Source organism: Caloenas nicobarica, chromosome 2 (assembly GCF_036013445.1).
Source record: "Caloenas nicobarica isolate bCalNic1 chromosome 2, bCalNic1.hap1, whole genome shotgun sequence".
Lineage (NCBI taxonomy): Eukaryota > Metazoa > Chordata > Aves > Columbiformes > Columbidae > Caloenas > Caloenas nicobarica.
In genome coordinates, this window is record NC_088246.1 from 153,443,252 (window position 1) to 153,731,609 (window position 288,358).

The 288,358-nt window shown below is 41.5% G+C and overlaps 4 protein-coding genes across 4 annotated transcripts; 3 read left to right on the forward strand and 1 right to left on the reverse strand.

Moving 5' to 3' along the window:
- Window positions 1-21,719: 21,719 nt before the first annotated feature.
- Window positions 21,720-38,940, forward strand: SQLE (squalene epoxidase). Its single transcript, XM_065629667.1, has 11 exons — window positions 21,720-22,007; window positions 24,166-24,418; window positions 24,711-24,891; window positions 27,698-27,794; window positions 31,981-32,094; window positions 34,673-34,844; window positions 35,135-35,230; window positions 35,816-35,958; window positions 37,012-37,108; window positions 37,593-37,680; window positions 38,726-38,940. Exons 1-11 carry the CDS (start codon window positions 21,720-21,722, stop codon window positions 38,916-38,918), a joined length of 1,722 nt encoding a protein of 573 aa, XP_065485739.1. The 3' UTR covers window positions 38,919-38,940.
- A 9,963-nt stretch (window positions 38,941-48,903) lies between these two features.
- On the reverse strand, window positions 48,904-77,261 carry WASHC5 (WASH complex subunit 5). Its single transcript, XM_065627516.1, has 29 exons — window positions 77,071-77,261; window positions 75,825-76,125; window positions 73,418-73,563; window positions 72,245-72,329; window positions 71,866-71,966; window positions 70,724-70,916; window positions 68,570-68,722; window positions 65,990-66,103; window positions 64,717-64,888; window positions 63,777-63,904; window positions 62,832-62,961; window positions 61,563-61,675; window positions 60,767-60,933; window positions 60,051-60,126; window positions 59,236-59,346; window positions 58,982-59,122; window positions 57,473-57,553; window positions 56,729-56,830; window positions 55,916-56,095; window positions 55,091-55,215; window positions 54,530-54,692; window positions 53,671-53,773; window positions 53,494-53,573; window positions 52,378-52,481; window positions 51,794-51,923; window positions 51,575-51,671; window positions 51,024-51,177; window positions 50,655-50,742; window positions 48,904-49,390 (listed from the first exon to the last, which is right to left on the reverse strand). Exons 2-29 carry the CDS (start codon window positions 76,008-76,010, stop codon window positions 49,334-49,336), a joined length of 3,480 nt encoding a protein of 1,159 aa, XP_065483588.1. The 5' UTR covers window positions 76,011-76,125; window positions 77,071-77,261; the 3' UTR covers window positions 48,904-49,333.
- Window positions 77,220-209,058, forward strand: NSMCE2 (NSE2 (MMS21) homolog, SMC5-SMC6 complex SUMO ligase). The gene is given in 9 exon segments (XM_065627518.1): window positions 77,220-77,297; window positions 77,300-77,387; window positions 78,720-78,778; window positions 80,726-80,873; window positions 107,150-107,256; window positions 138,753-138,906; window positions 204,901-204,986; window positions 205,307-205,413; window positions 208,696-209,058. Coding segments are annotated over 9 exon segments (987 nt in total). The 3' UTR covers window positions 208,856-209,058.
- Window positions 209,059-218,506: 9,448 nt separating this feature from the next.
- Window positions 218,507-224,040, forward strand: TRIB1 (tribbles pseudokinase 1). Its single transcript, XM_065627517.1, has 3 exons — window positions 218,507-218,916; window positions 219,312-219,604; window positions 221,802-224,040. Exons 1-3 carry the CDS (start codon window positions 218,614-218,616, stop codon window positions 222,268-222,270), a joined length of 1,065 nt encoding a protein of 354 aa, XP_065483589.1. The 5' UTR covers window positions 218,507-218,613; the 3' UTR covers window positions 222,271-224,040.
- Window positions 224,041-288,358: the final 64,318 nt, after the last annotated feature.

Below are 288,358 nucleotides of genomic sequence, written 5' to 3' on the forward strand. Positions count from 1 at the left end.
CAGGAATTCACTTTTGTGAATAGAAAAATGATGAGCGAACTATCGGTGCTATCCTAATTGGCTAAAGGGATGATTTTCTCGTTTTCTCTCACTTCTTTCTGCTGTTTGTATGTTTGTATGCCGTATCAAGTCTTCCCTTCTAGCCAAGGACTGTCTTTCATTGTTCATGACACATCTTCAGGTTTCTTGGAAAATTAATATGTGTTTGTGCAGTTCTTTCATAGAATTACAAGCAAGATATTTTAGTAACAGGACAGTATGACTATACAGCTGCAGTGCTGAAATGTGGTATCACAGGCAGATGTATTATCTGCCTGAAAATGTTGTACTTCTAGGTCCCAGATTTGACACTAGTTGTGCAACACACTGCAGATTGGAATAAAGCTTTTCACATGTTGAATGTCTCGGTTTAATAAGAGAAAAAAACCCTGTTACCTGACAGCTAGACTCAACAAGATTCTTTTGATTATTTTAGGGTTGGTTTTTTTAGGAAACTTCAACACTTCTGAGTTGTGCAAGTATTATCTTCGTGTATTTCTTAACTTATGAATTCTTCTTTATTGAGATTCCTAACTTCTCTTTCGAGAAGGCTCTGAGAAATGATTACTCTTGGTTTATTAGGACTCAGTTCTGTAAATTTTTAAGACATGATAGAATGTTGAAGTTACACAACTGGGATTCAAGTGATTCTGTGTAATCTGGTTTTGACCAAAATTTGGTGCTATTGGTTGCAATAAATAAACAGGTTCTTTAAAATGATAAAAATTATAAATGACAGTTACTTAGATGTTGCCAAAACCTAAAGATATTTATCGTGCCTCGATACCAACATCTATGGCATTACAGCACCCAGATCCTTTGAATTTAGACAGAAACCTCACCAAGATTCAGGGGACAGATTTTTTTGCCCCTCCTATTTCACCTGCAGGATTTGATATCATGTATATGCTGATATGCAATTCCATACCACCATGGCTGAAAGAAAGAGTCTGTCTTTTTTTCCATAATAGCTCAGAAATGAGGCACTTACCTAGGCCTAATTATTTTCCATTTTTTATCCCAGGACATTAGGAGTGTTTAGGTAAGTGCTAGAAACACCCAGCTATTCAGGGGAGAAGTCCTATACTCTTTTTTTCCATAAAATACTTAGATAATAATGAGAGCTGGGCACAACACCCACTTCTTGAACTCTCTAACGACCATATCATAGCATTGTACTCATTTGCTTCCCTTGTCCTTCTGAGTATTCAGGTATGGCACAGCAAGGAGAACTTCCACAGGAGACCAGGATACCCTGCAGCAGATGGGTAGAGCAACAGCAAAGAGGAGGGAGCTCTGGATTAAAACCTTCTCCAGAACAAAGGCACCTGGACTTTGGTGTCCCACACTCCGAGTGCCTTACCCAGGCAACTAGATAACTACCCTGAGCACTTGGATAAGTAGTCAATTCCTGGCTACCCTTTGAAAGGGCTAATTGTCTTCATTTTATCTCAGAGGTGTTCTTGCCAAGAGGAGAATTACACCTCTGTATGTGCCGAATTAGAACCCCAAGGGCACATAGTTAGAAAACAGGAGGTACAGTAAAGCCCCCGTTGATAAAGTCATCTAACTAGATAATTAATCTTTTATGAATTATGGCAAAAAAAGGTCTCCATTTCATCTTGCCCACTAGCCTGTTTTGTTCACGAAAGCCTTATTATTAAGCTGTAGGGAAGTCCTGCTTCTTTTTAGCTTCTTAGAACAACCCAGCAAGAACTTTATCAGGAGATACTTAAAAATGCAAGTTACACTAATTGTCTGTAATAAATTTGGCAAATTTAAGAATTAATTGGTTCTTCCAGCAACAGCTCAAGAATAGTACCTAGCTGTGAAGTCACCTATGTCTTATTCTGTATTGCATTTTTTTCCTGTGCAGTTTTTGTTCACAATATAACCCAAAGCCTGTTAAATTTAGTGAGAAGTGTGTTGTTGCTTCTGTTGCTCAACTGGATGATTTTTCTCGTGGTGCTTTAAAAGCTCTACAGAAATTGAAATGGGAAAGTTTCAGTCTCAGAAGACTGTTTGACATAAATTAATTATTGAACACATTAATATTCATAAGGACCCAATTATCTGAGAAAGTCATGGTGATCTTATTTGCTGATTAGCGAAGAAAACACTGGCATGATATATTTTTAAGTTCACCTTGTTGACTAAAATTTGTGTCAACGAGCAAGTGCAAGGTTAAGATGGAATAAGAGGATAATCACACTGGTGAGATAATGACTGCTGAAGTAAAAGTAATACAAACGCAAGTGAGTGTTTTTTCAGCAAGTAAGAATCATAGAGTCGTAAGATAATTTAGTTTGGAAGGACCTCTGGAGGTAGGTTGGTCCAACTCCCCCATCAAAGCTGGGCCAAGTTCAACATATTCCTCAGGGCCCACAGGGGACACTGAAGTGTTAACAAAACATTAGATGGGAAAGGCTTGAGAAAAGGAGGTAGTTACATAATTAGGTATAAAATACTTCAGAGTGGTTCGTTGGAGTTTCATCCAAGGAAAAATGTTTTTTGAAGTCATCGAGCTGTTCCATTTGGCCAGGCAGTGTTAAAAGTAAGCGAGATAAAAGGCAGAAACCTTATCTAAAATGAGTGTTTTCATTCTGATCATAAGTGAACGTCTCCCAATTTTCGCAAAAACAAACCTCTGACTTGCTAGAAAAACAACAGTGATTCAGGACAGCCATGAATGTACCCTGTTTTCCCAAAAATAAGACCTACCCCAAAAATAAGCCCTAGCATGACTTTTCAGGACTTTTGAGGATGCTCGAAATATAAGCCCTACTCCAAAAATAAGCCCTAGTTACAGTTCTCTAAAAAAGTCAATTTAAATAGTGTCCAGACAGCCATACATGTAAAAAGGTAAGCATCTTTTGGAGCAAAAATTAATATAAGACCCTGTCTTATTTTCAGGGAAACAGGGTAGTAAGTAGCAGCTGGGCCTTATCTAACAACATAATTGAGTAGTCAGCATCCCCAAAAAATGTGAATCAACTATGAGGACCATTGCAAAGTGGCTCAGAGGAGAGACCTGCTGCAGGTCTCCAGGGATGAGAAGAGCTTCCCAGCACACGTGTGGGGATAACAGCCCAGCTGTACCAACACCTTCCTGAGACCTGGCATGTGATGAGCAGCAGCCTACGGACACAAACATCACCATGGAATGAAGAGCAGCACGTCCTGCTCGCATGCCCGCTCCTGGCGTGTACTTACGCTGCTCTCCATCACGTGTATTCAAGCCAGAGAGTATTAGTTTATTCCCATTCCTGGGGAGGGTCACCACCTTGAGATTTTATCCAGGATGCATTCAACCTTGTTACAGCTCTGCCCACTGCTGTTTTTCTGACTCACGGCGAGGGTGAGAATCAAAGGTAAGTGAATCTCCTGCGGGTGCTGACCTTGTTCAGCAGGGCTCTGCCATCGCCAGACTATTTTCAGGTTGCCTCTGTACAGCAAGAGAAGGCTGACTCACCTGGTTGTTATCGTGCAAAAAAGGTACTTTAAAAACTGGGTTTTGCTTTCTACTGTTTCTACTATTTCCACACCAGGCTAACTCGTCAGTTGGAAAAAAAAAAAATATAAAGATTCTTACGGAACAACATGGATTTTTTTCTCTCTATGATTTACATTTTTTTTCAAAGCCCCAAAATTAAAAGAACAGGAAACTAACTAACTTATGTGAGACTTTGTGAATGCCTAATTTCTTCTTAATTTGCCTTTTTTTTTTCTCTCTCTATTGTTTGCTTTCTGTTTTGAACTACCCATGCCAGCACAGCCTTACTGACTGGGCGTGTTTTGTTATTCAGGTCTGACGTATGTGTGATTAAATTTTTGAGATCTTCCAGCTATTCTATTGTCTCATTAATGCTGTAACATTTGCTTTAATTTTGCAATGAAGGATTTAAAAGACTGCCAGTCAAAAAAGCATGTAAAAGTCTGATTAAAATGTTGTTTTTCCAGCGGTAGGTTTTCGATTTATGTAAGAGCCAGAGACTGAATTTTTTGTCCTTTCTGAAATGTTTATGAAAACATACAATGACTATTTTTGTAACATGACCTCTCCGACACAAGTTTTATCAAAAGACTACTGTAGGTACAAAGGGAAGATTCTGAATAATATTAATTTGTGGTTATAAAATTACCAAGTTAATCACAAATAGCGACTTCTCCATGCTGTTTTGAATTTAAAGCATCAGAGCTTCCAGGTTGCCTCCCTGAGAAGATCAGCTTGAATTGCTCCTCAGTCCAGATCTGCTTTCAATTAAACAGGAACATACACAGCCAGAGCTAAGGAAGATGAATTACGGGAGGTTTTAGTGGTTGAAGAAAAAGAGGATGGGATATGGCATTTGAGATATTAACACTGACAACAGAAAGGCAGAGGAAAGACTTATGGGTGTGATCTTGAGGAGAAGCTGAAAGATGGTCTTTCTGGGTCCAGGCCCTGGAGTCACACACACCCACTTTCATGGGCGATGAACCTTCCTTCCAACATTTGCTGCTTCTGCCTACACAGAAACAGCATTGATGCACATTTTTTGCAAATAAACAAGATTGTACTAAGCGCATATCTAATTTGTATCAGCAATTTTTATTCAAGTAGAGAAAAAATCCTTGCAAGGCCTTGCAATTTGATGATCCACTTGAGCGAAAAGGGCAACACTAGTCAATAACATCTCAAATGCAAAACTCTTCAATAGACCTTGAAATGCTTTGGAGAGTTGGCTTTTAGTTAGCATTTTGTTCCATGACAGTCACAAAGTAAACTAAAACACCAAATTACATTTCTGTTTTTTCTCAAATACTGAAGAACAATGTGTGTGATTATGTGCAATAATACAAGACTGAAAGGAGTATTGCTCAAGTTGATCTTCAAAGCAGGCTAATCTGGCCACAGCACACAAGAAAAGAAACAGAAAAGTTTTGGGAAAGAAATAAATGAGAATCAGCAGAAAGCCTGAATATGACTGGAAATCTCAAACATGTTTGGTACTGCTGAAGAAAAGGCAAGACTTTTTATATAATGGCAACTTCTACAGAGATAATTGGAATTGCAAAAGAAAAAAATAGAAAAACAAATTTCTCAATTCTTGACATTTATGAATGCTTGATACATGTGAAATACTGAGAGATAAATCTATTTTTTAAGGCAAATATATACTTGTGTGTGTATACATGCATGGTTTATTTATAGATGGAACATTTCAAACATGGGAAGCTAATAAAATAAAACACCATTTACTTCAGAAAAAGGACTGATACAAAGTTTTCTTAGATGACAATAAATCAGATTAGAACAGGATTTTCTTGCAGCTGCAGATTCACCTTTAGGTCCCTGACACATATGCTGTGACAGATTAAATCTGGTTGGCTGAAATTGTTCTGCCTCTGGGTGTCTGCCAGACCTTTATGGCAGAGCTAATGCCACAGTGTTTTAAATATGAAATCCGAAAGCGAACTAACCCTCAACACAACTCGCCTTATCACAGTAGCCTGAAAACTGTGGCAGTCCAAAAGCTGCTTCACTTGCCATTGACTTATCCCAAGGCCGGGTGAGGCACATACGTGGAGTGGGCTGAATATGCCATCAATTTTAATCTGCCATCACATTGTGTTCGAGCATTAAACACAGTTCTGCTGCTGCCAGAGAAGAGGAAACTTCAGCCAAGAAATGTCATTGGACAAGACAAACTTGAGAAAAAATGTTCAGTCTGATCTGTGAGGAAAAACATACTGAAAACATGATCCAGAGAAGCTGAAGTTTGAGGGTGAAATCAGTTCTGTAAAAGGTATTAAGTTATCTTTAACTATTTAGTCTGTCACTTGTATTTGGGAACAGGATGTAGAAGAGCCAAGGAATACCCTTATTCACGTAGCTCTTTTCCTTTATAGCACAGTAGCATGAATGTGGCCAAAACCATCTCGACCTTAGTTAATGACTTCTTTCACAGCAGAACTGCTCTCTAATTCAGACACTCCTTGTGTGGTCTGCTTGTCATTGCAATCCCTTGCGTGGTTTTGGATGTGAAATCAGGATTTCTCTGGGACCTTCTCTTTGGCTCTGGCTCCAGATAACAAGAACACCTGCTGGTGTCCAGCACAGGGCAAGTTAATTGACAGACCTCACTTGACTTGACTCTAATGACCATGCTTTGTTATTCTCTTCGTAAAGTCCCAGTGCTGTTTTCTCAGACCAGATCTCCCAGGAATATTTGCATGGCTACAGCCCATTAGATAATTATAGACCAGGATTCCTCCAATGCCAGAACATGGTCTGTGTTCAGGCTGTAAGTCGGCTTGCCAAGGTCTGGCAAGACTGAGGAACAACCAAGACGCCAGGGAAAGCTCAGTCAGCAGCGCAGCAGGCACTGCGCACAGGAGGACAGGCTGCCTGGGCAGCAGGGAGCATCCTGTGCCCACATCCCCAAGGGACTCGCTCTGTCACCGCTACTTGTCCCATCCTGCTGCCACTGTCTCTCCTGTCAGAGCACCCTGAGCCCCTCTCAGTCCCTCCTGATGTCTGCGTTTGGCCCTTTGATAAACAGTGAAGAATGAGGCTCATCTCACTGATACCCACTTTTAGTAGAAGCACTTCAGTTTTGGCACAGAAGCTGTTGTCCAGTGACACATCACTTGCTTTCAGTCTTGAAGCAGCCCACACACCAGTGAACAGGCTAGAAGCACTACGGGTAACTGAGTCTGAATATCTTCTTGACCTTGGCAGGCTTGAGGAACAGGCCCATGTGAACCTCATGGAGTTCAACAAGGCCAAGTGCAAGGTCCTGCACCTGGGCTGGGGCAACCCCCAATATCAATACAAGCTGGGGGATGAAAGTATGGAGAGAAGCCCTGCCAAGAAGGTACTGGTGGATGAAAAGCTGGACATGAGCCGGCAATGTGCACTCACAGCCCAGAAAGCAAATTGTATCTTGGGCTGCATCAAAAGGAATGTGGCCAGCAGGTTGAGGGAGGTGATTCTGCCCCTCTGCTCTGGTGAGACCCCACCTGGAGTCCTGTGTCCAGCTCTGGAGCCCTCAGTGCAGGAAAGACATGGACCTGTTGGAGAGGGGTCAGAAAAGCCACAGAAATTATCAGAGGGCTGGAACAGCTCTGCTGTGAGGACGGGCTGAGAGAGTTGGGGTTGTTCAGCCTGGAGAAGAGAAGGCTCCAGGGAGACCTTATTGCGGCCTTTCAGTACTTCTGGGGGCCTTATAAGGAAGATGGAGAAAGGCTTTTTACTAAGGCTGTAGTGACAGGACAATGGCTTTAAACTAAAAGAGGGTAAATTTGGATTAGACATAAGGAAGACATTTTTTACAGTGAGGGTTATGAGGCACTGGAACAGGTTGTCCAGAGCAGCTGTGAATGCCCCATCACTGAAAGCGTTCAAAGTCAGGTTGCATGGGGCTTTGAGAAACCTGATCTAATGGAAGGTGTCCCTGCCCATGGCAGGGAGGTTGGACTAGGTGATCTTTAATGGTCTCTTCCAAATCAAACCATTTTATGATTCTATGATTCTTCATATGCAAGCCCAGACTGTAGCAATAGAGAATAGATGGGAAACAGATGTTAATAAAAGGGAACTGCTGTAGACAATAAAATGGAAGAGGTCACCTCTTCTAGGCCCTTCTTTGTCCCTCTGATGCGTTTGCTTCAGACTTGCCTTGATTTTTCTCATCATCTTGCAGTTACTGTATGTTTGGGAGTTCTCTTTAGAAGCTCAGCTCAGATACTTTCTCACGGAGGAAGCAGTCCCTCCCTTTTCCCAATGATTCCACCGACAGAGTCATACTTGTCTTCATTTCATTATATCAGCTATCAAGAAGTAACAAACTCATTTTTCCCTCTAAGAGGCAAAACTGGATTTTGCTTTAAGGATGCCAGCTAGTGTTTTTAAACAGAATGTTGTAAAACACCTGCAAGTCTGCTTGTACCACCAAATCTGACATTTAACAGGCATCTCTGCTACAGCCAAGTACTTAGCTTTTGTATTTGGGATTTTTCCTAATATTTCATTTAATTGCTATCCCTTGGCATTTTATAGGTGCTCACAGGGTATCTCAGGAGTGTGAGAACTCCTTCCTTCATTAGTTCGACTTCCCTCTCACACTGATAAACAGCTGGTTTTGAAACCACGAGAGAATACAAATTCATAGAATTAAGTTCCAGGAGGGGACACAGTAATTTAAACTGTCACATGTAATACAAACCATCGTGTGTCAATCAGTTACCTCTGTATTTAAACCAATTACTTGTGTTGAAGAAAAGCTTAGCTTATGGTTGGCTAAAATATGTACGTATAATGTGACACCCGATTTACAGACATAAAGAGATGGCTCTATCATCTCTCCTGAGAGTCAGTGCCAGGCATTAATCACACCCAGCATTAAACATTTGGGCCTTATTCCTCACTTGAATTACTCTGGATCAGTTGGCAGCCACTGCTTTTGAGCCACTGTGGATTGATTAAAGAACCCCTTGGCACACGAGATTTTTTTTTACCCAAAGGTGTTTCTGTGATATAATCCAGTCACTTCTCAGTCATTTATTTGACAAATTCAATACAATGAATTTCTTAAATATCCTGTTGAAATGCATTTTCCCTGGTCTAAAAAAAGATTCAGCTGTGGTGCTCTTTTGTTCATTTTTTTTTCAATTTTTAAGGTTGATTTTTGCCCTTGAGAACACAAATTCCCACAGGGCATTCTAGTATCAGTCAGCAACGCCACATAATGCAGTAAAATAACTTTACTTTTCCTACTCACTCTGCTTGTTTATACATCCGAAGATTACTACCTCTTGCTGCAGCACTGTCATGGATATGCATGTTTAGTGAGTTTCAGAGTTTCTTCTTTCCACTGCACAGTCCCCTGGTGTATATTGACCGAAATGTCAAGAGAGCTTCAAAGACCTGTGTCCTGTCCCAACAGATGGGGTGAGGGACGAGTTAACTCTGAACGCAACACGCACCCTGGCTCAACAGATGAGATCAGGTATGAGTTAACTCTGGGTTAATTCCGCACGATTATGCGAAGTGAATGACAGACAATCACTCCAGGGGTCCAATTCAATTATGAGTTTTACTAAAAGTACATGTTGGAATACTAGTTACAGCGAATAGTGGTTTGGCAAAAGTATAACAGCAAAAGTCCTTCTACAAGCAATGTATTGGCAACCATTAGTAGCTATAATACAAAACTGAACAAGAATCCAACAGCAGAGCTTACGATAATGTTACTGTTATATGTTCAAAAGGAAAAGAGAGAAAGAGAGTGGTAGAGAGGGAAGGAAAACTAAGGTATAAGAGACAGAGAAAGATATAAAGGAATAGGAGTATAGAAGAAAAAAGAGGGAAGGAAAGAGCAGAGAGAAAGGAAGAAAGAAAAGGGTGAGGGATCCAGCCACTCTTAAAGCTCTGCGGCGTGGATGAGGAGACTTGTACGATGATGTGTGGCCTCCGGTGTCCCACGGCGAGGATGCTGGCGTTTGTAGTTCAGGAGCGCAGCGTCCTCCAGTGTCTGGGCCAGTTCCTGTGGCGAAGCTGGTGCAACGAGGGTCCTCAGGGTGGTGGGTTTCCCACCAGCGCTGTTTTAGGTGAGCTTTTTTATAGCTCTCTGAGTAAAGGAAAGTCTGGGGGGAAGGGGTGATTGCAAAAGATCAACAAATCTCGACAAGTCTCGGGCCATGTTGAAGAGTCTCAGCTTTTCCCCTTTGTGTGCCAAGCTGGGCATATCAGAAGATGGAGCTATGTGCCCTCCGGCACATCCCCCACCTCCAGTATCGCCCAGCCGGCCTGGGCTGTGGCTTGTTAGCTTGTCCTTGATATGTAAACTGCAGTTCACCCTATACTGGATGTGTCATCTCCTGTGGCTGGATGATCTAGTTTCGCCACAATGTCTTGGCCATGATCCTTATCAATACACAACAACCTGTGACCCTAAAAATACATAAAGTATGAGATGAGCCTCAAATATCTATTCGTTAAAAAAAAAAAAATCTGCGTCAGCAGTTAAAAGAAAACTGAAAAGCAAAAAGCAGATCGAGAAGTCCCAATAAAGACAAATTAGTGATTAAATTGAAAATAAGTTAAATTCCTCTACCAAAATCACCTCCAGTTAGCTTTGGCCAGTTTGGATTGCAAAGTAGCACCTCCAGCCAGCAGCACGGCTGTGAATCAGACCCTGGTTTAAAGATGAAGTGTAGCAGAGTTTTGGCATGTAATTTAGCAAAACACCACAAGAGGGGGATACTGGCCACAAGCAAAGCCTGGCCTGAAAATGTAAACGTGGTCTGGCTGGGTTGGTCTGCAGAGCGTTTTGCAGTGAGGCTCATTTTTTTCAACTATTTGGAGATGGAGGTGGAAATCCAGCCTCACTGTGGTTGCTGCTTAGACAGCCCTACCTCGGTTGTTTTTAGCATTCTAAAGCAGCTGAAACACTTTCTATATAAAATAATTGAAAAATAAATTTTGAAGTAAATGTTGATCGAAAGTATCCTATTGGTCACTTCAGCTTTTGAGGTAATAACAAACTCTGACTCTAGGAATACAGCAGCACCTAACAGTAGAATTTGCTCCTAAGCCTTTATGAGAAAGCTAAAAACCAGATAGACTCTTTTTACAGAGAACATTACTGAGTCAAAACTACAGATCTAATTTAAGCCACCACTCTTCACATGCGACTGCACCATACAGAGCAAGATCTGTACCCATGTTTAACCTCTTTTCCTTTTTTCCTTAGATACTTTGGGTGTTTGTTTCCCACACTTGAGACCTTGAAACAAGCAAGTCTCTTTAGTCTTGTAGAATCTGAGTTTTAGACGTTGATTTTCAATGCAGCTCCATTTTCTTTTTCCCAACACTGCACATACCTCTGTAATCAGGACACTGTGACAGCTGTGTATCTGCAGAAGAAAGAGCTCAACCTTGGGGTCTTATGTGGCTTATTTCCAGACAATTCAGCATGTACAGCTTTCTCCAGAACTGATGGAAGCTGAAAGCAACTAGCATTCTTGGAAATCATCCCAGTTTTAGCTAAGAAAAACAATCTTGAGATTGTACCTGAAAGAACCTTTGGGGAAATATGCGTAATTTCTGATAAATTCAGTGTGTTTATGTTTCTTAATGTTTATGTTTCCCTTGCCATGCACTTGTACTCATTATGCACTCCTTTCTCCTTTTGAAAGCTGATTGCCTCTGCTGTTGTCCTGGAGATTAAACCAACCACCAGCTGTAGTAACTCAGATGCATTCCAATAGATTTCAGTGAGAAATGCAATACCTGTAGCCTCAACTCCTGGTCTGGAGGAAAGAGACATGGGCTCATGTCCCAATAGAGGTGACTATCAACTCATCACATGCACATAGAGAGTCCTGTGGGAGGCCACAGACAGAAACATAGAATCACAAAATCGTTTAGATTGGAAGAGACTCTCAAGATCATTGAGTCCAACCATAACCTAACCTAACTCTAGCACTAAACTGTCCCTCAAACCTCATCTACACGTCTTTTAAACCCCTCCAGGGATGGTGACTCAACCACTTCCCTGGGCAGCCTGTTCCAATGCCTCACAACCCTTTCCGGGAAGAAATTTTTGCTAATATCCAATCTAAACCTCCACTGATGCAACTTGAGGCCATTTCCTCTCATCCTATCACTTGCTACTTGGGTGAAGGGACCAACCCCCTCCATGCTACAACCTCCTTTCAGGTAGTTGCAGACAGTGATAAGGTCTCCCCTCAGCCTCCTTTTCTCCAGGCTGAACAGCCCCAGTTCCCTCAGCTGCTCCTCATCAGACTTGTGCTCCAGGCCCCTCACCAGCTTTATTGGCCTCCTAATGTTGCTGTTAAGGTTCTTCCTACAAGGGTTTCATGCAGGGTTATTCATCTACACCTTTGCCAGTGAGGCTCTAGAGTGTCTAGAGAGTGACCGCACTCTACCATGGGTAGATGACTCTTGCAGACACTATTTATCCCACCAGTCCTTGCTGTGTACCTGCTAACAGCGTGTTTCTCTCCTCCCTCTCAATGACTGAGCTGGGGAAAGGAGATTACCCAACTAGAGTGTGAGTCCTCTTGGCCTTCCAGTGCTTGTGTTTGTGGCTGGTTGTAGAGGCCAACTAGAACACAGATGTCAGCTTCACAAAGCCTGCCCTCCTCAATGGCTGTGTGAAGGATGTCCATCACCTGCCCCACACATCCTTTGCCAGAGACCCAGCTTCTCCTTGGAGGAAGAGTCAGGCCAGGGAAGACCATCAGCAAGACTGATTCTGCTCATCAGCCTTGACTGAGCTGAAAGAGGCTGGCATTCTTGAGCAGCAGAGTGGTCTTCTATGCAGAAGAACAAATCTAGGAGCCAGGGACCTGCCCTGAGCTAGAGGAGGCAGAATTCATACAGACTGTGTACGAATTGTATCCCACTGAATTGGGATACAGACTTGGCATTGACAAGAACATGTGAAAGAAGCTAGAGCAGAGGTAGAGCTAGAGCAGAGGTAGAGCTAGAGCAGGACATTCAGCAGTCACCACTAAGAGATGTGAGGCCGACAAGAAGGGTGGAGATAGGCAGCAGGTTCAGCAGCTCTTCACTTATAATTGTAGCAGTGAAGCAGGTTTGAGCCATGGTTGTGGGCACCTGAATAGTCCCATCCCAGAGAGACAACACAGTGAGCTTAATTTGAGGGACAGGTAACACGCCTCTGGTGGGGGAGCAGTAAGTGAGAAGGCAGTGCAGCCTTTCATCTAGGGGTGTCTCTGTCTCTCATCCAAGGCCAGGTTTGATGTAGCACAGCTGAGTGAATTTCAGTCACTTTTATCGAGAAAATTGTTAAGATATGAAAGAAAAGGATGAACTAAAGCCTTGCCAGATAAGAAAATTAAAAGCAGAAGTGAGGCTGTTGAAATCACAGCAGCAGCATAACGATTAGAGCAGAATTATGATATGAAAGATATAAAATCCTAAAAAACAAATCAGGAGACCAGAAGATAGCAACTCAGCAACACTGGGGTTCTCTCCTTCTCTGCAGAGCAGTGGAGGTCAGCCTCTCCCCACTTAACCAATGTTCTTCGGAAAGCAAGGAACTATAGGGCAACTCACCTAGGGCAATGAGCATATGCCTAGCCCAGCAGCTCCTTAGTTCTAGCTCTGCATTTGTTAAGTGTTTTGGCCAACATTTTTGGGGGCTTTTGTTCTTCACTTGTGTTTATCATGCCTGAAGGGTTTTTGCTTACACGGTAAAAGTTACCTGAACAAAGTGGCCTCTGATACCCTCAGCTGGTCAGAGTGAAACCCTATAAACATCAGTATCCTTAAGGAGGTGAAATAAGAGATTAGTGCCACTAAATTAAGCTTGGACTTCAGCAGAAAAATATTCAGTTCTCCGATCCAAAAGAGTATTTCGTCTAGGAGTACTTTTTCTAGCTTTTAAAGATTAAGAAGCAATTGTGCCTCCTAATGAAAAATTTGAGTAGATGCAGAAAACACTGAAGAGAAACAGGGAAGATGGATGGCAGGGAAAATATACAAGAACTCAGTGGAAGAGCTTATCCACACACTGAGATGATGAATTTTCAGAAGTTTTACCACACACTCCTACAGTCAAGAAAGACAAACTATGGTTTACAAAACACCAACCATATAACAAAAAAACCTGCTAAATGGAGCTCGCTAGCTGTGTGGATTCTCTCCAAGTTTTGTAGGTCAGGCATCTTGCTGTAATGTGCCCCTCCAGAGCCTGTGGTTACAGGCTGTCCTCATTTTTACAAACATTTCCAACCCATAAGCTTTACCTATCCTTGACATTTCTAGATGTCAACTGATTTATATGTAAAACTTTTATTGGCAAGCAATATTATTTGTTATCAAGTCATGTGGAATTTAGTATGTGGTAACTAACTCTCTTGGGCATTAAGTTAGCTCAACAGCAGGAAAAGTTCACTCCCAGCAAAGTTGATGTGAATTAATGCCTGTCTCATAAGATTTTTTTGTTGTTGTTATTTGCTAAGCTCTCTCTGTTGTTCCTTTCTGGTTGTCTGGCTTGTTCTATCTGCCCTTGAGAGCTCACCTGTTTTGAAATTCTTGTGTGTTAGGGAATAAACTGCCTTAGCTTATTGAATTATTTGGTATACTGCTTCTTACAGAACTGGATTAGAAACTGCTTATATAGAATTTGCTTAGCATAAGTAAGTTGGTTTAGCGTAGCTTCTGCAAGCTGTGAAGCTTTGAACTTTCTGTTTCATTAAGTAAAAAAGGGCTCAGAGTCTTCTAGCTAGAACAGGGGTGTCAAACTCATTTTCACCGGGGGCCACATCAGCCTTGCGGTTGTCCTAAATTTACATTCTGTCCTAAAATTACATTCAGCCCTCTGAAGACAACTGCGAGGCTGATGTGGCCCCCGGTGAAAATGAGTTTGACAACCCTGAGCTAGAAGATAAGGGGAGCTGCGTCCCTGGAGATAAGGAAAGGAACAGAACGGCGTCTAACAGAAGAATGTTTTGGCTGTTACCAAGAACTTATTTTCTCCAGCTGCAAAATAGCAACTGAAGGTCAGAACTTCAACTGACAACCTGGCTGATGAAAATTAAGAGATCCGATGAAAAACAGGGAGACCCCAGACTCTAATTTTGCAATTGGCCCGGAGTGAGGAGGTGGGGGCTTGGATTGTGGGGGTCTAATTGTCCAAGTTTTTTTCCACTGAGGGTCCCTCTTCAGGAGGCACCAGCTCAAGCTGCTTTATGCTGTACCTTGCAAATAAATTATTTGTTTTAGAAGGATTTCTGGAATCCATGCCTGAGTCTCTGCTATTCGAAATCCAGGGAGAATGAACTTCCCTAACATAGTTGCATGGATGGACTATTGTTGATGCGTAATCTGCAATTTCAGCTCATGAGAATTCACCAAAATTAGCTGCTTTCCTGTTTATAGAGCTAGTGCACCTCTTGCTTCAGCGTTGCTCCATATTGACCTTGAAGACTTGATTGTCTTCTAGGAGAATCTGAGCTCCAGCTATGAAGAAACAAACCGCTCACTGAGCAACTGATGGAGAGAAACGGCCTCTGGGTCTGCCATAAAGAGAAGAAACCAAAGATTGCATGTGGCACTACAGAGGCTGCATTTCTGTTAAATGCTGTGTAACTGCACAAAAAGAAATACTTTTAAAATAAATGCCATTAGAACACTGATATGCTGCTCTACCCTACCTCTGTGTTCTGGTTCTTTAACCTCTTTTTCCCTTCTCAGTATCTGTAGTCTGCTATCTATTAACACTATGCCTACATTGCCACCTTCACACCGCAAGCCTGAGGACTGTATATGCCTGGAGCCGCTTTTGAAAACATTTTCCTGTCTTCAGCAATGCACAACTAGCAAACATGTATGGAGCAGAACTTCAAAATCATAGAAAAACACAAAACTTTGTCACTGCTCGTGTGAGGACTGTACTTTTTAAAATAATGAGTTAGCCTTTCCCTTTCCTCCTGTCCCAGTCAGCTGACTTGGGGTTATGGATATCATTGACTAAAACTTGCCCGTTCTATATAGGGCAAAAGAGAGGTAAACACACTGATCATATATTAAAAAATCATGATGTGCAATCTAAGCCATAAAATTCTAAAAAATAGACAGCATAATTCCAACCTGATAGGGAAAACCGAACCAAGAAGGGGACAAGTGCTTACAGATGTAGCTGTTGGGTGTGACACAGTGAGCATGTGGCCATGAACTATACCATGGCCATGAGCTATACCATTGCCTGTATGTTGCCTGTATTTCTCAAACCCAAATAACTTGAAATTACAGCCTGGACTCTCCAGGCATTACAGCTTTGCCTACAAAGAGGTGCCCTCTTAATATTCTGTACTATCAGACTGCAAAGAACGTAATAGCCACTGGCTTTAATTCCCTAGTTATGCATTAAAAAGAGACAAATTATTTTACAATCTTCCTGATGGGATATAAAGAAAATATTGCTGAGCATCCCTTTGAACACTTTATAAATACAGTACGTCATCAGGATGAACTTAAATGATGCGCTGCATATAAGGTTTTAAACTTCTTAGTGGATTTCCAAATCATGCATTACATAAATATTTGATAATGTTTTGCCGTTGCTCAGACATTAAGGTGGTTTTTTTGACAATTATTAAAAACTTACTGAAAACATCTGCAGAGTTCTTCATTCTGATCAATTTTTGAAAACATCCAACTGCACTGCACTTTGTTAGAAAAAAGAATTAAAACACTTAACTTCTCAATATAATAAAAACCCCATGTGAAGCACAACAGTTTTGTATCCTGTCACAGACCCACTAATATATATGCAACAACAATTACAGCTTTTTATGCAAGTGGCCTCTTGAAACTGCAGTTTGATATACTCACCCTACTCATTTTTCAGGAACCTACCACCTTCCTCTTCCAAATGTTTACCAGGCTTTCCTTCTTCTCATGATGATCAGTGAAACATAAGGACAGATATTTTTCTTTCATCTTTTAGTCTACACATCAGGCTTTCCCCACCTATCTACCACTGTGAGTAGAATCATAGAATAGTTTGGGTAGGAAGGGACCTTCAAAGCTCATCTAGTCCAACCCCCTGCCATGAGCAGGGACATCTTCAACCAGATCAGGTTGCTCAGAGCCCCGTCCAGCCTGGCCTTGAATGTCTCCAGGGATGGGGCATCTACTGCCTCTCTGGGCAACCTGGGCCAGTGTTTCACCACTCATTGTAAAAAATTTCTTCCTCACATCTAGCCTGAATCTCCCCTCCTTCAGTTTAAAACCATTACCCCTTGTGCCATCGTAACACACCCTGCTAAAAAGTCTGTCCCTGTCCTTCTTATAGGCTCCTTTTAAATACTGAAACAATACTGCAACAATAAGGTCTCCCTGGAGCCTTCTCCAGGCTGAACAACCCCAACTCTCTCAGCCCGTCTTCATAGGAAAGGTGTTTTGGCCCTCTGACCGTTTTTGTGGCCTCCTCTGACCCCTCTCCAACAGATTCATGTCTTTCCTGCACTGAGGGCTCCAGAGCTGGACACAGGACTCCAGGTGGGGTCTCACCACAGCAGAGCAGAGGGGCAGAATCACCTCCCTTGACCTGCTGGCCACACTCTTTTTGATGCAGCCCAAGATACGATTTGCTTTCTGGGCTGTGAGTGCACATTGCCGGCTCATGTCCAATCTTTCATTCACCAGTACCCCCAAGTCCTTCTCTGCAGGGCTGTTCTCCATCCCTTCACCCCCCAGCCTGTACTGATACCAGGGGTTGCCCCAACCCAGGTGCAGGACCTTGCACTTGGCCTCGTATAACCTCATGAGGCAGGAGCAGATGACCATTAATGAGACGAGCCTCTGCGTGCTGTGCAGCACACACACAGACAGGAAGGCTCAGGCTCATGCAGCACACGCTGGCTAGTTGTGCAGTTTATAGCCAGCAGATCTGAAACCTCAGATATTGGTCCTGGTGCATGTGCTGCCAAGGTAGTTGTCACCATGAACTAGGGGCATGTCTTTTGTTTTATGGGTCTGCATCTTAAGATGGCACACATATGACGCCTGCTTCTGCAAAACCTGCAAAGTCTTCATCAAGTGATTTATTTTTTATAGCCTGGAGTTTAGCCAACCCTTTCTGGTTATTCCAACATCATTTGCTGCCCCACCAACTGCTGCTTGTCTGAGCCTGAAAACAGCATTTCACTGAGTGACACTCCTTCTGGAGAAGAGCTAAGAGGAAACTGCTCAACTCCAACCTCTCCCTGGGTGCCTTTATTTCCTGGTTGTGAAGTTGTTATGGAATTTTAGAAATTCTTAGTTCAGCCTGTTCATACTTACCACTGTGAGATTTAAATCATTAAATGATGTTTCATAGTAGTCATCTTGACAGTGCTTCACAAGTGAAGCAAGAAGTTTCTTGTTCTAGAAAGTTATTAATAAAGTTCGAGAATGCGCACAAATGCAAAACTGAAAAAAAACCAGGTTGTTCTGTAAAGCTGGAAAATAAGGCCATAGCAAAAAAAATCAGTCCTCTACCTATCTGCAGAAATATCTTCTTATTTACAACAATGTAAGCAAAAGATAGTTCTCACAGTGAACAAAGACATGTAAGTATGTCAAGCTTTTCTCTATAGCCTTGACAGCGAGAGTAAAAGAAGAGGTGGTGTGGAGACACCCACCTTCCGTGTCTTGGCTGGAAATATGGAAATGTTCTGATAACATCTGAGCCTTGAACAGATGCATCTGTGAATGTTGCATTCAAAACCAGAATTCTGTAGCTGCTTCAATTCCTAGTGCTAACCACTTCAAATACAAGTCTCAAGAAAAATTACTCACAAATTACATAATCTTGAAAGACATTTTGCATGAGTATTTCATCAACAGAAGGTGATTTCTTGGGGTGGAAGGAGAATGAGTGTGCAGTTTATTTGGTCACCTAGTAAGATCAAATTACAGCCTGCAGCCAAAGAGCCACTCACACTCCCTCCTTTTGGACCAGCCATTTGTTACTGCCCTCTCCCCACGTTCAGGCTCAGTGACTACAGGGTGAGTTGGATGAGGCAGAAAGTCGATGTTCTATAGGGGGTGACACTTCTGTGTCGTCACTTGGTTGATGCAGGTAACCTTACAGCTGCATAAAGCAGGATCCACCAGGGGGTGAAAAGGGGGTTTTGGTAGTTTGCAGTAAACCAGAAGATGAATTTTTCCTCTAATCTTAAAATCATCATACTGTTATCTTCATTCACATAATTGTGCTTCAGTCCTTTTTCTTAAATGCCATCCTTCTTTCTATTGGCCACTAAAGCTTGTTCTGGTCCTTGGTACAGTTCTGACTATGCACTTGCTTTATTCTGGTATCATTTTCGGTAGGTTTTGGTTCACTTATGTCAATTGACATATCTTAGTCTTTAGAATGTTTGTGTTGGTTCCAGTAACTCAGAGGCTTTGGTTCTTTTTATGTTTGGTCTCTACCATGAAATGCCCAGAAGGGTTACACATGGTCTAATTTGGTCTTACAACATAGTGAGTGACTCTGCGGAGCTCAGTCCATTAAAAAAAGGCATTTTTAGCAGGTACAGGGAATGTTAGTAAATGGAACATAGGAAAACAAGTACAGATGTATTTAAGAGGTTCGATTTCAAGTAGTTTAAACATAAAACTTGTTGACAGCTGTAATAATCCTAGTTCAAACTGGAGAAAAGCAGCTCCTGCTGTGAACATGTTTTTACAGGCTGATGCCTAAAATTACAGATGCCTCTGCTGCACGAGAGTTCATTTCATCGCTGGATGAGACCTGTGTCTTTAGCATGTAGAAAAACCTGTGCCTGATCTCTTTAGCTCACAGGATCTTTACTTTTTGCCTGAACTGACTGATCTGATGAATGAACTAAAGCCCCTTCTATTATTGCTTCCCATTTTCACCTGTATTAATTCAAGTCTACCAAATTGTTTTCAGTCTCCTTTCTACTGCATGAGAAAACTACTAGATGTTGTGGTGCTTGGGTTTTTTTGTTTTGTTTTGTTCTTGTTTTTTCCCTCTTCAAAATCCACTCCATTTTACCACTGCAAGGATCTCATCTCCTTTCACTCCACTTGCATGTGGTTGGGTTTTCTCGTTCTTTTACCAGTTCTGCCTGGAGTGAGGTTCTGACATGTTTCATAGCTTTGTCTCTTTTAAGTATTATTATACTGCGGTAGAGAGACACGTTCAATATTGTTGTGCTGCGACAAGCACATCGCCCAGTAAAGGTCCCTCTCACAGTGCAAAGGGGGATCACAGGCGTGTGCACCTGAGGAGCTCATAAAAACAAGAATTATTTAGGCTTTTGTTGGTTTTGTCCAGCCATACAAATCATCCCGGGAGCAAATCCCCAAATTCCCCTTCCTGTTGGTAAGGCCAGGGCACAGCAGGCTCTTTATTTACGCCCACAACCCAAATTTCTCCCATGGGTTTTGCATCTCTGGGCCCATTTCGCACCTGAGCGGCTGCCGGCCCGCCCCTGCCCCTCTGCCTGTCCCGCAGCCTTTCCCTTGGAAAATGTTTTAGAATCTCAGAGCAACGAAGATGATGAAGGGAGTGGAGCATCTCCTGTATGAGGAAAGGCTGAGGAGCTGGGGCTCTTTAGCTTGGAGAAGAGGAGGCTGAGGGGTGACCTCAGTAATGTTTATAAATATGTAAAGGGTGAGTGTCAGGAGGATGGAGCCAGGCTCTTCTCAGTGACAACCAATGATAGGACGAGGGGCAATGGGTACAAACTGGAACACAGGAGGTTCCACTTAAATATGAGGAGAAACTTCTTCTCAGTGAGGGTGACAGACACTGGAACAGGCTGCCCAGGGAGGTTGTGGAGTCGCCTTCTCTGCAGACATTCAAAACTCGCCTGGACGCCTTCGTGTGTAACCTCATCTGGGTGTTCCTGCTCCGGCAGGGGGATTGGACTGGATGATCTTTTGAGGTCCCTTCCAATCCCTGACATTCTGTGATTCTGTGATCTCCTCAGGATACAGGCCGGTGCCGGCCCTCTGGCTGACCAGCGCAGCGACCGACGCTGCCGCCCCCTCGTTCTTTGAGCTGTTTGCCCTCAGCCTCCTGCCCCCCGCAGCCGGGCAGGCGCCGAACCCAGCACGGGAGACGGCGGTGCCTGGACAGCCGGGGCTGCCCGGGAGCTCCCGCCTGCGGCCCCGCGGGCACCCACGGGGAGGGGAGCGGGCGGGGCGGCGAGCGGCAGCCCCCCCCCCCCCCCCCCCATCCCGTCACCATGGCAACCCCAGCGCTCCCGCCCCGCCCTCCCCGTCGTCACATCGCCCTAGGAGCCCGGCGGGCGCAAGCCCCGCCTCCGCCCCGCTCGGATTGGTCGCCTGGCCATAGCGCCATCTCGGCATAGCACCGCCGATTGGCCAGATGCCGCTGAGGCACGAGGCGCGCGGTACCCAGAAGGAGGCGGGGGCGGTTGGTCATTAGCATAGCCCCGCCCCCGGCGCGTTGCCGCTCTCCCCCGCCCCCTGGCGCCCCGGGGTGCTCGCTGAGGCGCCGCGGGGTCGGGGCGCCGGGTCGGGGTTCAGCTGGCGGCCGGGTGGGAAACCGGGCCGGGGGGGAGGAGGAAGACGAGGCGGCAGCGCCGCATCCTCCCTCCGTGAAGAGGCCGCGGGGGGGCCCTGACTGGAGCAGGTGGAGCATCAGCCGCGCCCCCGGGCCGTGCGCCTGCCCCCGGCCGGTGCGTCACGGGCGCAGCGGCGTTTGACTCAGCGGGCGTGGCGGCTCGGGCTGCATCGCCGCCAGCGGAGCCGCATCCGTCCCGGCGGCCGAGGCGGGGGAGCCCCCGGCGGGACCCAGCTCCAGCTCCAGCTCCGCGGGCGTCGCGGGGGCGGCGGCGGCTCCTCGAGGGGCCGTGCGGAGCGCGGGGGTTTGTAAGAAGAAGTTTTTTATTGATTTTTTTTTTTTTTTTTGCGTTTCTGGAAGATCTCTCTGGGCTCCTGTGGCAGCCTGGCGAGGTGGGGCGTGTTCCTCCACAGGGTGTTGTGGAGCACCTTGCTTTTTCATTGAGATTTCCCTCCCTGCCGTTGCAAAGCAAGTCTTTGCACTCCTGTACGTATATTTTTCATACCTTGTGCTAAAGCCCGTTTTGGGCAGCATCAGTCAGCAGGAAAGCTTTGGAGGAAGCAACCAGGACCAGCGACCAGTCCCCTCACGATGTGGACCTTTCTGGGTATCGCCTCCTTCATCTACGTGTATAAAAAGTGCGGGGACCTCATGACTTACGCGAATAAGGAGGTGCTGCTCTCCGTGTTGGTGTTTTTCTCCCTTGGCTTGCTGCTGTCGTACAGGTACCGCTTCAGGGGGCCCAAGCAGCAGCAGCAGCAGAAGAAGACCCACCTGGGGGTGCTCTCTGATGTTCTCTCAGCTTTGCCACTTGTTGGCTTCTTCTGGGCAAAACCCACCCCAGGATCTCAACAAGTCGGACAACCCAAATCCAGAAAGGTAGGCTGAATTCAGGCGTGGCATGTGGGGTGCAATGTCTTCCTGCTGTTCCCTCTGGCCACTGAACCCCTGCCCTGGTGAGGGAAAGGAGCTAAGAAAGGGTTGGAGAGTTTGTCTTTAGATGCTGCATGTCTGATTTGCTGTATTTTGTGGTAGTTTTGGCTGACAAAAGAAACAGTGAAAGTTATTTAAGTGGCAGACCAGGAGTTTTGTAGAGTCAAATCAAATGTAAGTGTTCGGAGAAAGAATTGTAGTAAAGGTTTATTATACTAGCAGAAAAACATCTTAAATTGCCAGTGTGTTGTAGAGATGGAGGACTGGAGCTTCTCTCCTATGAGGAGCGGCTGAGAGAGCTGGGGCTGTTCAACCTGGAGAAGAGAAGGCTCCAAGGAGAACTCATCAGTGTATATAAATACCTGAAGAGATGGTGCATAGAGGATGGAACCAGGCTCTTTTCAGGGGTGCCCAGTGACAGGAGCAGAGGCAATGGGCACAGACTGAAACACAGCAGGTTCCCTTTGAACGTCAGGAAACAGTTTTTTTCCTGTGAAGGGTGACTGAGCACTGGCACAGGCTGCCCAGAGAGGTGGTGGAGCCTCTATCCTTGGAGATATTCAAACCCTGACTAGCCATGGTCCTGGGCAGCCTGCTCTAACTGACCCTGCTTGGGTGGAGCTTTGGACCAGGTGACCTCCAGAGGTCCCTTCTGACAGCGGCCATTCTGTAGTTCTGTGATCAGCTTCCTAATGCTTCTGTATAAAACACAGTTGTTTAGACAACTGCAGACAGAGTTCTTTGGAAATTGTTGCTAAACTATTGCTTGTACAATGGCTGCAGGATCTGAGCTCAGATCATCAGTCTGTTCCACTGAGCCCAGCGTGAGCCTTGCTGTGAGACAGTGGGGAGAGCTGTAGTTCGTGGCTGGAGCTTACCCGGCGTCCTGCCATCTGAGACTACCTGCTGGACATACATATTCAGTACATCTGTGGGTCAGCACTGTTTGGCTACTTTCCTGTGTGCTTCTGGGCATTTTTGACTGGGCACTGACCCCTTGCACAAAAGAACTTAAAACTATTTTTGGCTGCAAGTCAAAGGTTCTGCTTTTTTTTTTTTTTTCTGGTAAAGCCTGCCTTTACCTCAATTTATTGTATTATCTGAATTCACATAGTTTTGCACACCCTTGCTGCCTTGTAGATACAAACACAACACTATGCCACTAGAAATCCTTGTGTCAGTGTTGTTCTGGGCATTTGTTTCACAGATGCAATTGTATTTTTACCTATGTCAGCACTGTACTGTGAGGTGTTTGTGAAAGAGTGATTCGGACTCTGTTCTGGCAGCTGGAGAAATGACATGCAGGTTTGCACTGCAATTGCCCTTATAAGTTTTTTTTCACTTTCAAGTGCACGTGATTAAATGCTGTTGGGAAGGTACGATAACATAACTGGTCTGTGGGTACCAGTGTGTATGTTAACTGGTGTAATCTGATGGATGTCAATTCTTAACAGTTTTAAATGTAAGTGGGTGGTAATTTTGCCTGTACTTTTGACTTTTGGATGAGTTTTCATTTCAGGACCACCTCTTTATAACAGTTCCCTGGTAGTTACTTCTGCTGACACTTTTCCATGCTGAGTGTTACTGTATTTTGGTTATTACTGTTATTTTGATGGGTAGGCTCACTTACAATAAAATTAAAGAGAAATACGTTTTCCAATGAATCTGGTAACTTTTTCATGGCAAAGTGCTAAGGCCTCCGTGTAGTGGTGGCTCAGGGATATGAAGGCATTGGTGTGCTGTTACTTTATAGACCAAGAACATGGTACAGCCTCGGCTTTCTGCCTTTTGTAGGAACTTTACTCTCAGTCTGTCTGAGACTGCGATAGTGGTTTGTCTTTGATCAACAGAGCAGCTTTAAGCAAGTATCTTGATTTTGTTTGGAGGGGTGTTGTTTTTTCTTTTCCCTGCTTGTTGTGTTTTTGTTGCATTGTAGAGGACAACTAGTGTCATTTTGGACTAATCTAAACTGGAAGATGCCCTCCAACTACCCAATGTGCTCTCAGTCCCCTGGATCAAAGTAGAATTAGTCCAAAGTCAGCCCTCTGACAAGGTTATGGTACAGATACACTGGCACATTTAACTTTGGCTTTCTTCTTTAAAGGGTAAAAAAGAAGTAAACTTCTCAGATGTACATCTGACAGAGACTGCTCCAAATGCGACATTGTCACCACAATACGACCCAGAAATTATCATTGTGGGATCAGGTGTCCTTGGTTCTTCCTTGGCCACGGTGCTCTCAAGGGATGGAAGAAAGGTGACTGTGATAGAGAGAGATCTGAAAGAACCTGACAGAATAGTTGGAGAGTTGTTGCAACCTGGAGGTTTTAATGCCCTTAGAGACTTGGGTCTTGAAGGTGAGTGCATTTCAAAATGTAAATATACCTATAACATAGCAGTCACTACACTCAATTGTGTGTTTAGAAAAAAACATGCCTATGGTGAAAATGAAAAAATACATTATCTATGCTTAATATTTGAATTAAAATTGCTTCTGTATTTCCAGTTTGCCATTTTGAAAATATTCAGCCTTCAATATGTGTGTTTTGATTAAGAAGGTTGGACTCTATGTAAAGAAATGCTTTTCATACATAATTAAGCTTTCTTAAAGACTTTTTAAAAACTCATCTATTGCCTTATATTTTGCAGATACAGTAGAAGATATTGATTCACAAATGGTAAATGGTTACATAATTCATGACATAGAGAGCAACTCGGAGGTTGAAATTCCTTACCCGACATCTGAGGATGGCCGTGTGGCGAGTGGAAGATCTTTTCATCATGGCCGGTTCATCATGGGTCTCCGAAGGGCAGCGATGGCAGAGCCCAAGTGAGTCACCTTGTGAACGGCACCTCTGGGACCAGAGACTGAAAAGCACTGTTCCCAGCATACGTGAGATTCCTTAACCATTGCCTCTGTCCCAACAGAGAGGGCTGCAAGGAACAGGACTTGAAGTAACAGCTATAGTTACTCGCTCTGTTTTCTGTAGATATGTGCATGAGTTGCACATATATCATCTTACCCTTTGGGAGAAGATAATCTTCTTCTCCCAAGTAGCAAGTGATAGGACAAGAGGAAATGGCCTCAAGTTGCACCAGGGGAGGTTTAGATTGGATATTAGGAAAAAATTATTCCCGGAAGGGGTTGTCAGGCATCGGAACAGGCTGCCCAGGGAAGCGGTGGAGTCACCATCCCTGGAGGTGTTTAAAAGGCATTTAGATGAGGTTCTTAGGGACATGGTGTAGTGCTAGAGTTAGGTTATGGTTGGACTCGATAATCCTCTAGGTCTCTTCCAACTGAAATGATTCTATGAAAATATGGGAATATAGGCTTTAAATATTAGACAAGGTATTGGCCCATCCATGTGAGAAAACAGTTCAAGGTTACAGGGTCAGTTCTCTTCTACTGATTCTTGGGTTTGGCATTTTATCAGAAGAAGCAAGCTCTTTTCAGTGAGCAATGTGTAGAACTTCTTTGGTCAAGAAACGAGTGGCAAATCTGGTATAGTTTCTTAGAATCATAGAATGGTTTGGGTTGGAAGGGACTTCAAAGGTCATCCAATCCAGGCCTCCTGCAATGAGCAGGGACATATATTTCTTCCACTTATGTTATCTGTGATGACAGGAATCAAGCTTCTTTTACACTTGCATGTTGTTCTGCTTTTTCTGATAACAAGAAGTCAAGCAAAGTAACTAGAAAGAAGCACTAAATGGAAATAGCTCTTTCCAGTTATTCACTTCTGGTTTTTAGAATCTTGATGACACCTTCTCTTCCTCATTAAATAAGAATGAGTGTTTCCTCTTTAACTGATTTTTTTTTTCTTTTATAGAAGAGGTGAGAAGGAAATTTTTATTGAAACAATAGATTCTAGGTGCTGCTTTCTGTGGAGTGTTTTTTTTGTTTTGTCTTTTTTTCCCCTAAATAATGCCTGCAAGGGAAACATGGCATTATAATATTTTTACCTTACATGTCTTTATTCTGAGCTGGAAAATTGCTTTCTCCTAATTACTAAAAGTAGCACTAAAAGACAGCGGCTCTGTAGTACAGTTAAAATTAATGACAACCACGTTTACTAGCTAAAAAGCTAAAGCCACCTTGTTGAGGCTTCGAGTTAGTGAAGTCTGGGCACCTGTTTGCTCAGCTTATGGGAAAAACGCCAGCAGCTGTACACAATCTTTGAAGCAGAAACTTACATAAGTTAATGTTTGTGACTTAGATTTAATTCTTTCCCCCTTTTTTACACTGTCTTTAATGTTTATTTTCTGTATGCTTGGTTTCCCTTATAATTGCAGTGTAGAAAACTACATATTAAATTAAAGTGCAGGAGAGATCAAGAACTCTAAATGGTGCCATGAGGCTTTGTTTTTCATCTCAAAGCTTGTTAAAATATAGGAGAAAATTATTACTGATTAATTTATCCTCTTTAGAAGTACTAGGCAATATGAATTTATTTCAGATGAGTAAAACTAATTTTGCAGAGTAAGGAAGTGGGGCATCATTAGTTAACTATTTTTTTAGCGGGTGAGAACCAGAAAATAAGTGAGCACTTATTTAAATAACTGAAATGACAACTATAAAAGAAATTTAAAGCTGATAGGATCTGCAGAACTCTGATTCACCTGCTGGTAACCTGATATGTTGGTGCACTCCCTTCCTGTTGAAGTTTCTGCTACTGTGCATATGTGTAACCGTTTTGATACTGCTCTGAAATCTCTGTGCTGGCTGACACATAGAAAAGACATTAATTCAATTGCTTGTATTCTTTCTGCGAGCCTAAAATATCAAGCTGTTGTATTCTTCTGTGGATCTTTAGCTCATTTTTCCAAGTTGTGAAATTCCATCTGGATATGAAAATATTTGTGAGGGAGAGAGAGTGTCCATTTCGAGCTCCTAAGTCTGAACTGCTGGGGTCAGGTCTAACAGCTCAGACCTAACAAGGAATATAAGTTTACAGAGATACGATTTGTGAACCCCAAATAGCTCTGGCTGGGAGGTAGAAGTAAGAGATGCTCCATTCAAACTCTGAACATAAACATTAGCAGAACTTTGAAAGCATAAATAGCAGAAAAAACCCCAAGCATATCCTGAATTCCTGAGGTGAAAAGCTAGGTGTCTCTGTCCTGAACAGGTTAGATTATTTTGGACTACTCTGAGAATTAAGTACTTCACTTTTACCCACTGTACATGCTAAGTGTTGAAGTGCTACTTCAGATCTTGCTCCTGAGTTCTGCTTGGAGTTATGTCTCACGCTGTCAGCATTTCCCACTGTTGAGCAGAGATGACTCAGTCAGCTGCTGATTTCTGACCATTATTAGGTGTCAAACTCCTCTCTGCACCTCTCACATGGCCATGGAGCACCCGAAGCACAATGGGGGATTCTCCTAAGTGGTAGGGTGTTTTAAGACAAGCGATACAGTTTTAGAATATTCTCAAGTATCAAACCAGATGGTAACTGAAATTAAAGACAAGTACTTTTCGATGTTCAATGTGGCTTCTGAAGGTGTCTGTAAAATTTAAACGCTTTGTGTTGGCAAAGACAGGATTAGTGAAAATCTGGTTCTCCTTCTGTGTCTAGAGCCTTGAAATATTTGCATCATTAATCCTCTTTCATTCTGTTCTAACCTCTCTCTTTCAGTGCAAAATTCATTGAGGGGACTGTGTTACAATTGCTTGAGGAAGACGACTGCGTTGTGGGTGTTCAGTACAAGGACAAAGAAACTGGAGATACTAAGGTGAGACAAGTTTCTGTTACGATCTTTGTTAAACTATTGAGAGAATAGAGGTTTATATATTTATATAAATAAATGTAAACATATATATGTATAATTTTTAAAACTCTACTGGTACAGAAATAATGCAGTTACCAAGAAAGCAAAAGCTTTAATAAAAGATTACTTTCTGGTGGATACAGTCCTGGAAAATGGGAATTCTTGTTATAACTTCTTGTGCAGCTTCTGCTTTCAGTGTCTCTGGAGAATTCAGTTCATTATTTGCTTCCATATTCATATGTCTGCAGTTTAAAATCTCTTGAGAGTTACTCATCGAAAACCAAATATATTAAGATTCCTGCTTGGCCTGTGTATGATGGTCTACATGTCCACATACACTTCCACCATCGACTGAGGTGTCTGAAAATGAGAAGATAGATGCCTACTCATAGAGAGAGATCTGTCCAGTCATTTCTTGGACCACAGAAAGAGAGATCTGGCCTATTGTAATTGCTGCACTGATTTGATTAATGTTCTTTGCCTCAGCTAAGGCTAAATGCTATGAAGCTATGTGAACTTATAAGAAAGTTTAGAAAAGACCAGCTGAGGTAGAATGTATGTGCTGAAATTTTGGACATACTGCCTATTCTCTAGAAAAGCCAAATTTGTAATCTTCTTTGTTGGCTTTAAAATTCCTTTGCTGTCTAAAGTTATGTAGCCAGTGTGTTCAGGGGTGCTCTGATTAGGGCAACAGGAATCTCCTACCTGTGCTCTGCTGCCTTCTGTGCAAGGTTGAGAAAGTTCCTGAGTAGCTGGAAGATCCTACTCTGAGCATTACTAAAAATATCTCTCATCTTTAGGTCATTGAGAAATGGAAATGGTGGTATAAAACCATATGTAAAAGACCCTTTTAAAAGTACTTGCCCCAGATGTAGGAGAGCTGGTTTTAGACCCTCCTCAGGCTAAGGGCATTCCAGCCCCCTGGAGGGCAGAGTGCTGGAATCACAGAATCACAGAATGTTAGGAAGTGGAAGGGACCTCAAAAGATCATCCAGTCCAATCCCCCCACCGGAGCAGGAACACCCAGATGAGGTTACACGGGAAGGTGTCCAGGTGGGTTTTGAATGTCTCCAGAGAAGGAGACTCCACAACCTCCCTGGGCAGCCTGTTCCAGTGTCTGTCACCCTCACCGTGAAGAAGTTTCTTCTCAAATTTAAATGAAACCTCCTGTGTTGCAGTTTATACCCATTGCCCCTTGTCTTATCGTTGGCTGTCACCGAGAAGAGCCTGGCTCCATCCTCGTGACACTCACCCTTTATATATTTATAAACATTAATGAAGTCACCCCTCAGTCTCCTCCAAGCTAAAGAGCCCCAACTCCCTCAGCCTTTCCTCATAAGGGAGATGCTCCACTCCATCATCTTCGTTGCCCTGCGCTGGACTCTCTCCAGCAGTTCCCTGTCCTTCCTGAACTGAGGGGCCCAGAACTGGACACAATATTCCAGATGAGGTCTCACCAGGGCAGAGTAGAGGGGAAGGAGAACCTCTCTCCACCTACTAACCACCCCCCTTCTAATACACCCCAGGATGCCACTGGCCTTCCTGGCCACAAGGGCACAGTGCTGGCTCATGGTCATCCTGCTGTCCACCAGGACCCCCAGGTCCCTTTCCCCTACACTGCTCTCTAACAGGTTGTTCCCCAACTTGTACTGGAACCTGGGGTCGTTCCTGTCCAGATGTAAGACTCTGTACTTGCCCTTGTTCTATTTCATTAAATTTTTCCCCACCCAACTCTCCAGCCTGCCCAGGTCTCGCTGGATGGCAGCACAGCCTTCTGGCGTGTCAGCCACTCCTCCCAGCTTGGTGTCATCGGCAAACTTGCTGATAGGGCACTCTATTCCCTCATCCAGGTCATTGATGAATATATTGAATAATATTGGCCCCAGTACTGACCCTTGAGGCACTCCACTAGATACAGCCCTCCAACTAGACTCTGTTCCATTGACCATGGAACTAGGACACTGTAAGAGAACTGGGTGGAAATAACATCCTCGGCCCCTCTTGAGGCAGCTGGAGGAAGGAGGGAGTTCCAGGTCCTGTTCCTGGGTCTATCTTTGTCATCTAAATTGAATAAAACAACATCAGGAAATCTACTCTATTAGAATAAGCCATCGAATCACATGTGGGTACTGGAAAGATGGGGTGTTTTGCGAGGAGAGGCTTTGGGGGAGAAGTAGTGTTTGGGGTTTTTTCCCCAGATCCAGTTGGTTTAATCATTCAGCAATATAGAAGGGGGTGTTTTTGGTTTTGGGAGCGGTAGTGCATATTTTGCTTAGAGTTTTATTTTTAAGCTTTAGACATTACAACACCACCACCATCCATAAATGTTAAGTATGACTTTATTTGACCAGCAGTAATGTGAGCAGTGTTTTAACCGACATCTTTCCTGACAGCATGGATTTTGTTCTTAAGGCTTTGAGTTTCCTATCTGTGTAATGGGGATTAGCAAATTCCTGTTTTGCTTTGAATGCTGAAGTCCCGTGTCTGGAAAGAGCTGTGTTATTTGCTGGCCGAGATTTCCTTTGATTGTAGAAATCTAGTGTAAGAAGTTTCTGCTAAACATTTCTTCTTTGTTTCCCTACCTGTGACTTTTTACAGCTGGGCAATGCACTAGGAAAAACAAAACACAACAACAAATATGAAAAACACAGCCTGTTTGCATTCCTTAGACTCCTTTAATAAGGAAAGGAGGCTGATCCATGTTGTCTGTGTTTTTTCTGTGCTCTCTTTCCCCATTTTTCACCACATTACGTTTGAGATTTTTATTCTTTTAAATGAGGTTGAAGTTAACCAGTATCCTAAAAGTGGGGTTATAACATTTATCAAAATCAGACGACTGAATAGAGGAAAAATCTTAATACGTCGACTGGAAAAAATATAGCATCAATTAGATACCAGGGAACCCCTATGGGCAGGTGACCTTGCTCTAACTGCAGGAATTATTAGAGCTTGCTATCATCTGAGACAAGATTCCATAGGAAAGGGGTTTCATTGGCTTTACTGTCTCTTGCACTGTTTCTGAGCTCAGTTCCATAGGCTCAGAGGCCAGAAATGTATACTGTTTTACTCAGCTGTACACTCACTTGATTTTGTCTGACTTCGCTTCGGTGTAAGGACCACGTGTCACAAGTCACTTGGTTCTATTCCTGTGCAGGAGGGAACCCATTCTGAGCAGGGATGTACCATTCACATACTGGTTCTCCAGATTGTTCCGTCCAATAGTAAAATACTTCCCAGGAGTACTAATAAAACTCAGCATGCTTTTTGCCATTACTTACATCCTGAAATCTTAAAAGGTCTGCTCATGCCAAATCTATGAGATTATTGAAGGCCAAGGTCTAATGCTCAGGATAAATCTATAGTCATTTGCAGTTAAATCACTGAATACACTGACAATGAGAAAGCTGTGGGTAGAAGGAACTATCTACCTCTAAATGCTTTCTGGTATGATAATGTTACGTTACCTTAACAATAAAATGCTTTAAAATAGATTTTAATGATCGGAATAATTTGCTCATGTTTGAGAACAATGTGTGTGACAAACACGAGGGGTTTGTGTGTACACTCAGGCTGAACCTTATCACTTTACTCAGATTTTATTTTGTTTTGCCTACACACACAATTTGTGCTTGTAGTTCCTAAGTATACTAGGAACGGCTCAGAGTTCACTGCTTGGTCTTTAAAATGTTGGTGTGCTTACTGCATTCCAGTTTGGTATACTTTGGTTTATTTCTGTTTAGTTGCTCATGCTTGGTTCTTTTAGTTAAAATTTGTTTATTTTTTTTCCTCCTGAAGAGCATTATATGCTGAGGGGAATGATTGCTTTCTTGTCTTTGTTTTATCCAGGTTCCTACACAGCCACCATAACCATGTTATCTGAATGCATGTCTGAAAGAGCTGGAGCATATTGTTAGGCTAATTCTTAGAGGAAATAGAGTTAAATATCAGGATAAGGAAAGCAAAATATACTTTATTTCTTAATACATGTATTATAAATTGGGTCTGTGATCCTCTTATGCTTATTGTTTTGTAGAATATCTAACATGCAATTGAAAATGAGGGCTTGGGAGTTGTTTCACTGTTCTGAAATAAAATTGAAAAAGTAATTTTTTTTCCTTTTCTCTTTTTTCTTCTTCCTTCCATGCTGCAGGAACTTCATGCACCACTTACTGTTGTAGCTGATGGACTTTTCTCCAAGTTCAGAAAAAACTTGGTCTCTAACAAAGTTACTGTTTCATCCCATTTTGTTGGTTGTATATTGAAGGTAACTTCTATATGTAATACCGTATAAGCCAGTGTGCTACCACTTCTTAATGTGGGTCTGAATTTCACCGACTATGTTGAAGTTCATTACCTTTGTGCATATGCTTTGGTATGTTGGCTGTTTGTGGTCTACACTGACAAATGAGAAGAAAAGTGCTTCCCCGAGTCTGATGTCTCAGAGAGGCCTTGCAGCATCTAAATATTCTTGGAAATATCACTGCAAGGTGATACCAAACCCTACTGTATTTAGTATGTGAGGATTGCAAATTGCTTTTGTCTTAAAAAGACATCAAGTACCTGTGCTGGGGTGGGAACACCAGATAACAATCAATGTTTTTAAAGCATTCATTAAACTGTTGTTATCAACGGAATCACTCTGCAGTTATTAATGGAAGATAAGTATTCACAGACATGGTGAGTTATTCACTCATGTTCTTCACTGTTACGTTCATGGCTGCTTGGCTGGGGCAATCCTTGGGAAGCCAGCCCTGACCATGCACTCAGGAGAAACAGGTTGTAGTGGTATTCCGGGGACTTCTAGTTGGTGTTTGGAGAGTGTCCCAGGAGTTTGTGTAACCCTGCACACATGATGACATGTCCTCTGTCTCATACAGCAGCCACCACCCTCTTGGTGGTGTCACACAAGCTGCTGTTGGTGCTGATGTGGGTTGGTGAACTTGTACCCATTCCGCAGACTCTTGGTGTCCTACTTATTGGCTCTTCTGGATTCCACAGGATTGCTGGTCTCCAGGGCTTATCTCTCCTTGGGAAACCTTCTCATCCTATCTTCTCAATATGTGTTTTTTCTCTCTTTGTTTACTGTTTGATAGGGCTTTGTTTTGGTTTCCATCCAAATGTATAGGTACTTATAGAACCCGTTCATATGAACTCATACAGAGGGGTTTTTGTAGCAGAACTTTGTAAAGTGAAAGAGAAATGTTCAGAATTCTGTGGAAGGAGATTTATGCAGGAAAGACATCAAATATTGTTAGTAGAGGCGCAGAATAGAGAATATGCCTGTGTAAAAGACTCAAGCATTCATCTTTTTTTTAAAGCAACTATTGACATTTTATTCCAAGGAGTGTCTTGAATTCTAACATTAGATGTATTCTAACAGAATCAATTAGAACTATGCTTTTAAATATTTATCCAACTGTTCTATCAGTTTCTGTGTCCCTTTGAGGAGTGCTTGGAAATTTTAGCCTACATTTGTAACTCTTATTATAAATTATTGATGCATAGTCCATCCCAGTTCTAGTATAGCTCAACTTGTTATGTCAGATTTAGCATATTTGCTACAATTGAAGATCAGATTTTTAACTCTTAAAACACTTAAGTAACTGTGAGGCAGATGTAAAATACCTTTTGTTAAAAGTTAGATTTCTGATTTTAAGAAGAGAGTACAGTGTTAATCTATGCACATAGTTGAACAAAGGAGGGTAAAAAAAATTGATTAGGATTCAACATAGCTAGGTTAAACTGAGCACTGGACTCACTAGACCAATTCATAGAAAATAATTTTGGTTTTTTAGGAAAAAAAAAGTTTCAGCATCTCCTATAAAGTGCTATATATGCACTATTAGTGCTATATTTTATATAGCACTGATCTCTGGATTAGAAGTAGACACTGTTGTAAAGCTGGAACCCAATTTGCAAAATTGTTTCCCTGGGTATAGGTGCTTTGACTCATTTGTGTGAAGGTATCGACAGCTAAGATGGTGACGCTCGTTTTTTCACAATACTTAACAGCGCTTGTTCAGGGAGTGAAAATCTTGAGGTTTAGATTGTTCTGGCAGCTGTGGGTCAAACCAGCTGTGTTTTATAATCCAGAGGAATACCCAAACTGTGCTCCTGCCTGAAGGGTGGGTACCTGGCAACCAGGTACATGCGTACCGTCAGGACTCATAAACGTTAAGAAAGTAAGTGGGAATTGGTAGCTGGGTGGCTGGAGAACCCAGGTAGGAATTGTGGCTGGTTCTTACCCTCTATGGCTTCTGCAATAACCATGGATTAACAGCAGAAATAGTTAAGGGAGGAGGGACCAAAACTACAGAACTTTCACTGGAATGGGAACAGTGATTTGGAAGAACTTTCTGGGTCCCCAACCCACTTACCACTGCCCTACTTTTGGAAACCTGTTCAAGACCTAGTCAGGGGGACCCTACAATTCTTCCTCAATTGGAGTCTCCGTGTAGTTTGTGTACAGACTAGTGTGTCTTTTTCCCTTCTACCGCTTTATTTGTGAAAACAAAATGATCTTACCGAAAACTACTACATCGATTACATTACAGGTTTTCAGTGCTATGTATTAAATATTAGTAAGGTATTCAAATGAAACGTATAATTTAATGTATATTCTAGTAAATATTAAAATGTATTGCCAAAAGAATTATAACTTTGTTGAAGTTCAGAATCTTCTTTTTGAAAACACTTCTTTTGTTCATTTAAGGAGAAAAATAACACAAACAATATGATATGGGATATTGTTTCAAAGTATTTCAGAAAACAGTTTTGTATATCTGAAGTTTAACATCCTTTCGTTAATCACTCTCAATCTTCCCCTTTTTTTTCATTTTAAGGATGCACCACAGTTTAAAGCTAATTATGCTGAACTTGTTTTAGCTAAAACTAGTCCAGTGCTAATCTATAAGATTTCTGCAACTGAGACTCGAGTCCTTGTGGATATTCGAGGAGAAATGCCAAAAAATTTAAAAGAATACATGATTGAGAACATTCATCCACAACTACCTGGTAAGTCCAGAAAGATTTCCATCCGTAATTGTCACAATTAAATGTGCCAAAAAAGGCACATTTCATTGAATCCATTGAACTGTGTGGGCTTTTTCCACATGTGCAGTTACTATTTCAGTGACTATTTCACCCTTCTTCGATTCCACATCAAATAGCAATTTGTTCAGATCACATGTGTAAGGTTAGCAATTCACAAAGCTTGTATCTCTAAAAAGCAGTTACAATGGGTTGTGTGCAAGTTATTTTAGAGTCTATCTAAGTAGTGTAACTAAAATATTTGGTTATTGCAGATCACTTAAAGGAACCATTCTTAATAGCAGTTCAAAATGATCGTTTAAGGACTATGCCAGCCAGCTTCTTGCCTCCTTCAGCTGTTAACAAAAAAGGTGTGTATTATGAAATAAAAGGAGGGGAAAAGGCATAAAAAACTTCTTCTGGGACTTAAGGCTTTGCTGTCATAGATGTATGTTTGTTGTTCGACACTACTGTCTCATAATTCTTCTATGAAAAATGTTTTTGAAAATGTGTACCTTGGGCATAGTTTAACTGGAATGTTGATACTGACACCAGACTTCATATCAGTGCCTGCTTTACTTTTAAGTTTAAATCACTCAGTTGCTCAAGCTCATACAAATGTGGTCTTTTTAAAGAAAACTTTATGTAAAAAGGAAAGAAATTACCTTGAAAAATGTGTGTGTTTTTGTTCTTTGACACACACACACATGCATACCTATAGGAAAAAAATATTTCGACCTTGGTCATCTTAAAGCCTTTTAAAGCCTGTTAATTTCCAGACATACTTTTTTTTCCCTTTGTTTTTTTCTCTTCTAACTTCTAGCTATTATTCCTCTATTTTCTGGTGGGAATGGCTTCTTAGTAAGTTTGATTAAAAAAAAAAAAATAGAGGGTTTGAGTTCTAAGATTACATAGTAGATTGTGCAGTATCCCATTAATTTTTCTCTCCTCTATAGGTGTTCTTCTTTTAGGAGATGCATATAACATAAGGCACCCTCTAACCGGTGGAGGAATGAGTGTTGCTTTAAATGATGTTAAAATATGGAGAAGTTTGCTCCAGGATATTCCAGATCTTTATGAAGATTCTGATGTTCTTAAGGTGAAGCTTTATTTTGGGCTTATTTTAGGCAGCTTTTGCTGCAATTTAATGACACGCTTTTAAATTTAATGCAACTCAGGGCCATGTAAGTTATTAGTCAGGCACAGCAGTTTTCAAAGCGGAGCTGCAATGTGTGAGTGCTGTGGCTGTGTCACAAAAGGCAGATTCAAAACTGTGCTTACTGACCTGTCGTGTTTTGTCTAGTCAGCATGCTTTGCTAGTACAACCTGATATTCCCATATTAATTGTGTATTTGTAATGTAGACTCATCTTAAATAGGGTGGGTTTGGGCCATTACACTGGTGTGACTGGTAGTTAGAGAATAATGAGCATGTGTACTGAGTTTTTCAAGACGCATCTCAATGTTCCACCGGGCTTTTTGCATTAATGTCAGAGCAGTAAGTTAGAAGACATGCTTCTTTCCCAGGAATCAGCACTATCAGTGTTGATGCTGGGTTTATTTTTTCAGTGAGATTTAGACCCAGAATTCTGGTGAGTAGATAATAAGAGATCTTATTTATTTGTTTACTGCTCTTAATCAGGTTAGGCATATTGTTTTGGCTAAATTACAACTAGAATAATTATAGACTACAAGTAAATTATTCAAAAAGTGTATTTGAAAATGGCAAAGCACTTAGAGGGACCCTGAATGTCAGGACAACACAGGACTTACCTGACCAAATGCAGATACTTAATCTCAGCTGGTCACCTCAGGCTTTCAGTTATTTCCTACTTATTCTCAGTCAACAGAGAGAACTAGGTGAGTGTTATCCTTCAAGTTTCTGACCTACATCAGCCACCTATTAAAGGATAAGATGAGGCACACCCTGGAAAAACCTTTTTTTAAAAAAAATTCTATATTTAGTGTAAGAGGAGCCTTGATAACTGGTTTGACAAGTCTCCAAAGTTCCTTAATGACATAACTTGGAACCAATCTAGTGTGTCGCTAAATCCACTCTACATTTGCACGAGTATGACTCTCACCACCTCTTTGGGAATCTTTTGAATGCTCTTCTGTATTTACTGACAGAATTTTTTCTTCCCCTTTTTCAGGCCAAAAGAACATTTTACTGGTCAAGAAAAAAATCTCATTCTTTTGTAGTGAATGTTCTTGCCCAGGCTCTTTATGAACTCTTTGCTGCCACAGATGGTAAATATATTTTAAAGATAACTTCTGATTAATTACAACTTGCTAAAAAAATATGCCTGGGGAGGGGATGTGTATGAGCATATGTCCATGTGTTTGTATATATGTATATTGATATAAATTAAAAATACGTCAAAGGATTTAATGAGTTAGCTTGTGTTCTCTGCCTAGTTGTTTAGTTCTAGTGTTATGTAAACTGAGTTTATCAATGTGAAGGCAAGTCTGGAGTTAGTATTAAAAAAAAAAAAAACAAAGAAAAACCCCACAAACAGAAAAAAGAACCCAGAAAACACTTGTTCTTGTGTCAGTTAATATTCAAGAATACGTAGATATTCTATAAGGCTGTCCTTTACTTAAATAAAACTAGCTCAAAATCCAGCTGAATTTAACAGAACAAGAGCTACCAAAGTACCCAAGTTGAGTATGTTGAAAATGTTTTTGGTATGTGTTGATGATATTTGTTGAGTCATTTTAATTCGCTTTGTAGATTCCTTGCATCAGCTAAAGAAAGCCTGTTTCCATTACTTCAGACTTGGTGGAGAGTGTGTCTCGGGTCCCGTTGGATTGCTGTCTGTGTAAGTTTGGGTGCTGGTAACAGTTACTGTGACCGGGTCGAGCACTGTGAGCCCCTGTGAGGATCTTTGCTCTTAATCAGTCAGCTCTGCACAGGGAGAATCATGGAATCATTTAGGTTGGAAAGGACCTTTAAGATCAAGTCCAACTGTTAACGTAACACTGCCAAGTCCATCAGTAAAGCATGTCCCTAAGTGCCACATCTACATGTCCTTTAAATACCTCCAGGGATAGTAAAATACTTTCGAGGGTGGTGAAACACTGGCCCAGGTTGCCCAGAGGGGTGGTGGATGCCCCATCCCTGGAGACATTCAAGGCCAGGCTGGACGGGGCTCTGAGCAACCTGATCTGGGTGAAGATGTCCCTGCTCATGGCAGGGGGTTGGACTAGATGAGCTTTGAAGGTTCCTTCCAACCCAAACTGTTCTATGATTCTATGATGGTGACTCCACCACTTCCCTGGGCAGCCTGTTCCAATGCCTGACAACCCTTTCAGGGAAGAAATTTTTCCTAGTATCCAATCTGAACCTCCCCTGGCACAACCTGAGGCCATTTCCTCTCATCCTATCACTTGTTACCCGGCAGAAGAGACCAACCCCCTCCACGCTACACCCTCCTTTCAGGCAGTTGCAGACAGCGATCAGGTCTCCCCTCAGCCTCCTTTTCTCCAGGCTGAACAGCCCCAGTTCCCTCAGCTGCTCCTCATCAGACTTGTGCTCCAGACCCCTCACCAGCTTCATTGCCCTTCTCTGAACTCTCTCCAGCACCTCAATGTCTTTCTTGTCATGAGGGGCCCAAAACTGAACACAGGATTTGAGGTGCAGCCTCCACAGTGCTGAGTACAGGGGGACGATCACTGCCCTGGTCCTGCTGGCCACACTATTCCTGATACAAGCCAGGATGTTGTCGCCCTTCTTGGCCACCTGGGCACACTGCTGGCTCGTGTTCATGTAATCTTCAATGGAGATGTCTATTTGTAAAATGAAAATCTGTCATTGCTTTCTGATTCTATTTATTTACATGACATATCTATTTATTTTTAACACAGGTTATCTCCTAAACCAATGGTACTGATTGGCCACTTCTTCGCTGTGGCATTGTACGCTGTTTATTTTTGCTTTAAGTCGGAGTCCTGGATCACCACACCTCGAGCATTTTTCAGTAGTGGAGCTGTTCTTTACCGAAGTTGCTCTGTAATATTTCCACTTATTTACTCTGAAATGAAGTATTTAGTCTATTAAAATCCAGGAGGAAATGACTGAAGGAAGAAAACATTGAAGTCAAGATGCCTTCAAAATCTTTGGACATGTACTATTTAATATTGTATTATGTTTTCTTCTCTTCAAAATCCAGTTTCCTTGATAAGGATTTGACTTATTTTGGTTTTGTGGTCATATACATATATATTATATGTAAATACTCTTTGCAATGAAAATTCAAAATGAGTTAGCTGTTTACAAGGACTATAATTAAGTGTTGACATGTGGTAGATAATTGCCAGTTTTGTCAGAATTTCATTCCTTGCTTTATCCATTGCTGAGTGCGCCACTAATATGAATAAACTGAAAAGTGAAACTGTAAACCCTATGCTGCTATTATCCTTCATGCTTTTTTCTATTCAGCAGTTCCATAGACTGTTGGTTTATTACTGTGAGATATTGTAACATTCTTGATTTGGGTTATTTCATTAGGATTTGCCTCTGTTCTTTTTCAGTTGCGGCTAAGATTCTAGTCTACTGACATTTAAAAGGACACTGTAAAGGATTTCAGATTTTGGAGTGTCACCATATCTTTAACTTGAGGCACTGTTGCAGGTGCTATGTTGCTCTTCTGAAATGATTATTTACACCAGAATTAATTTAAATGGGTAATAATCAGACCATAGATACGTTGGCTACTGCACTGCACTCAGGTACTGAAAGCACATGTTTTTCTCCCTATGTCTCTGCCTTTTAAAACCTTAGGGGTTTGTTTTGGTTTACTTCGTGTGTGTGCAGTTGAAGTTTAACACTGCCACAAACTGAAGCACAGTAACAAACCACAGCTGCTGAAACAAATTCAGTCCAGGCTGTTTCTAGTAGACAGTAATCTTTAATGCTACTTCTTAAAATTCATGACAAGAACCACAGAAGTGTCCTTTTAATACTTGTGGTATGTCTTTTTCCTGTAGAAATTACTGCATGCTACTAAAGAGGTCATGCCTTGTACCGTTGGTCACTGTTCCTTTCAGTGTCATCTTTATCAGTGTGCTTTCCTTTGTTCGTGTGTATTTTCATTTTTCTTCACCTTTCTTGCAATTGCTTTGAGCATCGCTGTGTGACTCTCCTGTTTTCCTTGCCCAAGCAGCCATGTGCAGCCAACAGGTCAGAGAGCAGTAACGGATCATGATTTTCTGTACTGGCAAAACTTTGACTCTATCTTGGAAATGACAGATTGGATAAGCTGTATATAAACATACACTTTATGTTGGACTGTGAAAAAAATTCTGTGGAGAGGCTTTTTTAATATTTTATTTGACGGATATTTCAAATTACCTGTTATTTTCCAGAAGCAAAAGTCTGTATATTTTTCTAACCATTATCGCTTTTGATACCCTCTTGAAATTACAGTTGTCGTGAATATGTCTGTGTTTAAACTTTAGGGTGAAGTACTAATATTTTCAAATATCATTATGTAGGCTAACTAAGTTATGCCCCTTCAAGGCAACACAAAGTTTGCAGAATTTATACAAATGTTTTCAAAATTTGTGACAGCTTTGGAAATATTAATTTTACATTTTCTATTTTTTTAATCTAATTTGCAGTCTTTTTAAAGTCAATGATAAACAATCCTGAGCCAAATACGCACCCTCAGCTAACATAAATAAAAAGTTGTGATATCTGTAGGGTTGTTCTGTTGTGTATCTTTGGTCAATGAGTCTTGTTAGGTTCTGATTTATCAGGTATGCCAGCAGGCAAAAATATACATATGTATTTAAGCTCATTTTTTCTTTTATTGTCTTGAATGTACTGCCTGGTTAAGTGTCTTGATGAGCGAGGTAACGATCACTTGTTGGACGTTGGGGAGAGAAAGATCTCGCATATATGTGTAAGGAAGAGCAGCCTGAGAATATGACTCATGAAGTGGTTTCGTGCCTGATCCCCAGGATGGGATTAAGGAATTTGAAGTATTGAACCAAGTGGGCTTGGTTGGGCACAGGGCAGCATGGGGTGTGTGCTGCTAATTGCCAGCACTGATGAGCTGCTCTGCGGCAGCGTTTGGTGGCGCTGGCCGCGATCCTGCTCCCGCGCTCAGTGCGATGCAGCAGCGCTTCGTCCTGGCGAAGAAGAGTCGCTGGGCAGAGTTTAGGGCGCAGTTTTGAACCCCCTGGCTGTGGCATTTTTCTCAGGTACACAGAAGGAGAGAAAGTCATGAAAAAAGCAGTTCTTGGGTTAGAAAAGTTGGTAGTGAGTGGGCAATGTGCTTAGGTAGAACAGCCAAAATGGAGTCAAGCAGCAGCTGATGCCAGCCATAGGACGCAGCAGATGGTCTGTAAAAATCCTGGTTTTCATTTTCTGCATCTGTATGCAGCAAAGGGAAGCGTTATGCCAGGGAAGGTGTCACAGGCATGTTCAGAGTCTGAGAGGAGCATGTTGCGGATGTATTTGATGCAACCTGTGAGTTGTCTATAGATCTGCAAACTCTGAAGAGGTTAGTTCTGAGGATTTGCACGCTGCAAAGTGTCAAACCATCGCACGCCTTCCGCAGCGCACCTGGGTGAGACACGCGTTGTGCTTATGTGGTTTTTCTGATATTGCTGGGCTGGTGCAGCTGAGAGAGCAGAAGGAGCAAGAGAAGCAACTACGTGGTGGTGAGATCGTAGCTGGTGACATAGTGTGAGAGGATGAAAACTTGCCCGTGGTGAGGGTGAAGGAGGACACGGGAGGTGCTGGTGGTCTGGAGGCTTGTTCGTAGGTGGGGAGTTGGTTCATGCGTGCAAGTGTCACATATCTCAGAGCTCTGAGAGATTTGTATCACAGGTTCGATGTTCTTGGTCTTCTGGGTTTGGGGCTTGTTTTTTGTTCTTGTTTTGAGCAAGCCCTTTTACTGGGAAATGGATGAGGCAATGAGAGGGGTTTTTATTAAACCTTTAAAAGCAGAAGCTGCCGGTGCAGGCATATGCTGTTGGATTTCATGTCAGGAGTGACATCTGTGTTCAGTGCCTGCTCCAGTGCAAGCAAGTAAAAGGCAGTGATGGCAGTTTTCCTCCCACCTTCACTTTAATCACCTGAAAAAAAGAAAAATCGCTTGATTAGTCCTGGATCAGCTGATGGATTTTGTAATTTATGACTTGATTGTGCTTCTGAGACAGTGAAGGTATAACGTGATAGAAATCTCAAACATCATTACAGTGCCTCTCTGGCAAAGTATATGAATAGAGGCTTAAATAGTTTGTTCTGCAACTGAAGAAAAAGGAGCACGTCATTTTCTATAGATGTAAATGGTTTGTTAATGAAGTCTGAATAGCACTCAAAGTCTTTACACTTAAAACTATTGCACTCATATCTGCAGTACACTGGGGAGGAAAAAACCAGCAACAACCAGTAACATGAAACAAATGTGATTCCTCACCTGTATTGCCCCAGCTCTGTTTCAGTTGAACAAGGATTTGGTTTTGAAGAACCACACTTGAGTTTGGTTGTAATCAAGCTGTTCCAAAGTCTGTGCAACATCAGTGCCGTTACTTGGGTTTCCATACACCTGTGGAAATCTGAAAAAAAGGGGATAATTAAACCAGATTGCTCCCTCCTTGGTAACACCTGTTTCTGTGTTGTCTTTCTCCCTCGTGCTTGTGTGGTACCCCTGATCTCTGCCTCCTACCACTCACTGTTCTGGTCCTTGCTCCGCGTTCGCAGCCAGAAACTTGCTGTGGTGTGGGACTGGGCTGCTGCACCGCAGCCGGGTTGGATGGGACAGCTGCGCTGGCTGTGTCGCCTGCACCCGTTTCCCACGCGGAAGCTGTGACCTGTGCTAACTCAAAGGCTGCTGGCGTCTCCTTCAACCTACACGCTGGTGTTCACTGGGATATTGTCGATGCACGCTGGTCATTTTGTGTCAGTGGGGCAGTAATTTCGAGTTGGCTCACAGTGCCTGCACGTGTTGCTCTCTGGAACCAGCTTGTGTGTTCTGGACAAAAGCAAAAGCCATTCAATGCAGAATAAATATGGGCAGCTGATAAATTATGCATCCTGAAATTCCGGCTTGCTCAGCGTGACGTTACTGCATGGAAAATAGTGTCAGCAGTTCCTAAATTGTTCCCTGTAGAGCTCCAAAGAGCTGCGCAAGGTTTTGTGCTGTGCATAGTGAACAGCAGCATGACAGAGTTTGCTGAGATAAAGTTATTCAAGGTACTGAAAATAAAAGCTGACAAGGTATTTTAAATAGTAACTGAAATCCACAGTTAATATAAGCAAAGTAACATAAATAGGAAAAATAATTCTGATGGTGAGTCCATCTGTGAATGTTCAGGAACAAGATCCTGGGAATGCCCGCAGCTGGTCCTCTCCCATCTTACACTCAGTTCGCAGCAGCGGTCAAAATGTAAACAGGACATTGTTTCTGAAGGGCTAAAGCAAAAAAACCCATGGTGTAAGAGTTGGTCCGAAGAACAGTATTTGCCTGAACATCGCCATCAGGGACTTGGAGAACAGATGCCCTGATAGAGAGAATTGTACAATGTCTTGGAGAGAGGCCTGAGGAAAAGAATCGTGTTGTATGGGTATCTCCGACCTGGGGGCTACAGGTAACAATAGCTGCTGGATGGACTCCACCTGCTGCCTCAGCCAAACTTGCCCCCACCTCCTAAAAGGAATTGTGTCGTACAGGTCTCTCTGACCTGGGGGCTACAGGTAACAATGGCTGCTGTCCAGAAGATGGATTTCACCTGCTGCCTGAGCCAGACTTGCCCCCACCTCCTCCCTGTGACAAAGGCCAACGAAGAAGAGCATGCGCAAAGGCCCGCCAAGGGTCTTGAGGTCACCCAACGGACCAGTAAGAGACCCCTGAACCGAGGCGGCGCAGGCGCAGACGGGTTCTGGCAAGCGAAGCGAGGACTCTTTGGGCCTGCACAGTTAAGCCTGGATTGTGCAACAAAGGCAGAGATTGGCCTCGATCTATGGGAGTGAGGTGAGGTGAAGAAGAATAAAAGACAATTCCCGACGGGACATCATCGAGATCTCCCCACCGAAGGATCCCGGATCAAGATGGAGGACTGGAAGGACTCTTCTCACGGGACCTGAGACCAGAAGGACGCCTTTGGAACTCGTGGTGGTAGCTATAATCCTATTCCCCCTCTTTTTCTTTCCTTTTTTTCTCCATCTCTCTCTCTATCACGTGCCGCTTTATGGGCAAAATAATAAAGTAACACTGTTGGACTGAATTATAACCTCTTGGCATTTTAGTTGCCTTAATTTTGCGCTTCGAGATCAAGGTAAACGAACCATCGCAAGTCCATCACTGCATGGACCGTGTCATATGGGAAACACAATTCTGTGTGAAATGAGCCTTTGCACCAATTGTGTATGTCAGAACAGGAGCTGGTAATGCTTCGGGCAGAGCTGAGAGAAGGTGCAGAGTGAAGCTTGGGGCCATTGCTGGTATCATTTTCCAGAAGTGAAGAGGTGGAGAAAAGCCAAGAACAAAGGGGCTGTGGGCTGGCAGCCGGGTTTTGGAGGGGGTCTTCAAGCCGGGGTCGCCAGGCCACCCAAATGCGAACAGCAGGGCCACAGGCCAGGTGTTGAAATCATAGAATCATCGAATAGTTTGGGTTGGAAAGGACCTTCAAAGCTCATCTAGTCCAACCCCCTGCCATGAGCAGGGGCATCTTCACCCAGATCAGGTTGCTCAGAGCCCCGTCCAGCCCGGCCTGGGATGTCTCCAGGGATGGAATATGCCTGAGTGTTAAGGCAATGGGTACACACACAGTGAGCTGCTCTGGAGAAGCAGCCAGATGACTTGGTGGGGTGTGTTGCAGTCTCATATCTGATTTTAAGCGGTTCTGCCTATGCTATTATGGTGCCTAATTTGTTTTGCCATGGGAATGTTTGGGTTTTCTTCAGCTCAGCCCCTGGTTTGCCTGCGGGTCCCTCTGAGGCAGCTCCTGCCTGTTCAGGTTTCTGTGACACAGCTGGTTGCCTTCAGATGCAGATTCACGTTCTTCAGGCGACGGGATCTTAAGGCTGTCTTCCCAGCTGTGGTTTCTGATAGCCCTAATATAGGATCTGAAACATATATGGTCCTGTAAATTTATGTTGCCTAGTAAAAGTAAAGAGAATTATATATATAAATACCAACCCCTTTGATCTGTATACGTACGGCCATACTGTTGGGGTTTGACTTGATGAGTTCTTCTGGGCTATGAGACTGGATTGTCTAAGGGCAGGACAGGCAGGGGGAGCTGGCACCGAGGGGTAGGGGTCTGTAGTCCCGGCCATGTCTTCTTGGCATGAATGGCTTCATCGGTACTGGGAGACTCCAGGGCCATGGCTGTCTGTCCCCCTCACTGGTGGCACCCTGTCCATGATGGTCTGGGTCCAGGCCAGCTTGTGCTCTCCCAGACGTGGTTTGGAGGGGAATGGGATTCCTGTGGGGTGGGGATCATTGCTAACACTGAGTGGGGGAGGCTGCCCTGTTTTGGGTGTGAGCCCTGCTGTGCCAGGTGGTTCCTACATCACAGGATGGGTCCAGACGTGTTTTATAGAGTTGTGGAGCGAACACGGAGATCCTGGACCCAAATGTCCATGTCGGGCTTCCTGGGCCCAGCAACAACTGGTCCATATACTTTTTGTGGGGGAAATATGGCATAAACACATCCCTCACCTATATTTCAACATAAATAAACCCCTGCTAGTAAGGTTTAGGTTACAAAGCTTTACCACCTTCCTTATGCCTGGATATATTTATTTGCTGCCTCTGCATTTTCCATGCCAGGACTGTGGTCGTTTTATCAAGTGCTTTGTCCTTGTGTCTGCTGGAAGAAACTCTTGCAGAAGAGGACAGTTGTAGCAAGAAATTGGTTGCTATTTTGAGAACGTGGTGGATGTGCTTTGACCTCGGCTGATTTTTGCTTTGCTTTTCAAAATATGGATTGAAATGCATTTCATTGCCAATGGTGACATTTTGATGCACATCCCATTGCAGGCACATAAACCCCTCAAGCATTTGAGATGAGATGAGATACCGTCACGTGCGGGAAACCATCTCAGCTCTGTGCACATGTCCCTGCTGCCCTCACACCCTTATTGCCACCTCCAGTGGTGGGATGCGATTCTATTATTAATATTAACCTTGAGCCTTATACTGCTTTTTCTAGGTGGGTTTTCTCTTTCAACTGAGAGACAACAGGAGGTGGGAGAAGCTTCTGCCACAGGCTGCCTGGGGACGCCTGGGGTCACTTGTGCTCCCTGGTGCCTGGCCCCAGGCCAGAAAACTTTCCTGACTAATGATCGCTGCCTATATTGTGTATTTCTCCAAGGTCTCCATTTCTCCTGCCATCACCAGGCGGGAATCAGATCCAGTGCCTGAGTTTTCAGCTCCAGTTGCCTTTATCTCTGTCAAATGCAAGCTATGAAGTGGCCCTGCTGTGGCTCAGGTTTTGCCACACGGTAATTCGGTAACCGCAGGTAATTACACAGTGGTGGAGACTGGACGTTGACTTACCCTGCTTTCTTTTGCACACAGAGGACACTTGCTAATTACTATAGAGCGTACCGCGTATTCGGTGTTCCCATTTTTATCTTGTCCGGAGCTGTTTTCTCCTGCAAACAACATCTGGAAACAGATAATGCATCTGGATGCTATTTGCAAGACCAGCTTGGGGCATCTAAATCAGAGGTCTCTTTTTTTCATGTGTCTGATCGCATTAGCATCATGTGGCGTCATTCTACTCCATATAGTGCCTACACAAAAGCCATAATGTGTTATGAGTTTTCTGTGTTTTAACTTGTCTTAACCAGCCTTGGCTTTCCTACCACTAAAACGGGAGCATGTGGTTCCAGCAGCGGATGGACATTAAAGGCTTCAGGCTATTGAAGCCACCTTATTTCTACACCCCTCCTCCCTTATGTCACCCTATCCTTTTGTTTTTCTGCAGTCTTACCATGGTGTTCCCTCTTTTTCCTGTTGTATGTCTTGATTTGCTTATCTGGTGTCACAGGTGAATTATTGAGAGAAGTCACCATTATGAGATTAACTAAAAGGGTTTTTTATTAATGATCCAATGATGATCAAATAGTAATTAGTTGATGACTGAATGAAAATCACATGGTAATCAAATGCCAATTGAGCTATAATTGAACGTTAAACAGTGATTTGATGAGTTAAATTATGATTTAGATGGTGATTAGACAGCAGTCACTTTACTGCTTACTATACTTTCAATAGTAGCTGGATGTATACATGTCAGCAGCACACAATATACTCGTAGGTCTAATGTAAAACTTCACTTACCTCGCTATAGATACCAGATGCTGGGTAAGGATTCTCTCGACCTTGAGGAGTGACCTTGAGAGATGTCCCTGCCCAAGGGGAAGTCGCCGTTGTCCAGCCCGCTGTCCTGCAGGAGGTGACACATTTTTATAGCGTAAAGTGATCGACGTGTAGTCAAACCCCTGTTGGTGTAGGTGCAGGAGTGCAGCTCTAGCAGCTTTAATTATGTCCAGTCTCGGCATGGGCTGGTGCTCAGACGTGTCCTACAGTCCCCAGTTCCTGAGGAGATGTGTCCTGGCACAGTTCTCACACGTTGCACAGCCGGACTGGGTTCAGTCAGGTCTCTATTGATGGTGCCTGAACCAAACTACTGTCCCCTCCCTCAGCATGCGTACATCTGTCTGTCCTGGTCTCGGCTGGCACAGAACCAGGTCTCTTTTCAGGAATTTGTCCTGGAGCGAGCCATGGAGGCCAGAAGGGCACTGGCTGCCAGCGGGGAAGCCTGTGCTGTGTCTCGGCTGGCACGGCCATGCCAGAGCTTGTGCGCGGGCAGGGAGATGGGTGCTGGGCAAGGCTCTGCCTGCTGGAGAGGGGAGGGCTGTGCTCCTAATGAAGGCAGCTGCTGGCACAGAATGCAGGAGTTAAAATCCTTCCCTCCTGAAAGACACATTACTGTGACACACAGTTCAGCTTTTGCAAGGGTTGAGTTCAGAATAGGTGAAACAACAGCAGCGCTGAACCCTACAGATCAGTACTGGGTCCCTCAGCAGAGGAAGAGCAGGTTGGGGGACATATTTGAACAATGCAGACATGCAGAACCCCATGGGAGCTGGTGGGATGCATCCTTGGCTGCGGGGAGAGTTGGTGGGTGTCAGTGTGCAGCTGCTCTCTGTTCTCTGTGAGTGGTGGTGGTGATCCTGGGGCCTGGACAACAGCAAGCATCACTCCGGCCTTCAGGAAGAGGTTGTGAGAAGCTGCAGAAGGACCAGCCGCAGCTCCCTGGAAAGGTGATGGACCAAACAGACCTGGAACCTGTGCCCAGACAGGCGAAGGACAGGAAGGTGACTGGCCGTAGTCAGCATCAGTTTATGAAGAGAAAACAAAGCTTAACCAACCGGCTGAAGGGCTGGGCCCATGGGCTGTGGTCAGCAGCACAACATCCAGCTGGAGGCCAGTCACTAGTGCCGGTCCTTGCACTAACTTCCCAACCATGTCCTCACATGGTGCCCATGACACTGCTCCGCATCTCCCTGACATCCTGCTGGGCAGGTCCTGTCACCAGGATGTCATCAACATAGTGGAGTGGGTGACACACTGGGGACAGTCTGTCACTGCCCCGGGAGGGACCGTGGGGCTGTGCAGGTGTCCCTGAGGTGGCAGTCGGTGCTGGCTGAACGCCACAGAGCCTTGGCAGGGGGTTGGCACCACGGTGGGACCCACAGCCCTCCCTGCTACAGGCTCCCAGCTCCAAGCTGGCTAGGTACGGGTGGAATATTGCTGTCCCAGTGACAGAAAAACAGCCCCCACTGGCCTTGCCCAAGCAGCCCTGAGCAAGAAAATTATGCCAGGTAGAAAGGGTTTCATATATGGACTGAAAGATACTTGGAATAAAAAACTTGTCCCCACCACTGGTCGTGTTACAGTTGCACTGAAAGAAATATAGCATGACAGGACTTTTCAGCTACGGATATTTAATTACTTTTCTGTCCTCTATAGAGGAAAATTAAGTTTTTGTAGTACAGAGGCAGACACCAAACCCCTTTTCACTGAACATTCATTCTCACTAACGGCTCTTTTAACAGGAAAACTGACACTTTGGAATCATCAGTCCTAGCAACCTATCCAACAAGTTTTTCCAATTTCATTGTTTATTTACGATACAAAAGTCAAACTTCCACAAATAGTTCTTCAGAACAAATACTAAATGATTTATACATAAACAATTACATACAGCATTTATAATGCACAGTACAAAATGTACACAGTCTGTATGAGACACAAATTGTGTATCATGCCAAGATTTAAACAGGTGTTAATTACACAGACTAGTGCTGATGGTTACATTTCACGGAGACAGTTGTAGGTACTGCCTTAAAGCGCAGAAAAGACACAGTTCTGAAAAGCTGGACTTGTCTCATCCTTAGCTCCCCACTCCTCCGTTTAGGGGAAATACTTGGTCCCTTCTCCATATTCATAGGACAGTTCTGAATTCATCAAAAATGAAGCTGGGCACATGTGCTTCAACAACCTACAGTAAACAGGAACCCACAGTCAGGTATGTTCTTTGAGATTCATTTACATGCTCTGTTCATCCACTAACGAGTGTATCTGATCTATCACTCAAGCACAGAACACAATCGACCTGAAGCACCCCGGCTCTAGGACATGCTGCTGGATGTTCTTGCTCAAAGGAAGGAAGAGCCTGTCAGGACAGCATGAAAGGCCACCCGGGCTGAGCCCAGAAGTTCTGTGTGGGGCTGCAGGGACATGGACACTGACACCCTCCCTGCTGCTCTGCCACTCAGCACTGGGCTCAGGTGGGACCTGGAACAGGTACCAGATACATCAGCTGCAAAACTGACACAGGGACCTTCGCTACATTGCGCTGTGGGCTGGGAGGAGGAGAGAAGAATCTCTCTCTTGGTTGTGAGTATTGGCTGGGAAGTGGCTTATTGCACAATCATTGAGGTACAGCCTACAGCAAACAGGATAAGGACTTAAGACCACATACAAATAATATACCCTCTTCAAATGCAGTTAAGTTGCATTTAACCCTAAAACAAAGTCTCTCTACAAGCCCAGACTCTCAGAACGTCCCTTGCATGTGAAATAAAGATGCTGCCTGGGAGGCCACGCTTTGGCAGGAGAGGAAGGGCAGGAAATCAAGGACTGGAGATGGCATTTCACCAAAATTTAGATTTGCTAATTAGCATTTTTGCTCTGCATTTTGCAGGTAATAACAAACCTACTAAGACTGTTATTATTTAATTCTGCAGCATTTCAGAACTTCTATTTTATTTCTTCCCTTCCCAAACCCCCCCCAGTAATAGACTTGATCTCTGAAGATCAAATGGAATAAACTCTTCTTAAATCCACACAAAGTCAAAATCCTTTTCTGTATTTTGTATCATCTCTGTATTTTCTAGAAAATAAATTATCCATAAGGATACTACAACTAGTATAAGAATAGTTACACGAAGTATGCAAGTAAGATAATTCGTAGCTTGTAGAGGGTAAAATAATTCATTATGACCCATTCCTATCAGGTAACAGCTTTTTTGTCTGTAGTTCCTGTTGGCAATCTTTTACAGAACACCTGAAAAGGGTCAATACTGCTTTTTGAACAAGGTTAACAGGTCCAATACTTTGGATTTGTTTACAGGTGATGCCCATGTTCCAGAGTAGATACGTGCAAACTGTAGTACATAGCCACAACACAAACCAAGACTTAGCTCCTCTAAACAGGAGTCCTGCTCAGGGCTACTTACCAGACACAGGGAATTCTTTCTTACCTTTCTTGGTAACTTTGTGTAGCGAATGTAATCTTCCAGGAACATGAGGGCACCCACTACATCTGCAGGCATTTCTGGAATCTTCTGGCTAAAATTAAACCACCATGAAGATCATACTCCTACTAGCTGATCAGTTATTTGAATAAAATTACATGAAAATGCCAGCCTTCAAATAACACCGTTTCCACTAGCTCCCGTATGATCCCATTACAAAAAGAAATAGTATTTTAATTTTACATTTAGTCAAATACATTGTTATTATTATGTCAAATATAGTCTGCTAGAAAAACATAGTGAAAAAGCAGCGACAATAGTACTGAAGCCCTGTTCACAGAGGTGATACTTAGGGAAAAAGTAAAACGTGGATACCTTGTGCACTGTTCCATCATTGAACGAATAAACTGACCGATCAGGGCCAGAAATTGTTCTGTGTATCTTGAGTGGAACTGTTTCAACAGAGTAAGGAGTCCCAGAACTAAAGGAAGCCAGTCGATTTGATCAGCTGGCCGTTTGCACACCATTCCTGCACAGAAAACCCAAACCAACACGTTTATAAACCAGAACATATTATTTATACCAGGAGAAAACTTGTATAAGATATTCTCTTGAAGTTTCTGTGCTTCCCCTTCTGCTTGCCCACACATAAAAATTAAAAACTAATGTAACAACTGCATTTATTCCATAGCAAATGGCTTAATGATTTTAAATTAAGGCATACGATGGAATGACAAACTCAGAGGTTTGGATTCTGTTTCCTACACCACTGTCTTTAGCTTCAATATTATAACAAACCTGCCTGGATATGATGGCCTAAAGTCACAAACCGAGTATTTTCTATGCAGATGATTTTACTATCTTATCTACAGATAATTTCACATAGGTTTTCATTAGGTTGAAACAAACAACAACTTATACAATACCTAAATTTCTGTTGTACTGAAGTTTCGGAAACTGGGAAATGAGAAATAGGAAGTTGACAGTGGGAAAATATGGCAGACGTTTTGTTGTGATATAGATCTGAGGGGAAAAAAAAAAAGATAAGAACATAGTTCTTCCACATACTATTTTTTTTTCCCTCAGTAAATAATCAATAAAATAGAAAAATAAAACTGTGCCAAGCACAAGAATGTAAGTCTGACCTTATTTAATGGATTGTGGATGCCAGCTGCTTCCAGATAAGCTGTGATTTCATACAGGAGAGTGTTGTCCTCTTTAGGATAAGGTAGTGATGGGTTCTGATAATGGGCTTCAATGTCAGCCAATATTGCTCTAAAAGGAAAACAAATTTATTATATTAAATACTTATTTAAGTTATCCCCAAATAAACCTTACACAATGTCACATGTCATGTTAATTTTAAAACTTCATAGACATAAAACCTGTAAATGGTTACAAGCAAGAGTAAACCACTTTTTTTGGAATATCTTTTTACAAGCATTATAATTATTTCAAAATCAGCACTGCACATTTTCACTGTTCTTACTTCTCATCCAAATACAACCTAAAATCCAGGTATAACCAAATGAAATTAGAAGCTGTGCTGTCCACTAGCATGTTCACACATATTACTTGCCAAGTTATTTATTTTTGATGGTTTTGTTGGGTTCAAATTCAAATACTCATCAATAAAAACCTGAATACAATCAGACTCCATATTTTGCCATAGTTCAGGTTTTAAGGATTGCTGAGCTAATTATATCACAGTGATACATGCAGTTCTTACTTATTGAGATTTTCCAGGGCAGCAGCCAAATGCTTGGAGTCAAACCTGCAGGAATAATTTAATTCATTGGTAATCTGTCGTCTTAAAATCTGCATCTGACCAACCTGTTGGAACAAACAAACAAAAAAAGGGTGGGGTGTTACACTGAATGCAACAAAGGAAAAGTCAGACTACGGAAAAACTTAACGAGTAACAGTTTACAGTTAAATAAATTACACAAAGCCCTTAGTACAGCTAAAAACCTCCACAGGGCTGCCCAAAGCAGGGACATCCAGAGTGGCTGGAGCAACTTTGGGAACAGAGCCCGACTCAGATCACCTGCGGTCAGAACGGACAGACCTCGGCTGCACAGCACAAAGGAGAACCAGTCACAGTACTCAAGATTTACACACAATTCAGGGTAGCAAACACAGGCAGTGTGGAAAGGCCACTAAAAAGGTAACAGGTATAAAACCTCAGTTACTTGCTTGTTTTTCACTGGGAAGTGAAAATGCTTGTGCTCTTTTCCCCACCTCCCCGTAGACCTCAGGGTCAGCAATGGCACAAAAAAAGTGGACAAAACCCAACAGAGCAGCCTGCTGCAGTCAACCTTCCCCTTCCTCTCCTGCCCTTTCCTCTTCCCTTCAGTGTCACACACGTATTCACAGCACTCTGAAAAACTGGGGTTGCAAAATATCACAACGACAAGATAAAGAGACTTTTTAACGGGACAGCTCATTTACATCTTTGGCATGGTAGACTGACTTGTGTGAACAAGGCAAGTTCAGGACATGCTACTGCTCCAAACTTTACCCTTAAGCAGGTGATGTTCACAAGGCACCATAGGGAGTCTCAGAACTGGTACTGAGCACTAACTCAGCTTTCCCAGAGCAGACCTCTAGTGCCAGATTTTTTGGCAAACTATGAGGTGTGAATCAAAATGCTGAGCACTTTGTGGAGTGTGAGCTGTCAGCACAAATGAAACTTGGGAGCTCTTGCAAATCCAGGCCTGCTTCACTTGTGATGTTACAGAATTCCAGGTCAACATAATACAACATTGTAAAATAAGCAGCTTAAATGACATAACCAAAGAGGTCAGAGTAAATTCTGTGTATCACAAAGTCATGTAAAACCTACCTTCATGATGGAGTCTAAATATGCTGTCCAAATCTTCTGAGTTTTTGCAATTGCTGCAGAATAAACCTTGTTTGAATTTGCTGAGAAAAGAAGGTTGAGGCATTTAAAAAAGGACAAGAAGAGAAATTAGTGCAAGTGTACAAAGGTTTTCTTCCATCTTAATCTGTAAGCACTTACCTATAATTCCTTTGAGAGGACTGACAGCATTCATAAGTGCTTTTAAGGTATCCTGTACTGTCCTGTCACGCAATATATTTTTCTGAAACATACTGAGGAAATTCTAAATAAATGAAAGAAATAAGTAAGTAATATCCTCACATGTGTACTCTACTCTTAATCCTGGTGCTACAAGAGCGACATTTTTTAACAGCAGGGAAAGAATACTTCCACAGATGAAGTGTTGAGGAATTCTGTCCTTAGACTTTGTGCTTTTCTGAGTTATGCTAATCAGTGTTAGGACAATTAGCAGATCCCCCTCATCAATAAATAATACGCATTGTAGACAACTATTACCTCAATTTTTGAGGAAGAACTATCTTCATCAATACTTATTTTCCTCAAAATCTTTAATAAGGCTAGGACTGGATTATTCTCAGAAAACAAAACAAAACAAAATCTACTTGTTGTCACACAGAGATATTAGGGAAAAAGTAATTACATAGAATTGATACATTCTTTATATCATGGTAGACCCAAACAATCTAATTCTTTGATGATACCTAGACAGGAAAACTGAAGCTGAGCCGAGGTCAAATTTAAGTACAGACAAAGTATACACCTTCAAAAGGCAAGCCTGGCAAACCACTGTTTAATGTAACACATAACCTTGTGTTACACAGCACCATTTATTCAAGAGCACCAACTTTCATAATCATATCTGTAACTAAAATTCTTACCTTTGGGTTTGAACACACATTTTTCAAATTATTTTGATTTCAATTTACCATTTCAAAAATTTAAAAGATGTTTTATTTCACTATGAGTTATTAAACAATAAAAGCATTGTGACCTTGAGAAACTGGAGTTCAAAAATTACCTGCAGCTCCTTTACAATCATGAAACACAGCAGCCTGTCTAAACCGTTGAGACCAAAAGTACCTAAAGTATCCTGGATCTCCGAAAAGAGACGACTATTAGTTACTTCCTGATGAGTTTTGATATCATACCAGGTGTTCATTTGGTCAATGTAACACGTGATTCTGAGGAAAAATTAAACAAACAAATACTTCAGAATAAGGTTCAGACAGTTCCTGTGATAATCTGAGTAATGAGTTATTCAGGCAGAGATTAGAAAGTCTCTCTAAGCGTCTCTCTCAAATGATGTTTAGTTGCTCCTCTCTCTGCAACAGTTTCGTCACCCTTCACTGTTTTTTTTTCTCCTATTTGTGTAACACACAGTTTTCCTTCTTAGATTAAAATCACAACTTTTTTAGACTAATATTTAAAATTTAGAGCATGGTACATTTAGTTTTAGATAAAGATGGTGATATGACAGCTATAGAAAACCTATTTGTTGTATATTTTGTTTGTATATGGTGGAACAGGAGCAACCCAAGGCACGGCACTGTAACACAAGCTTGTGACGCACAGTACTTACTTTGGGTCTGTGATCCTCAGGATTTCTCTACAAAGTCGACCAATAAATGTTACAGATTCATCCACAGGTGTGAATTTTGGTATAGGAATATGAGTAGACTGGTATATGCTTTGCCAGTCTTGAATCTGAAAAACAAGTTTTAGAGTAATTTGCAGTGTTATCATTGCATGTTTTTAATTCACTTAGAAATTGTATTCCTTTAATTTAAAAGCAGCACACTGTAAAACAACATTGTAAATTACACACGACACTATAAAAACAGAATAAAGCAAAGAGAAGAATGAGTCTTATGAAAAAAGCAAGCAGAAGATAAGTGTGGAGGTTGACAGAACTACTTACGCTCCTGGTGCAAATTCCATGTGCTCCTCTCTGCACTAAGAGCAGCAACCATTTTGCCAGCTAAATTTAAGATCTATTCACTCCACCACTTCGGAAATATCACAAAAAGACCTGGTAACTACTTCAGTTTTTCTAAGCCTGCATTCTGATGGCTAACAATAGATACAGAGAGGTTTATGGTGACGTGGTAGTTATTTTCCATTTTCTTTGAGAAAGAAGAAGGGTATTTCACTGGCAAGGGATATTAAAATATCCTGTCTGGGCTACTTTGCACTTCTTATGTACAACTAATGCAGTGGCGATGCTGAAATCATTCAGAAAAAACTGGGAGCAGATGTTTTACACAGTTGTTAACACATTTCATTGAAGTCACAACAGCACAGACTGTGCACAATGGAGTACACACACTCCAGCAGTCACAAGCATTAATATCCAAATATAAAGACATTTATCAACTTTTCACTTGTTCTTGGTTTTGACTAGCACCTTTGTTCTTAAGAAGTTATTGCACTCCTGTTCCACATTGTAGTTAATAATACGAGACACCTCCTCTTGCCAAATTTTTAGACCATATATGTTGACATAATCCTGGATATATTCAAATGATCGGTGGAACCCATCCATTGTAGCTGCCATTTCTTTCAGTTTGGGCATCAGTTCGCTTGCCTACAGATGAAAAAACAAAACAAACCCAAAACTGTGAACAGGTAAAATGCAAAATGCTTCTAAATGCCTTTACACAACAACCTCTACAGGATTTCACTATGCTCCAGCCAGAACTGAAAAACACTGAGAAATTTATCCAAGGTTGTTTGATATCTGAAGTAATTTTTCTTACTAAATATTTCTTCCTCCTGCTTTTAATGTTTATTTTATGCTTCAGTGGTACTATTGATTGATCTGGGAGAGAGACTCAAGAATCTGGACAGGATCAAAACAAGGAGTCACACTCCTTATTCTATCATTGCTTTCCTATGTTTACTCAGCTTATATATATCAAGTGCTGTCATCAGTCGTCACAGACAAAGACAGAACTGTGAAGTCAGAATTGATGGACACTTGGCAATAGAATAAAAAAATGTGTTTGAATTTTATGTACTCTTAGCAGTTAATAAACTCATTTTAATATCAAATAAGGCATTCCAAATAATTTTTGGGAAGTTCAAAAAGTGTAATTTTTTAAAAAAAGGAAATCTGTACAGGAAAGTATGAATTATTTTCTAAAAGGCAGTATATTAAAAGAGGTCCCAGAAATCCCAAGATACATAAAAAATAAAATCAAATCAAGCTGTTACACACCTTGGCTCTAGGATTAAAGATGAGTCCCCTGTGAAGAGCTAGAGCTACCCGTTTTACCAGCTCCTTCCTTATTCCATCCTCTAGTAACTGTTTTGGGTCCACCTGAGTAGAAGTAACATTTTTTTCTTAAATTCAGAAAGGCATTAAAAATATAAAGCATTTCATGTGTACCAAAAAAGATATTAAGTAGTTACGATGTAATAGGAAAGTAGTGCTTACAGATGTACTTTCCCAGCACCTGCTTGTCCAAAGAATAAATATTTAAATACTTCCATTGGATTTAAATGATTCCTTTAAGTTGAATGCCAAAAAGTTTGTAGATTCCGTATTCAACCTCTGTTAATGGTCTACCGAAAATGTTGTCAAGTTATAAAAAGCCAGAATGAATTAAGAAATGTGTATTTCTTTAAGAATGTGCATTCCTGATGTTCCAGAAGAGGTATGTTAATGTAGGAAGAGCAGTCTCCGCCAATGGAAGAAACAGCTCTTTAGAAAAGCTTGCAGTCATTTTTCCAGTAGAAATTAAACAAACAAACAAACCAAAAAGTACCACTTCGGGTTGATGAATCTATGTACAATGAGAACTGTGGGTTCTTAGCAACCTAGATGCCAAGTTAGGCATCACCGTTTGAAAATTTGTATATGAACTTCTTTTTTCTTGTCTTTTAATCTTTCCTGGAGGTCTTGTTTAATGTGCTGAAGTGCTAATTGCCACTTTTTCCTACTGGAATAACGGAACGTTACCTTGATGATACCAACTAAAGTAGTTTTCATCATGAGGATGCCTTCAGTGAAGATTGAAATTGCGTGGGTTAGCTTGGCAACCTTTAATAGAAAGAGAAAATACAATTGATTGAAGAGATTCAACAGATTCAAATAATGACTCTAAACAGATATAATTTTCTCCCACAGTGGCAGCTTCCTGTTTTAGATTAAAGTAATCTGCACTGATGTATTTTCAATTTTACATCTCGTTCTAGACTTATTATACAATAATAATCTTTCTTTCAATTAGATCAATATAGGTGTGTTGCCAGTAGCAAAGAACAGATCAGAGGCTTCACAGAAATTAAATGAGGAAAGACCCTGCTGGCTACATCACGTGTGTACAAAACATCACAGACAAAACTCTAAGTTGGTCCCTTTGAGCAGGTTAGAAGCAGTTATTCTGTAACAAATCCTGCTGCCAGCAATGAGTCCACTTTAGTATCTTCACTGATTTCATGCATTAGCACGTTCACTTAAGTTTTAAATTATTTGGTGAGCACCCTTATGCACGGAGAAGACAGTCTTTTGCCTTTAAGACATTTACAATATAGAACAGAGACAACACAGTTGAGATTTACAATTCTACAGAAATCAAAACTGAAAAGCTTTTGGGTAAGATAAGTAACTTCTCCTCTACCTCCTCAAAATAAAAGAAATATTACTGAATGCTACCTCCTCTTCCAACCCTGTCTACACACAAAAATAAACTGATTTTACAAAGTTTAATAGGGGAGTCTAAACCTGGTGTTCAGGTCTGAACATCAGCTTAATCAGAAACCATAGCTTGTTCATATAAAACACTGAACAAGTGAGCACTTCGGCAAAAACTGCTGGAAAAAGCTGGCATTTTAACTGATAACTGGAGATAGGTTCTTTGAGAGAAACTTTCTGGTCTACTCAGGTTTTTGCTCCTCATCTTCCTATACTAAAAATAAAACCAAATAATTTCAATGTCTGCTCATTCTTCCAGACAGTGCAGTAAAAGATCCACAGACAAAAAGCCAATGAGCCATAGCAGCTTTATCTGACCAAACCCACGTGCCTCCACCCTGTCCTCACATTTGAGTGCTGCAAAAACCTTAACCCTGCTGGCTTATTCAGTCTTCAACCTTCTCCTTCTTCTGGAACAATCATTCCAAATGTGGAGGGCTTCACTTCAGACTTGGGTTTTTAGGGTTTTCCCTCCCCAACCCAAATAAATCAAAAAAATCATCACTGTCAATTATAAATACATTCCGGTTTTCTCCCATTTTCTACAAGACAAAAAATTCAAACTTCTACAAATAGAACAAAAGTTACTCATTTATCCTCAGGAAACCAAAGGTATACTCATGATAACACTAGTCAATTTTATTTCTTATTCAGTCAACAAATCCAATTTCACTGTTAAAGTATAACTCTGTAGAGCTGTACCTATGTAAACTTAGGTTGAAGTTGGCCACCTATAAGATATGCTTTTTTTAGAATTCCCTTTTTTAACTGCACCTCGTATCGCGGTCCAAGTTGAGCATAATCTCGTAGCTTGTCCTTATCAAGCCGAGTAGGCACTTCAATAATATCATGAGTCTGAAGCTTTATAATTTTGAGAAGAGATGTAAACATGCTTTCTGGAATTATCTGTAGAACCTTTGTAAATGAGAGAAGAAAGAAACACAGTATATTCTCATTAAAAACAATGTATCTTCAATTAAGGAAGAGTAATTAGAGAACAAGACAATTACACCTTTTCAAATGCCTACCTTTCTAACATAGGAAACCAATTCGCCAGAATAATACTGTGAAACACTGAGAAGATCGGGACTGTTTGCTTGATTGATGCGGAGAAGTGGCAAGTCAAGGGCAGATGCAAGCTACAAAGAAAGTTAACATTTTAACTTCAAATGTCTGTTTTTCTAGTATAAATTGCATGCCTGAATTCTCTTGCTCTGGCTCTTAACCTACAGCTCAAAGCACTAGATTCTTCCTAAAGAGCAGTGTTACAACATTAGGTTTCCAAACAGAAAAAAAAGTTAAAAGTAAAAGACAACCAACAGTCTATAATGCTACGTTCCCCTTCTTCATTTTATAAAAAAATCTTACCAGTTGTGTGAGGCATTTTTTGTTGCAATTTTACATTCCCCCCATGCTATTTCTCATCCTTATTTCTACAGAAAATATTTTCATCTGACCCCAGATCTTCATCATGACAAACAAGGGCACAGTCAACATAACTTTCGTAATTCCTTCGGCTTCCTCTGACACATACGCAGAGGATCCCATCTGTGCATCAATGTCTCCAGCAAATAACTGTAATGAGTTGAGGATGGATGATGAGACTTAATTGCCTAGCAGCAGCAATATAACTGGTTGCATAAAAAAACATGCATAACTTGGTTTTATTTTCTTTGAAACTAATGTTGAGCTAATTTAATACTGTTTAAAAAATCTGGATATAGAAAAATGTTGGTGAAAGGAAGTTTTGACTCTTTTGCGACTTCACAGCCTTAAGGGCTATTTAAAAAATACTTTGATTGACCCGCAGCATTCAAGTACATTAACTGTTGTTCATACTTACTTTTAGGAAAGTGGCTCTGAGTTTAGTTACCATAGATGGACTGACTCTTATGCTTTCTTGCATAATAGATGTAAAGCTGGGGTATGAAACAAACAAAACAAATCAGCTTCTTCCCTGAAAGCTCTTATTTTCAACTCTTAAATCATATGTCACCAGCACCACTGTAATCTAGAAATGGCACACGAGATCACTAAAGAATTTCACTAAAGGAGGATTTTGGTTTGAAGAGATATTGGCTAGAAAAGAAAAAAAATCAATAAGATAAAGAGGTAGGTAGGGCAAAAGAAGGAGGCATCAGGGAGTGTTAAGAGCCAAGGTCAGGAAGTATCAGCTCATCAAAATCACACCATGGAAAAGGAGTGCTCTAACATTTATCTTTCCTTGTTTGTTTCTGGTTGAAACAGGAACGCCAGTATTTTGGAGAACACTTAACTAATCTAAAGTCTGGAGATGGAAGCTTAGCAAAATTGTTACAGTTAGAACAGGATAGACAATAAGAAGTTACAGTATCGCTTAACTTGCAGCTAATAACATGACAGGGATGACTGTGAATTGTTATTCGAGTTGATGAGAGTTAAACATACTCAACAGCTCACAGAACAAGGCTTCAAGACTGTTTCTAAATTGGAAAGTTTATAGTATTATTTATGCATGTTAATTCCCTTAAGTTTCACAAATGGTGACTGATGGAGAAGAAAAAGCTCCTGCTAAAATACCTGTCAATTAATTGCCAGGCATAAGAAAGATCACCAACTATCTGCATGGTGATCAAGACCTCTTCTTTAATGTTGATAGTTCGAATCATCTGATGGAGAAATTTGCGGGTGTCAGCCAGAAACTGGCAAACTTGCAGGTTAGTTTCCAGCTGGTGAAACTCTTGGACCTATATTCGAAAAACAAACAAACAAACAGACCCCATCAACTAACTCCTTTTTTCTGTTCATCTTTAAGGACAGTAATACCCATAGAATCAGTAAACTGACATATTTCTTCAGGATGTTCTTACAGTAAGACACTTAACAAATCCTGGCCTACTTTAGAGTGCATTAAATAATACATTTCAGTTACTTGAGAAGGTGTACTGTGAAACACCATATCGAGTATTCTTTATACCCTGGAATTAGAAGAAATGTACACATAACATATAGATACTTTTATTTTCCCTTTCAAACTGCCTTCTCTAGCTCCAAATGAATCTATTTTCAGAATTTCTAATAAAATGAGTAACGTTGCCAAATGACTTTTAACACTGAATTCATTTATTCAAAAAACTCTGCTAATCCTCAGCTATAGGTGGCATGACTTTTCATGCTATATCCCTTATTTTACCATCACCAGGTCTATAAGCAAGTCCTCCTGATTGTATATATAAAACTGCAAAGATCTACAGACTTCAACAGTTGTCAAAAGCAGATCTGTTTTTTAACTCGTCTATTGGAAGTCAGTGCATGTGTACGAAACGCTATTTTTCAAAAGGATGAGGTGATATATCTCCAAATTGCTTTCCCATACCTCCTCCAGTGCCTGTATTAGCTGCACAGTTTTTCTGCCCGCTGCAGTGGAATCATCGTAGTTTAGAGACATTATTTGCTTGGAGATTTCTCTGAACCAAGCCTGAAGATTTTCTATGTAAGAACAAGGAAAATTTAATCTAATCTTTGCATGGATGATAAGCATCAGAGACACAGGGAACTTGCTAGTCAAAACAAACGAACAAGCTATACTTGTAGATTATTTTAAAAGTCTTTATCTTACGCTTACTTTTCTAGTCTTGCAACATGTACACTTGTAAAGGGACAAATGCTCAGGTAAGTTTCACATACAACATTAAAAAAACAACTACCAACACAAATGGGCATTATAAAATCTATACAAAGATGATAAAGCCCTTTAAATCATAAATTTGTGTTTTATGAATGGGTTTACAATGTTAATTGCCTTGGAAGTTGCAATTTCTATGTTTTAGCTACAAGTTTGCTGACATCAAAAAGATAAAGGGAAATATTTCAGTAAGGTAATTCTGCTTTTGAGTGGAAGCAAGTGAGAAAATTGCCTGTATTCTAAATTTTGTTGTTGTGGCTTGATCAAAAAATGTTGCCCTTACATTGACACTTTATGCAGTGTTCCTGATCAAATGAGAGAGGGATTTACAATTCTTATTCTTAGACCAGTTCAAGAAAAAAAAAAAAAAAAAAAAAAAAAAAAGAAAAAAAGAAAAAAAGAAAGATGTTTCAAAAAACAGAGCAAGAAATTTGGAAAGAAACACAGATTCGATGCTTTTAAGGCCTTGGAGAACTTGGAGAATCAGAAAGATAGCACTTAGTGCAGAAGAGAAACAAAAGAAGGTTTGGAAAATGCTGATGTAACAGAAATCCATGTTACAACTGAGGGAAAGAATGAGAGGAGAGGTTAAACCATCCCCCTAATTAGTGGGCATGATCTTCACACTCTCTTGTACATAGAACACAGTAAAGTGAACTCCATTTACACGAGGAAAAGTGAACTGGCATTTCATAGTCTTACCTGGCATATCTAAATAAAATGATAAAACCATTTTTTTTTAAATATGGCCATCTAAATATTAGCTACCTAAATATGGCTTACACGTGGAATTTATGCAGAAAACCTGAATAAGACAGCATGTAACAGACCTCTGTGGCAGCTGAGGGACATTAAAACTTTTCTTACTATCAGTATTAGCCTCATGTATTTTCTTTTGCTATTATCTTAGAAATAAAAACAAAATACTTTTTTCCCCACAGTTTCATTTTTAATAATTACCATTTTTCTCCACTCTAGTAAGCGGTTTAACTCCTGAGAAGACGTCAGCAAGCTCAGTCATCCTTTCAGAACCCTCTTTTTTATAGTTCTCCCATTTTGTTTGTTTTTCTGACAGCATCTGCTTGAACATCTATTGAAAACAAAGCATTTAGCTTACAAAACCGGCAAGAGAGCATACTACAATAGATGAAACAAAATACTGAAAATGGATGGAACTGACTTACAATGATTACTACACAACTTCAAGACCTTGCCAGAATATTAAATACAAAATTAAAAACTTAAAGAATACAGCCAGCGAGATGGATATACAGTGATAGAAGTTAACAGTATGATGCAGATATTGTTGATTTTTAGTCACTTATAAAAATATCCAGTAACTTTTTTAGCTTAGAGATCCTAAAAGACTCTGGCCTAATGTTGACTTTGCATATTAGTCTCCGCCTATGCGGAGAAACCCAATTCAAAAAAGCATGTACATGAAGTTACGCATATTCTTAGATATTCTACCAGGTTAGTACCTGAGCTCTATTGGGGAATCTTTACAAATGGCAGAACTTCATACGTAGGTGTAAGAGTTTTCTTAGCAGCCTACCCTCAACATAGATAGGCTTTTATCTCTGTTTGAAAAAAAAAAGCCTGAAAAATAGAAGCATGGCAGGACAAAACCTTAGGCAGCTTCCTCAACAGATTTTACTATGCCTGTTATCATGTAAATATAAACATGCTGGGTAAGAATGAAAACTGCCAGTTACTGAGAAGACTGCAAAAGTCACTTCCAAGCAAAAGTAATTTGTAATCTTCTACAGAAAAGTCATAAGTACAAATCAAAATAATCATTCTTTACATAAGTGGACTGTGTGGTAACTGTGCTACAACTGTTCAAGTCTTCAGCTCGGTTCTGCTATTAATGGGAAAACGCTGAGGAAGGCAGCAGCACATTACCTCTTTCAAAATGAACTCAAATTGAGCTGTATCCAGAAGAAGCTGGAAGAGGATCCTGGGATTGTACCTTGAGTCTGTTAGAATTTGATCCTTTATCTGGCGGAGACGTTTGTTATTTGGATCACAAGCTGAAAATGGAAAGACAAGATTTCTCCACTGTTAAAGAATTTGGCCAAGTTTTTCAATCTTTATAAACAGACTCTTTTTTTTAATAGCTTGAAAGCAAAATCATTTTGCTCTGATATGTAAATCTCCACTTGTTCTCCATTTACATGGGTCTCACCACCCGAGCACAACTCTTCCTTAGAACACAAAATAATTCAGGCTTCTGTGGTGCTTTGGCCTTCTTAAAACTCTTCTGCTGGCTTCTGCAAACTAAATGTGAATTTAGTACACCTGACCGAGAAGCCAGAGATGAACATTTCTGAAACCATTACAGAAAACACATGGAGGTATAACAGAATCCCTCTCGCATGCCAAGAAGCCTTGAAGGTAGCACAGGCATTCAACCAAGGGAATGGTAAGTTTACAGACTCAAACTCATGTCAGAGATATTATTTGACAGTCTCAGCTGAATTTCAGTTCAACAGAATAAAAACCTCGGTTTTTAACTATTCGTTACCAAGATATTAAGAAGCTGCCTACTGCTTTCCTTTTGGTGCTAGGTAAAACTTTCAGAATGATGCTTTAAGTGACAAGGCAGAAAAATATAAAGTTGCCAGTCTTTTTCTGCAGAGTATTACACAACAGGATCATGACTTCTCATTCTACTTTTTATATTTGTGACTAGCTTGCGAGAATTAATGAAATGCACGTGTGCTGTTTCAGCCAAAGACTTTAAGAGGCTGTAAGTAACAAAATCCTCCCTTGGGACATAACATGAAGCACCAGTATAGCAGGATTGACAGCTCTGTAGTGAAAGTTTAGCATGAAGTCTTACCTGTGTCTGCGGTGTGAAGCATCAGCCAGCGGATTGCCACATTGCAGTCTCGCAGGCAATTCAGCAGCTTGGGAATATTGTCCAGCACCAGCTCTTCCCTTAGACAGCCCTCTTTGAGAAACTGCTGCACCTGGGTGTGCACCCGCTCAGCGACTGCAGCGTATCTGCTCGCCTTCAAATACACAAAGCTTGCATCAATATAATCCTTGTCTCAAATGGAATGCATCATGTACAATGTGATTGTGGCTTCCAGAGAACATAGAGGGCATGTAGATCAAAAAGTGCTCTAAAAATTATAATTACTAGTAGGCAATATCATACACCACAACTGCTTACACAGTAAATTTTAAAGCTAAGAGCCTACACAGGAAGCATGATGTTTCAAAAATGCAGACTTGTAAACTTCCTGTATTCACTTATGTACTCTCTACAAATTATTCCTAAAAAATGGTACAATATTTTACTGCCTATTAAGAAGCAAAACAACAAAAATTTATTCCGGAATGGAAGTATTACTTATTAAAGTCCATTCTACTTAGAGAACATGTTCCCTAAAGACTAAGGAAAAACTTCTGCTCATATTGCCTACATTTTCTAGACATTATATAGCACAGTTCTCCTCATTAGACACTTCTGTGTGTTTTTTCCTGAGTCCTGAGGTTAGATTCTAAAGAGGCATTTAGCTACCATCAGTCAACTGATTTGTTGATTGGGCAAACAATCAACCAACCCAATACTACTCACTGTTTTTTAAGCATGGACAAAATGATTTCACTTAAACAGAACTAACTGCATTGCATCATACAATATTCCAGTGTCATTATTTTAAATAAGATGCTTCTTCCAGTTTGTTTTTTATATAATTTGGGAGGCCCCATTTAAAAGTAACTGACTGCCACATTCTGTCAGCATAAATGTGTAACTTCTAAAACTGTTATTTACGAGAAACCAAACACTAAAGTCAGCTTAAGACATCCCAATACTCAAGAATATGGCAATGAGTGCTGGCATCTATTCAGTCAAGTCACAACCCTGAAACTTTTTAGGGGAAAGAAACACTGCAAGAGGAGGTGAAACAAGCAGTGCTGCAAAGACCAGATTTTGAAACTTTGAAGTATCTTTAACTCAAAGTTATGTATAAAGTTATGTACTTGAAGCATTGTACTTGAATGTAATGCACATAATCGTATGCAAGAAAAAAAGACCCACACATTATTGATGTCATATAATATACTTGAATCTTGCTAAAAATACTTAACTCTGGTTTATGTACCTGCTCTTTGACATTTGAAAGATCCAGCGTGTAGTTGAGGGCAGTTTTAGCAGCTTTGTAGGGTTCCCAAGCTTCTGCTAGATTTACAGTGATTCCCATGTAAATGCTAATAACCTAAGATTGGAAAAAGAAAACAAGAAGTTGCATTTATATTTTTATTAAGAAAATTCATACTTTTCATTTAGCAATATGAGTAGAAAGTGATATGTGGGTACAAATGTGAGAGAACTACACTTTTTGGGCAGCTGTACTTTTTGTTCCACCACCTTAGAAAATCAAGGAATAAGAAAACTTTGAAACAAAAGACACACAATTATAGGCTTAGTTCTGAAAACAAGCTGATAGTTCTTTCAGTCACTATATATGATCCTTGGCCTCTATTTGTTTCCCCGTGAACTGATGGCTTCTTTTTCATTCCCATGATGCTATGTAAGAGACTGACAAAAGCAACCGGGGAAATGACTATGATAGGGGGGAAAAAAAAAATCTGCATTAGTCCTACTCTAAAAATGCCCAAAGGATGAACTTGAAATGTAATGCAACTTCTATGGTGAAAACAAACACAAGGAAGCTATGATTCCATACTGTGATTTTTAAGGAGCAAAGAGCAACCGAATTCAGACCCCTAGCCCAAGTCTGAGCGTCATTAAAAACACAGAATTATGATTGACTTACAAGTGTTTGTAAGATACTTGATTAAAAATGGAAGTCTTGGGTTAGGGACAGATGAAGGATATACACAGCTGTGGCATTCTGAGCTCTGTCACACTACTGCTCTGATATTCCTCCATCCTGGAGTGATCACATCTATAGGGACACTGTCAGTCAAAAAGGAAGCCAGGAAAGGCAAACGGGACACCAATCTGCTGACATGAGGCTCCCTCTCATACTGCTGAAGCAAAGGTCCTTGTTTCCTGTAGATGGCAGTTCCTCAAAAGGCTACACTTCGGCTGCTAACAATGATTTGAAACAAGCCCAAGAGTCAAGTGTTCCATATGATGCAGCTAACTCATCCGTATCTGATCACAAGAGGATATGTGTTGTCTTAAAAGAACAATTTGAACTATGAAGTCAAGTGAATAAAAATACTGGCATAATCAAAAATTCACAATGTCAAGTCCTTAAATAAGGCTGCAGTTTTTCAGAAACTGATGGGTTCTAAAGTTTATTAAAAGAGCCAGCTATTAAAGTTTCTTCCCTCCGTCCTTCACTGCTCCGCTTATGGCACAGAAGAACACAATTTGAAAACAACTTCTTTTTGAGGTCTGATTCCCTTTGATATAGACTACCTGGGGACTCTGTTGTTACATGCCAGCCTATTTCAGTAGCAGTTTTTGCAGACTAGGGCTTCTGGATGGAACTCTTAATACTGAGACACACAGTAATTCCATTTTGATTGCTGCATCTGAAAAGGTCTATAGAATTGCATAGAGTGACAGGTTTTGCTTCTGAGTTATTTAGACAATAGCATGGAATGAATTGTTAAACAAGCTTTCAAATAACATCGGTATGGAGGGATTTGTTGGAGAGCAAGACTGCCATCCAGAGCACCCTTGACAAGCTGGTAGAATTCATCAGCAGTCACTACAAAAAGTTCAGTAACGACAAATACAAAATTCTGCACTTGGGACAGAATCAAACCCTTGCAACAGCACAATCTGGGAACTGACTGCCTATGGAACAATTCTGCAGAGAAGGACCCAAGCATCCTGGTGGACAAACTGAATGTGAATCAAACATGCAGCTTTAGGACATCAAAGACCAACCATACACTAGGCTACGTCAGCCACAGTGTAGCCAGCAGATTGAGGGAAGGGATTATTCTCACCTAGTCAGCCCTCACGAAGTCCCATTTGGAGTGATGTATCCAGATTTGGGCTCCTCAGTATGAGACAAATGTGGACAAACCAGAATGAATCACACAGAAGGACACTTATGGGGACCCACTATGAAAGCAGGGGCTGAGGGAGTTGGGTTTGCTTAAGCTAGAGGAAAGGTGACTTGAGGGATCTGACTGTGGTCTTCCACTGCCTAAAGGGAAATCATGAACAAGACAGAACCATACCCATCTCAGACATGTACACTGAAAAGACAAGAAGCAACAGTCACAGGCTACAACAGGGAAATTCCAGTTGTACAGAAGAAATTCTTCATCATGAGATCAATTAAGCACAGCAAGAGGTGCCCACAGAGGCTGTAGATCTTCATTTTAGATATTTTCAAAACAACTCGGCAAAGCCCAAGCAACCTTATTTAACTGTGAAGCTAGCCCTGCTTTGAGGAGAAGGCTGGACTAGCAGATGCCTGTATTACCTTCCAGCCTACATTTTTCTATGATTCACCTTACCACAAAGGTATGAAGAGTGGCTGATTTAAACATTTTAGACAATAACTGATATTTTCAAAGGACAGCTTTCCATACTTATCCAGAAGGTTTGACCCAGACTGCTTCATTCTGAACAAAGTAAAATTTCCCCAGAGAAGAATCTATTCTATTCTAGCTGTAAAAACCAGATAAATTGTTCCTAAAACATTAAATCCAGGGAACAGTTTTAAAACAGAATTGCATTATTTTTTTACCCAATTATCTGGAAAATATTTATCCACTATCTCTCTCATTTTTGCTTGTTGAGTGTGAAGAATGGAAGGATCAAAATACAGTATCACATAGAGCATAGCAGCCTGAGTAGCCAGGGCAGTGCTGCGGTGTTCTGGTAATGGGTATGCAGAAACCTAAGGGAACAAAACAAAACACAAATAATATAATGCAACATAAACTGCTTGCAAATATTATGGAGCACAGTAAAGAGTTGAATATATAGGCCCTAGGAGGCAAGGAAGATATGTAAGTAAGCTGGACATGCTTACACATGCAGCATATTTACCATATATATTTTTTAGCATACAGAAGTTGACTGTGTAGACATCTGCTAACTTTACCAGGCTACAGTAAGATTTTACTGTGCTGTAAATGAGTCAAAGGAGAGATGAACCAAAGAGCTTAAGATGTGTTGAAAGGAGAAGAGCTAGAAATAACTATTTTATAAGGACCGGGTATGCTTAGTCATCTCAGATGGAAACAAGGCTTAATTTAGTCAAAGAGGCTGCAGATGCAGAGGATGCAGATAATTTAATTATTCACCATGTTTCAATGTTTCATTCACCATGTTTCAATTCACCATGATTCAATTCCATGTATCAGCAAGATCAAAAATATTCAAATTATCAACTTAATTTTCATTTAAAAATAGATACGATATTATATTAAAAGACCTCCACACTAACAAAAAAGTTGGCATCAAAATCATACTCAACAAGACAATGATTTGTCATTAGGAAAACTGTTATTTGCCTTCATTTAGTAACATTCTATTTTTCTTTAATTTTGTTGCGTTATTTTATTAGATTAAGTGTTCAGACTACTAGGAAAAAAAGGAGGCTTCTGCCCACTGCCATCAAGAATAAGCTGCAAGTATCAAAGGAAATAACATGTCAGATACAACATCAACTAGTAGAACAAACTGCGTTCAGTTTGTGTTGAGCTGAAGATTTCTACCCTACTTTTTGTACTACATTTGGAAAAAACACATTGGTTACAATCATGCTTTGTTCAGAAACACTCATGTTTTTCATTATCAACTGTAACTACTACAAAATAGAAATCACTAATTGTAATATTATCTTAATGCAAAGGCGATAAACCAATATTATATAAAAAAAGAGGACAAGTGATTCTGATACAAAATACCAGCTGATTTCAGTAAGATTTCTAGATTAAGAAGTACTTTACAAGAGCATAATCTCACGAACACTTCACAGCTTCCTATCAGAGACATAAATTATGTCATAAAATGGGCGCTCTTCACAACTTGCTACCTTCTTTTTTCTGCGCACTGTTTCTAGAACTGTGCATAGCTTCAAAAAATTCTTACAGCACAGTCCCTGAAAAATGTACTTTTTTCCCCTTTGAAGGTAATGTCTGTTCATAGTATGAAAGTGTTTTCGATATGGTCCCTACTTTTAAATTATTACGCCAGCCTAAATATTTAAGCCTTTTTTTGTTATAATCATTTATTAATCTTCAAATGCTGGTTTTATGGCATCTATAAACTGTTTCAGTTATCCAGGACCCACTAAAAGCGTGCCATTAATTACAGAAATAAGATTGCTTGTCCATGCTAAAGACTGAAACCTGCTTAAAAGCAAATGCTTTGTTAAAGATCTCTCAAAGGAGCCAGAAGAGACTGTAAATCTAGTAACTATTACAAACACTCTGCTTCAATTTTTGTTTTATTAATGCAATTGTCATAGTTAAGAACAGCAATATTAGTGTTTCTTTATAAACACACTGTCTACTACAGGATGATGAATCTCTTTGCAGTAACTAAAATAATGGGAATCTCTGAAGGAATTAAAAGTTATTACGAGTGGCCAATCATTTAAGATTTAAAGACATTATGCAAAAAATATTTTTACTGTGAGGTTGGCCAAGCACTGGAGCAGGTTGCCCAGAGAGGTTCTCCAGTCTGCACCTCTGGAGATACTCAAGACTCAATTGGAGGCAGCCCTGGACAATCGGCTTGAGCCAGGGAGCTGGACTAGGTGATCTCGAGAGGTCCCTTCCAACCTCCGTGACTCTGTGATTTATTTTAATCCGGGTTTCATGGTTGAGTAACTAACCTAAGAAACCATTTTACATTCAGTTTTAGATCTTTACTTCTCACAGTAACTTACCTGGTTATAAATGTCATCTGAGCGTAGGCGGCCAATAACCATGCTAATGAATGTTTCGCTTATGGGTACCCTGCTGAAGTAACTCTCAGGGTAATTGGGAGGTCTTTTAGCTCCAGGTTGGCTCGAGTATCCAGTGCTTCGAAGCAATTTACAGATATCATCTAAATTGGAATCAGCAGAAGACCGGGCTGCACTGTTTTACAAAGGAAAGGAACAAAAAATTCAGCTGTATGACCTAACCATTTACTCCTTTCCCCCCCCTTGCAACCATGCCTTTTCTCCAAAGAAATGATCAGATACTAAGGTCTGGGAGATTTTTGGTTGCTTACTCCACAAATATAATGTTCACAGTATTACAGGAGGACACAGAAAAATATCCATACTGGAATCCCAGATAAGCACACAAAGCAGAAACAGAACTGTATTCAGGAAAAGAAAGAAGTAGCTTATATTCAGAGAAGTTTTGTTCTGGGTTTATCTTTTCTTTTTACCTCCTCATTTCTGAATTTCCCTTGTTGATCCACTTCTGCATTCCACAGCTAAGGAATCCTCTCTCATTATGTACTGAGATGCATAAACATAGTCAAAGCAGCATAGGAACAGGATACCCCTTTCTTTTATGAGTGAAAAGATTTGCACTGATACCCTTTGAGACCCTGTCATACAATGATGCTGTCAGCCTTACCCTGGAAAATTCATTATTGATTTGACTAATCATGGTAACTACAAGAAGTCTAACTTGCAAAACGTTTGTCATTTAGCTACTCAGGACTTTTCACCAAGATTTGCTCGCACATTTGGGAACCTATGATACTTTCATAGCTGACACTTGCAGCGCTAAAGCTTTAGCTGAAAGTTTATTCGTCAATGGGTTTCAAATTTCTATTGTGACAGTATGAAAAAGTCTGTTGCTCCAGTTTTGCAGCTAGACCTGCAGATGCAGCTAAAGCAAGAAGTTCTTCCAATATTCAGAGAGCTCTGCTGAATTATCAATCTATCTGCATATAGTCAGTCCATATAGTCAGTCAATCAAAAAGGTGCCCATATCACCATTTCTCTTAACTCAATAACCTAGTCAACTGAACAGACTGCATGTTACATCCTTTCAGCCTTGAATGCTTCTGCATACCAATATACATCACCTGTATCTGTAGTAGGAAACCAACATTCTTTCTCTGACTTCTCCTTCAATCTTCTGGTCCACAACCAGTAGCATGACTCCATATAAATAGAGCGCCTCACACTGTTTGGAAAAAGAAACAACAAAGGAAGGAAATAACATAAACGCATTTTTGTAGTAACATTTAAAGATAAAGGTGTATTGGCAAACTAACCCAACAAATACATAGTCGATAAAATAAGAAAAATGGCAGGCTGTAGATTTTTGGTCTTAGTCCTCCTTAGTCCTCCTTAAAGTGAGTCATAGCATTTCCATGCATTGGGTAAACTTAAATCTTTGCCTAGTTTGGCATGAAAGTAGTTAGTTCATTTTCTACTATTACAAAACTGTTCGATACTTACTAGAAGCTGTTTGCCATCTTCATTAAGGAGGACTGTTTCTAATGTTTGCTGAATGTAAATTCCTTCATTGAGGTCATCTAGATATCTAGGAATCATAACAAAGAGTTGGTCGTTGACTATTTTGCTCTCAAATCACATGTCCTCAGAACTCAATTGGTCAATTTTCTTGGAGAGTCAACAGATACCTCAGAACATTTCCCTGCACAAGTAGCACGGAGTTTTTCAGACAAAGGAGATGCTCTACTATGAAGTGAGAGGCTGGAACTCCTAGCTAGAGCCAAGCAGTTGGCAAAAGCCTCCTTCCATATCCTGATGGTGTAAGCAAAAGGCACAAGAGAATCCTTTGTAACTCACAGCTAACATCCTCTTAATCTTATGGGTGGATAACAACCAGGGAAGAGAGTACTGAGAAGGCTTCCAATCCAAATCTTAGTAAAACTGTCATATTTTCACATTACCTCAAAAATGTATCCTGGAAATACCATAAAGCTATCTCAATTGCAGTTTGGAAGGCAGAGCCAGAAATAAGAGTATGTTAATCTTGATTAAGAGAAGATTTCTTCCTATTAAAGGATTTTCCAGTAACCTTACTTTTTAATAAGTAATGTTAAACACTTAATATTTTAATGAATCTCTTCATTTAAGATCAGTAACAAAACCAATCCTTACACTTAAGATTCTCTGGACATTTTTTTGTTGAGTATTTCATGAACCTTTCATATTGTTTTTTTACAGGTGAGAGTAGCAAACTGGAGAATATAGCAACTTTGCTGAAAAATTAAGTTCAGGAAAATAATGCCAATGAAAGTTAAAGAAAAAAAGCTGCCTGATATTCTGTTTTGCAAGACAACAAAAAACTTAAGTTTAATAATATGGAATCTCCTTTTATTAAAAAAAAAAATCTTCAAGACAATCTCCAAGATAAAGAAAAAACAGCTCTAGCTTACAATTGAGGAAATGGGATAAAGAGCTTAAATGTTTTCAAGTCATATATTAAGGCAGTAAGCAACAGTAGGAGTAAAAGCCTGTGTTCACTCCAGCCATGCAGGTTTCCAGGTGCACAAGAACATGCTTCAGTAGCGAGCACATTGGATCTCGAAGGGAAAACTTCTCATTGCTAAGACTATACAGTAATCTAGTCTTTAAGAAAACCCACATGTATTTAAGACATACCTGTTTAAATCTACAATGTATTTATGTACACTCTGAAAAGCTAGATAAAATCTTGTCAAAATTTCAATGTTGTTTTCACGAAATTCTTCATCTAAATCCAGTAATTCAGGTTTGGCTTCCAGTTTGCCCTCACATGTCTCAGGCCCCTAAGAAAAGAAATTCATCTTTAGAGACAGTATTTGACTTCTCTTCAGTGAGACACAGAAGACGTACAACCACCACTGTGTGCACAGCACCAGAATTAACATTTCTTACTAGAACAAGCTACTTTATGATTGAACGCTGATTCCATAAACATGAGTTTTACACTTTGTTACGATCTACAATAATTTTATATATGATTTGTCCGAGGTAACCAATGGAAACAGTTAATGCTTTGGGTAAAGCCCCAATGCATCTGATGCACTGTGTGCTTTTCATAGTGCTAATGATCTCCCTGCTGGAATTTTTTCCTTTACACATTTGATCTCATTGATTTCTCAGACAGAAATCATAACACTCAGGCCTCTCAAAGCTTCGTATCTTCTCATACATTTAAACTGCTTGAAAGTATTAGAGGTGTATTAGACCTGGGTTTTTTAGTGTGTTTTTTTTTTAACAGACTCTGAAACTAGCTCAGCACTACTTCCCCAAATTATGCAGAAACTATGTCACTAACAACTGTAGGGGAAAAAGGGTTGGGACGAAGAGCCTGGCTTCCTTAAAGCAATGGTACAAGCTTTTCTAACCATTTATTGCTGTTAAAATTTCTTATAACCACCATCTGGTCTTACCATCACCAGGTAAATGAAAATAATGTTTAATTGAAAATATTATTAGAATTTAATTGAAAATACTGTTCATGTCATTCCACAGACGACTTACAACACCATGAGATCATGGTTTAAAAGGACTTAGTCAACACCAACTCCATAAAAATAGCTTAAAATAGAGTTAAAGTAAAACATCAAGCTTAATATCCAGCTGACAATTTCTGTGTGGTTTAAAAAATGCTCTTTTGTTTCTCTTTTTTGTGCAAAATACCTACATAAAACAGAGGATAAAAGCAGGCCCTGCACTGCCTATGAAGTTCAAGTAAACAGCCTGAATTTTCAAAATCTCAAATATCTTCTCATTATGTAATTCTATGAAGCATGAATACAGGAACGGCACATTTGTGGTGAAAATATCTGTACATTCACTAACATTGCTTTGTAAGTATGTCCTTCATGGATTTTGGGGTGATTAGTCTGAAAAGCAGCAGCACTGTTGTGCTTCCTTAGCATTCAAAAATCTTACAGCTTCAAGGACACTTGTGTTTCTCACCAATTATAACTACCTGCTTTTAAATTTTCAAGCCATTTGTGTAAAAAAATACTTTTAAACAAGCACTTAGATCTAAAGGCATCTGGGAAATTCTTTGTGTTCAGGATTTTCAGTGTCTAAGGTTCACAGTTAGTGCTTGAAATTTACAACTCTTACTAAAACAAACAAACAAATCCCCCTGTTGCTTTACTATTAGCACTTCTTGCATCATACAATCCAGATAAAGTCAGATTAGACACTCTATATAGCTCTTTCTTAATCATGTTGGGGAATGTCAGAGGAAAAGAGGTACTTCGAGAAGCTGAATTTCGTAAGGGAAGTAAGGGCTTTTCATGGACACTGCTCTCTGATTTATTTATTTGTTCAGCACATGTGACAAGTCCAGTGAATGAACAATCACGGTACTGTCAAACAGGAAAGCGCAAAGTAGATTTCATGGCTGCAAAGAATAAGCTACAGATAACCAAAGGAAGATGGGCGTACTACTCCAGAGGAAAGCAATCAACTGCACAGGCTCAGAACTTGCTGGTGAAAGTATAACTTAAATTTTCTGCAGAAAATAATAATAATAATAATTAAAAACCAAAACAAAACAGAAAACAACAAACAAACAGAATCCAATACTCAAGTCTTATATGATCAATATCCATCAAAGTCCGCAGGCCAAATGACTCATCAAACATTTAGAAATGCGCAGCTGGGACTGCTCTTGTATGGATACACTTAAAACTACCTCCTTCTTCATGCCCTAATATTCTCAGTGCACATACCGGTTATACTTATATCCTGCCAAGGGGCCTAAGCACAGAACCCTTCCTAGACCGTTTCTGCCCACTAAAATGTGTAAGATGAGGCTGAATATAATCAGATATATATAAAATACAAGATAGCCCAGAAGTGGACCATTAGCATGCAAGCATATCCCAATTTCTACCTCAATTTGGTAAATTTTTGGTAAAAACTAAGTAGGAAGTCATGATAGTCAACTCTGAAGAATGCTACGAATAAACACAATAGTCAGGAAAGGCTGTTTCATAACCTGAAGCACCCTCATGCAGGACAGCAATGCTTTTAGGAGAAGTTTAACAACAAAAGGACTTACCTTAAAATAACTGAAATCAAATATGATATCCCCATACTTCTGTTGATCAGCCTTGTCCTTTAGCCTGAATACACCAGGAATAAATTCAGAAAGTCTTAGAAGTTCTGCAATGATGGCATTTCCACAGGAGACAATCCGAAGAATTGCCTGACCGCAGAGATTGTTTTCAGCTAGAAAATCAACCATTGTGGAGCTGGACGTGGCAGCACGGCACAAGTCTTGCACTCAGATTCTGATCGTTAGTCTTTAGGTTATTCGAAGAAGAAAGTCTGATGAGAAAACTAGCTGCTCCATCAATAACCTGAAAAACAAAACCACGCACCTTCAGAGTGGCTCATATTCATATTTGTGATAGTTTAATCTTTGTGGATTTTTAAGCGTACTCTCAAATATTTCAGTTTTTGCAGTCTAAATTATCTGCAGCTTTGTAAAATGAAAAAATGCATGGAATTCATCATCAGCACATACAGTGTTTGACTCAGTCACCTCTGTGACCTGGCAAAGGAAGCACAACTTTTTATACAAAATAAGTTGAAGACAACCATTGAAGAATGAAACTATCTCAAATACTGAAGCAATTGAGACTTTGCAAAGAAAAGAATGCAGGAAAGCAAAAACATTTTAAAAGATGTGTTAATAATAGTCATTTAAAAAATACAACCAAATTGTCTGCAACAGGCTTTAGTAACAAGGAGAACTTTTATAGCAAATGGAAACAATCCAGTTTAGTTCCTTTATTTATCGCTGAAGGGCTGGCTTCTGTGCTGTGCTTGCATTTCCTGGTCAATTTTATTTATTTTAACATGTTTCTTGCAAGATACAGCGCGCAGCACCGCTAAAATTAAGCTTTTACATTTAGAAACATTTATATAGGAAGTTATGAGCTGGCTTTCCTTGTCACCAACAACTTTCTGAGAAGAACTGCAGACGACGGCGCCTCTCCCGCCCCAGAACCAGGAGCAGGAGGCCGGCCTTCCCGTCAGCGCGGCGCAGGGCGCTCCCGCCGCTGCGGAGCCTCCTCCGCAGGGCCCCGAGCAGCCGGACCGGGCTTCCAAACCGGCCCCCGCGGGTCGCGGCGGCGGCGCCGCCTCCCTCCCTCCCTCCCTCACGGTTTGAACCGGCCTCGCGGCAACCGCCGCGGCGCGAGACCAACCGCCACCCGCCTCGGAGCGGCGCCGGCTGCACCCCCCGCTCCCGCCGCCTCCCCTCACACAGCGGCCTCCCCGCCGGTGCCAGCCCCGCTCACCCTTCCCCGCGGCCGGTGCGGGGAGTGGCGGCAGCGAGGAGGGTGCTCCGCTCCGCTCCGCCAGCTGCGGCGGCAGGTGAGGCGCGGGCAGCGGGTGAAGGAAGGAAGCGGCGGCCCCTCCGAGCGGCGCGGCCGAGCCCTCCCATCACATGACGGCGCCGTCATGTGGAGAGGCGCCGGCTGATGAGGCGGTTCCGCTGCCCGCCCGGACCGCCTCTCCCGGGCCCTGCGCGCCCGCCGGCTCCTGTCGCCCAGAGCGTCGCTGCGGGGGCCACCCCTGGAGCAGGAGCCCCTCAGGCCTCGGCAGCCGGGACCAGGTGAGCGGCGGCCGCTGGCGGGGTTGCTGCCCTCGCTGCCCCTTCCTCTGTGGCGGGGTGAGGGCAGCGCTGTCCCGGCCGAGGGAGCGGGGAGGGGGTGCGGGGCCCGCGCCCTCCGTGCGTGGGTGACAAGGAGCTTCCTGCTCGAAAGGCTGAGGGAGCTGGGTCTCTTTAGCGTGGAGGAGACTGAGGGGTGACATCATTCATGTTTATAAATATGTAAGGAATGAGTGTCAGGAGGATGGAGCCAGGCTCTTCTCAGTGACAACCAACGATAAGACAAGGGGCAATGGGTACAAACTGGAACACAGGAGGTTCCACTTAAATATGACAAGAAACTTCTTCTCAGTGAGGGTGACAGACACTGGAACAGGCTGCCCAGGGAGGTTGTGGAGTCTCTTTCTCTGGAGACATTCAAACCTGGCTGGACACCTTCCTATGTAACCTCATCTGGGTGTTCCTGCTCTGGCAGGGGGATTGGACTGGATGATCTTTTGAGGTCCCTTCCGATCCCTGACATTCTGTGATTCTGTGTGCTCGGTGGGCTCTGCCCCCGGGCCTCGTGGCAGGGGAGTAACGTCTCCCTGATGGTCACCAAGTGAATTCAGGAGGTAAACACTAATCCTGGGAGTCAGTAAGCACTTGTCACCTATAGATTTTGTGTTACAGAAGTACCTTTTCTTTAATCTCTGCTTTATCATGTGGGATATTAAAGCATAGAGAAATTCGATCGTTTGCTCAAATCTTTAAAATAAGTGGCAGAATAGAAGCTGTAATTTGAGTTTGCTGCTTGGTAATCCTGTCGGGACCATTTGATCACTTACTGTTGGAAGAAAAAAAAACCTGCTTCGGTAGTCTCACTTGGTCTCCTTTTCAACTATGGTTTTGCTGGTTCTGTTTTCCAGAAGTGAGGGGGCTGGAGGGCCGAACTTGCAAATTTTAGGTGCTTCATTGATGCGCCCATTTATGACCTTCCTAGCCAGAAAAAGTGCTTTAAAAACACTGCTGTGAAACCAGTTCCAGTGGGGAATGTGGCTTTTCCTCTGAAGGCAGAATGGACAGCTGCAAGCTGAAGATTTCACTTCGAAAATTCAAGAGTGATCATAAACAGTTTCTAAGAAAAATAATCTTTTATTTAAAAAAATATGGAAAATTTGTCCAAGAGTACTGAAGTTACTTTCCAAAAGACTATTTGAGATGAAACTACCAATACAATGGTATGATACAATATTGTAAACAATAATTTCTGTTCCTGTGTGGTTTGCTCAGTGCTTCCACAAATGTCAAGAGAATGAAGAAGCCTTTTTAACTTTTCACTGTTGTTTTTTACAGATTTCTGCCTTTCACAGTGCGTATCTGTGATATTTCCAAAAGAACAGCAGGCTTTCTCAGTGAGTGAGATTTACCAAGTTCAAGAAGGGCATTAGGTTCTCACTGTTAACTTTGATACACTAAATGGGCCTAGAAAGATAAAGCTGCTAACGTGATTTTATGTGACTATTTAGTAGCATATATTTGGATCACAGAGGTTCTACACAGTCTTGCTAAGATGGCAAACAGGTGTTTTTAAGAAAGGAAAGTTAAATAATGTAACAGCTGAAAGCATTGATTATTAAATCTTTAAAAGCGTAATTTTCCTTTACTTTCAAGAAGTTCTGTAAGGAACCTTTTCCTTGTCTTCTGTTAGTTTGACAGACTCTAAAGATCTTTAAAGACATCTATCACTGTTTTTTGGTGGGGAGAGCATGAGCTGACATAAAGAGCTGTTGTTAAAGGCTGCTGCCTCCTCTGTGGCAGGATGCACCTTTAGAAGGGGATAGAGAGGAAAGCAATATATGTAATTCCGAAGTTCAAGTTGTGATGAACTTGAGCCATCACTGTTGTTAAAATGCTGTTGGAAGACCATGATGTAAAAACAGCGTAATAAATGGTAGTCTTGAGTGGCCAAGCACATTTTTAAATAGAAAAAAAAAAAGATAACCAAGGAAAGAGAAAAAAAGCATGACAGCAGATATTCATTTCTCATAGTTAGCATGATATTCACGAGGAGTGTGGCAATGTTGTTCAGGTTAGGGTGAGTGCGTGATGTAGTTCTGGTATCTCAGGGAAAGTAGTAGAGGGAGATACAGCCTTAGGTATGCAAAGTTTGGGCAAAGCTCTGTCCTTTCTATTTAGATATTTTGTAGATTTCTGTTGGATTATAGCCTGACAAAGGCTATTGTTGATACAACTCATATCCTTGTTATTTTGTGTACGATTCAGGTAAAACTTATGATATACCTCAATTTGGGTTGTGGATTCTGTTCTCTCCCTCCCCCAATATGGTCTCAGTGTAGTCCTTGAACATATCAGTTCTTTACACGGACTAACGCAGTATTTCTGTCTATCCAAGACTTTTGTTTTTGTGAACAACTGTGTATCTAAAGCTGAGCAGAATTTTTCTTATCTCCTGCAACTTAGAATATAAAGCTGCCCACCAGGTTCATCTTTATTGTAATAGCTGCATGTTGTCTGAGCAAGTTATGGCAAAGCATGAAGAAGGAAAAGCAGAAGTTGGAATTTTTGAGAAGAAGCCACCTGATGTGGTCAGTGTGGATAGGCACAGCGTAAGCTAACCCACTTAAGGAGAAGCAGTTAATCCCTGCAAGCCTGTAGCTTGTGGGTTTGTATTGGAAAGGAAGACAGCGGTAAAGAAGATAAATATGATTCCTGTGCAACACTATTCTGTGCTGATGGAATGTTGGTACTAAAAGTTTGTAGTATCTTTGGGAGAAGCAGGCAGCATTTTTAAGGTGGGCTTTTATTTAAAAATGGTGCTAGATATTTTACTGTTAAGTACATTCTTAGAAGACTGGCTCTTTGTTAGATTATTTTTTCCAAGGGCCAACTGTTGAAACAGTCTTGTAGTTGGTGAGGCTGAACTGGATGTGAGAAATCATATTTCTTTCTAGCCTAGTTGGTAATATGCCTAGAAAACACAGACAAGTTTTTGGGCATGCGGGCTGCTTTGGATCTGAAATAGAGGAGCAGTTTTCAAGTGAACATAATCATTAAGTTTGGACCTCATTGTGCTTTAGCAATAGGAATGAGCAGACAAAAACTGCAAGTTGCTTTTTGCGGTGTAGTTTTTCTTAATATTGACTAGGAGGTGAATTGAAAACCTCTGGTCAATTGCAGTTCCACTGAAATTACTGACATCTTGGGAGCTAAGATTTCATCCCCGCTCTGATGTTTCACCAGTTGACACTGCTTTATGGTTAGCCAGCTGTACTTCTGTTTTCTCTCCCAAATTCTTTGAGTGTAAACTGCATTCAAAATGTTGTGTCTGTTATTTCTAGAGTAACAATTTCAAGATGCCAGGCGGTGCAAGAATCTCATTCAACTGCGTGGATTCTGCTCTTTCGTCTCTGAAAAACTGCCAGTCTTACATAAATACTGGAATGGATATTGCTACTCATGTTGCCCTTGACCTTGTGGAAAGTTTCAGTAAGTATATTCTCTCTTGTATCATGTCCTGGCCTACATATTTTGACTTAGTTACTGTCAATCTCTGTCTTCATTATAGAATCTGTAGCTCTTCTGGCTAGACCAGGGTGTTTTCATTCCGATCACTTCATTGTCTTAAATGATAAATTCAGTGAAAATGTAAATACCAGCCAAACATTGCCCCAGCTTTTGTAATACCCAAGACTAATTGCATTCCAGTGGTTGTTACCGTACAGCTTTGTAAAAACTTTAACGTTGCTGAACAAGATGAAGGTCTCTTAAGTGGGTGAATAAAATGACTTTTCATTCTAATACTGCTTCTTTGTGTGTGTTTTATTTTTTTAGGGCAAAATATGTTAAAATAATGCTGATGATTTTGAGTACAAAGCTTGAGACACCTGTTAGGGGATGCAATGTTTTTAAATGCTGTCTCTCTCCTGAAAATCAGGCCCTTTTAGGGTGCTTCAATTTGGTAATTTGCAAAGTGGCGTACCTTAAATCTGTAATAATTTATATCAGTGTCATTATTGCTATTTCACAATAACAGGTGCACTGCAAAACTACTTTTCAAGGACCAACATCAGGCATCCCATTTCTCTGTCTTCTTTGATCTGTGATAATGTTTTCACTAGGCAAAAATAAAAACTTTAAAGTTACAAAACCCTAATAGTTTTAATTATGAGTGGAGAATGAGAATCCTCTGAAACAAACATTGAATACTTTTCTGTTTGTCTAGTGTGATAGTTCTCTCTACTTTGGCGTTTTTATCCATACTGCTGTCAGAGACAATTGACATGCCATTTCTAGCAGACTAGAGGAAACGGAAAGCTTGTCTGAACAGTCAGCTGGGGATTCCCTTTGAGGTAAAACTGGTATAACCAGTTCTGATTCCTCTCTGCTTTCATAGTCACCATCTCTCCTGCTTTGCCATAAGCAATACATGGAAATACACTGAATGTACTGAATTCTTTCAGTCCCAAGACTGCAGGATGGTCCACAGAAATTAGTTATTTGTGCAAAAGTTAACAGCTTTGATTAATTTCAGCTTTCAGTGGAAGCTCCTGTTACATTCCCATTTGGAGGGGTGAAAGGCAATTTAAGCTCCACTGTGCAGGTCTGCAGCTGGAAGTCTGTGCATTATACTCCCAGGAAGTGTCGTTGTCTTCCTCACTTACCTGCTTCTGACACATTAATCATTAATTACAACTTTGAAATTATTTTGTCTGTTTCATTCAGTAACCAAAGGGACTATATTTAGCATTCTGTCCTGAGAGGAGGAGATTACTCTTGATGAAATACCTATGGTCATTGTTACAGTTATGTCATGTGAATGGAAAACAGCTCCTAGACCAATACGCACATTTTATTTTAGCAGGAGCAAGTTCCCTGTAGAATCCTAGTTACAGAATTATCAAGCATGACCTTTTCAGATAGTCCATCCTATTGCTCTACAGAAAAGGTATTCCAGACTTGTATTTGTAGTTCCTACCTCTTTGGCCTGGTGTCATAGTGTTAGCTTTTTCCTTACAATAGTTGTCTTCTTCACTCCTACACTTTTCCTTGCAGATATATGTACATGTGTACATGGAACAAATGAACGAAGCTCCTCACTTTTATAAGGTGTGGTTTTCACTCGCCCGACTATTCCCCTTGGACTTCAAGTCCTTATGTTCCGTATACAATGCCATTAGGAAAAGCACAGGGTTTCTGTGGCATGACATACTTTTGGTAAACAAATGCTTTTGGTGTTTTAGAATTAGCATCATCTGCTCTGTCATGCTTGACTGTTCAGCTCTTACCTCCAACTCATATGTGGTGATTTCTATTTCTAGAATTGTTAATCATCTATCCTACTTTGCCTTCAGGTTCAAAGGCAAAATATTAATTTAATTTTGAGCCAGCCTTAGATAATATGCTTCTACATTCTTGTTCCTGTCCCATTTGATATTTATTTTAATTTCCTTGGCAAAATCTGTATTTGTCCAGCTTCTGACAGGTTTAATTGCCAGGCTTTGTAGTAGCAAAGAATTCTATTGTGACTGTTATTTTGTTTTACAAGCACTATTTCTGTTAAGGTATTTTGTTGCTTTTGACTTCTGTATTGGACAACTCTGTTTTTTGGGAATAGTACCAACATTTTCATAGCAACTACATGAGAGAAGTTACATTTACATCTGAAAATAAATAACTGAAAAGACAGGCAAAGTTACAATCACAGAATCAAAGAATGGTTTGGTTTGGAAGGGAACTTAAAGATCGTCTAGTTCCAACCCCCTGCCACGGGCAGGGACACCTTCAACGAGACCAGGTTGCTCAAAGCCCCGTCCAGCCTGGCCTTGAACACTCCCAGGGATGGGGCATCCACAGCTTCTCTGGGCAGCCTGTTCCAGTGTCTCACCACCCTCATGGTGAAAAACCTTCCCTTATATCTAATATAAATCTACCCTCCTTCAGTTTAAAGCCATTACCCCTTGTCCTATCACTACATGCTCTTGTAAAAAGTCCCTCTACAGCTTTCTTACAGGTCCCCTTTATGCACTGAAAGGCTGCAATAAGGTCTCCCCGGAGCCTTCTCTCCTCCGGGCTGAACAACCCCAACTCTCTTAGCCTGTCCTCACAGCAGAGCTGTTCCAGCCCTCTGATCATTTGGTGGCCTCCTCTGGACCCTTTCCAACAGGTCCATGTCCTTCTTACATTGTTGGCCCCAGAGCGGAACGCAGTGCAGTAAGCGATGTTGGTTTCTTATCTTAATTGCTATTCTCTACAATCCCAATCTTGAAAACTTTTACTAGTAAACATATTTATTAAATAGTACACAGTGGTGTTTGCTGGACTGGCTACTGTTTAATGCAGTACCATGGAGGGACTTCCCATAAACGTACCTGATGCTAAGTTAGATCAAAAGATCTAACTGAATCACTTTTCCCTACTTACTGAGGTATAGTAGTGGGTTTGATCTGGTGCTGTATTTGAGATGCTTTCTAGGAAGCGGACATCATAGGGGTTTTTGTTTGTTTGTTTGTTTTCATTTTGTGTTTTTTTAACAATTAAACAGTGATTTGTGAAAGAACCAATGTGTGATCTTCCTAACTTCAGACTTCTAGTAAAGCAGAGAAATAGAAATCAACAAATATTTCTTTGACATTTTTAATGGGATTTTATGGTATCCCAATTTTGTGGGTGTTTCCCTGTTCAGTAAAAATCACTTCCTCCATATTAGCACCGTAGGGCTAGAAAAGGCTCTTTGATTTCTGACTTGTTTAGCGGAGAATGATAAGAAGAACACTTCTAAAGGATGTCAAAAGAAAAAGAGTTTGGTGTTTCAGCACTTCTAAATGCATTTATGTTATGAAGCCGCCACGATTGTTCGGGTGGAATGAAAATCAAAGCTCACTAGGGGGCAGAAGAAGATAGGAAGTGAGCAGTACTTGCTTCCATTTAAGTTGCAAATAGCCCTGAAAAGAAACTGGCCTCTTTACCAGTCTGTTGCTCTGGCCATGATCCCTGAGTAGCCTAAAGTCCTCTCCAGTTAAACCATCCAGAGAACAAAGAACTCTTGCACTGGTTATGTGGAAGCTATAAAATCCTCTCAGAATGATGTTGAATTTGAGCTTCGTAAACAGTTGGTGGTAGTCTTACATGGAATAAAGAGGGAATGAAACTGCTTGTTTCGTTATGAAACCAGAGGGATGCTGATAGGAAGAGGTGCCAGACTTGAGGGCAGGAATTGACTCAGGATATTCCATGATTTTTAATAACCTTGTAACCTATGGTAACCTTTTTTCAGGCATCTCAGAGGCTTGGCAAACACAGGCTAAGCCTCTCAGCTCTCTGGGAGGTAAAGAATGGTTATAGGGATTACTTGCTTTACCACCACTGAAATGAAACTCTTCTGGGTGAATAATGGTTGCCATATAGAAACATTGTAACTGTATCATAATCCAAAAGAGAAAGAAAAATTCCTCTGACTGGAACAACTGAGAAAACCTTATTAGAGAAGAAAGATAGAGGTTTTTGAGTTGGACATCAGGGACATCCAATTAAATTGCTTACTCATGAACAAATATCACAATAAATCTTTCATACCTTTATTATGACATAATATTTGAAAGTTTCAGAACTAAATCAAACACCGGGTTTTCGTTTCAACAGTAATTTCATATGGAGAAAGTCTCCTGTTGAATTGAGACTGTCCTTTCTCTCTGTACCATAATTCCTTTTAGGAAGCTGCCATCTACCTACTGATTCACTTCAGTCCTGTTTAAATGGGATGTATCTGTCGCTGGGTACAGGTGGCATGGCTGCAAACCAGTGCACATACTGATACTGCCATTGATTACTGTGCTTACTGTTCATTCCTGTGCTGCTCTAGTTAAATTTCAGAGTCTTATGTACATCTGTTCATTATATTCTTAAAAACGAATACTTTTGCGCTTCATAGTTAACTTACACAAGGCCATTACTTTCTGGCAATAACTACAGAGCTTTTTAGTTTAGATACAGTTCTCAGGTTTGGCGTTCTTTGCTTTTTTTTTTTTTTTTTTTCCCCTCCTATGCATTAATTGAGCTCAGAACTTCCCATTAACTTGGCATTTTCCCCTCCAGTTTTTGACATTCTGTTCTGGAAAGATAAAGTAATCTCGCTGGACAGAACTCTTTCCAGGAGTTTAAACAATTGTTAGAAAAATTGATGGGGGAAGATGGGTTCAATTAAATGATTAAATAGTGTAGCTCTGCAATAAATAGTGGTCAGAGAAGTCTAGAAAAGTGAGGGAATTAGTTTCACGGATATAAATTGCAATTCAGATGACTTTGAAGATCTAAAGATTCAGAGCCTCTCATCACATGGTCCCACATTTCGAAATGTAGGACAGACTATACCAATTAATCTAATTCTCCATGACCTTGAATGAGTTCGTTTTACTACTTTCTGCAAAATAATAATACTAATGAAAACAATGCTTTTCCATTTCATATGAATAATGGAAAGATTTAATACCCAATATTTCTCGACAGATTCACATTCATCTCTACTTATGCCTGCACTTCTCTTGACATCTGTTTGCAGTCCACAATAGTAAATTTAAAATTATTCCTGTTCATTTAAGCTTTATTTAATGCTGTAAGATGTTTTGGGAATCCTAGTGAGAGATAAAATGGAAGTATGGATTTTTTTACTATGGAATTGTAAATAATAATAAACCTCACATGAAGAAGCCAAAAGGAAAATATTTCACAGTAGAATTAAAACAGTCTGAAATGTCTGTGAGGCCTCTAATGACATAAACACTCAATCTGTTCCCAGCTTTGTACTACCTCCATTTCTTTTCTGCCTTCTAGCGTCTTGTTCACTGCTGCTGCGCTCTGGAGATAAATCTTAAGTCAGCTCTAACCACAGTGATTCTTAGTGATTCCTCTAATGAACCCACCATTCACAGTGTGCCATAGGGATGAGACATTTAGACTACTGTCAGGTTCCTTTCCAAAACTGCACTTATCCAAGTCTTAATTTCATCAGTGATTCTATTGTTTAGTCTACTAGTACATTTAAGTCCATTTTGCTCTAGTCCTATATGTATATATTAAAATAAATTGCTAGTGTCAAATATTCACGTCCGGCATTGCTCATTTCTGAACATGCATGATCTCTAGCAAAATAAGGCAATAGTGCTGTTCAGAGTTTCTGTTAACTGCTGTTCATTTAGGTGAAGGATAATTTTAAAGAATAATTTAAATGAATGATGTTAATGCATCCTGATCCTGAAAACCTTTTATTTTTTAAATAACTGTTGATGTCCATGAAGTTACATTGTCAATTAAGACCTCCCTGTCCATTGAGAATCTGCAGATTTTTAGGACTGAGCATCTTCATACTGTTGTGCTGTGGGCATATGTTGGCAAAAAGAAAAAAATTTAAAAGATCCTGTAAGAGATTAAGGATCTGTATCTAGAGGTGAGAGGTGAGAACTAGTTTCTCCAAACTGAATGTCAAAGGGAAACAGCCAATTTAAAAGCTCATTTTATTTAATGAGTTAAAAAGAAAGATAAGGTTTATGTCCTTCTCAGTCTTTCTGCTGATTATCTTTAGATACTGACATTGTCTAAACGTCATACTTTTGTCTTCTTTCAAAAATACCATTGTAGTATAGAAACATTTTAAAATGTTGCTATATATATATATAATGTAAGCAGAAAAACAGGCTGTACACAGTTTGTTTCAGTATGTCTTCCCCATGCTCAAAATACTCTTGGATGTTCTGTGGTCCAGCTTGGAACAATACTGAAGGAAAGGACACACTGAAATTCTTGAGCGGTCCACCAACATTCAGAGTGGTCTGTAGATTTTAAAGCTTAAGCACATGCTTATATCTTTTGCTGGACTGGAGTCCTAATAGATGCCTGAATTTGAAGGTGACACTGTTTGAAATCAGTTATAATGCAAGTAACTTCATCTAAGTTCTACTATAATTTGCATCTTCCTAAATTTATCCTCAGTCTGTTGTTTGAGCTGTGTGATTTAGTGTGATTGAAAGAATAATTCACTAAGTCAGTACTTGTTTGGCAATGTCTCTCAATTGTAATACTCGTAGTATTGAACTGTAAACCATGTATTGACACCTCTGCACACTGAGACACAGCTGTTTGCACTGCTAATTGATCTCCTGTTAGTTGCTGAACTGTCTTTACTTAAACTACTTAAAGTAGTTCTGTAGAGTTAGAAAGCATTGCTTTCACATCCATGTGAAATGCTTCAAGGAAAAGTCTTATTCTCTGATTTTGGAAGTTGTGTAACCTGCCACATATGTTGACTCATGTGCTGATAATGATGGGAGTATGCTGGTCCAATATAGGTTTGCCATATCCAAGACAAGCGTCCATTCCCAGCTCTGCTCAAAGTTATTGGATGTGAATTCTGTCACCTTGCTGAAGATGGCAGTTTTATCTGGCTCTTCATGGGAAAACAGCAGAATTTTTTCAAGAATATGAGATTGCGAAGTATGGAGACCTGTAGATATCAGAATGAAGACAACTGACTCATGGTCATCTCCCGGCTTCCAGCCCAGCAGTTTGCTCTTTTGAGTGGCCGTTGCTTTTGTCTCTGGGCTGGAGCCAAAGCTGTGTGGGACTGGGAGGAATGTCAAGTACAAATGGGAAATAAATGGAAGGGCTGGAGAGTACGCTAGCTGCAGTCAAGATGATTAAAATTTCTTAGCATAAAACTTCTGAAAAACATTTTAAAGCATTAAGAGATAGGATTTTGTCTGATGAGCTGAACAGGTTTTCTAGTAGAGAGCAAGATGCTTCCTGCAACTTTCTTCCAGCCATACTCCCGCTGTAAATTGTAGAGGCCCTGGAGTGTAAAATAGCTGCGTGGGAAACAGTTACTGCACCTGAACTCTACTCTTATTTGGGGAAAATAAAATGAATTGCTTTTCTTTTTCTTCAAAAACTTGCTCTAAAATGTCATGGTCAGCTGCTACCCATGGCTGCTTGCTATCTGTATGACATAGCAGTGATCTTCCTGTAGCAATATCACAGCCTGTGTGAGAATTCCTCCTCTCTTCCTCCACAATTAGAAGGATTTTTCTGCTCACCGGTGTGTACAGAGCAGGCCCATGGGTCTTGCAGAGTGTTAGTGGCAGGACTCTTTGGCATGTGCCCCAGGTTAAGTTAGCCCTTTACAGCTCTGGCTTTTCCTGCTTGTCTGCCCATTTCCTATTGCACAACCTGCTCTCTCTGCCAGCAGAGCTTACCTCAGCTTTGGCTGTTCCCCTTCATGTGTGCTGTGCTGTAACTCACATGTGCAACGTCCTCCCTTTTCTGACTGCTTTGTGTTCTCCAGATTGCTTGGGATCTACTTGTGTCATGATGCCTGTTAAATACTAGCCAAACAGCAGCTGGTAACGTAGGATCTTTTTTCAGTGTAGATTTAGCTCTGTGAGGTTACCCACAGCACTTGGATTTCTCTCACTGCTCTCTTAAAATGGCATTAAACAGGAATCACTCTACATATTGCTGAACCATGTTGAATAGGAAGGAGTGTATAGAATATAAGCATGGCGGTCAGCCTGGATTTATGAAATTACTGGCAGCCTTTTAATAGACAGATGGTTCATGAGTTTCTGTGGAATATCCACTATGATTACATGCAGTGGGTTTCTAAACACATTGCTGCAACCTATAACAAATAGTTGGACTGGAAGAACATAATTTCATTCATCACTGAGAGCAGGGAACCTTTCCATGGAAGTTTCTCTGTCATTGACCTAAAACTCCTACTTCAAATGGTGCAAACTCCAGTATAAGGATGGACTCGGTAGCTGTGTTTGAATATGAAATGGTTTGGTTAATTTGTTTCCTTTGCTCCTTTTTTTTTTTTCCTAGTTTATTTTTCATTGAAAATTAAAATGCAGGATTCCTGCAGTACAATAGCATGAATCTTAACATTGGTAAAGTTCTTGTATATGAAATGACTGCGATGTGATTATTTTGAGATTCAGAAATGAACTTGCTGACACCTGTGCTTCTAAAATTCTCATGCTCTGTTAGTTTCCATGGTGTTAGAGATCATTGTGCTTCATAAAAATAATTGAAACATAAGGTACTTGTCCTGAGAATAGCCTGGAGTGTACAGGCTTGAATGACATGGTGCAACCTGCTTGAGTACGAGGCAGCATGAAGGTCCGCTGACTGAGGAGATAAACAGGACTTAAACTTTGACTCACTATCCTGTTCTTGTCCAGGGAAGATAAACTGTGTCAAAATGTTTTCTTGTACATCCTACCTTCCTTCACATATGAACCATGGTTTTAGTTCACATTCCAGCTCATGCTGGCCTCATAATGGACAAAGCTTGTGGCCTGTGTTGCCTGGACCCTGCATGAGGAATCAGACGTCGTTTTTCTCTTGCAAGCATGGCCGTGTATCTGTGAAGGTGTTCTTGGGAAGCAAACAGTTATGTGCTGTGTAGGAATAGCATTAGAATTGAGCAATCCATTACTTCTTTATGGACATGAGGGAACAATTTTACTTGGATTTGAAAATCCCCAAGAGTGTGCCTCTGTCTCTCAGAATTTACTTTGTCTTTAGGTTAGAGTAAATTCCAAGTAATTGTTGCAGGATCAGGATTTTTTTTTTCTTGGTGGAGAATATAAGTGTAGAATGTCCATTCTGGAGATAAATGGCTTTTCACTGATGCTTGCTCTACAAAAATGTTTTCTAGCTATGACAGAAGGTACTGTAGAAAATGAAAAGAGACCAGTGATCCATTAAGTGCAGTAACCCTTCTGTGTTAGCCTCTACTAGATGCTTCCTGTGAAGCTGCAAGAAATCCCTCACGATATCGAGCTGTTCACAGAGGAAGCTTCTGACCCCTGGCATTTATCTGCCAGAATCTGTCAACTGCTGTGCTTTGCTGCTGGTCTGTGGTACTAACTGGTGGCATGCACAAACTCAGTGCAGGCACCAAAATTGCATCCTCGTTCTTGGGAAAGTTATTTTCCTGTTGTTTAAAGTAAACTTGTATTTTGGGGTGTGTCAGACAAAATGTTTCAGATTCTTTTTCTTAAAAATACTATTTTTTCTTTCCTTCAAATCCCATCCTTTTTGGAAAGGTGTTATTTTTTATCTTAACTTATGCTTCTCCTCTATTACATTTTGCTTCTTGAATTGTTTTATAGATATTTAACCTTTCAGCTAACAGTGAGGAAGATATGTATCTTTTCTTGGAGTGGGTAGGTAAATGGTGTCACGCTTTAAGTATTTCTTCAAGTAATTCTATTTTTTGAAACAAAAAGGACTGGTTGGGTTCTTGTGAACTGCTTTTCTGAAGACAAGAAAGTTACATTTTGTGCATTATGCTCTTCAATCAATACTAAAATTTTGAGAAGAGAGGGTTGGATTAATTTTTTTGTTCTACCTTTGTGCTTCAGTAATTACAGTGTAAAAATTACTTACAGCATTCATAGCCGGCACTGATAAGCCCATTGCTGGAATACACAGCAATTTGTTCTGAAGGCTCTTCTTCAGTGAAGCTGCCTGAAAAATGAGAATTCGTAAACGTGCCTTGTTTCAAAATCTAGAAAAAATAAACTCGTAATGAAAGATTTGTGTTCTTTTATCCTAAAACCACCCTGACCATAGTCTGTAATCTTACGAAGTGGAAGAAACAAATATGTGGGGTTGTTACTATTTCCTAGCTGGCATTTTGATTGTGGAAAGAGCACAGTGCAGCGAGGGGAAAGTAGCTATATTAAGCTGCATGCTTTTGTTCTGCTGGCTCTTTGTTGGTTTGGGTACTAAGTAAGCTGAGTGCACTCACCATTTTCATTTCTCAACTTGTGCAGTTCTCGAAGGAAAGAGAAACCCATGAGGTGGCAGCACAGGCTGTCCTGCCGCTGGAGCCCTTCCTCTGTCACCTGGTGCGCTCAGCTGTGGCGCTGCAGTAACTCACTCCTAGGATGGATTCAGAGGTGCTGGTGCCATATCACTGTACTCTTGCATTTAGTAATACTAAAATATAAATGGAGAACTAAGATTAATAGTGGAAAAAGAGAATCCATATTATCACGTCATAGACTTTTAAGGCTGTTTGGGACCAGCATGGTTTGACTACCTGCATAATACAGATCATTGCATTTCGTACAGTTATTCTTGCATGAAGCTGGTATGTTGTGGTTGAACTAGAGAGTATCATTCAGAGTGAAATCCAGTCTTGGTTTAAAACTAGCTTCTGGTATCTTTATGCATTCTCATGGAAATGTACTGGCAGTTTGAACCTGAACAGAACGTCATACTCTGGACAGTCTCTTTTTTTGGCAGAACTCTTGTGAGTGCTGATGAAAACTACATGATTTTTATTTCTCAAGTTTCGGTAGGTGGTATTCACATAGTGTCTGATTTCAAACACATACATACATATGTATGTGTGTATATTTATACTTTTTTCTTATGTATTTTTCTGTGGAAGTGGGTGATTTTCTCCCCCAAAGGTCGTTATAAGTTAGGGAGGTTTGCAGTCACCTGCTGGGTTACCTCATGTACCCATTGTCACTGTAAATTTCTCTGTGTCCTAAACCTCATAAATTCTCAGCAGTCTTCAAAATAGATCGTAAGAGAGATTTAAATGCTGTATAGACCTTTTTGCAGACCCTCTGCACACTAGTGATGTTAACCTTGAGGGAACGAGTGAGTTTACAGCTGTAAGTTACAGGCTTAAAATTACTGGGTGAGGTTCTTTGGCCTCTACTATGCATGAGATCAGAATAAATGATCCTAATGGTCTGTTCCAGCTTCAAAATACTATGAAGTACTGCAGAGGTCTTGTGTGGGCTCTTCAGCACAAAGATAAATCAACCTCTTTGAACAAAAGCCAGAGAGGAATATTTTATCTGAATAATTTACTGTATGAAAATATTCTCTGTAGTATATTAATCTGTCATTTTCTTATCATCATATTTCTGCCACAGAAATGTGGCAATAAGAAAATAGTGCTAACTCCTGTTTAAATGTAGAAGCATACAGTATATATAGAAAGTAGTGTGGGCTTTGAAGAATCCTCTCTGAAGGCTTTAATTTTTATCAATTTGAGTAGATCAGTATTTAGCTTTCAGTGATCTAATTGTGTGCCTAAATAACTAGGAAGGGAGGAGGAACCCACAAAAGTAGAAAAAAATCTGGGGTTGGCAGCATTCAGAAAGATTACGAATATAAAGCTGTTGTATTTTTTTCTTGATTCTTTCCATTAGGGAAAGATTTATCTGGGTGAAAGGTAAGCATTGTGCTGACATATTCTCAGTGTTTGGTCAAAACATGAAAGAAGCCCTTCTGTAGAGATGATCACTCTGAAACCTCTACGCTGATCCCCTACCTATAGGCACAGGACACTTATCTCTTTTTTTCTTTTTATTTTATCCTTTCTTTTCCTTTCTCTTCAAGAATTCAAGAACTTATGACTGTTGTTTTTCCTTCCTTTTTTGATACTCAGATAATGTTTTGACAGTGTATGTAGAATTAATTATGAGAGGTTTTTAATACTTTCAGATGAAGAAAAAATAAAAAAGAAAACTTAAAAATGCACTCTGACTCAAACCCAGGTTTTATGATGTGTTTCCGTTTACACCAATATGATATAGCATGCTGACACTCAAGTGAAGAATGAAGATTATAATGTGTACTGGTTAAATTCCAAGAATTTAAATGGGAATGCTTGCTTTATCAGTCAGAATCACATGTAAGACTTGTGTTTTCCTATGAAAAATTTCATCCATTGCAGGATAGACAGAGGTTAGTTGTCTGAACTGTAGATTTAGAATATTTTAATTATAATTTTCATAGATTTTTTTGCTTCCCTTCTCATTTTCTTTTCCATTTTCTCTCAAGAAGATCAAGGAACTCACAGTAGCATTATATGAAAGAAACAAAACAAGTGAGATGCTCCAAGTCTGATTTTGCTGAGGCTTTGAGGCAAAGGAACCACAGTGCTTTCCATCTGGCATTGCCCCTGTGTGGCCTTGGGCAAGGCCTTAAAGTTCACCAGGCATCAGTTTCCCTTCTATAAAAAAGAGATGTCAGGAGTGTTTTGAGAGGATATATGAACATCTGAATATCTCAGACTTCTGTGTAAATATTAAGTTCTGTTGTTGCTTATGTCTTCTACGCTTGTGGAAATTACGTTGCAAGAGTCTAGGAATAAGTCAAGTTGTCTGTAATGGCAGCAGGTGATTGGAAAGGTACGAGCCAGGTAGCCAGGAAAAATATCTGTGTAGGGGAAATAAAAGGCAGCAGAAAACAACAGCCTAGCAAAGATGTCATCTTTACCTCTTGTGAATTAACAAATAGGAAGTATCACATCTCCAAGAACCATTCTAGGTGATATGACATGGTTTGAACTACTAAAATAGACACAGGACACTAAGAAAATGATTTGCACTTAGATGAAATTTATGAGTGGATCCTTCAGCCACGTCTACAGGAGGATAGTCAGACATTTATTAGTGAGTTAATAAATAATACTACGTGAAGAGAGAAAATACTACACTGTTTCAAAAAATATGCTACTAAAACTGCTTATGGAAAGAAAATTTACCAGTGAAACCAACAGTCCAGCAAAAAGTCAGCTGAAGGGACAGATTATCCATCCCATCTCTGAATAAACAGTTCAACCTTGTATTTTCTTTCTTCATTAGCTTTGTTTCAGTTTCCAGGCACTGGATCTTATGTTTCTGTCCCATGATCAAAGAGCCAAATATGTTCAGAAATCTTCCGAATGGTAGTGGTGGATCCTGAGCAAGTCACCTTTAGGGTCTCTTGCTTAAACTTTGCAAATTGAACTGCTTTAGTCAGTCTTGATGTAAGTCACACTTTCCAGGCATTGAGTAATTTGTGTTGCTCTTTCTTTGAAATACTGAAAGAGCTTCTTGAAGGAAAATGCAGTTAGCAGGATTTAGTCTCATGCTTCTTGGTCTAGAAAGAGCCTTTGCCTGAATTATACAGTATGTGCCATATAAAGATAGAGATACATCTGCAAAATTGTCAGAAAACAATCAGCCCCTTTAAAAAAAAAAAAATCAGAACAATCCTTGTACTCCTTTTTAGACATTGACCAAGGGTCTGGCATTCATCGTGGGCATTATACCGCACAACCTTCTGTGTACGGCAAACAGCAATAGCCAGGTAACCTGCCATCACTCGCATTGCTGCCCTGGCCACCCTTTCAGGCACTGTCTGCATTAGGTTAGTTCCCGATCTGTGCGCTACATCGCAGTTACTATTAATGACTGGTGAACTTGTGGCTTTTTTTTGTTATTTGTTTCAGTTTGGGCTCTTTTGTGTGTTAATGGACCTTTATGTCAATAAAAGAAAATCAACAGCCATGAGTCTCTTAGAGCTGCTATTATATAAAAGGATGGGAGAAAGTCTGAGGTGACCCTCAAAGATTCTGATCACCAGGAAGATTATTACGTGCTAATAGAGCAAGAATCAAAAAGCAGGCTAGCACATGCTATGGGAAAAAAAAGAGCAGGAATGGGGGAACTGGTTGAGGAAGAAGAGAAGCAGAAAGGAGCAAGTGGTAAAGAGATGGGTAGTGAAGGAGGAGAGGAAAGAAATGAGAAAGCCACAGCAAAAGGATTAAGCAGGATAGTATGCTGATCGTGCTCTAGATGACAAAAGATATTCAAATGCTTTCCTAATGATGTTTCCCATGTAAGCAAGTTCTCTCACTTCCACAAAGGTGTTATCTTCTGCAAATGGGAAGAGTAGTCTGGTGTATAAATCAAAGGATGTCTGGTTCACGTGGCTGAAAATGAGAAGTGAGGTGTGGTCTTTCTGATTAGTCTCACGCTTGAGTTGTTCAGGATATATGTATGTGACCTTACTTTTTTGACATTATCAACCAATGCTAGAGTGCTCTGAAATATGCATGTGCTGTAGCATTCAGTAGAAGGTGACAATCTCAAACTGCTCCATAAATTACATATAATGAACTTTCTTATTAAAAAAGACTTAACAAAAGGAGCCAGCTGGCTTAAAGAGAAGGTGGCAGATGACAAGAACACAATTCAAAGAAGTGTTCACACATTAAGGAAGTATTTTAACAGGCTTTCCCCAGACTGTAAGTGGGAATGGAATTACACATTGCATGTAAATGTCAAGTGCCAATAATATCTTCTGAGTTAAATCAACCTTGCAAACTCTTTCCTATTTTTCTTAAGCAGATGAATAAAGTTTAACTTGTGATTTCCTTACTAATCATCTTAGTAAGCAGTGGGTGAGTAGACTTTTTACTGTATGGATACATTAATGTGACATTTTCACAAGACTTTTTTTTTTTAAGTTTATTACTTGTGGGTGTGGGTCTAATTCACAGCTGTTTTTTGAGTGAATTAGGTATGCCATCACTCATTCAAATTCTGTATTTCTTCAGTATTTTTAGATTAATCTTTTATCCATGCTTTTTTGGAGGTGTGTAATCTGTCCTGATGCCTCAAGGTAATATCAAGGTAGTCAAGACTTCTTTTCCACTGGACAAAGTTACTTTAGTGCAGACATTTGGCCCAGTCATTTTTATAGAAAACAAGATTTTAAATGGAACAAAATTCAAAAACATATTACTATAAAGGGAAGAAAATTGTCTCAACTAGCATGTTTCAGCTACAGAAATCTCCGGCATAGGCCTATGGTTCTGGATTTAATTCATTTTAATAGCACAATGTGTGATAGCTATCTGATAGTTTACCAGTCCTGTTTAAGTCCTGAACAGAGGGAGCCTTCTACTTCTTCCTATCTAGTTACAGAACATTCTTGCACTTGGTTTCAATTTATATTCTCATTTTATCAAAGGTTCCCCTTTAAAGGCGATGAGGCCCCCACAAAGCTACTTCTTTCCTACTATGGACAAAGATAACAGGGTTATCAAAAAAATATGCTGAGGGACCATCATCTGTGGTGTACTGTAAGCCATCAAACAAATCCCTGTTTCCTCTCAAAATTATAAATACTCGTGCGTACATGAGAGACCCAGGCAATACAGATTTGCATTGCTGTTTTTTTGCACAGAGATGTGCATTTTCCACATGATAACAAAGCAGCAGCTCCTCATAGTAGGAGTAATTTTTCATATGAAGTCTGTGGGAAATGGAAAGATTTAGCTCTGTCTTTTACCAGTATGCAAGCAACAGAATGAATGCCACATACCAGCGATTAATGCCAAAAAGGGGAGATCTGCCAATTCACAGAAGAGGCTTTATGCAAAGGAGGCCTGCTAGGGGCAGAATGAATTGCTGGTTTTCATTATGCTTGCAGTTTGTGTGTAGTCTTTGCCTTCTCTGTGTAAGAGGATTAGGTTGTGGGTTGGTTTTTTGTCTTGGGTTTGGGGTTTTTTTTGGTCGTATTGAGGAATTATGGGCTCTGAAAGGCTTAGCTTTAGTACCGCTGCATGGTTAGCACTTCAAATACTGTATCAATATGTGATTCGTGATGAATTGGATGTTTTGTGTGGGGAACATCACTTTTACTTGCGTGAGACATTGGTTTTCTAGACTCCTTTAGTTTAACCTTGGTTGTGTTCTGTCCATTAGCTCTCTTCAACAGAAACTCAATAATATCTAAAGCATACGGAAATATCTACCTTTTGAACAAACAATTAACTGTGGAGATGATACCCATATCTATTGCTACTAACCTTCCCATTTCTGATAATCTAACAGATCAGTTTCAGATTTAAAAACCCCAAAATTTCCAGTGTTAGCTGTATATTCTGTATCTGATGTATCTTTTGTTTATTCCTTTATGTATGTGGACCAGTGTCAGCTCTGTTGTAAGACACATCACTGCTCTGCCCACAGTGGTGTAGAACGTGGAGTTGCCTGCCAGCCAAATTTGTCTAAAAAAGTTGACTGTCAAACTGGATTGTTCTTCCACCCTGAGCTGGTTGCTGCTGCAGCCGTGGCATGGCCAGTGCCCTGGCCAGTGAGCTCAAGTCCAGCCTTGCTCTGTCTGGGGCTTCCAGCTTCTCTAGGTTCTGAAGTCAGTAGTGCCAAGGGTTGTAGAAGCAGAAATATAAAAACTTAGAATGGGAGATTGTGTGGGTTCAGAGAAAAAAAAAAAAAGAGTTATGTTTGCAAGTGTCTAATAAAAATATTTGACATTTAAAAAACAGACATATTTTGGCATTTTTCCTTCCCCGGCTGTTTCATTTTAGGTCAGTAATGTTAAAATGTCAGTGCTGGAAGTGCATTCATTTGTGTCTGCATGAAGCTGTCAGTTATGGAAGCTTAGTTTGGATTCTGTGTTCTTCTTGTGTGGGAATTAACTATGACCACTGAACTGAGCCAAAATAAGTTGGTGCTGGATTGTCTTGAAGTGAAGGATTGTCTTGGTCTTACCTTTCTGTTTGATATGTGTTCCACTGCTCTAACTTGTTCTGGAGCTCACGAACACCGCAGTCTGCTCACGGGGCTGTAGGAAGAACAGCTCTCTCCGTTTTAGTGGGACCAGTTTGCTGAGCAGTTCGCGCACAAGCCCGAGTGCCAACACCTGTAGAAGCGCGACAGGAGTCTGGAGCGTGGGACCGAGAGCGAGGATGCCTCTGGACTGCAACTGCACTCTGGGTCGCTTTTCCTGCATCATGTCCCTATTTTCTGGCCAGGCCATTGAGGATGCACCATGTGACTCTGATTTCTTGTGGTGCCACAAGCAGCATGTCTAGTCTCTGTAATTAGATTTTGAATTAGATATATCTGCACCAGACTCGGGTAGCTTGAGCCCAGAACCAAGATAGTTGCATTTACTGAAACATTATATCTGATTAAATAAGCTCTGATGAAGGCTTGTTAGCTTGGGCTCTGAGCTAGGCTGCCTCCAATTCTGGACGGAGAAGTAATGTTTCTGAGAATTTTGAAGGTCTTGGGTGAAAAGGGTTTATTTTCCTATCTTTACTGATTTTTTTTTACTGAAATGTCTTTTCAACCCATTTCCTGTTTCCCCCAAACAGAGGAAATTCTAAGTAACTACTGCATTTAGTTTAATGGAGGTTCACTTTGAATGAGCTTCTCTGAGATGAGAAATATAATTGGTTCATTAACACAAGCAAAAGTGTTGGGTTGGTTTTTTTGTGAAAAACCTAATGTTATTGTTTACTGCTGGATAATAACAATAATGCCTTTTATTAGAGTCAGACTTGCACTTCACACTAAAATATTTATTTTCCACCTGACAATGCAATTTGAAATAAGAGTAGAATTGGTTATTGACAACAGAAAACATTAACACTGTTGATTTGTAAACAAAAAAGGGGTGGATTATCTCTGTAGAATTCATAATGTGCAAGTAGAGATCTTGTGTAATACAGAAGAAATTGTGCTTCTTAAAAAAAATCTAACAAGTTGGAAATGAACTTGTTGGTATAATAAAAAAATTGTATAAAATTGCTTATAGTATTCCTTTCCAGTGGAAGTCATAGATCAAACAGCCTGTGACCCTTTTGTGGAAATTGTAAATGCCCATTAAAAGTCTTGAAATAAAAGACTTCATTTGAAATAGCAGTTTTAGAAAGTGTTCTGAGGGATCAAAGAGCAGCAATTACAACACCTTAACAAATATCGCACTGTTCCTTGTGAGGGAAAATATTTCAATAAAATCTTTGGCCAAATTGTAATGTTACCATATGAAGCTCTGAGAGGAAAAAGTGAGTAGAAGGACAGCAGTAGATTCCTTGTTTTCCAGTATTCCCAGCCCTCCCGTGTCTCGCTCTGGGGAAGGCAAGGCCAGCAGCCGCTCGGGCTCTGAACCTCGCTGTGCTGTGTGGTGCAGACATGCCCACGCCTCCACAGCCAACAAGCGTGTTAGTCATAGGAAAATCCTTTCCCATTAAAATTATTAGCGAATGTTGTTTTCAGCCTTACTATGATGAAATCCAGCAAGAAGAGAAGGATATATGTACATATAGTTATGAAAATAGAGGGTCTTTTAAAATTTTATTTTATGAGGGATTGGTCAGATTTGTATATGAAGATAACATATGCCTTGTACTTGCTTAGAAAATACAGGTGTTGTTGCTCTACCTTCTTCTTGGCAAGCAAGTAGGCTTAGGAAGTTCCCCCCCCCAGCTCCACCCTGCTCCAGTTTGCCACCCCCTCAATTGCACTGGTACAACTGTTTGTGTATCTGCGCTTCAGATTTAATTACTGGAATACCATGGGTTTGTTTGGTTTGGTTCGGGTGGATGGAGTGTTATTTTTAGCTTGGATTGTTTCATTAATCCAATTTATAGTATAACCCTGTGAAAAGCTATCCTAGCTGGGGGGCAGCAGAGGAGGAACATAGAACAGCAGGGATGAGGGCCTGGAGAAATGACCTGTGAAACTCCCTTTGTTGCCAAAGAAAAGGTACATGAACCTCACTCAGCCTTGGTGTTTTCTTGCTGCTTGTCTGTCAATGAACTTGTGTTTCTCTTCTTCTTGGGCCTGTGGATGTAGATAGTGTTAGGGAATACTGATTCAGTCATTTGTTGAACAGGACACAGTTCTAGATGGATTTCACCATAATGCCAGGAAACTTGATACGTAGTTATGACAGGAAAGCCTTGAGTTTCTTCTCAAAAACTGTTGCATCTTATAAATGCTTTATCCTCTTTTCAGTGCCCCTGCTTACTAGTTACACTGTGTTTGTTAACTTTAAATTGGTCTTTCGGCAAAATTATGTAGGCGTTAATTGGTAAAATAAAGATTAACCTCACCGTAGCCTTGGAATTTAGTAAGGAGGAAAAAAGTGTTGGTCAGGTGCTCGTCTCTTTTATCTGAAGAGAAGGAAGGCGCCTAGGAATTGTATGGGCCTTAATATTTAGTCAAGCAAGCATCCATTTTTATTTGGTAAAGTATGTACATACTACCTGTCTTCATTTCTTGGTGCTGTATGTGTGGCACCAAACACAGACGTTACAGTAGCAAAAAATATGTAGATATGATATAAAGGCTTTTTTCTTTTTCTGTTCAATAGAAAACTGTTCACCTGTATGAGAGAGTAGTGAATGTCTTTTTATTATTTGTGTGCTTCAGCCTAGATTAAACAATCTCTATTTGTGGTGAATAATATTTTACTTTGGATTTTATACAACAAAGCAGGTCATCACATGTTGGAGTGTTTTGCTAAATCAAACCCTGTGTGAGAACCTTATTTCATGAGGTAATATCACAGCGTCAACAGGTGTTCAGAAGTATTGCCCTTTACCTTGCAGTCTGTTTGGATACTGCGGCAGAAATATCTGGTAAGATAGATCTTTGTTACTGCTCTGTAAGTGGGATCATTATGACTTTTTAGCCTTCCCCTGGTAGTCTTGAAGAAAAAAAAAATACTGTAAGGAAGTTGCTTTCAAAAGCCCTGTTGGCCTAGTTCTGCTGGCAGTGGAGTTTAAGGGAGTTTCATGTTGAGCAAAAGTTTCATGATTACTTTATTATAGAATAATATGGTAAGCTGTTTTCAAAAGTGGTTACTAATACTGGGTGCCTCAGCTTCTTTGTGCCCACTCTGAGATGACTGTTTTCAGAATGTGTGCAACACCCACTTGCTGGAAGTGGTGGCCCCTTGAGATATTTCAAACTGGGCATTCAGCAACTGAGATGTTTCAAAGTGGGCATTCAGACCCTGCATGGTCTGTTGCTGTTGAAATTCTGTCTCTCTCTACAATATAATGTACTTGAGTTTCATTTCCATGGGATTGGCAGGAGCCTCTTGGGTCACTGAATCTTGTCTCTTCCCATTTCAGACTGTCATAGCCTACAGGGAAATGGCTTGTAATGCAATATGAGGGTTTTTTTTGTCAGGAGTAGACTCTTTTGGCTCATATTACTTAAATAAGCAGGGAGAAATGGATAATTGAAGACTTTTTCAGTTACTTGCTAAATGAAGCAAATGTTTAAATCCAGACTGAAAAGCACTGCCCTTTCTGAAACAAAACCTCAAAAGACTTTACTCATGTACAGCAAAATGCTTGACCTGAATCCAAGTATTGTAGCTTGATTTGCAATTTCTTAACAGAAGCCGAATAGAAAATAAGATGAAACTTTAGAAATCATTCATGAGTGATAGTTCTGGTACAACTGTGGGCTCAGGCAACTGATGGTGTTCGTCTGTGCTGGTCTTTCCTTTACAAGTTCTAGCAGTCCTGTCTCCCACACTCCTCTCACTTTTATTCCTTTTACTCAGATTTTTTTCTTTTATAGAATATAGGAAACTCAGATTTGACTTCCTTCTTTGCTTGAACTTGATTTGAACTTGAACTCACTTTCAACTGTCTTCCAGAAGAATGGTTTAGAGACAAGGCTGTTGAATATTGCAGAATTTCATAGAATCACAAAATGGTTGAGGATGGAAGGGACCTCTGGAAGTCATCTTATCCAACCCCCCTGCTCAAGCAGGGCCACCTAGAGGAGGTTTCTCTTGATGCCATTTCATTTTGTAAAACGTACCTACTTTTCACTGGAGTGTTGCTATCTAGGTGAAGGTATTGCCTGTAGAATCACTCTTGCACAGTTGGTCTCTATCTCCATGTATATATGAAAGCTTTCTGTGCAAGCAGAATGGCTTCATTAGGGGACAGTGAGGGAAATCCAGCTCAAAATACTCTACAGCCCGGTTAAGTAATTTCCTGAGAAGCTGGAGGTTTCTTTAGGAGTAGCTTCAGCAGTAAGTAGCTTCTGTTACATGGAGGGAAATTTTGCAATTACTGCCCTGAGTTCCCCTTTACTCCACCAGTTGCCATTCCCTGTATGGTTGTTGGCCCTCTGATCAGCAATGATTTTTCTTCTCTTATGAATTGCAGTGGTTAGTTCCCTAACCAAAGGGCTCCCTGGAGATTTTTGGGCATTCCACTTTCAACCATTTCTCTGGTTTTAATAATGTAAGGACACCTGCATTCAGGAGATCAAATTGGTTTTCTCCTGGCTTTTGCTGTTCCTTTTTATTGCTTCTGATTTCTTTTAGTTTAGAATATTCTGTACTAGCATTCTGCTCTTTTGGCAGCCTAATAGATAAGATATGTTACAGGTCAGGGAGATGAGGTTTTGAAAGAAATCTCCTTTGGTGAGAGTTGTCCATGTATCTGCCGGAGGAGAGAAGATGCACCCTCAGGGCTGCAGAAGCGAACAGGCTCCTGTTTAAGTTCCTGTTGGTCTGTGTAGGCTGCAGCACCATGGCAGGGTTCAAGTGTATATAGGCAGAGGAGGGAAACAAGACAATGGTCTCTTACACAGGTCTTTATCATCTCACTACTAGACAGCAGAGGGACATCTTTTACTGTCTTCTCCAAGTGTTTTGTGAATCTGTTTTTAAAGAATGTGGGTTGGTTGATTGTTTTTTTCCAGATGTGTTGTCCAACTTGAATTACCAAGAGTTTCGAGTAGACCAAAACTGGGGAACAGTGCAGTGTCTTAGCACTTTTGGTTTTGAAAACGAAGTACTTGCTAAAACCAGCAAAAATGCTTAAGCTGTATCCTGAATTGAGAATGTACATTCTCCTCCAGAAGATGGAATTAATGAAGCAGTCTGGGAGCTTGTGTTCCTCTGCTGTCAGCAGTAACTTGAAACCTGCTGGCAAAGTGTGTATTTTATCTGCTGCTGGTGCATATGAAGACAACTGACTACTACTGCTGTTGCTGTTGGCTCAAGTGACAGATGTTTGTGTTATGTGTGTTTTAAAAGTCTGAAATCTACTGTCAAATTTGTGAGCCATTCCTCTTCTGCCTTGAATGATGGGAGAGTCTAGTAGAAAAAACACTGTGCAGTCCTGAAATTCAAAGCAACCTAATATGTAGTGCAAGAGGTAGAACTGACAATATCCTGTTTTCTTTAAATTGCAAGTTTCACTTCTGTTAGCCAATACTATAAAGATATTAGAGTATCTATATATTTATGTTAATCCATGTTTTTTGTGCTTAAAGATTTTTTTAAGTATTGTTACATTTGTAGTCTTACAGTCTTCCTGTAATTTCATGGTATTCCAGACTATTTTGTCTTCGAGACAGTCTGCAGCAGAAGCTAATGCTTATTAGAATTGCTGTGTATTGGCCGCAGGACAGCTGTAATACCCTAAATAAGCAAATACCGATGTTGTAACTTTTGCACAGAAAAAGAGGTAGTTGTGAAAAATCTTTAGAAATTCTGCTAACTTAAGGATGTTTACAGGGAACTAAAGTAAGTATGAACTCAGATGTTAGAAGGAAATGCAAGCTTTGGATAAATGAGTGGCATTTTAGATGCGTGTTAATATGGGAAGTATTAAACCAGTGCTGACTTAAATCTATCCTATTATTGCAACTTCTGTTTTAACACTCTGAGATTCATGATACGTAACTCAGCCCTGATTGATTACAGTTTGAATCAGCAGTAAGGCACCTGAGCATGATCAGTTTGGTCTCTTATTAGAAATGAGAAATTGAACTCTTGCTGATCTCTTTATGTAATTTTCTTCTTTAATATTTAGGGAGACTTTTCAGAATAATGTTCGTGTTTCCATTGTAAAAAGAGATCATAAAGTCATGCGAGCTGGAATTCATAATCATGAAGTGTGTGTGTTCAGCCAGCTTATTTTAACATGATGCACATGGGCCTTTGAACATGAAAATTATGGCCTTGAACTGGGCTTTCTGTGAGTAAAAGATGTAATACTGCAAAATGTATAATCTCTGGGTGGTGAGGGTAAGGACTTGTGGAGAAATGCTTACTAAACTCAATATATTTAGCCTAGATAACAAGGAGACATAACTACAGTATGCAACTTCGATGGTATTTTGTGGCAGTAGCTAAAAGCATATGCAGAGAGTCTGGAATGCATTCCTTAGATATGAATGAAAAACATGATTAGGATAAATTTTGATTAGATAACAGAAGGGCATGGATCCAGCACTTGCAAAGCGTTTGATTTTGGTGTTGAGCTAGGCTGTCGGCCTGCAGAGTGAAAGATTTGAGTACTTTGGGGAGTCAGCTGGCTTTGTAGCTGGAGTCTGGCTGGAGGCTGTTTGGCAGATAACATGGTCACCGTCTGCTGGAAGAGAGACAGTGCCTTGAATCCCTTCAGCACAGATCTCTGCGGCCTTCCGCACACTGAAATAAAAGTAGCAGCGGGGCTTGCAGAGTGGATAATGGACAATGCCTTTTGAACCTTTCAAAAGCGTGATATAAGTATTAAATTTTGATCCTTCTTGATATTATAGTGCTGTTAAACTAATGGGTTGGTGGGATTTGAGAGAGTTGTGGGATGGTGGTGAGGAGAGATAAGCTTTTCTAATTTCTTGTTCCCTAGTAAGATCAGGTCAACTGGTGTGTTCTGATTAGTCTATGGTGGAATCTGTTGAAAGGAAATATTGAAGGTGCTTGGATCCCTGCCTTGATGAGCTGTAAAACTTTACATTCTCATACAGTCACCCACAGGTTCTCATCACCTGTACCCAAGCTCTGCTCCTCACCAGAGAGAGGCAGAAGTGCTCTTAGCTCATCAGGGGACGGCGGAGTGTGGTGGGAGCAGAGGGGCCACACACAGTGGATTGTTGCAGTGTGTAATGTGGGACAACGAGAGGTTTTTAAGGCAAATAGAATAGCCTGTAATGTAAGTTTTATTTTAAATCTTGTTTAATAGATAGGGAGATGAGTGGCTGGGAACAACATGGGAAATTTCCTCTTAGCTCTCAGCGCCTTGGACTACGGGTGGAACTGCGGTTATAAAATGGACTCTGGTATCTGTCAAAGAGCAGAAATAGGGGATGGACAACAACTGACCTATATACAGTCCTTCAGATCTATCTTTATGTCCATAATGCCTTCAAGGGCAGGCTGTGATCATGTGTTAAGTGACGCATTCAGCAATTTCCTATTATACATAACATACTTCATGTGCATGAAAGAACAGCAACAGGGAAAGAGCAGTGAACATCACCAAGACCTACAACAGGCCTGTGGATGAGTGGAATGGTCAGGACATGAACAAAGGAGGGCAGAATGTAGTTACAGATAATGTCCCTCTTGCCTGAGCTGTGTTCCACCTCTTTGAGCTTTATTTTAATGCATCTCTCAAGTGGCAACATTACTATTCTTTATCTAAAGCTTTTTTTAACTTTTAGGAAAGACAGTGTTAATAAAGCTCTCTTGGTGTTTAACAATGCACTTCTCTTCCCCTAAAAAAAAAAAAGAGAGATTTATGCCACTGTAGTTTCTTTATGTCGTGGATATGATTCATTCTAGCCATGGGAGGAGAATGACAGTTACTTGCTACACAAACTTTTCCTGTGATTCATGGAGTGCCATTTGTGTCAGCCTTGAAGGAGGCACTTCGTATGCTTCCTAGCAGGAAGGAAAGAAAGCATGATCATAGTTACCAGCTAGGATATGGAAACTGGGTGGGAGGGAAGGGAAAGAGGAGAGGGAAATGCTGATTATTCAGAAGAAAGTTGGAATGCCAAGATTCTGTCTGCAATACCCATTCATCTACTTAATGAAAAATGGATACATACCAAACCTATATGTAATTAAGAGAAACATCATGACTGTAATTGTCATGTTCAGAAAATAGTATGGCTTATTATGTAACTTTTTTGTGTAAATATATCTTAGCGCTTTTCCTTCTGCTTCCTGGATCCATCACTGTTTCATATGGTATGAAGCTTCTATCCCTGAGTGTTGTGTTTCAGCAACAGTTTCAGGTTTTGCTCTCAAGCTAAGGCGGCTTTATGTTAGCTTTCTGCAGAGACAGATTTTTGTGCTGTAAAATACTAATATAGTTAGCAACTTAGGAAGTGCACTTACTTGCCAGATCAGAAGACATTTTCTTTTCTTCACAAAAAAAGTAATTTAAAAAGCTATGCCACAACTTTCTTCCTAAAAATAACAGCACAGATTGGGTACTTAAACTGCTTGTAAAGAACACTCCATTAAATGCAACCCCTAATGCTGCATGGCAGGCTTTGGGGCTCTTTCATGGCTTCCAGCTGCTTCCAGGTGTTTTCCTTACACCTGGAAACTGCAGGGTGGGAATAAACAGGAGTAGAAGCAGGGGAAACTCACATTTTCTAGTTTCTTGTTTTTCTAAATGAGTTAGGGAGTCAGGGCTGGCTGTCCTCCTGCAGCTGGCAGTATTTGGTGTGGTACATGCACCTGTGTCAAGAGATACAGCAGTGGCTGCTCAGCCCCGTGGCATGTACAAGAGTCCTGCAGCTGAGCAGATGCACAGCAACGTTAGAATTAACTGATTTTCATTGGCAATTAAAATTTTACTTTTTAATTCGCCAGTGCTATTCAGTCTCCCATTATTTCCTGTGTTATAAAGTGCTGGCTCTGTTCTGATTTTGCAGTAGCTATGCTTATTGGGGATAAGGGGTCTAATTATAGCTCTGAACTATACTGTACTGAGAGGGCATTTAAGTTTCTTCTGACTATTTCTGAGGCAATGTGATGAGTCACGAAATATAACTTTTGCAGAAAATATCCTGATTGCCTAATGACTAGGTGTTGGTAGTTGAAATTACACACACTCTCTCTTGTTCACATGAAACCAGGGAAGTGTTTTTCTGAGTAAGCTATTTGTTCAAGTTACCCAAGAAATGTCAAGGTTTACAGTTGCAAAATAGGAAAAATGTATATGTTTTGAGGACCTCAAAAACTTCTGCTGTGCCTTGCCAGATGCTTTAGATATTCACAGCATTAGTATTTGTCTTTATATCTGTAAAGAAAAAATGCTGCCTGAAAATAATACAGCTGATCATCCATGTACAAAATATTTTGTTCTGCAGATGATGTGGAGGATGTTAACAGCATGGAAAATGTCATGTTACAATATGCTGCAATGGACAGAGAACTTAAGCATTATCTGAAGGCAATTGAAGAAACGGTAAATCAGGTAAACTGCCACTTCTATTAATGTTATGAAAATACATTCTTATTTAAATATTATTTTTTAATAGATACAAATGTTACATTAAAACAATACATAGCTGGAAAGATCGATCTTTGACAGGTACAAAATACTAAAACTGCCAGTACAACTATTAATTTTTCTTCCTAACACACATGCAGTGTGATACAGTTTCTAATTCTTTCCCACCAAAGTCTTGCACCAGTTGGAATATGGGATGAACAGTGCTTTGGCAATGACTGAGGACCGTGTAATGTCAGATAATACCTTCTTCTCGTGTTGCGGAAAATGGAAGCTGTGTAATGAATGAGGCAGCTGATCTCAGGAACAGAATGGCTGTGGCAGTGGGGAACTGGCAAAGCCTGGTTTCCAGTGTCTTTCTGCCACAGGAATTTGCTGGTGCTTAATAAAGGGTGAGCTTGTTAATTGTTTGCTTAATCACCTAGGGTCTGGTTTGCCAGCTGACCGCTCATTTTTTGCAAGAGCTGTTGCATTTCAGGCTGTTCAGGGAGTTTCTGGCTCGGTGTGGAGTGTGGCTGCAGTTGCACAACAGGTGCTGGGGCTGTCGGGATGAAACGCGCGCAGCACGCGTTGTGTAAGCTCCTTTCATTAGCAAACCGGGCCCGACGGAAGACGCCGTACACCACCTTTCGGAGGACTTCTCCCTCCCGGCCTTTCGCGGACAGAAGCGGATGTCGAACAAAAAAATCCCTTGTCTTGCCCCGCTGCGCCCCGAGGGCCGGAGCGGGGCGGGGGCTCTGGCCGCCAGGGGGCGCCGCGGTTGCGCTCCCCGCGGGCCGCGCTGAGCAGCGCGGGCCGGGGCTGCGGGGAGTCCCGGGGCTGCGGGGGGTCCCGGGGTTGCGGGGGGTCCCGGGGCTGCGGGGGATCCCGGGTTGCAGGGGGTCCCGGGGCTGCGGGAGTCCCAGGGCGGCGGGGGATCCCGGGGCTGCCTGTCCCCGTGTGCGAGCCCTGCCTGCCCCGCCGGTGACTCGGATTTCCTGACGATTGTGGTCCTGTCAGCCCGCTTTGATTCTCCGTCCCTGGCTCTTGGACCATGTGTAATCCGCTCGGCTCTGTCACCTTGTTAGCCCGATTGCAGTGCGCCTCTGCTGCACCTGCGTTCACAGAATCACAGAATGTCAAGGCTTGGAAGGGACCTCAAAAGATCATCCAGTCCAATCCCCCTGCCAGAGCAGGAACACCCAGATGAGGTTACACAGGAAGGTGTCCAGGTGGGTTTTGAATGTCTCCAGAGAAGGAGACTCCACAACCTCCCTGGGCAGCCTGTTCCAGTGTCTGTCACCCTCACTGAGAAGAAGTTTCTTGTCATATTTAAGTGGAACCTCCTGTGTTCCAGTTTATACCCATTGCCCCTTGTCTTATCATTGGTTGTCACCAAGAAGAGCCTGGCTCCATCCTCCTGACACTCACCCTTTATATATTTATAAACATTAATGAGGTCACCCCTCAGTCTCCTCCAAGCTAAAGAGCCCCAGCTCTCTCAGCCTTTCCTCATAAGGGAGATGCTCCACTCCCTTAATCATCTTTGTTGCCCTATGCTAGACTCTCCAGCAGTTCCCTGTCCTTCTTGAACTGAGGGGCCCAGAACTGGACACTATTCCAGATGCGGTCTCACCAGGGCAGAGTAGAGGGGAAGGAGAACCTCTCTTGACCTGCTAACCACACCCCTTTTAATACACTCTCTCGTTGCCCCGGTCACTCTTCCTGCAGCTCCTCGGTGTTCTCTTGGCTGATCATCTCAGCCTGGCCATTAGCAAGCAAGGTATTCAAAGTGTAGGTAGGCTCCACGGCAGATCCAGACACTGAAAGAGTCAATTTCAGTGCAGTCCATACCTGATCACTTCATTTTTGGACCACATCATGCTTGGAGAGCTTGGCTTTCAAAGTAACCTATTTTAGCATCTGCAAGTAGACTTTTAAGTGTCAGTTTTGTATGGATACAGGTTCTTAGGGACATGATTTAGCGCTAGAGTTAGGTTATGGTTGGACTCTATGACCCTGAGGGTCTCTTCCAACTGAAATGATTCTATGATTTCTCTAGAAAAGGCAAAAGCATATCGCTGATTTCTCTTCAAGATGTGAAATTTGTGTTTCAAACCATGAAGATAGTAGAGCTTTTTTCAATTAAACCTGTCTTGCTATTACCTTGCTGTTGTTTTTTGCTATTTTAAAAAAAAAAACCAGGAGAACAAAGCCATGCATTTTCTGCTAGTCTTATTCTGAGGAATGTCTACATGGTTTTTATTTTGTAGAACAGTTTTCCTTTGGTAAATTTTTAAAATCATCCTGAGTCAGATGTTTAACTGAAAAATCTTCATCCAAATAATTAAATATTACATGTTTAAAAGGAACTGAAAACTATGACTACATCAACAAATGTTGGACAGCATTAAATACAGTCAACTGTTCCCCATGCAGTCTTTAAATATACATTTCAACTCACATTACACCATAATTGCAGTCCTCCTAGTTTATATTTGTCAGAAACAGGATGGATTGGAACTTTTTCCTTTTATTTGGAATATTAATGATTTTAAAAGTTTTCATAGTAAAACATGACATAGTCCTCACATCGTTAGAGATTAATGATATATGTCCAGATTTGAGTGAAATATAGTAGGTTTATATTTTGATGGTAACTAGTAACTAATTGATGTGTTATTGTTATAACAGGATTTTCAAGTCATTTTCAACAATGTAACTTCTTTCATTATTCCTGTGTATCAGCAAAACACTTTCTTCATCCTTAGGAATACAAAGAGAAGCCCATGTCTTCACCAACAAAGCACTCAAATCCTGTTTACTTCAGATACATTCACTCATGATCTTTTAAGTTAGGCACAGGTTTAACTGCTTGACTGAAGTGAAGATTTTTGGGGGGTTTAGGTAGGGCAATGAAACATTCATGATTTTTAGGATCAGATTCAGCAGCATCTGTTATGTGCATATCTATGCTTGTATTGCAAAAAAATAGAAGTCCTGGAAGGACTGGTTTTCATTTTTTCCCTTTTTTAACCTAATGTAGCTCATTTATCTTGTGTCAGAGGCTCCTCCTTGCTTTGCTAAAACAAGCTCCTTCTCTGTTCTTTCATTCCTAAGGTTTCAGAAATGCAGCTCCAAGACATTTAACACATTGAAGAGTCCACATGGATTATGGAGTCAGTAATGGCCAACCCGTGTATTCATCTCTAGCCACACTTCTGTTATCTCTGTTTCCTATGTTGCTCTAGGGAATTTTCTGTACTTTCCACTGCCAGCATCCTTAGCAAACCTTTCTGAGTTAGAGAAAGAAATGTATATAAGCTTCTGTAGAGATAGATACAATCTGTTCTCTACAAAATAACAGCAAGTGCTTTGTTTTGGAGGATAGCTGTGTGCCATGCCCCTAGAACTGCACAGTTACCTGTCAGCGACAGCTTAAAATCTGCTTCTGGGAAACAGATCCTGTTGCTGAATTTAGGACTGCACCTGGAGTTAGCTGTAGAAAGGCTTGGGTTTAAAATAGTCTCTGCTGGCTTGGTCCTTGGTTTCATCAGAATTCCTTACCTGAGGGCTTTCTCTGGGGAGTTGCAGCAGGTCATTCGTTTTCACAAGCAGACTGTTTTTCATATACAGTGTTACCAGTATTTGTCTCAAGCTGCAAAACACGTTTTATCTGATTATTTTGTGAGTTTGTCTGTTGTCGTTTTTTCTGGTCTTTACATGTGGCAGTGAATCTGAAAGTATGAAAGTATGTTATATTCTGTGTTTGACCTCCTAATCACCTGCTCGTAGTGAAATGTCCAACCAGCACGATAAGGAGATAGCGGCAGTTAAAATTCCTGATTTATTATTTTATTATGTGTACCTTTAAATGACATTGACAGAAAGATGATATTGTACAACAAAAGTATGTGATATAAATAACTAGGAACTAGCATGAGATATAGTCACATGTTTTTAAAAGTCAAGTTTTTTGTTGATTTAGGCTGCAGTAGGTGGAATGCAGAAGGTGAAACGTATCAGCATCCTCTTCTGGTTGAATCAGCAGCCTGTTGAGCAAGAAATAAGCAGTTGAATCACAGTATTTCCAACAATAGGCTGTGGGAAATCCTTTGACTGTGGAAACTCCCTGTGCTACTGGATTTTCTAGTACCTGTGTAATGACTGGACTCCTACTTCTGCTTCTTTTTTTCATTTTTAATGGGTATTTTTAAAATAAATTAGCCAATATTTGGGTCATTTCCATGCAAAGTCTGGACAGCACTCTTAATTTTAGTGTAACACCAACAAAGACTGATGGAGCTGGAGTATCTCTTGCAGACTTCTTTCTACTCTTGAAGTGGACCCAAGTGAGTGGGACGCAGGCTGACCGACCCAGCTCAAGTGTCCCCTACTCTGGGAGCGCTCTCAAGTGGCCAGAGTGCCAGCACGTTGTGCCTGCTCTCGCTCTCTCACTCTGCTTTCTAGATTGGCAGGGATGTTGCCAGTGAACTCTGATCACTATGTCAGCTTTTCAAGCATTTGGCTTGATTTGGACTGTAAAAGCTGGGGTAAATTTTATGAACAAGTCCCCATACTTCTCTGAGTAAAATGAACTGCAATGTATTGTAGATCTATCTCGAGAACAAAGATGACAGAACTAGCTTTCTAATGTTTTTCGTTACTCCCGCCTCTCTTTTCTTCTCCTGCAAGGAAAGAGAACCTGGCCTGTTTTGTTTCTTTTGCAGGTGAGAGCAAAGTGTTGCATGTGCTAGTGGCACCTCTGCTAAAGATTGCTTAGTACTTCCCTGTTGTAAGTTACTCCGTGGCCAAACATCGGTCTATCTTGCTTGAATTGTGTCTGCCTTTTGCTGAGCCTGAGCACTGTGAGGGAGGGCAAATCTAAACCTGAGTGAGGTGGAAGAAAAACATAGGAGGCAAGTTTAAGAAAACTCTTAAGAGCCATGTTAAGGAAGGGCTGAGAATGGGAAGAGGCAGATGGAAAAGTGAAGGACATGGACTTGGGAAGTCATGAGGTCATACAGACAGGTAGGGGAGAGACTGGTTGAAAGTGCTGAGAAGGAGGTGGTGTTGAGCTGGAAGAAAAAGATGGAAATATTAGAAGTTGTGTTGGTGCTTGGGTTTTATCCTTCTTCTACAGCTTTCCCATGTTCTAGGTGAGTCAGTTCTATCACCATGTCAGTGGCTGCTGACATCTTTGTTTTCCGATTATCCTGCATGGAAACTGATTTGAGCAATTGTAACTGTAAATTAGGTCAAATGTAATTATAGTTTGAACACAGGAAGTGAAATGAAATGTGTTCTTTGTTGGGTGTTATCTGTAAAGCTACATACAGCTGCTGTAGGTATGTGTCTTGCATAGGGGTTGAAGTCTGGATGTGTCGGTCATTCATGCCTGTGTAACTTAACACCGTGACAAGTGTTCAGGCTTCCTTTGGCAAAGATGAGGGAGTGTACCATGTTCCTTATACAAGAGTGATTCTGTCTCTACAGAATATACAGGAACTACTCTTAGATTTGTTTTCTGTTTTTGGTAATAGTTCCCTTTAGACTAATAAGTTCATTGGGTAATGGGTAGGAGTGGATGTTTGTTCACTTTGTCAGTAATTCAGAGCGTATTACTCAGTACTGGGATCTGTTATCACCATGGCCAAGTGGGCAGGTTTAAATTCTGCAAAGGAATAACTCCCTTCAGTGATGTAGGCCATAATCATTCCAAGTGTGCAGCTTGTGAGTGATCTAAGGAGCATCTGCAGAAAAGGAAAGGATCCTATTTAAAATTGCTGTACAGCAAAGTCCATGGGCTATGTTTGAGTCGCAAACTATTTAGAAGAATTCCAGTTTCTTCACTTAAAACTCATAATATAATGCTCTAGTGACATGCAAAGTCTTCCTTAGTCTCAGAAAAAACAAAAGGGACTTGAAGATAACATCTTTGTTATCCGCCTCTGCCAGCATAGCTGTGTTAGCCGTCAGTCCTGTTAGAGAAGGTTCTGCCAATATATCCAAGTCATCTCTATCGACAAAGCCAACTAAACCAACTAACACTTGCTCTAGTGGTAGCTCCACCTGCAGTGTGGGTTCTGAGAGAACAGCAAGGTGAGCCAGGGGATGTGATTCCACCCAGCTCCCATCCTCCTTGGTGGCACAGTTGTAGCAGCAAAACTAGTGCGATGACCAAGTCCAGTCTGTGTGGCAGACACTGCCAGTGCCATCAGTGACCTCTGCTGCCTGTTGGAGACAGCGCTGTGCTGCAAAATCGGATTGTCACTTAGTTTTCTGTTGAGCTACGTAACAGCAAGAGTATGAATCCTGTGAGATTCCTATGTTTTAGTTGATTCAGGACCTTGCCAGTGACTGGTGCTGTGATGCCCATTACAGTGTTGTCAGTGAAACAATTTTTGACATTGGAACTTCCCAGTTTCATGGAACAAACAACCTTGTTTGGTGTCGATGCTTTCTTAATGAGCACTATGCTCTTCTTTTTCTTCTTGCTGCATTGTCACGACAGCATGTGGTAGGGCAAAACCCACCGATGATATCCATACCTGCAACTGTGACCTTTGCTGTTCCAGCTGAGTTCAGAGCATTTTCTCTGATATGTGCAATGCATCAGTGTTTCTTGATTCTGAAATCTTGTATGCTAGCCACAAAAATTTTGAGACCTTCTAATTGAAAAAGTTCTCTGCTGCCCAGAAATGGCTCAGGAAGGTGTTTGTGAAATCTACTACCATGAAACTGGGTTTAGTGAGATGGATATATCTTTTCTTGGGCTGGTAGGAAAAATAAAAGAACTCTCGTAGTCTTCCACTGCATTTATTCTGACTCTGTAATTGTAGAAGTTGGTAAATCTATCTTCAAGTTCACTTACAGTGTACTGAAGAGCACCATCAGCAGCAAAAGTCAATCCCCTGGTGAAAGACCTTGTACCTGTGCAGTGTCTTCTCTTGCATCAAATAATAAATAGATTTCTGGAGAACATGCTTTGTCTTTCAAGTTTTTGTTAACAATGGATGTCTCCATGGCTATTATTTCAGTATCCTGAATGCTATCTGGAATTGTTCTTTACTGCCTGTTTACTTGCTGTCTACTAATGATGCCTTCACCTAACAGAATAAGCAAAATATGGACATTGGATCAAATCCTTATAATGACTCAGGCAGGATAGTAGAGGAAAATAATGTGTGACTCTATATTATGCTCTGCATATATATGTAATGCCATAGGGCTTAATAAAACTTTTCCAAGCAAACTTTATTCTAGCATTTACTAGCTATGGAGTTCTTTAACATTTTGAAGTTTCTTCGGTGAAATTTCTTTGATATAATTTATAATCAATAGTGTAATGCTTACTCTGTCCTACTGCCATCTCCAAACAGTAATTCAAACAACATTGCACTGTTGGAGGCATGCACTGCATTTCCTGCAGGAACTGGGACAAGGATGCATTTCAACACATTTCTAATATTTACTCTCTAATGTTTACTTTACTTTTTTGTGTCTGTCTCTGGATGTGTTGGGCTAAGCATTTGATAGAAGCCGCTTTTTTATTTTCCCAAAATCGGTAAGCTATATGTATAATTCACAACAATAGCACGTTAGAGTCCACATTTGATGAGCTTCAATAAAAATAAATTTTTAGTGAGCAGTGTATAAAGAAGTAGGAGTAGCGTTTGATTTTATGTGGGTTGTGTAGCACATCTGCAGTAGCGTGTCTGAGTGTCTCATAGCAAGCATTAAGATGTGCCCTGCTTTTTGGAGACTAAACCCTGGAAACCCTAGCACACAGACACAGGTTTATTTGACTTCATTGCGGTTGCTTACATTTGTCGAGCTAAACATTTTCCTAAATATTTGCAGTGTCAACACTGAAGCTGCAGAAATGGCCCTTGGTTTGTGTGGGCAGGAGCTGGGGCAGCAGGGGCCACAACTGGTTAGAAGAGCGAGGATTTGGGTGAAAAGAAATGCTCTGGACCTGGGACCATCACATGGAACTGGGAGCTCCGCAGACAGGCTGGCAGCAGGGACAATATTTAGAGAAAACATGCCAAAGAAATGCTCAGAACCCCATAGTAATTTGAAAACTGTGTTATGTTGGGTGGCAGTGCTGCAAACTAGCCCAGGATTACGGAGGATTGGATACTATTTTCAGGTCTACTAGCAGCCTGCGTGGTTGACCTTGACAAATTGTTTTGCTCCGTGCCTTGGGCTATGGTCCCGTGCTCATTAATACCAGTTTTGTGCGGTACCAAATCACCTGGTAGCACATTCTCATTGAATAAGCCACATCACATGATAGCGTGTTTATGCTGGCCTATGCCGTTGCAGACGGACAGACACTACCTGATGAAGCACGACTCTGTGCAGAATTAGAATTGGCAGAGTGAGTTGCACTCGATCAGTGCGTCATGCAGCTGTGGTGTTTTTGATCTTGTACTAGACATACTGAAACTGAATTTACTGTCTAGTTCAACCACGATCTCAGTCATGTGGACAGCATCTCATATTTCTGCCTGTAAAGAGATTTTTTTTTCCTACCTGAAGATTTCCAAGCAATTTCAATTCAGTTTTTTAATTATTTTATTTTAGTACCAGGGATTGTCACTGGCAGTCTGAACTGTTGCTGGAATTCCAGAAGGTCACAACAGAGAGCAACTGAAAGTCTCTGTTGTTTTCATCTTTGCTTTTCTAGGCAATGTCTGTGATAACTCTGTCTGGCTAGGTTAGCCTAGAGGAAGTAGATAAAATTATGAAATGTAATTAAATTTGTAGGTGTTGAGCTAGATAGCCAGTGCAAATTAAAAAGCCATCTTCATCTCAAATAATGGATTCTTTTGTTGTTGTTGATGAAACTTATGACTGGAAACGCTGGAGTTTCAGTTGATCAGTAGTGAAAATAGTCTTTCAAATTAACCATCTCATCCAGAAAAATCCTGCTGACAGTCCAAAGATTTAAATTCTGGGGTTAGGGGGCAAGTGGGGGGAGCACTAAAGACTGTATGATTCTCAGCAGCAGAGGTTTTGACTTGAAATTAATTTCTCCCATTAATTGAACACACCCAAATTGATCAGTAAGTTTGGGGAGGCAGTTCTGGAATGCCTTCCATAAAATGTCTCTCTCCAAATGTTCAGTGTTGTTTTAATTACTGTAATTGTTTCCAGAAATCATATGTTAATGTGGAGCATTTTAATATTCCTCCTCCAAAAGTTTAAATGTTAGGTCACTCATTTAAAAACATTTACTTTCTCCAAGTATGTTTTTTAACTGACCTTATCAATAAAAGTATTCACTTACCCAGATTTTCCCTCTGCAAATTTCTTAGCAGCTTTCTAATGAATCACAGATAAAATGTTGCTTACAGCATTAACTAGATCACACTTTTTTTGTGGCTGCTACTACCATGAATTTGTTTTTGCTAAAGAATTTCAGTTAAGAAGGAGTTAGTGGAAGTTGCTACCCTTATTCCTAGCTTCCTTATAAACTAGATTATTTAGGACTTTTTCTTGGTGGATTATCCAATACTGAGCGTAAGCAGGGATGTGCATCCAACATGTTAACACGTAGTTTAGAATGTACCAAATTCTTGTGACTTCATAATATGGATTGTTCTGCATGTTTTAACTTTTACAGAACTGCGTATGTAGGGCCCTTGTTAAAATGGAAAGAACTGAAGGTCTGTGCAGTATTTCTTAGTTTTATTTTTTGATGTTGGAAGTTTAAGAGCAGCTCTTCAACGTTTATTTCATTAAATTATGTACATAGTGGGTTCCTCATTATTTTTAACACAGGTACTCAACCTGTTCTGCAAATGTCAAATTGTCTTTCTTTCTCACCTTTCACATTGCTCCTGTTGATAGTGCTTTGGTTTAACAGAAAAAGCATGACTTTGTGATTTGCTGCAGTATGTAACTATGCCTATTTTAATGCCTATTAAAAGAAAGAAAAAAAATCTGCTTAATAGTATGTATGCATTATATTATCTTCCTAACTTGAGGCAGAGGTTTCAAAAAAACCCCTAAATCCTGCCAGAAATCAATACCAGATGTCACAGTATCTCCCAAATGTGGCTCAGTTGTTGATAACCTACTGCGAGTTACAAAGACTGGGCTTCATAATAAGGGTTGGCAAGTTGGAGTAATTTCTGGATTCTCATCTTATTTAACTAAGCTAAGTGCATAGCCTGAGTAAGCTGATTTAACCAGTAAGTAAGCTGAAGTATTTCTTCTATCCTTAGACTTGTGTGTTAACAGTGACAGTGAATGAAAAATATTTTAAGACTTAAGAAAAAGTGTGTACATCAGATACACTGACAACTTCCTTGTAAAGTGTAAAGTTCCCATGTTAACTTGTACTCACACACACTATGCCTGATAAATTCCACAAAAACGGTGAAATGAAAAGTTCAGTGATGTTACTGTTAACCCTTCTGGCTCTTTTCAAATGTTTGTGCCTTACTGCATCACCGCTGCTTCTTTGTGAACAATTCACAGTGTTTTTTTCCAAATAGATTTTTATCCTTTGTTCAAAGCTGTTATGATACTGTTTTCCCCAGCAGCCTGTTGTGTGGAGAGAAGAGAGGATAGTAAGGGCTGGGATGTAATGATGAGTTTACAAGGACTGTTGGGAAGAAAGCAGCTCTACCCTGTTTTCCCAAAAGTAAAGGCCTACCCTGAAAATAAGCCCTTGCATGATTTTTCAGGATTTTTGAGGATGCTGAAAATATAAGCCCTACTCCAAAAATAAACCCTCGTTACAGTTCATAAAAAAGTCAATTTAAATAGTGTCCAGGCAGCTATACATGTAAAAAAGTAATAAGTTTTGGAGCAAAAATTAATATAAGACCCTGTCTTTTTTGGGGGGGAAACAGGGTAGTAGGTAAAACATACAGGGTGTGGTTTTGTGGTGTGTGATAATTGTTGTAACGGTGAAGTGTGGGCTGCAGATGAAATGTTTCTCCATGGAAATTTTTGTGCTTAGTTGGAGGTGATCAAGGGATACAGGTAAAGGCTGGGCTGCACTAGAGGCGGTTTGGTCCAGTTCAGTAAAACTTTCTATTGAAGCAGGACTTTTCTGGACTTAGCTGTTAACAACCCCACTGTCCACTTTTGCTCCCTGCAAAACACCCCCCCACTTCCCCAACTGCTCTCTGCTAAATTCTACTAATGACTGGAGCCACAGCCCCCATCATCACCTTTCTCCCTGGACTCACCTTGATTATGTTCAGTTTGGTGGGCAGCTCCTCCCCTTGTTTTCCCTCTCACAGCCTGCTCAGGCTTCAGAATCTCTTTCTTGTCTTCCTTTGACCAGAACCAGGGCTGGCCCTAGTTGGTGGTACGCACTTGGAGAAGTCTTGCAGAAGCTTTTTGCCCCATCCACAGCAGTGCATTGTATCTCTTGGCAAACAAAGTCTGACAAAACAGTGGAGGTCCTGCTTAACGGTGTCTTAAGAGATTCTGGCCCATCAGTTGGATTTGCACAGATCTGCCCCATCAATGATAACGACGTGTCTCTGCTAACCCTCTATGAGTTAATTAGGCCTGAGTATAGCTGGTCATCCTCCTTAATCTACTGGTTATGTTTGCATATGCCTGGCCTCCTTCATCAATCAGGCTTATAAACATATATACAGACAAATCCCATGAACCAGGTTTATATGCATAGCATGGAAAACTATAGTTGTAAAGTGTGTTACAGCTCAAAGTGAGTTTACACTCAGCCACAGAACTCAACCCCAAACTTCTTATATTAGTCCCTCCTTATACTAGTTCTTTTCAGTACTTATTTGCCTGTTAAATTTTAATAGGACAGTGTTTTATGGTAAGGAGAAAATCCAGCTAAAGTAAAAAGCACCTCTAGAGGATCGCAGGTGTGGCTTAACGTCTGTTCAAGGAGAAGCTGTCAGTTAATTCAGATACGAGGTGACTGTAATAGCAGTGTGTACAGTCATGGATGGAACAGAAGTGCTTGTTCACAGTGTGTCACATAAAAACAGAGTCATTTAATAAAATTATCCAGCAGCAGGTTTTAAGCCAACAAAAGGAAGTAACTTTTTACACACTGAATAGTTAAATTGTGGAATTAATTTCCACCAGATGTTATGGAAACCAGAAGCATTAGTGGGTTCAAAAAGCTACTAGACAAATTAATGGAAGAAAAACTCATTGACAGCTATTAGATGTAAAGATTTAAATACAGTCACTGTCTTGGGAAATCCCTAAATTGCAAATTGCTAGAAGCAGGGAAAGGTGGGAAACAGGGGAACTGAACCAAACAAACTTTCTGTTTGGTGCTCTTGTTATACTCCGACTCCAGCTTTTTGCTTCTGCCACTGTCAAAGATAAGAGAATATGTTGGACTGATCTTTGGTCTGATGTAGTACTCGAATCTTGATGCAGCAGAATACAAATTACATAGAAAATACAGAGTCCACAAGCACTACTGCAGCTGAAATTTATGTTGACTTACTACATAGCTTTAGACAAATAACATTTACAGTCTGTTTCAGACCTATTTTGGAATGTAGTTCTATCCAAACCCTACCTTTCGCATCCATAATTTTAATATTTGGAAAGTCTTCAGGGTATCTAATAATTTATCTCTTTGTTCTTACTCTTATATTTGACGATTTAAAAAATAAGTAAATGAGCAGCTCCTGCTCTGGGCATTGTTACATAATTGAAAAAGTCATAATCTCAAAGCTCACTTCAAATCTGTATCATATAAAACCACACAAACCATTTAATAATTAGGTACCAGGAGATAAAATCCTGCTTGATGTTAGCAGAGCTACACCCACTTGGACCACAGAAGGAAAGAATCTTCAGCTAGATCCTTGTTTTACAGCCAGTTTTCTCCCTTAATGCCCAAGAAAAACTTAATAACACATCTTGATTGTAATATTGACGTGAAGAGGCGAACTACAGCTCTTGGTGAGCATCTCTTGGGACCGCTTCTTATAAATGTGGTGAAATTCCAACTGAAGTACCTGTGCTGATGTCAACCACACCAAATGGGATGAAATGTTTTCCTGAATGGTTAGGTAACATGCATTTTAGATTTTGTACTTATTTTAATAGATCAGAATCTGAAAGTTTTAAGATCAGTCCTTGAAATTCCTGGATTGGTGAACATAAAAATGCCTTTTATGTCCCCATCGACAGTGTTACCAACTAGAAAAGTGATCGAACTGGGATAATATGTGGTCAACTAAGTTGTGACTATGGGCTGCTTATTACAGGAGATACTGAATAAGAGACAACAAAGCATGTCTTATTTTTAGAAAAGAAGCACTAAGTTGATATCCCTGTCAGAAAAAATGGTGATTTTACATGTGCTTTCATTTACTTGAGGAAAGCTTGGCGCTGCCAGTTTTGTAACTCTTCTTCAAGTAGTTTTTGCCTCTCTTAGCCTCCTGTTTATCAGCCTACAAAAGCCCAGCTGCTTCAGCTTCTGTCAGTTGTGAGCCCATGGCTCCTCCCCAGTCTCCACTTTCTTCATGTACGTCTCAAACTGGGGAGTCTGATACTGGGTGCACTATTTCAGCTGTCGCCTGATCAATGCTTTGTGTAGAGGAGGAGTCACTTCCCTTGTCCTGCTGGCCACACTGCTCCAAATGTAGCCAGTACCCAATTTACCTCATTAGCAGTGAGAACCTTTCCTCACGTTTCCCTTGGCATCTACCAAAACCTCCCTGTCCCTTTGAGCAGAGCTGCTACAAAGCCAGTCAGTTCCCAGCGTCTCCTGATGTATGGGGTTACTCTGCCCCTAGAAAACCTGTGGAACTTTTCTTGTTGAACTTGACATTTCTTTTGACCCAGTCCTGAATTTTCTTGAGGTCCTTCTTGATTAAAGCTCCACTGTTTGATATGTCAAATACCAGCAGATTAGCATTGTCTAGAAGATTGCCGTGAAGGCATTGTGTTTCATAATCCAGGTTGTTGGTGAGGATATTGAACATTTTCAACCTTACTGTCCACCACTATAATACTCTGCTTGGTACTGGCTACCAGTTGGATATCAAACTAATGTTTACCGTGAGTGTTACCCTCTGAGCCCAGTGGTGCTGGCAATTTTCAGTCTACCTACCAGACCATTTGATTACATCCACCACTCTCCCCACATCTGTATTTCAGGTCATTGAATCACATAAGGCAATCAGTGTGATCAAGCATGAACTGCGCTTTGTAAGTCCATATTGGTTGTTGCTGATTACCTCTTTGTTCCCTGCATGTTTGGAGGTGGATTCCAAAAGGATGTGGGAGGTAATGTTTCCAGGGGCTGAGGTGAGGCTAACCGGCCTGGAGTTGCCCAAGTTCTTTTTCTCATGCCTTCCTTAAAGGCAGGCACAGCACTAGCCTTTCTTCAGTTTTCAGGGACCTGCCGCAATGATCATGCTTTTTTTTTGAGATAACAGGCAGGATTCTTGGAGTCACGTCAGCCTGCTCCTTCAGCACATTCAGATTAATCATGTCTGTCTTCATAGATTTCAATACATCCAGCTGCTCTAACATTCCTAAGTTGTTGTCCCTAACCTGTTCCTTCTCAAACCATCTCGGTACACCTGGAAATCTAGGAGTAATCTTTGACCGTGAAGATTGAGGCAAAAATGTAATGAGTACTTCAGCCTTCCCTATTCAGTATCATCCCTACATTTCCTCTGAACTTAAACAATTCTCTCTCGCTGCTCTATGTATCCCTCACTTGTTTTAGTTCTAAATGTGTTTTAGTTTTCCCAATTTTGTTCGTAAGTGCCAAAGTAGTGCTTTTGTACTCCTTTTTTTGTTGCTTGTTCTTGTTTCTTGTATGCTGTCTTTTTGCATCACAGTTCATTAACCAGCTCCTTGCTTAGTCAAGTGGGTCTTCTACTGAAATTTCTGCTCTTCTTGTACAACCCAGTTATTTATTCCTGAGCTCCCAAGAAGTTTTCTATAAAAAATTACCAGCTATCCTAGGCACCTTCTGCTTCAACTTCCTGGGAGATTCTGCTGAGCTATTTCCTGAATAACCCAAAGTCCACTTGCATAAAGTCCCGAGTCCTAATTCTTCTGCTTTTCCTCCCAGTCTTCTGGATCCTGAATGCAATCAACTTGTGGTCACTTCTCCCAAGCTATACTGTCTGTGGCCACATTTGCTGCTTGTTCTTCCCTGTTTGTGCACAGGGGTCAAGCAGAGTATTACCTTTGTTTTGTCTGTCTAACTAAAAAGTTATCACCAATGCAGGCTAGAAATATCCTGGATTGTTTGCATAATGCCATGGTGCCCACATAGTTGAAATCCCTGATGCGGACCAAGGTCAGGAATTGGGTTGCTTTTGGTGGTTGTTTGTAGATGGCCTTATCCACTTCATCCCCTTGGGCAGGTGGTGTGTTGTAGGCCCCCACTGCTGTGTGGCCAATGTTGCTTTTGCCTTTGCTTTTGACCAGAAGATTCCTGTCAGATACGTCTCTGGTTTCACCCTGTGCCTCTGCATAGAGCAGGAGGTGCTTTGTGAGAAAGTGCAACTGCCCATCTTCACTTGTTCTCCTTGAACAGCCTCCATGACACTGTTCCAGTCATGGATGCCATCCCATTTAATCTTTGTGATCCTGGTCACATCAGAACTCTGTGTGTGTGGAGTTCCAGTTCTTCTCCTTTGTTGGCCAAGCTCTGTGCATTAGTATCCAGACACCTGAGGTAAACCTCTGCCTGCCCTCCCTCTGAGTAGAAATGTCTAACTTTCCCTTCTGGACTTTCTTCACACATACTTTTTCTTCCCCTTCCCTTACCTCTGGGCCTCAGTACCCATTCCTCAGTGAATTTCATTTAAAGCCATCCTCACTAGATTAGTAAAGCTTCACAGAGATTTGTTCTCTTTGTCAAGTGGCTTCCAAGTCTTTCTAGCAGCCATTCATTGAGTGAGGCATTGTCATCAAACCAGAGTCTTGCTGGTGACAGCAGCTGTACAATCAGGCGTCAGTCTGCTGGTCACATCTGCTGGCCAGGCCTCTCTATTGACTAGCAGGGTTGAAGAGAGCACTACTGGGATTTCTGCTTTCTCATGTTTGCTCTGAGCTCTGTGTTCCGTTCCAGCTGCTCAATGTTTCCCTTGGCTCTCTTATTGCTGTCCTGCATGGGTTAGCAACAAGAGGTAGAATTTGGAAGGCTGGATGGGTGTTGGCAATTTCTCTGCAGCTTCAGTGATCTATATTCTGGGCAAGCAGCAGACCCACCTGGATAAGAGGGGTAGATTCTTCTGTTTCACACAGGGGAGCATCACCAGACTATAACACCGATGCTTTCTTTAGTACTGGTACTACTCCTAGGACTTGAGATAGTCACTCAGAATCCTCCCAACACAGCCCCTATTGTTCCTGAAACTGTTAGTAAGGCACAGGTGGAGGAGGAAACAGAGCTTTATCCCTGTTACCTGAAGTCGCAGGCTTCCAGCTTTCACCCTCTGCAAGTTTGTATACTCTTCCTGGTCCTTCGGCCATACCTTTCTCCTTACCCCAATGGGGCTTAATCTTATGTCTTGGAGAAATTTCCTCAAAGATCTTACTGGTCTCCTGTGCAGCACCCCTGTTGCAGTGAAGCCCGCAGACCTCTCTTGGCAGCTCCTCACTGAGCACAGCAGCGACTTGATCAGAAAGTACCTCCCCAGCTCCCTGCCCCAGGGAGGAGCACCAGGTGTCTGAGGAGTCCAAGCCCTGGATGGCAGAACGAACCTTCAGCACTTCCACGAAGGCTGAGGTTGCCAAAGGACCAGAAAAGCTGAACCAGTGGCCTGTCCTGTGTTATCACCTTTTGGGAGCAGATTCTGTCGGTGGCATCTCTGGGATTTCTTTACGCACCCTGAAGTCCAACTGCCATATTAACTGCTTTTCTTCTGGTTTGTGTCCTGCTGGCAGGGCTCCCTGTTGGTGGTGCTCCCTAAGGAACACCATCGCATCTCTAGATGAGTGGGAAGCTGATGCCGGTTAACTCTGCCTCTAGTGAGACTCCCACCTGCCTGGGAGCTCCTCATGCTGCCGGGTAGTTGTTAGTTCCCTGGCAAATTAAGGTGATTTATGCAGGTTTTAGTTTTATGGAGTTTTTTCCACAACAACCACTCAGGAAAGTAAATACGTGTTGTTATTTTTTTCTGTAAAGTATTTTTAGTAAATCCTCGGTGCCTGTTTTATTGAATGACTAATGCATTTTGGTACATCTGAATTACATCTATACTGAGTCATTTTGTTTTGTAATGACATATTTAAATGTTTAAATCTCTACAGAAATTAAATATTGTAAAATACTTTAACCTTTTGTTCTGGGGATTGGTTAGTGCCTGTATTATGTCACCACAAGCCTCTGCTATGGGAAAGAACTCCTCTAAGCTGAAAACTAACAGAATGTTGTAGCACAAAACCGTTTCTGGAGACTATAAATGAGCCAGTGTGGTTTTGCACAGCCAAAATTTTGTTTTTCTGAATCAGATCTTCCCCTGCTTGCTGTGTAATGTTGTTGCATTTAACATTTCACAATACTGTTGCTTGACTATTTTTCCTAAGCCACTGTTAACTCAACGTCTGTAAAATTTTCCCTCATCTCTTCTCAGGTTGTAGTTACTTCACATTTTTAAACTATGGCTTTAATTATCTCAAATAGGACATGTAAGGTGAAATGAAATAAAAGGATCTGCAAGTTTTATAGTGGGATAACTGTAAAATAAATGTAAACATTTATCGCTTGTGTAGACCAGTTGAACAACCTTCTTTGAATTACTTTGTCATGTGCACTACTTCTTGAACTACTTCTTCCATAGTCTGCTATCTTTCTCTTATCAGCTCATGATGCCCTTATAGTCCTTGAATAAATGCCTGTTATACCAGGCTGTCCTTATTTTGAAATACCTTACAAGCTTTCACTTGTGCTTCATTACCCTGGATTTGTAATCTGTGTTTCTCCCGATGTGTGGTTTATATTGTGTCTTTGCTTGTGTGCCAGGTCCATCATTTACTTTGCAAGTTCTTTAGGGTAGAGAGCTGTTCATCACATCATGTGCTTTTTGAAGCCAATATTATATTTTTAGAATCCAAAGATTGATCATCAGTCATTGTGAAAGACAAATATTCCTTTATTCTGCTGTCTTTGAATACTGTTTGAGGCTTCTTGTTGCCTTCTCCAAGTAAGGAATCAAAACTAAGAACCACAGAAAAAGTCGGGTTTGCACTTACACAAATAGGTTGTGTTGTGACAAAGGGTTTGATAAAGAACATCCCCCCCAATAAACAAACAAATGAACCAACCAACTGCCTAGCTTTTACCATTGAGCACAAGAGCTGGTACGAAATATGAGAAGAATGGGAGATATTTGTAGTGGTAATTCTGAAATGAGTGTGACTTTCTGCTCTGTGAATATTTGTATGTAAAATACAGAGAACAGGATTTTCAAAAGTGCCTACATAATTTAAGAACCTTGTAAAAACAAAATGAGAGACTGAATCCACAGCTGAATGGTTAGGCAATAACCTGGGATGTGGGAGAGTCAGGTTCAAGTACTTGCTCCAATTATCTTTTAATTAGTTATACAAAGTGGAACAACTTCAAACAGGAGAGATCGAGATGCCTTACCCCTGAATACCCAATAGCCTGTGGGCTAGGACAACTGATGTGGGATGAGCAGAGATTTGAAAACGGGTCACTCACCTTACTGATGACTCTTTTAACCACTGAGATATTAAATCTGATAATATGTGGATTTCTCTCATCATTGTTTATGAGGAAGGATTTGCCTGGCTTAAGCAACTGACTCAAGGCAAGAGTTTGTGGCGGAGGCTCCCGTCGCCATCGGAGCAGTAGGACTCCCTGCCACTTAGACAATCTTTGCTTACGCAGCTGGCCTTTGTGATTCCTGGTTTTTGACATTGTTTTCTCCATCCATTTTATAAAAAGTCCAACTATCTAATTTAGGGAGGGGAATGCATTAGGTAGCTTAAGTGCTACAATTTGCATCTTTCCTACAACTTCGTCCCTTTGTGCATCTAGTCATCTGCTACAAAGGAGAGACTTAGAGTGATGCTGAGAGACCAAACAGAAGGGCGCAAAGGACTTTTAGCAGGGGCGACATATAAAATAGCAGACATAAAGATGTTACCTATTGTTAAAATGTATTTACTACTAAATGAGGAAACCATGCTAATATACTAATTACATCATCTTGAGAGACTCATAATTATCTCCACAGGATTTCATGAGTCCGCATCCATTTGATTTGTCCTAATTCAGAGCCTCGTCATCCTCATCTGCGATCTTTTGCCCAGATGGAGCGTGGAAATCGACACCAGCATTCCTAATGTGCAAACAGAGATCTGCAGTTCCACTTCAAAGCGGTAGCTTCTGAAGTGGGAGTTTTAATTATTCCATTTTGAGTTAGTGACTCTGCAAAAGAGTTTTTAAATTCTGCCAGTGAGCTGGGTGTTCTTTTTTTTTTTTTTTTTCGGTTTTGTTGACCAGCGTTGCAGGAGGCATGTCTCATTCTCTCTGTCATGCAAACGATGAAACGGTTGACCAGTTGATGATCCATCTGTTTACTGATTGTAATCCATAACTTCCTCAGAGAGTTGTTTGTCCTGTTCTTGGGTTCTTTTGCATGTAGTATTTTATATAACAAGATGAGATTCCTCATTGCTCATCACAGGAGTCTGTCATGAACTTGAGAAACAAGGGCAGATATCACCTGCCCTTTATTTTGTAGGGATGAGCTGTGTCTGCTGTCCAAACTAAAGTCCCTTGGACAAGAGAATGTGCTGGTGAGGTTGGTGGAGAAGTGCATGAAGCAAGAAATATTATCATGTGACTGTGTATTGCATGGCAGAAGACAAAAACAAAGAGGAGCAATTATGACAGAGATTAATAATAGTTATTCTACAGGAACTGGCCAAAATACCAAGTGATTGGTTGAGAAGTAGCTGAATTTTCATCTGAATGTGAATAACTACAGAGTAGTGTCAAGTTAAAATTAAGTATTTTGCTATGACATGTACTCATAGAGAAGATCCCTGTTCAAGCATGAGATGCAATTATAAGGTGAGTTATAGTGTTCCACTCTGGGTGTTGTATTTTCACTTTGTAAAGAGGTGACTTGAGGAGGTGACTGACAGTTGAGGAAAGTGCTCAGCTTCAGCCCTCTCAGGGCAAAATATCCCCAGGTATGAGTGGGTACACTGGGAAAGCACCCACGACAGCACCCTGCGAAGAGGTCAGCACAACCTGCGGGCTGAGCTGCCTGTGGAGGGGAGGGAATCCCTCCTATGCTAGTGACTCAGGAGCTGGTGTTTGGTGAGAATGTAATATATAAAAGGAATAATGGAGGCATCCCGTAATTAGAGCTAGTAATAAGAGAGGAATCAGCTTAGCCTGAGATACACAGTGAATGAGTCAGAGAAATGAAGGAAAGGTGAGTTTGATAGAGTTACGAAAAGGAAAGTGCGGTCCTGAAAAATTGTGATGAATAGTGATGAGCTTCAAAAGAAGCTAAAATAGGAGAGCAAAATAATATGAGAAAGAGTTCAAAACCAATACTAAATATAAGAGCTAGGACTGTAAATTTGGGAAGAGGTAGAGAGAAGTTTGATGGCAGGGGAGGTGTGATCAGGAGAGTTGGCTGGCATAGGGTTTATGCTCACAGCCTGAAAGAATTTGGGGAGATAAATTTGATAGTGTTGCAGAAACTGAGGAACAAGAAAAAATGTATCTACTGAGTTGGAAACTAACAGAAAGGAAATACTTGCTTGCATAAAATGATAAGTTTGGAAGACAACGACTTATTTTTTACTTTTAAATCTTACGGTAAGTGACAGTTTCTAGTCATGAACAACATCGAATTTCTGGGATTGTCAGCCAGTGTAATGGGAATGTTTATGAAAGTCAAAATTTTGCATACTGAGTTTTTTCGCTATTATGGCCAAACTCAGAATGGTCTGACTTCCAGTGTAAGTTCTTGTTGAGACAAACGAGATTCCTATGGCATAACCTCTTCTTGTCAGCTGAGGCAATATTAAGAAAAGTATATTTAAATTTGAGGCTAAGCTTTTTAATTTATTTTGCTTTTACAAACAGTACTTCAACAGTATATGTGAGGAGTACCCCCACTTAGGAATTCTGCTGTTTCATGCTCATTGTTTTCCTATTGCTGTGCAGACAAATTCTTCAGCCTTACAACTGCAGTTGTGGACTCTTCTTTTTATCCTTTTTCTTCTCATCCTACCGTTATATTTTGTAGACACGAGTAAATTAATACTGCTGCCATATACCAGTCTCATTTACAGAAATTGTTATTTTGACTATGAACTATTTAAGAACCATATTAAATTGAAGTTGGATTTTAGTTAGTTCCAATAACATGTAAAAATCAAGGCCTTATGTGTATATATATATATATACTGGCTGGAGAGCTGGAATATTATTTCGTTTTTAGTCATGATTTTAAACCTGGATTGATAATTTACATTTAGATTTTAAAAGGGCATGTAAATTGCAAGAGAGTTGCAAACCAAATGTCTCTGAATTTTTAAAAACTCTTCTTATATGCTTTCTAGTCTACAGTCAGCTATCAGATTGCATCTGGTATCCACCTTACAGTTAGATATTACTGTTGCTAATATTGTGTATAATTACAGCTTATTGTATTGTTCACAGTTTTTCAGGTTTCCTTTAATGTGGAGAGTAAGAAGCAAGTTGCTTTTGAGCTAAGATGTGGAAGTCCATTTAATAACCTATAATAAGAAAGCTGTTCAGGTTTCATAGAATTTCTCAGGACCCAGTTTTGCGAGATTCTGTATAAAAAGGGATGTTCCAGAATTGGAAATTTGGGCTCAGTCGTGCAGGACACACAGCTGTCATAGCACAGAAACGGTCAGTGAAAGGGTTTGTGGGCATCATAACGAAGCCGTTTTTAAACAAAGATTTTGAAAAAAGATTTAAAGACTTATTCCAAAATGTTTACAAGGAGCTTTTCCACAGCAGGAGGACCAGGAGAGAGAAAGTGGGAATCCATTTATTTCAAAAATCAAACAGGTAGAGTGACAGGGACTGGCATCAACAGTTATTTAGTGGCAAGAACCAGTCTCTTGATGCTCTGGTGGATAACAGGAAAGGTGTGGATAGACTCCAAGGATTTTGGTAGGTCAGTGGGAAGGATGTGTAGGGTGATAATGTAGTCAAAATTAATCCAGGCTGCTACACAGCATGTGTTGTCTTTGCAAAAATTGGTGACTAGAGGAATGTATAAGCAGCTTAATTTAAGCATACCAAGAGCAAAGGCCCTTTGAATGCTAATTTTCTGATACAGTTTTGTTCTGAGGGTTTGCTGAAACTGCATTAATAACAAAGGTGGGACCTATAAGCAAAGAGGAGGAAAAGAATCACGGTTGAAAATATCCTTCTGTCCGATGATATACTCCCTGCGGGGAGCCTATAGAACTACGAAAATGAGATATCCTATGACACCTGTATAACAAAAAAGGTATATTAGCATTCCAGAGTGTCCTATGCAACCCAACAGAAACGAACCACTTGTGCATGTATTATACTAGGAAAGCACATAGTCTTTGCCAAGATGAGGGAAGAGGTGCAAGCTGGTAAACCAAGAAAGATAAGAATGGAAGTAAGACCTGGGATTTAGTAGCTAATAACTCTGTTGAGGGCTGTCCCAATAGGAAGCTAGATAAGAAAACATCGCTAATAATGACTGAAGAATGTGACATGTGGAAAGGCTCACAGGAGACACTTGTCTGTAAGGCATTCACAGTCAAGTGGTAAGTAAAAGGCAGTTCTGCCACAGGGTACAGACTGGGACTATCATACAGGTGAGGTGTTTTAGACTCACTACAGATGTAAGGTGGATCCTCCCTGCTTAAAATGAAATTTGGGGGGCATACTGCAGTTGCACCCTTTTTTTTTCTGGTTAGTGCAGCTCTGCACCATCACTGAGTTCACTGTTTGGTGTTAAAGGTGGAGCTGACCCTGGTGGAAGTATTGCCATCTTGATCCATATATTCATGCAGATATATTAGCTTGGTGAGTCTAGGCTGTGTCAGCCAGGATATATGTTTTTCAACTAATGTCAATTCAAATAAAGCATGGTTTGTACTTAGAAATTGTATTGCTGTTTCCCAAAAGTTTAAAGGTTACATTTAGTCTTAATGAAAAATGACAACATGACTCACATCATTGCTGTTTTGGATAGCATGAAGAAGAAATGCTGTCAGTGCTGAAGTACTTTTTGGGGACAAGAATTTCTTCAGATAAATGAAAAAAATATTAGGAGGAGTAAAAGTTGAAAAAGTCTGCTTGACTTTTGCTGGAGGTATACCCAAGGAACATGGAAAACAGCCCTCTGGCAAATCAGCTGATTTTAACAAAATGTGCTGTATGCGGTTCTCCAAAGGATAAGTCACACTGTGTATTTAAACAGGGATCAGCTTCACAGCTGGTATAAATCAACAGCGCTTTGTAGGAGCTGGTGAAGCCAACACTGAATTGTACTTGTTTTAAGATTTAGCCCTTTATTTCCACACAATGGAAGATGTGGGGTTTAGTGATCTCAGTCAACCAAGCAGAGCCATACAAGAGTAAACAGGTTGTTAATCTAAAAATCACCTTCGGGCCTTCTTTTGCTCCCAGTGAAATCAATGTCTAAATTCCCATCAGTTCAAGTGGGATATTAAAGATGAAAATATGTGCTAATATCCATGTTAATGTATTTTCTAAATATGTGAATTAATCAGCAGCTTGGTAAACTGGTTCAACAGCCTGATGCATTTGCCGAATCAGCCTTGCCAGAACAGATGCACCATCTGCCTCACAGTTTCTAACATGCTGTTAAAGCAACATTTTTATAAGAATAGTTATTTTTGCTGTTGCAGGCCTTAATCTGCGCTCAGCCAAAACTACGTAGAAGAAGATGCCATGTATCTCTACTGCACCAAAAGTAACTTGCACATGAATTGTGTTTGTGGCAGAACTTTCCATAGAGAAGAAAGGATTAGTATATTGATGTACTTGCTCCTGCACTGTGTCTTGAACCATAATTTTAAGGTGTTTTCATAAATGTCTCCTAAATACTGCAAAAGTTTTTCCTTTGTTGTATTCGTACTTCATATATTGAAAAACTACAAAGAAATGTGATGATGAAGACAGACTTTTGTTTGGTTGAAATCATTAAGAAAACCCAGTCCAACCCTCACGGCAAACCACAGGCAGTTGGGCTTTCAGAAATGCTGAAAGGGATTAAGGTGCTAAATATCCATTAACTTTCTTCATTTTGGTATCTTGGGAAAACCTTTAATGCTCACATTTATTGCTGTCTTTAATGAGCCAGTTATACACTATTGGTAGCAAGTGCTTTCAATACTGGTATTTCAATAAGATCCCCTTTCATTGCTTCTTTTTACCCCTTTGCACTTCACAAAGCAGCGCACAAGGGGTTTTGGAGAGAAACAAGAAGATGTTCACAGCCTTTTCTCTACCATAGTGGAAAAATGGGGAAAATATAAAGACAAATTTTCTTCTGTTAAAACGTGCAGAGTAAAGCATTTTACCTGAGGTGAAATGTCTAACAGATGAGAACCCCAATAAATGCAGTTCAGGCTGTAAACTTTGCACTGGCACTCAGGCAGTTTTGTTTCTTCACCTGGTGCTCATTTACTTTAATCCCACTCTATATATGTGGTTCCTTTCTAAACAGGAGAAAGAAAGCAAACAGGATGGGCCTGGGTCCATTTCTAGCCTTGCCAAAGTGACTCGAATGTGCCATGACTTGTGAGCGGTTAGTTTGGGTATACCGCGGTACCCATGGGAGCAGGGGGTCCCCCTCTGTTCTTGCTTTCTTTCAAAGGTCAAACATTTCCAGCTGAGTTCATAGTAGGGAAAAGAAACTGCGGAACGTACTAACAGTTTAATTATGGGGGACACCTTAGCTACAACCACCGTATTGACATGCTGCTTTTGAACCATGGCAACTGTGCCTTGCCTTCAGACTGTTACCCTGGCAGAGTTTTGGGATATTTGAAACGTGCTGACACTCATTTTCTGTTGTGCTGGCCTGGCTTAATAGGCAGTATGTGTCATAAGCATGGGTCAGCCTTCACAAATATGCCTCTCCTGGCATTTCACAATTGTCTGCGAAGGTGTTGCTCAAGCCGAGCCCCAGCCCTGCAGCCATGATGTGTTGAGGTGTTTGAACCTCCTGAATCAGATGTGGGCCCTCAGGCAATCCTGAGTGCAGCAGAGCTGTGTTCAAACTAGTGCAACTCCTGCTGCTGAATGATCATATCCTTTTTGACTGCCCTTGCAGAAGTTTCCAAGAGCTGGCTTTTATTTGTGCATCAGCAAGGGATCTGATATTCACTAAGGGTTTGAATCCAGCCATTGAAGAATAATAAATGACTGTTTAGGTCGAGCTGAAATTTTGCAGCCTGATTCAGTTACAGTGGTGACTCACTTGGAGTTGGTTCTCACATGATTCACAAAGTGTATGGGTGACTCAACCCACAAATTTACTTAGCTCCCATGTTATTTTCCCTCTCAGTGAAAAAAATTGGTTCTAATAAATAATCACTGCAAACTTTGACTTACCCTGAGGTGAAACAAATGTGTGTGTTGAAAGGCTGCATATCTGTAATAATAAATTATTTAGTGAGATAAGGATGAAATAATAGGACCTAGGAATTGTTAAACATGAAAGAAATGTGACATGCATTTTTGGTTGATTTTGTTGCATAGCAGGTGTAAATAGAGGAAGAATAGTTATTTTTATCTGATGGAGATGCTCAGAGAAGCTGTTTTGACAGTGTCTGTACTTATTGCTGTAGCCAGCCAATTCTTGGCATTTGTTCTCTGAAATAGGTAGTTTTGGATATGTCCATGTCTGTGTTAGACATTTTAAAGTGATGCCTATTCAGAAGGTATGAGATACCCAGGTTCTGAAAACTGCATCTTTGTGGGATGTGTTAGGCTAGTCACCCCAGCTCCTGAAGTACCTGAAGTTGTCTGAAAAATCTTGCCTGAGTTCCTTTACAATATCAAATTCACAGAGATAAAAAATTCTGTCCTGACAGGAGCTATAAGATACTAAGTTTTTAAGATGCAGCTGCTATCAGCGTTCCATAAGCATGTGCACAGGCACATGGCTGTAGTGTAAATACAGCCTAAATTACTATGAGTTTAGCGTTAGCTGGAGATGTCAGCGTATCCTCTTTTGGGTTGTCCCAAAAGGATATAAATATCTAGGTAACTGCATACCTCTGAGCTTCTCAGCACCGAGTGACTAATCACCCTCCCTTTCATAAATGAAACAACAAAGAATCTGGAAAATGAAGAAATTCTGCCATGTCAGCTGACTTGGTTATTAAAAGGATCATTAGCAAGCAGGAAAGTTTCTTTGCCTCACAAATACCAGGTGTCAATGATATCCATGAATTAAACTTTGAAAGTCCGTATTTTGTAGGGATTAAATTAAGGGGAACAAATAATGTGTGGCTTGAAAGATTAAGGTGGGAATTCTGAATTCTTTGGAAAGGTAGTTCTTTTGCAGATTATGTCAGTGGTTTGAGGAAACCTCAACCTGGTTCAGGTGCAGCAAGAAATTTCTGAGAAATAAAATGGATGGCACTGGCAAACTCCCCAAAACCAGGGGACATAAACAATTACCCTGAGAAAGGCTACCTAGGAACACTGACAGGATTAAAAACATGCAGCTAATGGACTTCTGTGCTAGAGAAGGAAGAAAGAAAAGGCTAAAAAATAACCATGGAGTGTCACATGCTGCAGCACTGTAATGCAAAGTCCAGTGGCGCATTTTTGTGGTAGGCAGAATGCCGCTCTTTTATCACAAAGTTTGCTGCCAAGCAGCCGTTAGCTTTTTCAGGCCTCTTTGTAGAGAGTGAACCAAATGCAGATGTTAATTTGAACTTTCCCTCAGCTAAAGGAGAAGGTAAAAGGATGGCTTTGTGCTCAAAGCACAGAACCAGGATTTATTTATTCTTGGCTCTGCCACAGTCTCCTTGTGCAACCTTAGGCCAAGTTATTCATCTCTTCATGCCACAGTCTCCCCATTTGTAAAATACAGCTGATGGTAGATATGTCACAATGGGCATTTGAGGCTAAATTCTTTAATGTTTGTAAGGTGTTCTGGGGCATAATACTGGGAAGGACAAACTACTGAATGCTGCAATGCTGTATGCAGAGTTATTCTGATTAGGGCCTTTTTAGACACTGATCTGTTGCTCTCCGTAGACTAATACCACAAGCTGGTCCAATTTTAGTCTGTGGTACTTTTGACCTCCCTGGTTCTGGCATTGGTCTGGGACAGAATAGTTTATTTCCCATTTGGTGGTTATGGTAATTGATGAAATAAAAATTTCCCAGACTGCCCCTTAGAATATCCTGAGTTTACAGTTATCTTAGGCTGTGCAAGCTGGCCTTTCAAAAAGCCTGATTTTTGGAGGCAGAGTCTAACAGTTTATACATGGAATATACATGCTATCAGTGAAAGAATCTACAAAAGGAAGGCTCGTCCTTAGAGATAATTATTGGCAGAAGTCACCATGAGCTGGCTTATTTCGTAAGCATTGCCCATCAAACACAGTAACCTCTTAGCATGGATCAGCTGTGACCAGGTGGTGTGGTGTGTTGCCATGAGCAAACATATCTTTAGACAGGTAAACCACAGCTACGTTTTTCTAAACAATGGGTTTTTTAGTATTTCTAAATGTGTTTTCCTATCAGCACTGCTGGTAGATCATGTGTGGAGTATCAGTAATTATCATCTAACATGTCTGTTCTCTCTCTTGTTGCTGAGCTCCCATGTAAACACTCATGTGCTTCTTCACTGCTATGGGACCGTCTCAGCAGATGCTTTTGCTTTTTCTGTTGCTGTAAACAAGCTGTTGTGACTGATGCTTCTTTTCACCATATGTCCTGAACACTCCCAGTTCATAGTTGTATGTCATTTCCAGGATGCTTTGCAGGGTGTGTGTGCCTCCGCCCCATTTCAAAATCAATGTAACTCTCAATGGATTGACTAATGACTGCAAGGTGTTACTTAGCATGCTGGGTTTGGCTGACAGTGCTACTAAACGAACAGTTGTTTGCTTAACATGTCTTTCATGGTTCCCATGTGAAGTAACTTACTGACATATTGAACATGCCAATGACTTCAGGTTTGCTAGTAAGCATCTGTCTGGCTACTGCTGGGACCAAAAAGTAGCGTGACCCCAACTTGTTGCCCTGAATATTGATAATTTTGCCCTGTCCCTTAGACAAATTGTATGTTTGTATTGCCCTCATACATTTTGTTATGCTGATCTCATCATCATTGCATCCATCCTGAATCTGTAGAGTAAGAGTGGGTGGTGAGAACTAAAGAAAAGTGTAATGTACTTGTAAGGGTGTTGTGCTGATGCAGGGTATAAGATGTTGCAATTCTGTCCCACCGTGAGGAAGTAGTACTGATGTCACATTTTCTTTCATTTGTTTTCATTTATGTTGTTGGGTTAGACCATCCTCAACCTTCTTCATGGAATAGGGCATGCAACACTAAAGAGAAATCTCTTGTGCACAGCAAACGTGTTTCTTGTTATTATAGTGGGTGGACATGCCTTATTATTCACCTGTGACATGTTGACCTTCCAGAAGGTCTACCTGGCATTTCAGTAATAACACAGGTGATGGTACAGTGTGAGTGTGGTCAGGGATGGTGTCTCTACTAATCATTTTAATGAAAGCAATCATCTGGAGGTGAACAGAAACTGAATTTAAATTGTAAATGTGAAAGAAGTTAAACTACAGGAAAGAGCATTCTTTGAGCATCTCTCTCATCTGACTGTCTAGGTTTCTACATTAGCTGGTTGTCTGAGCCTGTGTCATATGTGCTGCATTGCTGGTCTATCCTCACAAAGTAATGTATTGCTATTGGGAAAATAGCTGGTGTCAAAGACTTTTTTCTCTTGGTAACTGGTGGAATTGTTCCTGTTACCTTTAGCAAACAGTATGCTAGCTCTTACTTTTTTAGATACATGGCAGCAAGCTGTGGGATTATAGTTCTGTAGCCAGTAGAGGGTTTGTATAATTGTCCTCTTGAAGTTAGTACAGATGTCTACATGCAAATTTTTGTTGCTCCGCAGTGGCAGGGGCAAATCTTGTGTACACATAATACAGTTTCTCAAACATCTGTCCTTTTTGCTAAATTAACAGTATAAGATACAGTTCCTGGTCTTTTTCTCCTCACATGTGTAAAGTCCTTTAATTCTGGAAGCTGGAGTTGAGCGAAACACTGTTTGAGCAAACATTGCCCGTGCCCTTCTCTTCACCTCTCACTCTGAGGGTATAATTGAAGATGCGACGTTGGTGAATTTCTGTACTCAGACCTTCCATGACTCAAGAAAAAGATATAAAAAGCCCGATGTAACTGTATCAACGTGTAACATAGTCCTTCTGGAGAGGAAAAGATTATTGATGTTGTCTTTGCTACAGATGGATGTCTGTAATGAATGTCCACATAATTTCTTTTACTCTTTGTGTGAGTATCAGCAACTTAGAAGCACTTGGGAGTTTTTTTAGTATGTCCTGTATGGATCTTCTATATGGTATCTGGCCATAGTGCTCTCATTTGTGCTGAGGGCAAGCCTTCGTGATGGGTTGTTATTTGGGCTATGCTTGTGAGCGTGGTCCTGTGTTTATACATTATTTTTATGTTAAAGAGAGAATGTAATTAAAAACAGCCCGGTAGAGTTGTTGCAGAAAGGAGGATGTTTGCATGACATGTTATTTAAATCAGATAATTATTTTATCATGTGTTAGATTTTAAATGTGTTTTGGTTTAGCAGCTGCTTTCTTTTGCCTGCATACACCTGATGGCCAAGTTTCTTCTCCGGCTGAGTACTGAACAGTGTTGGGTTTGGGTGTGATAGACCTTCTTTTGCAGCAGTTTCTTGTGATACTAACACAGGCAAATCATTTGAGTGTGTCTGATTGCCCCCATTGCCTTGGGCCCAGGATGCTCTGGTTTCCTTTGCTCCTTTTATCAGGTTTCGTGGGATGCGGACTGTACGCTCTTGCTTGGCTTTCCGCAGCAGTCCGAGCATCTGCGCTGACTTGCTCTCAGTCTTTCATAGTCACTGTGCTCCTTTGGTACTAAGATATCCCTGAGTCTTTCCCATTTGCAGTTAGATGTTGTGGTAGGTGATCTTTTATCTCCAGGTGCCTTAGAAAACTACATGCTATCACCTGGCACTGCATGTTTTTTCTCATTTTTCTTCTTGCCACAACTTGCATCAGCTTAAAATAAATGTGCCAAACTGGCTTTACTCTTGGAAGAAATAATCATTCTATAGATTGCTTTGCTTTGATCAAAAGGAAAGTTTTCTTGGCTATGTAGCATTTTATATATCTGCAAAGTCCGTTTTTGCATGAACATTTATTATTTCTTTGGCTTCTGAATTAAAATATATTCTGTAGGATTTCCAAGGTCTCTGTAAGTGCTGAAACCTGTAAAAGATTTGATGAAGTGGAACATTTTTTTCCCAGTAGGCTCATTTTCTATCTTTCACAATGAATAGGATGGTGGTCTGGTGAGGGGCAGAATTTAATGTGCGATGTCCATTTTCTTTCAGAGTTTGTGCTGTTGCTGATCATCAATACACAGCACAGACCCTGCCACCTGTCAGCTAGTTCTTAAGAATACCTTGTCAAAGGTAGAGTTCTCTAGAATTTAATGCTGGCTTGAGAAACAGAAGGAAAAACTCTATTGTTTTTTGGGGGTTCCCAAAATGCTTTTTCTGTTCTTGGAGTACCTTAATATTGCCTGTGTGATGACTTCCCCTTTAGTTTAAGTCATTTATTCTTAAGATCATTCCAGATGCGATTACTGTAAGCAGGGGCTTTACCATAAACTATGTTTTTGCCTGTGTGGCAAAATGCTGCTTGTTCACACAGCACAAGTTATGTGAGCTATCTGCACTGCTTTTGCTGGTGTTATCACACTAATCATGCCATGTAGATTATTAGCTTCTGTAAAGCTGATTCAAAAATGCTGAGAGTGGAAGTTTTTAGAAAACTCTTTAAAAGGCTATTTCTGTTTTTCATTCATTTTCTCACTTTTCAGACAGAGTTGCGTTCTTTGATTTTATTCACATTCAGTTTTATGCTCGTTGTTGTTAACATATTGACCTTTACCACTCGCAGATATAAATTTGACTGCAGAGATTCCCTTTTCCATATTGCTAGTGTGAGAAACACCCTATATACAGTAACTGAGTTAAATGACACTGAAACACTACATTCTATAGTTACTTTTGCTGAAATAAATAATAACCTGGAGGTTATGGTTTCAGAGCAGGAAACCTAACTGGAGTCAAAAGAAACTGAGATTATGCGTATGGATTTTTACTTTACATCTTTTGCTTTGTATTAAATTATGTGTCATAATAAATAACATTCTATTTCTTATTCTTTACAGATAAAACGAGAAAAACCAGAAAATATACCAGATCTAAAATATTTAGTAAAAGAAAAATTTACTGCACTGGAGAGCAACAACAGTGACTCAGATTTGCAAAACAATGAAAAATATATATATTTTAAGGATCAACTTAAAGAGATGAGAAAACAATGTAAGTCTTATTTTTAAAAATATAGATTCTTTGAGTGCTAAATGGTAAGATGTGACTAACTACCGTAAAATATAGAACTGCCAATTATGGCTCAAACTGAGGTGAGTGTTCGTATTTAAATACTTATTTAAATTGATATCTGTATAGAAAAAAAACCCCAGCATAATTACCTTGGTAGTTTTGTTTAGATTCCCACAGGTCCTGCTGTGTTTGAATACAAATATTGTGAAAATCTTGCCTCACATATTTTTTTTTGTAAGGTAGACTTTTTCATTTGAAGACTTTTGGTTTTTTTTGCTTAATTGATAGGATCTTCTAAAGGGATTAGGTAAGCTGTTTTGATTTGTCACTTAAACAAATTGCTCCTGTTTCACAACGTAGGATGTGTTGCAACTCTAAAAAGACCTTTGCTTTAATCGTAGAACTATATTGTACGAAAAATGCTTACTCTGTGTGTTCTCAGGTTTACAGCTTCTATGCACGCACCATGTAACACTACAACTTATTAAAATCTATTTTTCTTAATTCATGTGATTCATCAAGTATTAAAATTTTAACTTATTTGTGCTTGAATTACCAGAAAAGTTGGAGAGTGAACAATTCTTCTATTTATGCAACACAACAAAATTATATGTTTTTATTGCCCTGTACATATAGCGGCCATTAAAATATCATTGTGATTACTGCTGCTTGGAAAGTTCATGGGCTCTAACACTATTTATGCTGTTCTTCCCCAATCATGATTATGTTTTGAAATCATATTATTCTGCTTGCTGTCTCTTGACCCCTGGACTTATTCCCTCCAACCCTACATTTTGATTTCAACATGAACTGGTATCTCAGGAACTTCAGGAATCGCAGATTAATGATTTATACCATTGGAAAATGATATTCTGCATGCTGTCCTGTAGCTCTCCTTGAGTTTTGTTTTTTTGGAACCCTGTCCAAAACCTGCTGAAACTAGCGGAAAGAATTTTCCCGCTGGCTTCACTGGACTTTGGATTACTTCCCTGGAGAGGTTTGTGAAGTGTGAGGACATGCTTGACAAGGTGAATTTTAGATCTGATATCTCAAGACTCCCTAGGATTAGAACTTGAGTGCTTAGTATATTTGTTTCCCATCTTTATGGTCTTTAAGATTTTGGATTTGAGTATTAGCACTGATCTCTGAATTTAACAGGCTCTTGGCACTACTCTAAGAATGAAAATACCAAGTTGTAGACCACAAAAGAGTGTAATTTTCACTCCCTACCTAACCATAAAATTATTACTGCCCCACCATTATGTTCAATTCCTAATTTCCAGGTGTTTGTAACTGAGGAGATAAAATCTTGATAACTGACTTTGGATTTACTTTCCACCTTGAAACTGCCTGAGGAAGGGGTGTATGCCCTAGTAATATGTTCAGCTTAGGCTGTGGGACTGTGTTCTAACTGGCAGACCTGTCAATAAAGCTCAAATTAAATAAGCACAATAAGAGTTATTCTTTAAAAAAGAAAAATATGTGAGGATGTCATTCTGCTGCTATGTCCTGAAATTCAGATTTGTATTATTAGCCACTTCGACTTTTGTTTTGGGTGTGCATAGAGGTCAGACTGTGCCCAGAATGAAATGCATGATGATGTTGGATGGACTGCTGTGTTCAGTACATGGACTATTGATCAGCTGGGTCAGCTTGGGTTTTGTAGAATTCATGATGTTTTTGATGAGGTAAATCCATCACATTTGCTCCTGTTGCAGCATTTAATGCAATTTAAAAGGTTGAGTGCAAAATCGTTAGTTAGCTTTCACAAGCAGTCTTGGATGCAATATAATGGTTGTGTATTCAAATAAACCGCCTGGTGCAGCCCATTTGAAATGGTGAACTTGGTGCCACGTCAGGTCTGCAAATAGGAAAGAGGTGGAAAAATCAAAGTTAAATCTTTCAAAGCAAGCACAATTCTGCTGCCTTAAACTTGCATCAGTGTTGTCTCTTCTGCCCAAATAATCTGTTGATCCATCACAGTCCTACTTTACTTTCCTCTTCAAAAGGCTCTTTTACCAGGAAGGCTCCCAGAAATTCTTGAGTAATAATGGGTGACTGACCATCAGTGTGATCTGTTTATATTCACATATGTAAATTTGCTTCTGTATGATACAGTGACCTGGAACCAGTCAGACTGTCCAATTTCTCTATCTACAATCTATTGTAGTTATGTGATCTCCTTGACATTACCCTTGTCCTCCCTCTCTCCTTTTTGTGTGTTTTTCTCACTCATACCTAGCCTTTAAGACCCACAGAACTGAGTGTCACACATTTATTCACAAGCTTAAAAATGTCAGATAGCCACATTCCTATAGGATCAGGGCCTTTGGTCTTAACACCTTTGTGAGAGGCTAAACTGACACGTGTGCTCCATCTGGTACAAGAAGCCTCTTCTCATTGTTGGGCTCTACATAGTAAATTACTATGCTGTATAATTGATGTATAATTGAGCACTCTTAAAATGATCTAAAATAACACATATGCCATGTACTGTTATTGTAAAGAAAGAGTGGGCTCCAGGTCGCTATACCAGCTGAGCTGAAGATTGATAAAATCTGTAAAAGACATCTACTAGTTTTGATAAAGTGGTGATTTACCCTATAGCACACTGTGTGTACATGTTATTTTCTTTTTCTTTTGTGAGGAGAACATTAATGTCACTCTATTAAATATTCAGCAGCCATACTTAAGTCATTCGTGTATTCTTTAGCTTTTCCTGTATGAGTTGTGATTTCAGAAGTGTGAGTCCTTACAATACTGGTCCCATAATACAGCATATTATAATTTGTCTGCAAATTTTGAGACGCACTTTAAAACTACTTGATGCAGTTACATTTATCGATAACTTCATCAGCAGCTACCTGGTTAATATTTTGTTTTCAACTAGTAGTCTTGCCAGGTTTGGGCACAACTTAGTGCAAAAGTCCTGGCCTGTTTCAAGCACACATATACATTCTGGTCCAAATTTTAGCTCTTCTCTGAAATTTGGTTTTATTGCTCAGTCAGATAAAATGGAAAAACTCCAGCCAAGTTTTCTCAGAGGGGCTTTCCTGGAATTTTCTTTTTTCCCAGCCTTTTCTATCTCAGAGGAGCAGATGGGGTAGATGCTGAAATGATTTGCCTTCCATGATGAGTTACCATTAATCATTACTTATCTTTTATGCAGAGTTGGACATTTGTACTCTAAAACAGCTGAACAAGGAAACATTATATTCTCACGTTGCCTTGCTACTTAAAAATTAAGTAGGATTTAAAGGAGAAAAACGTTCTCAACACGGTTTTTAGGTATGGTGCAGAGTGAGTTGTTTTAACAGAAAATTAAGAAAGCTAATACATCTTCTTTCTTGATATTTGCTGCCACAGTGATGAAAGGGACCTGCGTGGTTGTTCCCTGCCACCTGACAAGTGACATGCAGCATGGTAGGTAGCTCTAATATTCAGGGAGAGGAACGGTGCTGTATCACCTTCAGATTGTCCTCTTCTTGAGGCAGTTCTTGACTTTGAATGTTAGCAGCAGCTGAGGTGCAGAAATTAAATTGGGAAAGTGCATCTCTGTGGCAGTGAGGATGATATCATACCTCAGAGCAGTTTCTGTTCTGCTCGTCTTTCAGACAGTTTGCAGGCATTTTCCCTCAATTTGTGAGCCTTTATTATGCAGCTACTTTAGCTGGAATTTGTGCAAAATGATGCAAAATCTCCACCTCTGATGATATGTGTCAAAACACTGTCAGACAGGTTTTATGTGAACAGCAAGTGATTTTTCTGAAGTCTGTTTTCAGAACTATCTTACATTGCTAAATTCCCACTTCCATTTTTAGTGGAAAACATTTTCATTTTTCTACCTAAACCTGCTTAGAATGTAAGCAGTAGAAAAAAAGTGTTGATTATTTTTAATTATTTTTTAAACCATATCTTGTACCCCAAAATAGCTACCATTATCTTTTCCAAATAATTGAGCACTTGGAGGGATATTCACTAAATCTGGTAATACCAGAAATTTCTAAATGATTGCATGTGTGGTTTGTAAGGAAATGCATGACTGATGCTCTCCTTACACATGAGAGTCCTGGATCTGCAACGTGCTTACTGATCCCCTTTTGATTAAAAGTGAAATGCTTAAGCAAGTTGCTGAAATTAAGTTGCATGAGTAGATCCTTTGAAATGGGTGAGATTGCTGGCAGGTTTCACTTCCCTATGGGAGTGGAACCACAGTACAGAACCTTGCAGGGCTGAGCCCATAGGAACTAAGTCACGATCACTGCAGGAATTGTAGCTTTGCATTTTGTATCCTCTGTAAATTTAAAATCCCACCTTCTGTTTAAAGTTGTATTACCAAGTCTTTTTATTTCATGCCAGTATATATATATCTCAACGGCATCATCTGGCACAGGGTATGAGAATTTTGCCTTCACAAAATGAAAGCAAGATCTGTCTTTAATCTCTATGTATCAGTTTAAATTTCTGATACTGTACGAAAAGAGGTAAGCAGAAGGTATAATCTCTGCTCCTGTGACCTGAGCTGCCACTGCTGTATTTGCTGAAGGTTATTTAGTTTCACATTCGGCTCACAAAGGATAACAGGTTCCATAACCCTTTTTTAGCAGCTGATAACATGCACTTTGAAATCCTTGATATCTCTGGTCTGTGCGAACACCCAGCAGATGCACGCTTCAGGATTCATTTTGTAGAAAGTGTTAAGATTTGAGTGAATGACAATATTGACGGTTATGCCAAACAATTTGAGGAGTGAATTTGGCAAATGTAGGAAATATAATATTTTTTTAATAGGGAACAAACCATTTTGAGATGCAATAGTAGCTTAGGAAACTTTTTGTCATAGGAAACCAGTCATTGTAATGTAGTTTGGAAAGTAGCAACACTGCAGCTATAAAGCTCTTCCATGCCCTCTCCACTGAAGAAAAAAGTCTCAAAGGTTTTGAAAGGAGACGGCATGTATCATGATTTAACCTTTTGCTAGGACAGATTTTTAGTCATTATCAATAAGCAAATATTTTGAAAGGATTTTAAGATTTTAAATGTAGTATTTAATGTTCAAGTAGATGCCTTGCAACTTTATACCCTGTTGATATATGTATTTTGAGCCATGCATATGCTGAGAAATAATGATGTAAAAAAATCTTATTTTAGATGCAGTTTGGGGTAGAAAAAATGACACTGTGAAAGGAATTATCTTTAAATTCATAAAACGGCCTATCTGGAAATCTCAGGTCAGATGAAAGTCTTTGATTTGCTTTTAGTAGGATGAGAAAGCAAGCTGCAACAAGACATTGTGTAGCAGAATGCTTGACAAGTTTCATCCAATTCATCCTCACAACATCACACTGAGGTAGGCAAGTTATTATTAATTTTATTCTTCACCATATTACAGGGCTGAAGCTTGAGTAAATAGTTGAAGTTACTTGTGTGGAGTCACATAACTGATTTGCAGATCTGGGTTTCTCTCCACTTGTACCTGACTTCCTAATTGGTCTCTTTTCATCCTTGTACTTTGCTGTGTTGGCAGAGGATCAGCTGAAAAATAACGATAGTGTGTTTTTCTTTGTATTTGTAATATAAAAATAATAATTTAAAATCACTTTACTGACTAACTGGGGGAAAACAACTTCAGCGCAGAAGTTGAAAATTCTAGCTGAAAGTGGGATTGGTGTTATGACAGTTCAGTGGCGTGTGTGGGATATGCACTTTTCATTTATGTAAAATTCCTTATAGACAGCCCTTTCACTAGTGAAGAAATGACACATAATTCAGCACTTAGGAAGGTCACTTGGAGTTTAGGAGACCTCAGTTTAGTTCTTTGCTTTGTTACAGTCTTCTTGTATTACATCAAGTTATTTAGGTTCTGAACAGATCACCAGGAGTTAGGTGCCTCAAATCTTTGTGGATCCGAACCTTATACCTATGTCTGAAATTCAGCCAGGTATATGTTGTATTTGTGGACTGTGCAAGGATAAACTAATGGACATGGACTGGTTCATATCCATGCTGCTCCGGGCTGGTACCCTGTGGAGCAAAGAAGCCATGTCCACTCTGCGCTGCAAAATACTCAATTGCGCTGCTTCTCTTGTGGCACTGAAAGCATCATTATTATTTTTTGTGATTTTTTTTCAGTTCAAAGAGCTGGAAATAATAACATAACTGCGTTTTAGTCTGCCAGAGTAATGTTTTCATGGCATGATGCTGCGGGAGCAAATTGCAGTCCCTGAGGAGTGACATGAATTTGTTTAGAGGCATTTATGTGAATGAGATCTGACTTTTGGGTAAGGTTAAAGGACTACTCTGAGGGAGAAACTTGGCGTGGTTTTGTGCTTTTTGGACTGTGCTGTCTGGATACTTTCTGGAAGGAACTAATTGGCTTGCTCAGGAGTGAGCTAGCCTACTTGTAGTTTTGTAGGATTAGGAGATCAGGGCCTGGGAATGAAATGAGTTAAAGCCATGATGATTATGTCTGACATGCAAACTCTCTATTTCACAGTTTTTGGAAAAAGAAACAAGCTAGAGAAACAAACTAGATCAACAGGATGCTCAAATCCTATAGCAGTGAGAGCTATACGGTACCTGAGGTGAATATCCAAATTGCAAAATTACCATCGCAGCTAGTGTCATCGCTAGTTTGTGAAGAAGGGCCAACTCTAGAATGAATGAAACCATCAGAACTTTTCTTTTGCAATCTGGGACATTTTTTCCAGGTCAAAAATTAGCTGTGTTGATAGGATAACAGGCAGAATCTTGCATTACCAATAATTCTGTTAGTGGATTAATGAAAAACATCAATTGCCAGTGGATCTGGTGAAGGTTTCTTTGATGAAATGGTTGCCTTTCTAATGTAATTAATCAAAATAAGAAGTTTCTTGCTTTGGCGTTTAGAGCTCTGACTTGGAATTTGTAGTTAAAATAAAGAGGAATCAACCCACCCCTTCAAACAGCCCTTCTCCCTCGTGAGTAACCTGGAGTATAGGAGACCTGGATTTCAGTCTTAGTGATTTAAAATCAGAACTTGGCTGACTCTGGGCTGACTAGGTCGTTGTCCTGTAGCTCTGGAATCAGTCTCCCTCTCTCGTTCAGTGTGTATTTAACTATATAAAAAAATGGAAACTACTGCGGAAGGAAATACTGAGAGACATTGATGCTTTAGCCCTGTGGTAAAGGTACTCAGCTGAGGGACGTATCTAAGTCAGAAAGGGCATCAGATGTAGGTCTCTCCTGTTATAAATATCTGCCCTTCCGATCAGTGAATACTTGAGGGTAAACTCCTTTTACCTCTTTCTGTGCCACTCATCTGATCTATACGTGTATTTTTAAAAGATCTACATTTTTTTCCATTGCAAAAGTCTTTGCAAGATATAATTCTTGCTCTTATATCAGCCTGGTTTTCAGATCAGCACTGCAGATATAAAATCTAGAAGGGAAATGGAGTGTTGCATAGAAGTAATTTTTTATTATTATTATACACATAGGGATAATACTTTGGGTGATTTATTGTAGCTGTCATAGGATAATTCTCTCTTAAGTGAGCACGCTGACAGCTACCAGCATGGCATTTTTACTGTATGGAAGAACATACAGGTCAGAAAGGGAACTTCTGGATGCTGATTCCGTTCCGTTGATGTTGCAGTCAGTCACATTATCTAATAAAATGCATTAAAATACATTATTTTTTTCCCCTTTACTTCTGTTGGAAGCGGGATGAAAAACCTGAGAACCTTGCTCAGATGGTGAGAAATTTTCAGGCAAAGCAGGTCTGTGACCAAGTTTTTCCTCATTTGTTCTTGTGCCAGCACTGCACCCTATCTCATATATATGTTCTCCCTCAATGGTGCTTAGTTCAAGTCAGTTCCTGTATTTCTTGACTCTATGGTAATCCATTTGTGCAACATGGAAACTTAGAAAATCTTGTGTCTTGTGACCGTATTTGAACTCATTGGAAATGTTTTATAAATTCAGATGAGTAAGAAGCATAGAGGTAGATGTTAAAGCTTGCCTGCATCTGAAACTCTGAAAATTTCAATAGATGAATTATACCGTATGGAAAATTTGCTGTCTGGTAAGAAAGCATGACCAGTTTTACTAAGAATTTTCATTAACTTCTTTCATGGTATAGTAATACTATTTTTCTTTTGAAAACCTGACTGGTGAAAATGCAAGGACTGCCTCTGCCAGCTCAATACAATTTTACTTGCCATTATGTTTTTTGCATGCTATTCAGACAAATTTAAAAGCTCTTGTGCCATGAGCTTACAGCTTAAACTTCAAGTGCGATCATAGGAAAAGAGGTGAAGAACAGTCCAAGGAGAAGAAAGCAAACAAAGAGGAAAGTGAGGGCATCTCAGTCTTACAGTTTTTCAGTTGAGATGTTCTCATTTTGAAGTTAGGATATTGAGGAGGAAGGAGGAAAATAGAGCTCAATGGAGCTTTAAACTTGGGAAGCTTTGTTTTATTTGCTCTTTTTTTCTGTTACTTGAGTGTTTATCTTACACCTGGAGGGAAAGTAGGGGTTTTTTTACCCTTCTTATATGTTCATTTTAGTCATTTATATGTGAGACTTTGTGCCACTAGTATGCATCAGGGATCAAAGCAAATACTGCTTCAAGTAGAACTCTACTCCACGTAATGCATTTGGATTGAGTGCCAGCACAAAAAGCATTTGAGGAAGAACAGGAAAGTAGATCTGAGATAATGCTGACTAAATAATAATCCATCAGTGCATATCACACTGCATGGTAACTTCAGAGTACTCCAGTTCAGAGAAAGGAAAACACCTGGTGTTTTTATGGTTCCTGAAACTATTTGCCATGTAGCTCTTTGGTGTGTCTTTCAGAAGAGCTGCAGGTTGAGCTAGATCTTGGTTAGGTAAGCGTCAGTGTGGCTTCTGAAATTAGTGGAATTTCCCTGATTTATACTTGCAACACGCAGTAACATGCATGCTAGTAATGTGCAGCAAGATTAATAAACTTCCTCTAATTCCTTTTATCAGAAGTTCATGTGCATTGACTGCTTACCATAATTTTTTGTGTGCATATTGTTTCATTTCCCTCTCACCAATAACCTCACAATAAAGCATGATTTCTTTCCAACTTGAATTTTATGACGTTAAATGTACAGGAGATCTTCTTCACGCTACTCCAAACCTGTTAAATAAGTTGAGCTGAAGTGGAGGAAGAAAGCTAGAGAAGTGCTAAAGGACTGCAAAATCCATCTTGGAGGTTTGTGGAGCTCAGACTGGATGCCAGAGTCCAGAGTTCAGCGCCTTGGCTCTCACAAGGAGGGTTAGGGCACATCTGAATGAATAACTTTGTTCAGTGATGAATCTATTTTGTCAGCACAGTGTGCTTTACATCTCTATTTCAATCACAGCATTGCATAAGGTGGCTAAAAACATACCAACTATAAAGTAACGCAAGGAGCATGAATCAGGGCTTTTCCTGTGACACTGAGCACAGATGCTTATATGACGTAGCTGGAGAGGAAAAGGGCCATGGCTCTGATCTGTGGATTTGGGAATTTCAGGTGCTCAAACCATCACTGATGTTATCAGGGAGGTGAAGTGGTAATTTTGTGTACCATCTCTTAGGAGTCACCTAAGATATGTTGCTTTCAGTCGCCATTAGCACAAAGAAATCAAACACTTTTGATGGCATTTACACTTACTCTAAAACAGGCTTGGAGCATTCAGATGTTCTGTCACAACTGAGGAGTGGTTTAAGTTGTCGTTTTTCAGCTGTTGCTCGCTCTCATTTGAGACACAGCATCTAACCTTACAAGTGTGGATAGGTTTATTGTGTCTTATCATCTCAAATATGGCTGTAGATTTGTTGTATTACTGACTTGATCTCAGGATTAAAGGCAAGTTGTTTAACAGGTGTTCGAGCAGGCACCAAAAATACCTCATGAGGGAGAGAAGCAGTTATTGGAGTGATGGTGAGAGTGCCTATGTTTTATATCATAACATTATGTCTACAGCAGTTGCCCAGGAAGTGATGCAAATAAATTCACAAGTAAGTGTGTAAGAAAAATCCCTTATGGGGAAGATGTCACTTTTGGCTCCTCTCTGGATTCTCCAAATGCCCCGATCAGATTACTGGAGGCTGGACAAGAATAACAGGAAAGCATCGCTCTAGGCTTTCCCTGCCTCGTGCCCTCTATAGGGATTTGCTGTTATTCATCATCAGAAAGGCTGCAGGGTGGGATGTACCTCAGGTCTGACATCATCCTGTTGCTCACGGGCTTGGAGCAGCCCTGGGCTGGGGCTGGGCTGCAGAGGGCACTCGTGCAGAACCTGCGCCCTGTGCCGCTGCCCATGGACGGGGCTGGGAAGGATGCAAAGAGGGCGCGTGACTGTACCCCGGTAGGTAACTCAGCAAGGAATGGGAAACTGGGTTCTCTGCATCTCCATCGCCACCTTCTCTTCTTCCACTTGGATGGAGCTGTGCCTACTTTCAAGAGCCAAAGAGGTCACAGGACAAGCAACATATTCCTTGTTACTCAGGCTGGGGCAGCTCTGGGCAAGTACAAAAGTCAGAATTTCAGATCCCTGGAGAACCTGGGAGAGGCTTACCAGAGTTAGATGCCTTCAGGGTTAGGAGACCACTGAACAGGATTTTTCATCATTTTGGATGTTAGTGTCTGTAGTTTGCTTCAGTTCTTTGGATCCGGCCCAGACTTAAGTATTCTCGCTCACTCCCTACGTGAAAGTTTATGGGTCAATCCAAGACTTAATGAAATAAAAATAAGTCTTTCCAGGAAGGCTGTTCATCAGGATCTATCTATAAACTTCCGGGATAAACTAAGTGGCTAGTTTATAATCAGATAGGAAGATGGGGGAAAAAAACCCTGCTTATTGCAGCATGGAAGAAGACCTCATGCAGAAAAGCTAAAGAGATTTTTGAAGAGAAAAAATGTGAAAGCTTTCGTATTGCTTTATCAGCCTCTACATTAGAAATAGTAATTACTGCAATTTAAGACTAATGAATAAATCACTGTATTAAAATATGAACAAAAAAGTTTAAAAAGCAATCATATGTAATCATTTGGCAGCTCTATTTTTAGTGTGGGCAAAGTAAGCCATTCACCTAACCTTTGCTGCTGCATCCATTGCTTTTTTTTTTTTTTTCCCCTGCACCCCAGATTAAATTCTCCCTTCTTGTTCTCTAGCAGTTTTGTTGTGCCAGGTCAGATGTCTACATGTAATAGTTGGGCTCATGTTCCTCAATTTCACAAATACCTGCTCACCTAAGAAAACACGGCTGTGCAGGTAATTCCACTGAAATCATCACATCACAGCTATGTCATGGACAGATGTTTTCCAGCTCTGTCGTACTCTCTTTACCTCTTCTCTCATTTTACCCAACTGCTCCCCAGCCTGAATCATCATCCTTCCTCATTTTTCTGCAGCTGCTTTCCCTTTTCACATGACACCACAACCTCCTTCCTCCCTCAGTGCTCCTCTTTGGCTTTCCTCCCTGCCAGCTCCTCCTCAGAAGTGTCACGGAACACGTTACCCACGATCGGTGTACTTAGTTTCACTATCGAGGCCTTCATGTCCGTCTTGTTTTGCTCTGAAAAAAATATGCGTAACTTCATTGTCCTGATAAACCGTTTGGTTCATTTACACTTGCTTTGCCTGCACGGTCGCTGATATGCCAGTGTGCTGCCAGCTCCGCTGTGTGCACAGCACAGGCCATAATTTAGAGGAAAGTAGTGGCTACTGACCACTAACAGTATGGTTGGTGGTGTGCTGGCTATGGCTTTACATTTTAGTTAGAGTTGGAAAATCTAGTAGCTGAGTGAGTCACGAAACCCAGTGTAGCAAAATTCGGTTGTAAATGAAAGAGGAACATTTCCATATTCTTTATTTGGCTTAATTCCTGTGCCTAATGGCTGTGTATATACCATAAACATTGAGAAGGAGCAACCATGGAAACACTTGTTTTCTTGCATTGCTAAATTTACTCTGGGTTGAATATTAACACAGCGCCTGGCATTACTTTAAAAGCAAAAATAGCTAAAGCGTGACTCACTGTGAGTCATTTCGTGCTAGTCCTGCTATACTGCCTAGAGCTTGACATTGAACAAGTTGGCAGCCTGCATTGCTACATTTTTTTCTAGGAACTTTGAACGCATTTCATTCTTGTGAATTCTCTTGTGCAACAATATTAAACACAGCAATGTGTTTATTTTGCTTCCAAAGTCGAATGAATCAGAAAATGGTGAAACAAAGAGTATTTTTCTTGGAGATTCTGGAAGAGCTGTATTCTGAGAATTATTTTTTAGCTGCAATAACAAAATGATTGCATGGATGTTAAAAGTTAATCACGTTTTATCCACATTACATAAGATATATTTTAAACATTTTAAAATATCTTTATTTAAAATTTATTTTCATTTTCAGCAAAGGCATATGTGGAATCAGAAAGCTCAGCCCTGCAGATCGAGAACGTTTTCTCTTTGGCCAGCAGAGGTTTTATGATGGGAAGGCAGTCGGCTCTCAAGGGGCAGACAAAACCAGGCAACTGGGTTCCTATTGGCCTCTGTATTTAAAAGGCACACCCTAAATATGGTGCTCGGCATCTGCCAGCGAGCAGCTTGCTGGCTGATGGTGGGAATGCCTGGGCCAGATCAGCTGATTGCAGTCAGATGGGAAGGGGTAATGGGAGAGGCCTGAAACCAAAAGCAACCTGCTGAGGGAACCATGTGATGTTCTCCTGAAATACACCGGCAGGGGCAAATATCACTTTTCAGTATGCTACAACTTTGATTCCAGCTAAATGTCATTTCTAGCTAAAAGCCACTTCTTAGGACAATAGATAATGAAATCCTTTAATATTTAAAAAATATTACTATGATAACTGAAGAAAAACCTTACGCTATCAGCATACAACCTTCTGCTGGTACCATACTAATAATATAAGTTTAAAACATCTACAAAAGTAAAATCCAACATACCTGGGTATGGTTAAAAAGATTGCTATGTATTTCTTCCTTTAACTACAGATTATGGTAATAGAGAATACGGTACATTCATCTCTGCATTTAATAATACATGCTAAAGCATTTTCTCTATCTAATCTGTTAGGACACCAACTGCAAAAATTTCTCTTGAAGTGTTTTCCCTAGAAAAAGTTCTCTTTATGATGACTCAAGAGAGAAATAAGAATAATTAGTTAAGCTTAACAGTGGCATCCTGTGCATTACCCTGATTTGCACTATTTACATTATTTCACATGGATTTGTGAATGAAAGTACAGACGTAACTGCACTGAAGAGACTTCTGTTTAAAGCTTAAAATTGTTCAGTAAACATAACTAAAATAAGGTTAAAGTAATTTTTCTTAAAGTTTTACTGAAATGATATCGTGTTATTTTCCAAACCTAGAATAAAAAAAATGATTGTATTATATCAAACAGTGCAAACTGGGACAGGGGGTTGATTTCTTCTATGTTACCTCTCTGACAGTGACCCCCAAATCACTATTATTAGAATGGTTTCAGTAGTTACTCATGGTATATGCTCTTTAGCAATCTCTTCGTAGCTACTGAATAGGCTGCACCTCAGCCACACCTCCAGACGTGTTATGCAGAATATTGACATGAGAATTTATGTTAGGAGTAAGACTGTGCATTTTAAAAGACAGCTCTGTGTAGGAGGTTTTTCTGCTCTGAGGATCATCAGAAGGATTGGAGCTGCCTAAGGCATGATATCTCTTGGGCATCTCTATACATGTCATATAAGTAATGCCTTTATTAAGCTACAGCAAATTATTTCCCTCTCATATGCGAGTGCTTCTGTGTACACGTTCACACATATTGACACAGAGAGTATGGGCAGGGCAGTGACGTGGAGTCTTTCTCTTTAGCACATGCCAGAAAACCATGTGCTGAGTACAAAAGAGCACGATAGTCTCGCACTGAATGTGGACGTCATTACAAAGTATTAACTGCTTTCTGTAAAGACATAAGAAATGGTCTGTTGAACTGAAACCAGTGTCCTGTTACGTGTGCATCCTAAAATGACAGGGAAGACTCTCAGTTCTCAAATCACTTTCTGTTCCAGTGAATTTTAATATATTTATATGTATCTTTTCTTTAATATTTTCATGTGATAGAACAAACAGAACACATTATGCAAAACTGAAAATCATATACAGTGCTGAAAAAATTCATAGCCACTTAAGTACTCTGGACTGTGAGGATATCCATCTTGCTGCATTCTTCTCCTGGGTCTTGAAGTGTGTTTGAGGTGCAGTATTGGAACGAATATGTCTGTGAGTTGTCAACAGAAAAGTGATAGGAATTTTGGACTACCAAATTGTGTTCTGTGGATATATTCAGTTTCAGCACTGCTTTCAACAGCAGAATGGAGGCTTCTTTTTCCCGCCCTTCAAATTGATTTTATCAGGTACATCTAAACCTGAGGAACTCTTTTAATATATGATGGATGAGATGCCTAGGATGTAATCCCTTATTCCACATGAGTTGTGAAGAATATAGTTATTACTAAGCGAATTTGCCATTAAATGTAGTACTTGTATAACATGAGCTACGGATGGCCAGAAAAAACTGTTATTTTTCTGTTGCACTATTTTTCCTGTGACTGTGCCCTTATAGAACCAACCTTACTGACTGAGGTTGTCCTCTGAGCCTTTAATCTTAAAAATAGCCCTTTTTGCTGCAGTTTGTCTGAGGCTGATTCACAAGCATAGTCATGCAAGATCCAGTAGCACCATTGGTCTGACTGTTAATCACTGTCACCTTTTGAGAAAAAGAGACTGTGTGTTAAATTGCTCATTTCTAAACATCTGCCAAATTCTTTTGTCACTGTTTTTTTTTTTTCCCCACACTTAAGATCTATGGGAAGCCTTTTATACTTATGGTAGCAGAGGTTTGGGTGAAATATTAGTAGACAGATTTGCCCTGAGATTAACTACAGACCAGAAACTGCAAACAGATGTTTGCAATAGGAAAGATCTTCCAAGTCATGAGAATCCTTAGTCTTGGGGCAGTCATGTCACCAGAGAGGATGACAGTGAAGAGATGTGCTTTTCACTGAGCAAGTTAAGGCATAACTAGGTTGTCTATTTCAGATCAACTCTGCAAGTTGAGAAATTTAAGATACTGAAAGTTAACTTTCTGCATCAGCATGGCATATTATGAAGCTAATTTCCTAAATCCACATTTAGGAGTCTAAGTCTGGAGCCATATTTTTAGTTTATATATCAACTTGGAGTATCTCTTCAGCTCCCTGATTGAGAAATTTGATTATTATCTTTCTTATGTTGCCCTCTATGTATCGGGGAAAGTCTGCAGCTCAGCATGAGCGTCTGCAGACATGTGCAGACATATTGAACTCCTCTGCCTGTGTTGTCTCTACATCTCGCCAGGTCAGTGCTGTGCAGATGTGACTATACAAATTCTGAATCAGCACTAGTCTCCATCAGTTCACCCAAGGGAATGGGCGAAGGAGCCTTGTTTACACCTACCTATGTAGACGTGCCCTCAGATTCTCCAAAAATTCCAGAGGATGAAGATTGTAATTAGAACAATGTGCTCATACTTCTGCTTATATAGATGTCTCTACATGTGGGTTAATTTGCTTTTACTGCTTATTCCTCCTGAGCACGGGTCAAGCCTCTGCTTGAGACATCAGTGTGATTAATATTACACTGGATATCTAGAACAGCATCATTATTGTATTCTTTTTAAGCAGTTAAAAATAGGTAGCAAGAACTGAGAAGCTTTTAATAGGCCGTGAAGCTGTTGACGTATCTTCTCTTTAAACAGCAACACAAAAAAATTAAAAAATTCTGTAGGTAGGATGTATGAACCTTATTCCAAAATTGCTTGAATAGAGTTGTTTAAAGAAAAAGATCATGTTTGCAGTTCAGGTGTTGTTTTAGACCTTAGTAAAATACTACAGAATGTGAATCAGTCGATGGTTATCTGTGACGAGCAGGTAAACAAAAGATTTATTTCCCAATGGGTTTTTCATATGATGGTGACAAACTCCATTGCACAACAATGGTCACATTCCAAAGCTGCAACCAGGTTCTGGAGGGCTTAATTTCACAACTGCTTACTGTGTCCTGTTGCATTACAGTGACCTTTCAATAAAGAAGGGAGATTGCTGTGTTTTTTGGTGGTTTGTTTTTTTTTGTTTTGGTTTTGTTTTTTTCCCTTTGGATTTTTTTTTTAAACTTAAAAACGAAATGAGGATATAGTGTAGTGCCCTACTTCTACATAGCAAATTTTGTCATTGACATTTTTAAACTATGTCCTCTAGTAAAATATTCAGAAGTTTTGTGTTTTCTACCTTTTTATAAATATTTTAATATGTAGATCTAGTTAAGGTTTGCATTTACATTGGCAATATAGTTACCTGTAAAAAAAAAATTCTCATGTTGAAAGACTGACATTAAAAGTATGTTTTCTGTGTGTAGCCACTTATATATCATACTTCTGACATATCAATACAACAAAATTATTTATTGTTTAGTTTATATGTGGAGTTTTTTTCAAGGTGAACTCATGAAACCCTGATTTCTAAAAATTATTTGGTTGAAAAAATAGCTTCAAAGCAAAAATTAAATCATGTTAACATGATATAAGAAGGATATAAAAAGTAATCTAAATATTATTTAGTTCCTGACTGTTAGAGTTTATTTTGTGCTTATGACATTCCCTACATAGTGACTTATTTTGGAGTTTGAATTTTAATAACATGAAGCACTTTGTTACAAGTACACTCTTACTTCATAGTGTGAAATAGCTGTGCAATCTTCAAAATAACTTCAGTGAAAAATTACTCTGAGGCTGATAAATGAAGACAGTATCCAACAACCTGAGAGAGCTGAAAAGGCCAGACCTGCAATCAAAAATATTTTGCTGTTGCACCTGGGCAGGATCCTGGCTCATGGATCATCTGTGTCTGTGACGTGTGAACATCACATTTAGACCTGGGCAGGCATTAAGTGAATAGTGCATAGATTCTGAAGTTTGAGTAAATGCCTATTTGAGATAACTGACTAGGAACGATGAAGCCCATTCTCAGCTGCGGACTTGCCCATCAGCCACACAGTTTGTGCTGGGTGTGTGCTCAGGTGCAGACTTAGGTCTGACGTGGGGAGATGCTCTCAATGAGGAAAGCTTGAGGCTGCTAGCCTGACCCAAAGCTGTCAATCATGTGCTCTGATCTCATCAGGTGCAGGTAGATTTGGGCACCTAACAACCGCAACTCACCAGCAGATCACATAACCTCTGCTGGTTGTAATCATAATTTGGATGCTTTGAGCCTGAGCTACGGCTCTGCTAGCAGCTGGCAGCAGAGTACCAGGTGTGACACCTGGAATTCTTTGCTTTCAAACAGCTGTTGACTTTACCGTATAGACAGAGGCCAGGAATTACCCCCTGAAATTCAGTGAGAATTAGATTGGATGTGTAACAGTAGCTTGAAAGTTGCCTGTATTGTTAGTACCAATAGATGTCTTCAGAAGAATCCATAGCTGTAATGAGTTTCCTAGCAGAGAGAAAAGGTCACTGCCACAGTGAAAGTCTTCCCCCCCCTCGATTTCCACACCAGAAAGAAGCTTTCTGTGGTGCCAGTGAGTCTGAAAGCAGTGTAAGCAATTAGCAAGAAAGAGCTTGAAAATTCCATTGCAAGAAGCAGGACTGCTCAGAAGTGGAGATGCCTGGGATTGTTCAGCCTGATTAGCGCCACTGACAGAGGGGTGATGTATGCTAATTACAGCTCCTTGGAAGCAGTTGCATAAAAGCCCAGAACGTCTCCATGTTGAAACATAAGGCTCTGCAGCATTCCCTGCCTTCTCTATGTTAGTATTCTCAGACCACCTGGGCAATCCAACTGACCTGCCGGGATGATGCATAGAAAGGTGTGTCTGTGAGCCAACCTGTCAGTGGTTGAGGGTACAGGAATGGGAAAGTTTCACATTAGGACGTGTGGCTGAGTAATATAACGCCTGATCCTATCTCTTTGGGTCAGTCAGCCCTCGAGAGTGGATCCTGAAACTGCGGTGCAGTATTTAGCCAGTGCTCTGTAGTGCACGTCTGATCCAAGTATAACGAAGAGAGTTGCTTATGTAAAATGTCATTTCTGCTTTACCACGTGATATTTTCTACTCTGGTATATTTTTTACGCTGTCTTCATTATAACAACAAGAAATAACGACATTCGATCCATAATAGGCAAAGTAACGAATTCTGATTGTTCAGAATCAACATGATATTTAAATTAACTCTTTGTAAATACAAAAAGTCTCGTCATAGATAATGACTGTCACATTTTTTCCAGGAATTATAATGAAAGGATGTTTTTCAACTGTTTTCAACACATTTTTCCAGGTGGTTCATGGAACAGATTGTTTAAGACTTAAAATAGAAAAGCGGTCTTTAGGAAAAAAAATGTTTTAAAATACTGTCTTTAAAATAAACAACCAAAGACTTGAGCAAAAGATCTAACTTGAAATAATACATTCTGTTCTGCTCTTTTTCTAGGCAGTTCTCTTTAAATTGATGGTAGTGTTGTAACATCAAAATGTAATTCCCTTATAGAAATCAATTCATAAACAACAATTAAATAATAAGGGATGTTTCATATATGTATCACTAGGGTTTGATCTGGAAAACCTTGCGTATTGCATGGACTAAGTCTTACGAGACACTACAGGAAATATGTGCCACAGCAAGCACGTCACACCATCATAAAATATGCCTAAATTTCATGCAGGTTCATCAGCATTGAGGCACATGCCATCCCGACTCTAGTGAACTTTTTCCAAAAGTTCCACATGCATTTGGTTAAATGTTTGGTTTCAACGTTAATTCAGGTGGAAATGAATATTCGGGTGAAACCCGATGACTGTAAACATGGCGAAAAGATGTTAGTGTACATTTTTTGAGAGAAATCACATCTTCTAAGTGGTTTAGCATTGAGCACAAGGATCCCTTTGTAAGCATTGACATTGACAGTATAGTTTCCCCAGATGCTGTTGTAACCATTGACTTTGACAATCTTTTTACTTCTCAGTCAGCTTTTCTTCATGAGCTGAACTGGAAGCTCTTTGACTGCTCTTTCTCCGAAATCTAGCTAAAGTACAGTATTCTGTTGAGGTTTGAAAGTAAATATAGAAATGGCTTGCTGTTCCTGGATGCAATGTATGAATTTTACATTCAGAAATAAGTCTTCAAAGCACACATCGAAGGAAACACTGATGAAGTACTGTTAAAAACGCACATATTGAGTTTGAACATGCTACCAACAAATTCAAAGTCTATCCACTGAAGAATGCAAAATATATGAGCCAGGCCTGTATCCATGGCCACTGTGGGTCTTCACCCAGCACCATTATTCTGAAAATTTGTGTTTATGGTCATTTATTGTTACCAGTGCAGTCAATTTAAGCAGGAATTTCCCCCCTTTACTAATGTTTTTAAGGTATCATGTATATGTTATATGCTGTGTATACCTTCACTTCTCTAACTGGGCCTATGACCTCCTCCTGTCGAGCGCTGTGCCAGCCATGGGCATGTCACTGAGCTGAGCCCTGTCTCACACTCCTTCCTTGCAGTGCCTGGATCTCACTTCTTTGCTTTATAGCCCTGTGGTCTTGCTTTTTCTGGCCAACAGCTGAAGGATGTGTTCTGAAGTTTTGCCCTCACAGTGGAAGTGCCATCTAGCCACATCCCCCAGCTTAAGAAGGTCTTCCTAGAAGGTCCTTTCCTTGAGAAACAGCCTGAGACCAGAGCCCTGTCCAGACGTTCCCCCTGGTTTGTCCTCACTGAGGATGTAGATATCCGCTGCCGTTGTGGTGTGTCACCAGGTACACGGAGACCCATGTGTCAGTGTTGAGTGACGTGGAGCCATCTCTAATGACAAGCCCTATAACCTTGCTCTTGAATCCTGCCTGCTCTTGAAGTAAGAACAACAAGGGCAGTGCTCCAGGTGATTTCTGCTAATTCAGCTGATAACCCAGCAATGTTTTTTAACTCTTTTGTGTGAAGGCCACAGTAAAAGCTGTTTAATGTGCCATCTAGCTTGTGTAATAGTAAATAAATCGAGCTGCTTTGACAGTGTATTGTGACTTCATCAGTTTAGGAAAAAAACCCATGGTGCATTAAAATACCTGCTTTAAAAGTTAGGAAAATCAAACTCAAAGAAATGCCCTTGCTGCTCTTCTTATTAATCTTGTATTCTTTATTTACTTCTGTGAACTAGTTTTCCTGGAAATAGATTTTGTCTTAAATCCTCTTGATCACCACCACTGATGGCTTTTTTAGGTTGTTTTCATTAAGCCATATTCTGATGAGTATTAGCTGTTCAGAGGTTGCATGGCGAGGCTGCCCAGCACGAGGCACATGTGTTAGCGTAGTTCCTTTCATTTCTCAACGCCTTACATGTCTTTGCCAGTGCTTCGCTGCAGCTGTTTCCCTTCATTTCCTTCATTTGCATTATTTTCAAGAGTAGGCTTATTTTTCTGTTTTCAGTTTTACTCAGCTGTTTTTCATCCTTGGTCAATATTTTTGTTTTGGGATGCTAAAAATGCAGACACACAGCTGTAACAGCTGTGAGTTTCCCCCACATTTTTTTAAAATACAGTGAATGTGCCCCTGTCAGTACATATTGTAGTGCTGTAGTTATCTGTCGCTTGCTACAGAGTAATGGTTGCAGTTGTATTTTGCAGCCTCTAAGGATATCCACCCATAATGTGAGCAAGTCGTCTGGCTTTCTTTTTAAGAGCCGGCTTATCTGTACAGAATTTTGCAATACTGAGGCCTGAAGTTCAATGCGCTGTTTTTCCTGTCCTAGTAGAATCTGAGAATGACTTACGTTTCCAGAAAGAAGGGACCATGTAATTGTGTAAAAGACTGTATTTACAGAAAATGTCACGGAACGTGGAAAATACTATTTTTGCAACTTTATATTCAGTAGATGTGTTGCAATGCTAAAATAACTGTTTTTGCTAAACCTGAATTTCATGACTGTTTAATCCATAGTCCCTGCTCACATAATGGAATGATTTATCAGAATGAATTGAAAGTGAAATCTCAAGTTCTTCACTTCAGAATTGAAAAGCACAAATGTAGATGTATTGAGTAAGTTCTGAATCTACAGATTTAGAAGGTTTGAAGGTGAATGGTGTATGACCATTCTATTTCAACTGTTTAAAATAGCAATTGTTAAAATGAAAGCAGCAGTTCATGAAAGTAGTTCATGTATTCTGGTTTCCTGTTCTGGGAGAGACAGGCATAGTGTTTTGGAAGAAAGTATAAAAACCTGAGCAGTGATCATTGTGACTAAGGAAAAAAAAAAATTCTTGACTTCCTCATTTGGGGAGGTTCACGTATAACTCTGAGGAAAGATACTTTCAGTTCTTTTAAATCACTCTCTCGGTGTTCAGAGTTCCAATAAAGGCGTCTTCTTTTTGCTGCGAACTATCTCAGTGCATTCTAAGAAGTACGAAGCAACTGTTCAATGCCAACACGTTGAGATTATACTCTTTCAACTAAGATAGTGTAACTGGAAATAGCAGTTCCCAGTCCATTGTAAATGAGATGCAAAACCAGTTAGCTGAAACCACCATGAAGGTGAATTTTAAAGATTGTTCTGACTGTTCGAGCAAAACCTAAGCAAGCAAATATCCCTTTCTGACCACTTTGCCCTTTCTGTCTGTGACCTGTTATCTCACTATGTGTTCCACACCTGCCTTTGTTGCTGGTCTCAATCTTCCACTTCTCCCTGGGCATCTATGTCCTTTCTTTCCTGACACCTTACCAAGCACAGGAGAAGCTCCCAGACAAAGTCCTGTTCTCCTCCAAGTGTCTCTTCAAAACTGCTCCGCTGCACTGCATAGAGACAACTCTAATCTAATTACGGGTGGGCAGATGGCGTGTTGTGATTGTTCTTCCTCATTGGCTGCAAATCCTGTGCATCCTATTATTTGTTACCCCATCTTTGCTACCACCCCCAGAACAACCCACTTGTTTGTCTCCTCCACCTGGTTTGTCTTGCCTTTTATGTTGCATGCTTCTGAGCAGAGATTGTCATTTTGCCTGGGACAATGCTGCTCTGCCCAGGCTGGCATTCAGGTGCTCCTGCAATATAGATATTATATAATTATAATACTTCTGCAGAGATGGAACGGATGTTTTATATAAAAAGAGCTTCATTCTCTTCCAAGATGCACCACATGCAAAGATTTTGTGGGCTTAACTATGAGCAGAAGCTTCTATCACATACATCTAAACAGAGATACTTTGGCAGACTCCCTGTGACAACAGCCAGCATTCTGTGAATGTAATTTAATCAATGAACTATATTTAAACCACTGAAATTTATTCAGGCTAAACAAATCCAAACTCTTTCATTACAAACGTTTAATCCTTCAAGATTTCATAACTAAGGGATTTAGGGATTAGTAAACTTTGAAATAGGTCAGGGAAAACATCTACATTTGGTTAAAAGCTAATCGGGTGAGGAAATAAGTAAAATAGTATAAAAGCTTTAGAAAAAGTCTTTCGCAAAGTGAGTTTTATGTAATGGTGCTGCAAAGTCTCATTCACCCTTCATTTGCACTGCTAGAATTCAAGGGAAACTCCACTAAACAAGTGATGCAAGTGAGTCCAGAGTTAGGAGTCGTGTATTTTGTTTCTCTTGTGTCCAAGGCTTTGGAAGAACTTAATATAATTTAATAAAAACTTCAGAATTACTATTAAGAGCAGTGATTCACAAGTATGAACACTATTGAAAGTTGCAGTGAAAATAGGCTTGTAATCCCAGAAGTGAGGTTACGAAAGAAAAATTTAGGAATCACTGCAGTGGGGCTGTTGACCTAAATCTAATAATCTCCCCAGCCTCTGAAATCTGAGTTCCTTCTTTCAACTAGTATTGCGCTTTTCTTCCTCACTCTACCTCTTTTGCTCTTTGGAACAGGCTGTCTGCTTTCTAAGGCTGGCACCATGAAAGGACTTGTTCTGTCAGAGGTTGCACAGTCTTATCATCTGGGTTCGTAAGGCTTTTGTTCTGTCAAGTTATTAGAGAAATAAATTCCAAAGTGCCCTGCAAGCTGGGCCTCAAAGTTTAATCAAGGTCTTTGCGATGCATAAAGAGGTGCTGTCTCTGAGGTGCACTGTATAAGTCTGTGCAACTTTGTGCTTTTGAGTGTTGTAAGAAGCAAAGACCACAGAAATGTCTTCAAAACTCCAGCATGGCTCACAATGCAAAATGTGCTTCCGTGAACAGGGGTTGCAGACTGAACCTTTTTCACCTCTTGAAATTTCTGTGTAATACACTGAGTGCTTTGCAATTTAACATCAGCAAAGCTAAAATCCATCACAGCATGAGATCTGCACAGTCTTCTAGTCAAATGAACAGTTGAAGAATACTTTTTTAAAAAGTCTTAGCTACAGTAAGCATCTTCATCTCCAGCATACCCTAGATGAAAAAAATGAACATTCACAACTGCTATATAGAGTTGCTGTAAAATTAGCTGATACTGTAATTACTGTGAATAAAATTCTTGCAACCTTATCCTTTCTCTAGCAAACATACATTTCCCCTGAGTAAGGACTATGGGGATTTAGGCTACTGAAAGGGTGTATTATTGTTTATTTGCACAAGGTTTTTTAGCTTTCTGAAATGTCATGGTTTCAAGGTGACATGCATATAACTAACCAGTTTGTCTCCTTTGAACAGTTACCCTTGGAACATGTGTAGTGTTTTATTTTCTACCTGAAAAAGAGTTTTAGTGACAGTTTATATAGCAGGCATGTGATATTGAGAGGACAGCTTTGTTACAGAAACATTGAAAAGCATGCTAAAGGTTAGCTCAAGTTGAGCATTCAGACTTAGGTAAATTAATAATGAAGCTTCTTATTAGGCTGGGAAAATGAGAAAGGAGGAAAAAGTACCCAGCAATGCACAAATCATTGACTTGTTATCGAAAATTCAGCATTAGAATCCTTGTAGTACTATGAAAATCTTCTTTTCTGTAGTTCTGTAGAACTAAATTCCTCTTTGTTCTTTGCTGTTTTGAAGTCTTATTTTATAAGCTGTTATTTTCTATGCTGTGCCTTCTCAGTTGCCTCATTCCTCTGTTAACCATCTGATCAGATGCTTTTAAATGCATCTATTTTCTTGTCTTATTTAACACAATACATTAGATTTTGATTCAGCTGAGAAGCTGGAAGATAAATGGCACAGGGTTTTGATTCCCAGTTCTAGGCTCAGATCTGAACTGCCCGGATGCTGTGGGGCTGCTGGGGACAACAGGAGCAGCAAAAACTAGTTGAATGCAAAGGTGACCTGTGGCCATGCAAGTGCTTCAGAGAGGAATGATGATGTTTTGAGCTTTATTAGCTGAGCTGCAAAGTTTAAAAACCATTCTGCAGTCTGCACATATCTAAGCTTGATAGAAATCAATGTAACTTTTTTATTGAGAGCTTATTTTAGAACTGGCATTTCTTTAGGTCATAAATTCCGTCTCATTTCTTTTGTCCTCATGCTTGACACATATGGTGAAAATAGCCAAAAATAGGATTTTTGATTGCTGAACTGATTAAAATCTAAAATTTTCTATGTATTGAAAATTGCGAAAATACTTGCTGGGAAAAAAATGGACAAGTTGTTGCTCTGAAATGATACGCAATGTCCCAGTGTTGACTTGAACTGCGGTGTTCTTGTTTGTGTAACTGCTATGAAACCGGCAGGAATGGCACTTCCAGCCTCAAGGACCCTAAGCCTACTCTAACGCAACCTCTCCTTGCAAGACCCACCTCCTGCTTCTCTGGGCTGCCACATTCCAAGTCTTCAACACCTACAGCCCCTTGTTGGGGTAGTCAGAGAAACGACGATGGCCATGGAGCCTTTCCTGTGCATCGTGAATTAGACCTCGGGCTTCCTTGCCTCTTAGTGCCACAAAATCCGGCAAGATCTTGTGGGCCTTGCAGCAGCCAGATTTCCTGAGTCTGCAGCAGGAAATTTGGGACATCTAGTACACTGAGACTGTTTTGTGTTTGGAGAAGTTCGTTTTCCCCCAGAAACTCATCAGAAAATCAGAAGCATGCCGGTGACATGAAAAGAGGTGTATAAATCCACAGTGTTTTTTTGAAACATATGAAATGGGTCAACTTTATGTTTTTCACTGTAGAATTTGTGGCCGGCTTTAGCCGATAATCAGTTGCTCATGTCTTTAAGACAGAAGCAGATTTGGAGCCACAGCTGGTTTGCGGGACTTTTTGCAGCATCCTGTGTAAGCTGGCAGGAGTTACATGAAATTGCAGGGTATCAGAGAATCAAAGAACTGTCATTTAATACGAATGTCTAGAAGACATTTGATTTCTGCTATTGGGGATTTAATTTCAAAATCTATACTCAAATTTAGAAAATTCCACCAGGATGCTGAGACAGCCTGTTCTCCACTATCCATCTTTGTCATTATTTTCCAGAGTTCACCAGTCAAAACTAGTATTTTCTCAAGACCTCTCAAATTTAGATTAATTCCAAGTGTTAGATTTTGTCATAAATCCCCTGGTATAACTGTGTACATAAAAATGTAGATAATGTAAAATATTTATTCACTCAGGACAGTTTTTGCAGGAGCCAGCTGTTGAGCCTGTGACATGATACAGTCCAGACTCTCTTCCAGGGGCATTCAGTGAGAGCAGTGGGATTTGTTTCATTATGCAGTGGTATTTGCCTTTGATGTTGGCTTTCATATTCAGTTGTTTATGACCCAAATTTTGGTTTTAGCTTTCAGTTGCTTCAGAGTTCACTGCATCATCTAATGTGAACTAACATAAAAGGATAATACACTGGTGAGGGGAAATGAGACAAGCAGCTGGCCTTGATACTTTATAGTCTAAAGCCAAACAAATCAACACAAATGTGTTTGATACACAAAAGAAAATCTCTTGTACTGAAATCAGCAACCTGAACTGCAGTCCTCAAGCCAAGCTATAGCTATAACTGTTTCTCTGTTAACTTGAGCAGATACTTGTCTTTTATTATCCTCTGACAAACATGGGAACACAAGCACAATGACAAGTCAGTCATAACTAAAAGCTATTCCAAACATAATAGTCATTTTACAGTCAACTTTTTATATTTGTTGCGTCACAAAGATTTATTGAAGAGATAAAAGTGGTTATGGAAAACAGTGTCCAGTAACTATGGCAACAGTTATTTGATCTCACAGTAATTAGCTTAGCATTTGGTTGCACAATACTTTCACAATACCTCCTCGGTTAGTTCATTAAACAAAATTAGCTTTTGTTTGAACTTTCATCATCTGTTGTTTTAAGATTAGTCTAAGTTCAAAAGAATTGAAAAATATACTTTCAAGCTGCTATTGTACATGAACGATTTATGCTATAAGTGATCTTTTTAATGTCATTATGCAGTAACTCTGATTATATTAGTTCTAGTTATATTTTATTGGTTTAAGTGAAAATTACTTAATATGTAAATATAGGTGTACACACAGTGTTAGTGTGGAAGATTTGTGGGCACCTGCATGAACACTAATGTGTGCACGAACAGAATGTGGAGTTAAAAGGAAATCAGGAAGGCTGCAAAAGGCAACCTTACAAACAAAGCATCTGAATTAAATTTATTATTTTAACCCCTTCTCCTTCCCCCATGCATAAACAATCGAATAGCCTTTAAGTTACACAGTCATAGTTTACTTTTTCCTCTCAATTCTGATTCAGTGTTTTGTATTCTCTGCTTTATTGGCTATATGGTCAGTGCCTTTTTTCTACTGCTGTTACGGGTATTGCTTACAGTCTATGAGTTATTAAGTACCAAGACTTCGTTCTGTTATGATATAAACACAGAGAACAAAAGGCCCATTTGTTGTTTACTGCAGACTAATCAAACCCTGTTCCCAACACAGTTAGTACTTCTGTTGTGCTTTTTTTATGTTACTCATTACTACAGTATCTGCAAGCATTAACGAATTTGTTTTTACATTACCCATATGAGAAGATTATTATTATTCCCATTTGACAGATGGGAAACCGAAATTCAGAGAGATTAACATAAATGTTTTTGGTAGCTTTTGAGAAGCCCAGGACCTGGTTTATCAGAATTGTTGTTAGAGGGCATGCAGTCCCCACTGACTTCAGCATTTATGCAAAGCAAACTGCAGCCTTATGTTGGGTTTCATGGGCCATCTCGAATCGCTCCTTTTCTAAATTTGGAATAAGGAAAATCCCTTCCTACCTTCCCTTCTCCTTTCCCTACGAGTCTTGTCTTCATTCCTTTCCCCCTCAGGCTGCTTTTCTCAATTTTCCTCTTTCCTCCCCAAGGCTTGTGTCTTATCTCCTTTGGATCAGAAAGCCTCTTCCTCCGCTTAGTCCACTTAGTTTAGGCAGTTTCCTTCTTTCTGGACTCATGCCCATTCTAGATGAAATCTCAGTATTACTGAGCCCAGAAGCCCACAAGAGAATGTGCAGATTTCAGCTTTTCAGAACATTATTGTTGGATAAAATGGACAAGAGTCTTGCAGGAAAGACAAACATTTATTCCCAGCACAGAGATGACTTGAGCTTTACTTCAGGTTCTTGATTCAGCACAAAGGGACATTGGAGCTGTCCAAAGAACAAATTGTCACAATTATGGAGGTGAAACTGCATAATTTTCCTTAGCTTTGTGATTTTGGTGCTCTGGATGAACTTTTTTGACTGAAATACCATCAGTTTGTTTCAGTCCAAGTGGGTACCATTTAGTAAAATTATAAGCCCTATATTGCTGTATTACTAACTGCTATTTTTAATAAAATTGCTGAATGTGACCTGTTTGTGTATATGTTTGAGAGTAAAATATCATTAACCTATTTGATATTAGCTTTGTCAGATGGCTTTACATTGGGACATGCAAGAAATGTATAGATCTCTTTTTCTTTAGTAGTTAACCTTCTTTGAATAAACTGCTACTGTATTATTCTGCTATATACAATAGAGTGTTTTAGCTGCTTCTTCACAGATGGAGCGGAAAAGTATCAAAAAAACCTGAGTATCCACGGGAGAGGCAAAGTTATGGGGCTGATACAGAATAAAGTTATTGTCTGTAAAGACATGTTGTAAGGTTGATCCTCTTGTAGAACTTGCAAGAGTCTAGCAGCAAACTTTGGAAAGATTACAGGTCAGATTTTATCCATATTTTAACAGTAAATAATGTTATATTTATTCCTGTCTCAGACAATTTGTTCATTTATGCAGCTATTCTATCCAGATATTATCACCAACCGTCTTGGCAGGACAGCAGAAATGCTGGGGAATTCTTTTTGATGCCCTCGTACCTTGACAGAATATTCCTTAAGTAGCAGAAATTATGTGCTTCTTGGGCATCAGGTCTGGTGAGGTCAGAATGGGAAAGCAAGTTTTGTCTGTAACAAATGGCTTGTTTATCTGAAGGTATTGTGAGCAGAAATCTTATCGTGTTGCGATTCATAGCTTCTGAATTTATGAGGTGAGTTGCTGTCACAGGTTCTGTTTGTGCTGGATGAGAAAATAATGAGATTAGAGGGTTTACTACAAAAATAGTTTTCAACTTTTATAACTGAAGCCAGACTGAAAAGACCTGCCCATGTAGGTTTAAGGCACATTCAGAGGGGTGACTGATAGCTGTAAGAACAGAGATCTTTTCCCATTTTTGAAAGCAGAGAGGGAGAAGGCAGTGAATTTTTTTTTACAAGGTCCTGTCTCCAAAACCGGCTTGATGAGCTGGTAAATGCAGTAGACAGTATGGGCTAAATAATGAAGAGAGTATTAGGGGAAATCCAGTTCACTTGGAATCTCATAGCGAGCTTCTTGTTTGTGAGGGGGCTGATCTATAGATCCTGGTCCTACTAATATTGGTGTGATTTGTCTATTTTTAAAGCAGTAGCTACCAATTTCAAATGCAGGTTTCACACAATGAAGGTGTTGGCCCTTAAAAAACAAGCCTAAGTCTCATGAAGACTAGTTTGCTTCTCTTAAACCCTACAGTTTCACAGAGCGCAGACTGAAAACCATTGACCTATAGCTCATTAATGAATGGGGCCTTACCTTGCAAATGCTTGAAGACAGAAGTGTTAATTTTAAAAAATTTTCAAATGGCATGGATACACAAAGCACCACAATAGTAAACAGCATTTCAGGACTTGTATTTCAAGTGGTAACTAAACTACAGAAGGAACTTTCAGAACTTAAAAATTCACAGCGCTTTACACAGCATAACCAGATACATATAAAAAGACCATTATATTTAAGAATAATTTTCAGAATTAGTATTCTGAGATTTTTAAAGGAAAGTTGCATTCTGTACTGACTAATTACCTAAGTTTTGGCTGTCAACTTCCCAGGCGTGCAGACGACTAGTGTTCAAAATACGTGCTTCTTCAATAGTTCTAGGTGTAGCAAAATACACTTAGAAGTTGAGCTCTTTCTTAAAAATGCTTTTGTTCATGATAATGTTGGCCCAAAACCTTTCAGATAAAGGATTCATAGCTATATATATGCATAGGAATTAAGGGTATTCAGCTCCCTTGGGGAGTCTTTGGCTTTGAATCTTAACTTAAATGCTGCAATTCTGGCAAACAAATGGTATCAGAGGAGACATGAAGGAGAAGGAATGGGTTGGAAAGTGTAAAGGGAGTGTGGTTAAAGCTGCAGGAGTGGGAACCCTTTCCTTGCACAAATCAGAACAGAGTCTGATTCACTGCAACTACATCCATATAGAGACTCGCATTTACATGAGAGGCTGATTTCACAAGATAAGCAATCATGGGTTTACCTGCACATCAAAGAACTTTACATTTGGTACATGCTATTTTATCCTCTTAGCAATCTCAGAAGAAAATATCTGGGCAAAAGCACATCATAGTTTAATCTTTTCAGTTGGGTTTTCTGCTCTGGATACGGAAGCAACTCCTATGAAAGCCGTTAAACAATAGATTTTGATTCAAATACTTAGATGCAAGATCAGATTTTTTGAAACGTGTACCCAGTCCAGTTCCTCTTTTTTTTTTCCTTTTAAATTGCATTTTAAAAATATTTTCCTTTTGGATTGGCTTCTTCAGAGTTGCATATTGAAAGAGTCAGTGTGGTCAGCAGTATGGGAGGAACAATAAGGGCATAAAAGATTTTGTTGATGTTTTAATGACTTTTATTATTTGTTCTCAAAGATCAGTTTTCAAATTAGTTATGAATTTGGGCATCTGGAGGATTTTAAGTTCCTCTACTTGAGTTTTAAGGAAGTTTGTACTTGTGTTGTCTTCACTTTCTAAGAAAAAGAAAAATATAGCCCAAAGTTCACCAAAATGTGGCCTTCCGCTAATTATCATTTCGGTAGTCCCCAACCTAATATTTGATTCAAAAATAGCTTTTGATCTAAGAGATGTTTTTATCCCTTAATAGCTATAGAAATTGTGAATGTTAAGATATAGCTCAGGATGTATCCTGAACATTTGATTCTGAAAAGTCTTCCAGGCATTATGCATGTAGTCTCACCGCAGGAGACTGGAGATTTTTTGGAGTGAATACCTGTTTAAAAATTAAACCCAAACACCAAAACCTACTGTCCTATCATTTACATTGAAGCAAATTATAAATAAATGTAAAAAAAGTAATAGTCGGGATAAAACCCCAGTAATCAGTTATGTTATTTAAAATGGGATTTTGCTTTCTTTTCCTTAGCCTTTAATTCATAGGAGAACTGTAAAATCTAATCTGCTCTTTGGAACTTTGAAAAGAAGAAAAAGTCTTAAATGAGGTCTTTAATGTACATAGTTCTTATGGACTAATTCACAATGACAGGTCCCTTCCCCAAGCAGCTTACAGTACAAATACTTGATGGAATGTGATGTGCAAAAGAAAATGCACATTGTTTGTTAATTCTGGCATATTTGCTTTAGTGCATTTATATAGGATTAGGTATGGATTCAGTACCCGCACAGTGTGGCGTGCATTTTCAATCTCTTCTTATAGCACTATGAGTAAGCTTTTTATTTGAAACAAAAATGCTTAATTGAGTTTTCTATAAGCTGGATCTTTCTTCTATTGTGTTTCCTTTGATCAAGAGCTCTTCTGAGAGAACATGAGTAAAAATACCAGATAAAACCCCTTGCACAGTTTGAGTTCTGCTCGAACACAAATAAACCTGGAAAGTAACAGATAATAAATTTGCTTATTCTCTTCCAGCTACACAGAGTGATCAGAAAATATTTCAGCTCTTAAAACATCCTTGTGAGAAATATTATCTGCCTGTAATCAAATTTGATCTGCAGTGTAGACTTTGGTTGGCAAGGTCATAGAGTGTTCAACATCAAATACTCCATGTTCTCTACACTCGCTTGGCTTGTGAGTCTCGTACTTTTTAACATAACAGAAATGGGAGCACAAGCGTATTCCTGACATAGGCAACAAAGCTGAATGTGTAATCAAGGAAATATTTTTATTGCCCTGTAAAATAGGGAGTTTAATAGGTGAAACAAGGCCACTAAGCCTACGTATTTGGCTGTATCGCTTGCCCAGGTTGTTGATACCCTTATGTAGCTCCCTGCCTTGGTTTGTTAAGTCTTCTTTTGCCTCTGTGCTTGGTGCCTCATAAAGGGAGCGTGGACTTCTAGGGCTAAGCAGAAGTGAGATATACACTGAGTTCTGGAAGGGCATGCTAAACATCAAAAAACAGTTCAGCCGTGCACGTTGCTTACTCTTGATTTCATCATCACTTTTTCCTAAGCCTGCTTTTTTTCTGTGGTGGAATTACATGTTTATTCAAGCTATTGCCAGCTGAAAATGGCTTCACATGATGCCAAGTGCATCTGTGAAATAATCTCTTGACAGCTGACTTGTCTGTTCCTAGAATCATCTTTCTTGAGCAGAAAGCAGTAGAATACTCAAACAATCCAAATCAGCTTCTTGATTGCTAACGGCTGCGGATGAGGAAGCTTGAAGAGCTCAGACTGGAAAAAGACCATCCTGGTAGGAGAAGTAGAAGGATTATTATTCTATTATTCAAAATGTAGATAAATGCAGCAACATGGAAACTGCTGCAATCTTTATCTATCAAGAGGAAAACTAAACAGAAATACCGGGTTCCTGCTGCACAGTTGATGAATGTTTCAAGTATTACCCAAGAGGAAAAATGCTTGAAAGCCTGACAGTTAATTTCCTGCAGATGAATTACAGGCACTGTTAAATGAAGTGTGTTGCTTTTTACTTCAGTAATACCAAGCTTTCATCCATTTGGAAAAAAAATGAGTAGAGAATAGTTTGAATTTGCCTGTCAATGGCATTTGGAAAGGTTCTGGGCCAAGTTTGGCTTTCCTCTGTGTTTTGTGCTTGGTGTGTTGGTTGTGCATTTATTTCTTCACTCTCAGATCTAGGTTGCCTCATCATCACATTTCTGCTGAATGTCTAAAAGAACGTTTGATTGTGGTTTATTGCTTTGGTGAATGAGGGACATTGCTGATATGTTGGAGGCTATTCTTCTTGCCCTTCACTGCGCTTCTGAGAAAGGGCTTAACAGGTACTGGCAAACAACTGTATGTCATCATCAACTGTTTTGAAATGCAGCAGCCCCTAAGGCCATATTCTGCCTCCCAGGTAGTTTAATATGATGCCTTGTAGAGCCACCACTTCAGAATTTAGAAAGAAGACTCATCAGTATGCTGGTGAAATACAGACGTGTCTTTCTTTAGTCAGAAGAACCTGAAAGTTCAGCATCTCCCATGAAGTAATGCTTGGATGATATTGCCAGCTGGCTGCGTTAAAGCTGCCTTATTTTCAGCCCTGGGAAAACTAAAGTGCTGCTGCTGAGTAAAGGTCATTGTTATAAGGAGGTTTATTCTGCCTTTTACTCCCTGTTTATCCAGGCTGTGCATTCACAAGTAACAAAGCCAAGCTACAGATCTCAGAATCTCTTAGGACCATGTCCTTTCCACAGAAAATCTTCTGTGTTGGATTATTAGGATATATTTTTTTCTCACTACCCAGTTTGTGCTGTCTGTGGTTTATTTTGCTTGTAATTGTATCAGAATAGCAGCACATACCTTATGCATCAGCGCTCACAGATGGACTTTTCTGTTTCCCATAATTCGCTGATTCACCAACACAGCTGCTCCCCAGTTTGCACGCACCTTTACATATATGATTTGGTTTAGGATTCTTTCTACTGACTGTTACCAGAGTAACAGGCTAACCGTTGAGACGCACCGTTTCTTTTTAATGAAGTGGATTCTGGCAGTGTATCTGTTTCTTTTGAGCTCTTTGTACTGGTATCCATTACCCTCACATTAGTGTATCTAATACATGAAGCCTTCGTTAGCTTCATCCAGGAGGCATGTGTGCTCGTGCTGCCTGCCACTTGGGCAGTCTGTTGTGATGTCTTAAGTTGTCAGCTTCATCACAATTCTATTGCATTGAGACAGCACGAAATATGTTCCGTTGACAATTAAATCATGAAATGAGAGGCATAAATCCTGAAAAACCCTAAAATAAGGGGCTTTGGCGCAGTCCCAAGCTTGCTGTATTAATGTGTTTCTTTGAAAAGTTGCTTGGGCACTCTTTAATTTACAGTCTTGCAGCGTTAAAATCCCAGCTCTTCAGCAGACTATTGAAGACCATACATGGTAATTTCCATTGTATGTTACTGAACTTTTTAACACACACACACACACACACACACACATTTTATTTTCTAGAAGGACATGGAACTTTCAAACTCTCTAAACTCCAAAGTATGGCTTTTCAAAAACTTCTTCTGTCATTAAACCTGACTCTTTGTGCTGTATTAGAATAGACTGTAAATAAGTTGGTCAAATGACAGCTGCTCTCACTAGTGTGAGAGTTCACATAGAGAAAACTTTTTTTCATACCTAATGAGATAATGCAGCAAAAATGTCTCTCTTAGCATCACATCTCTGTGACATGCTAGGATGCAGCTGCACTGTAGATTCATAGTGAGGCAATATGAAATAGGTGCTAAAAATAAGCAAAATGTCACTCAATTTAATTCTGCCTTGAACCTCAGATCCTATACTGAAGTGTTGATCCAACTGAATTTGATCACTGTTTTCCAAATAATTGTCATGTGTAGGACTTAATTTTTCTCTTAAAGTACTATCAGTAAATATTTACTATAAATAGCCATGACAAGCAAGCTGTTGGAACACTTAATATGATTTTGATTACATGCCTGCTGGAAAGGAGAGTTTAAATAGGAACAGCAGGCAGTGGCAATAAATCAAATGCATGAAACTTAATGACAACAATATTTTGGCAGAAAATCTTAGATTCTGTTTCAAATGTAGAAATGTTTCCTCTTTCTATTCATTTTTGAAAGGAAAGGTAGGTTGCTATACCCTTGCTGGTTGTCTTTCTTTTTCCCATGCTTGTACAACCACTCAGGTTTTTGCTCTTCTGGAATTTTCCTGGCACAGGAATGTGTGTCAGAGAAACCGCGACTGCTGAAACACTGGGACTGTTTCTTTTAAAGACAAGTACAGCTTTGGGACCGAAATGTATTTTTCTAGGTCTCTTTTTCTCCTGTCTATTTGTGTAATATCCCACACAGCCAGTACTGTCTTTCATTTCTTTTGTACTGTGGATACTAATGTGTGAGCTGCTTCGGAAGAAATTCTGTTTTGCAGTAGTACCTATTTCACAGATGGATACTGGAGACCCAGAAAAACAAGACTTAGTTCCACAAAAATTTCAGGGGCTTCAGTGCAAGTTGGGCACATCAATCTCTTTGTGGCTCTGGGTTGAAGTGATTTGTACAGGAGCTTTCAGAAAATGTGTCAGAACAGAGAACTGAACCCACTTCTGTCACAGGCTAATACTTTTCCTTCCAAATCATCCTTTCTCAACCATGTTTTTCCTTATTTGCCCTGTCAGTCTGTCTCTATACACACCTTAAAGCAGAACGTATACCTATAGAGTACTTGCTGCCCCAAGGTATCTCTGGCCATAAGGAGCCCTGGTAAAATGCCTGTTCACCAGGCATAACTCTGTGCAAATGAATCTTATCCATAATGAACAGAGGCATAATTTTCAGAATTAGAGTGCCAGAACCCGTAAAGCTTTCAGAAAGCCTTTAAAGTATTTCTGTTCAGGTGGTGAACAAGTTAACATTGTTGAATTTTCTAAGCATGAGAATAATTTTAATAGAGTACTATTGAACTATGGAATTAGTCTGGTCTCCTGACCCATGGCACAAAATCTGAAATGGTTGTGGATAATAAAGCCTTTATCAGATTTGGAAAAATTAAGTCACTTTCTATGGCACATGAGAAGCCTTTTATTTCAAAAAGCAACTAAATCTGAACCTGGAGAGGATAAAATAAAGAACAAGAATAAATAACACATTTTGTAGTGAAGGAGAGTCAATTTGAGGTGACTTGGGGGTCATAATGCAATAACTTATTTTATTGCTCTTCCAAAGGACTCGGTACAGAAAATCAAGGCATTTCAGAAGGAGAAATTAAGTTCTTTTCTGTGAGAGATTTTCTTATTAAGTCAGTATAAAATACACTTCAAAACACAGACTCAGCTCATCAGGTCGAGTAGATGTTACAATCATTTGACTTTGTCGTTCTGCACTTGTGTTCTTTAGAATAACTCTGTGGAGGAGAGCTCTGACTTTCCAAGAACTGATCCCAGAAACACACTAGCTTCTGTATAGAAAGCCTTCCTGATCACAGGCTTTTCCTCCTAAGATCTTTAGATGCAGAAATTATTTCAGCCTGAACCTCTCCAGCTAGATGTTGCCTTGTTTTGTGACTAACAAATGGACAAGAAAGACCCAAAACAACGAGTGCTTGCTTTTCTGGGTTACCCGAATCAGACCCATCACAGTACAGCAAGAAGAAAAGGATCATATTTAAAATGAATAAAGGAAGCTGAGAGATTATATACAAATTATTTATCCTTACTGTGAATGCTGTATTCATCTGCAGGGATCTTATCTTCAAAGAGAAGGCATTTAAAGTAAAGTTCAGAGAGAGGCAGGAAAAATTATTGAAGGCACAAAACCCCCTTTTATTTTATGAAGAAATCTAGTCTGGAAGTGAAATAACAGAAGAGAGGCCTGTAAAATGATGAATCGACAAGAAAACAAATTAGGGAGTACAATTTACGCCTTATTTCAGATAGAGATACGCTCTACAGTATTCAAGTGGGTTCTGTTTAAACCTGCAGATTGAAGCACTCTATTTTAAATGCAGACACTTAGAGTAATTCAATATAAAAAGCAAAAATTAAAGTATGTATTTTGAATACCTCCTCAAATGAAACCAAAAGACTTTATAGGTAGCTTCCAGAAAACAATGTAGTTACATGTGGAAGCAAAAATATTCTGAAAACCCAGAAGCCAAAACTTTACAGAAATTCAAAGACCAAGTCAGGTGAGAAGGATATTTTTAAGGGTATAATGATTTTAGTCCTAAGTATATGATGCTAAATAACCAGCTATTCAGACTGAAAGAGTTAATAATAAAGATGTGAAAAGGAGAGTGTCACAAATATTTCTAGTAAATACTCAAAAATTAACACATGAAGTATTCTGAGTTGCCTTTGAAAAGATAGCTACATTTTTAAAAGTAGACCTCACTTTAAAAGAACTATTGGAGGACAGTGATGCGACGGAATCACTCAAGACTGTAGTTAACGTCAGAATTATTGATAGAAAGAAAAATTCTTCTCTAATGAATAAAGTATTTTCATCTATGTTGAATAAAGATGACCAATAGTTCTGGCACAGTTAGCAAGGTGTGTGTGCAGACATTCTTACGCGGAAACTGAATTTAGTGACAGGGTAATGATCACCCCCAGTTCAGTGATGACTTCTACATTGCTCACAGAAAAGGAGGTGGCAAGTGTGCAGCCGGAGCAGGCTTGCAAAAGTGTTCGATGTCCTCTCGATACACAGAGTAACAGGTTCCAATGACATGCTGAGTCACAAGTTTTACAGGAAATCAGCAAGAAAATAAATGAACTTTTAACTGACATTGGTAGACGTTTGCTGCAATAAGAGAACTGTGGGAGAGTAACAAAGAAGAAGAACCAACATCGTACTTTTAGAAAAATGGATGTCACAAATGAAAAACAAGGGGAAATAATTCAGTGCCTTGATTTTTACTGGGAAACCTGCAAATTCGGCGTACGTTTGTGTTCTAGAAATACTGTGAGCAATGTCTCTAGTGCTGTGTAGCTCACTATTTATGTGCGTATTTGTATTTCCACTTTGTAGAAACTAAGGCCACCTACCTGTGTTTTGCAGCCTGCAGAGTTATTAGGCAAATCTTCAGTATTGTCTGGAGAGTTCTTGAGTGATTGCTTTGTTGTTCCTATTGTGTCTATATAAGTTCCTCCCCACCCACCAAGCTGTTCCTATAGCTGTACTATTCGTATTTATGTATGCATTCATGATTTTCACAGGAATAAGTTCTGTTCATCTCAATTAAGATGCTTATGCCATCAGACCTGGGTGCTACACATATGGACAGTAAGAAATAATCTCTGCTCAGAATAGATTAGATGCAGAACAGACAGTGAGAAATTCAGTACTATTCCTAATTTCTGTAAAGCAAAATCCCAAAGATTACATGTGAAAATGCCCAGATCATCTGAGTGCCGAACTATTCCTTTGCAACAAGACTGATGCTTTGAGGTGCTCCTTGGGAGAAATATTGATGGCCTCTACTATTTTTTTTTCATTATTACTGTGTAATGATTGAAGGAGCAGAGGGCAACGCAAGGGGATTTCATTTGATTTTGTCAGTAAGGAGTATTATACACTTTGAGTCCTATTTTGAAATAATATTCTGAAAACGAGGTGGAAGATGGTGAATGGAAGGTCCAAATCTAAATTAACCAAGCAAAAATATCCTGTAAGAAATCGTAGGGCAGAACACTAAGGGTCACAGAAATAATTTCTCAGTTGAAGTCAATGCATTAGATTGAGGAGTTTAAATAGAGAAGCAAAGCGTAATCATGTGCTATTTACTCATTTTCAGCAGAAGTTTCATTAAGCGTGCTTTATTTCGTAAGTAGTTGGAAGTGAGGTTTCACATCCTTTTTGAGCCTTTTGTAATATGAACTCTCTTTGATATTCTCAGATATCCGGCAGTCCCTTTTTCTAGCAGCAATTCTGTCATTTTACTGTACAGAAACTATTAGCACTACGGAACACTTTTTAACACAAAAAGATCGTCTTCTCTAGGGATGCAATGGAGGGAATCTGTAAAATCTTCCCTGGCTGGCAACAGGGCAAGTTATTGCTCTTCTGTTCTCTCTTGCACCTTTGTCCATCACTGTTCCCGCCATGAGATTCCACGCACCGATGGGCTGTTCAGGATGAGAACCAGCAATAAACCCCGTTACTTGGTGATTTTCTTTCACTGCTACTGTTTATATTTTTTTTTTTCCTTTTCATTGTACATACAACACCATTAAATATATTGAATATATTATGGAGTTTCTTTAAAAGGCTGGAAACTGAAGAAAAGCTAGTAAAATTAGTTCTTTATCAGTAGATTCTTTGAGAGCACGTAACAGATGATGAATGAACTTGCAGAAGTCCATTGCTTTAGTATCCTTCTTTACTGGATGTCAGATTTCCTTACTTTAATCTAGTATTTGTCAGCATCTGTACAGAAAATAGCTTCTTTGATACGTGTGTATTAACAATAACCATAGTCATTATCATGGGTACCGTTGTGTCAAGACTGGTGGGTGTGCTGATGACTCTGCAGGCCTGTGCACTCTAAGTACACAATAACTGGCTTTTACTTAATTACTACTGCATATATACCTTGTTTCTAATCACTAGGTCTTGATGTGCTTTACCAAGGAAACCATCTCAAATGAGGAAACTGAGACACTGAAAGGGAATGTGTTTTTTCAAAGGTCACCCCACCAGTCAGTGCAGCATCAGGAATACAGCCCAACGGCATGGAAAAGTCTAGAAGGAAATGGTTCTTTCTATGATTCTGGTTTTGATGGCTCTAGTGAGTGAGACGTTGAACCACACACTGAGTCATGATGATAGAATGAAATGTTAAATACTGATCTCTTTATTGCTCTGCAGCTATCTTGTGCTACCGATACCACAAGCACCCCATGTATCATTTTTTTTAAAGTATGAAACTGTATAATTAAATGACTGTTTTGTAATGCACATGTGACAGCTTATCTTCAGGAAAGAGCGATGTTTTAAAAATATTTTTTAAAAGTGGACATGTAACTCTCGATGTGCTCCACTGTGATCCTTCAGGAAATGCAAGTAAAAAGATTCAAAATTTGTAAAACAAATATAAAAAATTCATTTAGCTCCAAGTTCAAAAGTCAAACGCACTTCATTTTTAAGAGCAAACCCATAAATTTGCAGTAGATATTCTGTAGCTTTCTCTCCATAACTTTCTGGAGAGTTTGTGGACAAGTACTAATCTCCCAAATTTAGATTCTGCAAGGAAAACTGTAACATCAGGGAGTTTCTTTTTTATCATGTTAAAGTAGTCTAATGTTGTGCTTTATTTAAAAAAAAATCTCGGTGCAAGAAAGAGAGAAAAAAAATATGCATTACAGGAAGAACAACCCCAATATTTTTTTTTGTCTGAAAAGATAAATAAGAAATGTAAAGTAAGGCTAAAATAAGCAGCATAAGCAAGAATAAGGCAGAAAATAAGGCTAAAAGCTAAATTATTGACTTAATTAAGAAAATATAAGCTTATATGGAAGCTCTCAATATGAAAAAGGCAAAACAAAACCTGAGAGGATAGTCATGAAACAACTGATGCATGAAGTTATGTTTAAGGCATTTAGAACGTCGAAACTATTAAACAGATCTTAAGCATCCTGGTAGGAGCTGAGAGCCCTGTCAAAGTTCGATAGCTCTTCCCATTCATCTGTTCCAAATGATCGTGAAACAGCTGGACGGCAATGGGAACAGAGGACTGGAGGACTCCCATGCAGTGAATACAGTGCAGCTATTATTAAGATTTATTTGATGTTTTACATCACTGAATTTTAGATGAGTAGTCATTAAAATCACAGGAAGAAGTTAATTGACTTAGTAGTTCTCTTTGTAGCAACAGAATAGATTTCTCTTGCTGCTTTAGAGTTTTATGATAAGTAGAAATACTGTTAACAAAGAAGTGAAATACTTTAGACAGTTACTTTTTTAACACATATTCTTGATATAATATGATATTTCCTACTCTCTTCTTTGGATTCCAAGACTTACAAAAATATAATACAAAACATAAAGATAGGCAGTATAATAAATCATAATCGGAGAAGAAATATGTAGAAAGGAGTTTACATTGCTTGGGGTGGATAATGTCTTTCTAAGTGAACATAAAGAGGCACTTAAGACTGGAAGAAGATTTACATGAATAGTTTTTTAATTGCATGTTTTAAAAATGAAGGACAAGATGCCAGTGGTGTCAAAGAGTATTCTAGCAAGATGTTCCAGAAGAATATTTCACAGTTCCAGCACTTCAAGGTGGAAGTATTTAATCACACTTGCTGTTATGAAATATTTTATTATTCAAGTCAAAATTATAAATATGAATAAATATGAATGGAGTTACATTTGGATGTGGCTAATCAACTTAGAAGATTTTTAGTTTGATAATGTCTTGAATAAAGACGTTTATTTACTCAGACATGAGGTCGAAAGGGTAAATTCTAAATGTGCAGAGAAACCACAAATATATTTACATAGCTCAACGTTTTTAATTTCCATGCTTTTTTGATTTTGCTTTCAGTAACATTCTCAGCCATATGTGTTATAGTAAAAATGTTATTTTCTATTTAGGATTTTTTTTTAAAAAATTAAAAAGCAGCTTGGAAAACTAGATTTGTCACAGTTTTCGTCAGAGTAAATCTGTTTTCTGTTTTTCTGATGATTAAAAAAGTGCTCGGTTCTATAATATTATGCCTGGTGTTTTGTATTTTATATTTGCCAGTGTTCCTTCTCTTTTTCAATACCCATTTCTTTTCATACCAATGCTAAAAATATCTGTCTGTATAAAGTGGCTGTAGTGAGTTTATTGCCCCGTGACGCCAGTTACATGCGCAGAGCGCAACCGGTTGAAGTCTTGTCTTTGTGGTTCTTACGGTTGTCAGGAACCAAAATAAATACATACCCTTATGTCATAACGTTATACCTTGCAATTCGTACATCTTGTGCAATTCCTTCAGAGGGGATTTCCCATTCTTTCCTGTAAGCTGAAATCTTTCATGTAAGAAGCAGTGTTTAGACATATTCTTTTGTAAACCTGATCTTATCAGAATTATACAGAGCTTCCCACTTTTCTGCAGGGGTGAAGGAATGCTTACCACAAGTGGCATTAATATTTCAAGTGGAGAAAGGGGATACTTTCAAAAAGAAGGGTTGGGGGGTTTTTAAGTCTTAATATTTGATTTTTTAATTGAACAAAAGCTATTGTATTTCCATGAAGACAGTATACTGAGTAGCATATGTGGAGTTAGACAACTCCCTCTTAGAGATGTAAGGAAACCCTTCTTAGTTTATTATCCATTATTGCAACAGCTTATAAAGAGGCTTGAGTATTTTGTAAGTTTTATTGATGTTGGAAAATGACTCATTGAAATGTCACAGAAATAGCCTTATAAAACTTTAGAAATATGTCTCATTGTTACGCCTTACTCCTCCCTTCTTTTCCACCTACCAACCTTCTGCCAGCCCACTACCCCACTTCGTATGTATTGTCGTGCCAGAACATGACAAAACTCTTACAAGACTTGCAAGATGAAAATTTTAGTACTTAAATTTAGGAAATACTGGAACTGGCGTTGTTTTTTATTTGGTTTTGGGTACCCTCAAACCTGCTGTGGAGGGAATCAAGAAATGCCAGCGAAATTCCTTTTCAGTGTGTTACTACAGGCAATTTAATCCACACAGAGTGATACAAAACGATTGAAAAAATAACATTCTGTTGAGCCCATATGTTACCAGCTCATTTGATACATTTGAGTATGTGGTATCCCCTGCCACTAAGACACAGAAACACCAGCAGAAGCAACAGTTTCTGGTTCTCTTTTCTGACTAGCCACTAGTGAGAGATTTTCCCAGTATTGACATTCTGGAATTTCAAGTTTAATTTCAGACTCAAGGAAGAAATGCTGTATTCGTCGGAACTCTCCTATTCCAACCTTAGCTATTTCTCTGTTCCCCTTTTGCAGATTTCCTGACATTCTTCAACCCAGCCCCTGCTTGTGCCTGTCACTCCCACCTCTTCTCCTTCAAACCAACTGCTATTATATTTGTCATCTTACCATCCTAATTCTTGCCCAATTTATCTACCTTGTGCATTCCTGCCATTAATCTTACTTGTTACCCAAATCTGCCTCCCTTCCCCTTCCTTTTCCTGTTTCCAGTTCCCTGTTTTCATTCACTCATAGTCTCTGCAGACTCACGTTCTTGGCTGCAGAAGAATTTCAGCATTTTGGTCTCTCCATGTAAAGCAGTTTGTTCCTCTCCTTGATCATTCTAATTGCTGTTTCCTGTACCTTTTGTAACTCCACTTTGTCCTTGAGTTGCAAAAACCAGAAATGCACAGGGGTACCCTAAATGTGGGTGCACCAGTGTTTTGTGTAGAGGCAGGCAGGTGCCCAGCGTCATGTTCTTCATGCCATTCCTGGAGATGCCCAGCAGCTTCTTGGCTTCCCTGACTTGTTCTGTGCCTTGAGCTGCTTCAGGACCGGCAGTGGCAATTCCAGGATCTCTTTACTAACTTGTAACTACAAGGTCTGAGTTCAGCAGTTATGGTTTAGATTCTTTTCCCCTAGATTAATTGCTTTACATTTGTCTACACTGAAGCTCTTCTGTCACCTTTTTGACCACTTCTGTAAAGCCTTAATGTAGTTCCTCGTTATCAGGGCAGCACTCAACTACCTGAAAGAGTTCAATAGCATCCTCACACTGGGAGATTTTGCCACCTTCTTGCTTCTCTGGGTCACTGGTGAAGATGTTGAATAGAATTCCCTAGGAGAGATCACTGATCCTACTGCTGACTCTTCTCCAACTTTCAGTGCGTAAGATGCTCCTTCCTCAGTTCTGCAGAAACATAATTTCTGTAAAAATCTTTAGAGCAGAACCTTCTGCACCTCAGCTCCTGCCTGTGAGGAAATCCTTAGAAATTTTAACTTCCTAGGTAATAATAATTTAATAAGATATGCGCTGCTTTTTTTGTTTTGGTTTGGTTTGGTTTTTTTGCTAAGGTTTTAATGTGCCCAGCTTTGTGTGGGGATGCCAAGTGCCAAATCCATGACACGATGGTGTCCCTTTCATTGTCAAATATCTGATACTGGAGATTCTTGAAATCATCATTTACAACACAGTTTTGCTAGTCTTTGAAATTCTTACTATGTGTCTTAGCATAATTTTGCCTCAGAACAGACTTGTTCCATGTTTGCTGGATTTGGTATCAAAATGTACATTATCAGCCAGAGTCAGGCAGGTGGCTCAGAAAATGTCTGTCTGAACCTTTACAATTTAACAGCATTATATCTGCTGAAAATTGCAATCATTCTGCCCATAATTTCTGTTAGTAAGTTCCCATTATAAGGGAATCTGCCTTCTGCTGGGAAGTGATGCAAAGGATTAAAGGTACGAAGCTCTGAAAACAAAATTTGGGAAGAAATTTGCTAATTTACAGTGATGATGTGAGGTTTAATTAATTCAGATGAAGCATCATTCTTGAAAATGATTCTGGTCTAAGGGAGGTCCAGGAATCTTTACAAAGTCATCTGTTACTTGAATAGTTTTGGAAGGGCAGAGAATATAGAGGGGCAGACAGTTTCAGAGGGTCTTTGTATTTGCTGGAATTGAAGAAAAGTGGCCTTTCACAATCTGAGCAAGACAAATTAATTCACTTTTAGCTCTGCACTTAAAATCCTTGTTCAGGTATCTACCAGGTAAAATGCATAATGAACCTTCCCCCTTCCCATTCCCCCACTTCGCCCACTCCAGAGCATAATTCTCTGATATAATCTATGCTGGTAACTAGTCAAAGGAGCTAATCGGGGTGCTAGATAGAAACTGAGACTTAAGTCAAGCCTTAACTCCTGTTTGGCCTCTTCTGACAGGCCGCCACAAATGGCGAAGAGAGATCGCTCTGTGGCCGTGCTGAGCTTCACCAGAGAACAGACACCTGAGAGAAAATCATTAAGAGCAAACAATGCTGATCTGTGTTGCAAACAAAAATATTTAAAAGCTAGGAAGAAGTTCAGACATTTTAACTGTGGTTTTAGAAACATGACAGGAGTAGTTAACTTTCTTTGCAGTTTTCCCTCAAACATTCGGAATGATCTTGAGCCCTCTGAGATCAGTAGTTTCTGTTAATCTGCTCTTGCACTGCAAAAATACTTAGGTAACTGTTTACTTTTAAAGCTTTTGTTTTATTCTTAGTGACACTAGAATTGGTAAGCTACTAAAGACCTAGTTGTTTAAAACTTATTCTGTACCTCTCTTTAAATCAAGGGCAACTTCCCTTTCTGCTTTTGATCTAAACACTTAGCACGTTTGTGCCCAAAACTACTCTCCAACAGGAGAACACTTTTTTTAGGAAGGAAACTTTTATGCTCCCTGTTTTACTTAGGGGAAAAAGTGTCTCAGAGAAACTCATTTTTTATTGAATAAGACAAAAGCATGCTATGGTAGGATTAGGAGCTGAAGCCAGAATCCATTGAGTCTCAAAGTCCACTATTCAACCAAAAACCCTTCTTGAAAACATGAAGTGGGTTTGATTTGGTGAAATCAGGACTCCATGATAGTTGTGTACATTGCTACAGTTCACATATTTCCATTAGCTTTACAGCTCTCATATTTTGTCTTTGTGTGTTCATTTTGAAAATTAACTGTATACATTCATCTGATATTTTATTTGCACCGTTATTGCAGTCTGATTATTAAGGTCGAGACGAATCAGGGTCAGTGTAAGGAGTGAAATGTATGATACAGTATAGTATATTTCTAGTGCAGAAATATTAAAAAGCCAGTTTTATTAGGTCAGCAGCTCCAGGCTTATGGGAGAAAGATGGATAAACACTGAGGGAAGGTGCTTTAAAAGCTGGTTAAATAACTGCAAATTGCTGTTGAGAAAATAGAAAAGCAGGACTGGGTGTCTGTTTCATTCCACCCTACCACTTTACTGAAAAGGCAGAGAAGATTTCTTGGTGTCAAAAACTAGCTGTGTGTGCTCAATTTGAAATGTCTAGTTATTTTCAGAATTTGAAGGTCAAATCTACGTTTCTCAGAGGAGATCAAGTCATACAATCAGTAGAACAGCAGAGCTGACTGCGTCAACCTTCAATATATTTGCCTTAGAGGATTTCAAGCAGATTGACTAAACTTTAATGACATGTATGACTTCATTGTGTCTTTGGAGAATAGTGCTATTTTATAGTCTTTGTGTTAATGTCCTGCCCAAAAAAATAAGCACAAAGGGATTTGTTTTGTATTTGAGAAAATGTGGACTTCTGGAAAGTAAAGAAGGTCTTTTGGTAGCAGACTTTGTGTTCCTTCTTTGTAAATAATTGCATTCGTATGTGGGTAAAGAAGTACGTTTGTTGGAACATTTTGTATGAAGACAGGAAAATAACATGTGGTTAGATACTTTTGAGCTTGTAGGTAACTAATGCTCTAATCTGAAGGCCAGTTTTAACATAAGGTTTCATTCAGTGCATGAAATAACTAGCAATACTATTTCTTAGAAGAGATGCCGATTCACTGTTATGGCATTTACTGGCATAAACTGACCCAGTGTTTAGACATGTAAGTAGGTGTCCTGATTTCTTAGAAACACTGAGGCCCAAGTGAAGGGAATTACACATAATGAGCACCTCAAGAACCAGGACATTTTTGTTCGGGTGCCTAAAAATCAGTTTGCAAATAATACATTTGACAAATTTCAAGGTGTTGGTCTTTCTTGTATATGTTTGCTATTTTTACAGATACTTTTTCTTACAGGTTTTCTGTTTATACACTTTTCTTTATCTTCTGACTCTAGTGAATCTGTAGTCCACGTTTGCATGTCAAACAGTGACTCTCATTTTTATTTCGCTTTTCCCATTAGTTTTGTCATCAGTTGAGAGAAGAAGTTGAAAGACAAAGATGTTGCTTTGTCAAAGTGAGTTGTGTCTGCTGTGATCACAACAGGGGCAGAGACAGTTTGTTCAACTGGGTAGTGCAAATACTGATAACAGAGTTTTTAGCCCAGCTTGAGCTAATATGTCTGTGGAAAAATAAGAGTTATCAAAGACAACACTAATGTAGACATGACCAGAGGCAGGGAGGGGAAGAGGTATAGGGATTTGAGAGGAGAAGTAAGGGATGCTCTCTCCAGTGGTGTAAAACCAATATTCACTCACTAGACTCCCAGTTCTAAGAAGCGTAACAGATACTTCTGTGACTTTCCTGGAAGTAAGAGGCCGTCACTGGAAAGGCTTCCCTGTCCTCTTGTCATCACCAGGCTCCAGAATAGCCCCTTGGTATCATTGGTGGCCTTCTTCAAGATCAGGCAGACCATGTGGTTTCTCTAATTCATGTTTGGTGTTGGACTCTAGAGAGCTTAAATAATTTTTACTTTCTTATTCCTCATCTTGTAGGCTGTGGTGCAAATCTGTCTGAACAGTAGATTCTGGCCTAAAAATTGTATTTCAGCCCTGTCTATGTTGATGTCATTGTTGAGGTATGTGAAATGAGATGGGAGAGAGATGCGTTGAGATAGAGGACCAAATGAAAAAAAGGGAGGTTAGAAAAGGAAAGACAGATGTATGAACTGGAGATAATAGTTGAAGCTGCGTGAGTGGTTGAGGTCACTCACTGAAAAAAATATAATGACAAAATGAAAGATATCTATTGTTTCTATGACACAGAAATGTTAAATCAGCAGAGTTCTGTAAATATAGTCTGTGAAAGGTTTAGTGTTTTTTACATGATACCTCTGAAGGATCTGCCGTAGACTCCATGAAGTCCATTAAGGATTTAGGCCCTGAAGGAGTCAGACTAAAAAGAAAGAGTGGCTGGGGAGACATTTGTAGATTTAGGTATACGTTTCTTAAAAAAAACAAGAAGACCAAGTTATGTAGTAGAATGCCTAATGCTGAGTTAGGTTCCTACACATTCTGTACAATGAATGAAGACAGAGCTTTAAGGGTAGGATTTACAGCATACAACAAGCTCGAGCTTCAGAATACTTGGAACACCTCAGTGATCTGGACCGCAACATGGAGGTGAACCAGTGACTCCTTTAGACACAGGTACCTTGCTCAGAGCTGCAGCTCGTTCTTGTGCTGTGCACTGTTCTGTGAGAGCCACTTCCATGTCTCCGGTGAGCAAACCAAGAGCCTGGACTGAGACACTGCATTTGCTTAGTTGGGTGTAGACCTTTGTCTTCCTCTTGAAAAAGAGCAGGGGTGACAGAAGGAGACCAAGCAAAAAGTAATGTTTTTGCTTTTTGGTGGTTAGGGCATGCAGCCAGTTGTTGGCACTGGTGCTGCTCTCAAGATACCAAGGGCTGCATTTTACATTAGGCAGCATGTGCATATATGCTAGAAATAACCCAGGGAGCTAAGGGAGAAGCTCGAAACTTTCTCCCTCCCAGTTGAACGCTTTACTCTTGGAGCTGCAAAATCATGCTCTGGATTTTTGGCTCTCGTTTTCAACCCGTTGCTCCAGCAGCACAGTGGTCCAGCTTCAGCAGAAGACATCAGAGCTGCCCTCTACTTTTTGCTTAGTAGGACTGAAAGCTACCCAAGAATAACTGGGGTTTTTTCTGTCTTCTTACTTCATGAAAGAAAGGGTAAGAGTGGTGCCATTGCTTTCTCTTCCTGACACATTTTGAAAGAAGCAATATTGTCTCCTATTGTTTTGAAAGAAGGAGCTTTGAACTCCAGTGAAGCCTTAGAACTCTAAATCTCTGCTGGTAGGAGGCTTTTGCAGAATAAAGCACCAGACTCCCAAATATAAGAGATCTGAAATGCTGTCATCAGCATGTGCTGTGTGATATCTTTAGCAGTCTCAAGGTCCGTGGCAGCTGTAGATCCCTTTGCCAGTTCACTGACTTTCCCGCAGCACTAGATAAGGTTCCTCAGCACCCAACTTGGTGCCCTCTCTGCCAGTGCAGTGACTGGGCACCTTTGGTGGAATGGCTCATAAAAGAATCACTTTTAATTTACATAGCAGGTACCCAAGCAAGGAATTAATAGGAAGTTATGTAAAACATCAAGACTGACAAAGACAAAACATGATCTCAGTTGGTTTGTGTGTCCTTGGAGTCACAGCTTCTGAGGCAGAGCTAACTTTGGCCACAGGATTTAGGTAGTTGTCTCAGTCTATACCGATGATGACTATACATCTTCAATTAGCAATTTTGACTATTACGACAAAGAACCTTCCTGACCATCCTATACTAAAGTTTCTTTATCAGCTCTCCCAGCCCATGTGTGCATGCTGAGCATGACCCACATTGCAATTTGTGTCCCAAAAATTGATTCGCACCCTCAGAAAACTAGCAAATCCTTGTGAACTGTACTGCATGGCAGACTGGTGAGCCATTGCAACAAATAGTAATTATAGGCATGCTTGAAGCAAGACTTTCATAAAACTGAATGAAAAGTATGATTCATTTCACAGGAAGACCCACCCACCCATTCAGCCATTGACATGTCTGTCGTCTTCTTTTGCTTCTTCTTTTTTTCAAGTTTCAAAGGGAAATAAAATGTCTGAAATAGAAGACCTGCCTGAACATATTCCTCTTCTGTATTTAAATCAATTTGTAAAATAATGTTTTGATTATAAGGTTTCCTAATTCCTCAAATGTTAATATCTCTCTGAATTTCCACCCATCTATTTGTGTACTAATCACAAGTATTGCTCAATGGATTAAATCTGATGTTGGCCTCTGATAAAGAAGTTTTCGTCATTTCAACTCACATTTGAGTATAAGTTGCTTTTGGTTGGTTAAGTGCTCTAGCTCAAAAATTCTACAGAAATCATTAGAGCTGTGCATTATCTCAAGATAGTTAATTCATTTTGGAAAGAAATGAGTGATGTTGTACTGCTAACTAAGATTTCAGTTAGAAACTTTTTTTTGCAGTATTATAATGCTCAACACACTTTAAATTTTCAAGCATCCAATAACTAGATCTTTATGATGTTGCATATAAGAAAAGATGCCTGTGGCTACCTATGCCAAACAAGTTTGCAGGATTAAAGCAAGAGTGCAGTGGGGTGGTGCTAATGCTACTGGTTTATGCCAGTTTTAGTGTGTTAACGCTACCTGATTTCTGTTCCTTTTTCAGGGTTTTAGATCAATGTGAGCAGGACTCTAATTATGTTCCTCCAAACAGAATTTCCCCTGCGTCTTCAAAAGCATTTTTGTATTATTTGATATTTGTAATTGTATTTGATTCCTCATGCATGGCTATGCTTTGTCGAAGTGTTAGTTAAGTTCTAAATTTTGTGTGATCAACAGACTAGACAAAATTCTTCTCAAAATGTTAGCCATGACAGCAGCATGTGTGAAGAGAGATTTCCATTCTTCAGTGAGCTTAGGGACAACAAGATGACCATTCAACACAATTGAAAGGACTGCTGGTACTGCCCTTGTGGACCTGATTTCATAACCAAGAACATAATATAGACTCAAATTCCCTAGTTAAAAAACCAACCAACCAACAAAACCCCCCAAACCACACTCCATTTGTGATTTTATTGGAAGAGGAGAAAGTCTTTCATAAGATCCTTAGAAATTCACATTTGTCTAAAATGAAAAGAGAGTGAAATAATGTACATACTAAAATCTATTGCTGGGCCAGTATACAGACAGCAGAATGCATAACTTACATGGCAACATATAATATCGTGTATGGTCAGTACTGATATGTCAAATGCAGCCTCAGTTTACCAAATCCAGCTGATCAAAACACCCAAGTAGTCAAAGATGTATTCTTGTCTCCAGAGTGAACTCTACTCTTGTGGAGACCTGATTAATGTGCTTTGGAGACCTGTAATGAGGGAGGGCTTAATTATTGAGATTCATCAGCTTGCAGAGGTGTTGGATGATCCCACATGAGCTGCTCAATCAGCATTCCAGAACATGTGCAACCTGTGTGTTTAACAGTAGTCGTGGTTTGTTTTAAGTGTACACTTTAAGGTTAACCCCAAGATTTTCAGAAATGTTTTTCATTAACTGAAGAGACCCCCTCTTCTATGCAGCTGAGTTTTAATGCTTATTTGAGAAGTTTCACTTTCTATATGGAATGAAGTGTTATTAATCATGCATATAGTGCCCTAAAAGCTGTGCCTCTTTACTGTATAAAGATGCGTTCCCTGCCTCAGAATGTTTGTGATCCAAGATAAGTGAGACAAGACAATGAGAAAGCCATACAAGAAAAGGAGGGTGTGGAGTGAAACAAGAGACAGATAAGATGGAAAAAAGAAGAACCTGGCAGATAGGACTCCTGCAGGAGAAGGTTCTGGGAATGCTTTACCCCTGAGGACCTTCGGGCTGTGGATGGTGGGACTTGATGGAGTCGCCCTCTTCCCGTCTACCTGGGTAGCACTGCCCACCTCGGTTGTCAACTTTGCTTGTTTTCCCCTAAGCATCCCTTTGCTTTTTCTTGTGCCTCTCCAGAAGGAAAGGAGCCCTGTAAAATAAATTTGCTTTCCATCAAAACCCCCCTTTAATGATTTCTGTTGTAGAAACGCTAGTAATCCCTGAACCAGTGCTAAACTAAAGCTAATAATATATTTTTATTGATTAAAAGAAACTCCACAAATGCTCCATAAGTAGAAGCTGTATGCACAGCTAATCTGTAGAAACAAACATGCTGCTTGTACACCATCTCTCTCACTCCACCATCTGTTTGCTTCACAGAGCTATCAGATTTTGTCTTTAGTGAAATGTTTCTTGGCTTTTCTAGATAAAGTTGTTTTTAAATTTACACAGCTTTGCAGCTGGACACATAAACTTGCAGCAGTGGAAATTATGAAGAAGAAAAGTGGAAGGTACATTTGACAGAGAAGTAAGAATCTGTTCTGAGCCGAAGAGAAACACACTCCAAAGTAGGCAGCAGATTCGAAAATAGCACTAAAGAGGTCCAAGAAGACTGTAAGCTGGAAAGAGGAAAGACAGCCGTTTTTCTACTTTTGACAGAAAACTGGGAATAATGAACGCAGCAGCTCCTCTTTTATGAAATCTCCAGCTGTCAGCATGAACCAGAATTTCTATTTTTGTCCACCAAGTAGCTTTCTGTCTGAGGAAAACTGGGCAAAATTCCCATCGGATCTTAGCAGTGAGATTCCCAGTGTACAACAAAGTGAACTCGGAAGTCCCCTGTGATCACAGGCAGCATAGCAGGGTCAGAGAGCTGAGGAAATAACCTGCTTCTCCTTTTGAAGAGATCTTCTAACTTATCAACCTGCATAGTTTTTTACAGGAAAGTAGGCTAAAGCTTTTGATGACAGAAAATATGAATAGAAATACTAACCTATTATTCTGCCTTTGACAAAATAATGCCACATCTAGGTTGTAGTGAAGTGCGTTGGGCTAAAAAAAGCTGCTACAGACACCTTCTCTAGCTTTGGCTTGGTTTTCCACCTTTGTTATAATTTTCTGTATTTTTTTTTGTTCTTGAGATGGCTGTGGTAGTTCACCAACAAAGACTTGTCGGGGTAGATGCTTAGAGACCTATGGATGTCACCAGAGCCAGGGAAAATACAGAGAATTTGGATGTTCCAGAAAGAACTTGTGGACAGCTGAAAACAGTGTATCTTAGGTGTTCCACAGGAACAGCAAGAGAGGTACTGAAGCAACCACATATACATGCAAAGTAAATAGTTTGCTCTGCCACGGCATTAGCAAGGAAACCACTTCAAACAACTCTCTCTACCTAGGGAAAAATGTAGTAATAATAAGCAATAGCATAAGTCTCCACTCCTTGCCCCAGAGGTTGTCTACTAATCCTTAGGAGCCTTTGCACTCTGCAGGCTTCCTTTTTCTATCCTCATTTGTCACTGAAAAAATATTTGTATGGGTCAGAGGCATAGTGCAAGTTGAAAAAAATATTATTAGAGAAAAATGAACAGTTCTCCAATGAATCCCTTTATGTACAAGAAGTAAACAACAATTTATCTTCTCAGAGGAAAACAGAAGCTGGTTAAAGAAGTTCAAAATCCCTACTGCTTGTGAGTCGCTGGTAGCCCATTGTGCACTGATACTTCTGAAAGGAAACGGAACGCACTTGTGAGGGTTTTCTTTTCTTTCATTTCAAAAGCATTCTCTGGTTTGAGATCTCCCCATAGCTAATTTAAACAACACAGAGCGACATTAGTTATGCACCAGAGTGGGAGTCAGAAGATGCGAGTTCAGTTCCCAGCCCTGCCACCGACTTCCTGGGTGACCTTGGGTAAGCCTCTTGATGTAGATTTTCAAAAGACCTCTGGGCCAAATTTTCATATTGAAGTTTGATTTTCAAAGGAGCCCAATATCTAGTGATTTCCATGATGTTGTTTATGGCCAGAATTTCAAGCGAGCTCAGCAGCAAATATGCTGAGCTCATTTGAAAATCAGGCCCTTAATCTTTTTCTACCTCAGTTTCCCATCTCTGACAGTGTTGGTAAGATATTTTCCTTGTCTGTCCTGATTGTTTAGACTGTAGATCTGCAATGAAAGAATTTTTTTTTCATGAATGTATATAGTGTCTTGTACAATCTTGTTTGATCGCTATTATGGTTTTTAGGCATTAATGATTTTTACACCAGTGATCTGTTTCAGAAAAAAAGAAACTGTAATCAGAAGAAAGCTTAATTATTGTGTTGTTTCTTGGATCTAGGTGAAGATCTATGGTAATTTCTTCAGTTTGCTTGGGAGAATGTCATCTGGAGAACATCAAAAGCTGTATTTAAAGTCAGCATATATATGTTAACTGATTTCTCTTGTCCACTAGGGACAGTTAATCTATCAGAGAAGCAGGTTAGATCAGTTTGGCATGATTTGATCTGGCAAAAGACGTATTGACTGCCTCTTACTACCTTGTCATCCTTTAGCTGCTTACAGCTGAATTGTTCAATAATTTGCTGAAGAATCTTTTAGGTGCTGAGCAGTGTGGAGTTCCATACACCTTCCTGCCTGCTGTGGTAAATCATAGAATCATAGAATGGTTTGGGTTGGAAAGGACCTTCAAAGCTCATCCAGTCCAACCCCCTGCAATGAGCAGGGACATCTTCAAACAGATCAGGTTGCTCAGAGCCCCGTCCAGCCTGGCCTTGAATGTCTCCAGGGATGGGGCATCTACCACCTCTCTGGGCAACCTGGGCCAGTGTTTCACCACCCTCATTGTAAAAATAATGTGATGCTGTTTGTAGTTCCTACTGCTCCAACTCTGTTTGCACTTTTCCCACACTGCTTGCATGTTCTTGCAACACCTCAGAGCAACATAACATTCTCTGTTGGCAAAGGTATAGAGTGCTGCTTTGCTTCATAAATGCTGTTTGCTTCCTGGGACCCACTACAACCCATTCCTGAAATTCCAGATCAGCATTGTCAGTGATAATCGAGCTCCTGGTTTCAAGCTCTGTGCTGTACAAGCCAGAGGCCAAATGTAGTAACCCAGGAATGCATGATTGCAAAGACTGTCACTTCCCAAGGAACTCTGCCTACTGCTAAATGGCTGCCCTTTCCACATACCTGTGGGTGTCACTAACACGGTGACTCTTCCCTCTTGGGTTTGTCACATCTGGGTGGACAGCACCTCAAGCAGCTGAAAGTTTTGGAGTGATCATTTCCTATGTTTACAAAATCAGCATGCAACTAGCTGTTGATTTCCTGATTCCCCTCTACTCCCTGGTTAGAATTATTTATTATTCAAGTATGTGCCCTCTGAAGAGCCCTTTTGATACTTTATATGTTTTCTTTTACATGAAATGGGATGCTGTACCATGATCAGCTTTGCAATGAAAAAACGAGCAGGACACTAGGAAGTGCAGTTTTTCAGTTAAGGCTGAGTGTGTTTTGTCATGGGGAAAGCTTAACTGTGTCATTTGTCTGCGAGTAGCATTTTGTATTGTCGCATTTTTTAAGGATATAGTCCCTTTATGGTCTTTACTAAAAGTGCTTTTCAGCTTCTTAATCTAACAAATAATTTCCTAAATTGTGTTACATGTTCTAGTATTGCCATGGGCACCATATCAAGGTAGTATCTCATCCTGAAGAGCTGTAACTGCCACTGCTGGTATCTGCAAATAAAAGCTTGGAATCAGGGAAATGTTATAGAATGGTTCAAGAGACCTTTGAAAATCATCCAGTCCAACCCCCCTGCCATGGGCAGGAACATCTTCCACTAGATCAGGTTGCTCAGAGCCCCATCCAACGCTTCCAGGGATGGGGCATCCGCAGCTTCTCTGTTCCAGTGTCTCACCACCCCAATAGTAATGGATGTTTTCCTCATACTCAATCTGAATCTACCCTATTTCTGTTTAAAACCATTTCCCCGTATCCTGTCACTGCAGACCCTGGTAGAAAGTTTTTTCTCCATCTTTCTTACGATCCCCCTTTATATATTGATTCTGCTTTTAAATGTTTTTAATTCCCTCCAGCCTCTGAACCCAATTCCCACATATTTTTACTAGCTGTAGCCAAATGTGCAGAAAAGAAGTAATCTTAATTGCCTGTACAAACCAGAGGGTCTCAGTTACACTGACCTAACCTAAATTCTGAGTTGGAGGACTGTGCTTGATTTCTGAATGTGGAAGGAGCATTGACAAAAACCCTTATCTTCGTTGTTTTGAAGTGGTGATTCCTTAGTGTAGCTCTGATGTATTCAGTTTTGTTTTCCTTCCTTAACCAGTGCAATTTGATTGTTTCACTTATATTAATCTGTTGATTTTGAGATACAAAATCTTGATCTTTCTCAGCGTACATGTAGGGACTGTGTGTGTTTCTGCAAGAGCTGGTGTGCCAGCCAGAGTGTAAGGGAAGTTAGTAGTTCTTAAGAGGACAACTATAATGTTACTCCATCCTGGTAGTAAAACTATAAGATTGGAATAGCAAGCATAACACTAACTGCTTTGCTAGAAAGATGAAGACTGTGCAGAATGCGATGTGGTTTGGCGATGTGCTCAGTCTCCTTCTTATGAAGCACAAGTGACACTGCAAGTGCTGTCCCATCAGTTCAAAATAAGCTTCCCTTGCTCTGCTTGTCCTGCTGAGCCGTTCTTGTTTCTGCTGCTGTGTGCATCTGTGCTGAGGGTGTTCGAGTCCTTTCTTTGTCCCACTTTACCCTGTTAAACCTGATCTGGAGAGGAAAGTGTAGACATAAAGAGACTTCAAGGGTTTAAAAGACATGGCCTTGTGCTTGACCTTAGTTAAGCCTCTCACAGTCTTCCCAGCACATTTGCCACAAAGCACAGTCATTTCTACATTGTCTATTGTCTGTACCATGCAAAAATGTCAAGGTGAAGTCTGAAACGCATGTGCTGCCATGTAGATTATACCTATAGAATGGTTTTCTGATGCATGTAGCGTTAAAGAAGATGCACTCTGCCACTTACACTCCTGGCAAATGAGAATCTGCAGAAAGACATTTAAAATAAGTATCGATCAGATTTAAAATTAACTACTAATTACCATCAGAAGCTACTAGGCTGCTGCAGTTATAATCCACGAGTATTTTTAGCTCAGGGCTTTAGCATTAGATTTTTTTTACTGACTGCCATTCAAGAAGCCTAATCTTACATCACAGGACGGGCTGAGAAAAATAACTGTTCAGCTGTTCCCAACCGTTGATAGTGTTATGTTTAGCTGCACAAGCCCCCTGTGACATTGTTTTGGAGGATGCTGTATAAATTGGGATTAGCAACATTTTTCATTTTTTTTAGGGAACAGGTTATCGAGGATTATTATAGTGAAGATCTGCTCAGTGTGCACAGCATAGTTTATACAGAATGCCTTAGAACACACACATGCAATATGTCACTCAGCCTTAGCCTAAGTGAAAACCTTGCAGTTTTACAGTTGAGCAATAGCAGATCTGTAAGTTCCTCTTCAAAAAAAACCCAACAGCTATTCTATTTCTTGTTTCGGTATGATATTAAATGTTCATTTTTTTTTCATTTTCTCATGTAGTTTAGCAAAGAAGCATTATTTTACAAATATGACTTACCAGAAAATGATCATGTGTTCTTCAGTGCAAGTGTTAGTTTTCTCAAAATAAACAACCAGATATTGTGCAATTACTAGAAGATACTGGTTTCTGTATTGTATTTTTTGCTTTTAGCGTGGAACTAATGTGTTCACTAAGAATGTATTTGGAAGCGTTCGTCACTCAGGGGGAAGGCAGTGTGGTCTAATAGGAAAGACAACGGTCTAGCACACAAATGTGCTGGTGGCTCTGGATGTATTCCTGCCCTGTGCCTCAGTTTTCCACGAGTCAAATGGTCATAGGAGTAAAACTGACCTTTTTATAGTGCTTTGTGGTCAAGAGAAGAAGAAACTAGGTGTTACTACTTCCACAAATCATAGAACAGTTTGGCTTGGAAGAGACCTTTAAAGATGATTCCTTGATTTGGGAATATTCCTCTTCTGAGGAGGTTTTTGGGGCCGCGGGCTGATGACCACAGGCAGGAGCAGAGCGGGAGATGCCGCCCCGAGCGGGTGCCCGGAGCAGGGACCGCAGCAGGGACGAGCTCCCAGATGGCGCTGGAGTCGTGACCGTGATGTGCAGACAGCTGAGTCTTCTTGCCCATCCCCAAGGCCATTTCAGCAAAGGCATTTCAGGCAGTGGAAAGCTGCGGAATTCAGAATAACCAGAGTGGTAAAGTTTATATATAAAATACAGAAGAAATTCATTTCTATAGAAAAAAGCCTGGGAAATGAATACAACTTCTTTCTTTTTACATCTTAATAATATAACTCCAATAAGTTATGTGGATATATATAGTGCCTTACTGCACATTGAGTTGTAATCACTTGATGTTATGTATTTCTAAATGAAGTAAATTAATTTTTGAAGTAGTTGCCAGCTTTAGAAAGCACTCTGAAGGTGTGACATGCATCACTAAGAAAAGAATTGCAAATGTTGCTCTCTTCATTAATATTAATTTTGAAATAAAATCTCTCGCCTAAAAGTTTATTTCAAGTCTTTCAACACTGGGCATTAGGGGATGGAGAAAATAATGTTTTGTCCCCATCATTTCAGTTTCATTTATTTGTACTCATGTCTTTATTCAAGAGTGATACAGTACATCTGTGTTTTCCTGGTAAAGAGAGGCAGATCTCTCCCTCCAGCCTCCTCGGGGTGAAGGGGGCAGTGGAGCTGGTTTGCTGTCCTACAGACCTGCCGATGCCCGAAGGTGAGAGATTGCTCTTTCCTGCGCCCTCGCTGCAGTGTCAGACAGCTGCTGAGTCAGTGCCAGTCACCAGATCAACAGGTTAATATTCGGGGATTACAGCTTCATGGCCTCTCATCCTCTACCTTATAAATAATCCTACCTGTGCCCCAACACACAGCAAACTCCATGTGTCTGTATTCACCGCGCTCCTGGCACCGGGGCTGGGGGCATTGTTTTGGTGACATTTAAAGGTGTTTTTCAACAGAGCTGCTTAGGAATGAAATACAGTGAAGTCTTTTGCAGAAAGTCCTGTGAGGAGAAGGTGAAGAGACAGATTGAAATGATAATCAGGATGATAATCTTCAAGGGGTGTGATCATTTAGGCTCACTAGGGGCTCTTTGCTCACTGGTTCCATAGCAGCCTGTTGGATGGGCTGCTGGGGAGCGACGCTGCCTGATCTCCTTGCCTGATCACTGCTCTTCTCGTTTTCTGTCCCTCTGTTACCCTGGAACAGTTCTGTCCAGGGGTGTTTTCTAGTAGAAGTTTGTTCCACCTGAAAATCTGTCACCAGTTCAGCTTTTCAGAAGTGAATGACTGCAAGAATGCACAAATGACATATTGAAATGGGCAAAGCAACCTCCAATTCTATAGGTTACAAGAAACATGATGTTACTTTTTGTTCAGAGGTGTCGTAGACATGATTTCTCCTTGTGAGCTAGTACGTAGAGCATACTTGGCATGGACTGTTCTGAGAAAATTGGAATTAAATTTGCAGGAGAAACCATCCAAGGACTTCTAAGGACTCATGCAGAAACGAATGTGGCTCCAAACTGCTGCCAATACCGACAGCTTTCCTCTCCCTACTCCTGTCCAGCATTAACAGTGCTTTGCTCGAGTAGTGGAGTAGGCTAAACAGCCAAAAGGCACTCCTGGTGCAGAATGAGAGTCTCCACACAGCGAGTCAATGCCAAGTAGCTAATGCGTTCTGCATTCACACCCTCGCTTATTTTGCAACAGCTTCCCTGTGTAGGCAAGCCTTGCATGTTCATGTCATTTGATGGTTAGCATTGCATCAGTGACATTCCAGATTCTGACCACAATGTTAGTAATGGAAAGTGGTTCATCTTCTCATGAAATGGTAGGCTTTTTTTTTTTTCTGGTTGCATCTTTTGCAACTTTTTCTTTCATGTGTCTGGAGCAAATTTATTCATTTTTTAAATGTGTGTGATATTCTTCTAATCTCTGATATATGAAATGTGCTCTCTAACCATGCAAATTGCCTTTATACAGTATACTGTGTGAATCAGTGATTGTTCAGCTTTTTTTCTTCTGAAGAGCAGGAGAAAACCCAAGTAATAAAAACTTTCTTTACATATATTTGCAATTTAGTAGCTTGTGTCTGATATATTTTTTCCTCATAAGATATTTCAGGGTTTGTCTTGCTTTGCTCATACTGTGGCGTCCCGAACACTTTTGCTTTATTGTCACATTCCTGGTGTGCTTTCATGTAGACCTCGAGTTTCCCCGTCATTTAAGTAGTCTGTTTATCAGTTAGGTTTATTTTCAGCAAGCCTTTGGTGTTTAATTTACTTATTAAGTTTACACGCCATTGTGAGTGATGATAGTTAAGATGGAAGACTATGGCCGTCTTAGATTTTCCAGAAACAGTGAGTTCTCTGAGCTTACTGATGAGCCTTCATGACATCTTTTTAGGTAAGCTTCGTCTTCCCCAGGAGCTTCTTCAGATCTAGTCCAGACTGCAGTGGTGAGGAAACTGCTGTTTGAAATGTCATCCATGGACTTCGAAGTGTGGATTTCTCATGTTTGCAATAACAGAGGGAGCAAGAAAACCGCCTCTATATGTTTGCCTAGCAAACTGTCGGAGTTGCATGGTTTATAATCAAATATATCCTTCTTGTTCACATTTCTAGGGACACAGCTCCCACTGTACAACAGTCTGAAATTCCCCAAATCTAATGGGAAAGATGATGTCTTACTTCTCACTTCAAATAGTTTATGAGTTGAAGGTTTCACAGGCCACCTCTGGGGTTTTTGTTTGTTTGTTTGTTTCTCCTAGGTGGGATTTGTAGTCACATTTTATTTATTAATATGTTAAATGGCAAACTGTATCTAGCTTCAAGTGTCTTTCCGTCTCCTTCACTTACATTTCTGTAACAAGTGTCCCATAACATTTCCATCAAATCATTCTGGAAGACTGGCATCAGCCACTTTTCTAGTTAAAGGATAAGATGGGAACACTATTTCCATTTGCAATAGTGTATTCTAGAAGGCCTGTAGCTTAGTGAGACAAATACTGTAAAATATACAAGTGCTGTGAATTTGATGATATTAAAGCAGTTTTTAGAGGATTGTTACTTAGTGCAGGATACTGTCCTTTCCTTCCCCGCTCTTATTATGTAAAGGAACTAACAATTTGCTAATTTGTTCATCTAATTTGCCTTTCACACTCCAGGAAAATCAGAATGGCTTATATTTACAGGATTGTCATTTTATTTTGGATTGACCAAATGTATACCTATGTACTTCTTATACAAGTATGTGTAAAACAGGGCCCATACAAGGGACTTGTTACTAAATTACCAGCAAATTGCTTGGCCTGGGCAGGGGCAAGTAAATTTGCAATTGCAATCTGGAGCAACATGTCAGAGGCCACCTTCCTTAGATCAACTGGTGTATTGCAACACCAGCAAGTAATCAAATTGTAATGTACTTTAATGTAAAGCCTAGTTTGGCTTGGTTGGCAAATTGAACTATCGCATGCCTCTGGCAAGAGCAGAAGTCCTTTGAACTGTTTGACTGCAGCTGTAGCTTGCACACCTTATTTTGCCTCTTAAAAATCAAATTAAACTGTAACCTGCAGCCTCTGCGGTAAGTTTCAAGGAAAATTAAACTGTTGCTAACCTTTCTAGCAAAGATAACTGTCTCTAATCAAGCTGAAAAGTCCAGGCCCAAATTCCCTTCTCCAAGTTTAGACAAATTCATTGAAGGAAAACTCCAGGGCTTATTAAGTACAAAGATATTACCTCTGACTCAGGAAGTCCTTGTCCACAAATTGCTAGAGACTGGGAACATTTGCCAGGAAGGTATTAGTCTGTGCTTCCCCTCTTCTTTCACTCCTTCTACAGCATTTACTGCAGATCCACCCCCAGGGCAGGACACTGAACGGTTGTTCTGGTCGACTTCTCCGGATCTGTAGTCTAACCCAAACTAATGCATGTGCTCACCATCTCTTAAAGCATTGCCCATGGTGGTCTCAGCAGTGCGTCTCATGGAAAGCAGTGTTTGGGTTCATTCCCTCCTTTAGACTTGGCCTTGGACCTTCTTCAGCCTATGCTAGCAGTGCCCCAGACTCCGTCTCTTAGAATACAACTCTTGGATGTGGCCATGTCCTTCACCTCCCCCACCTTTCATCATTTTCTGTGTCCTGCTGGCAGGAGCACTTGGCATTTGACTTGCCCTCATCATGTTCATGGTTTTTTTGGAGCTCTCAGGTAGGATTTTTCCCAGGCTGGATGAGTTGCTGTTATTTCTATAGAGGCAGCAGACAATAGACCCTCTTGGGAGCCAAGACCTTGTCTGTCTAGTGGCTCAGGCTTATAAAGACTCAATCCCGCAGGCTTAACATTACCCTTTGATTTCCGGGATTAGCGTCTGACTGATGACAGGTGAGAAGGCAGAATAGCACAGCACAAAAGGAAAGAAATCAATTAAGTTTACATTGCAACATCTGCTCACTCAGGGCCAGGTTAGAGAAACAGGAATTGGGTAGATAGAGGACATCATTGGCACTGGAAGCAGCGAGCAGACAGCAGTCTGTCTGTCATAGAAGTGGCAATGACAACAGAGAAGATCTTTCCTCTAATGCTTCTTAGAATGTATACTATCCATGCCTGATATAATTCGCAATATAGCAGTTAATGTCTCTGCACTATGGTTTTCTTATTTTTAAAATTTGGCTTTAAAGTTCTCAGTCTCTCTCAGCAGAGTAGGTAAAAACTGAGCTAAGGCATATTAGTCACATTTTTATCAAGAGATGAAAGTGATAGAGATATAAAGTACTAGCAGCTTTTAATTAAAGTTGAATAAGTAAAAAACAGTTGGCAGTTGCAAAATTCATTATGATGTGTTACCAAAAATAGATACCTTTATGAGAATGCAGTTATATTACAACAGTGGGCACTAATTAGCCATAAACATTATTGCTGAGATAGCCAGATAGAAAATGCGTTACTAATACTCATAACAGGTTTCAATTGGCTGGAATGGAAAACTAGAAACTCTTAAGGCTCTTAAAATGTAATCTCTCAGACTACCAAAATAGATGTATGTACTTCTGTTACTTAAGGCAACATCTGAATTTCAGTAACAATAAGTTAGTGTTTTATGCATCTGGTTTTAATTTCCAAAGAAATTTTACAAAAATGTAACCTGATTTAGCTGAAATATGTATGACCTGGTGTTTTTATTTCTTCTTTCTGTAGAATAGTCAAACTTGCAAGTTAGATCCTCCAAAATTTTATGCATTTCATTTGGTAAAAAATTCCCTTTGACCTAAATAAACACATCTTCCAATATGAGTTTACAGGTGTAGGTTTACAGTTTAGAGCATCTTACTGACCAGATTGAGATGTATATGTGTCTCTGCATAATCTCTGCAAAATTTACTGTAACTGAAAAAAGTTATTTTCCTCTCTCCTCCTGTAATCTAGAACATCAAGCAAGAACAACAAATCTGTGGGTGGTTTATCTGATTTATGCTAATTTCCTATTGACATGTTTGAGGTATCACTTGCATCATCCCAGTCTTCCATATTTATAACTAAAAATACTAGCTGCTTATGGAAAGGAAATATTTTAAATAATTATTCATTTATGCTGTGATAACCTCTTGAAACCAGGGCCCCAGTCTGATAGACTGCATACAAAATCATTGCAAATGAAGTGCAACCTGAAGTGTTTAAGCTAAGCTTGCACCAAGAGGACAATTTGAATTCAGGAAGATTAATATATCCCATCTCCAAGGAGTGGGTCTCAGCTCATGGAATTTCAACCACTAAACATGAGGCATCTAAATCACCTCCAAAGCCAGTACAAGAAAAAGATAAACCCAGCCTATGATTTAGCCCACATAATTTAGAGACCTGAGACCTTCAGGGGAGACTCAACACCAGTACCCAAGCTTCAGCTCGTATTTTCAAACTTGGATTCTTTAACATAGTCTCGTAAATTCTTGTGTCAGTACCTAAGTGAGCACACACAGAGGTGAAGTGGTGACTCCTTAGCAAAGTCAGAAGGTGCTGCACAAGGTGAATATTCTTCCAGAGGAGGCCACTTACATACCTGACGTGGAGTGCTAAGCTTTAAAAGTAAAATCACAGGCACAAGCCCCACATTTCAAAACTTTACCCAGCTTCTTTGGTATCTACATATTATTGATACAAAAAAAATCAACCTTTGTAATCAATCACCTGTCCCAGATCTTGCTAGTACTGCTGCGTTCTGACTTCGCTGACCAACATGATGTGCTGGTACACTGGAGCTACATGCCAAGTTCATGGGGTGAAACAAAGTACAACATAGAAAAATGTGAATTTCCAGATGTTTTCAGCAGGAAAGATTAGAGCTGCAGGATGTCAAAATTTGCAGATGGCCAAAGCTGGCACCTAACAATATTTGGAATACTCTTTAGCCTTGCTGTCTCAGTGGGATTTCACCCATTGCTTTGTATTTCAAAACCTTCACTAAATCCCCACTTTTCCCAAAAAAGTTGTATTTTCTTCAAAACACTGTGTGTTTGTTATAGAATAAACCTTGTATGTGGTCAGTCTAAGAATAATATGTGACACGTTTTCTCTTCTGAAAACTAGTAACTGATGCAAGTCTTTTTCTGATGTCTATACCGTTGCAGTTTTGGAATTTACAGTTAAATTGTGTCCACTTTTTCCTTCTTATTTGCAAGTATTTGCTTTTGTTATGGGGTTCAGTATCTGATAAATGTACATTAATATTCTGGGAGATTAAAGCCTTAAAATTATTATTGACATTGGACATTTGAGCTCCTTTTTCTCCTTGGATCCACACCCTGTTGATTGAGTGAAGCCTTACTAACAGAAACAGAAACACCCTTGATGGTCTTTGAATATTGCCTAAGTATTTGCAGCAGTACCTGGGTCAGAAACATTCCCGAATGCTTGGAAAACTCCTGGTGTATTGGAATGGAGAGAAGGCCAAGCTTGGTTAAGAAGGAAGGAAGGAAATAAATGCAAATAAAAGCAGCACACTGAGAGGTGCTGCGGTGGAGCGCTGGCTGCAGTAGGGATGCTGAGAGCAGCTCGCACAGGGATGTGCTGGCTCACAGGGCAGCGTGCGTGGTCTAGACTGGGCGTGAGAGGTTGGGATTGCTCCAGGAGTGATGTCTGCTTTATCAACCGGAAGGTGATGGGGTTCTACAGGCATGCAGGACCAACCATAAGTGAGGAACAGATGGGGAAGGCTTGATACCAGGGATGCAAAAATGCAAAGATTGGCTGATAGGGTGCAATAGCAGCAAAGGGAACCAAGGCCGAGGCTTTGTAGAAGGCAAATCATGAAGTAACTAAAAACCCTCTGTCTTCACTTTGTGTTTCTCACTGCCCTCTTGGCAGCCAAAGCCAACACAGGCCATGGAAGGATTTCATCTTTTCCGACCAGTCTGTTCACAGAATCATAGAATGTCCTGAGTTGGAACGGACCCCCAAGGATCATCGAGTCCAACTCCTGTCCCTGCAGATGACAACCCCACAGTTCGCACCATGTGTCTGAGGGTGTTGTTCAGTCTCTTGAACACTGTCAGGCTTGGGGCTGTGACACCTCCCTGGGGAGCCTGTTCCAGTGTCCAGCACCCTCTGGGTGAAGAACCTTTTCCTAATGTCCAACCTAAACCTCCCCTGGCACATCTTCCTGCCATTCCCTCAGGTTCTATTGTTGGTTGCCAGAGAGAAGAGTTTGACGCCTGCCTCTCCTCCTCCCCTTGTGAGGAAGCTGTAGCCACCATGAGGTCTCCCCTCAATCTCCTCCAGGCTGAACAAACCAAGTGACTTCAGCTGCTCCTCATGTGCCTTCAACTCCAAACCCTTCACCAACTCCATAGCCCTCTTCTGGACACTCTCTAGCAGCTTAATATCTTTTTTATCCTGTGTCCCCAGCCCTGCACACAGCGCTACAGGTGAGGCCTCACCAGTGCAGAGCAGAGCGGGACAATCCCCTCCCTGCCCGGCCGGCGATGCCGTGTTTGATGCACCCAGGACGCGGGTCCCTCTTGGCTGCCAGGGCACACTGTTGGCTCATGTTCAACTTGCCACAACCAGAATCCCCAGATCCCTCTATGCAGAGCTGCTCTCCAGCATCTCGTACCCTCGTCTGTATGTGCAGCCAGGGTTGCCGTGTCCCAGGTGCTACACTGCAATGTAGCTTGTGCAGCTAGAGAGAAAAAGTCAGCCTAGGACACCTTGAGGACTCACCCTGGGGCACTGCCGCAAAAACATTGCAGAACTGCCCCAAAGGAATGGAAAGTTGTGGCAGGTGTTAAGTTTGCCATTGTTAACAGATAAGATTTAAAGATAAACAAATGCTTTCAACTAAAAGCCTAGATTCACAATAACAGAACAAAATCAGGAAAAGATAAAACAACATGTATACATTTGTTAGGGTTTTATGTAGCCATAAGTAGTCCCCTTGGCTGCTCCTGTACCTCAGCTCTTGACTCTGGCTAATTAGCTTCTGCATGGATCCCTGGGCCGGCATCCCCTGGGTACCTAGAGCTGCTTATACCTTGTCGTCTTCTTCTGGTGGAGGTGCGGACCCGCATCTTCTCTAGCTCAAGATGGATTTCTTCCAGTTTGCCTGCTTCACATTCCCTGGCATTGGGCTGGGAGATTTCAGTATTTTGTTCTGCCCCTCCTTCTTAAGGTCACTTCAATAATGTTTCTGTTGTCAGTCTCAAATAACACTTTCCTGGCTTTTATTTTTCAGTAATTATAGTCTTTTAAAAATACAGTGGCATCACTTTACAAATGATGCATTATGATAAATAGTACAAATTCCTTTTAAAGTATATACTGTGTATACAGGCTGTATAGCAAGCCCATTTATGGCATTCGAACACGAACTGATCTTGAGGGTAGGACTGCCAAATCTGCAAAAGCTCCACCTCGTCCTTTGTTAGGTTTTGTTGACTCATCCGCTTGTTGCTGTTTTTTGGTGAACCTGAACAGAGAATACCAAAGGTTTTGCATAGATTCAGGCCAGCTTGCTTTCCCTACCAGCTCTCCTTTCTAGCAGTTGCTATAAATAGCCACACACACACAAAAAGTGCTTGCCATTTAAAAATTCACATTTTCTAACAGAGGCCATGGTACAGTATTTTTTGTGGTGTCTTGTTCAGGGAGTAGTACAGAAATATGTTGTGGCACCTTAGATATCACTATGAGATAATGCTTGGCAAATGCTGGATTTTATTTGCTTATTTTAAGTATTGGCTATCTATATTAAATGAAAAATGAAAACTGTCTTGTTTCCCATTATATTTTGTCATCCATCAGGTAATGGCAATGAGTCCATTGAACAAATTGATGAAGACATAGCCGTGACTCAGAGTCAGACGAACTTCATTTGTCCCATTACACAGGTATGCTATCACTGCTACTGTAATTGATTGGGAAATAGTTATTTCATAATCTTCGTTGGATTGTTTATTTCAAATCTGCAATACGTTTTAAAAATCAGGCAGTATAAATGACAAGCATTATCAGAGAAGAGCAACACTGCTTGGGAAAAAACCCCACATAAGCAGTACTGCAGTTTACCATGCAGGACCTGACCCCGTAATTTCAGTGGAATGCCGGGTATGAATGTCAAATGCACATCCTGCTGTTTTACGTAAAATCTTGTAAGAAGCACTTTCATGGGCATTATCAGTTCCTTTAAGTCGAACTTTATTGATTACAGATGGAAATGAAGAGGCCGGTTCGAAACAAAGTCTGTGGACATATTTATGAAGAAGATGCCATTCTAAAAATTATCCAGACTCGAAAGCAGCAAAGGAAAAAAGTCCGGTAAGCTAACAAGCTATTTGCTTTGCTGTGTAAGTGGAATTTTACTCCACTTGTTCTAGGAAATGTATTTGGATTGGCAAGGCTGCAGGAAGTAATACTTCAGTGTCTGCCCAAGTCACCGTCTCCTCATTAGTACTGTACATGTGAAGGAGCTTTTCTTTTTAATGAAAACAATGTGTAAGGAAATATTCAGGAAGTGTATGAGGAAGTTACAGCTACTCATGGTACCTGCGCAACAGAAGCAAAGAGATTTCGTGTAGCCGTGAACAACGAACTTCAGCTTCCCAAAATTTAGTTGCACATTTTGTTCCCGATGCTTCTTTAGCAAGCCCTGAAGTTAATGAAAAAAAAAATCCACTCTTTTGCAGTTACATTCAAATACAACTGAGAAGTGTTAAAACACTTAAATCAATATTAAAATGAGAAATATTAAACCACAAGTTTTTAGGTAGTACTGAGTTTAAGAATGATCAGATGAAGCTTTAAGAATGATCATACAGGATTGTGCAGTTCCTGCTATGATGCAATTAAATAATTCTTACTTTATATCATCAAAGCAGCCTGCCACTTTCCACACAGGACATATTTTTTTGAGTGAGAAGATGTAACAGTTGAATTTTTAAACCTGAAATTCTCTCCAGTAAGTTTCAAATTTAGGATGGTTTTGCTTGGGAAAAATAACAACGACAACAACAACAAGCAGAGAGAAAGAAGAAAAGGGGCTCAAACACTTTTTAGACCAAGTTTAGAGGACATCATTAATTTCACATTTGTTTTTACACCATGTATGCTAGAGCCTGCACATGCTCAGGAAGGTCTGTCAGAGACCAGCAACCTGATTTCCCCAGCGATAACGCCACAGACACCTTAGTTCCTTCATCCCTTGCTGTGGCGTTTCTGTTACACTCTACATCAGGGGTGTCAAGCTCATTTTCACCGGGGGCCATGGTGAAATTATTCAGTCCTAAAATTACATTCAACCCTTCGAAGGGAACCAAGAGGCTGACTTGGCCTCCAGTGAAAATGAGTTTGACACCCATGCTCTACATACTCCACCATGGGCGGTACAAAGGTGGAGTAGGACTTTTTATTCCACGCTTCTTCCTGGCTACAGGGAAGCACGGATGTGAAAACCAGCATCAATTGGGATGTCCAGCCACTATGTCCAAACAGCTTGAAGAACAAGACAGAAGTACCTTGCCTGTGTTATGAGGTCTAGGGAGAAAAAGTGGAGTGGGTGCACCATCCTGGGAATTACAACAAAACCAGGAACACGAATGGACAGAAACTTGGCTGGAAAAATGACCGGGAGTTGGGAAATAGCTCACAAGTTTGAGAGAAGAAAGTGAGTGTTCTGGAGCACAGGGTCAGGTCAGGAAGCATGTGCTCAACAGCCCAAAGCCACGACAAAAATACCTTCTGCAATACAGAACTGAATTTAAGATGTTCATATCTAAATATTTCTCTTTGTTAAATCCATCAGGAAAATGTCATGGTAGTAGAGACTGTTGTGGTGAATCAAAAGTTTCAACGCTGCTGAAAAACTAATAGTGTCATATGATTTTTATTTTACCTTACAAGAAATTAAAGACTTGGAGAAAATACAGAGTAAAAAAACCTCATGTGTTCTTTACAACACCTAGCTTTAAAAGCTACATTATCCCAAACTGAAGTTATCTGTGCAGCCTGAATCCTGGCAGTTCTTAATTTTGAGCTTTTAGCTTGCAGTCTTCCCATATTTACAGTAGTTATTCCAGTATGCTAGAAAAGCACAAGCACAGCAATAACTTGTCTTTGCTGTAACTAAATTAAGAAAGACTACTTGGTTTTCTCTGCCCAGTCTCACTGACCTGCTGTAATTTTAAACTTTCTTGTGAAAACGCAGTCAGTTTTGAAAAACCATAGTGTGCTGTGGTGGGAATACTGGCCAGTTAGTGCAACAAGTTCCTCATTTGAGCTCCCCATTCTCATGGTGTTGCTACTCGACTGCACTCCCGCCAGCAATATTCAAGCGGCAGCAGGTATCTCGATAGAACGGGGCCGTGATTAGGGGGGATTCTCTGTGTCCTGACTCTGAAATCAAAGCTGTTGCTCACGCTGGGGTTACAGAAGTGGCTGTTTCCTCACTCGCACTTTCCCGTTCGAATGCACCGGATCCCTTTGGTGCGCCTGGCAGTGCCCTGGCCGCGTGTCAGCTCTGCAGCTGACGTACGCGCTGCCACCGCTTTTGGGCTGATAGACGTGACATAGACTTCTTTAGGCAACTCTTACGTGTCTCGGTTTGCTCACTGTTTTCCACTGCCTGGAAGGACATACTAATACTTTATGCTTACAGGAAATATGAGAAGTTTTCTGAGTACTTGTTATTCATTAATCTGTCAAGTTATTGCTCTAGTAATGTGATAAATGGGAAAACTGAGGCACAGAGCAATTAACTGACTTATCCATGACGAACACAGTAAGCTGTGGACAAATCTGGAGTAAAAGCTATGAGTACTGGGCATAAATAAGTTCAGTGCCTCAGAGAAAAGTTACTCCTAATAGAGGAAAAATTTAGGGGAACTGTTATTTCTGACTACAGGTACCAGCTGTGCATGCCTGGGCTACTTACAAAGGAAAATGACCTTTGATCCCTGAATATCTTTCACCCTTTATCTGGTTGTTTCAAGTAGTTGTAAGTCATTCTGTATTTGATTATAATTTAGAGGCTGTTAATTTGACCTTATTTCCCCTTTCTGAGCTTTCTCAGCTCATAAAAGGCTGGGTAAATTTTTACACCAACGAGATAGTCCACTGATTCGCCAGTCACCCTTTGCAAGTTTCATTCTCTTCTGTCTATTTCCCTGTAAATTAATTTCCCTGTTTACCTATCGGTGAGGATTAGACCTCTCTTCTGCAGATTAATAAGGTAAGAGGTAGCTCCCTGCAGTTTGCAGAGGGCTGCGAAGAGAGGAAGCAGCACAGAAAGATGTCCATGCCATGCTGGTATAGTTACTGATGCATGGAGCTTGTGTTTGTGAAGCAAAGGAATGATCTACAGGTGAGAGGCTCCATCTCCTGCTGTTTTCCTTCTTTCCTTCAGCTGTTGATTCCCACCAGTTTAGATAAATAGATTTATTTTTCCCCAGAGAGAGCTGGTGAAAAGGAAGAGAGGTAATGAGGAACTGACATAGAGAATGAATCCTAGATAAAAATGATAAACCAGCAGATGTTATATAGAAGCCTATATCTGACAAATACAATTCTTCCGATTTAATGGAGTCTCTCTTTTCTTTTTAACAGATGTCCTAAAATTGGCTGCAGCCATGTTGATGTAAAAGGATCAGATCTTGTGCGAGATGAAGCACTTAAAAGAGCGATTGACAGTCAGAAAAAACAAAGCTGGTCAACACTGGAGAAGTCAGATGGAGACGATGGTGACACAAAGAAAATTTGTTGTTAGAGGTTTTGTGAGATAAGCTGTTGATTGTAAGTAGGTTGCGTAACTGATTGTTATTTAAAGTGTTTCATTTATAGGCAAAGTCGAAGGTCTCAGCTGTGACTGAAAGCATTTTTTAAACAGCCGAATATGAGGAATTCCAGTTTAACTTGTTTTTTTAACATTCCTGACATTCTGAAAACTTGCATTTGATAAATAAAATGTGTTTTGCAGCATGTAACCTTCTGTGTCGGTGTGCTAATTTTTTCAGCATGTTAGAGATACAAATTCTGCTGGCATTTAACAAGGAGTGCTTTGCTCAGTATTGCGGTTCGTTCTGTTGCTGTCTCTGTAACTGCTGGAAATACTTGGAGTAGGGCACTCTGAGCAAGGATTTACCCAAGTCATAAACTCTGCCTGGGAGCATGTCCGTGCTTTAATACAAACCTCAGGAAGCCTTAATAGAGCTTAATTTGCAGGAAGTGCTGCACATCTGTACCTTGCACATGGACACAAAAAATTACCACTCAGCTTTGAGGATCTTGGCCTCGTTCTTATAATTATTGAACACTCTGCCCTCACTTAGGCTTTTCTTTTGAGATTCAGAAGCTTTCATTTCAGGCTTTTTGCGTTTGGAAGTCCCAGAGGGCTTTACCTTAATAGTACAGGTTAGGAGACTAGAATTATTTACAAATGTATTCCAATACCTGATTTGTAGATGATACAAATATATTCTAACCATATGCCTTGAATTGAAAAGCAGTTAATCTCATTTCCTGTGTTTCAGATATATATGCATTTGGGCATAGATCCAAAAAAGGACTTAAACTTTGTGACACTCTGTATTTATTACCTAAACTGTTCTGAACACATGTAGCAGATAGGGCATTATGCATATGAATTAGAAATAGCCATAGGTAAAAGCAGCTGCCTTGGTGGTCAGATGACAATTTTCTCTTGGCATATGTGAAACAGTAAATATAGGTTTCTTTGAGCCTTGGGATCCTTAACAGCTTTGATGGTATTTTCCTAAGTCATTTTTCTGAATTTACAATCTGACATTTAGTGTAAAATGTAGCTAAGGTACCTAAATACTGAGCTTTCCACTCTGAGTTGCTGTTTGCTAACAGCTTCCCTTTCGAAGACCATTATTAACTCCAATTGCACTTAAGAGTGCAAACCACTTCAAACTGAAATTGTTATTTTGTATTTGAAGAATATTAATCTGCAAGCTGATTTCATAGCTAAAAAAGAGAACCGAACCATTATTATTTGCACTGAGCTTTTGTGTTCAAAACACTTCATGGGAATTAGCTGGGTAATTTTCATAATGTGGTCTAACCCCAAGGTCCGTCTTTTCAAAGCAGAGCAGGGCTCATGAGCACTGCTGGCTGTGGGAGCCCAGCTGGAACAGCTGAAAGAGACCAGGGGCAGTTGAGCAGTATGTGCTTGGTTTTATTTTTATGTGTAAAAACAGGTCCCTTTAAAGACATCTCAGATCTCAAACCGATAGTTTTTAATATGGGTCACCAATTTTCAGTTAAATACCACAAGGGAGGATGTTAAGTATAGCGTTTGTCACCAAAAAAAAAAAAAAAAAAAGGAGGAGGGGAGTGTCCTAAACTGTTCATAGCTTTTTGTTTCATCTTTAAGTTTGTGGTTAAATTTACTCCAGTGCAATTTATAAGCAGAACACTCAGAAATGGTAACTTGCATTGGTTAAACAATCTGCAGTTTCTGACAAAGGTGCATTAATGTCCTCAGGGATGTAATTCAACCTCAGCGGTAATCCCCCTCCCAAGTTCTCAGATGCAAAGACGTACATATGTTTTACATGGCCGCAGTGTCACACATTTAATTCGTGTAGGTGTCTGGATGATTGAGCGCACCTTCCAATAACACGTAACATCATAAATGCTAAATTATACCCAGATTAATTAATACCATCAAACTGGTGGCAGCAGGTTTGGTTTGCTACGTGTGGTGTTTGTGCCAGTATTACCTTTAGATAGCGACAGTTCCTGATACGGTCATTACCCTCCTGTTGCAGTGAGTAATGCTATGAGGGAGATTGCTGTCTTGGTTACACCTTGTTGTACGTTAAAGAGAGAGGCTTGACCTATAGCAGCGCCAAATAGTGAAGCACTCATTGCTACTCTAAGTGGAAAGGTATTTTTGAATGTTCACATTCCTCCCTCAAAATACATGATCTTCCATCCCTCCTTTGCTAAGCTGAGCCTGGCAGCATCAGTGAGTCAGAGACTGAACAGCACGTGCAGCCTAAATTCTGAAATCCTTCTCAGTCTTCAGCTGAGAGAAATGGACTGCCTGCTTAGCGTTAATAACAATTACATGTGAGCTGAAGAGGCATCTGTATTTAAATAGAGGTAGGTTTCTTTCTTTTAGCATCAGAGATACTTTCATTCAAGTATGGCCACAGCCATATTATCCAGAAAAAGACAATTACTTCATGCAGTTACGTCAGGATTGCTGATGAGAGTACTTAAGGGAGTCCCATCAAAATCAATGATGCACTACATAGATTTGACTGCTAGAGAAAAATATCTGTATTTACTGAAATCAAAGCAGTGCTCCCCACAATGTTTGGCTTTTCTGAATTTATGTCATAACACCCAAGGAATCCTAGTATGAGGAGTGATTTTTTTTTTCCTCTAAACCTGGAATTTGGAGCATCCTGTTGATTTTTCATGACTGGTTGCTTCTTGTTCTTCATTCTTACAAGTAATTTTTCTTCTGAAATTGAAATATTACAGGCTTGGTTATCAGCATGAATTGCAGCTTCTGGGCTGTCAACCCACCTGATGGAAGTTACAAACCGCTACTGGTTCCTTGGGGTGGCTGGAGTTGCTGACGCCTCCTTGCTCTTTCATTCGCAAAGTCTGGGGTTCGTTATGCAGTTGTGACCTCTCTGTTCCCATGTGTCCCATGTCTCCCATAAACTCCACTCTGGGTAGAAGTAGCTTGAAAGAGTTAAAGAATAAAAATAAGTGATGAATAAGCTGATCTGTATGATTCACAGAAGTGGAAACTCAACAGCAGTTAAACCTTCAAACCTTAATCTGTTTTGGCTATAAGATATCATATGTAAACAGGCATATGTTAACAGTTCACAGGGTAGTTTGTGTCTCATTGTTTGACGTCAGAAATTTTGCAACAATATCCAAAGAAAGAAACTCAGAGGTGAGCTGGTTTTTTTTTTTCTTCTTTTCCATAAGGGGTGCTTTACAAATGCAGCAAACCTCAGTGTAGCTGATAAGGGTCTGTCTCTGCCAGAGAACAGAAGTTCCACATAATATTTTGATTGATAAAAGAAGGGCCTAATCAAACATAAAAATAAAGGCAGGAGAGATCTATATACAACAGCTTTCAGTGGTAGCCCGAGGCACAAGCCATTAACACAGCTCTCGCACTCGAGCAGATTCTCCCCGTGAAGCAGAATTCTCCATTTTACAACTAGAGACTCTGAAGTTTTCAAATCAGTGGAGCCATGACGTGTACAGATAAAAACTAATCAGGCAGGCATCTCATGGAAGATTTAGCACACTTGTGATAAAAGGAGTGCACATTCCTCTGAATCAAGGGCATATTCATCATTACTGCTCCGGACCTGTGATCTTATTCATTCTAGAAGAATCAGAAAGAGTTGGCTAAGTCAGCGCTCCCTTGAGAAACACCCGGAGCAAAAGCAGGGGCTGCAGGAAGTGATACCGATGACTCAACAGCCGAGGCCAACACGCTGCCTTATTTTAGACAATGTCCTCTTGGACATACTCATGTTTCCTCATGAGTGGCTGATGACAAAGGTCTTACCTACCTGCAGTCACAAGTACCTCATGACATTTTTCTCAAGAAAAGCTCTAGTATTGTGGCCAAAACTAGCTTAGAATTCACTGTGCAATTTGATTAACTTCCATGGCTGTTTCAAGTGAAAGTTGATCTCCACCTTCTCTAAAAATCTACCTGTACGGATCCTGAGGTACCATGTGGTCCATTAACTGAACATTTCCGTAATGGATACTGCGCTGTTATGCAGTGAGGAGGATGCATCTGGGAAAGGGGCTTCCTGGACTGGAAAGTGTTAGAATATCCCAAGGATAGGTCTTCCTTTCTCTTGCTACAGCCAAAGCCTTAAGCTGATGGCTCCTCACTACACCTACAGACTAGGACTGACTGCAAATTCCAAGTCTGCCATAAATAAGGATTTATTTTCTGATCATAAATTACTTACTGTTAATACCTATTATTTCAAACACACGATGTGGTCACAGCAATGCTCAGAGGAGAACCCTGCATGCATTCTAGGCTGCCAGCCAGTAACTATAAGAAGTAAAAACATCAGATTGATTGTTAATCAAGTAAAATTCTGGGATGTATGTACATCATACAGTAGACAGCCATGCATGTGCTTATTCTCTTGCATGAGTAATCTCAGTGACTTAACAGCACTGCAGGAAGGTACAGAAAACACTGTGTGTTTCACCATTTCAAAATGCTGCAGAAAATGCTGTGCTGGGCTAAGAAGAGAGTCTGCCTCGCTTGTACTGGTGTTAGTCCAGACCCGAAGACAGAGCTTGAAAGCAGGCACATGAATTGAATTGCATGGGAAGCTCACCAAAGGAAGTGTTTGCTTGTAAACTCAGTATGAATAGGATCTTCTCTGACCGCAGGGGAAATGGAGAGACACTCATTCATTGTCCACTTGTGCAATCCACTTCTGAAGTAAAAACAGGATTTGAGGTTTAAAACCTGAACCGCCACACGTCTTTCAAGCAACAGAAGGAGCCTTCACGCTCTTTAGTCCACAGAGGAACAAAGTCAGGAGGTGCTGCTCATGAGACTCCTTAGAGTTGATAACAACTGGCTTATCAAAAGAGAATTATTTAGATTTCCTAGCGACCCTCAGAGCAGCTTCTGTGCGGGCTTGAGGGGAGACGTCTGAACACCATTACACTGCACTTCTTTTGATGTCACTACGTGCTTGTCATGTGTTTTATATCTTAACAGTGAATCTGCCGCTGGGTTCCATGGTGTCTCAGGATGGTTGTGGGTTTATCACAGATGCCTTTCTTGCTATAAAAAAACATTACTTTTAAGTTCTTTATCATCTGGCCACACAAATACTCTTTGAGCCCCGACTGTGCAGGGTGATTCTGTACACTAGTAGATTATGGACAACCTGCTGGTTTTAAATTGCTGTCTTTCAATATAGCAGTAGTTTAAGTTTCATTACATGGGTTGAGGTAACTTGTAAAATAAATATAGATATTTTTCATCATTTGCCTGATAGTTTAATATTAGCTGAAGTATTTGTATAACACATCTCTCTCATCCGATAACTAAAATAATGACTTTCTAATTTCTTCCCATGGCAAGCAGCCAGTTTATTTATAAGTGGCCTAATCTAATAGAGATTTACGCTGTGTATCCCATGAGACATATTATCAAAGTTACCAGACCTGTCCCAAGCACTGGGGAAGTGGGGAGATAGTTACACAATTCTCATTGCCTCTGGCTGTTCTAGTTACAAAGATAAAGGGTCAGAGAACTGGAGCAACAGAGATAGTTTTGTGAGCATCTAAGGAAAAGCAGCTGAATAGGTGAGCATAAGCAGTGGCTGAGGGCGAGACAGGCTTGAATGCCACATAACAAAAATCCCCCTAAATAAAATAACATGCCAAGAAAAGAGAACGTTGATGCCTGACCATCAGAAATTCTGGATGCTTCATCTGGCAGATGCTATAGCACTGCTCATCTGTTTTAAAAAAGAGAAAAAATACATGAAGAGCACCATCCCGACTGCCACAGTTCTGGCAAATCTATGCCGGGCAAGACCCTTCCCTTTGCTGGCAGGTGCCAGGTCTGTGATGCACATCCCACAGGATCGCATCTCTCCTCGCCCAGCAGCCAGGACTCCAGGAAGAGGAGACAGTGAGCAGGCCTGCTGGCTTTGCCCATCCTTTGCCAAGGCAGGATCTACTTTCTGTAATGGTTTTATAACATGCCTTGACTGGGAGCTCCTCAGACTTCCTTAGCGCTTGGAAGGTGCCTGTTGCACACTGTTGTCCTTTGCCAAGGACAAAGATTACAGATTTGTGTTCCCAAAGGCCACCCCTGCCCTTCCTCACTAGTACTGGGCTCCTGTCAGAGCATCCAAGGTGGATGTCTGGTTCCTTGTTGCTTGCTGCCTTACAGTCGTTCATTTTTCCAGCACTTGGGTGGTAAGACTCATCCACAGAGTCAGTGTTGTATCCCAGAGTTAGGTCTATAAATGTAATTCTGCACTGTTCTGTGCTCCACAGTGATTTACAGTGCCATCCATCAGAGACGTGCGACACTGCCTTGGTTCACTTGGAAGGGCTGTAAAGCCATTCAGACTCGAATTCACTGCAGGCACAGCTGAGAATTGCCATGCTGGTATTCATCTCGTGTATGCCAAGCAGGTAGCACCCAAAACATCTTTTTTTGGGGGAGCGGGAGATGGAATGATGAAGCCTTGTGCAGGGCACAGAAATAAGACCCCCAATGGCTTTTGATTTCAGGAGGAGACTCATGCAGGAGATGTGCCTGGGTGCTTAAAAGCCTGTGGTGTGACCTACAATGGCAAGTGTGGTAGCCCAAAATTCTGCAAAAATCTGATGCTGAAATGCTGCAACAGTTCTTCTGTTCTTCACAAACCTCTCCCTGGAGTTCCTCCTGTTTTCTGCTCTGGTTCGTAACCAAGCCAGGCTTGCATGCAAGTGCTAGTGGAGATGGGTAAGGAGGACAAGTTCCAATCCTCTGCAAAGCACCATGCCGTGCAGGTCATTTTTTTGTTGTTGTCTTTTGCATTTTGGGGACCAGCCAAAATTAGAAGAAAACCCAGAAAACCCGAAGTGAGAATCACTTCTCTGCTCTGCCTCTTGGAATGAATCTGGTGGGGATGGAGCGGAGCCTGGACATGAACCTTTTCTTATGACCTATACCCAAAACATAAGACTAGGAATAAGGTAGTGAGCTTTATTACTCGGGTTAATAATTGCTACTTTATTCATGACATTAATGCTTTGACTACCTGAAAGCATGTCAGACGTTTTAAGGAAGCAATGAGGGTTTCCTGCTGTGAAGAACATCCCATTTTGCAAAGACCTGACACCTGGGAGGTTTAAGCCTGGGTTCATCTCAGCAACATGTAGACAACTGAATTTTTTTCTATACAGTCAGCTGGGAGAGGGCACCCACCCGCACTTTGGGGATGAATTGCCCAGGGATTATCTTTTTCCTGCCCTTTGGGGACTGCACACCTAGTTTCTATGCTCTGCTTGGCAGAGACACCCCCGCAGAACATGAAATCTGGGGAACCCCTGCGAGAAGTGGCTGCCCTGACCCCAAGAGCCTGTGGCAGGACTGTGGGGTGCAATGCAGTGTGCACCTCTGTGCTCTGCTCTCCTCTCACTCCCTAGATGCTTTTTTGAGGGGACAGGATGACAAAGGAGGCTTTTTGCCTTTTGCGTGTGCCATCCCCTATTTGGCTGCCAGTAGCCTGAACTAAGCACCTCTGCTGGTCCTGGTGGCATGGGGACAACACGAGGTGACCGGCCATGGACTCTTAGAAGGCGTTAAATGGTTGGGAGACTGGGAAGGTGAAGGACGTGGCTTCCAACAGGGTGTGCAAAAGGATCCTCAGCAGGTCCCTTCTCCTCAGCGCGGATAGTGAGCTGGCACAGAACCTGAGGGGGGATCTGCCGGGGGTGATGTCCCGAGGGCCAAACTTACCCCAAGTGCACTCTCAGCCTGAGAGAGCTACAGGGCATGCCGTGATACACCGTTAACGCCCATGAGTGTGTTTATATAGGTCCTTTACTAATTTGATGATGTGTCTACACCCTTCCCCCACCCTCAAAAGCACGGACACCCCCCTGCACTATCTCAGGCGTAGGGAGCAGCCCACGCGTGCAGGATCCTACCAATTCCATTCACCTGCCAGCGACATCCCGACCATAAAACTTCCAGGAAAGGAAAAGTAAAAAAAGGTCTGATGGATACTTCCGCGTGTTTTACGTGTGAGAGGAATGAAATAAAGTTATGTGCTTTCAGAGTTGTGGTGAATCGCTCGGAAACAATCTGCAGGCAGTAATAGAATTGTATTTCTGGGAAAAATTAAAAAAAAAAAAAAAGGAAAATGCAGGCCCTGGGATATCCCTTTATGGCATATGCATTTCATGTTTAAATGCATTAATGGGACTGCTATGCTATGAGTCATACTGCACAAGAGTTTCATATGTTTCTTAAAATACACTAGAAGTAGCTGAAGGCATGCATGGGTTTGCCGTGCAGTTATCTGTCAGGAATCTGAGCAAATACCTGCACGTGTGGCATCACGGGCTTCAGAGCTGGGGGGCCCCGTCCGGTCCCTCTGTGCTACTTAAACAGACCAGGAGTGGGGAAACCAAAACAGGATAGGAACTGATCCTGCAGAATAACAAAACGCAGGCTCCCTGTGTTATTAGGGAAGCCTCAGCACTGAATTTCAGAAAATTTGCATATATGTAAACAGAAAAGCTGGAGATTTTCCTTCTGAAGAACTCTGGTCAAAACTACAGCTGTCTGCATTTTTTCCAGGGATGATTTGTTGTCTGCTTTTCTCTCATTTTTCTTCCGTTTACTAACAGTCCTGGCTGCAAATCTGTTCTTTTAAATTTTTTAATTCTTTTAAATACACACTTCTGGGTCCAATGGTTGAGCTCGATTCTCTGCTCCTCGCAGCTCACTCTGCTGCTGCTTGCCCTCCGTGCTGTTCCTTTTTCAGAGAGCAGATACTTTTAACATGGGAAACACCCAATGCAAAGGTTTTCTGCTGGTGCACGTTAAGTCCACGCTCATGAACCAACAGTGGTAAATACACAACAGCTTCGTGATGCAAACCTTGGGATAAACGATCATTATTTAGTGATTAGCGACAAGAATTAGAGCTGGGGAGAAGTGTGGCAAATGCATAAAGCAGAAGCTTCTGGGAACGGAGCTGGGCTTGCTTTCTCTTTGCAATGAGCCTGGGTTAACTTTTTGGTTTTTACACACCGCACGAGGCGATGCTGTCTGGAAAGCACTACGGCGGCATTTGAAATTTCTGGCACCGTTTCGCAGCAGCACACGCTGGTCATTGATAAACCCGCTGCTGCCATTTCCAGGGCTGCCTTTGCAGAAGAGACGCTCACTCTCCAGTGCCGGTGACTTTCTTATCTATTAGATTTGCCAGAAAACGCTCCCTGCCTCTCTCTTCGCGCTTACAAGCGGGCGGTGGAGGCTTGAAGGTTTTGCGAGCGCGCTGGGCGTGCAAAGGGCGAACCCCAAAAGCAAGGGGTGACCCCCCCAGCGCTGCCATCCTCAAGAGTCTGAGTCGGACATGGGATGTCCTTGCTGGAGGATCACGGGGGGGGACCCGCCGCGCCCCCGGTCCCAGCGGGTCACGCAGCCCGGCGGGGCGCTGGGGACCGTGCGGCGCTACCCGGTGGGACCCGGGGCGCGGAGAGCAGCGGGCGGAGCGGAGCAGGAGTGTCCGATCCTCCCTCCTCCCATTTCCCCGTGCGTCAGACCCGGGAGGAGGAGCCTCACATTCATTTTTTTTTTTCCTTTTTTTTTTTTTTTTTTTTTTTTTAAAAGCCTCCAACTACTTTAGCGCGGAGTCGGCAGCAGATGGTGGACACGGCCCGAGGTGAGAGAGCGAAGGGATGCGCCAAGCGCGCACCGCCCGCCTCTGAGCTCCGCGCCCGCTCCCGCTCCCCCCCATGAGCCGCCCCGCGTCCCTCCTGCCGGCCGCCCGCTGCCGCAGCGCCCCGGCCAAGCGGCTGCAGCCTCTCCACGACGGCCCCGCCGAAGAAGCACCGGCCGCCAAGTGCCCTCGCCTCGCCGATTGCGGACCCCCGGATTGCCTGAGCGCTCCCGGATCGCCTTGTCCCCCCGTGTCTCCCGCCGGCGGGGGAGCGGCGGGTCCCAGCCTGATCGCCTCGTACCTGCTGCTGCCGCTGGCCGAGCGGGAGCAGGTGTCCCGGGCGCTGAGCGTCAGCTCCGGGCGGGAGCTGCGCTGCAAGGTGAGCAACGAGCTCCGCGGATGGGGAGGTGCGGGGGGATCCTCCCGGGGCTGACCCGGGGACAACCTGGCAAAACATCCTCCTGCTGCTCCCGGGTTAGAAACGCCCGCTTGCTGCCGGTGAGGATTCACATGGGCTGGAAGTAAGCTGTGACTCCGGGTTACCTCGGAGTGCCTTCCCCAAAAGGCTTTGGGGAGGGTGGTTTGTTTTATTTCCCCCCACTCCTTTCGATATAAAAATGAACAGGAAGGGTCTCGGTAACCGCTCTGAACGGCGCTCCCGCCGAGCCCTGGCTCCCCTCCAGCTCCCTCGTCATTGTTTGGGGAGAGTTGCTACGCGAGCCGCTGCTTTCAACGCCCTTGAGAATGAATTTTGGCTTAATTTCCTCTTTACAGGTGTTCCCCCTCAAACACTACCAGGACAAGATCCGGCCTTACATTCAGCTGCCGTCACACAGAAACATCACCGGGGTTGTTGAAGTCATCCTCGGGGACACCAAGGCCTATGTGTTCTTTGAAAAGGACTTTGGGGACATGCACTCCTACGTGAGGAGCTGCAAGAGGCTGAGGGAAGAGGAGGCTGCCGGGCTGTTCAAGCAGATCGTCTCCGCTGTAGCTCACTGCCACCAGTCGGCCATCGTACTTGGTGACCTCAAGCTCAGGAAATTTGTCTTCTCTAACGAAGAAAGGTAAGCGGCTGTCACCAGCCAGCCCTGGGGTGAATGGGGAGGGAGGAATGCTACAGCCAGAGATGCAAAAAGTCTCCCAGGGAGTGGAAACGACTGTGTCAGCCAGGCATCACCTGCGAGCGATGTGAGTAGGTCCCCATCACGTGCGCGTAGTAGGTCGTGGATCTAACCGCTGCGGACTCACTCTTAGCTTGATCTCGACTGACGAAAGGGAGGAAGCTCTCCGGGAGCTTCCTCTCATTCAGCAGAAGTTCAGTGCAACCCGCTGGTAGACAAAGGGATGATAGTTCAGATGCTCGTTAGCACCAGAAGATGTCATGTGTGCCACTCATTCAGTGTAAAATGGACAAAAGGCAGGGACAGGAGGGGGGGCCGAGGCGCTGGGCCAGGGAGAGGGAACGGCTGGTCAGAGGGAGCAGGAGCTGTGAGGAGCTGGAGCTGGAGCTCTGGTCCCTTCTCGCGCCCAGGAGAGCTGCCCCATGGCAGAGTCGCCCCATGGCAGAGTCGCCCCATGGCAGAGTCGCCCCATGGCAGAGCCGCCCCATGGCAGAGCTGCCCCATGGCAGAGCCGCCCCATGGCAGAGCCGCCCCATGGCAGAGCCGCGGCCGGGAGAGGGCTGCCCGGGAGGGGTCTCCTCGCTGAAATCCCCTGCTGATCAGGGTTCCCCTGCTGAGGAAAGATTGTGTGTGTCCTTCAAGACTTTTATCCCTCCTCCACTACCGGTGGTGGTGGTGCTTTCTGTGCCCCCTGTGCCCGTGGATGTGGGCACACACAGGAGGGAAGGTGGGACATGGTTAAATATTGCTTTGGGACTCCTGCACCGAAGAAAAGCACTTTGGTAAAACTTAGCCTAAAGCCTAGGTTTATAGGAAGGACATCCAGACTCTAGTTGTTAGATTAGAGAAATAATTCAGTATTTCCCTGGAGTTTTAGCTGCTCTGGTAGTGCTTCACCGCACGTGGCAGAGCCAGAAATACCTTTTTGATCCGCAAAACTGACTGACTAGCTGCCTATCCTGTGGAAAGCTAAAAAAATAAGTGAAAGCTGTAATGGAGTTGTGCTTAATCTGATCAAACTGGATGTGATCTTACTGAGGCAGAAGAAAATGCCTTTTTTTTTTTTTTCTTTTTTAACTGGGCTAACCTTCTTCAGGATATCGTTTACAAACGTGATAAAAAAACTAACCAGCACTGCCCCTCTTAAACAGAAACAACCATATGTTGACATCCAAAGAAAGTAATTCCTTTGTAGGAAACTATTGCAGCTTTTCCCGCCCATTAGAAGATGAAACATTTGTTGAAATGTTACATTGCACACAGTCTCACTCATTAGGAAATAATGCGTTGCACAGACGAGTGTCATGTGCATCACATTTGGCAAGAAGAGGGTTAAGCAATGGCAGGCAGACTCGGGCTCCCCGGCACAGGTGCAGTTTCAGGGCTCCCGCAGCCAATCCCGGGCCCACGGTTTGTGTTGAGTCATATTTTCCGTTTGCAGAACCAATGGGTATTTGGCGAGGTCATGCCGAGGACAGGCTGCAGCCAACGCATCGACACCCAGCGGGCTGCGAGGCAGCGCGGAGCCCTTCCCGGGCCAGCCTGTGGCTTCCTCGCTGACGCAAAGCTCCCCTTTACCCCCAAAACGGGAGGTCGGGGTGGACCCATCTCCACCTGGGAGGTGGTGGGTGCAGCGATACCCTCCAGAAAAGCAAAAAGAATAATAATTTAAAAATAAAATTAAAAAATGAAATACAAATTCGGGAGAGCTGATGGTTCCTGCAGGCGCGGAAGGGAGCTGGACTTTGCAGTTTGCAAAATCGCGCAGCTGGACACTGTTTGCTCAAAGCCTGAATGGCAAATAGCGGTGTGTACGATGTGTTGTAGGCGATTAACCTCCTGCAGTTGCAGTGCAACCTGCCTAGACAGAAGGTGACTTGCTGGTGTTCCTCAAGAGCCCTCTGTGCTGTTAAAATCCCCAGTAAATAAAATAAGCAGGTGTTGCTGAGCACCCACCTGATGCACAAAGCTGCACTTCCATTATACAGGTCTGGGAGTCCAGGCAAATTAAAAAGTGTTTCCTCTCCTTTGTGCCAGTGCGAGAAGGGGGATGGGGGTTGCCGTGGCGGGGACTCTCCATGCTCCCTAGTGCCTGGATGTTGCTATTTCTAACCTGTGGCTCCTCTCCTGCCCTCCCCAGGACTCAGCTGCGGCTGGAGAGCCTGGAAGACACGCACATCATCAAAGGCGAAGACGACGCGCTCTCAGACAAGCACGGCTGCCCAGCGTACGTCAGCCCTGAGATCCTAAACACAACGGGGACTTACTCTGGAAAATCGGCTGACGTGTGGAGTTTGGGAGTGATGCTCTATACCCTGCTGGTGGGACGCTATCCCTTCCATGACTCGGACCCTAGCACTCTGTTTTCCAAAATCCGGCGTGGACAGTTCTGTATTCCTGACCACGTCTCCCCCAAAGCCCGATGCCTCATCCGCAGCCTCCTGCGGCGGGAGCCCTCTGAAAGACTCACTGCTCCAGAGATCTTGCTTCACCCTTGGTTCGAGGCGGTCTTGGAGCCTGGATATACAGACCAGGAGACGGGAGCTTCGGATCAAATTGTTCCAGAATACCATGGAGACAGTGACGATATTAGTTCCTTCTTCTGCTGACCCCGAAATCTCAAAAACCTTGGTGGTTCTCAACTCTGACATCTTCATAGGGTTTCATTTTTCCACGTTTGTGAACTGAACAGCATCTTAAAGTGCCAGTATGGTCAGAAAAGTGACCTTCTTTAAAATGAACACCAACCCGTAGATCTTCGCTCCCTGAGCGCACTCAGAGTTTCATCCTCTTGCTCTGCTGGTAGGTCCATCCTGCTGGCCCCAAAGGACCCGTGCAGCTTTGTGAGATCTTTTCTCCTGCCTCCCGCATCCTCCACCACTGGAACTGGCCACATCTTGGCCGACGAGTCCTACGGCTGACAAAGCGTGAGACAGAACAGCAGCCCCGTCTGCTTCCCCGCGGTGGCTACGGGGGTGCAGAGCCCTGGCTGGGACACACAGGGGGTGGGGGGCGTGAGACGCGCCTCTAACTGAGCAAATCTGACAGAAATGGGTAAAAAGGGGAATGGACTTGGCGTGCCGCACCGGCCGGCTTGCAAAGTAGCTTTCTGACTGTAAGCGCACTTTAACGAGGGAAGGAGGTTGTCACCCGCCACGGCCAGCTGCCCGCTCGCTGCTGCTCCTCCAGCTCATCTCGCTTCCAGAGGCACGAAGCTCCTCGACCCACCCGTAAGACAAATCACTGCTGTGGCTCTTTCCGAAGCAGAAATGGGTGGATCTCCCAGCCGGATCCCCTCCGATTCCATTTGCTGCCCAGGAAAGTATTTTAAATAGACTTAAGCCTCGCGTTACCATGGTGTAGCCTGTATAACTTTATGCCCTCAGTTTGCTCGTCAAGTAGCAGGTCTCGTTAGCTCCGAGTGCCAAAACGTATCCATTTACCAAACTGTAACACTATCGGCTGGCGCACCTTCCCTTGGAAAATGATAAGGAGTATCTTGTACAGTACATGTAAACACGGTTGTGTTTTCCTACAGGCTCAACTCTTAGAAACATCACATCCCCTCCTTTTCTCCCTTTCACCCCCCAAAAAGTTAGTCTTAAGAGTAAAATCTCCATATGCCCTTAGCTGATTTCCAGGTATGTTGTTTGCCTCCAGCTACATTTCCCCCCCCCCCCCTTTTTTTTTTTGCATGATTGTTCATAGTCTTTCCAATGTGCTTGGATAATGAATATATCTAAATCATTAGCTTCCTGGGTTGGGGGTAAGTAAAGCTTAGTCCTGCCTAAAATTTCTGCTTTGTTTCACAATTGTACCCAGTGGCTTATGCAAAGAGATGTCCATTCGCCTTAGGCGAGAGCGTGGCTTCTGAAATGGCTGAGAGGTGGGTAACGTAGGTCCCTGAGAGGGCACAGTTTGAGTGAAGTCATTTTAAGGGTTAACCCCAGCAAGCTGCAGTCCCACCACGCGTGTGAGAATACCATGTATACCTCATGGACTGTGTACTTTGTACATACCTTACTGTTTGGGGTTTTGTTTTCTTGTTTTGTTGTACTTTGTTTGTCCTAATAAGAGGTGTCAAAGAGCAATTTAATGTGAATTATTGTTGGCAATACTAACTTGACAGAATCATGAGCACTAAGAGCAGGGCGCTACAGCTCTCCGTTGCACTAAACCTCTCATGATTGCTTGACATTTGTATCTGTGATACAGTTTAACCCTTCTATGAGAAACAGTACCTTTGTATATATTGGTGGAAAACTCTGCCAGAAAAGCTAAAAACACTATGGTCTGACTTGTAAATATGTATATGTCTGTGGAAACCTGGATGATAAAAGTCTGACTTGTAGAAAGTTTTAATAAACTTGGTTTCATAATGTTTGTCCCCATTTTGTTGTGGTGTATCAAAGGGAACACAGCTTGAGTATGTTTTGTTTAATCTGAAAAAATAGTTTGGCCTCAAAGAGGTTGAGCTGATGTATGGTCCTTGTATATATATATATATATTCGGGGTCTGAACAGCTCTGTCCCCAGCTCTGCCCAGTCCCCATGGAGATGGGTGGGGACCGGGGATGGCTCCTGCCTCCTAGCGGGTGGAAAAGGTGGCATGAAACGAGCTGTCATCTGCTCAGCAAGGGGAAGAGGGGCTACAGCTCTGCCTCTGAACTTCAGACACCCTCTTGCCTTTCAGGACACGCGTTCGTTTCCATCTGCGCCCCGAGAGCAGAAAACGCTGCAGCGCCGCAAGGCTGCCACCCTGCACCCATGTGCGCGGTGACCTGACGCTCCAGCCAGTGGAAAATCAGATCTCAGGTGTCTAAAAGTGAGCAGCCGGGAGCAGAGGCAGCATCTGAGAGCCTCGGGTTTAACCGGGAGCTGGAGCCAGTGGGCTGGACCTGGCTCCCTGGAGGCAGCGCAGGGGCCACTTGGTGCTCCCGTTAAAAACGAAGGGAAAGATTGTTAGAGCTGCTTTTCTTTGTGGTGAGAAGAGAGGAGTATAAATAGCAGCAGTATCAAGGTTAGAGAATGTGCTTTCCTGAAAGAGATCGAGCCACCCTTGCAATCCACCCGGCGCGGTGAGATCATCGCTCACAAGTAGAGAGGAGGAGGAGGAAGAGAGTCTTGATTTTTATTTATACTTTGCCTCATGTTTAACTTTGTCCTTTTCCTTGAAATCTGTTCATCAGAGCAACTGCTTCCAGGCAGCACTGTGAGCTGGAGCAGCTTTTGAATAGGTTTTGCTTTCAGAAAGGGAGTAGAAAGGGAGAAGGAGAGAATAGGGACCTGGTCAATGATAAAGCCAAGTACACTGACTTTCATGAGGCACCTTGACTCCCACCCTGGGAAACCAGCGATCTGTGCAGTAAGCATATTTTCTTAGCGCTTACTGAGTGAATGTCAGACACTGAAATATCTCAAGTTACTTTACTGATGTTATTCTTGCAATACTTGTAAAAATACATGCGCCACGTAGCCTGGCTGATTGAATTACTCCCTGCCCTACCATTGCTTTTGGGCTTGGATGGGAGCCCTGTTGCATCCTTTTAAAAAAAAAACCGCAGGAGGTTTGTGCTTTGGTGAAACCTTGAAAACTTTCAAAACACTTTTTTTTTTTTCCCCTGCAGTTAAGTCACCCTGAGTAGGTGAATGTGTAGGTCATCCCATGACTTTGTTTCACGCGCTACACTGTAGAGCAATTAAAATAAATGCCAAATTGTAGTAACATCTGCAAACAGCCTCTGTGTTGCTTCAGGGATTATAATGCAACATCCGTTTGCACAGCAGAATAAATTGCTACTGCTTCGTAACTCCATCGTTTGTATTATTGTATACAAAGTTTCAGAGCATGTTGAAAGACCCAGCATATTAAGTGATTAAACTTTGACGGTGGGTGTGAGAACTTTGATTTATGCAATGCATACATCTCTTCTTGAGAGAGTCATAATTTGTCTATTTTTAAATGGTCCTTTTGGATGGGGACTGTGTGAATCTCTTATGTGTTTCTCAGAGCTGGTCACTGTTTTCGTCTTGAAGTTGTGAGATATTGCTGGCCTGTCTGAAGTGCTGGGAGCCTTCAGTCCTCCTCTGTTTGCTGCTGAAAACACACACAAAAAATGAGGTTTTTCACTACATCCAGGGCTCCATCCTAAACTGGCATCAAACCGTCTCTCAGTCAGGATAGATCTTATATCCTAGATCCATATTTTTATCAACTCTTGATACTTAAGCTGCATTTTAGGCATCAGTTCAATAATTTTCTTTTTAAAGTAGCACAGCAGAATTTATTAACTGGCTCCCTTTTAAAGTGCCAGGTAAAACAGCCAGCTCAGCAAGCTCAGGTTTAAGGTCAACATCTCTTTGCCAAGCAGGTGATACTGCTGAGGTTATCTGCAGTTGTTAAGAAGGATTGGTAGAGGTTCAGTTCCACCTATGCTAAAAATTTGTCCTTATATTAGGAGAACACTTTCAAGTCAGTCAAAAGCACTTCTTCAGTGTATTATTTATGAAAGAAAAGGGAGGAAAGAGAAATTTTTCATAAAGATATGCAAGGCGAAGGTTCTTTGTGCTTGGCTGGATCACAAAGACCATGCAGGCTCTTCTCTAGCTGCTTTAATGCACAGAGGGGAGGCCTCAGAGATTACTTGAAAACACGTTTTATTCATTCAGTGCTGAGTGCACTCTGTCAAGCCAATCTCTTCAGATTATGTCTTTATACAAAACTAGATTTTTATTTTTCTACTTTTTTCATTCTATTGCATTCTGTCAGGGAAAAATCCCAATGTTTAGGGTTATGGCACTGCACAGATTTAGCAGCACAAAGAAATATCCTATGCAAATGCTCCTTACAAACGTAATGCTTTTCTAGGGAGCATTGAGTAGAATAGCTTGACATATGACCACGGTTTGAATTAAACCCTTGCAGAAAAATGACTTTGTCAAATGCAACATCTCTCGGAACTATTATTGGTAAAAGTACCATGAAATTTGCAACAGTTCTTACCATGATTCCTCCATAACTTGCAAAATCCTGGTCTCCAGGTGAAATCCAGAGCTCAGATTTCAGCCAGGGTCAATTTTTGTTGCAGCAAAGCAGCAAATCCTTCAGGATATGAGTTCACAGCAGGAACTTTTTTTTTTTTTTTTTGATGAAGCCAGCTATTTAGAAAATGCCTTAAAGAAAACTCATTAGTTTTCATTGCACTGCATGTATTTATTTACAGTATTTAACCAGCTAAACAAGCTAATGTGCAGCACTTCATTTCCTAATTTGGCTTTGAAGCTGGAGCAGCAGAAGTATCAATTACATTCTGTCAAATGCAAACATTAACATAACTGTATGAAGCAATCATGTTTCTAACAACAGCAAGCACTGCCCAGAGGACCAAAATAAATAAAATTCATAGAGCAAGAGGTAACGCTTTTCTTTATGGCAGGATTAGGGCTGGCGAGCGCCCGTGTGCTTTCCTCCCAAGGGACGTTTGTCTCGCAGGGCTGCGGACAAATCTTATTAATGGCCTGCGCTGAAATGCAGGTGATTAATAAGGCACTTGCTCACTGAGGGCACGGTCTCATCACAGCGGGTGTGGATTTGTGCATGCCACTCCCACTGTCATTAATGGTTAATTAATGTGTAATTTGCAGAAAGAGATGAAACCGGGACCTCGGCGGTGTGTTGTGAGCACAAACGCGGGCTTATCATTCGAAGAAATATCAGGGTGACATGAAGGGTGGATGACAGAAAATAAGTGCAGCATGAATCAGCTGCCCCGTGTTTATCACACAGAGCTGTTGTGGGAAAACATTCACCTCCACTGACTACCGTCTCCTGCCAACAACTAAAGTCGAGTTTGATAAATTATTAGTGGAGATGTTCTCAGTGGCTTTGCTTAGATTTTACTCCTCTTGCGCAAATTGCAGATTAGGAAAGGATTAAGTAACAACAGTGTGGCTAAAGTATTACACATCATGCTGGCGATTATCCAAAGAATGTAGCATGCAAAAGCTGACATTGCCTAAGAAATCAAATATAGCTCCGGTCACCACAGAAAACGACTCTTCCCCAACACCTAAAGTAGTTGCTCAGTTTCTCCTGTGTCATCCAGTGTCTTGCACCAGCAAATTGTTCATTACAGGGCGCTTTTTTTTTACCTTTTTTTTTTTAAAAATTTTCTTAAGTTCCAGGTAGTGACAGAGCCATAAAGATGAATCACAGAAACCATAAATGTAATTGGGTGTAAAGCCATTGTTGGGCCTTGTGATAACATCCCCGTCAAGTCTGTACTTGTCAGATTCATAGTCTTGCTGAGGTTCAAATAGTGTAAGATATCTTTGCCGTGCTAGCAACCGCAGGCAAAGTATCAACATAATTTGGGGCAATAGGCTGCACAAGTTTCTAATGCCCAACGACAATGACTTTGCAGATGGGCAGTGGGATGCCTGGTGTAAATGCTTCCCCCAGTAGGCAAAGGCAGCAGAATAAGGCTCATGAAGCTCAGTCTGCAGCCTTCGTGGCAAAGCAGGGGGGCAACGGTCCCCAAAGCCCAGGTGAAAGAGTAAAACTCACCGCGGTGTTTGTGTGAAATTGTTGCCTGACAAACATGGTGGTGAACCCTGCTCTTCCCCAGCCTCACGCCTCTGCCCAAGCTGCCTGGGTCTGGGGGAAGGCAGGATGCTGTGGGGCCAACAGGTCTACCCGGCCCCAGGAGAAGCACCGGCAGATGCCTCCAGATGTGCACAGGAGCAGAGCAGGCACCTGTTGGACTCCCTCTTTGATGCCCCCCCTGCAGCACAGGGACACAGTACCTAAAGAGGACCCACAGGAATGATGGGGAGGGAGTCTTTATCAGGGGATGTAGTGATAGGACAAGGGGTAACAGTTTTAAACTGGAAGAAGGTAGATGCTCCATTAAATTGCCTTGCTTGGAAATGAGATATGCTCCAAAACACAAGAATATGACTGGAACCATTGAAGAGAACTGACTGGCCCACTTTTGGAGGGACTGAGGGCAGCGCAGAGCGCCATGGTCTGTGAGGGCAGCAGCTTTCAGAGGCTGCCACGGCGCTTGGGGCGTTGGGGGCTCGAGCCCAGCGGACAGAGAGGCTTAATCAGTGAACTCATGGGATTTTTTGTCATGAGTCTTGTGATTCTTAATATGTAAGAGTCCTGTCTACTGAAGTTAATGATCTCCAGGAGATTTCAAACTTTCACGTAAGGAAGAACGGGCAAGTGTCTGGTCCTCACTCTTGCAAAGAGGAATTTCAAAGGATGTGTCCTGTGAACTCTCTGGACTATTCCCCGCTCATCACTGGTGTCCCAGCCAGATGCTGTGCACTGCAAAGGCGTGCTTGACTAGCTGCCTCATTACAGCAGGCAGAGCTTTGTCCTTTTATCTGAGCAGCTGGCAAAACAATAAATTAAAAAATCAGGCAAAGTCAGCAAATAGTTTTCTTTCCCCATGCATGAGGTTAGAGGAACTACTCCCCCTCCTCCAGAATGATTTCCTGACTTGGTAACATTTTTCTCAATCTCTTCTTCTTCTTTTTCTCTGGGTGTGTGGGAAAAACAGGATTTGTGGTTGGGCTAGAGGGGGAGCACCTTTTCATGCCATGCTGTGTCCCAGGAGTTTCACGTGCATGTACCAGCCACAGTAAAAGCCCTGAAAAAAATCTCTCTTCAGCAAGGGGCAAGGGTGGTTTTGCAGGGAGAGCATTTTCAATGTGTCAGGATGGGACCTGGGCTCCGCCACAAGGGACCCCACTGCCTGCGGGCTTGTCGGGCAAGCCATGCTCATGGCAGGCAGCACTGCCTCTAGCAGCCACCACCGGGAGATGGTCCATGCTGGGAAGTCTTTCTGTGCTGGAAGGAAGACACTGCAGTTGCATCTAGCTTGAGTTCCTGGAGCTGGGAAGCTGGCAGGGCTTTGGCTGCTGGAAGCAGGCAGGGCTGCTCCCGCAGGGCGCTGGGGACGGAGCTGGGGACCCGGGACTGGCCCGTGATGCACATCCTGCTCACGCATGTGGGCATGAGTCAGAGCCCAAGAGGAAGAGGCCTCACCCAGCGGCAGGCAGAGCGGCGCGGGGAGTCGGGCTGTGTGCTGATGGAAGAGATTGCTTTTTGCTGCTGGCAGCCTCCCTCGGAAAAATCCCTGCACCTGGGGCGTGGGGAAGGGGGTTTAGAGCTATCCAGGTGTCCCACCGTGTTGTCAGAGGTTCACTGCAGATGCTATGGGATAGGCTTTCAGCATCTGTGTACCTTAGAGCTGATGGAGTTGCAGGGGCTCCCATCACACACATCCCAAGCTGCTGCCCATCTCCTACATTGAGAAGGAACAGCAAGGCTGAGCAGATCCACATCCATTCTCCTCCACTCTGCTCTTGTGAGACCCCACCTGCAGTACTGCATCCAGCTCTGGGGCCCCCAGCATAAGAAAGACCTGTTGGAGAGGGTCCAGAGAAAGGCCATGAAGATGATCAGTAGGCTGGAGCACCTCTCCTATGAAGACAGGCTGAGAGAGTTGGGGTTGTTCAACCTGGAGAAGAGAAGGCTCCAGGAAAACCTTGTAGGAGCCTCCCAGTACCTAAAGGGGACCTTGCAAGAAAGATGTGGAGGGACTCTTTATCAGGGAGTGTACTGATAGGATGAGGGGCAACAGTTTTAAAATGAAAGAGGGTAAATTTAGAGTAGATCTTAGGAGGAAATTCTTTACTGTGAGGGTGGTGAGGCAGTGGACCAAGTTGCCCAGAGAAGATGTGGGTGCCTCATCCCTGGCAGTGTTCAAGGCCAGGTTGGATGGGGCTTTGAGCAATCTGACCTAGTGGAAGGTGGCCCTGCCCATGGCAGGGGGGGTTGGAATTAGATGATCTTTAAGGTCCCTTTCAACCCAAACCATTCTATGATTCTATGCTGGGCAGAGGCCTCTGGAAAAGCAATGCAGTCTTTACCTCTCTTCTTCCCATCGGCTTGATCTCAGTCTTGCTATCTTCAGCGCCCATCAGCTGCTCTTTACCCAGGTGCTAATCTTGCTCAGACACTGGGACAGATGAGTGATGGTCCAGATGAGTGATGGTCCAGCCGAGCGATGGTCCAGCCGGCCGGGAAACAGGTGTCTAGGTCTTTTGACCCTTGCAAATGACTGCATGTCATTATTTCTGGAAAATTTCCACAATGGTCTTAGAGTGATTCTTCCAGAAATTTGGTTCATCTTTGCATGTCTCAAGCAAAGGTCAGGATGAATCATTTAGGAATGCACTCCAGCTGCAATGGACTCCCAGCACCGGGTCAGTGGAAGCGTGTCCATGGTTTGGCACTTAAACACAAAGCCCTGAACATCCCCAGTGCTTCTCAGAGTCAATGGGATGACTTGCCCAGAGTAACAAATGTCGGTATGACTGTAGGCAGTTCAAAAGCCAGTGGTAGATGGATCATGGTCTTGCAGCTGTGGCTTTAAAAGGGTTATTGATTCATTTGGAAACAACTAGCAGGAGTGACTTTGTAACAGACAGGATTACTTAGTCTCACCACGTGCCAAACATAGACAAAGTACAGTTCAGCACTGAGATTCTTCCAGTGACCATCAAATAAAACACCCAACAGGAAAATGCACCAATGTGCTGGATAATGCACTTTCCTTAGGTACATCTACAGCCACCAAAGGATGTGTGTAGCCCTCAAAAGCAGAGGGAGAAATTCTTCAGGTGAAGACCTAAAAGAGTTAAGTTGGGAAGCAACCAACCAAAACAAGAAAAGTATGTGGATAAAACACAGGCACGATCCAGGCTGCTGCAGCGGTTCAGAGTAAGGAGAAATAAATCACTCTGTGACCATATAGAAAATTTGTGCTCTGAAAACACACACGTACAGCTTCTCATCTCATATCTGCTTGCTATGCTGGCCAGCCTAAGGAAGCTGGGGTTTTCCTTTATGGGCCAGCTGAGGATGCTTTTGGTGACAAGGACACAGCACGATACCAATAGAGCCATCTCATATCCCTGCTGCCCCTCCTTTAGTAGCAAAGACTCAAAAAATAAGAATCCAAAAGCACCAGGGAGTTATAGAAGCAAAAACAACTGGAGATGGGAACAACCAGCACGCTGTCTGCTGTGAGCCCTTGCGGGTCCTACCCCACTGGTGCAAGTCAGAAAGACTTCACTCAAACCAGATGCCTCTGAGGAAGCAGAGAGCTGCAATTAAACCCTGGCATCCCCGTTGCATCTTCTGCAGGGATGAACCAGATTCCGTGCATGGGGTATCTGGTCCCACAGATCCCCCATGCAGAAAATCCCCAGCCAGATCATAATGGTATATGCAGAAGTTCTGCTCTGACATGAACTATAACTCAGTTATATTCAGGATATGCTCAGGAGTTTTGCTTTGGCATAAATTATAACGCAACCACTGTAATCTGGAGCAAAGTCAGGCTTGGCCTGCCCAGCAGCCCACCGCATTGCCGTCCTGCTTGCTGCGTGCTGGGTCAGACCTAGAGATACTAACTCAGCGTTCACCCAGCACAGCCTGAGGAGCAACCCAGGGAGAAATTCTCCAGCGCATACAACATTCCTGTGTAAATCAATGGGAACTGTAGAGTCTGGCCTGAAGCCAGGATTTCAGGATTTGACCCAATTTAACCTTGGCACAAATAGTTGCCCAACTCTTTTTTTTTTTTTTTTTTTTTGTGAGGCTCAACAATTAACTTTCAAAACAGCTTTAAAAAAAAAAAAAAAAAGGCTGGGGTTCAGAAGTGCTGTGCTAGCCAGCAATGTTTTGTTAAAGTTACTTCCACTATTATGGTATTTGTTGGCATCAGCACTTTGTGCAAAGTAAAGTGCTGCTCTGGGCTCTGCATCCAGGGCAGAGCTGTACGAGCCCAGGACAGAAGTTATGACTCTTCTCATATTTGACACATAGGCACAGTAGTTCCTTTTACCAAGTTCAACCAACAAGGGGTTCGGTTTTTATTTTAACTCACTGGAGTGAAACTCAGTCACATGTTTATGCCTTTGAAGAAGGGTGACATACAGAGACTCGCATCCCCTCTTGTCACTTGCTTTTATGTAGGGAAAGGGTGTTTTCAGGTATCTCTTTCAAAGATCTAATGTAGTTATAAAGCTCTTTTTTTGCTTACCTTCCACCCACAACAAAAGGCATCATTTCAACCTGAAAGATTTTATAGTTTTAATTACTCCACTGCATCTTGGAGCTTTCAATGCCGTTACTTGTTAATATATTTAATAGAGCACAGGGGATGCCAGTGCCATTGGAGCCTGCTGACATTTTGTTTCACCTCAGATCCTGACTTGTAACCCTGCACCGGTCAGTCCCGCGGCGCTGGATCCGACCCGGGCAGCAGCTGCAGGGACGAGTGTCGGGCTGCGGTGACAGCTGCTGCCGGGGGAAGGACGAGTCCAGCACCGAGAGGTCACTTGCAGCCCCGTTGTGCCCGTTAGGCAAAACCAAATGTGTTTTCAGGAAAAACTGGTTTTATTTCCCCTGGGGCAAATACATGCATAATTTCTTTCGGGTTTAGAATAAAATCGGCATGATGGCCAGGAGCGGGATGTTAACTAGGAGTGGGTTTTAATATATGTTTAAGTTCTTTGCTTAGTTTTGGTTCAAAACTCCATTCCCTTCTACCGCAGATGAATCTGAGTTGTTCCCTAGTGCTTCAAAACAGTTTATGAGACTCAAACTTAAGGTTTGAATTTCTTTTTGCCCCAAAAACCTCTTCAGAGGTTGCTCGAGTTTTTTAACACTTCCAGCTATGAGACATCCCTCTGCACTCTTCAGCTGTGGCTTCGCTTGCAAAGGATCATGAAAATAAGAGAGAATTACTATTTTTGGCAGAAAAACCAGCCCACGGAGGTTTAAGAGGTGTGGAGACACCTTGCCTCAGCAACACAAGATGTTTCGGCGCTGGAAGCATTGTGTTGTGTTGGTGTGTGTGTTGGCGCGAGAGATGCTCGGGAACCACGCAGTGCTTCGGTGGGGGAAGGAGGAGCGTGGATGTGGAGGGGAGATCTGGGACTGGGGCAACTGAGGGCTGGAGTTTCGCAGGTGATGCCAGGGCTGCCCATGATTCTGGGTGCATTTTATGACTGTGTGGGTGATGCCAGGCTACCGGCCGCTTCACTCCTGCTGCCCCTTGCCTTAATAAACATCCGCAGATCAGCCTCTGGGCTTATTCAGACCTGGGAGGGGAGAAAACAGGGTGGCGGGGCGCGTGTTAGGATGACTCTGAGGTTGCACTCAGCCTCCTGAACACCAAGAAGTGCCCTTTGATTCACTTGCTGGGCTTGCAAATGTGAGCAGAGAACAAGAAGGGTTTCAGTAATAGCGAAAATCTCAGATTCGTGTAGGAACTATTTACTTTTAGCCTTCTACTTCCCCCCCCCCCACCCCGTCTGTGACTCAACGCTGTTGTGGCACAGCAGCGTAAGTCCAGGAACACAATCGGCCTGCAGATATTACAACTGTCAGGCAAACAGGTTGCTGACTCCATCTCAGGCTCAGCTGAAAGGATTACAATATAGATTAGGATCAGGATTGCCTTCCTAATGTTCTCAGCCTCAAAACAGGTGTAAGGGGAAAACACGTGAGGGAAATTATTTTTGCAGTGGAGAATCTCTCCAGGAGGAACTGTTGGATAAATACTAACTAGAGATTGGGATCAGGCAGCTGCTAAGCTGGGCTTTTCCCGCTCAGAGGTAGTCTGAGAGCAGCGTTACAGGCTGCAGGCCCATGCAAAGCAAAAATGCTGTTGCATGCATGCATGATAATAAATGCCTGTGCGTTCACATGCTGCATCCTGAAAGACGCTGGTAAAATGGTAATAAAACAGTGGAAAAAAGAACTGAACACGCTCCTTTGCCAGTGAAATGGGCAACATGAAATACTCGTCATTGGAGGTGGGTTGAAGAACGGAGTGAAAAGTGTGACTGCAGCACAAGATCCTGTGGATTTGTGCATATATACAGCCTTTTGTTCAGGTAGTCCTGCATAAGCTAGGTTTATTTGAGAATTGCAAATGTAAAGAAAGAGCCACAAGTTCGAAGTCAATATGTATCACCAAGAGCCTGGCATCTTTGTTACAGAGTTTTGACTCTAACCTGCATGTGTGGAATACCAGTTTAGATTCATTCCTGAAAATATATCTGTGCTGGAAGGCTCAGATTGGATTCAGCATGTATTTCTTGCCTGATTTTTTCAGGTGGATAGATTTAAGCAAACTGAGATCATGTGACTTGCTAAAACCACCCAGTGAGTCATGGGCTCAGCCCAGATTAGATCTCAGGAGCTTTCTAGCTTTGATCTAGCCACAAGACCACATGGCCTCTTTCTATAGTCTTTGATGAAAGGGTACATAAACATACATAAGGGAGTTTACCAAATTTTTTTGGAAGTTCTGAAAAAAGTTTTGCCCCTGCGGCAAGCAAAATTAGGATCGTCTATAAATGGGTGCCATGCACGTATCTGCTGTATAAGAAAGTATAAGAACGTAACACGGAGAAAAACGTACGTCCCAGCACCTGAAAGAAAACCTCGATGCAAACAACAACAGGATACTCTGGATAATGGTCCTGTGGATCCTGTATCTGCCATGTGGGTCTTTCCACAAGAGCTGCTTACCTTATAAAGAGATGTCGTTGCGTCATCCTTCAGAAAGTACAAACACATTAAGCAATGTTATTCTCTAAAACATCAACACATGAGCTACTTACAATGGACTAAGAAGTCATTGTTGCTTTGAGGATATATTTGTCCCAAGTGATTCATAACAATCTGTGGCACTGAGGCTATGAAGACTTCTAAAGGATGCCTCCACTTCCAGGCAAGTATCCACGGAAACAAGCCCACAAGTTTGCTTTGTTGGCTTTCTTTTACCTAGGATAACCTTTTAAGCTGCTTTCTGGACAGCCAGGCTTCTGGGCTGAAGCAGATGTCTATCTCCTTTGGATGCCAGGCTTTGCTTTCTGTACCTGCTGCACCACTGAGCACTGCAACCCCTCCTGAAGGAAGGGCAGCGGTGCCCATCGTTGGGCTGGATGAAGACGAGGACATCTCAGAGGCAGTAGCTCCTGCAGTACAGTACTCATGTGGTTCCAGAGGCAGCTGCCAAGAATTGCTTGCCCATGCCTGCCCGCACCAGGAGATGCGTGGAATGACGAAACCGAAGCTAACGGGGTGCAGGGGCCGTGTCACCACAACTTGGGGACTTGGAGCAGGACCTGAGAGCAGCTCAGACACCCTCGTGCTCTCAGGATGGGCAGCTCAATTAGGCAAAGTCCATCCTCTGGCAAGGGAAAGCTCAACCATGACCACCGATGCCAGAAGACTGTTTAGGCCTGTAAATCATTTTTTTCTTTCTCTTTCTTCCTTCCTTCCTTTCTTTCTCTTTCCTTCCTTCCTTCTTTCCTTCTTTCTTTCTTTCTTTCTTTCTTCCTTCCTTCCTTTCTTCCTTCCTTTCTTTCTTCTCCTTTCTTCTTTCTTTCTTTCTTTCTTTCTTTCTTTCTTTCTTTCTTTCTTTCTTTCTTTCTTTCTTTCTTTCTTTCTTTCTTTCCTTCCTTCCTTCCTTCCTTCCTTCCTTCCTTTCTTTCCTTCCTTTCCTTTCTTCCTTTCTTTCTTTCCTTTTCTTTCCTTCTTCTCTCCTTCCTTCCTTCCTTCCTTCCTTCCTTCCTTCCTTCCTTCCTTCCTTCCTTTCTTCCTTTCCTTTCTTCCTTCCTTCCTTCTTTCTCTCTTTCCTTCCTTCCTTCTTCCTTCCTTCCTTCCTTTCTTTCTCTTCTTCCTTCCTTCCTTCCTTCCTTCCTTCTTTCTTTCTTTCTTTCTTTCTTTCTTTCTTTCTTTCTTTCTTTTCTTTCTTTCTTTCTTTCTTCCTTCCTTCCTTCCTTCCTTCCTTCCTTCCTTCCTCTTTCTTTCTTCCTTCCTTTCTTTCTTCCTTCCTTTCTTCCTTTCTTCCTTCCTTTCTTCTTCTTCTTTCCTTCTTTCCTTTCTTCCTTTCCTTCCTTTCCTTCCTTCCTTCCTTCCTTCCTTCCTTCCTTCCTTCCTTCCTTCCTTCCTTCCTTCCTTCCTTCCTTCCTTCCTTCCTTCCTTCTTCTTTCCTCCTTCCTTCCTTCCTTTCTCTTTCTTTCTTCCTTCTTTCCTTCTTTCTTTCTTTCTTCCTTCCTTCCTTTCTTTCTTCCTTCCTTCCTTTCTTTCTTTCTTCCTTCCTTCCTTTCTTTCTTCCTTTCTTTCTTCCTTTCTTCCTTTCTTCCTTTCTTCCTTCCTTTCTTCCTTTCTTCCTTCCTTTCTTCCTTTCTTCCTTCCTTTCTTCCTTTCTTTCCTTTCTTCCTTTCTTTCCTTCTTTTCTTTCCTTCCTTTCCTTCTTTTCCTTCCTTCCTTCCTTCCTTCCTTCCTTCCTTCCTTCCTTCTTCTGTCTTTAATCTTTCTTTCTCTCTTCTCTCCCTTTGTCTCTCTCTCTTTTTCTTTTCTTTCTCTCCTCCCCACTCTGGCCTCCCTGTCCCTCTGAAATGGTCTCTGACATGTTGGGAGACATCCTGTAATATTTTGGATCTTGTGTAGCTCCCATGGCTGCCTGGAATTCAGCTCTCAGTTTTCAGAGACACTCACAACATTAGGGCAAACCAGCGTGTGTGTGTCTGTGTCAACACATAACAAAACACATTGTATGCACCCTGAGCTCAGGAACCAATACGTGCTCTGGAAGGAAGACAGCTGTACCAGCAAGAGCACAGGGTCATAAGCAAAGGCAATATTGTCTCCTGTGGGACTAATAAAGACAAAAGACAAAGCAGCTGTTTGCTGTACTATTGAGGGGGCTGCTTGAGACACTGTACTGGGGAATGCAGCAGCTACTGTCACACGGTCAGTAAGCACAGGTAAATGTTCAACTCAAAAAGCAGACAGACACTCAACCCCAGACTGTACATAGATGTTCTGGGCGCTGAGGCAAGTGCAGAGCCGAGGCACGTCAGAGAAGCTTGTCTGATGTCCTCCTCTCAAACTGGTAGTAGCTCATTTTACCTTCTTGATTTAATTCACTTGAACTGCATCCACATTAACTCATGCTTTCTATTCAGATCAGTTGGAAAGGTGCAGAGCCAGACCCCTTCTGATGCCCTGGGAAACCCTGGACCTCTGTGCTTCTGCACCAGGACTGGCCTCTGTACAGCTGCCAAGCTCTAAAAGCCTACACAGCATTTGTGCCCAATACCAGCAGGAAACCTCTTCCTTCTGGTACTGCAAGTAACGAGATGTGATTTATGAAGTTCTACTTAATAAAACTGGAAATGAGATACTGATGGGTGGCTGTGAAAAGACCACCTCTCTGTGCAAGAGAACAGGGTGTTCAGTCCTCCAGTCACCTCTTCACAGCTCAGAGGAGGAAACCCCACCAGGATTTTAATTCACTGTTAGTTGGGTCACATCATCCAGCCAACAGCAGTTCCCCAGAGTTTAAGAAAAGAAAATAGGGGTTCATTTCTTAAACTTCAGACAGCTCTGGCTAACTCAAAAGAGATCCTCCTTCTGATGGAAAAGGAGGGACTAATCACTCAATCTAAAAATTAGAAGTTGTTTTTGTACCACAAGTCATAATCAAATTAGATTTATCTCATACGAATATATTAGAACACTAATTATCAGCCTATATATGTGGTTTGCACACACACATCTGTGAACGTAAACACCCATAAGTATCTATATCCAGAAACACACACAAGGTAAAATCCAAAACCCAAGTGGAGAATGTTATTGCTCCTCTGTGTGGGGAGGAGGATCTCTACATCTGCGGTGCTGGACAATCTCCACTTCATCAATGGCTTTGGCTGCTTCAGACACCTGGGCTTGTCCAGAAAGATGGTATCTTGGAGCTGGAGGATTTGGTAAACCTGTGGTGATGGTGGAACAACTGTTAAGCCACAGGCAAGTGTATGGCCTGGTAGGACTGGAAGAGATTGCATTGAAGACTGGGTTTCTGCCAACAAAACATTAGTAGCCGCAGGGCAAGTTAAGCCCTGGTGACCTTTTGTTTAAATTTCTAGTGGTATCTCTGCAGGAGAAAATCCAAATGATGCTGGTGCTCTTGCTGAAGTCAGCAGACCTGAAGAACATGTATCATTGTCAGAAGCCCAAGCACATGCTGACAAACTTCATCACTTCTTGGAGACACGGGCTGGTACATCACATTACTTCACTGTGACTGATGGAACTGAGACCTCTGCGGAGCAGCAGAGAGCACCATCCTGGAGACAGAGATCGCTGACTTTTTTTAGTAATGACATGACTGAAGGTCTGTTCACCATATCGAGGGTGGGTTAAACACACTCACTCACATCGCTGTCATTACGACACAGTGCCAAGTCTGTTCTTTGGTGTTCCCACTTCATACAAATTATTGCAAACATGACCAATTTTTTGTGGCCCCCTTGGGCCTGAATTTTCAAGGTTGCACTGTGTTTATTTGCACGTGTATATGTGTGTGTGCGCACATATTTAAAACTGTTGCTGGGAACAGAAATGTACAATGTGAAGTGTTAATGAAAACTGAACATTTTCCAACACTATTCTACTGGAAGTTCAAAAATCCACAATATCATGGAGATGGAAAATAGACATGTGGAGTAAGAAACAGCCTGTTTAAAAAAGAGATGTAGAAAGAACAATTACAACATGAAGAAATGATGTCTAAAGCAGGCAACCCCCCCAGGAAATAGAATGACGATGATTATAAATTACAAGTTAAAACAATATAAGTGATTGGTAAAAGGAAACTAAAGGATTAATAGACTATCAACAGCCAGTGGAGTGAAAGAAATGCAGAAAACATTAAAAAAATCATGCCAGAAACAATGCTGCCTCTTCTCCCAAACCCATCCCCATGGCATTATACATCAATTGCTAAATGCAGATGGTAAAATCATGAACAGTGGTAAAAAAAAAAAAAAAAAAGGCAGAAATGTTCACTAGCTATTTCTGCTCTGCATTTGGAAAGAAGCAGGATATTTATCACATATGATGTTGCAGATGGAGTACAGCCTTTACTATCTGGAACAAAGGAGGATGTGAGGCAGCATCTGCTAAAATTAAACATTTTTGACATCATCTGGCCTGACTATCTCTGTGTCTTGAAGGATCCAGCTAAAATGCTTGGTGAAGTTTTATATTTACAAATCTAGGGAAATTCCAAAGACATGGGAGACTGCCAAGGGCAGCTTTGGGTCTTAATAGGCTTAAACGGGACACTCCAGGGAGCAATAAGCTGGTTAGCAGGACAGCATCCCTTGACACAATCACCAAAATTTAATTCAACAAGGTATTAGAGGTTAAAAATAAAACAAATGCTAATCAGCAGGGTTTTGTGGAAGGTAAGTCTTGTCAAAGAAACCTGTTGTCTTTTGCTTCAGAGAAGATTAGAGATCTGGTTGACACAGCATTCTTGGCTTTCTCCACCATGTGACGGTTTGATTAATGAGCTTGCATTATACGGGATGAATAGGGCACACGCTACCTGGATTAAAAGTCGGCTGAGTGACAGGTGTAAAAAAGTAGTTATTAATGGGGAAATAGCAGCAGGCCAGTGTTGTTTGGGGGGGTAAAGTCAGCCACATGGAACTCAGTGTTTCTGCAGCTTCGTTCTAGTTGACTCAAACATCTCCATTGCACAGCAAAAGGTTAGGGAGCCTAATGTTGCACATTTGTCTTGGCAAGGCCTTGTCTGTTTACACAGGACTAGGATACAGCTGAATGTTACCTCCATGATCCAGGTAGAAAAGCATGTAGGTAATGAAGATGGGCTGCTATTTTAGGAAGTTGTGAGAAAGAGTGGATGCTGAGAAACCAGCTGCTTTGTTAAGGGGCAGTTTGGGCAGGCGATATCAAATTTCTGGCCTGACAAACCCACCAAGGCAATCAAGCAAATCAGTAGCAGAGCTGGAAAGAGAGCTCAGCAGTCACTCACTCTGGGCCTGACCCAGGATGACTCACTTATCTTACACATGTTGCATCTTTTCAGTGCAGGGACCAGGCATTGACATCAGCAGAGCCCAAAAGAGCTCCTCCCGCTGCCCAGCACTGACTGTTTGTTCTCTTCCCAGCACATGCATCAATTTCCACCATCAAATAACTGGAGCAGCACTTCGTTAAAAAAAGAAAACCCTTCCTCTGTTACTAAATGCTTGATAGAAGATTAAAGAAACAAGTTAATGTATGCTAATGTGCTCATCAACTGTTTGCTCGGAATTTATCACTTCACTTTGTTGTCTCTCCTGACAACTTGACTGTTCACAGGAAATGTTGGCTTGCAGTGCACCTCACAGGCTGAGGTGACTGTTAAACACAGTTGCAGGAAAACGCCAGGTAGGGTAAACTTTACTACGCGCATTAATTTTTGTTTCTGTAGCTGGCACAGCAAAAAGCTTGTGTCTCAAAATTGGCCAGTAGTCTGTCAGCAGCAGCTGGTACCTGGTTTAATGCTGGGGGTTGGCAGTGAGGATGCAATTAGAGCCCTCTTCTGTCCTGGGAAGGCTGCAGAAGAATTGAGAACCCCCCTGGGGATGCAGCACTTACAGCAGGGCTGCCCTGTACCCTCCCTCCAAGTACTGCTCCCTGCCAGGCTTGTGCTTGGCAGGGAGAGAAGAAGTGGCTGTTCTGAAGGTGAAATAGGCTTTATGAAAAAAAGAGCAGAGAAATGAGATAAAATAACTGGCTCGCAAATACTTTATTATCAGTTGGAAACCAGCACAATTCATTTTATTTCCTCGGTAGCGTCTCTGCTTGACATGGGAGAGATGCCAGCTATGACATCTCCCCCAGGATCAACCACCCACAGAGCAGGAATAACCGACAGCTGGACCCGTTTGGGCCTTTCATAAAAGAAAGAAAAAAACCCCATAAACGAATGCTACTATGATTAACAAACAAAACACAGGGCAGAAAGTGTCATACTGGGGATGCTCTGGGAGGGGCAGGGCGCAGCACTGAGCTCCTGAGCCTGCCCCCCTGAATAGGCCATTTCCCAGCCCTGAGGAAGGCAGGTTTCCCCGAGGCTGGGGTGGTTACACCTCAGTGACACTGGGGACAGTGGCAGGAACATCGACAATGAAGATGCGGATAGAAATCTCCTCTGGGTGCAGTGGTCCCCAAGGGCAGGAGAGCTGGAAACTCAGCCCCTGCCTGCACAGCAGCTGAGGTGCCGAGCTCGGGGGACAGTCCTACCTGACTGCAGCCCTGGAACAGTATGTCCTGGCATTTATTTTTATCAGTAACAGCACTGTAATTACAGCCAATCACCTGGGAAAATCAGCAGAAACTCTAACCCCTCCAGCTGTATAACTGCAACAAAAAGCAGGTATGTGGCTGGCACACCCTGTTGCTGTTTCCCGAGGTCCCGGCACAGGACTGAATCCCTGGCCACGTCCTTATAGTGGCAATGGCTTCTTCTGGAGACCCCCACATGCACCCACCCAGATCCTGTCAGCAAATTCTGAGAACATGAGCAGGGTAATAACCAAAAGAGATGTGGTGGGGCTGGAAGAACCTCCTGGGGACCCAAAGGGCTTGGGTGCAGCTGCAGCATTGTGAGACTCTTCTGGTCATCAGAGACACCTCCGCAGAGGTGGGGTGACTGGGCAAGGAGACTTTGCTGGCAGCATGCTAGGGACCAGGGCACTTGCTGAGGTGTCCCAATACCCCCATTTGTTCACTCACCACACCCTTGGGTGACGAAAGCCTCATTGTTCCCAGTTATCTCAAAATCTCCACCAACAAAAACACCAGTCAGTGTGACATGAGAGGCAGACAAAAGCACCGATGCACAGTGGAAAGAGAATAGCCAGGACTCATTTCTAAAGGGTGGAGGTGGAGACCCCCTTCCTTATCTGCTCACACCTGGACGAAGCTGCGGAAGCTCCACTGGACACCACCAACGTGTGCTGTCTCTCCTGATGTGGCGGTGAAGGGTCTGCCATGTTTCCATGGTTCTTGCAGCCCTTGGGCATCCTAGAATGACCATCTGCCCTCCGGGTGGACTTGGGTAGTTTCAGAGCCTGCCTGCCCCTGGACATCCACTAAAAGGGCCTAGCAGCATTTACCTGTTTTCCCAGAAACGACTTGATTTCTTCAATTCTCAGGGGAAGGGCTGACAGGTCTTGGTTGAATTAAGCCCCTCTTCACCTCCTCTGGGGTCAGCTCCGTCACTGTCAGATGAACACTCATGTACTGTCCTTCACAAAACAATGGCCAATCCTCCTCCCTTATCCCAGGTACCTGTTTGAGCCGGATTAATCCTTTTTTGGATGGAATGTTCTACAGCCCCTGGCACGTTACTGTACTTGAAATTAAATTTAAACACAATAACTGTGTGTCTCAGTGCTGGCTCCTGATTGAGATCATTCACTGTGAGAGTGACTGACTCCAACATTTTTTCCTCTAGGCAGAGCTTAACACAAATTTCAAGAGCACCAGATTCATGGGAGAGGCCAGGAGCAGCAGCATTGCTCAGTCTCCATCTGGTGCACAGACATCCCAGCATGCTGCACGCTAAGACATCTCCTGCCATATTTGTAAATAATACTAATTGCTCTGAGCTCCTTCAGAAGCACTGGAATTAAAGGGAATAACGAGCAAACTCCAAAGCTGTCTTTCTGATGTGCTGCAAGCCTGGGCTGAGCAGCTGGCGTTACTGAGCACAGAAAACTCAGCAGCTGCAGCTGTGTCAGAAAGCCCCGAAGACAAAATGCAGCCGTACTGGGAGGCAGAGCTGCAACCCTCACCTGGGCCCAGGCCTCCCTAAAACTCTTCAGCTGTAGAGGATGAAATCAAAACGCTCTGTTCTGTGGGATGATCTGACCTGGGGCTGACAGCAGCCCCCACTTTGCAGCCATGGGAAGGGGCTCACGTGGATGTGGGCTCCACAGCTGAGCTATGAGATCAGCAGGTTCATGGCAGCCAAACATCAATGAACTCCATGAATCGATATGAAGGATGTAATGAGTGCCTTGTGAGGCTATGAATAGGCCAGCAGCAGCCTAAGGCCCTGATGCTGACTGCAGAAAGCTCTGTTTCTGCTGTGACCAGGCTGCATAATTTTTCCAGATTGTTTGGTGCTGCTTTTTTAATTCATCATAGAAAGAAAAAAAAAATCTGTAATTTTCAAAGGACATCATAAAGGCCAAAATTTTTTTTTCTTTTGTATAAAATATATATTTTGCAGTGTTAAAAGAAATCTAATACTTATGGCAAAATATCATTCTCATTCATTCCTGGGTCAGGCACAATTCAACCTCATTTAGGTCCAAGCGCCAAGATTAATTTAGGTTTATGCAGCTGAAAACTTGTCACTCACTGCCCCAGCCACATGCATTAACCACAGGCTCTCCCCAACACTGACACACATCTTTGTGCTGTGGTCAGGCCCGCGGTGCTGCCCATAGCATGGAAATAGCTGGGGGAGCTCCACAGTTGAGTTTTGCAGCCTGTGCCGGTGCTCTGGCTGAGGGCAGGTAGTCTCGCACCGACCCAGTTGCTCTGATGTGGACATGTCCAGACCACAGTGACCAGGAACATCACCAATGTGGAGCAAGAGCATGTCTACACCATGAAATGGGGTTCAGCGTGGGGCTGCCTGAGGTAGCGGGGACTCTGCTGTCACACCCGTGGGGCACAGCCAGGGTCTGGCTGACCCTGGGTTGGAGAAGCCAGGCTGTTATTTACGGGTTGCCGCCTATGAGCTCCCAAGCCTTGGTTCTTGGCAGCTACAGCCTGATTCGTCTAGACTACATCTGGATTTGACCTGGCTTTTGGCCAGCTCAAATGAATCTCTCAACACCGTGCTTCCCACACGTCCGGCCCTGGGATTAGCATGGGCAGAGGAAGCTCCCATCTATCTGCAGCAGCCAGTGCAGTCAGTCCTGTAGATGTCGATAATATATCCTGTGTTTGCTAGAACGCTTATCTCCCAAAACCTTTGAAGCAGACACATCTTGTTTTGCATTTGCAGCTCATGCAAGGGTCCCTGTCCTTGTCTGGCATTCCTTGGCAATACCGCAACACAAATACTGACAATATGCACTATAAATATATATTTTCTAGCAGCTGAGCCAAAATTGAATGAAGTCCATACAGAGGCATAGGCAGACTTCACTGGTTTTACAGTGGGACATTTATTTTTGTTCTGAATTAAAAAAAAGTAATTACCATGTAATAGAAAGTTTTCAGGTCATAGTTGGCTCTCAGGCTATGCCCATATTAGTATATTCAGCAGCACACATTCCTGGGCCCTGATACGCAATCGTCCATGCTATTGAATAGTTAACATGTTCCACTGTGCAGTGCTGGCCAGTGTTAACTAACAGGCTTCCAAACAATTCCCAAGCACCTTTGTTTGGGAGTCAACAGAGGCTCTTCAGCTCCCAATGGGCAGGTTAGATTTGGCTCCTCTGTTTTGATGGGTAAGGGAATTTAACTGAATGGACATGCTGTTCCATGCCAGTTGGCTTCAGGGCCAGGAATGATCCCAAGCACATTTATTTTACTGGTATTAGACACAGCCTTTGGTTGTGACCACTTATTTAAGCGTATGTAAACAGGTAGTTAGGATTGCATAATTGTTGCTTTGATTAATTGTGTATGCCAGATCTTTAAAGGAGGGTGGGTGATCAGCATCCAATATACACCTTTTTATTAAAAAAAAAGCAGCAGTAATTGTGTGTAATAAACACTTGAAAACCTGGCCCCAGGGGTCTCTGTAAGGCTGGCAGAATTCAACAGGAGAAGTTGACTTTGTTGTTTCCATGGTGGTTTGGGTTGGGGTTTTTTGTTTGTTTGTTTTATCTTTATTGCAGTTTATGAAATTTGTGGCTTACTGTGGCTGGCCAGATGGATGTGAGAGTAAAGAAAATTGGCTACTCAACATTTTCCAGAGAAAATTGCTAAGCTAGAAAGTGGAATCCTTGAGAGTCAGGGAGGGAAAAAGAGCAGGAATTGTTAAAAATGGAGGCCTGGAGCTACTGGAGCATCATGACCTCTGACTGCTGGAGACCTGGTCCACAGAACAAGAATCATGGCAGCAGGTGATTTAAACTGATTATTTAAATAGTGTTGATTAGTGCTTTAACAAAAAACTTCTTTTTTTTCAGTGAGGCACATGATAGGATTTTTTCTATTCACAAAATATGTCTCTTTCCTATTTCTTCAGCTCATTACATTACCTACTGCTCTTTAATTCACATTAGATTAATAGCAAGGAAGATTTCAAATGCAACTTGATGTGATTTAGCATGTTCTCTTGTTCAGCCTGGTTACTTGGGGACTGCATTCCTCAAACTCTTTCCTGCTGTGCTGCTCATTCAGGACAACCCCAGGACTGGGATAAATCCTGGATTACAGTGAATTTCTGTCAGACTCATGACCCCACTTGTAGTTGCAGGACTTCAGTCGAGCTTTTGAGCCCTTTTTTTAGGAATCACAGTGTTAGTGTCAAATTTTTGAAAGTGTTCTTCAGCTCCAATTGGCTCTAGTTTAAGTGTGCGGATAAGATTGAGAGTTTTCTGATCCAGTTTATCTATTTGCAAAATGAATATAATGATAATTAACTAATAATGAAAAAAAATCTTATGTACATAGATTTTTTTTTTCCTCCTTGTAGGATTTCAGAACCTGTTGAAAATGTCACAAATAGTTCCCAGAGGTCACTTTATCTCCTGCTGAAGTACAGCCAGCTTTGTAGTGATCTGTGGCAAATATTTAACATTCCAGAGCAACAATTTAGTCTAGGAAGTGGAAAGGAAAGACTTGTTCACTTGAAACTAGAGGGAAATTTTAGATAGGTGGGATGTAAGTACCTCAATTGTACTTTGATTAATTATGGCTACCTCCCTGAGGGTGTCATAAGCTTGGTCACCTTTTATAAACAGTCATAAGAGGAAAGGAACTATAGAAAGGGAATTTCAGAATCATCCTTTGCAAACATGAATGAGTTAAACACTATCTGATAAGAAGACAGTGTTTGGGGTTTTATTTTCAAAACATCCCATGTGTAAATGAGTAATGCAACGTTCAACCTCTTGAGCAAGTGGCCATGTACACAACAAGCTGTTTACTCAAGATACTTCCATCAAACACAATCAGGTTGCCTAACTAAGTTTGCAAGCAAATGTTACAAGACCCCCATTGCAACAGGTACTGACTGCAGAGGCCTCCCATAGAAGTCTAAGGAAGGATTAAAGCTAAATGTGACATGGATAGATAGTGAACATTGACGTACAAAAATGTTATCTTTGGGAAAACAGGGCTTGTGACAGGTGGGCTGCTGGAAAATAAAGTCTGACAGGCAGCCAGCAACTGTAATAGTGGAAGGAAAACCTGCCAGTCAGGGGAGAGGTGAAAGAGGGGAAAGGTTTAGTGAGAGATTTTGCCCTTTTCTGTGACTGATTAGATCCTTTACCGCACAGAGCCTGGAGCAGTTTGATTTGATTTGACTGCTCAAGGCAGTCTGGCCTGGAAGTACACACGTTCTGCAAGAGCATGCAGGATTTACTTTAAAAACTGTATCTGATAAATGAGACACATGATATAACGTATCATTTTATCTCAAGAAAGCCAGAAAGCAGAGTAGTAATCAGGAAAAGACTCATAACGAAATGCCAGAAAGTAGATATATCATTCTGAAACTGATTACTCTCTGATACTGGAAGTCTAAGATACTAAAATTCTTGGTCTCTCCAGGTTTTGGAACAGGAGCCATCAATTTCTGCTAGTCAGACATAATTCTCCAAGCGCTGACATTTAAAGGTGGGTATTTTGAAAGTGTTATTCAAATTTAGCCATATGTTAGTAGGTCGGTGTCCTCTGTATTGTGCCAGACAAGAGAGCTCATGGATCGGAGACTTGGAGATGGGACAAGAATCTCACAGGCCTGGGTAGTCCTGAGGTTCCAGTTTGAAGCTCTGACACATCTTCCCGCATCATTTCCCTCTAGACTCTTCCATGAAGTAGGCATCCCTTGGGCAGTATTAAGATTGGCTATAGGTAGAAAATGGGGAACAGAAGAGAGGCAATGAAGACCACTTTCCAAACCCTGAAAAACTCTGGAAAAAGTATCAAACAAACTGTTTGGAAGCCCAAGAGATGGGCAGCAGTCAACATGGATTTGTTAAAAGCAAGTCATGTAAAATGGATCTTTCCTTTATAGTGGGGTAAAAGTATGGAAAACTGTAGCCAGTGGAGCTCTGCAAGGGTCTGCCCTGGGTCACCCTCTTCTGTAACAACCTGGGTGATGATATGTATGCTAGAAGCCATCATCACAATTCAAAATGTTTGGGACAAGCTGCAGAAGTGGGTTGAAAGGTTCAGTGGTGCAGGTGCAAAATGCTACATGTGAGCAGAAATAGAGTAACTAGACCAATTTGGGACAGTGAACAATTGTTTAGCTGGCAGTTCCCTTTCAAGAAGACTCTTGCATTCTAGTAGGTCACATGCTGAACATGAATCAGCTGTGCTATGGAATTGCAAAAAAGGCAGACATTGTATTGGGTTCTGGTAAGAGGAATGCAGCTTGCGAGACAGATGAAGTCATCCTTCTGCTCTACTTATCACTGGTGAGGCCTTGGCTGGGATATTGTGTTGAGTCTGGGGCACTTCAGTAAAGATGTGAGTCAATTGAGGAAACCTCAGAAGGGGGGAAATAGAAATGATCAGAGATCTGAAAAGACTTACTTTGTCATGCTGAGACTGAAGAAATTACAGTAAGCTTAGAGAAAACTGAAGGGGAACACAACAACATTCTCCAAATACAAAAAGAGTACTTAATATTTTTAAAATGTATGCCGCATTGTAAGAGTAGCCTTAAATTTCATTAGAAAAGATTCAGATTAGTCACTGGGGAAAAAACCCTAATCAAAGATAATGAAACACTAGAATCAATTGTAGAGCTTGAAGGACAAGCTAGGCAATTACAGGAATTACATAGGTACAGTTTATTGTTTTTAAAGGATCTTGTTTTGAAACAAGAAGGATCATCTTTAGAGATCCTTCCCTTCCATTTACCTGAGGTGTGAGACAGCATATTTTAGGTAACTCAGTATCACAGCATCACATCATAGCTGAGGTTGGAAGTGACCTCTAGAGACGGCCTAGCCCAACCTTCTGTTCAAAGTGGAAGGAACTAGACATGGTGGGTCAGCGTCATGTCCAGTCAGGATTTAGTCTCCACAATGTCTCTGTGCAACCCACTCCAGTGTTTGGCCATCCTCATATTATTATTATTTTTAATTCAATGGAATTTGCTGCATTTCAATTTGTGCCCATTGCCTCTTGTTCTGTTGCTGGGTGCCACTGAGCAGAGTTTGGCTCCATCTTCATGATTCCCCCATCAGATATTTATTCACATGAATAAGATGCCCCTGTGCCTTCTCCTCTCTAGGCTGAACAGTCCCAGTTCTCTCAGCCTCTCTTCATGTGACGAATGCTCGAATCCCTTAATCAATCTCATGATCTTTCTCTGAATTCACTTCAGTATAGCCAGTTCACTTAGCACTGGACACAACACTCCAGATATGTCTCACCAAGGTCAAGCAGAGGGGTAGGATCAACACTCCATCACCTAGATCAGCAACGAAGATCTTGCAGTATTGACCCTTGGGGTATACCACTAATGACTGGCCTCCAGATGGGTTTGTGCCAGTGATCACAACCTTTTAAACCTGGAAGGTTAGCCAGTTGTTAGTCCACATTTGTCTAGTCTGCACTTCATCGGTTTATCTAGTCGTGGTCAATGGGGCAGAGTCTAGTTGGAGGCCTGTATCTAGTGGAGTGCCTCAAGGGTCAGTTCTGGGACCAATACTATTCAATATATTCATCAATGACTTGGATGAGGGAATTGAGTGTACTATCAGCAAGTTTGCTGATGACACCAAGCTGGGAGGAGTGGCTGACACGCCAGAGGGCTGTGCTGCCATCCAGCGAGATCTGGACAGGCTGGAGAGTTGGGCAGGGAAAAATTTAATGAAATATAACAAGGGAAAATGTAGAGTCTTGCATCTGGGTAGGAACTACCCCAGGTTCCAGTATAAGTTGGGGAATGACCTATTAGAGAGGGGAAAGGGGAAAGGGACCTGGGGGTCCTGGTGGACAGCAGGATGACCATGAGCCAGCACTGTGCCCTTGTGGCCAAGAAGGCCAATGGCATCCTGAGGTGGATTAGAAGGGGGGTGGTTAGTAGGTCGAGAGAGGTTCTCCTTCCCCTCTACTCTGCCCTGGTGAGACCTCATCTGGAATATTGTGTCCAGTTCTGGGCCCCTCAGTTCAAGAAGGACAGGGAACTGCTGGAGAGAGTCCAGCACAGGGCCACAAAGATGATGAAGGGAGTGGAGCATCTCCTTTATGAGGAAAGGCTGAGGGAGCTGGGTCTCTTTAGCTTGGAGAAGAGGAGACTGAGGGGTGACCTCATCAGTGTTTACAAATATATAAAGGGTGGGTGTCACGAGGATGGAGCCAGGCTCTTCTCAGTGACAACCAACAGTAAGACAAGGGGTAATGGGTTCAAGCTGGAACACAAGAGGTTCCACTTAAATTTGAGAAGAAACTTCTTCTCAGTCAGGGTGACGGAACACTGGAACAGGCTGCCCAGGGAGGCTGTGGAGTCTCCTTCTCTGGAGACATTCAAAACCCGCCTGGACCCCTTCCTGTGTAACCTCACCTAGGTGTTCCTGCCCTGGCAGGCGTATTGGACTAGATGATCTTTTGAGGTCCCTTCCAATCCCTAACATTCTGTGATTCTGTGATTCTGTGATGGGGATTTTATGGGAGACAGTCTCAAGAGCCTTGCTAAATTCAAGATAAACAACAACCACTGCTCTCCTTTGATCCACCAAATGAGGTACCTCATTGTAGAAGTCTACTGGGTTGGTTAAGCACTATTTTCCCTTCATAAATCTACACTGAATACTGCTAGTCACCTTCTTGCCCTTCATATGTTTGGCAATGGTTTCCAGGGTTATTTACTCCATCACCTTCCCAAGGACTGAAGTGAGGCTCACTAGGTTGCAGTTCCTCAGATCCTCCTTCTCGTCCTTGTTGAAGACAGCAGTGACATTTGCTTTCTTCCAGTCTACAGGAATCCCCCTGATTGCCATGACCTTTCAAAGATAACTGAAAGTGGCCTCACAATGATATCAGCCAGCTCCCTCAGATCTCATGGGTGCATCTCATCAGGTCCCATGGACTTGTGTATGTTTGCTTTAAATTCCCTAAGTTGGTTCTCACTCATCAATAGTAAGTCTTCCATGCTCCAGACTTTCCCTCTGGGATTCCTGGAGGCAGGTCTTACCAGTGAAGAGTGAGGTGAAGAGGGCATTGAGTACTGTGCCCTTTTCACCAGGTCCCATGCCCCATTCACCAGCCCTACATGTTCTATAGTCCTACTTTTGCCGCTGATATACCTGCAGAAACCCTGAAGTCCAGGCTGTGATCCTGCTTTTTGCCCTGCTCCCTTCTCTCAGGATCTTGTACTCCACCACCTTATGGTCACTGCAGTCAAGACTGCCCCTGGACTTCCTATCCCAGATCAGTGTTTCCTTGTTTGTAAGGATGAAGTCTGTCATTATACAAAGGTGTGTCAGCGTGTGGGGAAGGGGGAAATTGTTATATGGGGAAGTTCAGGGATCAAATTTGTTTCCTGACTGTGGTCTGAAAAAATAGAGAATTAGGGTATGTATGTCCTTATTTTCATCCCATCTGTCTATCCCACACATCTGCTACTGCATCAAGACAGGAGCTACCTCTGAATTCATTCTTCTGTCTGGCAGGAAAGCAGGAAGGGTTGGGCAGGTGTCTGCATTAGACTTTTGAGTCCAGTCCACTATAGTCAGACTGACCTTTCCCAAAATCATCTATCTGGACATGGCAAAGAGAAATATCAGAAATTTCTGCTGGGGCTGTGAATGAAGGTCAGGTGACTGGAGAAATGGTGAGGATGGCGATTGGAGAGGGCATGACTAAAGGAGGAAAGGCAAAAAAAAGGTAAAAAGAAAAAAAAGCAAGACAAGAGAACCTTCCTGTGTGTGTAACATTACCCTGCAAAGTGCAAAGTCATACCTGCACCAGTGACCTAGAACATACCTTTTGTTAAGTCCTGTCATTTCTTTGGGTTGTTCTAGCCTCTCTCTCCAGTTGCAGAAGTGCTGAGAGCAGGAGAGGGAAGAGGAAGGGCTTAGCCAAGGAGGATCTATCTATGCCTTCACGCCGCTAAGCCTGCACACGGTAGGCACATGTCTCCCATCATGTGAGGTTATCAGTTATGTGGCTGTGTAACCGTCTTCCCTGTCTGACTCAACCAGAAGTGTAAGCTTGTCTGCTGCAGGAGCTTTTCCTCATTCTTGTAATAAGGTTGTGACCTCAGGCCTCAGTGGTCTTCTGGCAGAGCATTGGATTTCCGCTGCAAAAGGCCAGGTTTGGTTCATCTTCTCCATGCCTAAGGATGGCCTGAGTTCAGTGCTGTGGTGGCTCTTCTTCTTGTCCTGGCTTAGCAGAGAGGGAGGATGTTTGGGAGGCTGGAAATTAATAAGGTGAGCTAGAGGGTATGGAAGTGACTTTGTCAAGGAAATACAATAAGCTGGTTTATTTTTCCTGTTCCCAGGGAAATATTTTCTTTTCTCCTAGGGCAGATAGCAGAGGTTATTCCTCTGCATTGGTAGCCACACTTTACACAAACTTATCCAGTGTTGGAGATGGCTGCTCTGAGGTTTAGTCACAGGAAAAAAAAAAAAAAATTCAGAATTCCCTTATTCTGCAAATAAAACATACAAAATAAAGCCTGAATGAGATGTAAGGGAGAGGAGGATGGGCAAAGTTATTGCCCTCCACAGTCAAATGGCACAGCCACAAGAAGGGATATGGCTTACACTTGCACAAACAGGCGTTACCTTTTGCCCTTGCTAGAAGTGACTCAGCTACAAATATCATCCGCAATTGATTGTTACCCCAGAAAAACAAGTGATTCAAGCTTTTTAGAAGGGCATGTGTAAGGCACTGGAGTCTGACAATAAGACACAAGAGAGATCAGCAGTCTGCTTGCAAAAGAGGCCTTTCTAAAGACCACAGCAGCCGTTGAAGCACACTTCAAGGCGCAGAGTAGCACTACAGGCAGGCAAATAAAACCTGGCTCTCCCCAAAGTTAACAAAAGTATTGCCACGGGATAACTTCCTGGGGAACCGGCTGGGAACCGTATTGCAGCCTCCAAACGGGGACTATATACACTGCAGAAGTACTTACTGGCCTTGGCATGTGAATAAACAGTAGGAACAAGCTCCTATGCAATGAGCAATGGAGAAATATTTACCTCCCTGAAAAGTCAATATTTTAGCACAAACAGGATCGGAAGAGTTTATGAAGGTATTTTGTTTGTAAGCAAACTTCAAAGCTTTTAATAGGTTAGTTTTTTAGACACTATTATTTACATTTTTTAATGTCGAAACAGTTCCCAGAAGACTGAACGGGATGAGTTTACGGCTCCAGTAAACTGTGGAAGTGACACACAGCACTTCAGCGCTGGTCGTGCGGTGGGAGTGTGGTAGGATGCCAGGCCCAGCTGTTTCCCAAGGCGATGTTCAAAGCAATGTCCTCAGCCTGGGCTTCTGCTTCCTGCTAAGTGACATGGTATGCAAATATCCTGCAGATTAAAGAGAGATCTCCAGTGCTCCCCACTTCTGAAAACTGTGCAGATTGACTCAGTGTGTAGTTTGCTGTATTTTTTAATCCTGTCCAATTCAGTCCTTCAGCATATTCCTCTAAGACAATGTTTTTTGGTATCTCAAGAACTGTTTTAAGGTTCCCAACCCTTCTGTCAAACAAATGGAGAAACTCAAGAGGAGTGACCTAGGACACAGAAGGAGTGAGTCCAGGCCACCCAGCCATAGTAGCAAGTATCCCTACATCTTACTAGAGACATTAAGTTCTCCGTGGCCTCTGAGTTTAAGTGGCAATTCAGCATTATTACTCCTTTACATTGACAGTACAGGGATCTGAGGGAACCATTTTCTCAGCTTAGCAAAGAACCAGAAGCTGAGATAAAGTGGTTAACCTGCTGCTACTTGGCAAGCCAAAGACTGCAGTCCTGTCCCCAGCCCCCTTCGTGCCTCACTGTGCACACTCCCTGCTTCACTCTGTAAAACTGCTTAGAGACAAACATTAAGCTCCTCTCTGTTTGGCTTCCTTACCAAAAACTCTCACTTTAATCTTGAAATGCTGTAAGAAAATGGATCCAGACATGTGCTTTCTACAAAGCCCTGTGGCTCTAAATAGATAATTTAAATAAAAGATGAGGTGCAAAACTGAAAGGTCATGTAAAGATCATTAACCATGCAGAACTGTAGAGTCTGCAGTTTTTCTCCTACCTCACAAATTATTCGTTTCCTGCTTTGACTACTTTAAGCATAAATGTGATATTAGTATGGCCTTCCTGCGCACTTCTGTCCCATAGATGCTGGAGAAAAAAATACTCTGTGATTTGCATCATTTGGCTGCTTATGAAAAGAAGAGCTATTTCTCACATGTAGTGCTTCAGAGATGCCTCACTTAAAATTGTCCTGATAACTCTGTCTAAGCAAACCCCAGCTGTATAGCTGTTGCTGCTGCTGTCGCTATACCCTGCCCTGTAGATGGGTAACATGACAAAGAAGCCAGGGTTTCCTGGAGTATCTCAGTGGTTGGGATGCTGGCAGATGACTCAAGCACAGAGGGGTTTAATTGTGCTTCTATTCAGTGACCTTGCATAAATCATTTCCCACCCCCTGAAAGTGCTTTGAAAGCGATGGCTGACAAGTGGTATATAAGAGCTTGGTGCTTTAGCAGGGCCTGGTAGTCATTTCAACACAGCAATTTTGTAATCAGAGAGACAATGGTTTCTACTGATGCCAACGTATTTCATTAGGGCCCTCCAGTACGATGTGGCTCCTAGTGGTACAACTCACTGCTGTGCCACGAACACCTCGGGTCTCCTTCCCACTGCCACGAGCTCCCCACGCCTGTGTTGCGTGGTGAGAGCGATGACTCCAGCTTTAAAGGAAAGCTAATGTGGTTGGTGGGCAAACACAGTTTTCGGTTCCCCTGTCCAAATGAAAATGTGCAGCATGGGAGGATGGCAGACAGTTAGAGAATGGGAATACGAAGACGGATTTCAGGCGAAAGCTTTCTGACAATAAGAGTCATGCAACAAGGACCCAAACCACATGGAAATTCCAGGCTTGCTTCTGAGTGTTGAATCAGTGGGAACCCTTCTCAGGAGTGGGGTGGAAAGGAAGCACTTGGCACTCAGGGGAGTCCCTGCATCTGGGACAATGGATGCCTCACTGAACGTCTGATCCTTGCCTAAGCCTCACTACTTGCAGAGACAACCCACTACCTTGTACTTTTTTCAGATACTTCAGATTTTTATTACTTCTGGATATGTTTGGCCTTTCTTTTTCCATGAACTAAGTGTTCATGATTGTATTGTGGAAAAGAGATTCCAGCCAGTTTGTTACATTGAGAATCAGGTGGGGCACAAGCAAGACTTATACTTTCCTTTCTGTCACTTTTTCTCACACGTGGGAGTATTTTCACATTAAGCTTTCCAGATGTTTCTTAATCTGTATCCCTTCCTGTCATCCTTCCTGTTCTTCTTGGTCTTCTCTTTTTGCTTCTGCAGTCCTAAGGTGGTGGGGTTTTTTTGTTTGTTTGTTTGTTTTTTGGGTTTTTTTTAAGATTTACTCAGATAAGGGGGCTTGCTTGCAGAAGTGGGATTGAAAAATATGACCTCTGAATGGTTGTGCCTGTACAGCACCATTGCACCAAGTGCTGTCTGACTAGAGAAAACATGGACCATTAATTACCCACTGAAGGTTGCTCTCTGCTCTAGAAGAAAAGGCAGTTTTCAAGTAGAAAGCTGTCTGTATGCAAATCACCACCTCTATTGGCATTAGAGACCTGACTGAATAGGTACAGGGGACATCCCTCTGAAGGACATCTCTCCATTTCAGTACCAGGAGACACAGAGAACTGATTAAGAAGAACATTGACCTGCTACATCTCTTGTCTCTGTTCTGTGGAGAGTAAGCAAATGCACATTTTGGAGCTAGATTACACCAATGTCCTTAACTAACATCACGTTGCATCACATTGCTGGAAAGGACAGGAAACACTAGAAAACAGGGTTTTTTTTTCCTATGTCCTACCTACCCCTTTCACACCTGAATGCTCTCTGCTGTTCCTCATTGTTCCAGGCAGATTCCTGAGATCCATGGGCTAAGCTTTTTACACTGCTGCCTGATCATGCACTCTGAGAGGCTGTAATCTAATCTTGTAAATTGTTCTGAAACACTGCTTGTGTAAAACGTGCCCAGACTGATGTGATGGCCCTAAGGAGCTCTTTTCAGTATTTGCATTTCAACTCAATGCTTTGCTCTGACTGCGTCTCTCTGTTTGAGTGCTCCTTTTCATAACATCTGGAGTCCTAACAAGTATCTCAAGGTTACAGGTAAATGATCTTCCAGTGTGTTGAGTATATCTTCTTAATTGCTATATTCTTGTTTTTCTGCAAAACCTACCTGTCTCTTTGCATCCTCTACCATGTAGCCCTGAAGAGGCAAACTGTTGGCCCAATGAGGTTTAAGTTGTATTTAACCTACTGGGAAGCCAACACTCCTTTTGCTTGTGTTGAGCACCTTGAGCTTTGAAATCCCATTTCCATGCCAGGATGGAGAATTAGGAAAAATCCCAGAGTGAGAAAGTGAAGAAATGTTCTGGCAGCCTCAGCACGTCTGCAGTGAGATTCAAGTGGACATTAGATCACTGTCACCTACTGTGATAAGAGACCCAAATTCTGCTTATGTACCATGTATAATTGTACAAGTTGGCCTAGGTACATCCACTTATTTTTCAATTCCATTTTGCACGCCAGCCTTGCTGCGAATACAAAGCTGAGCAGTACATCTTCAGGCTTTGTTTCTATAAAGCAGTTTGTCATTTGGGTTTCTTTTCGCTCTGTATGACAAACTTTATGGCAAGAACTTTCTGAAGGCCTGCGTTTAATACTCCTGCACATACAAACAATATTCCACCCCAGTCCTAGCAAATGGGCATTTTGAGAGAGCACAGTTCAAAAGCCTTGTTCTCCAGTGTGCCAAATGCACAGGGCTCTACCAATTTCAGTTGGATTTCAGATGACTTGAAAAGAAACCAGGAACAAATCCAATCCAATCTGGAGTGCTGAGACTCAACTTTCATACCAGTGTAACTCCATGGATATGTAACAGCACAGGTTTAAGGCAATATAGGAGTGAACAAGAATCCACAGAGTTTTGTGACAAAGGTGCCCATGTCTTGATGGCCTGGGCCTGTGGACTAACCTCTGTGTTCCTCACATTAGCAGCTCCTGCACCAAACAACACCTATGGGTTCAACTGGTCTAGCAGCAGTTGTAGTTGCTTTGCCAATATAAGAAAGGGTCTCATCATTTGCCCCTTACAATTCTACTCTGAAAGATTTTTAAGGGTAGCTGTGAACACTGAAAAAAGCCCTTATCCAGACCTCCGGGTCTCTTCTCTGTGTTTCAGGTTGTGTGGTGGAAGTGTAGGGCTTGGGCCAGGAAAACCTCCAAGGAGTAGGGGACAAGGCTCCCCATGGTTGAACCACGTCTCGGTGGATGAGGTCTGGCAGATTGCTTATGCGTGAAAGTGCTAAACCCCATGTGCTTATGTGTGCTCTGAGCCATCCTTCATGTGGTCCTCATCAGCATGCTGCTGAGCTGACCTGCTAGGCTGTGAGTGCAGCAAAAAGTGCAGAGCTGGATCCAACTTAGATATAAATGGAGAAAGGATTGGACAACACTGGTAGAAAATCAGTGGAAAAGCATATGTTCCTTGATACCTTCTAACTATGCCTCAGATGCTCAGTTTAAAAGTAAAGAAAAACATCAGCTTGGCAAAATACAAAAAAAAAAAGGTCTTTACAGATTTGTCTTTCTTTTTTCGTTGAGTTTGCACATTTCACTTCTACAGGGGGAATAACAGCTGCAATCTTTCCTCATCACAATTGCAAAGAAATGATCATCCCCTTTCGCTGCATTTCCTAACTCCCCCACTTCCTCTTTCAGGTTTATGTCTTTTCTGTATGAAGTTCTCTTGGCAGCATGGAAATTAATTGAAATGAGTGTGACTAAGAGGGGAAGACCCAATAATGTCAGGATTTCAGTAGTAGCTCCTGAGTTGCGTAAGTCCTATTTTTACAGCGATTGCAGACAATCTCATGAATCATTGCGAATGTACACAGCTAAACACAGGCTGTTTCTTCCCAAAGGCCGGGCCTGAGCTGTTGAAGCTTGTACATCCACGGTGCATGGGTGCTAATAGTAACCACTGCATTTAGACAGCGCTGTGAGCTGGTGTCACTCACAAACATGATGGGGCCAGATCTGCAGAGGTGTAGCAAAGCCACAGCACCCATTGAAACAAATGTACTGCAAGAAATTAGCAATTCTTGTAGCCTCCTTGGACTTCCTGCAAAATACCTCATCCCCACAGACCATTAAAAATTTCCCTGCCAAGGGTCTAGAGGCAAAAACATGTCCAAATCCTCACCTGCTGTATTACTCCTTTCCTTCCTTTGTCTGTACATTATTTAAGTGTCTTCCCCTTGCCTTCAAGGCCATCTGTAACCCTTAGAAGCTGCTATTTGAGGCAACTTCTGTACTCCACATACCGTTTCTCTAATTTTTCTGTGGAGGCATTTGAACTTTATTCTATCTGCATCTCTTGACATCTGTCATGTGAACTTCTTCCTGAACTGAGACTGGCTCATTGTTCAGTGCCCACCTGCAGAATTATCAGCCTAGGCTGTTTCTTTAGAAAGAATTAAAAAAGGAAAAAGGAGAGAAAATCCTACCCTCTTTACTGCATGACAAGCAGTAATCCTTATTAAGTTCCTCTATAATCTTTATTGTTATTAAGGCTTGTTTCCCGCTGCTCTGCACTCCTTTTTTTCTTCTTTCAATTTGAGCAAGCTAGGAGTGTTACCCTGATGTGCTTTTTCATTCACATTGACCTTGAGATGGCATATTTCATTTTGGGAGAGGCAATATTAATCCGTGCGGCTGCATGAGTATCTCTAATGCCTCATCGAGAAGGCTTCCCGTGCTTCCAGTCCCGGCTACTCTTGGGCCTCTCGGCTCCGTGGCCGCATTACCTGACCCTTATTTACCATACCGTAGTCTCCGTGCTGTCTACACTGACAGGATGCATCATGGCAATTTGATGACTGCAGTGCATTAGAGAGGCAGACTCCAAGCCTGGGTGTCTAGCTCAGGCGGCAAGAAGCAGGCATGAGGCCAGTAAATGATGGGGACTGGGAAGCAGAAGTGACATTAGCTGGGACAGACAGGTACGGAGGAAGATGAGAGACTCACTTTTGTGCAAGGGCTATGCTTGGTCCTTTCCATATTACTGTGAGGGTTGTGCAGGCATTAACGGGGTCAGGGAACCATAAAATACAGGGTCAGAAGAGACTGTGTGTCCATTCCCCGGCTAAAAGGTGGGAATCTGTGACTCAGTGGTGAGTGATGGAGGAATGTCATTCTTTTGCCATTTATATGACTGCCAGGCTGTAGCTCAGAAGATGAGATTGCTTGGAGTCAGTTTTACAATGTCCCTGTCCTCCTTCAGGCATTTGTGAAGCATAAGGGTGTATGCTCAGAACATTGCAGATTGAGAACGTGTTTCCATCGAGGTGTGTATTTACAGCGTGCTGTTGCTCTTAAACCAGATCAGTTTCCTGTTTTTCGTCTGGCAGTTCTGGCTTTGGATGGCCAAGTGTGCTGCTCCTCTTCAGCTGCCTGTTTGCCTTTGTGCTGAAGAGCAGCAGCAGGACATGCTCTGAAGACGCTTGAATCCAAAGGTTAAAGTAGACTGCAAATTGCTTCTCCTAACCCTATTATTAGGATTAACAGAGAGAGTTACCCATAAATCATGATGGATTTTTTTTCCTACAGAAGATGTACAGCTGTATTTATAGAGTTTAAGAGGTTGTGAAATCACTGCAAACGCGCTTCCCCAGCCAGAAGCAAAAGATGCTTGAACGCAGATTGGAGTAGGATATTTTATTACTAACAATATATCTATTTTTGAAAACACTGTGCAGCAATGTTGTAAAATATTCTGCTTTTAAGAAATACATGCATAGCCACAGGGAACACACAGTATTTTATATATATGTATGAGGTAGAAATACGATAACAATGCAATAGAGTTGTGCATGCATGTTTACTACCATATGTAACTGTACTAGTCTCAAAGCATTGGACATATAGTGAATAAAACATGGACTTCTGAGTTAGAGGGTTAGTTAGAGGCTCTGGGGTTATCTGGGCATTGATATGTATTGATGCAGTATCTGATATGATATGTAGGTTCAATAAAATTTCTCCAGCTGCAAGTCTTTTGCTCCTCTCTGACCAGCTCATATTTGCTTGAATCATTTTCATTTCTGTAACTTTGAAGAAAAACCTCAAGATTTAAAAATCCATAGAAAGGGAGGTTGTAAATGTCCTTTCCAACCTTTTCCTCTCTGCCTTGCTGGCAATACATTATATAAAGGCCACTGAGAAATAAGATGGAAAAGCACGAGTGTTGTCTCAGCATTTTTAGAGATGAGTGTCTCAAATGCTCAGTGAACAAGTTTGTTGAAATTACTGCTCTAACAAATCCCCAAAATATTAAAGATGGTGAAGATGTGAGGAATGGCAGATAGACCTTAACTGTAACATGCATCAATATTCAGGGTGTATTACTTCTTGGATCCCTGATAAATCAGCTAGTTATCTGCTCTTTATTTTAATCTTACCTGATACTAATTATAGCAGCCTGGGCCCTGTAGGGACAGGAGATTTGTGGTAGGAGCTACTCAAGGACAAAACTGTGGAAATCAAAGACTTAGCAATGAAATCCAAAGCAATCTGCTTGTGCTCATTCTCCAAAACAGCCCATCGGAGGCACAGTCTGGGGACAAAAGTGGGGCTGTGTGAGGTAGTCGGGCGATGGCTGAGAGGGGCTGGCCCGGGCCCTTCTCGGGGTGAGGGAGCCTGTGGGCCCCAGGAGGGTCCTGTCAGCTGGGTGGGCTTTACACTGGAGCTAGGACAGTATGGGGTGATTAAAACCTTAAAAATGGTGTCAGGGGCCACTGTTGAGCGCAAGCCACCAGTGCCCATGCCCGGGGCAAGTGGGGTGCTGCCGCAGAGCGGGGCAGGCGCTGGTGGGGAGGGAGAACCGTCTGGCACGGCAGGTGAATCACCTGCGCTCGCTCTTTGTTGTCCCGCCTGGGTGCCGGCCAAAGCACTCAGCCATTTTCTCTGAGGTGAACTGACAAGATCGCAGCGTGAAGAGGGCAGGCTGCCTGCCAGGAGCTGGAGATTTCTCTTTCTGTAGATGCTTGTCCTGGTGCTGCTCTTGAGGGCAGATGGCCACTCGGCCCCAGTGTCACCATCCCACATGTGTCACCCTCCCATGTGTGCCACCAGTGCTGGTGCCTGTCTAGTCTTTTGGGCCAAATACTGCTCACCATCCCAGCCCTTGCTTCATGTCTGTGGCCTGTGATGGCAGCAGGTCTGATGGGTGGCCCTGGCTGGCCCCCATCGCAGCCCCAAAGCTGAGAAGGGTCCCACTGCTGCCATGCAGCCTCTGACCCGGCAATGCTCTCAGTCCCACTCCCTCCAAGCCTTAGTCCTCAGGACGCCTTTCCTTCATTGCCTGCCCATGGCTGCAGCGTCCTGGGGCTCCCTAAGGTGCCTCGTTATACAGCTGGGGCTGCCGTAGTGTCCATCCGTCCCTGGAAACATTTACCACTGTCCTTTCTGCAAATACATGAACAGTAACCTGTGCTGCAATGCAGTCTGCTTCTCTCATCAAGATAGCTGCACATCCCAGCTCTGATTAATCACAGTGCCTGCAGCCATTCACGCAGGTGGCTGCCGTGTGCGCAGAGGGTGAGCTGCTCTCCTCCCCACACCACTGGCACTGATGTCAGGCTGGGCTGCTCCTGCACCTGGTTGAACACCTGCCGTGGTGCACTAGAAGGACTCCCAGCACCTGACGAAAGCACGTGGGGATTGGCTGACTTTTTGTGGTTCCCTGTGTGGAGTTCGAGGCAGGTCGAGAGACCTAGGCAGGTTGCCAGTGCTTCTGTTGTGATTGTGCTGGGTCATCTACTGGGGGAATTCAGCAAAAAAGCAGAGGTACAAGGCCACAAACACTGGAGGACACATACAGCCTCCCAAGGTGGAGGGCAGTGCATTGCAATGCAGGGCGGGTGGGAGAATTTGACCTGTATCTTCCTCTAATTTTCACCCCGAACTATAACCACTTAAAGATGTGAATATTTAATTCTTCTGCAGTGAGTGTGTTACCAGACAGATGCTCCCACCCGTGTACCATGATGATTTTGGTGGGACAGGTGGGCATGAGAGGGGGCCTCTACATTGCATCGCACAGATTCATGTTTTCTCCCTAATACCTCCTGTTGCAAAACAATACAAGTGCTTTGGAGGATATTGAGAAGAGAAACAACTCAAGCCTTTGCCCGCATGGCTCATGGTTAAATTCTATTTGCTGGGGAAGCAAATTTTTCGTGCTGGATGAAATCCACCTCTATGCCAAGGTGCAAGGGAGCACCTTGCCATTTTGCTGAGCTGGCTCCCGGAGGTGAATTACCTGCTTGGTGAATATAAAAAGAGGCTTTCTAAAATGCTGCTTATTAAGCTGTGTGACAGAATTTATTTCTCTGAATTTAAGGTGAGTCTGTGATATTGGAGATGTCAGGGACGATGATACATGGTTAGAAGTTCACAAAGTGAGAAAGAGTGCAAGAAACAGTCATTTAGTTTAATGTGTTTAATTTGTGGTATGACAACGTATTTCATTACCCACAGACATAGTCCACATAGGTTAGAAATCCCCTGGGGACAAGATAAATCAGGAGAGTGCTTGCTTAAATGTCAGCTGTGGGCACACTCACAAAGTGAGGCAACTGGTAATTCCTGGGAAATGTAGCAAAAAGAAACTTGTAAAGTTCTCAGATTCTTAGTAGTTCCTTGGTATCACTTCCCAACTGATACCACTACTGTGAAGATGGCAAGGCACGAAGAGGGTTAGTGGAGCAAACTTCAGTGGAAGGCAACACTGAAATGCCTTGAGTCAGCGCTGAAAAGTTCATTTATCCTTACTGATGTGCACTGCCAGGACTCTGCTGTGGTGTGCTCTATCATACCACCTCCTACTCAAATGGGAAATAGTAGGTTTCAACAGGCGGCCTCTTTCTTCATGGGATGTTACTCCATTTCAGTGGCTTTATATTGCTATGCGCTCTGGAATTTCTGAAATGTTCTGGGGGACAAGTGATGACTTATTGGAGCTGATTTTGGATGGGGAGGAAGAGAGCAGGTCTTCGAGTTCAACTTTGCTTCTGGTGCGCTTCTAGATGCGGGGAAGTAGCAGGATTGCCTTTTTCCTGAAGCGCCCTCACAAGCACCAAGCAGCAAGCAATTCTGCCTTCCCATGACACGCACTAAGGCAGGTTGCAGCAGGGTTTGTCAGTTATGTCACACAGCGTGATGTGGTGTGGTAACACTGTGACAGCAAGACGAAATGCAAGACCCTGTGTCAAAGAGTCTGCTTTCAAAACATAGCTTGCTCCTTACCATCCCACGGTGCAAGAAACTTTTCACCCAGATGTCACATGCTGGCTTGTTGATCTGCCTGTCTATTAGGATTGTATCTCTAGAGCCTATTTGCCACGACTGAGCAGGAGTTGAGGAGAAATCAAAAAGGCATAGGGAGAAGACACTATGTTTTTGCTACTTCCCCCTCCTCTTCTACACCCGTGTCACTTTAAGAAGAATGAAAGCACATTAACAGCTCTGAATTTGTTGTTGGACATTTCTGAACACTGCTGATCCCGATGATGTTGCTCCAAATTAGCTGGATCTTGACAAGAAACACAGGTCAAAGTCTAATACTTCTGGAAAAAATGCCCGTAAGTCCTCCAGGGAGTATAGCACAAGTAATTCTCCTTGTGCTGCTCTGGTGATGGCTCCCAGCTCTGTCCTGGAGGTATTTACCTCTGTGGGCAGGACTATGGTGTTAATTATAATGCCCCGGGAAATAAGGTATTTGTATAGTATGTTAAGGAACAGTACCCCTCAACCCAATAAGCACTTTCCATTTCATCTTGTTACCTTTTCTAGGCAGGATCCAGCACTTATGTTTGTGTCTGAAGTACAGAATATAACGATGCATTGAACCTAATTGTCCTGCCTGACTACATGCATTTATATCTATGCATTTAATGCATATAATAGTTTATTTGCCTGTTTCTGATGACTTCATTTGTAGTCAGCTTTATTGCTTGCAGGGGTGTATATGGAGACAGCAATATCAATACTCTCTTCACTAAACAAACATAGGTAGTGCAGAAAGGTGCTGAGCCGCTGGAAGTAGAAGTATACCTAAGGTTCTCATGATCTAGAAGGATGGAGATTGGCTTGAAGGAGGATTTAAATGTCTAATTGCCAACTTAGACCCTCAAAACATCTCTCTCATTTTTTGTTTCTGGGCACTGCCATTTCTGCCAGGAATGTCTTCATTCCTTCATGATTTCTATATTTACATTTTTGGATAACTCTGTGGAGAAAGCAGGCCATGGTTTACTTCTTCATTAATGAGTCTCACAAGGTAGGCGCACTTCCACCTGTCTAGCTGTGATGGTCCAGTCTGACTCTGAAAACAGCATATGAAAACTGCATATGAAACCAAATCCCCTCATGTTTGGAGAGGATGAGAGTGCTGGGGAGCAATTATGGCATGTGGGAGACCAGGGCTCAGATCTGCTTTTGGCTGGCGGTAGAGCACTGGAGTATGCGTGCAACTCCATGTCGGTTGGGACTTTGTGGTTCACCAGGAACATCTCTGGCTGGTGGCATTAATTGGAGCAGGGACTGGAACTTGGCTCTTCCAGATGTTGGTGTTGGGCTCTTACTACACCAGCCATTTAATTACAGTCACAATGAATTCACAGTAAGACTTCAGCATTCAAGTCTCACGTCTAGAGAAGAGCAAGCTCAGACATTAAATGAACTCATCTACTAATTTCCAACAAATTAAGAGTTACATAAAGCTAGGAAGCATCAGGTTTTCACCAACAAATTTCTGTCAGTCCCTAATGTCTCTGCTTCTAGGCATGCCTTCTTGTTTTCTGCTTTTGCTTTGATTAGAGAAGTGCCTACACCCCTACACGATCCACAATCCCTCCTGCTCATATTTATCACCTAGGACATCCTGGAGCACACTTATGACACCAGAACTTCCCCCTAACAGTTGCATCCAGATATTCCTGTGGTTAAGACACTCAGCCAGAATGTGGGACCTCCATCTCTTTCTCTACCAGATGAGGTCTGAACCTGTATCTCCCACACAGGTGTCCCCGTCAGCAGGTTAGAAGGTGTCTCAGGACATTGCTGTGTATGGTCCCTGCAGCATGGGGTAGGTGCCCATCGTGCCATGGAGGGAGTCGCACCCCACCAGCAGCGGTCAGGGCACTGCATGGAAGGAGGCTGAGGTTCCTGCTCATGAAACCTCCTCCCTGTCCGGGGAGGATGTGGACACATTGCCCGGGGGGTGTGGGTGTGGAGCAGGGACTGACACAGGGTGGCGGTGCAGAGCCGGCTCCGCCGGCGAGGGACCCTTTGCTAAGAGGGACTGGAATAAGAGTTTGGACCGAATTCCTGATGCACAGAGGAGACTTGCTTATTTTTTTTCTTTGCAGACACACAGAGGAATGACTATCAGATGTCTTGCTACTGTTTTCCTGTCAAACAGACAGGTACTTGTGACTCCATGTTTCCAAAAGCCTCCTGAGAGATGGCAAAGGTGACCAGGGAGGTTAATTTAACTTTCCTGGGTGGGATCTCATGCTGTAGTTTTATTTAATTAGCCACAAGGACCTCCAGGCTGACTGAGCAGAAGTGCTAAAGAGAGGAGTTCTGTGGGAATTGCAACATGAAAGTGCAATAAATGGCCATTTTGACAGCAAGTAACGTTGGGCTATCTGCTATGGGGTCTGGCCTCTCCGTGCTGGGAAGACTTGGGAGCTGCAGTCACCAGGGGGGAGTTGGGACATTTTGCTGCTAGACTTTCTGGAAAGACGTTGTTAGGACTATATAAGTGGGCAGTCATGCTCTCTTTTGTCTGACAAAAGAGATAAATAAGATGATACATTTAATGAAGAAGGAATTTCAGAATGTCTTAGTATAATGTCGGGTAGAGTGGTAGGGTAGTCCAACTCTTGGGTCAGGTTTTGGTTAGGGATGTCAGGGGGTAGCCACTTACAAATGTTTGAATAGAAGAAGGCTTATTTGGGAATACCTAAACCTTGGTGGGATGAAGGAATAGGGACTGGTTTTTTTTGTGGTTTTTTTTTTTTCCTCCTTTGTTTTTTTCCACACTAGACATGGCTGAAAATATAAAAAATTAAATATATTTAAAGCCTTGCTTGCATATTGAGTGGGAAGAGCTCATACTCCAGTAAAACCACCAGGCTCTTTAACCACCAGGGAATGTGAGAAAATCACCAACTAGCAAAATAACAAAACTGCCTTTTTTAAATGGGCCCAGTATTTGCCTGTTGTGTAGAAAAATTTGAAAGCTTCTGTGCCAGCGTGCCTGAGATTAGATGTTATGGTATCAATCCTGTAAGGTGTGGAAATATGAAGGGAAATACAGATCTAAACCAGAGTGCATTAATCCCAGTGCTGTCTGTAGTGGGAGAATCCATCATACTTTGACCTTTCCAAATCCTGTGAGACAGTGATCCCCCAAGAAACTTCCCCAAAATGTTCCCACTGACTCATTTCACAGTGGCCACTGACCAGTTGTCAAGTATCTCCTTGGGATCTGGCAGACTAAAGCTCCAGTTGTCCGAATTGTCTAATCCTCTCCATTTTACAATCTGAACAGGAAAAAATCTATGAAAACCAAAACAAAAGCATCAACCATATATTTTAAAACCATTGCCAGGGTTTCCTACCAACCGTAGCACTCTCTGGTTATCAGTTTTACAGTGGCTCGAATTTGACCTCCATACAGAAAATGAGCTTCAAGCAGCACCACTTGAATGTGTGAATTTTTATTATTCCTCCAACTACCACAATCATGGACATTAGCATAGAGGGCACAATTTGAAGAGGTTATTACTGAGCACTCATCATTTACTTAAATCCTCAGATCTTTTTCATGTAGCTATAGAGAGAACACTTTCATGAGCTTGAAGACTTTTTCTCCTGGCTCTTTTTCATTTCCAAGGAAACAAATAAGAATGACTTTGAAGAGGTGATTAGCCTATGAGCTAATTTATGGATTTTTCATAGTCTAGTTCTTTTGAGCCTCTTGCATGGAGCTGGTTTTTTTTTGGAGTAAGACTGTAGATTTCAGTCAGTGCAGACAGGATTTTTAAAGTAGCTTAGCACTGGCTGCAGTGTTCTCAAGTTTAATGGGAGTTTTGCTGCTAATTTTAATGAAAACAACAGCAAAGGCTCTTGAAAATCCGATTTTTCCTGCTTGCTGCACCCGGTGTGTTCACATAAGAGATTTATTTAAAGCTCTTTCTATGAAAGAACAGACTATGTTACACCAACAGTAAGTTGGCACTGAGATATTTGATGACAAAATCTAGGCCAGGATATTGAGGGAAAATGCTTTGTGCTGAGTAGAGGGGAATGAAGGGCTGTGCTGAGGTGATCAGGAAGAGTCCTGGTGCCTCGGTTTCTGCAGGTGAACATAGGCAGAGGTGCCCAAGGGCTGACATATGCCATGTGTCACAGCCTCTGCTCACAGTGGCACTTCACAGGATTCTCAGGTTTGCCATTTTGGGGTATATTTGACTGCACAGCGTCTTTGGAAGATAGCTAGGAACAGGCCTCTATAAAATGTGCGTGGAGAAAGCTTGTTGGTGTTGTCTAGAGGGTGGCTGGTGAATATTGCACATACACTGGTGCAGCATTACTCTGGCACATGGGAGCTTTAAATTCAAGGCCATCCCATTCCTCTTGATTCAGAAATCTGAATCCAAGAATGACAACTGTATGATTTTTGTCATTGCTGGTTTTGCTTTTTGTTTGTTTTAATAGGAAAGGGCTGGTTTGGGAGTTTCGCTCCAGGAACAACTCCTGACTGACAATCCTGGGAGCACACAGGTGTGTCCTGACATAGAATCAGACAAAAATGTCTAATTTAAAACATCTTATATTCAATTAATTTCCACTGAACATAGAGCTCCACCCATTAAAACCTCACCTGGGATCCTGGTAGACTACCTTGCCTTTGAGAGCTTGCTGCCTCTGTGTTCAGCGAGTGAACATGAGATTGTCCAACAAAATTTTTTCCCACTGAAATAATTACAAGAATCTGAAACTTCAAGGGCATTTTAGATTTCCCCTTCAGCATTTGCCACCCTGTTCCTTTCTTGTCAATACTAGCAACGAAGGCAATGACCCATTAGATGAGAAAATCTGCATTGTTCTTTGTTCTTAAAGTCTTGAGCCTTACTGTTTTATTTTGAATGCTGTATGTAAAATACAGTATTCTGTAAAACTATGCACATAGTTCAGGGGCTATGAGAAAAAGTCCTGGTCCTACTGCTGACCCACTGGATGGTCTTAGATAATTTGGTCCCCACTTTCTCATCTGCAAAGTAGGGAAACTAATTATCTACTAATTATTTGCAGGTCTGATGCAAGATGACCCTCTGCACTGTGCTCTATTCAGATAAAGCACTGTGGTCTGTCTGGCCAGCTTGCTGTCTCATTGCAGCCCTGGGGTACTTTTACCCTCTTTTTCTCCTCTTGCACGTGGACAACTCTTTGAGGCTCTGACACAGCAGTAGCTGCTGCCTCTTATTCCATTAGCAACCCTTTACCTTGCTGACAATAATAGCTTTTTCCTTTGGTTTGTCTTACTAGGCCCAGGAGGGGGAGTTTGTGTTTGTTTGCCTAGCTAGAAGTAATGTAGTGGATCTGAAGTCTGCAAATGCTGAGGACCTCAAAAAATATGAATAAGAGAAAAGGGAAGAGTAGGATGCATGATTCTTAAGATGACCAAAATGTGGTGCAAAGGAAACATCTTTCATGGTTTTTAGTTTCCTTCAGTATCCTGGTACATGGGAACCAGAAACTATAATACAGACAGTGAAGCAAAGTCAGCCGAACACATAAATTGATATTATGAATCTGGGACAGGATATGTCTGATTATCCTTTGCAACTTAACTGATAGGGTTTGCTCTATTTATGGCTGAGCTGTTCTGTGATCTTACAGGAAATTGCTTCCTGTACATGCCATACTTAATAGATTTTTGAATTCATGGCTGCTCTAGGAAAGTGGATTATAATAAAAGAGATTATGCATTTTTCCCCAGCTTTTAAGGAGCAGCCTTAATGACGGTTATTGTTGATGAAGGCATTTGTGTAGCAACCACTTTGAATAGATTAGGGTTGAAAGCTTTAATTTTCCATTTAATAATAGTGAAACTAGTTAATACTAATTTTATACAATCACTTCCTAAGCTTCTTAGAAAGCATGCAGTCATGGATTTAGTCTGTGCCATAGGGGAATGCCATACATCATGAGGCTTAAAAAACCCCAGAGTTATTAGAGTTATGTGTAATATTTTACATCCCACCCCAGATCCACTTTGTAAGGCCTCTGATTCACGGGCAATGATGACTTACCCGGAGATGGCTGCAGTGATTCCTGCCGCCGGCTGTCTGCCCCACCTCTCTCTCGGAAGTTTTCATTCGAGCCGTGAAGGTGTCTCAGCTCTTCAGGAGGAAGCTGTTGAACCAGCACTGTTTGCAGACCAGTAATATTAACAGAAAAACTGGCACTGGCTTTGGCTTTCCTTAATACACCAAGCTGTAATTTGCAGTGGTTCAATTACTGCCCCACGAGCAGCTGAGCTGTCTCGAAGCAGGGGCAGGGCTCGGAGGTGAAGATGGGAACCCCTGCAGCCATCCGCTGCCATCCCTATTCATCATCCCTATTCATCCCTGGGTTGGGGTTTGTAAACATGCGTGGCAGTTCCTTTGGATATTCAATCAGCTCTTTTCTCAGACTGACTTCCCACCTTTGCCCCACAAAACCCCATGGAGGTCTATGGTCTCGCTGTGTCCCATGGGGATTTCCATGGGGAGGTGTTTCTGCCTTTGGAGCAAGGGCCCCCATGGAGCAGTGGGGCCTCGGGAGGCATGAAATGTGCTTTCTCGCACAGGGCCAGTGCAGGACCAAAGCCCTGCTTGTGTCTCGCTGAAACCTGCTTTTGAGGTTTCTGTGGTAACTTCTTCAAAAGCAAATGTCAGAGGGTAATATTGGGTTGGGGATTTCACAATTCACTCTTACCTAAGATGCCCAGCCAAGGGGCAGAGTCAATACCGTGTTATTTAACCAGCTTATGTGGGTCATACCAGCCTGTTACTGGTTCATGGAAAAGCCTCCCCCTCCCCGTGGCTGTCTCACTGCAGGTGCCAATAATCAACACCCAGGACTGCCTCGCTGCTGAAAATCACTCACATTCTTTCCCTGCAAGTCACTCATGGGCTGACGATCTTTTGTGAACAGCTTGTGCTTTCTGCCTGCGTTTGGTCTCAACAGCAGGACAGAGCATCACGTTTGCATCCAGTCAGACAGTAGTTCACACCTTCTTCTGGAAAAAGGGGAAAAGAAAAGAGGAATGAAACCCAGTTTTGAGGGCTTCAACAGCTCCTGTTTCTCATTGGACGTGTCCTCTTAAATCTCTTTTCAGGTGCCGTTAAGGGAGGTTTTTTGAGAAGTGTGGCTGATGTCCTAACTGTGTCTTTCAGAGCAAGGACTGAAAATTGTTTATGTGGGAAGCGCAGGCCAGGGTCATGCTCAGTTGTGGTAACCAGCCCTGGCAGCCCCAATTAATGCCCACTCCAGGGCAAAGTTTGTCAGAGGGACATCCTCCTCCTCCTATGGATGTGCAACCTGTCTGAGCCCTCTACTCTGTCTGAGCGGTGGCAGATCAGAGAAGGGAAGAGAGAGGGTTCAGGGATGGGATGCCAAAGTCATTTGGATGGGCTGAGAGGGGAGAATGAGGCTTTTCTGGAGCTGGTTGCTGAGAGTGGTAGGGGCTGCTCTGGTCTCAGGGCTGACAGGCAAGGTGTGTGGGGATGGAGATGCTACAGTGGGAGGTCTAAATCATGGGAACTGTGAGATGACAACCACGACGCTGAAAAAGGACAAGCATGGGACTTAGAAATTAAGGCACCCTCTCTCAGGCTGTGTTTAAATTTCCTATGGGGACACCCCTGCTTCTTCCCACAGCCTCAGCTCTTCTTGGCTTCGAAACAGGACACACACAAAAGCCTACCAAGAAGTTCCCATCCTTTTTTTCTTTTTCTTTTTTTACTGCAGGAAGCAGAGCAGTCCTAGTTGCATATTCAGTAGTAATTTACATGGCTTTGGTTAGTTACACAAGATATGTGGAGTTTCTCTTCCCCTAACTTGAATGTCTTGCACAACTAGTCAGCATAGTGTGAATTGTCAGTGTGAATTGTCAGCCCTACAATCAGGACTACCAACTGCAGTTTGCCCTGACAAAGGAGACAGCAGAAACACAGGGGGGTTGAGAACAAGCAACAAAAATAATTAAGCACGGACAGACTTCCCTCAGGAAGAAACTGAAAAGAATAGGACTACTTTGTTAAGGAGCAAATGACTAAGAGCTATACAAATTAATGAATGGGATAGAGAAAGTCGGAGGGGGTGTTCCTGTTTACCCTCTTGAGCTATAAAAGAACAAGGACACGTTCAATTAAAGGGGGAGCAAAAAACATCAGGTGACAAACTCCACTTTGCTTAAGATGGGGTTGAGTTGCATTTGAGGAGTCTGTCTCACCATGGAGCACGGATGGAGCCTCGAGGACCGCACAGTTTGTAGGCACTTAAGCTGATGAATCCCACAGTGTGGTGTTTTTTTTTGTTTGTTTTGTTTTTTTTAAGGAGGTGCTGTTTACATGGAAAATGAGAGTAAAAATAGGAGATGGTATATGTTTGAAAGTGTTAAAATTTATTTTTCTAACTGCTGGTTTCATGAATGCAGAGTAAAAATTTCCTTTGTGGACAAATATATAATTTTGGAGCATCTACTGCAGCAGACTGCATTTTATTGGTTCCAGCAGTTCTCCTCTGCACTATCTGACAGTTATACTGTCATTTAAGATGACATTTTCCTTTGTGCTATTTTCCTGCTATTAGCTTCCTAGTATGAGATGTCTGATTATTGTCTCCCTCGCTCACAGCAGGTATAAGCATTTCCATTACAGGGGCTGGGAGCAGAAGCTGCAAGAACACAATGAAAGGCTGATAAACACTCAAGAGAAAGATTTTCTTTTCCACAAAGAGCTATTCATAAAACAAGAGACAAAGGATGAAAAAAAGGGGAAGAACATCTAACATCTTAGTTAATATATTTTGTCGTGCTTAGAGTCACAGGATGGAGCTATATTGGGTACTTCAATTATATGGGAATGGTCTGTCCCAGTGAACTAAAATGGTACCCAAAACTCATCTGAAACATTGGGTGACAGCAACAAATTAATCTTATATAAAGCAGATGATATCAAGGCTCTCTACTACCTGAGTCAACTAGAACTTGAATTCTTTGAGCTATTCTACAGTGTCTTGCACAAACATGATCTGATGCCTACAGGCTCCCATTAGGAAAAGGAGTACTAAATGAGCTGTTCACCTTATTGAAATGATGCTCAGCTACCAGAGTAAATATGGGTGAGGTAGAAACAAACTGATTACTAACTACATGGGAAGATAAAGGACTTGACAGAACTGGACTAGTGCCCAAACCAGCCTCAGTAATGAGAGAGGGTAGGTTTTGCTTGTTTGTGTAGTGGCCACATACTGTCATATAATCACCACAGAAACTTGCTGTATGCTCACAGGGCTCTAGGACAGTTCTTCTGGGACTAGAGGTCATGCCCCAAGTGGGTTACAAGTGGCGCCTTGACTCAACAGATACTAAACTGTTTGGATTAATATTTAGAGTCATGAGAATGTCAGAAACTGCATTATAACAGGGAAGTGTTTGAGAACTGCTGTGTGAAGAGCTCTGCCCTATTAGATGTTGGATACCTGGCATACCTATCCTAGCAAAGTCAATGAAGACATACCTGTGCACTGAGCTGAGCACGTGCTTCAGTGCTTTGCAGAGTCATTGTCAGCACACATAGCCAAGAGTCAAGTCTTGGGCAGTTCCTGGTGCTCCCTCTCCACTCACACTTGGAAATCTTTGGATCTTTGTACTCAATGAAAAAACACATTATTGAAAAAGTTATAAATGAAAATATATCTTCCAATAAATAGGAATAACCAATATTTGCAGTGGTCTGGATATTTCAGACAGTCTACAAGATTATGAAGCAGAGAACCATGATATAGCCTGAAACATCCTGACATTAGTAGGGGATGAAGAGCCAAGTGGGAATGCCAGGGATATATTCTCTCCCTATGCTTTCAGTGGGGTTGTAATGAAAGCAATATTTGGCCTAAAGCTGCTAAAGACTATATTTTCAGATTAGCTGCCTGAACTTTGAAATGTGATAAGTGGCTTGGCTTTCAGAGACACTGATCCTAACATTTGTAGCTGGAATGTAGTGCATGTTTTCTAATTTTTAGAGTCAGAATGGTCAGGCAGATGATCTCATCTGGCTACTTGAAACAAGCCATACCATTTAACTTGGTAATTCTTTCGGCTCAAGGAATTGTCCTTTGAGTAAGCAAACACGGTAGAGCTCAATAATACATGCTAGTTTTTCAGTTCCTTAATGCCTACAATGGGACTGATTCTCTTGGTGGTAAGATTAAAAACAAGGAGGTGGTTCTTGCCTGATGTTTTTCCCCCTGGTGCATACAGGCAATGCCCAGATTTACCATGTTTTCTTCTGTTAACAAGATACTTTTTTAGTTTCCAGGCTAAGTCCTTCATGTAAATATTTCCTACCTTTTACTTCCTGTGGCCTCTCTGCCCAGCTCTCCGTATCCTATTTGTACTGCAAAGCCCACAAAAAGCAAGTCAATAAAACAGGCTGGAGATATCTCGACTTTGCCTTAGCTGAAACCAGAAGAAAGCATACTGGGAAATGGTTGTGAGAAACAGGTGAAATTCAACTAGAAATTTCAGTTGGAGTAGAAGACCAGAAGGAACATTTCTTCAGTCAATATTTGATGAGAAGGTTACTTTTTTTGGGAAGGACAGAAGCTTGGTGAATTACACGCTTATTTTCTACCATTTGTAGGTAAATCATGGCACTTAGTTAATCCTTAAAAATGCAAATCCTTTTCTGTTTGTTTGCATGCTTATGTTCAGCTGAGCAGCAACCTTATTAGTTGATTTGACTACTACTGCTTTGAAGTGTTGCTTCTATGGGTTTCATATTATAGCTCCAAAGTTACTTTCACCTTATTAAAATTTGGGGTCCCCTTAATTTTTTAACAGATCTACTTGCATCAAAACCTCATGTAGTGTGTCTGGCATACAGCTCAGAAATCTGAGATAACAAGGACTTTAAAACCTACCTGGATGTAGATGCCTGCCCAAATTTTGTCAGCAAAAGCAGTACTCACAAGCAGATGCATATCCTAGGATTTTCTGGGTTATATTTTTTGAATGCTTGAAATTCACAGCATGCTTCCACTCTTCTGCTGTTTGCTTAAAATCAGGACCTACCGGTAAAAGAAGCAGATGATATTTCATTAGCAAAATGTGTTGCAGCAGGCAGGTCTTGTAATAAAAAGACCTCCAGCAATGTTGAAAAGCATGTTCAATGCTGAATGTTTAGATTCACCTTGTGGTTATCTGCCTTGTTACTACCCTGCTTAAGGGTCATGAGAATCTAGGTTCTGCCTAAAATTTGTTTATTTTTCTCCAGTTGTGTTCATCTAATTGCAATACGGCTACTCCAGAAGGAGTAATATGAAGAGAACTGTGGGGTTTTTTTGTGAGGACACTCTAGGATTACTGTTATAATTTAAAATATTTGTCCATTAGTAACTTGAATCTCCCATTTGAATTTAACTCTTGAAAGCATCAGCCACATTGAGTATGAAGGCAGGTGTGATGACCTGCACCTCAGTTTATTCAGACTGATAACCCTGTGTGAAAGCACTTCAGCTGAGCAGTATGAACACAAGCAACAGAATGGGAAAAGAGTCATGATGGCCTTGATTCCAACTTCAAGGTATAGTCTCGACGATGTATGACTAAGACATCACTGGGTGGGTGATGGAGGGTACATGAATGTGTGTCACAGGGAAGATGTCTAAGTCTGACCTAGTCAACATTGAATCTTTTGTATTAAGTCAAAGAGAAGAAGAAACCGGGGTGGAGCCGCTTCTGAATCCCATATGGTGAGCCTAAGGTGATTAGAGCAGACCTTGGTGCTTAACTTTTGGAGAGTGAAGTGAAGGTGAAGGAGTTCCACTCGTGGGGACCAGCTGCCTGTCATGCAAACCTGACTCACAGATGTAGAAGGGTTAGGACTGCCACGTTTGCTGAAAGCAAAGATGCTGTGTTGCATTCTGAGGATTCTGCTTATCTGGAATGTTTGTCAGAGCTGTAGTAACTTCTTGCAGCCCACAGTAACAAACTGCTGTTTTCTGAGGAAATCTGAGCTTGTGCAATTCACTTCTAACAGAAAGTGTATTCAAGGTTGAGACAGTGCACCCAGAAAGCCTCTCCTGCAGGTGGCTGAGTGTTAAAAGATTCTTATTGACTTGTCTACTTTTCTGGGCATCTTTTGTGAATGGAATGATGAGGGCTTCACAAAATTGTCTGTCTTGGCACTATACAGGCCTCCTTCTTGAATTCCAGCTACTGCTGGCTGTTTTCATACCAGAAATGGAAAATCAAGACATACAAACAAATGGAAGGAATGATTTCCAGGCTCTTGATATTGCTCCAAAGCAAAAAGAAGTTCCAGCCTAAGGATCATATTTTAGCATATCATTAGCAGTTGGCTTCTTTAAATTCTCCTAGGTGGGCAGTTGCATCATTTAAGTATTAAAACTCTCCAGTTTATATCAGGCTTCTTCTCAGCTGAGTAAAAGAGTTCTTGCTAATTAGAAACAGTCTTTCTCTAGAAGAATTCAGTCTAACAAGAGCAAGGGATGACAGAGCTTGCGGAGGGAAACAGAGTCCCACGGAGGTAAAGGTCAGGCAGTCAGTCATTGTCAGAGCCAGGACCAGAACCAAGTTCCTAGCGTACCAGATCAGGCTGCTCTCAGCTTCTGTCAGCTGGTGGGCTGGAAAAACAAGTGTTCGAGAAGCTATCAGATGGAGAAAAGAGCACTTAACTGCTTCACTGACTTTACCAATACAGATTCTTGAGGGAAGGTTTTCTCTAACAAGTAGAGTAGTTTCGTTATCAGTAGTGGAAAAGGGAAAAATAAAGCATTTACAACATTTTCAGCCTAGTGTTGAGGATGTTACGGTTTCAAAGCATGTGTAAGTAGAAAGCACAAGATGCCAATGTTGGTGTTCACCAGCAAGTTTCTCACAAAATCAGCTGAATTTGCAGTTTCTGATGGCAAGTGTTGCAATGGCCAGAGGCTCTGTTTCATTTCTCTATGAAATACCTCTGAGGCCCTTTGGGCTAAGTCCTTATGTGATCACAGACATTGCATTGCCTAACTTTCAGACACCCTGCTGCCTCGTGGCATCCCCAGCCCTGGGTTAGACACCCAGACTTCCTTCCCATGAAAAACTGGGGGAGGCATTAAACCTCTAACATGGGGCTTAGCTCTCGTCTACCTGGTAGGAAAACCCAAGAGGTTAAACCCTTAAATTGGGTGCCTTCCTCCAGGACAGTCCCAATACAGGCTATATGTGATGAAGACCCTTCTATTGTTAGACCTTGCCAGCACAATCCTTTACCATTGAGGAGAGGGACATGTCTTCTCACTGGTACCAAGATATTCAGAGCTAAGTCTGTCATTTGGGAGACAAGACACCTGTTTTCTAGTTCTTCCACCTCTTGAGTTGTTGGAAAAGGGAATAAATGCAGATAAATGCAGATACCCCCTATTCTAATGGCAATTGCCTAGGTATGGCTTAAAATGGCATGGTGATAAACATAAAATCACCTTCTCACCAGTGGTCTGCTGTATGAGGCCTGGCTGTGAAGCTGTGCCCATGTGTAGTTTATACCTAGAGTATACCTATTGGTTTGTGACCTCGGAGGCAAATGAGAGAAAATCTCGGTTCAATCCTGCCCAGACAGGATCTGGGCATTAGTTAAGATGCTATCAAACAGCTTGATAGTGTCAGAAGCAAGAGGTTGCTTCTGGCACGAACTTGGTTGCCTGTAGCTCTAGATGTCAGCTGAGCAAGGTTTTTGAAGATCTTAGTGATAGTAAGATACCTTCTGAAGCCCTGCTGAAAATAGGTCTATTTTGAGTCACTCCCTCCTTGTCCAGTCTTGCCAATATTTTAGTTCACCTTGCAAATAATAAATACAAGTCTCATTTGGTACTAGCAAACTCTGAAGGACAAAATGTTAATGTCCTAATCTGAACATAAATAATTCTGTTCACAGAAGTTTAAAAGGCTGTAGATTTTTTTTTTTTAGCTAAAGGCTAAAATTGTATTTCAAAGCCTGACTGGCTAATTGTAACATGATGCTCTTTTAAAGTAGAAAAGTGTTTCTGCACATGACAGGACAACTGTCTCCTCTGTACTGAGATCTATTTCTTTTCACAAAACAGAAATATACTGGACTGGGTAAGTGTGAAGTAACCTGAAGTTTTTGTTTACTTCAGAAGTGCAATGAATGTTAATGGTCAAAACCTTCTGACGGCAAAGATTTTGAGGGATCAGGAAAATGCCTGAATCCTGTTTTCTTCATTTTTGAGCAAGAAAGCTGACCTGTGTGTATAGAAGTATACTGTGATTCTGTTGTTCTTCAAGGGAATAGGCAATTGTCTTGCCATTGCTTTCTGATTTGCGAAATCCTTTACAGCAGTGCAGAAAGGATGGACCATCATTTCCTTGTGATACCCAACTCTGTGGTGCACAACTGTAAGTGGTAGCACCTTGTCCAGGACAACAGCAGGGTGGACAGTCCTTGTGGAGTGAGCAGGAGCTGAAGAAATGAGCCTTTACTCCATAAGGAGATATTAATAAAATGTAGGGTGCAGTAGCAAGGGAGCTGCTAGAGGAATGCAATCTTTGAAGAAGTTAATGACCCACCTGCCTGACAGGTGAACAGTTCTGAAAAGTGGTGTTCCAGTCAAGGTGTTGCCTCATGTCTCTGCTATTGTAGGATAACATCAGTTTATGGTCCTCTAGTAGCTGAATGCTGAGTGTGAATTCAAGAGCTTGGAAACCAGTCAGAGTCTCTAATGGGTCAATAAATACAAATGAAATGTTAAACTGCTGAAATGCACCACAGGCTGGCAAATATATTGTAAGCTGTCCCTGTGAAGCACCCATCCCGATAGGTGTGATGTTAGTCAAACTGGAGGGAGAAAAGCACAAACTTTGCAACCAAACATACAGGAACACTGCTGAACTAGGTATCGTCTAGGACTATTCACTAATTAAGATTCAGAGTATGTGGTAGTGTACTCCTGAGGGACAAAACTGCAACATCTGCTCAAGCCTGGCCCACTGAGGCGGGGGTCATGGAGGCGCTGGAAGCATTTTCCCTGCAAAAAGTTAGTCCAGCCCATTTTTCAGCTGAAAAAATAAGACATATAAAACTTGTGTTTCACTACCCACGCCCTTCAGCTGAGGGAAGTGCTAGGATATTCTAGGGAGGTTGCTGGTCACCATTCCATACATAGCTTCTTGTCCAATTAATACACCTTTTCCTTAACCACACAAAGAAAACTCTATACTTGTGGGAATAAATATGCAAATACGATCTGTCCGCAAGAAAGCTCTCATTCTATTTCCCCCTTGCTTCCAAAAAGCAAGAAAACTTCTGCTTCTTGCAATCCTGACTCTGTAACGTTCAGCTGATTTGATGCAGTTACAACCAATTTATGTCCATATGAATGAGTAAAGAATCAGGCCCCGGTTGAGAAATACATAATTCTACAGTACCACATTACAAGAGTCCTTAATTCCCTGATCCTAACCCTGGAATTCAAGGAAGACTTGAAGTTTGGCAGAGGTTGTAGCCAGATGCAGTGTACTTCTATGTTCACACCCTCCCTAGTTATTACTCTTTAAAAAAATAATAATAAAATGCAAATAACTCACACCTGGTAAAGCTGGAAAGGCAAAGAAAAGTAGTAAAGAACCTGGAGGTTGTGGGAGTGTTATTATTATTATTATTTTTAATCAGATGAATACACACCTGTCTAAAAGTTCCTCTAATATTGTCTGCTATTGCTTCGGTATCCCCCGTTAATACATTGAGGTAATGTCCTTACTTAATTGAACAGATGACGAGGGGTGGAGGAAGCTATGCAGGGAAACATGCTAGGGATAGAAGAGAAGAATTCCCACCCACGCAGTAGGCATGTACTGTAATAATGGAATAATTATGTGCAGTTTGTTTATAGCTTTCTTCCCCTAGCATCGACGCCTTGGGCTAGAAGTGAAGCAGGACGGGTCCTGCAATCAGTTTTCACAATCATGTTTTCGCTGTGATTTGTGTTTTATTCCCCATTAGAAAGCAGAGCACATCTAGAGCAAATGCAGTGGCTTCAGCCCTTCAGAATAATGCAAATTTGCTCAAATTTGGGGAGGGAGGGGGTGTTAATGAATGACTGGTTTGGATTGGTCCCATCACCTGTGAACCCAGAAATCTGTAATGATGGTTCTCACTCCACATTCCCAATCTGCTCAGAGTTGCTCAGAGCTGGATCACTCTTGGCTGGAGACATTTGCCAGCCTTTCAAATAACCAGTGCTGGGCTGTGGATAAAACCCAAAGCCAGATGACTTTGTGTGGTGGAGATGGCTAAGTAACTGTTACTGCAATGGGCTGCATGGCAGGGATCTGTTCTTGGTGTCTTTGAAGCAGGTTAGAAATTGTTCTTGTGGATTCTTCCTGCTGCTTGTTAATAAAATGAATAAAGTCCTGGTTTTTGCATCTCATCATGCACTCTCAAAGTGCTGATGGTAAAATGCTGATGTTAAAATGCTGATGATTTTCCTTCTGCCGCCCCTCTAAATTTATTAGAGGCTGCTGTAGGCTTCGTGCAGCTGCCGTTTCATGTTCAGCTGCAGTCTGCCACAGATTTATACATAGCATTTCATTTCCACTGTTATTTAGGAAAACATTTCCAGACAAGTGGAGTATCCATATGATGGACAATATCTTTATCTTGCAGAAGGCCACATACCATGCCCATGCAGTCAAGAAGAGAAATAGGAAGTATTCACATATCAACTGCAGGGAGGTCAATAAACAGACATTGGACCTGGAAACAACTGGAGAACTCCCAAGATAATTTGTGACATGAGAGCCACACCTGCTGCATTGGATCTCTCACACAGGTGGTGAACTTTGGCAGCAAGATAGCCTATTTCATATGCATTTGTGAAGCATGTGACATGATAAGGGGCTTGATTTGAGGTTTAGTGAATATAGCTATATCTCGGAAACTCAGAGTAACCTGCAGTTATTAATTAATGAAATGTCTGCACTCTGTTTATATGCAGAGTAGACAAGAATGTGTATGCCATGTGCTGGCTTTGGAAATGCCTTGGAAACTCAACGGAACTGTTATTTAGGAGTCAGAGAAGTAATAATCATGAGCTGACAAGGAAGATTATGCAGCTGTTAACATCACCTTACACGTGCAGCAGACATATCCCTTTCCTGAGGATGTTACAAGCTGGAGTGTTATTTTAATCAGCTAAAGCTGTCGAGATGAGTGTAGAAAAGCATGATTTTTGTTATCAAAACTGTTCTAACCAAACTGGAATGAAAAATCAGCTTTGCCACATTAAAAAATATTGTCATAGATCTCATTTAAAAAACAGTTTTGGAATATATGATTTCTGGTTGTTTAGACAGCCCTTGGCTTTGATAGGGGGTTGCTGGGGAGCCAGGGCAATGGGAAGTCTGCAGGGCTGCAGGTAGAGACCAGTCACTGCCCTGGGCGTCCCTGTGCCCTGGGGTGCTGCTCAAGTTGAGGAGCAGGAACAAACCGAGCAATGGGTATGTCAGCCGCCTTGACTTCTGCTGGGGATTGTGATGGAATAAGTGCACTTTTGTGCAGTAATGATCTCAATCAGCCCTTTCTGATGAGCAGATTTTCCGCTGAAAGACGGTTGCTGTGTCTCACAGTTTTCTTCCTTGGATTCTGTCATGGGTAGGGCCACATGGCCTTTAACAGTGGACTTCTTCTCTTCCTATTCCCATGGCCTATGTAGGAAGTTTCCTAAAGCAAACAGGTCAATCAAGAATAAATTGCAAGGTGTGGTGGGCTAAAAGATTTAGGAACTAGTATTTCTCTGTTTGACTTCCTATCAATGATTTATGATGGGGCCTTGTGTAAGTCACTTCATATTTCTATGACTCAGTTTCTGCCTCTGAAACAACTGTCTGCTGATCTTGCTGGGGTAGTTTTAAAGCTTAATTTACTTATATTTTATAGGACTTTGAAGATGTGAACTACACCATATTATGGGAAACATCGAGAGTCATAAAAGAAAGAGTTGGTGTTGCAAGAGGAGGTATGATAATGAAGCCTAAAGTCAGAGACTTAATGCCTCAGTTCTTTGCTGAATCAAAGCCTAAGACTGTGAGTTCTTTGAAACAGACTCTTCTCAATTAGAGGCCTGCTCAGAGCTGAACATAATAAGGCTACGACATAGCTAGGGCATCTGAGCCTTTCTGTAATAAATGATTAGGAACATAAACTTGAAGATGGCACCAGTTGCAGGACTGCTACAGGTCTCTGTAGAGTCCATCTGTTTCTCTCATGGCTCTTAGGTTTTTTATTATCTTCAGATCTCTGTACCTTACTGCTTGTTCCACTCTCCAGGTCATTAAAGCATTGTTCATGCTATAAATAAAGAAAATGAAATTACAGGGTACTTATACACACGCTAGCTAGGAAGCTGAATGGGCATGAAAGGGCTTCCTGGTTTCCTTCCAATTCAAAATGTTATTGAGTTACTATGTAATCAGATAAATGAGTTGTTAATCAAAGTGATGTCAGCTTGGGACATACTATAGAAAAATGATTCCGTTGTAATCAGAACTGTATAATTAAGCAATGAGGCATGACAGGGCTTGAATTATAGCACGATAATTTTCACCTCAGTGCTACTGATGAGGGCTGTGGCTGTCTGCCATCCAAGTACCTGACTATGTCTTGCTGTACAACAACCCCAGTGCTGAAACATCTGAGGCAAACTGGAGTAAAAATTATTCTTTCATCTTCGCCTCCCCCCACCCTGCTCCAGGGTAAAGCATTTCTGTGATCAGCTGGGTCAGGCTGAGCCGAGTGGATCTGGGAGCGAGTTTGGCTCTGTGTCTGTCTGCTGTTAGAATACTTATGGCATGAATGCATTTTGCTTAACATTGAGTTTAACGCGACAGTGGTTATGGAATCCTTCACAGGGCCAATGATTTGATCCATAGCTACTATTAGTTAAACTTCAGCAAAATGCTTGATGTTACAGATGAGGCCCACAAAAATGGTCCCTACCTAGCAATGCTTAGAATTTCCTAGACTTAAGCCCCCTTCCTCTCTACATCTGAGAGATTTAAATGAGTAATTATCTTAGACATTCAGCATACATTTATTTTTTTTTCCCTACCTCCCTTGGGATAGAGAGAAAACTGGATAGACTTAAAGGAAGAGCTCTGAGAAAGCATCAGAAAAATAACATGGGCTTTGGCAACCTCTTCCATGAACGGGGAGAAGGCATATTGTGTGTGAAAACGACTTTTTCAACTACCTGCTTCGTCTGGAACAGTGACCCAATCCTGCAGTCATAGCTTGGGCGTTTGTCTGAGTCAGCAGCTGAAAGTTTGTTCCACAGACTCAATTTGGAGGCGAAAATGCTGGGGCTGAAAAGTTTCCCTTTCTAACGGAGGGAAAAAAACATCACATAAGAAAAATAAAAGCATGACACCTCATTTTTCCCCGTCAAGTGCCGGCTTTGCTGAGGGGGTGGGAAATATTATGCAATTTGCCCTTTCCCTCGATGAACTGTATGGCGTCATGTCACCATCAGCCTTGCTCTGCACGGGCATTGCTCACGCTGCTGCTTTAGGAGTGGGACTTGCTGGTGAGATGATGCACCACACCGTCGGCCACCCGGGCGGCACTTCCACTATCTGCTTGTGGCTCGTGACCCCTGAGGCTGTGGAAAAAAACCCATTATTCCCAAGTAAAGCATTTTTGCACCTTCTCCAGAGCCACTTCTCCAAAGTGTCCCCTGTGATGGTCGTGCATGCAGCCTTGCAGGCACCTTTGTATTCTTGTAGGTGGAGCTGGGCTGGTCTGCCCCGGCGCTGGCAGGCATGGGCAGCCAGGGGACACAGAAGGGCAGCGCTGGGCTTCCCCGGCCGCTTGTCACACCTGCACCGGACAGTTTGGCTCAGGTCCCCTGTGTGACGGCTGCAAAGGCATTTATGAGCTCCAGTCAAGACCAGTGAAGCACATCATTCTCCCGGTGTTGCCTCTGTTGCAAAAATGATGTGCTCTTGGCAATGCCGTCAGGAAACTCTGTTCCTGAGGCTAAATGCATGCAGAGCAAAGCTTCCCTTCTGACAAACAGAATAAAAATATCCTGATCTTGGCTGCGGTAGCAAAAATGCTCCTGGCCTATTAAAATTATGTCATTGAAAGAAGTGTCTCTGTGTCTGCTAGTGTACCTGTAAATCAGTTCAAGTGAACGGTCCTTTGAAACTCATTTCAGCTGATATATATGCTCTTGAGGATGAATGAACTTTTCAGCTGCTAATGCTGCCATCTCTCATAAGTCAAATCTCTTTCCAGATACTTGAATCCCACGATGATAGTAAAAACTGGGAGTTTACAAGATACATCAGCATCATTTTTTTGAGAGCTTTCACCTTGGAAGTCAAGTAGCATCCTTGGGTTGAGTGTCTGTCAAACAAGTGCAGTGGCAATAGAGGAAGAGAGGGATTTTTTTTTCGCTCTTTCAGTGTTGGCAGAAGTTGGCTTGAGAGATCCTCCATTAACAAAAGAAGAGTTATGAAGGGGGCAGTCATGATTCTCTCTGGCTTATGATTATATATCCATGTTTCTTTGCATGTGGCCACCAGAGAAGCTTTAATTAGGGCATGCTCAGAGTCCTGCCTGACTTCCTTCCCCATAGTAAGGAAAGCAGCATATCTGGAGGGGAAATCTGAAGCTTCTCTGGACTGATAGCCTGGACAGAAACAAAGTTTTCTGGGTAGGAGGTTCCAAAAGCTTATGTGTCCCTGCTCGTTACTGTTCCTTATGTCTGATGACAAAATGAGCCAATGAAACTGAAGGCGACAGGTCTGCAATTGGTGCAAGAGAAGGATGCTTTTGTAGCATAGTGTCTGACACATGGGACCTCCTGCTCTTGAAACAAAGATTTTTTCGGCGCTCTGAAAGCTTATGAATTTACCTATGCTATTTGAATAGAAAAGTATTGACCTTCACAGGATGGGTTACATATCAGATATTAGGTAGATAGGGTTAGCAGGAAAACCAGCATATATTGCCAACAATTTAATACAGACTTGGCTTGCATGGGACTGTCCTTCTAGTGCCAGCCCACTGCTAAACAGTCCAGTGACCATTTGAATTTGGCTTTTGCGTGGTGAGATGTTTTGAAGGGCTATTCTAATGTATCCTCATCAACTGTACACTGTGTAGAGATGCACTGTGGTTCTGTTTCATGGGGGTTTGAGATGGGATGCCCAAAGTTGATGCAGGATGAGCAGTCCCCAGAGAGATTTACCCTCTGCCCTCCAGATGGCCTTTTTTGTCCACTGCTGCTTTGATTTTTTTCATCCATGATTGACTATTTTAGTTTGCTGCAAATATCAGGATTTGTCAGTAGAGTTGGATAAGGAGAAATGCTTCTGCTGGAAAAGGGGCATCTTGGCACGTGTGGTACCCTCACAGCACTGTCTGTGAGGCACTGAAGTTGCTAGCAGAAGCTAACAGTAGGCAATGTGGTTATTTTCACCCAGGCCACGAACTGAAAGAGGAGCTCGTGTTTTATACTGGAGGCAAGGAAGCGTCCTGACACATCCAAATATCACTGTGTAACCTAGAAAGTGGAGAGATGCTAAAACTGTAATCCTGAGAGGAAATTAGATCCAGAATTCTCCATCTGGACTGAATTCCTAGCAGGAAAGTATTCAGCTGATGACACAAATACAAATTTTGACGTTATATTTCTTTTTCCCCTAGATGAACTCAATGATCCTTGTGGGTCCCTTCTAACTCAGGACATTCTGTGATTCTGTGGATGCAGGATCAGGCACAGACTCGGTTGTGTCCGTGCAAGGCACGCTGCTGTGACAGGGAAATGGCTTGTGTTTAGCTTTTGCATTCGGATAAGATTACTCAATGATTGAGAACTTACTCAGGGTTTACAAAATTCACTTTTGTTAAAAAATTTAGCAGTGCCACCTACAGGAAAGTGCCGGGAAACTCAGTGACTGTCCGGGTAGCTGCAGGGCGAAGTGTCCTTCTCTCCCTCCTCTGGAAAAGGAGATTTTGCTGTCAGTGTGCTGCTCCCCTGATCAGCAGGTTTCTCATTGACATCAAAGGGAGATCTGCATGCACAGATAATGAAGAATACCTGAGAACAGGACTTTGTCCAGAAACCACTGTCTTTGATAGCTGTTGCGCCTTTTTTTTTTTTTTTTTTTTCCCCAAAAGCTTTCCCAAACGCTATGCATTGCATGTATAAGCTCTGGTCCAACTCCCAGTAGAAATGATGGCAGCTTTCCACTGGGTACGATCCAGTTCTTAATGCCTTTCATGTATGCCAATGAAAACTCTTTACATTGCATACTAGCACTCTTTAAAGGCTCTCGAGTAGATAGACAGATTAGATTATTTAGCACTATACAATGCAACATAAGTGGTGCTGGTGAGTCATTAAATGGCATTCTTCCCTCTGACTCAGTGCAGAGTCAATGCCCGAGCATGTTGCTATGGGGCTCTGTGTTGTTGGAGGTGCTCTTTTTCAGAAAAAAAGTTAAAAACTAAGGTTTCTGACCCACTATTCTTGCTACAAAACCCATTTGCCTGTGAGCCACTTGGTTGAACTTTGCAGAATTTTTTGCCCTAGAACAAGTTATCCTTAGCGTCCAATAGAAAACTATTGTTCTTATTGCCAGGAGGGAGCAGGGTTTTGAACTATCTGGAACAAAATGTTTTAAAAACAAGAATGGGTTATTGCGAATACACTGTGGGGTTTAAATCCTTAATATTGAAGGAAAACCTACACGGTCACTTACTGCACATTAATATTTAGCATTCTGGTTTTGTTTACCACTTCAACGACTGTTTTCAATTACTGTTCCCTGCATGAAACCACTTTACTCAGGGCTGCTGCATATGTAGGAGAACTGACTTAGAAGATGACTACCCTGTTTTGCAGTAATTTTCAAGGTTTCAGACTGCTTTTTTGTTCCCTATCTTTAAGGCACTGAGTGCCTGGAGTGTAAGAGTCTCTTGTTTAAGCCCCATCCATCTTCCTGGTCAGAAGATTTCATTGCAGTTCTTTCTCAACTGTGCAGGGAAAGGAGTTTCACCTGGCTCTTTCATCTCCTGGCCGCTGTCCTAACCACTAGGATATAAATTACATGACCCTCTTGCAGAAAAACACCAACAAGACTTTCTCAAAACCTGATGTCTTGACAAGAACACTTCAGTTTTGAAATCTCACTTTGTGGAAAATGTTCTAACCAGCTCTGATATGCAGCCAAGTTTGCTTAACAAATTACATCAGCAGCCCCGAGATGTCCGAATGCTCCTTCCGAGGAGAAGAGCTGCCCAGGCAAAATTCCAGTGCACCTCAGGGCAGCTCTGTTTTCTTGGTAATGCCTCAAATTCCCTTCTCAAGATGATAAGTGGTTCGCTACATCTCTTCTTGAAAATAAATCCACTGTGGGATAGGGACTGCTGAGTATTTGTCAGTGAGGAATTGGCCTTGTTTAAGAGGGTCGTGGATGGACCTCAGGTACGATGCCATCTGCTCCTCTGAGACCCTTTGCTCAGCTTGCTTTCAGCCTCAGAGAAAGTATTTTAAATCTCATAATTGAGATTACAAGGAGTTATTCTAAGTTTGTCTACTGCAAGTGACGTGATCTGTTGCTCTTCAGATGAAGAGGGCTCCTTAGAGGCACATCAACACGGGTGCGATGGAGACCAAGACGTGAGGCGATGGAGCAGCAGCAGGAGCAGCTCCTTGCTTGGATGTATTTGTTTCACAGTATGGCACTCCTGGCTATCCCAGTAACCACCTTTGTCCCTTGTAACATTTGTGCCAGCCCAGTATGATAAACCATCCGCGTTAGCTTATTTTATCTGTGTTCAGTGCTTCCCGTCGCAAATTCTTCTGTGGTCCCAAAGAAAAACAGACTTGAACCACCCTACATGACATGAACTACCCTCCGCAACATTAAAATAATGCTTCATCTGGGACAGGCATCTTAATCATCTTCCTGTGCCGTGGCTATTGTCTGTAACTCCGCTTAGTATCCATTAATGGTCAGCTCTGAAATTCAGAGCATTCAGAAACCCAGAGTTTTTATTAAGAATCATTTGATCAAGGCAGATTAAATAAATGATGGCAAAATGCTTGGTCCCAAAGCTTAAATTGGAGAAACTACTTTGAAGGGTGAAAAGCTGTATTTCAGACTGTGCTCAGTAACAGTTTTACATAAAATTCACGGCAGCTGGAGGAGCTATTTCCTCATTGCTTTGGACTGTAAGCTCAGCTGTGTAGATGCTTTCTCAGAACCTAATTGTTTTCTTATGAACTTGGGGGGTAGGGAGACAGTGACAGGACACAGAGCTATTGAAATGATTTCAATTGCCTGGGGAAGCATTCAGAAGTTCCAAAGGAAAGTTTTATTGCAAGGTCACCTAGCCAATAACACTTACCTCCTAAAAGTCCTCTTGCTTAAAAAACCCATAGAGTAGGCTGATTAATGCCAAGCAAAGGAAGAAGACTGACATTTTTTACTGTCACCATTATACCATGCAGGAATTAACTTGCATTTATTATATAAAAGCACGTTTAACACAGTGCATTTTTCACTCTAGTCAGAGATTTTTATAAACACCTTCTAAGGGGCTGTTCCTGTAATGAAGAGTTGATAAATGAGAGAAGTTGGGAGGAAAGCAATAACCTGTGTTTCCAAGAGGCAGAGCTGATTTGGGACCAAGGGAATTAGAGAACAGAGCCTGTGACAGAGCTGGGAGCCCGATGCAGATGCCCAGCCTCGAGGTTAACTGCAGAGCTGCTCGTTGTCCTCAGTGCTTTTTCAGTGCTGTGACATTTGCATTGCAGCTGCTAAATCACAAATACAGCTAGATGAATTTAGTACTGGAGAGATTCGGGTGTGCTGAGCTCTGGATTTATACCATGTTAGATGAGAAGAGAGTTTCGCCT

Excerpts from the sequence above, each read along its gene's own strand:
- SQLE (XM_065629667.1), top strand. The coding sequence starts at position 21,720 with ATGTGGACCTTTCTGGGTATCGCCTCCTTCATCTACGTGTATAAAAAG. Across the intron at positions 22,008-24,165 it reads GACAACCCAAATCCAGAAAG|GGTAAAAAAGAAGTAAACTT; the intron begins GTAGGCTGAATT and ends TCTTCTTTAAAG. Across the intron at positions 34,845-35,134 it reads CATTCATCCACAACTACCTG|ATCACTTAAAGGAACCATTC; the intron begins GTAAGTCCAGAA and ends TGGTTATTGCAG.
- WASHC5 (XM_065627516.1), bottom strand. The coding sequence starts at position 76,010 with ATGGTTGATTTTCTAGCTGAAAACAATCTCTGCGGTCAGGCAATTCTT. Across the intron at positions 59,123-59,235 it reads TGGTTTCCTATGTTAGAAAG|GTTCTACAGATAATTCCAGA; the intron begins GTAGGCATTTGA and ends TCATTTACAAAG. Across the intron at positions 49,391-50,654 it reads ACACAAAGTTACCAAGAAAG|GTTGTTGAAGCACATGTGCC; the intron begins GTAAGAAAGAAT and ends TGTTTACTGTAG.
- TRIB1 (XM_065627517.1), top strand. The coding sequence starts at position 218,614 with ATGAGCCGCCCCGCGTCCCTCCTGCCGGCCGCCCGCTGCCGCAGCGCC. Across the intron at positions 218,917-219,311 it reads GGCGGGAGCTGCGCTGCAAG|GTGTTCCCCCTCAAACACTA; the intron begins GTGAGCAACGAG and ends TCCTCTTTACAG. Across the intron at positions 219,605-221,801 it reads GTCTTCTCTAACGAAGAAAG|GACTCAGCTGCGGCTGGAGA; the intron begins GTAAGCGGCTGT and ends TGCCCTCCCCAG.